The 286,842-nt window shown below is 41.1% G+C and overlaps 12 protein-coding genes and 6 non-coding genes across 22 annotated transcripts in view; 10 read left to right on the top strand and 8 right to left on the bottom strand.

The window, feature by feature from the left end:
- Positions 1-8,048: 8,048 nt before the first annotated feature.
- On the top strand, positions 8,049-40,378 carry fgd5a (FYVE, RhoGEF and PH domain containing 5a). 2 transcript variants are annotated; one of them, XM_020633127.3, is made up of 21 exons: positions 8,049-8,318; positions 10,226-13,004; positions 19,395-19,512; positions 20,482-20,540; positions 20,921-20,951; positions 23,943-24,094; positions 25,549-25,705; positions 30,441-30,531; positions 31,005-31,055; positions 31,289-31,347; positions 32,020-32,091; positions 32,207-32,275; positions 35,248-35,331; positions 35,437-35,516; positions 35,636-35,732; positions 35,889-36,026; positions 36,308-36,410; positions 36,508-36,644; positions 37,688-37,816; positions 38,186-38,340; positions 38,757-40,378. In XM_020633127.3, the coding sequence occupies exons 1-21, from the start codon at positions 8,309-8,311 to the stop codon at positions 38,791-38,793; spliced, it is 4,608 nt and encodes a 1,535-aa protein (XP_020488783.2). In that variant the 5' UTR covers positions 8,049-8,308; the 3' UTR covers positions 38,794-40,378. The 2 variants fall into 2 exon arrangements, with proteins under 2 accessions (XP_020488783.2, XP_020488784.2); XM_020633128.3 differs by having other exon boundaries at positions 37,688-37,789.
- On the bottom strand, positions 37,411-37,482 carry trnae-cuc (transfer RNA glutamic acid (anticodon CUC)). Its single transcript has one exon. It is a non-coding gene; the product is annotated as a tRNA-Glu (tRNA).
- trnae-cuc (transfer RNA glutamic acid (anticodon CUC)) lies at positions 38,419-38,490 on the bottom strand. The gene has a single exon. It is a non-coding gene; the product is annotated as a tRNA-Glu (tRNA).
- A 5,769-nt stretch (positions 40,379-46,147) lies between the features above and the next one.
- On the top strand, positions 46,148-64,730 carry LOC109983419 (protein kinase C delta type). Its single transcript, XM_020633130.3, has 17 exons — positions 46,148-46,310; positions 55,669-55,820; positions 55,990-56,262; positions 58,251-58,419; positions 59,183-59,214; positions 59,327-59,412; positions 59,828-59,957; positions 60,070-60,170; positions 60,311-60,398; positions 60,565-60,692; positions 61,374-61,547; positions 61,844-61,935; positions 62,113-62,175; positions 62,357-62,495; positions 62,804-62,992; positions 63,178-63,306; positions 63,453-64,730. Exons 2-17 carry the CDS (start codon positions 55,712-55,714, stop codon positions 63,609-63,611), a joined length of 2,061 nt encoding a protein of 686 aa, XP_020488786.1. The 5' UTR covers positions 46,148-46,310; positions 55,669-55,711; the 3' UTR covers positions 63,612-64,730.
- On the bottom strand, positions 56,779-56,850 carry trnae-cuc (transfer RNA glutamic acid (anticodon CUC)). Its single transcript has one exon. It is a non-coding gene; the product is annotated as a tRNA-Glu (tRNA).
- A 1,965-nt stretch (positions 64,731-66,695) lies between the features above and the next one.
- Positions 66,696-87,195, top strand: sfmbt1 (Scm like with four mbt domains 1). 2 transcript variants are annotated; one of them, XM_020633085.3, is made up of 21 exons: positions 66,696-66,822; positions 70,767-70,823; positions 70,916-71,010; positions 71,515-71,758; positions 73,997-74,085; positions 74,790-75,042; positions 75,837-75,934; positions 76,070-76,171; positions 76,469-76,628; positions 76,786-76,868; positions 77,267-77,393; positions 79,714-79,827; positions 80,016-80,058; positions 80,704-80,771; positions 80,879-81,018; positions 82,718-82,827; positions 83,135-83,310; positions 84,216-84,346; positions 84,432-84,656; positions 85,011-85,139; positions 85,306-87,195. In XM_020633085.3, the coding sequence occupies exons 2-21, from the start codon at positions 70,799-70,801 to the stop codon at positions 85,444-85,446; spliced, it is 2,553 nt and encodes an 850-aa protein (XP_020488741.2). In that variant the 5' UTR covers positions 66,696-66,822; positions 70,767-70,798; the 3' UTR covers positions 85,447-87,195. The 2 variants fall into 2 exon arrangements, with proteins under 2 accessions (XP_020488741.2, XP_020488740.2); XM_020633084.3 differs by having other exon boundaries at positions 66,697-66,822; positions 84,168-84,346.
- Positions 87,196-87,305: 110 nt separating this feature from the next.
- Positions 87,306-103,811, top strand: LOC109983414 (store-operated calcium entry regulator STIMATE). Of its 2 annotated transcripts, XM_020633124.3 has the most exons (10): positions 87,306-88,274; positions 91,059-91,107; positions 91,201-91,296; positions 92,848-92,969; positions 93,258-93,370; positions 93,981-94,058; positions 94,259-94,402; positions 97,460-97,567; positions 101,016-101,139; positions 103,364-103,811. In XM_020633124.3, the coding sequence occupies exons 1-10, from the start codon at positions 88,049-88,051 to the stop codon at positions 103,477-103,479; spliced, it is 1,176 nt and encodes a 391-aa protein (XP_020488780.1). In that variant the 5' UTR covers positions 87,306-88,048; the 3' UTR covers positions 103,480-103,811. The 2 variants fall into 2 exon arrangements, with proteins under 2 accessions (XP_020488780.1, XP_020488778.1); XM_020633122.3 differs by lacking the exons at positions 87,306-88,274; positions 91,059-91,107; positions 91,201-91,296; ... (3 more) ...; positions 94,259-94,402; positions 97,460-97,567 and adding an exon at positions 100,701-100,861.
- On the bottom strand, positions 95,291-95,362 carry trnae-cuc (transfer RNA glutamic acid (anticodon CUC)). The gene has a single exon. It is a non-coding gene; the product is annotated as a tRNA-Glu (tRNA).
- trnar-acg (transfer RNA arginine (anticodon ACG)) lies at positions 96,924-96,996 on the top strand. The gene has a single exon. It is a non-coding gene; the product is annotated as a tRNA-Arg (tRNA).
- trnae-cuc (transfer RNA glutamic acid (anticodon CUC)) lies at positions 102,041-102,112 on the bottom strand. The gene has a single exon. It is a non-coding gene; the product is annotated as a tRNA-Glu (tRNA).
- Positions 103,812-106,271: 2,460 nt separating the features above from the next.
- Positions 106,272-119,518, top strand: LOC109983399 (inter-alpha-trypsin inhibitor heavy chain H3). The gene is made up of 21 exons (XM_020633101.3): positions 106,272-106,425; positions 106,708-106,737; positions 107,002-107,025; positions 111,830-111,984; positions 112,154-112,258; positions 112,456-112,618; positions 112,743-112,853; positions 112,982-113,110; positions 113,472-113,588; positions 114,043-114,211; positions 114,318-114,443; positions 114,562-114,734; positions 114,991-115,176; positions 115,282-115,421; positions 115,600-115,760; positions 115,924-116,022; positions 116,367-116,480; positions 116,585-116,786; positions 116,912-117,084; positions 118,940-119,051; positions 119,181-119,518. Exons 1-21 carry the CDS (start codon positions 106,312-106,314, stop codon positions 119,317-119,319), a joined length of 2,742 nt encoding a protein of 913 aa, XP_020488757.2. The 5' UTR covers positions 106,272-106,311; the 3' UTR covers positions 119,320-119,518.
- Positions 119,519-121,788: 2,270 nt separating this feature from the next.
- On the top strand, positions 121,789-138,109 carry LOC109983398 (inter-alpha-trypsin inhibitor heavy chain H3). The gene is made up of 24 exons (XM_020633100.3): positions 121,789-122,008; positions 124,142-124,183; positions 124,328-124,351; positions 125,709-125,866; positions 125,948-126,052; positions 126,135-126,297; positions 127,024-127,134; positions 127,232-127,360; positions 127,627-127,743; positions 127,828-127,996; positions 129,003-129,128; positions 129,510-129,691; positions 129,810-129,995; positions 130,618-130,757; positions 130,945-131,105; positions 131,284-131,313; positions 131,421-131,462; positions 134,732-134,761; positions 134,916-134,957; positions 135,618-135,731; positions 135,810-136,011; positions 136,302-136,477; positions 136,591-136,702; positions 136,808-138,109. The coding sequence occupies exons 1-24, from the start codon at positions 121,868-121,870 to the stop codon at positions 136,947-136,949; spliced, it is 2,844 nt and encodes a 947-aa protein (XP_020488756.3). The 5' UTR covers positions 121,789-121,867; the 3' UTR covers positions 136,950-138,109.
- Positions 138,110-197,567: 59,458 nt separating this feature from the next.
- Positions 197,568-206,697, bottom strand: gata2a (GATA binding protein 2a). The gene is made up of 6 exons (XM_020633089.3): positions 206,551-206,697; positions 205,894-206,314; positions 204,573-205,133; positions 201,915-202,060; positions 199,415-199,540; positions 197,568-198,768 (listed from the first exon to the last, which is right to left on the bottom strand). Exons 2-6 carry the CDS (start codon positions 206,120-206,122, stop codon positions 198,469-198,471), a joined length of 1,362 nt encoding a protein of 453 aa, XP_020488745.1. The 5' UTR covers positions 206,123-206,314; positions 206,551-206,697; the 3' UTR covers positions 197,568-198,468.
- A 12,554-nt stretch (positions 206,698-219,251) lies between these two features.
- rpn1 (ribophorin I) lies at positions 219,252-225,033 on the bottom strand. Its single transcript, XM_020633137.3, has 10 exons — positions 224,670-225,033; positions 223,954-224,018; positions 223,154-223,460; positions 222,849-223,058; positions 222,563-222,755; positions 222,325-222,424; positions 222,099-222,237; positions 220,724-220,843; positions 220,348-220,593; positions 219,252-220,260 (listed from the first exon to the last, which is right to left on the bottom strand). The coding sequence occupies exons 1-10, from the start codon at positions 224,919-224,921 to the stop codon at positions 220,078-220,080; spliced, it is 1,815 nt and encodes a 604-aa protein (XP_020488793.1). The 5' UTR covers positions 224,922-225,033; the 3' UTR covers positions 219,252-220,077.
- An 8,256-nt stretch (positions 225,034-233,289) lies between these two features.
- On the bottom strand, positions 233,290-259,356 carry rnf207a (ring finger protein 207a). Of its 2 annotated transcripts, XM_065955058.1 has the most exons (18): positions 259,032-259,189; positions 258,641-258,831; positions 249,159-249,291; positions 248,352-248,496; positions 248,189-248,270; positions 248,018-248,093; positions 247,344-247,469; positions 246,148-246,194; positions 244,040-244,112; positions 243,117-243,185; positions 242,747-242,815; positions 241,723-241,829; positions 237,672-237,849; positions 236,799-236,984; positions 236,483-236,534; positions 236,273-236,390; positions 234,981-235,073; positions 233,290-234,329 (listed from the first exon to the last, which is right to left on the bottom strand). In XM_065955058.1, exons 2-18 carry the CDS (start codon positions 258,829-258,831, stop codon positions 234,179-234,181), a joined length of 1,896 nt encoding a protein of 631 aa, XP_065811130.1. In that variant the 5' UTR covers positions 259,032-259,189; the 3' UTR covers positions 233,290-234,178. The 2 variants fall into 2 exon arrangements, with proteins under 2 accessions (XP_065811130.1, XP_065811131.1); XM_065955059.1 differs by lacking the exon at positions 236,799-236,984 and having other exon boundaries at positions 259,032-259,356.
- Positions 250,802-252,756, top strand: zpr1 (ZPR1 zinc finger). The gene has a single exon (XM_020633108.3). It carries the CDS (start codon positions 250,982-250,984, stop codon positions 252,320-252,322), a length of 1,341 nt encoding a protein of 446 aa, XP_020488764.2. The 5' UTR covers positions 250,802-250,981; the 3' UTR covers positions 252,323-252,756.
- A 3,484-nt stretch (positions 259,357-262,840) lies between the features above and the next one.
- On the top strand, positions 262,841-267,172 carry rpl22 (ribosomal protein L22). Its single transcript, XM_020633110.3, has 4 exons — positions 262,841-262,919; positions 263,337-263,447; positions 264,739-264,863; positions 266,989-267,172. Exons 1-4 carry the CDS (start codon positions 262,908-262,910, stop codon positions 267,131-267,133), a joined length of 393 nt encoding a protein of 130 aa, XP_020488766.1. The 5' UTR covers positions 262,841-262,907; the 3' UTR covers positions 267,134-267,172.
- Positions 267,173-269,001: 1,829 nt separating this feature from the next.
- The window catches only part of chd5 (chromodomain helicase DNA binding protein 5), a 50,999-nt gene continuing 33,158 nt past the window's right edge, over positions 269,002-286,842 (top strand). The window contains exons 1-3 of the mRNA XM_065955061.1: positions 269,002-269,581; positions 279,388-279,539; positions 286,335-286,556. Of these exons, the coding sequence (XP_065811133.1) occupies positions 269,515-269,581; positions 279,388-279,539; positions 286,335-286,556 (441 nt within the window). The 5' untranslated portion in view covers positions 269,002-269,514. The remainder of the gene's footprint in view (positions 269,582-279,387; positions 279,540-286,334; positions 286,557-286,842) is intronic.

The following is a 286,842-nucleotide window of genomic DNA, read 5'->3' on the forward strand; positions in this document are numbered from 1 at the left end:
GAGATGAGATTGTGACAGCCTTGTCCTCTGCAGGGGAGGACACTGGTCAAAGCTGCACAAAACAAAATCGTATACTTACAAAATGCAAATCTCTAATAAATGTCCCTCTGCGTCATCCCCTTTAGTCTTTAGGTGCTATAGCGTATAGGAGCCTATGGTGCAAACACGCCTGCCTTATAATCCTACCTTATTGACGGTGTCTCAAGTGAGTTCTGTTTCTTTGTTAGCAAGCTGCTAGCTATCAAACTGAGACATCTACTGTTTCATCTCAGTCGCACCCTAAAGCGTAATTTCCCTGCCTGTCTCTGTCCACCCACTCACTCTCTGTTGACAGGATGCATAGTTTGATAAATGCCACTCTGCCACATTACATCTCATTTCACTGACAGTAGTGTTGCAGCTACGCTGTAAGACCCTCCTCAGCACCTTGACCTCACCTTATGAGTATAATGAAAACTGCAGCTTGGGATAAATGTAGACCACATCCCCTTTCACTGATTCACCGCTCCCAAAGGCAGGAGTTGGGGGGGGGGGGGGGGAGCTGAAAGGCGCTGTTTCTAAAGGGAGAAGGGCTTTGTTTACCGCAATAAGCATGTGTCCATCGTGAGGAGATCGGAAATCCAATATTCAGGTTATCCCCAAGGATGATAGCTCTTATGTTATTGCCTGTTTATGTTTGTGTTAGCACAAACGTATTAATGGAGCTCATAATATGTTGAATGCTGCTTGAAGGTACAGATTTGGTCACAGTGGGAGACTTCTGCATCTACAATGGAAAAAAGCACTGAAGCTTGTACTTTGTAAATGGTTTTATTTATCTCTTCAATCATCATATACACAATTTTATTTTGATAGGGAGATTAAATGGTTTTTTTTGGATACTTCTAATGAAAAAAAATCCTGCACACTACTCTTACTAAGCATCGCCAATTTCTTAGAAGAATTCATAATGTTTCGGTCCTTCTGAACCTTTTTCAAGAGTGTTACTTCCAATAAAAATCTTCAATCCTTTTCAAATATTTAAGCCTATATGATAAATCTAGTAATGTCAAAAAGTTTTGTCACATCTTTTCACTGTGAGTTGAATTTGGATTCACTTCACCTCTAGGTGCCAATTATTTATATTAGTGAATGAAAAAACACATTTTATCTAACCAAGATATACACTACACACACACACACACACACACACACACACCTACGAACCAAATATGGTAAAATATTACAGCCTTTACCCAATCGACTCTTAAAAAGACACTTCACACCCATACATCTTCATAACCTACTAAGCTTTAAGTGGCTCCATCACCTGACATTTATATCTCTGTTATTGCAGAGGCGCCACAGTTCTGAACACACTGCGCGTGTGTGAGTGTGTGTGTGTGTGTGTGTGTGTGTGTGTGTGTGTGTGTGTGTGTGTGTGTGTGTGTGTGTGTGTGTGTGTGTGTGTGTGTGTGTGTGTGTGTGTGTGTGTGCGTGTGCGTGTGCGTGTGCGTGTGTGTGTTAGAGACGATGGCCATCAGGTCAATGAGGGGTGAGGAGAGTAAGTGAGTCCCAGGAGATAGAGCAAGAGGGATTTTCACAGTGCCAAATAATGACAACTCAGGCAATATCGCTCTGCCAATGTGTTGCAATGACAGTAACGATCAGTTGTGGCTCATTTTATAAAAGCTGACCCATTTGACCTCTAGGTTGCTATGGATACACATTGGGTGATAGCTGCCCATTGACATGAGCTGACACAGTGTGGAGTGACAGCCATTACTCCGGGCAGATATTACTTATAGATAATGTTATTGTGAGTGTCCTCTCCCTCCTTTGTGTCCTGCTAAAAGACAGATGAGCGCACACGCTGAAGGTCTCCACAGGTCAGCGTCTTTTTCATTATCACCAGTTTAACCACAACGCCAGACTGAAGCACTTCTGTGACCAGCGCGTTGCAGTCATGATAAATCGCATGATCAAATATACATACTGAAGCATATACCACGCTTTGGTGCTTTTTGCAGCTTTCATAAATAATATTGACTGTGTAGTTTGTGCTGATGTTGGTAGAAAACACTCCAGTTTGTGGATGAAGCATCCTTCCCTCGCACCCCCTTCAACACACCCTACATCCCCTGAGGCACCCTGTGTGCGAGGGATACACAAGAGCCTGACCAAAGCCACCTCAGCAAAATATCTGACCAGAGACAGGACAAATATCCAGCTCATGTCCCTGGAGTGTTTTCTCTCTCTGTGTGTTTGTGCCTGACAGAGGGATAATAAAGAAACAAAAAGAAAGTGGAGTTTGGGGGGGGGGGGGGGGGGGGATGTTACTTAGAATGAAAGTAAAAGAAGATCTAGATAAACAGCCTCCAATAGGGTCACCTTGTGTTCATGGATTTCCATGTCCAGGGAAACATGACTTGAAGTGATTTTGAATACCAGACTGGGTAGCCTTGAATTATCTGAAATCAGATTAAATAGGAGGGAAATTGATCAAAGCTAAGTCTTATGATATTTTATGTTTTCTTGATGCCAACAAATCCTGTTAAAAGAAGAGAACTGTAAAAGCAGTTTCTGTTTTCTGTGCAGTTCATTCCTTTTTTTTATGGGGAGCACTATTGTTGTCTACTGATGATTTAAAGCACATTACGGCGTAACCTAGCAACATATTACCAACAACACATATGGACTCTGTTGTTTACTTTGAGTCCGTGCCATTTATACTTTAAATATTGCAAAAACTACGGTGACTGACGAGGTCTAACCTGCTTCAACGACAAAAAAGGCATTCATTGGGAAAAACCGACTGCACATTTAGAAACTATGCAGAAAAGAAAGTGCAGCAGAAAACAATATGTGCGTGAAAGGCAAACGAAAAACATTGCTGCAAATGTAAAAATAATGAAAAAATCAAAACACAAACCAGGAAAACAAAATACGGGTAGAACAATGCTGCCCAGCAGGCAGACTTTCTCCAGGCTTGTGGAGGACAGGGAAAAGCGGACATTATGTAACACGGTATTTGCAGTGTGTTTCATCTGAGAGCAAACATCAACAATAAGAAGAAGGGGGTTCACATTGGTGCAAAAGTTTCCCAAGCCATATGATATTATTTGAGCACCGATCTCTTCATTTCCTGTCTTTTAGGGGGCTGTCTTGATTAGACTCTATTATTCGACAAAAACCTTGTGAAGACACAAAAGGAAGGTTATGGAGCCTGCCTGGTAATATTTTTCTATCAGACAGCTCGAAGAGGGGAAGTCCTCCGTCCAAGCTGCCAGGCCGGGTTTTAGTTTTTTGTTTGGGGGGGGGGTCTGGGTATAAGAGACGACCCTGTTATCTTTGTGTAAAAGGTCACACAGGTCTGGCGGAAGAAGCAAAAGCAACAACCAACTGTGTTTTCCCCCTAACCATGCTGCAGCTATCCAGAGTACAGAGAGCTGAGCTGAACGAACACACACACACGCACGCACAGGCATCACATCGCTCACTCATATCTGTGCACGGGTCGTATGATGAAGGATGCATTGTCAGAAGCAGCTGGAAAGCCCCAAGATATGTTTTCCTTCTTGAGATCTGTGCGTATATGTACCATTGTTTTTGAAACACACGTAATTTATGCACATGCTGTTTCTTAGAATGAATCGTGTTGATTTATCAGAGGTTTGACTTATGTTTTCTGCTCGTATTGTGAGAATGTTTTTGTTCATGTGAAAAACCACAAAGGATGATATTTCATTTTTGCAACTCTGACGTATGGCAAACCAACACATTTTGCAGCTTTACAGGTGAATACAATGTAACTTATATGGACAGATTTAAGCCTTGTGTATGGGTTTACAGTAAGTGACCAATTTTCTTTTGTTGGTTGTATACGACAACATTTAATATCCTTTACAAAAATTATATAACTAGCAAGAATGTCTGCATCCTCCCAGACTCATACATCACAGAGTAAGTTCCTCATGATCCCACTGTTTCCAATCATTTACTAGAGAACACAAGCAGAGCTGCCCCTATTTGATAGCACAAACGTTTGATTTATTCATATAAAAGCGTGCACCTGCATAGACACAGATAATACGCGGTTAATACACTCAGAACAGATCCCATGCAGGGACCTTATGTTATAGTGCAACATGGGACCCGGCTGTTCAAAGCCATTAAAAAGATAAATGAAAACATACTGCAGAGACTGGAAAATGCATACAGAAGAAGTAAAAGCCTATGGGAATACAAACCATACAAATTCAACAGCCTCTCACAATGGAAATCCTCAACAGTTCTCCATGATGCCAAAAGCCATTGTAGTATACTGTTTCTACTCTGTTATTGTGTTTATTTAAAGAGGCCATAAAGGCTTCTTTTTTTATATGGCTGCTGAGTTTTTTTTTATTTTGGAAAGATGAATCATTGTTTTTGCAGGGCAGCTTGGAGGACTGTCTCTGCAGACATAGAGAAAAAGAAAAACAAATGAAACGGGACTGACCTACTCTCTCAGCTTCAGACTAATTAAAGAAGTGTGACAAACTTTTTGCTGGAGACAAGGCATTTCACTATACAGCAATAATGTTTTTTTTCTGTAATGGAGCCGGGCTGCAAGGTTATCTTAGAGCAGTGGTTCTCAGAGGAAACAAAACATGTGAAAGAAGAAAGAAACTGGACAAAATAAACACATTTAAAAAAGCGTTCACAGACTTTTTGACAGAATAATGATTGAGACACATATCGTGACCCAATGAAAACGACTCCATGGCCAACTTTTGGGCCACTTGAGAACCACTGTCTTAGAGTATAGTCTAGACTTAAAGACTGAACTCAAACAACACTTCTGTAATGATGCATTAATGCAACCTGATGAGCCATCGACTCCCTGGACAAATATATTTGGGATAAGTTGCAAGTTATTATCAAAAGTGCTTACATAAGGGAAAATCCAGATTGTGATGATTGTGCTCTAACAAAGTGCCTTTTTTATTAAATTGACAACAATGATATGAGCCAGCCTCATTGATTTGTTTGGGAGTTCTGATAGCCCTGTAGGGAATTAAACCTTTTGCTGATTATTTGATGAAGTGCTGACTTCAATAGTCCCTGGCCCTGCAGGGCTTGCTTCATGCATGAGTTTTTATGCGTGCAAAGATGGTCTTTCTGGGTTGTTGGGAGGGGGTTGAAGATAAATGTTGTTGGGGGAGTGGAAAATGCTGAGTACAGGGTTTTCATATTGTACACAATCAACCCAAACTTATTTTTTATGCTTTAAGATACTTGAGTTGAATTGTTCATATTAATAATGCACTGTAAATCTGGTTACGGTTATTTTTGCCGGAAACAGCAAAACACTGTAAAACCTAAAACTGTGCTCTACAAATTTTAATAAGGTCTGCTGTCCTGTTGTATTCATATCCTCTGTTCTGAAGATGACTTAATCAGAGTGTAAAGCTCGGGGCAAACACACACAGGTCTCAGAGGAGCGCTATAGTGCTTACTGGTCGTGCAAAGCCACAGAATCAATAAAACATGTCAATAATGATTCAGTCCTTTACAGAAGTCAAATGCTTTGCCATCCAATTACAAAGGTGTTTGGGTCACTTCAAAGAGTAAATGACCTCAGCTTGATTGTACTCGATTATGACAAAAATCGATACCTGTACTTCACACGCTAATGCTTGTTTGTGGGACTGCATTTCTTATAAATGAATGTCATTGGGACTAAATAAATAGGGAACCATCTCTGCATTAATGTGGCAAAACAAAAACATGTCTGTTTCAGAACTCTGCTTCATTAACTTGTGATGTCACATTTCGGTTTAGGGTGGAATAAAAACATTCAGTCCAGTGTTTATTGGCTGGCAGAGCAGGTGTTATGGATTGTCTCAGTGCTGGGAATGAGTCGCTGACCCCTTTCCCTGATCCCTTTCCTGTTTGGCGTTGTGTGTGAGCGGCCGAGGTGAGGGAAGATAGAGTCAGTTTGTTCCCTGCTACTACGACATGTTTTTCTCAATTCCCCCTTCTCTCTTCCAGTCAAGTTGTGTTCCAGGTGGGGTGACACAGCGCAGCACGCTGCCACAGGCGGTTCAGGAAATTTGTGTCCTCCATCCAAAAAACATGTTTTGACCGTCTGTTCCACATCTGGAGGGTTATTTACTCCTAAAGCCATTCTTTATCAGCAGCCCCATGAAACAATATTCTTGACAGGTTCTATTTGCACAACCTTTACAATCAAAACATATTTTGTTCAAATGAAACAAAATAAAACAAATGTAGCAATTGTGTGCAGAACACTCCTGAGGGAGGCGATTTGGCATTGCCAGAAGAGCAGAGTGGAGCTATCTTTAGTCGTCCAGTTCCAAAACAAAAGGCTACTTTATGGCAGCTATAAATGTGCTACTACTGACACATTAAAACAGACTTGGCTTCAACCCCCTCATAATGGCTCTTACAGTAACACACTGTAACAAGGAGAAACAAAACAAATGAGTCACAGCCATTGAATTGTTTTGCTGGTGTTGTAGCATATTGCAAACTACATTACTCAGCATCCTATTTACACAAATAAACAGTTTAATTACTGCAGCAAAAACAATGGCCTCATCTTCAACAGAAATTAACTCATATTTAATACACACTTCAGTGACCTGCTTAATAATTTAGAAGCCGTATCATTACACACAGTAACATAAGTGTTGTTTAAATGGGTTTTCAGATGAAGCTAACATGATGTGATTATGTCTTAAAACACTCTCGACACCTCTGTGAGTCTGATCAAGCTTTGCACCTGCAGCACAGCTTCATCCTTTCTGCACCGTACCATCTGGAATGGGAATTTTTGCTGTGTATTATGTATGGGTTTGTATGCATCTGCAGCAGTCAGGGCTGGAACCCCACAGTGATACAGCTCTGCCTTTTCTTTTATTGTTCTTCTCTACTCCATCACTGTCCTTTGCTGTAAAAAAATCCCTCAGGTCTGCTACATTGTTTGACCTTCAATATGTGCATGTTAAAGGAGCTGTCAAATCAAAGACCCCAAGCGTGCGACGATCCCAGCCTCCCCCTGTGTTGCGCAAGGTGCTTCTGTCCTTGAAAGCACCACCACGAGTCCCTCACTGAAGCTGAAAGTTTGTCTGCTCCTCGAACCATCAGGCTCTGCACAGCACCAGCCAATCTGCTCTGTTAGAGGTTACCGAAAGGGTTAACATCTCCAACCTTTCCCATCTGTTGCTAAGGAAGTGTTGTGCAGGAAACAGGGAGAGCAGTTTCCTGTTATGAAGGGAGTTTTTTTAAGGGGTGCATTCATTCAATCATGCAACATATGCCTAGCCAGGAAGCCCAGCCAATAGCAAAAGCTTTGGTGTCTGAGAGAAATTGTATTTGGACACTGTTTTTAGGAACCTTTCTATGCACTGCTCTAGTTCAGGAAATAACCCACAAGTCAAAAATATGCTGGAGAAAACACAGACAATAATATGCTCAATTCTGAGTACTTGACATTTTGTATTACCCTCTATAAATAGCCCATAAATTCAACTCATAAGTACAAGTATCTTGTTCCAATTGTGCAATGCTGTATGAGTTGTAACTTTAACTCGTATCAGTTAAAGGACGTGTTCAATGTGCAGATGTGATTCAATAACAATAACATGCTGCTGTTTGTGCATAAACAGTGGCTGTAGATGTAAAGCTCTCCACCATTACAATAAAGCTCTGGAGTAGGTTTAAATTCAGTTATGGTCCAAATCTCTTGCGCTGAGTGGATTTAGTCTTAAACTCCTCTCTACCTCCAGAGAAAAGCATCGTTGCGGTTGCACACAACTGTGGATCAGCTGTCCGAAGCAAAACATGCTCAGATATGAGTGGAATATCCCTGGATGCTATGTGTGGTAGTGGTAAACACCTGCAGTTACTTAGATAGTAAAGCTAATGGTGTGCAGTCAGTGGATAGCCTACATAAAGAGAGTGGGTTTGATTCGCGCTCCTCGTCCGCGTCCGCGTGGGTCTGTAGTCCAGCCTCAGGAAGCGCCAACCAGCACCTCCCGTTTCCACACAGGAGGCAGGAGCGCACTAGTTCACAGTAGCATCAGCACTGGAGATGCACGCCGGCTTAGAGCTCAGCAGACACTATACGAACACAGGCGTCTTTTATAGTACGCTGTCAATTGAGATAACCACTGCAACACGATCTGCATGTCCTCGTGTACAACTTGATTTTCACGCACTGTGTTTGTTTTCGGATTAAGTTTCCGCCTAGTTTCGAGGGACACAGTCGGTGTGGAGGAAAATGAGGATAACTATCGGTGGCAGCAGATGATGATGTCCCACCATGAATGCAGGTTGGTTCTTTCATTGTCCTCTTTAAAAGTCCTGAAACATTAAATATTTTAAAACAAAGAAAAGTGGTGCACAATTTAAGCAACGTTGTGTGTTCATGTGAGGGCGATGTAAGTCAAATAAACTTTATTTATTTGGTTGACAAATTATTCTGCCTGAGTTGTTTCATATTTAAAATAAAATGTAGGATTTGTCATAAAGTTATGTACATTTTATTCAGATGTCCCTGCATGTTTCCAATTAAAATCAATTCGTTGAATGCATTAAAAACAATTGAGTAAGTTTAAATCCACGGATCAAGTTTTCTACTGGGATTTGTTCAATTCCAGGATAAGTAATAGGGTTAGATTGGATTAGGCCTATAATCCATGGCTATGTATAGATTACATTTTTATAGGCTACAGATTGTCACCTGTGTTGCAAGTGCCTTGTCATGTATTACAGTAAGTGAAAGAAGCCAACTAAACCTCTCTGATAGCCAATATATTTTCTCAACAATCAGAAGTTTCGAATTAAACAAAATAATGTTCCCCTTTGTTCCGCATTCTTGTCACTTAAGAGTTTGGACAGGTTGTCAAGTCTTGACGGCTGACATTTCATTATGAGGACAAAGTCTGAAATCATATCCTGTAAATTTGGCACTGCCATGGTCCCAGTGTCTATCTCTTCCTTTGTTTTTCAAACATTTGTTGTAATTGAATTCTTGTTGCATAATTCATATCCTGTTGTTTGCAGTTGGGTGCTTTGTCAGGCTGGGACCCTTGTTTTCTCTCCCGGTTTTATTGTTCTTTGATGCACTCAAAGGACCTTTTCAGCAAAAAAAAAAAAAAAAAAAAAAAAAGGTTGTGCCAGTGTGGGTGGTTGTGTGTGTTTTGGAATCTGTGTGAGGTAGTGCGAAAAGGTTTTGTGCGAATGAAGGAAAAATTGCATGAAGGACGTCCATTTGTGTTGTGAAAATGTGTATTCCTAGAGGTTCATGGAGGAGTGATGGGGGACCATGCTGTTAATGTCCTCCCCCCCCCCCCCATGGACATCCTGTGTGAGGTCCTGTAAGGAGGCTCTAATGGAGAAGCTCATAAACTTGGGATTATAGAAATGATTGCAGTGACATTGAGCACCACTCTTTTTCAAAACCTGAAAAGTTTTGTCTGAGAGTGTTTTTTTACGTCGATGAAAAGCAGTCTGTTTAAAAGTCATGTAAGATGAATAAGATTAATCCAAAAAAACTGAGAAAGAGAGAGAGAGAGCGAGAACACTCAGAGATAGTCAGAGTGCACACAGGGTTTAAAAGGATGTGCGTCAGGGCAGGTACTAAATAACAGGAAGAGACAAGGGGTGTACACACTTTGTTAAGTATGGGTGTGTTTCATGACAATTCTAAATGTTGTAAGCTGTTCTCTTTTATGATTTATCACTTAACATTTTAAAACTCTACCACATTTAGACTCTCATTTTAAAACAAGTCATTAACGCACAGCATCAAAATGTGATAACTGTCATAGCTACATAATCCTCCATATTGTTGTTTTTCTATATACTGATTTTTCATTTTTGAAGGGATATCAGTTTTTCTTTAAAAGTTTTTGATTCTTTTTTTTCTCCGTAAATTTTGCTGTATTCATCTAACCTTCATGTGTCATTTCCCAGACAGGGAGATGTTATTGTTCCTCCTCTAAGTACCCTGTGGCTCTGTTGTTTTTCCTGCTGATAATGTCCCCCGCAGCATTCTGCATGTCCCTGAGTATTGTACAGGACTTAACTTCCTATTAGCATTCTTTAACATAACAGGGCCCTGACATTTATCCCTATGTGAGGCTTGATAAAGCAGTAAAATGTATCCTAGAATTGAAAGCATTAAGATGCTTTTACACTTTTCTTACATGATTTTTTTGACTCTGTTTGCACGCAGATTTTCAAAATCAACTGCAAGTCCCTCGACCAAAGATCCGCAGTCATCTGAACATCAAAGTGCAGTCCAAACTGATGTCCAGGGCGTGTCCCCCTTTGCATGGCTCAAAGCCCCCTGTCGCCCCAAAGCCCGGACCCTTTTATAAGTCTCATGCACAGAAGGAGCCCTGCCCCCAACAGAGATTGAGCAACGGAGACCTGGCTCACTCCGATGGGGAGACGGAGGATATCAATGAAATAGCTGAGGAGAGCCCGGACATTGAGGAAAAATGTGGGGCAGAGAATTCAGGTGATGACAATGACACAGAGCACAGTGAGGATGAAGTAGAAGGTGAAATTAAGGAAGGAAAAGAAAAAGCAGTGGACATATTAGAAAAAGATGACAACAGCGTTGGCTCTGAGGACACAGTAAAAGCTGATGATGGTTCTACTCTTGAAACTACTGATGATGAAAACACTGACAATGACTTGAACCAGACTGGAGGTTGCAATGACACTGATGATGAGACTAAATCAACTGCCTCACTTCTGCCTGCTGAAATGAAGGATGAAACAGGAGAGGATGTACAAGAGGAAGAACTGAGTAGTAGTAGTAGTAGTGCAAAGACGGAAAAAGGGTTTTACCCCAAAGGCGACTCAGATGGACATGAAGAAGAAGAAAGCCTTGGTGAAACACTATCACTCAGTGACTGTGACAGAGATTTAGGTCTTCTAGAACTGAACAGTGGACAAAGTGAAGACTGTTCGCACCTTCCACATGAGACCAAGCTAGAAGCTGGTGGATTTGCATTTGGATTCAATGTGCTTCCAACTGTGACTGAGGAGTATCCCTACGATGTGATTGGCCCAACAGATGATGCTAGTGATACATGTGAGTCATGTGACCCAGCTGAAACGGGCAACACAGAGGTATGGCAACCAGAAAGGGCCACCAAGGACCTCTCTGGCTGTTTCCGATTCACATCCAGCACTGAGGATGTATTCGGGCCTTATTCGGTCATTGAAGCCGTCCCAGTAGATATGGCCCAGACTGCAGACCCTGAGTGGTGTCAGGATAAATCAGATGAGACACCTTCAAATGAACTGGAAACGGCAGATGGGTCTATTCAGGAACCTTACTATGTGTCATCAGATGATGTGGACAAGCTTCAGGACAAGCAAGCCCTCTGTGATCAGGGTGTGACGGAGGAAAGCCCTGAGCTGTCGTATCAGCACAATGACAAAGCAAAGGAATGTGAGTCAGCAGATGAGTATGCAGACATCGATGAGAGTCTCTGTTCTAAAGCAGATGACTTTGAGCATTTGGAGTGTGTTTCCTCTGAGGATTACGTCGAGATTGGAGATGACGATGAGGAGGAAGAAACGGAAAAGATACACGTCAAAGGGAAAAGTGTAAAAGAGAGAACAGCTAAAAGAGAGCAGGCTTTCCTCAGCCAACGTTCAAGCTGCCAGCCTCGCCTCAGATTGTGCAACATCACAGTGCCACCCGATCTAGACCTGGGCCGCACCCCAGAACTCACCAACAGGGTGGTGTTTGCCCACACCACTGAGGCCTTCGAAGAGGACATTGAAGAACTGGACTGCCATATTGTGCCTTACTATGAAGAAACAGACTCAGACAGTGAAGAGCATATATATGAAGAGGCAGGGTTTGACTCTGAAGGGGAAAACTTTGTGATGCTTGATCGGAAGACAGTTGTCTCACGATCACGCTCTTATTCTGGGAAAGTTCCAGGTTATGTCCCTGAAACTGTACCAGAGGAGACAGGGACAGAGTACCAAACACATGATTACTGTACAGTAGCCTTGGAGAAGAACAATGAACCATTTAGAAATTCAAGGCAGCCTGCTGTCAACTGTTTGATCCCCTCAATGAAGTCTCGTCGCTTCTTGTTATATTCCCGGTCCGCAGAGGGTCCTGAGTTGACCTTGAAGAGTCCCACAGAGAGTGGCCAATCATTAAAGGATGACATTAGGATGAGGAGGAAAGATGATACCCTTTCGCTCCCATGTGTTATCACCTCTTCTGGAAGCTTCTCACAGCATAGCCATCAGTCATCTAGTGGCGTTTCCACTCCAACCTCTCTAGTAGACATTCCACCTCCATTCGAGCTGGCATACATCACTAAAAGACCAGTCACTAAGAGTTCCCCATCCCTTCTGATTCAGCATGAACCCAATGATCTTCCTAAGAAGAAGTCCTCGTTCAAGCGCTTCCTTGCTCTTAAGTTCAAGAAAAAGACCGATTCAAAAGGTTTTAGTGATGGAAGTGTCCGCTCTTCACGGTCTTCCTCAGAGTCTAGCCACCATGGCCCATCAAGAGTCATAGACCTTGATCGCAGAAGCACCAGCAGCTCTCCTCAGCTTCAGTCCCACATGGTGAATCCCCAGCAGCGTACCTCAGACCTGCCATCCACCTTTGTCCTGTACAACCAGAGGAGGAAAGGTGACCCCAAAGCCTACGGCAGGGGTGTCTCAAGAGTGGAGTCCTTCGAGGAGCGTTCTAGGCGCTCCCTCATGCCGTTGCCTTTGACCAAACCCCGCTCAATATCCTTCCCCAGTGCAGACACCTCTGACTATGAAAACATCCCAGCCATGAGCTCAGACTATGAGAACATCCAGATACCAGGCAGACCCATCAGATCACACACTGTGACCGAGTTTTTTGAAGACCCAAACCACACCACGATTACCTGCAATGAGAACGATGGCTATGTGGATATGAACAGTTTCCCTGGGATTAACAGCAAGCCCCTGGTATCGACAGATGACACTGAAAGGTAAAGTAAAAGCTGGATAAAGTTAAAATGGTTTTCTATCATCTAAACTGAGCCTGAAAGGGCTGATTAAGCCAAGTTACACAATCAAATGTGATCTATACATCAGCATACCTTTTTAACATAAAGCATCTGGCCACTGAAAGAATTTTGACGAGTTTTTGGCCTGTTTTTGAGCAACCGACTTTTTATTTTTTGCAGCCAACTCAACCATCCAGACCAAGAAAACCCTCATAGTCCAGAAACTAGTGTTATTAAGGTCAATTGCATTTTGTTTGTGCTTTTCATGACTTTGGAATTTGCATGTACAATTTAGAATCCACAGGCCTCAGTCATCAGGTTTTTCAGTGCTATGATAATGCCCAATGAAATATGTGTTTATTTTCCTCAGTCATATTGGTGTTGAAGCAAACATTTCAGAGGTAGAGGCAGGGCTTATTATCTAAAACGCGGGTGAAATCTTCACCATCAATCACAGTGTCTAGAACTCACATTTGCCACATTTGTAACAATTCTGGCTCCTTAATGTGAATGTTTGCTGGTTTCTTCTGTTGTCCATATTAGTAAATTGAAGACATTTGGTATGGAAGCACAAATCAAGCCGTTTGAAGGCTTCCAAATTGACAGATGAAGAATGGGATGGCTTTTTAGGAAAATTGTCAGTTGTTGCAGTTTTAAATAAGATGTCTCCACACACAAAAAATCCAATACTATGTTGTTATTTATGATCATTAAAAGCGTTTCTCCTCCCAGCCATTCATTCTTGAAACCAAGTATGTTCCCTTTGTAGTCTGAAGAAGAAGTGAGAGTGTTCATCAAGGGAACCACTCTCAAAGTAGTCAGCTGGGTTATTAGGCATGGACCCATCTGCTCAATGGGGCAATCTTGACCCCTGAACAGCTGACAGATAGTCTTACACTGTATCTCAGATGAGCAAAGGGCACCTGGCTGAGAGTTGAATCAGAGCTCCCTCATGTAAGAAAGTGTTCGTTGAGAGATGAGCAGCCTGCTGTGTCAGGCATCGCTGGCTTTGGAAAGATGGACAATGCTTTTGGGAGAGCTTACTCCTGTTTTTTCATTTGGTAGATTTAGCGGTCACATCTGTGCTGCTGCTATACCTCTGCACGTCTTAGGTGAAAGAACAGGTATTGCAATGGGCTAACTCACTTATTTTATTCAAATTAAAGAAAGTCATTATGGGCTGCAATTAAAAGTGTAAAAACGAAGGGAGTGCCTTTCACACAAGGAAGCTGAGAAGAAAGTGAGAGAGAAGGGGGAGGGGATGTGTTAATACAAGGTGCAGGAGAGTAAGAAAACAAGACTAAAGGAATAAAGTAGTATGAAGGAGAGGGAGGGGAAGTGAGAACAAGAGAAAGGGAGCAAGCGCAGTTCCTGTGTAATTGCTCTCCTGTACCTGACACTTATGGTTAAGTTTAGGAGTGCTTTTATTAAAGTAGCTCTCTCTCAAGTGCTTCCCTTTCATTGGACCCTCAAGGGGTATAGCAGGATTTACTGCACTGTGTGATAGATTGAGGAATCACCACGGTCAGACTGTACCAAATTACCCCGGCCCCTGTGCCCCAGCTTCAGCCACTACAGGCCCACTGTCTTTCCCCAGTCTTAATAAAAAAAAGTTGTGTGTGATAACCTGTGTGTACAGACCAAGAGACAGGCCAAGAGCTTCAAGGCTCGAGACAATCTTTGGGAAGTACTTGTGCTTCAATGCTTGTCTTTATTTCCTGTAATATCCTATTGAGCTATATTGTTGCGAAACAATCTGAAAATGCTTAAATAGATTGCAGATGCGTATACAGATCTGCAAATATGAAGAGAATTTGTAGATGTCCACATAATTATAAATGGCCAAAGAGTGTGTTTACTCTAAAGCTGAAAATACATACAAGTCATCATCAGTTAAAACAGAGGCCCCCTTCTGACATAACTGTCTGCTTACACATGACTTTTGTAACACCTCTGCCGTGCAAGAGCCAATTACATGTGATGTGACCCACACATTTGTTGATCTATGTAGGAATTTGCAAATTTTTTCGCAACTCTAAAACCTAATTTTTTCACAATTTGAGCTGTTACTAATTCCAACATTTATTTGTAGATAGCCTTTTATTAGGGTTTCGGCTTTCATTTATATTATTTTCTTCTATTTTTATTCTCAGCCAGACATTCGGTGCAACAGTAGACACAATACTATCGCCAGACTGTTAACATGCAGTGTGCTTTTTAAACTCTCCACATATCCTCCACATTTGAAACCCTCCTACTTCACAGACAATGGCCCCTCAGTGAGAGCTCTTTTCTCTTCAGTGATCTTATCGATGTGGCTCATTGTGTGTCGGAGGTCTCACACCTCTCACAATGATGCAAATAACCTATCTGTCCTGTCACCTCGCCTTCACTGCATTCCCTCCGGAGATGCTGCTGTTGCCAGGGCGGCTCTTTAGTGTGTCTATACGGGCATGGTTTATGTTTGTTTGAGTGTGAATGTATGTGTGTGTAAGTGTGCTGCACAATATTGGACAAGTGTAGTCACTGTAGATGTTTGTCCCTGCTTTTGTGTGTCAGCTTACTCTAAACTCTGTTTCAAAGCTGGACATTACCATTGTCCCAGGCTGCCCGTCTGATGGTGGCAGTGATTTATTGAGATCCATTCATCAGTCAGCGTGGTTTCAGACCCTCATATAGTGGATTTTTGTAGCGAGGGAAATGGCCAAAAGGCCTCAGAGTTCTGCACAAAGTATCAGGCATGCATGTTAAGGAGAACTCACAAAACTGCTGTGCTACAGGCTTGGCTTGTTTCCATTTGTGTGATTAATGTAGAGCACCATTCAGAGCCTACTTCACATGCATTCACGCTAAGCAAAGAGACATGTTCATTAGCAAGCATTGAACAATGGAAAAAGTATGCATGCTAATGATTTGTCCCAAACCTAAACCATGGTGTTTGTTTGTAGAGGTGTGTATGTGTGTGTGTGTGTGCATGTGTGTGTGTGTGTGCGTGCGTGCGTGCGTGTGTCTACAAGTGCATGCAAGCTAAGTTACAACCCAGTGCAGTTTTATCAAAGATGAGGCTCCAGCTGAGAGTGCAGTCTCAGCAGGACTATCCTTGCCAAGAAGCCATGAAGCAACAAATGAGTTTTGAAAAGGGCCAAAAGAAGCCTGGGATTTGTGATTGTGCTGAACTTATGGAACCTATTAAGTGTTGTTTGTGTCCACTTTAAGTAGTTCCTTGTAGACTTATAACACTAGTGCAGATGTGTTGTCGTCCCTGTGCACACTGTAAAAAGAGCTATAGTGGCGCATTGTGCTAATGTATACACAATTGTTCATCTCTAGTTTACCCTTTGGCGTTGTTTTCACATGAAACCATACATGAGACTTCTCAGAGTGATGACAAAGCTCTGCCATGGCCTCTAAAACAGCTCCTCCTCCCACTGCGATGTTAGTAGTGATGAGGGAGCCATCTTAAGTACATTGTTGAACTGGGTGGTGGCTTTGTGCTGTGTGGCGAGCTGGTGGACAGGGCGTGTTGTTGGCTCGCCAGGCCTGGTGCCTGGAGCTCAGAGGTCACTGCCAGGTCATCCCCGGGGAGGAAACGTCCAGTCGTGGAGCTTCCCACCAGTCTGTTTACAGGAAATGCAGGACAAGGGTGGGGCTCTGGCGGGGACAAGAGAGGACAGAAAAGGATGATGGCAAGAGAAGGGGGTCACCATTGTGGTTTGGTGGTTCCCAGACTCTCCCTTGAACAACAAAATGAGGTGTGGTGCGGCAGGTTTCCTTTTATTGGTGCAGAGGTTTGTCAGGAATGCCCTCAGTCTCCCATTTCATGCACCCAAAACTGCAAAGTTAGCATAGTGGAGAAATCAGCTGAAAACGTATGAGCTTTGAGCAAATAACACTGCTGCATATGAATAACAGCCAGCAGCAGTCAAAACACCAGACTCTTCACAAATCTCTTCATCTTACACTGTCAGAATACCACAAGCTAACTGTCAATCATTATCACCAAAATCAGCAAACAATTTAAAACTGCTCCAATTCTCTAAATCCCCTCATCAGTATCCCGATCTGCTATAGTTAGCGGTCTAATAAGCCCTTTCAGCTACTCATATTTCCTTTAATAGCGCCATTACAAGTGGAAAAAGCCTGCCAGATTGCTTTTAATATATATTTAAGTACCCAATGTTGGCTCGATTGAATTACATATTACAGGAATCATCATTCCACAGAAGAAGACAGGTCTTTTTAAGGAGAGTCATTGTGTTCTCGTCTGAATTTGACACAGTAGATTTAACTTTGCCATGTTATAAAAGACATTGGGCTTTGTCTGGAGTAATAGCGTTGCCTTAATGGTATTGTTAAAGGGCCTCATGCACTACCATGCTACCATATTATAGCCCACCATTTGAATATAGCTAAAACCTTGTGAATCTGACAAGTGCAACTAAAAAAGTAATTTTTGAGATTTTAAATTATGGAAAAATGGGCTAGGTTGATAAAGAACAATATGAACATCAAGCTAAAGCATCTGTGTTAAGAGAGGTTTTCTGACCAAGAAAGCAAAGAGCGCTTAGTTTATAGCACAGATAATGTTTTTCTGTGATTGTGATATTGATGGTACATAGTAGACTAGAGTCAAAAGGTGAGAATACTTTGAGGGGGTTTTCTTGGACATATGAAGGAATTCCCCTCACCCCCCCGAATATATCAAAACCTATGAGTTAATTCAAAGAAGACCCACCCCTTCTCCTCTGTATCCCAGGAGCCCTCACCAGGTTCATCTGTCTACTCTGAGGTCAACCATGAGTAATGGCCAGTATGTGTCTTCTGCAGCCCACCCAAATGGGAGGTGTGTGTGGTGGGTGGGTGTGTGGTGGGTGGGTGGGTGGGTGTGTATGTGTGAATGGAGAAGATCCAGTGGATAACTCTGAAAACCTTTGGTCTTTAATAGCCTTCTCCTCTCTGCACACACAGGAGGGTGTTTAAGACCTCAGGACAATCATCATTATCCTTCTACCAGATATGTTTTAGGAAAATGTTCAATTTCTCACATGTTCAGTCAGCCTGATTTGATGTCTTTGAATTAGATGTTACTGTTGTTGGATGTTACTGTAACTTTAACGTGAGCATGTAGCTTCCTCAGGTTTGCCCAGCAAGGCGCTGCCATTCCTGAGAAAGCTACAGGTGAAACGCTTTTTTTGCTCAGTAACAATAAAATCATTTTCAGTATGCCACGGATTATTTATTTATGATTTAATTATATGTTCCTGCAACTGACCGGCGCCTAAGAATGTAGGTTGGCTGTGCATGTAGTACCCTGTGGGTCATAGATATAGTTATGTGAAGGGAAAGCACAGAAGACGTTTGTCAAAGAATTGGTTTCACTGAAAGATTCAAATGACCAGAATGCAAAGCAGCTCCAGAGTTGTTTCATTGCCAGAAAGAATTGCAGATGTCGTGAGAATTACTGATGTTATAAATCCTAGAATTCATTCATTAACTCAACATACATCACTATTCTGTATCATTGCACGTAGCGTCTTCCAAGTTGGCCTTTGTGTTATTTGCGTCTAACAGTACGGTTAATCGTTTTCATATATGCATCATGACATATTCCAGATTTGTCACAAGATTTAGCTTTTATATCTTACTGGTGGTTAACTTTATTATGTTGCCGAGCATGTATGCTATGAAACGTTTTCATAGTTTACAAGTTAGCAGCTACATGGCAGATATATGACAGCTATAAAGGTCAAGCTGTCCAACAGATGTTATTTAGCTTATTAGACAATATACCCAGTTAACATCCTATTGTTATCCTCCACGTGAATGTGGTCAAATACACTGAGTGGATCTTAATGGGTCAGAGGACATTTTATAATTACCACAGGTTGCATTTAAGGGGATTAAGTGTGAAATGACCTAAACCGTGCCCCCCCCCCCTCAGGTACAGCAGCACACAAAAGGATTATCAGCATAAGAACACAACTGTGCCATCTGTGGGAAGAACCAATCACAAGAGGGATTACAGAGTGCCACTGGAGGACTCCACATGAGGAGTGGAAATGTTCAGAGACTCACACAGGAAAAGACAAACCATCTATTTCCATATCCCTATATTTCTCAGGGTGTTTAGGCTATATGCTGCGTCAAAGAATACAGCTGCTTATACTGTAAATGTGCTGTTTGGAATTTGTGTCCCTCATGTATATTTGCATCTCCAACTGGAAATAGTCATGCTCTTTCTTTATGGGGGGAAGTATTGCCATTTAAGCAATACTACAATGAAGATGCTGCCATAGTATTAAATATTCATATGTATTTATCAGTGCTGTAAAACTGCATTTATACTTTGGATTCTCCTTCTTCCCCTGGCAGTGCCTACACAGAGCCTTTCCCAATGAACCCCGTCTCCGCTGGGCTGTCAGCGGATGAGGATCATGGGCGGACTTCAGAGGAGGAAGAGGGGGCTGGGGAGCAGTGTTACGACCGACAGGTGAGATATGGGATACAGAGACAAATGGATTCAGGTAGGAAAGAGGTTAATTCAATCCTTAAAGCAAGAAATGAATCCAGAAAATCAACACTTTGAAAATAGTATGCTACAGGAGTCCTATTGAATGATAAATCAGAAGGCATCAGGTTGGATTTTTAATTAAAGTTATAAGAATAAGTCTATGCCGTAGATATGAATGAAGATGTCATTGTCCCATAAAATCATTTCCCTAATTGAAATGATTCAACTCCCCAGACATCCATACAGTAAAAGGCAGACATTTTACAGTAGCTCAGATATGGACCCCTCCCTTCCTGCTGCTAACACAATAATACCAGAGTCCTTCTCTCGTCATGGCGCATACATTTCCTTGTTTTCCTTTCTTCAGAAGAAAAATACAATAAACTAAAGGCAAAAAACAAAAACAAAGGGGAAGATGACCAGAGATAGTTCACTTGGCTCCAGGAACATTTTAATTCAATGAAAGTGTGCTTTGTTTGTATGTGGCGAAAACAAGGATCCGATTTTCTTTGATTCAGTGTTTGTGAACTGCCCCTCATAGGAAAAAATAACACTGATACAGGAGCTTTGCTGGTAAACCCCTAAATGGCTTAAATGTTATGTTTTTGGTCCGGATGTTTTGGGTCCTTGTGATTGGCCTCTAAATGAATGGGCAGCATTGTTGTCACCACACACACACACACACAGCCTCTCATACATAATGCATCTGAATTTAAACGTTCCCATGTTTGAGAAAGCCCTCGTCTTTGCTGCCCTGTAATAAAATAATCAGTCTTATTCTTGACAGCAGAATCTAACAAATGAAAATATAAAAGTGAATTTGCTTTTTCGACACTCTCCTTGGCCGCTGTGTAGCTATAATGTTGAGAGTGATAAGTGCCCACAGAGAGCCTTTACACATTAGCTGTGTTCATTCATCTCCCACTGTTCTCCCTCCCTGTCACACAGATTGATGGCCGTTCCCGAGCTTTCTATGTCGCCAAAGAGCTCGTCGACTCGGAGAGGCTGTGAGTATTTCCCTATTTGCACACTCCTACTGCATGTCATCATCACACAGAACAAGGCTGTATACAAATCCAATTCAAATGTTTGGTGTCTTCTTAAATTGCTGAATCTTACAAATGTACCTTTCCTGCTCCTTAGCTAATCTATTGAGCTGCATGCAGAGAAACTGACAGACGATTACACAGGTGTCTGGTGTAATTTATTAAATACAACATCCTTGTCCTTGTCCTGATACACACTTAACCGTTCTTTGATGTAGTTTACTCATCCTGCATAATTTAGGTGATTTAATGAGTCTTGTCGAAAGATTAACACACTTATGCAGAAGGTTGTAAATTCCCTTTTTCACAGTTGAATTCATTTCTCTCCTCCTGTTTTCCAGACATGTTAGCGCCCTCAAGCACCTTCAAGAGGTAAGAAAACCCTCTGCTGTCACACCATTATTGTGCCACATTAGCTTTAAATGTGTCCTGCCTAAATGCCCATTAAACTTTCTTGAAAACCTCCATGCAGATAACATCACATCCTGTGTGTCTGCTCCCCAGTCTCTGTCTCCATCTTCTCCTCCTCCCGCCTGTTGTAAGGCTCTGCTCAGGTTTATCAATGTTGTTGCAGCGAGATCTACTTCCTGGTCTTGACAAAGTTGACGTGTCCTACTGGTGTGGCCGGTTGTAAGACGACAGCGTGCGTCCACCAGGCGCTCTCGCTGATGCAGCCTGTGTATCTAAACTGATATGTGTACTCTGATACGATAGCCACTCTTTTGGCAGTCTGCCACCTAAAGGTCACAAAAAGGCTGTCGGGGCCTTTTATTTTGGTAGTGGATTCAGAAAAAGCAGTGCCCTCTGAATACTTAGATGGCTGTCTACCAATGAGTCTAGTTCTGGACGAGCTTTTTGCATTTGCTAAATGCTTTTCTTTGCTGCTGTCTCCAAGTGCTTACTATAAGTTGGGTCTCTGTAAATAATGTTGCTTAGAGTATGGTTTAGTCCCCTTCTCTATATGTAAAGTGTCATTAGATAAAATAAAAACTGACTGGTTGATTGACATTTATCTTAAAATACCACCAAAGTGATACTGAAACACTTAGAATATCTATTTATGATTGATCCAAGAGGAAAGTCATACAGAAGCGTTCATATATGAATAGTTTGAATGAGTCAGTGTAAAGTCGATGATTTCTCGAACAAATCTGACAGGAAGAGGCATTGACGCTGTAGAAACCCATCAGTCACACGTGTACCTTCTAACCTTGAACAAGGTCATAACCTGAATTTCTTGTGTCCCTCCCTCAGCGTGATTTATGAACGCCTGCTGCCTGTATAAAAAGCAGCTGATTTGTGTAATATGTCATTTGAAGCCATTAAACAGTCAACTAATGCAAATATTATACAACGGAGCCCTCTAATAATCCTGAATCTGCAACCTCATCATGATGCTCAATTATACTAATTAGCTGATGCATACCAAAGCTCAGACGAAGACGTATGTTGAAAACTATATAGTGGGCATTTGACAGTAATGTTCACGAGTAGCCTGAATGATTTAAATTCCTAAGAGGAACTTTTGGTTTGTGGAGATTTTAGTGCCCCCTGTGGACAAAGAGGTGCCCCTTATCTCGTTACTGACTTTGTCCTGTATATGTTAAAGTTGCGATAGAAGAAGATACCACCTGGGTCTGTTTTAAGAGTCAAATCTTTACAAAAAACATGAATATTTGCTGTGTGGTAAATGTTTTTATCAAGTCTGTTTCTGCAGCGTGCTGTTAATAACTTCGTCTGACACCTATTCTGCGGCATTGTTTACAGGAATTAATACTAATTATACAGACATAGTCTTTATGCTGCTGATCGTGGGTGTTTTTGTAGGTGATAATGAGACATCAGATTTCCACAAAAAATCTCCACAGGAGCTTTGAGATATTTTTCAATGTAAGTTATCTATTTAAACAAACGACACAATAAAAGCTTCTTAGTAACCTCTTCTCTGTTTCACCGTTATGCTTAATTTTATTTTTTTCATCATGCTATTGCAACATATATAGACAGTGTTAGGGTGTTGCTATTCCTCTAATGTCAAACAGTGATGTAGTGAGATAAATGTTACTGTTGATGCTGACTGATGTCAGAAAAGGCATGAAGCTGAAGTACATAGTTTGGAAACACGCCAGCATCCCCCCATGCACAAACTCACAGTTTTTTGGGGTTTTTTTGGGGGGGGGGGAGAAACAACAGAAGCATGAGTGTTAAGTGAGAGGCACACATGAGCTATTGTTCCATTGTTTGATAAGGAATAACAAGAATACAAAGAATTTCCAGGCCCGGTGTCCACATAGGAAGGGAGGCCGTGCTCCTCTTCTAAAGGCCTTTCCCTTTAACAGCTACAACGTGTGAGCCTCAGACTTTTTTTTTCCTCATTTGTAACCCTCGATATAGTATGAACAGATTCTCTGGGCTGAGTTATGAACGAGCATCACTGGCTGCTCAACCAACTGCTTAATGCTGGGTCTTGACCTGCCTTACAGGAGGGAAATAGGGATAAAGTGGAGAGTGCAGAGCAAAATTAAAAGTAGAGCTCTCTCTATTCACTGATCTGAGCATGAAGTGCGTGTGTGGCTGGTCAATGTGCATGATGGACGGTGGGTTCTGAGAGTGTCGGCACATTATCTCACAGCCGACTGGGACCACTCTTTATGTTTTATGTCTATGCTTAACTCACATGGGCTCCAGACATTCTCCCTTTCAGAAACACACTGAAGCTTTATGTATGACATTAGTTTACTGGCTGTACATGCAGAGAAAACATTTGGACACCTCATATGACTCACTTACTTTCATTTTTTATTTTTTTTATCTTACTTTGCTGAGTAGAGAAGTAGCACCCTCTCTGTTTTTTTACTCCCATAATTCCTCATATTGGTCCACTTAGTCTCTGACACTACAGCTATTAATGCCTTTCTTGTTGTTTTATGTGAGCTGATTGAATGGACTTCCATTGGCCAGAATTCACTCCAATCAGTGGATTTTCAGGTTTTTGTCTAAAAAATGGGGTTTACGTACAAAACAGCATTGTATCATAGAGAACCAAGGTCATTATGCAACAACACCTGGTGTGTAACAAGCAGTTGCCGCCTTTCCTAAATGCTTGGATAGAGCCCAAAGTGGCGGGAGGCACTGAGGTGATTTGAAAGGAGGAGGGGGACAGGAAGGATGTTTAGGAGGATCTGACCTTCCTTCCTTCCATTTTTCTCCCCCTCTTCATTCCTCCATGCCTCTTATTTTTCCTGCTCTCCCTCCCTTCTTCCTTTTCATCCTACCCTTTCTTTCTTTCTTATTGTTTACAATCTGTTCCTATGCCATACACTTGTCTCTCCTTACTAATCCTGTTTTTCCTCCCCTGCACAGGAATTCAGGTCAGCGGTAACAGAGGTGGAGAGTGAAGATGGAGAGCCAGTGCTGGAGGAGCAGAGGCTAGGAGAGATACTAGGCGTGCTCCCTCAGGTCTACAGCCTCCATAGCAGCATCCTCTCCGAGCTGGAGGAGCGCATCAGTCAGTGGTAAGAAACATGTGACTTTTACAAATGTAACAATACACAGGATCTCAGAATGACTTATGCGGTATAGATGGGGGGTAAAGACACTTTTTATATGGCTCTAATTTATTCTCTACAAGGTCACAATTATAACTCTACATTATACAAATGCTGCTTTAAAATGCATGAGAATTCAAAGGTTGTTTCTCAACCAAGAAGCCTGGCATATCAGCTATTTCACCATCACACTGCAGTGCTTTTTAGAATTAATAAACCTCATAAACTCGTGATTTTATTCTCATTTTGGTGCTCATTCTTCAAGGGATAATTTGACATTTTGAGAAATGCACTTAGCTTTTATGCTTGGACTCCGATTGAAAAATCAATACCCATATCGTGTCTGTGCACTGTATAAAAGGCAGCCAGCTAGCTTGGCTTAGCAGAAGGTCTGGAACAAGGGAGGAAAAGCCTTCCTCAAACCAAAGGTAAATAAGACTTCTTATCAACACTCTTCTTACTGACCAAAGCATGTCAATTCCACTGCCAGGGGGCTCTCAATCAAATCAATAACAAAAGATCACGTCAAGGCAGGCAGGGAATCATGAGAGTGGGTCTGATTCTCCAGCCCCACCCCTGATGAAAACAAACTCCATGTAGATCGTCATCAAGACAAACATTTACAGACGAGACAATGTATCAAAGTATAATTAACATTGTGTCACAGCAGCACATACAACAACAGCACAGCAGCTTTCAGGAACAGTTCCCGCTTCCTTATGTAGCACTCTTTGATGTAACATCCGGTGTTTCCACAGCAACGACAATGGCGTGGTGTCTTCTGCGACAAGACACGTCCCCTTACAACTAAGAAATGAAGGATTTCTCTGGCTTTGATAACTGACAGAAATGTTAGAGGTTATGTACTCAACAACAAATATGAATGACATAGGTTCAGTCCATATTTAATTAATTTAGATATTTGATTGTAAAAATTCTACATATTGTATCTTTAAGTTAAGATAGGATCACATTGAGTGTGGCAAAGACCTTCTCATCAAACTCTCTGCTTGAAATCAAAAAGGCTTATTGTCCAAACATCTTAGATACCAAACGTTCATTTTAGGTTACAAGTGCAACCCCCAAAATTCCTGTTGGCCTTTCATTAGTCTACTAGTAAAAGTGACAAATGATAATCTGCGAGAAATTTTAAGCACTATTTTAAAAGCTATATTATTACTTCTTATCTAAAAAATATAGTGTTTACAACTTTTTAGCAATGGCTGTCAAGCATTATAACAAAACATTCAGAAACTCAGTTACTTTGGGAGAAGATGGCCATTTCGTTTTTCCTTAAAGAGTCCCTGATTGATGGAATGCATTGTTTTTTTTGGATTTTCTTTTATGTTTATGTCAAAGCATTCACATTCACTTTTTCATCTGAAATGTCTAAAAAGAATGGACTTTTATCTTCTGTGCAGGGAGGAGAGTCAGAGGGTGGTAGATGTCATCCTGTCCCGTCAGGAAGAATTTCGGGTGTTTGACACCTACATCTCCGAGTATGATCGCAGTATGTCCCTACTGGAGGAGAGCTGCAGGAACAACCTTGTGTTTGCCAGCATCGTCAAGAAATTTGAGGCAAGGCACTGAACAGAATTACTTACTATAGACCTGAGTGGACAAAAAGTAGCTCTGTTAGTTTTTAGGTCTATTTCAATATTTTTCAGTATTTTGTGTTTGTAAAGATCCTCTTTAAAGGGGGACTTGTAAAAGTAGCAGTCACATATTAATATCTCAGGTTTGGTTTCTGTATTTCTGAAGGAAAAGTAAGGCCTTATGGGGGTTTCTGGGGTGCAGAGATTGAACTGTTTTTCTCCTCTGACTCTCATGCAGCCTCTCTACATTAGAGGAGATACAGTCTTTTTTTAAAGCCTCTCTATCCCACCTCTCTACACGAAACCGACCTTTCCACTGTCATGCTCACATTTTTAATTCCCACTCCACACCAAATACCCATTCTTTGTCCAGCATGGATCTCTTCATCCTTGATCCCTGTGGAGAGCAGGGAAGTGGGATTTGGGTGGCGGGATCATAACTCAGTAACAGCTCATTCTAATACCATAGCACAGATTGTGTGCCTGGTCTACTTAATCAAAATGTTATCCTTGTATTCAATACCAGTGGCTATATTCCCAGCTAGTAACAATGCAGAAACTATTTTTAAATAAAAGGCAGGATATTAAGAGAGCCCATAGATAAGAGCACAGCGATAAAGCCAGATTTCTCATTTCCATGCTGGCTGTGCCCTGATCTATAGAAATGATTCATAGTTCACAGCAGATGTGAAGCAGCACACGGGTCAGCCAGAATAAAGAATTGTGTATACTCATTTAGATTTTGTTTTATCAACTACGTATATATCCAATTATTGTGCTACAATGTGTGTATTGCACAGCCATCAAAAGCCTCTCCTGAGCTCCTTTTTAAATTCTGGTTTAACAAAGTTAACTGTTCATCCAAGCACCTCTCTCCCCAAATGTTTCAACCAATCAATCAATCTTTCTTTGTATATCACCAATGCATAACAGATGTTATCTCAAGAAACTTTAAAAAAGCAGGCCTGGACTTGTTTTATTACACATAACTGATAACACAACATAATTGGTTCCATGTTGTACTCTGATTAGCTGCCAGTGGCTGCCACAATGGTTCCAGGCATTTCTAGTTTGATAAGAAAAGTGAACAGACAAGGCTCCGACTGTCTGCCCTTATGAATATTCAGCCACAGCTGCCCTATGCCAGAACAAATTTGGCTTTGCCAGACTTTAGTGGAGTTAATGTAAATAGAAAAGAGTGGACGTGAGAGAAATAGACTTTGAAACAATGTGTTCAGTAAACATCGACCTTTAGTATCTTTTAGCATGTTTTCACGTTGTAACCTACTTGAGCTAAATATTTGGCCCTTGATAACCTTGGTTGTAGTCAAAAATGTGCATCTTAGTTAAAGCCTTCATGATATAAGTCCCTTTGAATACATCATCACTACCTCACTGCTTTCTGGTGCATCCATACATTTATTTTATTTGGCAAGAGGGGAAAATGAATCATCTTATCTAACAAAGCTTAGAAAATTAGTATGATAAAAAATGTTCTATGTTTTTTTTCTTTCTTCTCACCTGTGTCCACATAAAGACTGTGACTCATCTTACACCTTAAAATGAACACCCAAAGGCCTCTTCAATTACCTTTTTTCTCACTTCCATGGCAGATTCACCACACCTGCCACTGCACCCACACACTACATATAACATTTACTTTTCCCACATTGCATGTAAGCCTGTTATCTGGGGGCTTTCCTACCCCACCTCCCACACCAGGGCACGGTGTGTGTGCTGTATGTGTGATGGATGCTGTGTTGAATCAGAGCACCGTCTTGGGATTTGCAAGGTGTGTGTGACCTCGCTGTAATGAGGGAGAAGTGGAGCTGAGGGAGAGCAAAGAGTATCATACAGGTCAGAGGATGCCCTATACGTACAAACTGAGAGAGAGAGATCGGTCATTTATCTGCTGGCTTTGTGACAGAACACAAATCATTTTACATAAAAGAACTGGAAAAACTGATTTGAATGTTTTCATTACGTGCTTTATTCTGTAAAATGTTCATTCTGTATCAATTATAGCCATTTTTCAATTTCTCTTTTTCAAGACTAAAACTCTTGCCTTTCTCAAACCCCCCCCCCCCCCCCCCCCCCCGCTGCTGCGGTTTATTGCTACAAGCCAAGTCCAGCAGTTTAAGTGGTAGTAATTTCATTGTGGATGTGGTGATGACAGTGATGAAGTAGCCACAGACCCTGATCCGATCAGAGCCAGACCCTTACAGGATTAAAGCCTTCTCTCCACAGCCAGTTTCATGTGTATCACACCATCCATAAACATTGGCCAACACAGTGCAGTGTGTGTGTGTGTGTGTGTGTGTGTACATGTTTGTGTCTGTGTTTTGTTTTAGAGTGCTTCTGTGCCTCAGTCTGTGTCTGTGTTTGTTTTGGAGGGGCATATCCATACGCACATTTTGCAGATCTTAATGAAACTTGTTTGATGAAATCTCTCCAGCTTGGATTTATATTCATGTCATGGCTCTTGTTTGTGGTTTTCCTCTTTTGCAAGAAGCCCAGGAGGAAAGGAGGAGGAGGCTGTGCAGCAGGTGGACGGAGAGCGATAGTGGAAGAGAGTGATGGAGTGAATTCCTCGTAAAGGCAGCTGGGCAATGAGGCAGACAGAAGCTAATTAGAGAAGCAGCCTCCTTCACAACTCCCCAATTAGATCAGTTGTGTGTGTGTGTGTGTGTGTGTGTGTGTGTGTGCGTGTGTGTGTGTGTGTGTGTGTGCGTGTGTGTGTGTGTGTGTGTGTGTGTGTTGGTGGAGTTATGGGGCATCACACGCTCCCTCTTCCCTCCTCCTCCATTTTGGTCGAGCACCCAAACAAACCACGCTCTAATTACCATCTCTGGAAAAAGTCACTTCTACTGAACACGTGTCAATTGGATGATAATTTACAAGCGACACTTGAGGAGGGCAGATGTTTCGGAGGCATAGCTGGTTAAATAATAGAAAGATGCTTATTATTGCGCTGAATGCATAATAATGATAACTTTATTTAAATAGAACTTTTCAGTGCAGTGCTTTAAAGAATAAATCAAGGTGAGATAGTACAAACAAATACACAGACAAATAAATAAAATCAGAGGATCCAAACACAAGTTCAACATATCAATAAAAACCTGGAAGTACAACAAAGGCAACAGTTAAGATGAAGCTAAGCGGAAAAGAAAGAGTTTTAAGAAGAGATATACCAGGCAATCTGCAGGCAGTGTGTTCCCCTGAGTTGGCAGGATTGGAATTACCTGATTTTGGTGGATTTTATCAGTTGAGCAAAGTAAGATGCATAACTTTGGTCACCTGGATGTCATAGGACAAAATCTGGGTCAAAAATTACAACTAGGTTGTGGAGGGTAGCATGTAAACAGCGAATAAGAGTGAAACTAAAACAGACTCCTGGGGGACCCCACAAGAAAGAGGAGAGGAAGAAGCATCCCCAAGCATGACAGAAAAAAAGACAGTTTGACAGATAGGAAGTGAACCAGTCCAGTGCAACACCACTGATGCCAACAGTGTACTTGAGACAGCATATTTAGACACCTGTTCTGGCATTATCAACCTCATGCAGTGACCAGGAGAGAGAGGGAAAGTGTTCAGATAAAAGTGAGAGAAACGCAGAAGGAGAGTGTTCATGAGGACTACATTTAAGGAGAAAGGGATGACAAGATGAGAAAACAAAAGAGAAAGGAAACAAAGGGGGGAAAGTTTGTATTTCTGAAGGCCTCTTCATTAACAATGGCACAAGCACTATACCCTCTTAGTTCTGAACTCCAGACTGTGATAATTAAGACAAAGACCGACATGTTCAACCAGCATCCCTCCCTTTACAAGTCTAATCACCGTTATCTCATCACCAGCCTCTGGTCTGTGTGTTTGGAGCTGCTTGTGTGTAGGAGTCTATCAATAATGTATTGTTCTAGTTTGTGAATGTGTGCGTATAGTTCAATGTGTTTGTGCGGGGCCCTGTGTGTGTCCATGATTGTGTAGTATAAATAAAATGAAGATGCTGTTTCCCGCAGGGTGTTATCTCTGCCCTCTGCCTCTCTAATGTAGGACTTGATTGGATTAGAAAAGACTGCATCTGTGTGTGTGTGTGTGTGTGTGTGTGTGTGTGTGTGTGTGTGTGTGTGTGTGTGTGTGTGCGTGTGTGTGTGTGTGTGGGTGTCTGGTGCAGTCCCCCGTTGCTTCACCACCGCTCAGGGCATAAATACCTGTCAGAGACAATTAGATCCAGATTGATTTTCCAAAGCTCTCTTTGATTGCTCCTATTTCTGTCCCCTTTCACCTGCAAATGTCTGCTCTGGGAAGAAGAATGGGAGTTGTTTAGGGTTTTTGTGTGCTGGAAAGACGTTTGAAGGTCGGCCAGTGGGCCAGTCTTCCCTTGGTCTCCTTTGACCTTGACTTACAGCAGCATATAACAAAGGTTACCTGCATTTAGAAGAGGTATTGTTTGGTGGGTGATTCTCAGATCATCTTTCCACAATATGGATTGATTTAGGTGTATTTAAAAAAAGACTGATATCTTGTGTATATTAAATGTAACAGAACTAAAGACTTACATGAATGAGAACAACTTGAGAGCTCATACTAGTTTTTTCCTTTAGCTAATATATCTCACTCGGGTCTCACTGCGTGAGCTCACAAATACTGATGTCACAAGGTCACAAATACAGATATATTTTTATGTGTTTTGTATTTGGTTGTATGTATGTGTGCAGACAAGAAGCCCAGACGAAGCTGAAGTCCCACTGAAGCACCAGCTGCTGCAGGTTATAGTGAGAGTACTTCAATATCGAATGCTACTCACAGGTAACACAAATACACACATCTGTTCAAAACACACAAAATATGCAAGATCATTTAAGTGTTTGCTGCATAGAAAAACATCAAAAACCTTTTTACAGTGGCAAATTTGACTGAAGAGCGAAACATTTCTGAGGTTACAGAAGCTTATAGTAGCCTACGCTACTTTCTGTTTACACAGCAAACCAAGAAAGCTGTTGCGGTACAACCCTGTATTGTACAGAAGTCAGCAAGAGTTTGTTTTATTACTTGTAAATTTTTCAAAGTTTTCATATGTAAGATGAAGAACTTGCTATTTCTTCTTCTAAATGCTCTCCCTGTTAAGTTCACAAATGCTAGAGAAGATTGGAGTATGAGCATAAGGTGCAAGATTAAGATTAGCCTTGCTCACTGAACAGCCTAAAATTGGATTTAAAAATTCACTTATCGTATCACATCTTTTGGTCTTTAACATCTTTGTTTGTTTGATTCTTCCCTAGATTACCTGAACAACCTTTCTCCTGACTCGAAAGAATACGAGGACACACAAGGTAAACTCGCTTAATGGACCTCTGTGATGTTCAAAACCAAAGCCTTTCCTTCATGTCTTTCCTTCACTCCTTCAAAGTCATGTCTTTGTGGTTGTCAAACACACACTGCCACTTGCACACTGCAGCTGCTGGACATGTATCAGGCCGGAGTTGTTGAGGCACAGCAACTGAGTGTTTTTATTGAATTTGGTTGTGTGTAAATCTCTTTCTTTCTCTCTCTGTTTGTGTTGCAGCTGCCTTGGTGATCGTGTCCGAGGTTGCAGACGAGGCCAACGACAATCTGAAACAGGGGGTGAGTTTACTCTGTATACGCTCCATGTGTTTAGATCATTCACACTGTTTAGCTCCTGTTGTGTTTGATATATTCACTGCCCAGCGTGCCGTTATTGAGACGCGTCTTTATATTCTACTTGGCAATGAAAGAGCAATTTTCTGAAGGAGATCAGGCGTGAAGAAGATAGACAGCTGAGGTTTTGCCTTGTATGAATCCCTCTTTTAAATGATGTGAAGGAGAGGTCTATCCCTCTGTGGCTTTAGCCTCCACAGCTTGTTGAGTAATACAAGGGGCGAGGAAAGATGATGTCATCAAGAGTCCCAGGTGTATGATTACAAAGGGAGCAGTGTAAGGGTATAGACAAGACTAACATCCCACCCCCCAAACATGAGCAGTTCATGGAGATAATTCCTGGACCTCTCCCCAACGTCTTTCTCGCCTCTCTCTGTCAACATCGCCTGCGCCTCACATTGGCTTTCCTCCTTTTGAGCACACTCATCTTTTTCTGTGCACATGCACTGATACACACACACACACACACACAGGCTGACAGAGTGGAAACACAGGATCCTTTTCATTCACAAACAAACAAGGACAGTTTCATTCTCCTGTCTCCTCTTCCGTCCATTACTGGATAATCTCTCTGTCTTTATCTCACTCCCTTTATCTCACTGCTGTCTCTCCCCTCAGGAGAATCTGCTGCGTCTGGTCCACATAGAATACAGCGTGAAGGGCAAAAGAGACCTCCTGAAGCCTGGAAGGGTGAGCACACAACATGCAAGCAGCGTTGCAATCAAAACACAGCATTTAAAGGCCTTGACTGGATCTTAACAGTGCTTTGTGTCTTGTGTTTTTCTTTGTGTGTTTCTTTTGGCAGATGTTTGTCAAAGAGGGCACACTCATGAAGGTCTCAAAGAAAAGCAGGCAGCCCAGACACCTGTTTCTGGTAATGTGCCTATCTTGTTAACATACCACTTCTCACTTTCAGACACATTATTAGACCATATATGTGTGCGAGCATTTTAAATACCATTTTCCCCTTCTGTTGTTTCAAAGTGATATTTTAACATTTTGAAAGACATGTTTTTGATTCTCTTGCTGAAAGTTTAATAAGAACATCTGCTCTACTATTATAAATTGCAATTCAAAATATACATGGCAAACAATTAATCAGTTTAGCATACAGACAGCAAGCATTAAAGCAAGGTTAATCGTGTTGGAATTTATTTTATTTTATTTATTTGTTTATTTTGACAGGGACAGTGTACAGCCAATAAGCCGTACCAGAGTTAGCTATAAGCTAATTTACATCTGTATTCCCTGGGCAGGAGAGAGAGACAACGTCTCTGTGAAGAAACAAAACATACACTAACATCTTCACAACAGTACACAACCACTGCACAATAACCTTACATTAGTCCACAGGGAAATTCACACATGATATGAAAATAATAATAGGCTAACAGCACTATTGTGTGATTGTTTTTTTGTTTGTTTGTTTTTTCAATAAAAAAAAAACCTGCTGACTTTCAGCACTTAACTGCCTACAGTTGTCATGCCTGGTTCCATCCAAACAATCTGTATGAATCTGAACCAGCACCTCTAGATTTAACTCACAAGCTTCTTTTAATTCATTTGTGTTAAAATGACAATTTGTGGTTTAATCAATGGTAGAGTGCCAGCTTATCTCTTGTCAAATTGGAGCACTGGCATACTGGATTCTGTTATTTTCTGCCAACCTAGATACAAAGTAAGACATAGCTGTCTTTCCCTCTTCCAAGTCTTTATAACATGCAAACCACCGGCTGGCACCAGCCCTGAAATCGATGGACACACATGAAAGCAATTTAAATGTTGTCATCCCACTCCAGACAACAAAGCAAAGAGCTGTGCCCCAAATACATGTAAAAATGTAAAACTGCTTTTTATAGGTTAATATCAATGCACTGTATGTGACAATATGCTGTGTACTCCCTTGATCCAACTCTATATTGAGCCTGTAGGATGTTTACCCTATGTTATTTACCCCTAATAAATGCAATGTATGTGACATGTTTGTCATGATAAACTAGTTCAGTTATCGCTACATACATGCTGCAGCACAGAAAGAAAACACCTGTCATATCGTAGAAAATATGGCAAAAACAAAATTAGCATTGTCTGCGTAAATATTGGGGAATGTTGGGCGTAGGTCAGTCTGCGAGGTAGGTGAGGTTTGTTGGGGGGGGCACAAGGCCAAGGCTGTGAGACCTCCACTCTACACCACACCCATCGGGTGAGGGCCTTTCTTGCCGTTCTTCTCCTCTCCTCTCCTCCCCTCTCCTCCCCTGTCAGGGCTTGTTTTCCAGGGGCCCCACTTCCTTACAGGATGTTTGGTGTGGGTCACTGGATGCTGGCTTCCTGTGTATTGGGAGGGGACTGACAGCAAAGTGAAGGCCAGACACCCTGTAGAATGCAGGGAGGAGGTGGTGGTGCTACACAAACACATAATGTGAAATGGAGAAGCCCACTCTATTGTTCCATGGTGCAGCCTGTGCTGTCTCATGCTATGAATTATGCCACAGCTACATATCCGCAGGAGCTCTTTTTATGATTCTGGCTGATACTGTTTAATACAAATAGAATATAACGTCCAGATTTCATTTTATTTATCTTTATTTGCTCTATTCCATTGTTCCGCCCGTCCTTCCAAACAGGATTACATATGAGCAATTGCTGGAAAAACAAGGCATGCTGTTTGATATTTGTGGGCTATTAGAGTTCTATGGCCATTTGCTCCCTCGAAGTCGAAGGCTTCAGTGGGTCAGGTGTTATTTATGGGCTTTTAAGGAAGGAGAATCTAGACAACAGTGAAGATGAAAGCCATCATTCACCTCAGTGACAGAGAGAAGCTGCAACTGTGTCACAAGCCTGGGCTCGGAGAAGACAGAGAAGTGGGATGAGTGGGGCTAAGAAGGAAGATGGAGATACAGAGAGCTGCTAGACAGAAGTTAATGTGAGAAAGAGAGAGGGGTTATTGAAGGAGAAGAATGCCCCTGTTTAAAGAGTGGGAGAATTTAAGTCGAAAAATGGTGTAACTCATCTGGAAAAGTCGTTTGTGAAATCTCTTGCCTTGGAACTTTGCTCCATTTCTCTGGCAGGAATCTCTCAGTTAATGAGCAGCGCAGGGTGGAGCAGACGGACTGTAGTGGCTTTAACCCAGAGGTCGCCAGGCTTGGCTATCATGCACTGTTTTGTCTGCAGCAAGCCAGCCAGCCTGTTAGCTTGTTACTGTGACTTTTTGTTTTGTTGTTATTGTTGTGGTGAAGGTAGCGGTTCCACCCAGTCGTGGTTTCTCAGTGCAGTCTGTGAAGTTCTGGGAGTGTGAGGGGAGGCCTGGAGTCCAGAGCAGGGTGGAGAATTCCTGGATGCTGCCTTTACGGCCCCAGCGGATGTTTAGAGCACACATTAGGTGTGACTGATGATGTCATCTCTTTTGTCTGGGAAAATATGAAATACCTCTTGCAACACAATGGACTCTTAGTTTGTTCACAGGACCACAACGCTTTTTGGTTAGACAAGCAAATAAACACTTTTAATGCCTTCTTTTTGTTGTGTGTGCATACATGGGGTTTTTTTTATTTGTTGAGGGTCTGAAAAGACGTGTGAAAGCTGTAAAGGGAAATAGAATATAAGTAGTTTGCTTCAGGAAGTTGCTTTCAAGAAAGACAGAACAAGCTAAGAGGTATTTTCTGTACATTTACTTTTCCGTCTTAAGAAAACACCACCACCTTGTGGTCATTGGGGGAATATTTATTCTGAAGAGCAAGGAATCGAGTTTTAATTGTATTGACTTGGTATTCTTATTTATCTACTGTTTTATACTTTTAAGAATGTAAACTTATATATGTTATCCATCCCTTTTCTTTTTCACAACAGATGAACGATATAATGCTTTACACATACCCTCAGCAGGATGGCAAATACAGACTAAAGAACACACTGTCTCTCTCTGGGATGAAGGTACACTACCGTTTCACTTTTCTTACAGTCTCGGAGTAACAATCTCAATGTAACTCTATATTCTTTTTTTTGCTGATCTGTTCTGTTATGTTACCCCTCACACAGGTGAGCAAACCTCTCCTGGACAATGTGCTGAACTGTCTTAGGATTGAAGTGCTTGACATCACTATAACACTCTCTGCCAGGTGAGTGTGTGGATTTAACAAGAAACCACTTCCCTTGTCAGTCTCCTCTTGACTCCAGACCATCATTCTTAACTCATCCAGGTGTAACACGTGTGATTCTTCACTGTTTCTTTCTTCAGCTCTGTTGGCGAGAGGGAGGACTGGTTCCACACATTGAGTCGAGCCATAGCGGACCACGCTGCAGGACTCTGTACGTTTGGTGGACCCTGCAGTGAGGTAAGAATAGTGAAGGTGACACCTTTTGCTTTATGTCTCCTGTGTAGGTTCTGCCGCGTCTACCTTCCCACATGCTAATATATTGTGACATACAGTAAGCATACATATTCTTAACCATCATTCCTGTCTCGTCTATTATCCTCTTTGTGTCCATAGGCCCGTGAGAAGTTGTGGATGGCCCTGGGTGAGGCTGCTCCTGTGCTGGTGCCAGTTTCCCATGTAATGATGTGCATGAACTGTACCTCTGACTTCAGCCTCACACTGAGACGACACCACTGCAACGCCTGTGGCAAGGTCACAAATACAGAACTGCAAAAATACTTTTTGGCTTGTTTGTGATCAGTCTTTTTAACTCTAACTTAATGCTGGAGGCATTTTTTAAGGAAGATTAATAGTGGGGGTTTTTTTTATCCTTCAGTGATAAAATAAAGTTTTAGTTGTTTTTGGCAAATGGTCATCTCTACTCTTAGGTCAGATGTGAAGTAGCATGCGTTCAAAGATAACACACAGCATGATGAGGCTGTCTGTTTGGGGTTTTTCATTCTTCTCTGTATTCTTATTCTCTCTCTGAGCAGGTGGTGTGCCGTGCTTGTTCCAGGAACAGATACCCACTAAAGTACCTCAAGGACAGAGTTGCCAAAGTGTGTGACCACTGCTATGCTGAGCTCAGGAAAAGAGGTGAACCTGAGCTTTCTGGTGGAGGGTTGTAGTGGAAATAGAAATATCCTTGTGTGTTTTTTCCTCTTTATTTGTTACTTCCTATATGTATGCGTAGGAGGAAGCGTGTCGGGGGCCTGCGGTAACTCCAGTCCTCGAACTCAACGGGCCAGCCGTCCACTCTCTGCCGTCTTCCAGAGCCTGCAGCCTCCAAGTTTGTGGAAAAGCAGGAAGAGCATCTCCCCTCTTAACCAGGTGGATTACATTTTGAATCGATTCTACCACGTTTTAATCCCAAACATGTGAGAAACCTGCGGTCCAGGCCCAATACTGAGTTACACATGTGATACACCTACTCTATTTTCACTTTTCATTGAATTTATGGTCAGCACAATGAGGGTGTTGACCCAAGTTTATCGTCTTGTCTGAACAAAAACCTGCTGACCATCAGCAAATAGTTGCCAACAATAGTACTATAAGCAGGTGTTGGATCAGGATGTGGCTGTCAGAGGTCAGCCCAGCACATAGGCCTATGACGGGCCAAGACTGTATGGGTCTCAAGCCTAAGATAATACTGCACTCATCACTGTTTGAAAAGAAAGCAGAAGACTTACATCAACTGATTGGAACAATATTGATTATACAGCAGCCCAAATCCTCCTTCTACAGTATCAGAATGAGTCCTGAGAACAAGCTTTTCTACGTATGTGTTCTGACCCAAAGTGTTTATCCTTGAGAAGGTAATGAGTCCCTTTTTTTCCTCATTTAACACCTACAAAAACAATATTTGAACTCTTTTGAGGGATCCTCCTTGAAAGAGATCACTGTGGATACAGAATACACATAGATAATGAGGTGACTAAACCATCTTTTTGGTAAACCAGGGTTTAGCACAAAACTATCCAGAAATGTAACAATCCTCATAAAAAAACCTGCCTAATGGTTCATAGGCATAATGTATCGGGCGTCACAGTGTGCATCATCGTTGGCTTTCCAATGAAGGGAAGGTAACATAAAGCTGTTCCCTGACCGGGAATCGAACCCGGGCCGCGGCGGTGAGAGCGCCGAATCCTAACCACTAGACCACCAGGGACCTGTACATGCTTCACTCACACTTGTTGAGTGGAATGTGTGGCATGTGTGACATGATCTGATCAGCTGTTCAGTCTGTCAGTGTGTAGTGAAAACAGCTACCAGTAGAGGTCACTGTCTATCTGTCATTGGGAGTTTCAACAGGAAAGTAATGCAGTCCAGTTCTAACTGTTGCTGTGTTTCTGCTGTGTCCTGCTTTTCAACAGTTATCGCTGGCCGTGGAGGGCTCCACCATGAGTGGCAGCCTGCAGCGCCGGAAAAAGAGCAAGAGGAAGTGGAAGCGGCTGTGGTTCCTCCTCAAAGACAAGGTGCTCTACACCTTCACAGCCCGTGAGGTGAGGGGGCACAGAGTCTCCCACACCAGCCCCAAAACACTCAAACACTCTCATGATCAATCAGTCACAGAGGCATTCCCTCTGACCCTTTGTCTGACCCCCTTCATCTGAATTATTGTCGTACAGAACTGTTTAACACTCACATTTTTACTGTTCAGCCTTTTCTCCTGTTCATAACACCTCATGTGACTATCAAAGGGATTCTCTGTGCTCTCTCTCTGTTTGCTTATTAGACATTTGCACTTGAGTGTTGCACCACTTTCTTTGTCTTGAAACATCCATTTTCTTGTTATTTGCATACTGCTGCAGACAGCACTGGTGTTTGAGGTTTGTATGTCGTGTTTGATGGCTCCCCTCTGGTTTCTTCAGGATAAAGTGGCTTCAGAGAGTCTACCACTACAGGGCTTTACAGTCAAGCTGACTGAGAGGCCAGAGGGAGAGGAAAGCAGCAACATTTTCCATCTGTACCACAAGAAGACCCTGTACTACACATTCAGAGCAGACGATCAACACACTGCACGCAGGTGAGCCCTGGCACTGTTAAGCTATGCTGATGAATAGCTTCTACTTAGAGTTGGGACATGAGTGTCCTACTAAAAGTGTTCCCTGACCGGGAATCGAACCCGGGCCGCGGCGGTGAGAGCGCCGAATCCTAACCACTAGACCACCAGGGAGTGTATATTTGCTGTCTGCAAGTACAGTAGGAAGGGGGGCTCAGCTGCCCTGCATGTATAACATTATTGTGTTTAAAGGCTCTTTGTTAAATGGAAGCTGCTGCCCTAAGTGATAGAAAGACTGAGGGTGTTTACATGTGTTGTCTACATAGTCAAAACATTGAATGTTTCATTTTCCATTACTAAATCTGTTTCTAATCTTTTTATGAAACCCTTGCTGCAAAGCCCAACTCCTCACTGAAATGTTCCCGCTTCTCTTGTTTTAGATGGGTCAATGCCATGGAGGAGGCTACTGTCTTATAGCAGCTGTAACTAAACACGTCGCTGTCTGTGACTGTTAGAACACAACAAAGCTACCTGCTGCATCAGAACTCAAATCAATATGGATTCATCACGTCTTACCAGCTGGGGAATATTGTGACAATGTGTTTTATGTGACTATTTCATCACCAGGAGGGAATTAGACAAGGCTGCCACCCAGTGGTACGGAGTCAGAGGGACGCTACCGCGTCAAAAGGCAAACTAAAATCCTCTTATTGAATTCTGATCTATCAGACAAAAACTCTTCTAGTCCCATTGTGCTGATCCAAAATGAGTTAGCAAGAGCCTTATATGTTAAAGGCAGCTTGGATCATTCAAATGGTTCATTTATACAAGTTTTTGCTCCTTCTGTTCCGCATTTTTGCCAAGACCATCCCACAGAATGTGTCTGTCCAACTCAACTTCTTCTATTTCTTTGTATTTTGCTGACTTTTACCACTGGATTATTTAATCACTATTTCTTCCCCCTCTACAAACATCCTTTATATTTGTATGTGAGAAAGTGACCCAGCTGGTGTTCTTCGGTGGGTTTAATGTTATTATGAAAAAATATCAAAAAGAAACTATGCTATGGTAGTATTCACAGCTAAGGGAACATATTGGTCATTGTATTTTTTTTCTTAGAGATATTTGCCATTTGAAATATATATTGTGAATTATAAACTGCAGATATTACTGACTTGTATGACTCGTTTGTATAGAAAGTGTGTTACGCGATGTTCTGAGTAAGAGGTTATTTAGTTCACCGTGGTGTGTGTACATTTTATTACTTCTGGAGTTTCACACAGAGTTACTCTGGTCATGAACCTGTTGAATGACCCTCAGCATGACAACGATGCCGCAGTATTTCTTAATGGATGAAAAATTTTCAGAGACTTTTTAATTAAATCTGTAAGTTTTGAGAAATGTTTCATACAGTTCTGAAGTGCCAATTGATTTCTTCCAGTTGAATGCAGTGCAATTTTGCAATAGATGATGAATGTACCTGAGATGATGTTGAATATGTTTTTATGTTATCAAAGTACTGTACTACTGTCATGTCCTCTGAAGAGACCTTGACTACATTTTCTTTCCATTTAGTCTTTGATCCTTTGAATACTTCAGTTACAGTATAGCAGCATACGATCATTCAATAGTGCCCTTTTTATTATTGCCTTTTTTCATACTGTATATATACCCTGCTGGATAAAATACATGTTAAAACACTTACACTTAATAGAAACTGCTGAAAAAAGCAGTTTGAGCCTTATGAGCCGCTCATGTTTGCAGCAGTCAGAAAGACACTGGACCTTCTATATTATCTGACATCAAAAGTTTCTCTTCAATAACCTGAAGGTGTTATCTGCTCCATTCAGAATGCAGCTGTACATCATGTGATCTCTCAACCCGGCAAACTACATTATTTCTAAAGCATAGATGTGTTCAACATGTACTGTTCAGCTTTTCTACTCGTTTCTTACGTGCCGTACCTATATCGTTATCATGGATTGTACCCCTTGCATACAGTGCTTTGTAAATGTGTATGTATATAGAAACATATAAAAAATAAACTCCTTTAAAATCTTTACTAATGTGTTCTCACTCTGCTCTTACATGTTATAAAACATAAACTGGGAGGAAACATTAAAATGATTCCCATAATGGCTCCCCCGACATGATAAAAAAACTAACACAAATCCTGTATGATTACAACCATTGAAAATCATCACGTTCCTTTCTTTCTTTTAAGCATGTCAGAAATGATCAGATGTATGATACATTTGGGGATATCGTTTTTTTAGACAACATTGTCTTTTTTTATCAAGTGCTCACATTATTTTGTCTCAGTAGTCATTACTTACAGCTTAACATGGGGTGATCTGCACACCTTGGATTGTTCTATAATTGAGTACAGACAACTTTAATTTGTCTACACACCTGACAAGTCGCAGAGTGTATTGAAGGGTTGATGCCATACACTTTACTTGCTTGAAAAGATCTTGGAGTTGTGATTAATCTCTGAAAGTGGCGAATACTGGCATGATGCTTCATTCAGCACACACTGGATTGTTTTGCAATTATTTTGGTGGGGCAAACACAGTTTAGTTAATTACCTGTTTTATTTTCCAGCAGAGGGCAGTATTACACCATGCCAACCACATATTTAAACTTTATCACCATGCTGATGACTGAAAACATCAGAGTTCCTAATCCATAGTTCTGATTGTCAGTCACTTTTAAACATGACGTTGAGTATATTATGTTTGCAGAGTTCAAAGGTTATTTATATGATGCAATAGGATACGTTCAATTTCATTTAAAAAAAATAAATTTACATATGCAGGCCTTTCACTAAAAGAGCAGGTAGTTCTGTTTTATAACAAATTAAATAGATTGATAGAAACCTGAACTATTGATCTTTAACATACAAGGTACTTCTTCTACAGACACACACACACACATACACACACACACACACACACACACACACACACACACACACACACACACACACACACACACACACACACACACACACCTGAATATCAGCCAAGCAACACTGTAACAGCCTGAGCTTTTAGAAGCCTATCCTGCTTGGAATTTAATATCATTTCAAGGGATGATGATTTTATCCCTGAAATAAAGGGAAACCTTATTTTGCAGCTGTTTAATGTATTCGGCCACAATGGATCAGAACAGTACTGCTTCCATATTTTTACACAAGGGACACACTCTAATTTAAGGTTAATGTAAGGTGACGTAATTGTGTTATCATGAGAGATGACACATTATGACTGTTAATGTTGCTTTCATGCAGGTGTAATTTGAAAAGTAGATTTGAAATATACATTCAGGTCGACTACCGTCAGAGACCCTAATCAGGCCTTCCACCTCCCAGCTCCAGACAGACTGCAGGGTAATACAAGCCGTTGCAGATAAGTTAATTAGCCAGGCTACAGAATTCCACAGAGCCAAAACAAGTCGGCCACAGCCAGGAAAGTAGTTGCTAGCATGAATTTTTAAAGGCAAAAAAAGAGCGCAAAACATTAAGGCCCATTTCGTTTTCGACATTTGCAATATTAATGACGGCAAGTTAACAAGAGCAGTTCCGAAGTGGGTTCCCTATAAGGGAAAGAAAAAGGGGTGTCGCTTAATTTATCAGCCGATACAAGTCTGCTGTTAATTGGAAAAGTGGCATTTGAGTATCACATTAATAGTTTTCAAGGTTGTCAATACAGATAAAAAGGGAGGAAAGTACAATAGAGTGATCAGGACACTGTTACTTGATACAGAGGTTACATCCACCAGATCACCTCCCTTACAGGTGAGTAAATGTGAAATGACTGCATGTCAGTCAGTCAGAAAGTAGGCAGTACAGAAAATAGGAGGATTGGGGTTGCTCTAGATTCTTGATCCCATGAGTGTCAATGACCCAATACTAACTTGAAATAACAAAAGACAGAGAAGTGAGAAAGGGATTGAAGAAGGGAAAGTTGTTCATTCATTGCCCTCAAGAAGCTGAAAGTTACCTTGTTCCACTTCTTGTTGTTTCAAACTGGAAAACACATTCATAAGACCTTCCTGTTAGAAGCCAGGGAACAAGAGATGCTGAATGTGATAAGGTAACTGACTTGTAATATTCGATTGGGACTTCTAAAAATGGTCAAAGGACAGTTTCTTCTTCCACACACTTTGCAGTCCAATTCCAAGAGGCAAATAATGTGTCAGAAATTCAATACTGTCTTTTATAGAAATGCAAAGACACCAATCTTATGGAGTTGGGGGAAAAGTTAGCAATTATTCAAACAAGTAGCAAAATAAACGTGAGATTATATTCGAAAAACCGACCAACCAAACTGAGTTTTTTTTTATTTTGTTTGATGTTCAGACAGTGATACCTCCTGTAAACTGACATTTTAAAGGAGCCATCCATCACCGGCTGAGAAGTCAATGTTATACCAGAGTAAGCCATTGAGCAACTTTCCATCCACTCTCTAACACACAACCAAAGTTTGAAGGTTAAGATTTTCTGTGAGTAATAATATTCCACCTGGCAGGATTTATTAGTGAATTAATTACACAACAGATGATCAGTATGACAGACTATCATAAGCCACTGAGTACACAAACGGACACAGCATAATGAAAGCTATCATTAGGTGGGATATGTTCATAAACTGCAATGTGCAACGTGTCATTTTTAGGTTGTGATTGGAATTTGCAATTGTGTTTTGATGTTGACTGTGTCTATCTATTTTGCTAAAAAGCTAAAAATGTGCAGTAACAAAGTACATTTCTATAGAAGTAATAGAACTGTATTGTATGCTATACTGCAATGTAACATGTTGCATCATAATGTACTATAGAGTATCATATATCGTATTATCTCATATTTTATCTTCTCATTTAATTTTGCTTAAAGGTATTGTAAGGTATCCCTTTGCAGCATTTGGCATTTTATCAGAATGCACTGAATTGTTCTTGTCTTATCATATCTTATTGTATGGCATCATATTATTGGCCTATTGTATCACACAGCATCTTGTGTTTCCTACCTAAGTCCGGCTGACACTGCAGCAGCATTTTAAACCTAAGATAAAACAAACACTTGTAGATGTGCTTTTGGCATTCTTATCAGAGAAAAGTCTCTTTGGCAATGTATAAAAGAGGAAAGTAAGGCTAATCTGATTTTGGAGATAAGAATTTTGGCAACATGTTTCACCATCGCATTGGGCTAATGTATCTGTAAAAGTGTGACAAAGAAACTGGTATATCTCAAGGCCATTTGAATGAGGAACCTGCTGAACTACTCTTTGTCTACAAGCAAGCAGTTCTCAGCCTGCATGAAACAGGAACAAGGCATGTAAGAATGAAAAGATTATTGAGATAGGAGAAGAAAAAAAAGCTGAAGTGCATGACGAAAGGAAATGAGGACATCTAGAGAGAGACGGATTTAGTCTAATGTCTCTTGATGAAAGGACCATTTCTCTCCTTTTTTAGGAATTGTTTTTTCATAACCTCCCTCCTTTCCTCCCACCCTCCATCTGTTCCTCTCATTACTCACTCTGATGTTTGACCTGGCACTTGCTGGTATGGCAGAAATGGCCATGACAACAAGAACTGTCTGGGTCCCGGGCCTGCTTGGGTACAAGTCTAACTCACACAGAAAACAAGAAGTCAGTAGTTGCACAATCTCTTTGCTGTGTCATGCCATTCAACATGTATTCTTTAGACACAGGTTTATCGATTACAAGGTGACCTTACTCGAGCTGGAATTTTTTCCACTTTAGACAAAGATGCCACTTGCTTCAACTTTGAAGCTGCAGAGGTTTTTACTCCTCTGCAACATGGGCGTCGCAATTGGTGGAGAAAATGGGACTGACTGCCCAGGGCCCCAATGGAGAAAGGGGCCTTTAATGGGCTTGGAATAAATATCATAGTTTCTGTTTGGATTGCTTTCCCTCGAAGCTTTAACTGTTGGACTGAATAAATGAACATGATTCTAACTCGTACCTAAATAAAATTAAACACTTGTAAAAACATTGTGATATGCTTTAAAACAATTCCGATGCCAAATAGAAGCATATGTAATACACTGTTTGATTTGTTGTTGTTTTTTTATTTAAACTACAATAAAGTTTCTGAGGATGTAACACACAAGTCATGGTGATTTGAAGTATGTTACGATTCCAGAATCTTGAACTTTGTTACAATACTAGTAAAAATTAAACTATATTGATAGCCTGCCTGTTTTGATTCATTCCAACATATTTGTGCAATTGAGACAGTGTGTGCAGCTGTTTGCTTGCAATTTTTGATGGACTTGTTTTTCTCTTCTGCACCTCTTTTGACATTTTTTCCTGTTTTTTTTTTTAGAGCTTCAGTAATTTTGGATGATCATTTCTATAAAACTATGAAGTTGCTTATGAAATCGTAAAATCCCCTTGACATTTGTCTGATATGTCTTCCCTCCAAGAACTGTGATGGTAGAAAAATGTTTCTCGCTTGCTCAAGTTGACGAGAAAGTCTTGCTTCCTCAATCTGATATACAGTAGTTCCTGTTGAATGAGAGTGCTTGGCAGGGACAGAAGACAGGAAGGGCTCCCTCAAGGGTAAATCAACTGTATATCGGTTTGCAGGATATCAGTTGGCTAAGCCAGAAGCAGGTTCATTGGGGATGGGAGGGGCAGACAGAGTGACTGATCAAAAGTCGTGGAGAGTTTTATCAGCTTGGGTTTTATATACTGGTTAAGCATGAGGTCATCACAAATAATGGAAAAAGTCAAGTTATCACCCCCAGTAAAGTTTTTTTAGTGGTGTTTGTGTGAGTTATGGACACTGGCCTATAGGTTAAATCTCCATAATTAGGGTGTGAGTCACTCATTATACCAACAGTGATAACGTTCCTAAGAAAACAACTTAATTGTGATAAATGCCTGACTGCAAACTTGTGTTCGGCTTAATCAGTTTGCATAATGTTTATTTGTTTTGTTTTCTTTTGGAGGGGGGTTAATAAAATGCTTTGTCCTTGAGTTGTTGTTCCATGCTCCACACATTTTTGTGGTAAGGGTAGTTTGATGAGTAACTCCATAGTCTCACTCAGTATAATCTCAGTCAGTTTCAACCTTTGTCACCTTTGCTCTATGTCATTGGTATACCCTTTTCAGAGCTATTTTTACCTCTCCGTTCTCTCTTATAGTCATACAGTTTACATGGGTGGGGGCTGATGACTAAGCACCACGTGGATCCCTGAGCTTTGTGTAGAAGAGGAGGAGTGGGAATGTGGAGGTGTTGTGGGCAGGGCCAATATGGAAATGCATGGCTGTTTGGATCTGCCCACAAAATGTATCCTCTCTAAACTGTGTAGTGGAGACAGACCATGGCCAGCTGTGCATTTGGGCATACACATTGCATTGATTTTGCTTATTTGATTGTTCCCCTGCCCAATTCTTATTTATCTGAGAACACTTGTTTGAGGACATTTTCATTTAGAATTACATTGGAGCCCAACAATCAGATCTGGCTATTTGCTTATTTCTTAAACTGATATGTTTCTTTAACAATGAAAGGTTTTAAAGAAAAATGATTCCCACATAGACCTACACATGATAAAGTATACGCCTATTTTCAGCCAGGTAGCCTATTGCTGTCAGTCCAGTTCTGCCAGTGTAGGAAAGAACACATTATATTTAGAGAGAAAAAAAAAATCCCCTCTCTATTTCAAAGACATTATGAATTTTGTGCATTCAGCCATGCAGCCTCACTGATTTTTGTGTGCCTGTTTTGTGTGTTCCTGGGAATTCACCTGGTTGACGTCACACATCCACTCCTCTGCCCCGCGCGCGCTGCCATATAGCCTCAGAACAGTGTCGCGCACACAAGAACAGAGGGAGCCGACTTCAACACTTCCTTATGCAAACTTGAAGATTTTTTGAAGTCGAAACTCCGGGAAACCCCGGCTCAAACACCATACCCGGTGCAAACTCTCGACCACACGAGAGACTTTCTCAGCGGAAGAGGTAAGACACAGTTTGTATGAGGTTGTTAAACTTGTTCGAGGTTAGAAAAACACTTGGACTCGGTGTTGTTTGACAGTTGTGACAACAGAAGTTGCTTGCTGTATCGCATGCAGGTCAACCTACTAGGTCAATTGTATCCAGTTTTGGGCTTTTGCCTGGCTTTAGCTAGTGTTTTTTTAATCTTGCAGAAAAGTAGAGCTCGACTGCTAACCTCTGTTTACATTAGTGGCTGTATCCTAATATGCCTGTCTAGTGTTGGGAGGGAAAGGATAGTCTTTGTTGCTGTCGCGGAATTTCTCCCTCTCTCCCAGTGTTACAGTTGTTGTTACGTAAGTAAAGTAAAGCCATGTTTTATGGCTTGCAGTGTAGGGTACAGGAACTTAACCTCAGTCCAATGTGACTGCAGGAACAGCATTAAAACGACACCGGCAGGGAAGGCTAGTTTGTGTGCTTCATAAATTCCTCTTGCCCTGTGTCGTCTCCTATGGCAAGTGGCATCAGAGGAGTGTGTTTCAGTGATGGAGCTTGCTAACTCAGTGGAAAAAGAAATTGGGTTAAAGGGTGGCGTTTGTGTCAATGCCGACTAAAACCATTGTAAACAGAAGCTGATAAATGTGAATTTAGTGTTAAAAGCTCTTTATCCCATTTAAAGACAGCACTCTTGTGGACTTAAAGGGGACAGGCTTTCTTTTGAAAGACTGTAAGGTCATGTCTCAAATGATCTTTCCTGGTTTGGTTTCAATTAAGTTAATAAACCTTGGACCCATGAGTGGGTTTCATGTGAGCGGCCTGTCAGGTAGCATGTGTAGGCCTACAAGTTTGCTCAAATTTTGCCTTTAAAATACGGTAAATACGGTGTTTTAGTTCTTCTTCAGTATAAAAAATACTTTCATTATAGCCTACCATTTGGCCTGCCAGAAATGTGACTCATGCCTTCAGTTGTATCACGAATACACCACTCAATGTGCCATTTTGATACCATCTTTAGCCCTCTTAAATCATAAAGTTGTGTCTTCAACAGCCAACACTGCATTCAGACTATGTTATGGCTGTGGGACAAGGAGCAAAGCTTTAGCTGAAAGTCAGAAACTAGTGTTTTTAATTTTCCACAATGGTTGTATTCTATATTTTAAACAGAATGAAGCAGTTCCATTTAAGAACAAAATCAGGGGTTTTCTGCAGCTTGTTGGCAGAAGGAGAGGCTCCAACCCAACCTTTAGATACTGAGCTTGTGTGCAGGTTTGGCAGTCCAGCCAACAGCTGTCAAATAAAATCTAATAGCTGTTTTTGATGGCACTAGTATCAATGTTAAACTCAGTATCAGATGATACTAAAGTCTAAGTGTTGGATTAGGTATCAGGAACATATTGTGTCATATCATTGCTTATATTAAAAGCTCCATTTAATGATTGTACAGATTCAACTTTATTATCGATTCACACAGATTGTAGGTGAGTGACAGTTGGGCGTTGTTCATATCCTTTTGATTCACTGAGGATGATTCAAGGTAACTTTCCTTGCATTTAACTAAAGCCCAGGTTTCATTCTTTTGTTTCTGGTATGGTCCCTTTGAGAGCTGCCAGTATCACAGTCATGACAAACACTGTAGGCCTAAGCATGGTGTTTGTTTGTTTGTTTATTCATTAAGATCCCCATTAGGTTCTTTGTTCAACAGTAGATAATCTTCCTGGGGTCTCCATATCTTCACAAGATTTCATTAGTAGTTTCTGGTGATCTATAGAGCTTGGCACATTGTGGTATAACCTGTATTGGATTGGGTTTAAATTGTTACACTGAGACTTAAGTCTACAAACCTTGAATGTGTAAGGTCTTTGTCTCTTTGTATTCAGGTTTAGCAGCTGGAATTACCATCAAATAACCGCCCTTCATCACCTTTTGTGATTGTGCTCTAGTGAAGAAGTAGGTCAGATGGAAATGAAAACATTCAATACAATAAGTAAGACGTGTCAGTAGGATGACTAAACAAGTATGTGGAGATGAGCCTGCATTCTTGTGGCTATTAACAACCCTGCATCTTAAATCCACGGTAGCTGACAAAAATTGTGTCAGCTCCCATGTTACACCTCACACATGATTTTGAAATGTTCCCTCAATCGCTTGCAAAAGTCTTGTGTCACACACTATAACACAATTCTGCGTTTGAAGCATGACTTTGTGTCCTATTGTCTTGTGTCAGAGCAGCTTGGTGAGTGCAGGTAACTCTATCTGCCTGCAGTTACTGGTGTGTCAATATTGGTTTGTGGCTTGATGAGCAGCTTGGAGGACACGGTTGGGACACCTGCTCAACTCAGTGAGGAGTAGTTGCCAATGCAGTACTGATCCCTCGACAACACACACATAAACACACGGCTGACTCATAGACTTTAGTCATGGTCGGATTGGACTGACGTTAGACTTTAGGCGTGTGTTTGAATAATTGATGATTGATTTTGAGATGGGAGTTGGATTAGCTTCAGTGGTCAAATGCAAATTAAAAAATCCTGTATCAATCCAACTGGCTCCATTTATTGCACAGTGTATTCAAACTTTCATGTAATAAATGTAGATGTGAGTAATTTTTTCAAGTTTACTGATTTTACATGGATATGTGTTTGCAGTAATCTAACAACATACACCTTGTTTGTTAGCTTTAACCTTCATTATGGAAAAGGTGATTATGTTGAGACATGCTCAACACGAGGATTTTTTTCATTACTTTATAAGTTGTTTTCTGAGCCTGTATATACTCGACTGAGAAATGAGAAACTGAGGGAGAGAAAAACCATGCAGTCAAAGTGATCACATAAAGGTTACAGTTAAATTAGTGCCCATGTATGGTGGTAGTATAACCACCCAGTTATTAACAGTGAGTATGAATTGATTATGTCTTGTGTTTATTCAAAGCTCAAAGTGTTTCAGTGTCTAGGGGATGAAAGTATCACAACAGCCATTCTTCATCTGACCCTGACCTTGAACCAGCATCCTCAGCTTGGGTCCCATTCCTCTTCCAATCGTACTCACTTTTCTTTCCTGTCCTGTGTTGTGTATCCCCTGACAACTTATGTAATAAACTGTGTTAACATATCTGTGTGTGTATGTGTGTTAGAGAGAGAGAGAGAGAGAGAGAGAGAGAGAGAGAGAGAGAGAGAGAGAGAGAGAAGTTGGGGAGGGGGTGTTAGAAATTAACCTTGGTGTATGAAAGAAAGGCTTTGATTCTTTCAAGCCAATCTCACTGAAATTCATTAAAGGCTGCTTTGTTCAAGGTTATTACTGTGTGCCTGCACAAGTACACTCTGTTAATGCTGTAATACATACCACCTTGCCTCAGTGAAACAGGACAGTTTTTTGAGATTTAACTCGTAAGTCTTTTCCTGAAAAGTTTTACAATCAGTAAAACAGTGTTTGTAAACTGAAAAGGAAATGTTGTGGTTGATGGGGGGGGGGGGGGGGGGGTTTGTGTATGTGTGGTTTTTATATTTGTCTTAACAAGAAATATTTTGGGTTGACTTTAATAAAGTTCTATTCTTATTAGTTTTTGATATTTAAATTGTAACTTGTTGCCAAATTCTTGCAGTCATGGACAATTTAACGTAAATTGCAATGACATTAAAGATACAGTGAAGTCGTATCGCAGTATTTACATGTTAATCAACTACAATCATGCAAATTTTAGTGACTGGAGCTTTAAAGCAACGTCATGTTTGCCAAAACTGTACGCCATCTAATCAAAGCCCTAATGACCAGATTGTGAAATAATCTCCATCGATAGATTTTCACCATTTATTCTGAATGTGTGTCGGGATGCAAAAGAATAAAGAGGACTGGGAAAATGTTTAAACGGTAAAATTAGATGTACATTTTGCACTCTCTCTATAAACAAACACAAGCACTTATCTGCCACAAACCATGCTTTTACAGATTTTGACGACCCTTTTAGACGATTCACTGTTTTATTTATACTATCGAGGGATTGTTTGTCATTGAGCTTTCATAAAGAGCAGTGTCATGATTCAGTGGATGCTCGCACACAACACTGCAGAGGTTATTAGTTTAGTGTCACCTGCCTGAGTCTGACCATGTTTGTTCAGGTTCATTATGAAAGAGGTCTTCATTGGTCAGGTCCATGACTGGCTGAGCTCTTTCACAGCAGACCGTTCTGGGTCTGATGTGGTCCTTTTTACATTTACACCAAGACTTCAAATCTCCCTCTCTTTGTGTTATTTTGGGTTTATTACCGATTTCTCCTAAAGTAACTGGAAAAGAAACACTGAGTGGTAGGACATGGTAACTAAAGGTTATTTAACTTGCATCTTTTTTCAAGCCAGGGGTTCATTTTCTACATTTTGCTCCTTTTATGTAACTTAATTAAATTAATGAATGAATATTACAGTGAGTGTACACTGAAGTAATATGCCCATCACTGCCTGGCTTTACATAACAGCAGCATCTAAGCATCAAGTGAGCCAGAAAACAACATGAACTCTCACACTCAATTGGCAGCTCTATTTTCATTATGTTATGTAATTTCGAAATTCCTGAAGAAGCAAAACTGGTTAACAAAGCTCAGGTTTTCCCAGCAGGTAATCTGTCACCTGCATCTAGTTTGTAATCCTCCGTCTTTTATTTAAACATCTTGTCGATCCAGTTTTTCTTTAGACGTCCTCTTCTGACACTCAGGCAGAAATAACTTTGAACTCGTCTCACAGCCCCATTTAACCCTTATAGAGTACACCCTCAAAGAATACTGAATATGCTCTGAGTTTTCTTATCTAGTTGGATTAAACTGTTATTTTCAATTGGCCTAGATTATGCCTTGAACACGTGTCAATATCTATGGTCTATTCTTATATCTCTGTGACAGTGAAATGTACCAGAACCTGAAACTGAAGCAGCCAAATAAAATCCAGCTGTCATTATTATAATCGTTTTTATTTCCTGCTACCACATGCTGGGCTCTTTTTGCTGTAGACATTTGACTTGTGACAGTAGGATGTCACATACACACATACAAAGTAGGAATGATACCGCTTTTTATACACTGGCTCTCACAGATTGGTATATGGACATGTGATAATAAACTTAGCTGTAGTCGTCATGTGAGATATTTTTTTGTCCTGTAGCACCATTAACTGTCTGAAGTGTTCAAATAATTGCGTTGCTGGATTGTCTTTAAATTGAGGGACTTTCAAATGATCTGAGTTCGGTATTGCTCACCAAATATGGGTTCAAACAAATGTGAGTTAAGCTCCTGTTGATGTCAACAAACCTTCTTTATTGTTATGAAACAAAACAGTGGCCTTGTCTAAGTAAGCATTAAACATTCCTCTATGATATCATTTAAAAAATTCCCATTGTAGAATTTAAAATTCAGTTGGAATTTTTTGATATGTCTCAGCCATTAATAGGATCAAAAAGTACAGAAATATGAGAAGTTTCAGAGTGTCAAAGAAATGGAGCACTGTCAAAATGTGACGACTTAAGTATGACTATATTTAGACAGCGTACTTTTGTTGTTTATGATGTAAAGAAAACTCTGTTGAGGCTGTAATTGCACCTGTCTTTGTTCAGACCTGCAGATAAAGGTTGACAAACAGAAGGTCCCCAAACCTGCTCGACCTGCTTGATGGCTTCTTCCACTAAATGACATCTTCATTTACCGTACTCAGAGCATACCAAACCTTTGACTGGTCTGTGGTGCATCGCTGGGCATGACTTTGATGGTCGCCTATCTGTGGCAGACAGTCACGTATCTCTGTCTTTATTTATTGTGCAATCATGCGTGTAATGGAATATTGTTGTCATGAAAACCTACAGGTTATTTTTCTTTGTTGTATAACAGTCTGAGGACTTTTATGTCAATACAGGTGGCATTAAAAGACACCCTGTTTACTTACATCTTTGTTGTTGTCATGCTGACCACATAGTGTGCCTATAGGCTTGGGCGATATGACAAAAAAATGTTTCATGATGAAAAAGTTGATATCGGTCGATATCAATAATTATAACAATAAATATTAAATCATTATTCCTTTCAAGTTTAAAGTCAGATTTTTGCTCCCGAGTGAAAGTTAAAGAAACCAGATGGTTAATTGTGGTTTAATTATTCTTAATTGTCAGATCATGACAAACTATACTTGAACAGAGGAACATTTCAGTGTCTGATATGATAGTTGGCTGGTGGGCAGTAACACTTTACTGTCCCGCTGCTTGCTGAGGGTTCAGCAGGGACGTTTGGTCATTTCTTGCTTTTTGTGTGTTCTAACGCGTGATATTGTTTCAAAGCGTAGTGGTGTGGCCTGTTTTAGCCTCACATGTCTTCTGGTGTGTGTGTATGTATATGTGTATATGTATATGTATATATATATATATATATGTGTGTTTAAATCTGAATCATTCATTGTGTGCTGCAAAGTTAACACGTAACAAGTCACAGTCAGATAATCCAGCTTCAAATGTACTTCTTGGCAATGCCTACCATCTAAAATAAAAGCACATCTTAAATAGTAATGTAAGAGTAACTAAAAGCTCCTTAAGCCACAGGCTCATGCACAAGTCAAACACATTATACCAGCCATCTAATGATTGGCCAATCTGTTTCCATCATTAAGTCTGATTTCTCCTCCGGCCTACCCTCTAGTGTGTGTAGACTTTTTCTTTCCCTCCCATTTGCTCTTTTCCTCTACCCACCCCTTCCCCTATTGCATGTGCTCATTTTTTCCACTCCCTCTGGGGGAAACAAGGTCCTTTTCTCTATGTACCACTTCTTGTATGTGTACGTAAAAAAAAGTGTGTGTACAGTAGAAAACTGTAAAGGGACTCTTTAAAGGGATGTCTTTGTGAGCTTTTCTCATCTGGTAAACTCTATAGCTTTAATTTACAGTGTTTGTTTGTGTTTGTGTGTGCATGTGTGGCCGTCCCATGAAAGCTCTTACTTCATTTTTTTTACCCTCCTGACCTCACCCAGACACGTTCACTTGTTTAGCCTTTAGACCCCTGATGGGCCTACAGGTTCAGTGAAAACAGACAGTGTGTCATTTTTGGTCTGAAGAGTCACTGCAAAGAGGGAAAGCTGAAAATGCAGATTTTCCAAAATATAACAAGTTACAAGATGTGAAGATGTAGCTATGCATCACATCATGTATAGATACCGAAAGGCTTTTTATTCATCCTTATTAATCCACATTTTTGCAACTAGCATTAATTAAGTTACAGTCAGACACCCAGTGTAGGTCAAAGCATTTTTAAAGGCCACTATTAAGTAATCTAAGATTTCTGGAGCAGTCCTGGGTCAAAAAAATGCATGCTAGTGAAGGCCGGAGTAATGTAAGTGTTAGTCATTCACTTCCCCTCCAGACTGTTCTTGCCTGTCTGAAATATCCATCCAGTGAAGTCCCCATCACAAGCCTGTCTCTTAATCGCCAGGCTGTCTCTTGCACATTTACCGAGCCTGAGTGATTCAGTTTAACAACGCTTATCTTCAGATTCTGACAATTTCAAACATTCACACTGAAGAACTGTTCAGTGGAAGTAAAGCAATCCTTGTACTAATGAGCAATTCCATAAAGTAATTCGGAAAAAAAAAACCAGCATGTGTTAGAGGAAAGGTTTTAGCTTCAACTAAAACAAAACATTTCTCCTCATGAATGATGAATTATTAAAACATGTGATGCTAAAGTACATTCCTGTCCTACATCATCTTATTCACTTAAGAGAACGATGTATCCGTACATTTTGCTTAAAGTATTTATTCTCATTAAATGTCACCTCATGTCGCAGCTGAACATCCATGAGTCGTTCAAATGATGCTGTTTGCCTCAAATCAAAGGCATGCCATGTCTCTGAATGAATAAGCCAAGACTATGCTAATGAGCAATAGACTATGAGTGCACAAGATCAAGTTAAGGAACTTAAAAGCTAAAAGAAAATGCTGTGCTGAAAAATTCTGTGGGATTTTGTCACTGCTTTGGAAATTAGGATGAGGGTTTATATTCCCCCCCTGGGTGCTGCTAAACTTGGACATGGCATATGTTAACTCTGATGTGAAGTAGTCTTGATAACATGTACGGTTCACTAAGTATGTGTTATTACAGTTCCTCTTTACAACACAAGGCTTGACTCGATGCCCTCTAAGCTTAAAATTATTTCACCCTTCTGTTTAGTTTGGACGCGGCCCCTTGGGGGGATTCAGCAGCTGCAGTTTAGCATTAAAGAACTCAGATTTAGGGAACACTGTTTGTTGCTATAGCTGAAAGCACAAAGCAGATGTTTTTTCTCCTTATACTTTAGGCCTCTGTGGTGTCATACTGATGCTTACTGCTTCTTCAAATCATAGACTTTCTTTCCCTTTATTGTATTTGATAATAACACTAACTCATTAACAGTTAATGCACATTTTATATCTAGACTCCACCACTGTACTTTATCATTTTTTAGTTAAGATGTATAGATGAATTCAGCTGGGCGAATGACTCTTTCCCCTAGAAAGACACACCGAAAGAGGAAGTGTACAACAAGCATAATACGTTACTTTACAAATCTGTCAGTGGTGCAACGCGCTTTCAATGAAGCAAGAGGTGGAGACTTTAGCAGACTGAGTATCCTGTTTCAGTTTTCTACTTTTGTTCATTAGTCTTTCATGGACAATGTTTTTATAATAGCGAAAGCAAAATAGGTTGAATAGTTTTGAAAATGACTTCAAATACGTATACGTCGTTAATTATACATCTTTTTAGAATAGATCTAATGGTGCCGTTTTAATAATCTGCCTTTGGGCCGTTAAGTGCTTCTCCAGAATCTAACATCTATAGCCTGGAAGTGGGAAACAACAGAACAGCCTAATAGAAGGGTGAGGCGTCTTTGAAAAGCATTGAGTACGCCTCTGACCCCAGAGAATACAAACAGAAAGGGGAACCAATAAAACATGGCGAAACAAATCTGCAAAACGAGACTCTTACTACTCACCAGTTAGTCACCAAGACTGATTAATCTTCAATATTCAGAATGTAAACGTTAAACATTGCAACATGACACAACTGCTTTTCTTTTAGCATCTGTTTGTCTTTTCCTTTAACACTTGGACTTTCTGTCGGTCTTAGAGATGCAATCTTTTTCATTTTGTGTTTATTTTATGTGCACAGTTTGGAATTACCACTTTACTTCTTCTTTCATTATTTCTAGCAGCCAGTGTCCAAAGTTGTGTCTTCAGTTAGAAATGGTTACCTCCTCTCTCGTTCTTTTCTGAGAACACTGTTAGCCACTGATTCTCTTCCTTCTTGTTTTGAGGGAGGCATTTAGGCAATAAAAGATGAGCCTGTGTGGTTAATTTTCTGTGTGTTTTGTCTGTGTGATGTTCTAACAGGGAGTCAACGTCTTTCTCCAAGAGGCTTATATGAGCGGTCACCATGGCACCCTTCCTGCGTATTGCCTTAAATGCTTATGATGTTGGCGCTCTGCCTTCTCTATCTGAGCCACCCATCTGTGCCGTCAAGATGAAGGAGTCTGTCAACACAGGTACAGATACACACATGTTCACACTCATAATGCTCTTTTGACAGGAGAGTGGTAAAGAACATCGGATGACGTCTGAATGACCAAATTTTATTGGTGGTTTCCTAAGAATGGAAAAGTAAAAGACAATAATTTTGTTCCCACTTACAATTTTTTACTTTTTTTTTGACAGAGCGAGGAAAAACCTTGGTCCAGAGGAAGCCCACCATGTATCCAGCTTGGAAGGCCTCGTTTGATGCTCACATCCACGAGGGGCGTGTCCTAGAAGTGGTCCTCATGCAGAGCACAGAGGAGCCATTGGCCAAAGCCACTGTGGGCGTGTCTGTTTTGGCAGAACGCTGTAAGAAGTCAAAGACCAACAGCTCTGCTGAGTTCTGGGTGGACCTGCTTCCCACAGGGAAAGTCCAAATGGCTGTGCAGTTCTTCCTGGAGGACACTGATGCAGGTACATTTGCTTGGAACTGATGCTTCTTAAATAATCGATTTACTAATTTGTATTTTTGTACAGTATTAGATATTTAAAACCATATAATTCATCTTATTTTATATTGTTTTCAACAATTAAAAAATCACATCTGCTTCATTCGTTCCATACATTGGTTTGATTAGACTTTGTCAACAGTTGCCTAGCAACTTTAGAAAGAAGCCCAACATCTGCTATCAAATTGAGCTTCAAATATTGCTGAATCCTAATTACAAAGACACTATGTGAAATCGCATCAGCTTGTCCTAACTGAGCCAAGCCAATTTGACAACAGCAGAAACAGATACGGTATCTGTCTTGTGAATTACAGAAACTTTTCCACCTTTGGGGAACAAACTTTGTTCTTTTGAAGCCCTGTTCCTTATAAGTGATTTAGATATATTTAGCCACTTTGTTAGTACTTTGAGATTTGTTTAAAAGAAAAGTGTGCTACAAATAAATGTTTCATTAGTATTATTAGCCAGCCTTAAAACAGTGTTCCCTGACCGGGAATCGAACCCGGGCCGCGGCGGTGAGAGCGCCGAATCCTAACCACTAGACCACCAGGGAGTGGTGAATGTACTGAAAGACTGTCTGCACCACATGGCTGCTGGGAAACACTCCCACCCCCTCTTTTTCTCCCCACTACCCCCATGTGGCCCATCAGAAAATCACTCCCATTCACTGTTGATATGTAGCGCCCTCTACTGGCAGAGCGGATTCATAATTTTGAGTTTCCTGTCCTGTATTTTCTACCCACAACCACAGTTGATAAGTTACTCATTTGTCTCACCTCACCTGTAACCATCACACAGTGTTGAGTAGTAGTAGTCTTACTGTACTTACTTCACTAGGCCAAAGCTTAAACAAAGGCATCATTAAAGGCTTATGTTGCATTGCAGCATGAAAAGTTTGTATATCCCCTATTTATGTTTTTTTTGGTGATTAAATGCAGTGTTTTACATCTTTATTTATCACAAAAAGAGTGGAAACATTAAAGCATTAGATTAGAGTTTTGCTAAGAAAAAGCAGCACAGATGATCCACCATTGACAGTTTGAGTTTAAAACCATATTGCTGTCATTATCTGCTTTCAAAAGCACATCTTAGTTTTACTTCTGCTGCCAGATGAAGAAGTGACAAAGCCCTGGCTAGAAGTGATGTATTTAGATGCTAGCCCAGACAGGAAACTCGGTCTATGTTAAGCACTGCTGGGATTTTGTGAGATTTAAAAACTTGCTTTATGCAGCGGGAGTCTCTGCTTTTTAGGGAACGCAGTGGTGATGCACTGATCAGGGTTGAATCGGGTCATGAGAGAGGGGTGCGTCTCTTGTTATGAAAGCGCTCCAAACTCAATCAGCTCCCACCTACACACTACACAGGTTTCCTGAAAAGAAGCCTAGAGTATTTTTAGTTCTGTGTGAACAGTCCTTAATGCTGTCTGACTCCCCCGTCTTCATCTTCCTCCTCTCACCCTCTGCCTCACTCCATTTCTCTTGGCTCAGCTCACTGAAGCATTCTCAAAACATAAACATCTGTCAGTAGAATGGCTGGGGAAAAAATAAGTTTATCTTCCTCACACAAATTCACTCTTTCCACTTTTCCTTGTCAATCAGTTGTCTCTTTAAGGCGGCTTCTTTCTTCTTTTTTCACCTGCCCCTCCTACCCTGTCCCCTCCCCCTTTCTGCCTCCCGTCATCCCAACAATCCACCTTATCTCCTGCGTTCATTGTAAACCTCTCTCACACCTCTTTTGCTGTGACTTTTGACCCCAGCCTTTTCACTTGTGACAGTCAGAGCTGTTTATCTAAGATATCATTTTTTGTGTACCCTCCATTTAACAGCTGTTAAATGGATCAAACTCAAACCTCAGTGCAGCCCTGCTGTCATTTTATCTGTCAAGGAATCTAAAAAAGTTTGTTTGATTAGCGTAAAGCAATAGTTTGATTTGTAAACTGATCTCTTTCCTCAGCTGCATGTAAGCCGTCAGTAAAGGTTCCTCCCGAAGATGGAGTCATGACCCTCAACAGGAGGAGAGGAGCTTTCAAGCAGCCCAAGGTTCACGTCATCAAGAACCATGAATTCACCGCCACCTTCTTTGGCCAACCCACCTTCTGCTCTGTCTGCAGAGAGTTCCTCTGGTGAGATGCTAAGTCCTAGCTTTTGCTACATTACAACCACATGTAACATGAAAACACAACTTTATATACAACAACGTGTTAGCATATCAAATATTCCATTCAGTTTGACCTTCATCTTTTTTGTATCTGTTCAATTCCAAACAAAGAACTTGATGGTAATTTCCAATGCATCTGTGTCTGAGCATGACTTGTGCAGATTATTTGCCTCTCTGCTTGTTTGACTACATTGTTATTACATCAGTGTTCTGCTTTTACTGAGATGGCTGGACCTGCTCTGATAATTGCAGACCATTTAAGCTGTCACCTACTGTGTGTTCTCTGGATCTCCGATCAGACAAAAATAACAGTCGTCTTATAAGAAAAGTCCAGCCCCCCAAAGAGTGTTTCCCAAAAGACTAATTAGAAGCGGTTCCAGTTTAAGTGGAGTGTTTAGGGTTGGGGGTTAGTAATGGTAGGAACAATAGCAGGACTGCTATTGTGACACTGAGTCACTGTCTGGTGAAATCCCACAGGGCTGTCATGTTGTGTTCCAACTGTGTTTGCAGCACTATTTGTGAGCCAAGGTTTTCCCTGTCTCCCAAAACCCCCCATCAGATTTCCCCTTCAGAGATAGGCTGATGGAGATCTAATGTTTTGTTTACTGCATGTGAGTGGGACTCTGTGACCACTCATCATTTAAGCATTTAAAAACAGCTTCATGATCTAATGTGGGAAAAATATCTTCCTGTTATGCTGATAACAAACTTTCTGATCTCCCATACAGGGGGCTCAACAAGCAAGGTTACAAGTGCAGGCGTGAGTGTTTCTTTAACCTCTATCTGCATTTTATTTGTCACATATTTATATAGCTATTTTGCTGATTTAATTCTTACAATTTTCATAAAATTTGCACATTTGTTTCTCCCAGAATGCAATGCAGCAATCCACAAGAAATGCATTGAAATCATCATTGGCAGGTGCACTGGGACTGCAGCCAATAGTCGTGACACTGTGGTGAGCAAACATAATGTTCTCCAACATCAATCTTAAACCTCAACTCAGCTCAGTTGCTGAACATTGAACTACATTTTTCTGTTATCACATCAGCTATGTTTCAAGGAATAATGTATAATGTGTTTCCTCTTGCTATGTATCATGAATAAGGTCATATTTTTAATTCTTACGAGAAACAATACATACTTTATTTTGATTAAGGGCCTCATTTCTGGAGTGCAGCATAAAACAGAGTCAACCAAGGTCTACAAACATCAAACATCAAATTATTTTATTTGTGATCTTGTTTGCTTAGGTATTGGCAGTAGATTGTTTAGGTTTGACTCTACTTGCCGCTCATAGTCCCACATGTATCTACTTTAATGATCAGTTTGCAGCTTTATGTCGGCATGTAATGTATTTCTGTGTGCTTTAGTTCCAGAAAGAGCGCTTCAAGATCGATATGCCACATCGCTTTAAGTACTATAACTACAAAGGCCCCACGTTCTGTGACCACTGTGGTAGTTTGCTTTGGGGTCTCTACAAACAGGGTCTTAAATGTGAAGGTGAGTGGCATGATGTGTTTACTTGTTTTGTCTAAAATGTTATATCTGACTGCCTAGTGACATTATTCTCTTTCTGTCTCTCCTCCAATGCATTTGTCACACCTCTTACCAGACTGTGGCATGAACGTACACAGTTACTGTCAGAAGAAAGTGGCCAATATGTGTGGAATCAACCAAAAACTACTGGCAGAGGCCCTGTCTCAAGTCAGCCAGGTTTGAACACTTACTTGTTTTTTATTTATTGATGTAAGTTTGTGTGGACTGTGTACATATTCAACGAACGTGAATGTTTTTTTAAAAGAGCAAATTGTTTACTGTGGATGAATGTTTCAGCAAGCTTTTTCCATCTCTAGAAATCCAGCAGGAGGAAATCTGAAACCCCTGGTTCAGCAGATATTGGGATCTACCAAGACATAAAAAATGCAACAGTGGACCCTAGTGGTGAGCAAATATTAGTACAAAGTTGTTTGATTCAAATCAAGGTTTGTTTTTGTCAGAATAGGCCGGGTATAGTTGCTGATAATCTGTGTTTCTTTGAGTTTGCATGTGTATTTGCATTGCGGTTTGCATTTGTGTTTATTCTCTTGGTTTAAATGTGTTTATAAAGCAGGTGGAGATAACAAGGAACATGACTGCTTGAGACCAACCCCAGCCTCATCTACATCTCCCCGTGTACGCTTTACACTCAACCAACTGGTACTCCACAAGGTGCTGGGAAAAGGCAGCTTTGGCAAGGTAGGCCCTGTGGTCTCCATCCTTTCATGGATTTAACATGATATTCTTCTGGAGACATCATTGACTTTGAGCTGAGTGTTTGTTTGCCAATAATATTACACATGTGGAAAAAATAATCACTTCCTCAGTGCACATGTGAGAGTTAGCTTTGTATATGAACATTAAGTATCTGTTGTAGAAGTGAAATTGGCAGTTAAAAGGTAGAAACAACACATCGCTTCCCTTTATGGCACTTTGGAATAACTTGTGACAATAGTAAGAAAAATAAATACAACTTACGACACAAGGGAGCTCTAAATGTCCTCTTTAAGGAACTCTCTGCTGAATAATTTCTTAGTGAACGCTTTCATCAAAGTTTAACATTGTTTTCTTAACTATATATCATAATTATTAAATACATGCCAGGTAACATTTGACTTAAACTTCAATGTTCTAAGGCCGACCTATGTGAGTGGAAATTGAAGATGAGTTTATGTCAAGGGCTCTTGTAGCCTGGTGGCAGTGCTTCAAACATCCAGTGTCCTCATTGAGGTTCACTGAACTCAAGCATCTTGTAAGTCTTAAAGAGGAAAAGATATAAAGAGCCGCTGTATCTGATTAGATTCTGCTCTGATTGTACTCCATTGAGCTGCTGGGCTCACACTGATGAAGTACTCACTCCAAGTGGTTTTGACACCTCAGGTGCTGCTGGCGGAGCTGAAGGGGCAGGGGCAGTTCTTTGCAGTGAAGGTTCTGAAGAAGGATGTGGTTCTCATGGATGATGATGTGGAGTGCACCATGGTGGAGAAGAGAGTCCTGGCCCTTGCTTGGGAGAACCCCTTCCTCACCCACCTCTACTCCACGTTCCAGTCTAAAGTAAGCAAGCAGATGCTGAACATTTTACAAGATATGTGTGCCTTTGTTAAGAGGAGTGGATCGAGTAGGAAACCAGGAAGAGGGAGTGAGGATTCAAATGTGGTGGAGTGCTGAGAGTCGTAGTCCAACCCTGGCTGTCTGCTTCGATGACTATACCCTCTGTACATATCCAGTTCTAGATAAAGACCTAACACCCAAGCCTCCTCTTTTTTTTTTTTTTTTTTTAAATCTCTCACACACTCTTCGTGTCTAATTTTCTGTCATTGGGAGCTGACAATTATGTGTTGTTTGCACAGGAGCACCTCTTCTTTGTAATGGAGTACCTGAATGGAGGGGACTTGATGTTCCACATCCAAGACAAAGGCCGCTTCGATCTCAACAGAGCCACGTAAGCACACTGAGATAATGTGTAAAGAACAAGGAGTAATACAGCCAATGTCTTTTACGACAATGTGGTATCCTTATCCCCTAGCTTTTAACTGCAGTGAATGATTTAAAAAAATAAAAATAAACATGTAAAATAAACAATAATAAATTAAAGTTGTTTTCATGTTTCTACCTTCAGGTTCTATGGGGCTGAGATAGTAGTAGGACTGCAGTTCCTCCACTCCAAAGGAATAATCTACAGGTAGGACCTTTTTTTTCCCTTTATGTTTCTCGTGCTTAAGCACAGTACGGGACAACTTTGTTAATGTGAGTGCACCCTTAATGAATCTTTGTTTTGGATTTTAGACTGTAATACTTCAAACACATTATACAGTAACAGTACTGGTCCTATATTGTACACATCTCTTTTTGGTTTTGTTCAGAGATCTGAAGCTAGACAATGTGATGCTGGACAAGGATGGACACATAAAGATAGCGGACTTTGGCATGTGTAAAGAGAAAGTGTTTGGAGATGTCAGAGCCACCACATTCTGTGGGACACCTGACTATATCGCACCAGAGGTAAGCTTCAGTGGCTCAAGTCATATTACATATTACTACTTTTCCTTTAAACCCCTCTTTCTAAGATTTTTTGTTGTGAAAATTAGGTTCTTTATTTACCTGTTCATGCATCTCTTTATTCATTCTCTGTGTGTGTGCGCGCGTCCTCTAGTGGTAATAAGGTGGCATTGCAGTGTCTGCACAAGTCATAGGAGTAGAGTTATTCACTTGGTTTGTTTTATACTGGTGAAAGGTGTCCAGCTTGACAATGTGTCCTTGTTCTTCTCTGTCACTCTTGATTCATTTTGTGAAACTGTCCCTCATCTCAGATCCTGCTAGGACAGAAGTACACCTTCTCAGTAGACTGGTGGTCTTTTGGTGTGCTGGTGTACGAGATGCTGATTGGTCAGTCACCCTTCCAAGGCGATGATGAGGATGAGCTTTTTGAGTCCATCAGGTCAGACACCCCTCACTACCCTCGATGGATCACCAAGGAAGTCAAGAACATGCTTGAGCTGGTAACTATGAGGATACATATGTTATTAGTAATCCTTTCTAAACCATTGTTTGTGACAGCGTCCTCACATGGCAGGAATGTAACGCATACATGCCTCCTTATAACTATTTCTTATTACCAGAGTGTGTGGTGTTTCCGTAAAAAAAAAAAATTTGACTGCATCCTTTCCCTCATTCAATATTCCAGTTGTTTGAGCGAGATCCCACTCGCAGGTTGGGTGTGGTGGGAGACATCCGGACACACCCGTTCTTCAAATCCATCAACTGGCAAGCACTGGAGAAGAGAGAAGTGGATCCTCCCTTCAAGCCCAAAGTGGTATGAGCCTGTGATATTGTTCCTAAGCAAACTAATGAACCAGAGATGCATGTATGTGAACATGATAGCAAGCACCAAGGAAACTAATGACTTTACTATGCTTTATTACATTAACGTAACTGAAATCCTTAACCTGCCACCCACAGAAATCCCCTGGAGACTGCAGCAATTTTGACAGAGAGTTCCTGAGTGAGAAGCCGCGGCTCTCCCACGCCGACAAGAACCTCATTGACTCCATGGACCAGACGGCATTCGCTGGCTTTTCCTTTATCAACCCCAAACTGGAGCACATGATAAGCAAATGAAAAAGCCTAATCACTTTGTCCTCCTATGGTCAACTGGATGGAGAAAAAGAGCAAAGAAGATTTGGGCCTGGCTATATCAGAGGATGATATAATATGAACCCAGGGTGTTTGCTGACGTCTAAAGCAATAACCCTGTCTCAGCTGTCAAACTGTAACCAGAAGTAGTATAAAGATGATAAAAGTCCAGGAAATTAAGGGAGATTCTTCCACATCAGTGCTACTTTAATCAAGGCTGGGGGGGTTCAGTGATTTTCTCTTTCTTGTCATTGTTTGTTGTGATCAAATTTTGATCCCATACAAATAATATAATGTACTGTATCTACCAATAGAATTCACCGGTACATGCATGCCATTCTTTTTAAGTTATATAAATATGCACACTAGACATTATACATACAAATCAACAGAGTTCACCAGTACATAATGTACTCTTCCCCTTTTTGCTTTGCCAATAGTATGCCTCTTATCACACTCAACCTCGGTGTATTTATGTTATCAAAATCATACACATGTGCAGGTACCCTCTTTTAGATGTACATATATGGTGCTACGCTAGTCTTTTTTTATTATTATTATTATTTACCTCTGATAAACTCCTTGACAGACAGATAAAGGCATCAAATGAAAACAATTGTACCTTAAGAATTGGGGAAATAAAAGAAGTTATCCACAAAAGACGTTAAATGATTTTCTTATATTCAGCACAAAGTGAACATCACACTTTTTTTCTCATCCTTTAGAGTGCCATTCGTGTCAAACCTCTTGCTTTACACCTAACTGAAACCTAATGCAAGCAATCATTCCATGCCTACTATGAACTGTCTTGGCTGTTATCAGATTTACTGTAGAGCTGCAGCAGTGGTGTGATACTGAAGCTGAACATCTTCTATTGGAGGATGTGTTATTTTTGTGGGAGGGATGGGCATTTCACTGTAAGTTTAAGGTCATTTATGTATTATATTACTTGAATGTAGGAGTTTTAACGTGAAAATAATAAGAGCTGTATATGGCAAAATTATATGTACTGCACCTTTAGCCGTCTGTGAATTATGGGGTATACTTTTTTACTCTGCTCATCTTTTACATCTGATTATAAATAAATATCTTGTAAACTCCGAATCCCTGTCAGCCTGTGTCACTTGACTTCAGTTTGAATTTTATTTAAATGTGGAGCTACACATGTACCTCTCAATGCTTCTTTTCTAAAAGGCTCTTAAAAACAATCCTTTTGTAAAGCCTCACCTAGCCTACTCACTGCACTCCTGCTGTTGTGGTATAGTCCTCTTGTCAGGCTCGTTTCACTGAATGTTGCTCTTGTTGTACGGCATAGCTTATGCAGTACGTCATTAGCCTGTCTTTGTAAAGGAACCAAAACATCAAGTACATCAGGATATTTGATTGCCTGAGAGACAGAAGAGTCCGGGTTTACTGCCATCCTGTGGTCAGGTACTATAATACCGAGACATTCCTGCAGTGCGCACCGTTTATGACCTGTCCTCGTCCTCTGTCCTGAGCAGTAATCCGCTGCCTGCTGCAGGACGTGGACGGGGAACAAATGACAATAAAAACGGCGAACTGCATTGAGTAGGCCTAATTTACCTGTTCAAGCGGTTGAGAATCAGCCTTATAGCTTACACCAATGCAGCATGAAAGTTGGAGACCCTTTAAGAAAATACAAAAAATACTTTACCTAGGCTAAAAATGACCAGATTAGAAATTGTGATCACAAAGGAAAAATAACCAAATTACACAAAGCCTGCATTAGGTTATATTTTGCCTGTAGTTATTTATTAATATAAAGGAATCTCCTAAATTTGGTATCGCCTTTCGTTTGAAAGCTTCCAGCGAGAGCACCCTTACACTTTGATCAAAATGCCTGAGTTAATTTCGGAGCAGGCTGAATGTCCCCCCCCCCCCCCCTCCTTTGCTTAATTCATGGCTCTCTGATTGTTTCGACTGTTAAAGCGAGATCCGATCGCTTTCCTCAATAGGACCTTTTTTTTTTTGTAATGTCTCCGCCTCAACCCATGCAAAACGATGGTTTCTTTTTTTTTCTTCTTTTGTTAAAATAGGCATCCGAATGGTTTGGGGAGGATTAAGTAGGCATGACGCCTCTATGGTACAAGAGAGCGGCAAAACCTGTTTCAGGCTACAGTTATGGCTTGACTGTTTAAACGCCTTAATAACGAGAAAGGCGTATGAAATATGGGAAGCAAAATGTGTAAGATCACATCTGGACTTTGATCATTACATTCACGGCGCTAAAGCACAGCCCGTTTCCAGCAGGTTCTGCCGCCCTCTCCTCCACAAAAACCCGACTTGAGATCTTTGTGCAACAGAAGTACCGAGACAGCAGAATTTGTTCAGTCATTATTGAAGGGCGTTATTGTAATATGTTTTTGAAAAAAAAAAACATTTGCTAATTCAGCCTTTTATTGTAGGCTACATTGATGGTGATTTTATTTCCTTGAAAAACATCAGGATATATTTAAGGGAAATTAAGCAGTCTGAGGTCTTTTCAGTGACACAATGTAAAGGCTACTTGATTAGGCTATAGAACTATTTTTTTTTTTTTGCGAAGCAGAAAAGGAATCCACTTATCGAAAGTGGGTTGATTTTACGTACAATTAATTCCAGCTCAACCCTTAACTAAGTGTTGATTCCTCTGGGGATAAGCCTTAAACGACTGTTCAGTTTAATCCCCTTGTCCCTTTAACATTTATTACAAACAGAAACCATTATTTTCTTTTCGTTTGTACACGTTACAGATTTTCTGGCTTGATTCTGGCAGTGTGATATTATTTTGTGTGTGTATGTATGTATGTGTGTGTGTGTGTGTGTGTGTGTGTGTGTGTGTGTGTGTGTGTGAAGATGGAAGTCAGTGTGATGCTCAGAGGCATATAGGCGGCTGAGCATGCGCAGTGGCCGTTTGTGCCATATTGGAATGAGGTCGTGAACGAGAACGGCGTCAAGCTAGAGATCCGCTGCGCGAGCAAAACCGGAAGTCTCTGGATTTAATCCTCAACTCAAAAATGTCCGCTGTTGCTTGGACGACGGTTTTGACTACACTTTTTTTTTTTTTTATAGGTATTTTATTTTGAAACTTCAGACCGGGGCTTTGGGGTTTTAATCCCGGTAGCTTAATATTGCTGCGAGCGAGCAGGCGGAGAGGAACGGCATCTAAAAACCGACTTGGAAAAACTACTTAGCGGTAAGGGGCGAATTTTACGACTAAATATTCACATACTCTGGGTTGTTTGTCACTATGTCCTAATGCTGTTTTGTATGGTGGTGGCGCATTCGTCTTTTTTCCCGTCTCTCAAAAAGATGAGTCGGCTTCGGTCGAGTGTAAGCGCCCTTATTGCTCGTCAGCCTGCTCTTATTGCTCAAGCCGTGACGTTTAGTAACTTGACTCGGACACAGGCGATTTTACCATGTGTTCACCGGGTCCCACACGGTCGTTATACATTACCGACTGCATGTTTATTTATTAGACAGCATTTTCATTGTTTTCTCAGTCGGTATTTGCCATGTTCTCCTCAGAGTGAAAGTTAGACCGTAGGCGCTGTAGTGTCTCTCTCTCTCTCTCTCTCTCTCTCTCTCTCTCTGCAACGCCGCTGCGTTAATGGCCCATCTCTGTCTCTGAATGCTGCTGATAGTCCGCACAAGCAGTGCAACCATGAGCTACTTTCACTTCACGGTTTGTGTGGAAATTTCCAGAAAAATGTGCCCTTGACCAACTCCCTATATTTCTAAAGTCACAGTCTTTTCTTACATAATGAAGGTTGCACGACCTCAGCCCAATTGTGTTTCGGAGTCGCTTTCTCACCAAACAGCTGAACAAACTCACTGGTTAAAATCTATTCGCTTATTTTCTTCTTTTGCTATGAAGCCTCTGACGTTTGTGATGTTGTTGTCATATTCCACGTTGGTTTATTGAAGCCTATTTTTCTCTGGCTCTTAACTTCCTATTGTGCAACTCGGGTGATCCACTGGCAGCTCTGCTCCGGCTGACGTGCCGCTATGTGATCTCTACGAGCAGCGTTAATGATGCTGCCCTGTCATATGCCTGCTGTGTGGGCTGCAAATGTGGATATATTTGTTTTCATTTTCTACATCTGTGACTGGAGTTATTAGCAGGTCAGCTGGCCACCAAGATGTCCGATTGATAGAGCTCATGGACCCACTAAGCTGGCCAACTCATAGCTGCATGGTCTTAAACATGATGAGCATAACTCCAACAGAATAAAAAAAAGTTATTTAAGACACCTTGGCAAAATAAAAGTTGAGGCTATGTCATTAAAAAATAAGATGTGAATATGTAAGGGCTGCACAGTCATAACTACTGTAACAGACTTTTCAGTGGGAAGTGCCAGCAGATAGCTTGATAGCATGGTGTGTAAACCTGTCTCCTCTTCACTTCAAGCCTTTTAAGGGCTGCTTTCAACTTAAGTCCCTTCAAAAATATGTTTTTTTTTTCTTTAGTGCTTTGGACCCATCAGCTAGAGATGGTGTTGGTGTCTTTTGTGCAAAGCCTTAGGCGCCAGTGAAAGAGATTTATGTTTCAAAATAAAGACATTTGTGGTGCTTACAGTGCTGACAAATGACATTGGAAATGTTTAACAGCAGCATTTGTTTTCTACAACTGATATCTATGTCAAACAGCATATTGCACACACTTTACTTTCAGCAGTTTTTATTGAAAATACTTCCTTCCGAAGCAAAAGCTGTTTTGATAACGTTTGAAGCGAGAACAGCTGATTGTTTACAGTTTGGTGAATCACATTGCTGAAGAGATGTTTCTATTGCAATTTTTGACAAATGAAATTCTAAAAGCTCCTTTTGTATTTGGCTGAAGGCAATACATTTCAGAGACTTTTATGTCAATACCTGGTACTGTGAAACAAAAAACTAATAGCATGGCTCAATGGCACAATAAGGACATGAGACGTTAAAGGGTTTGGTTAGAATTAAACTTAAAGGCATAAAGATAATCAAATGACACCGAACCCAAACAATGTTAAGAAAAGTAAATCCTTGCGCTTTAAAGTTTGGTTTTGTTAATGTTGAACGATGGACATAAACCAGAGAACTGGGTGACTTTCCACTTTTCTGGGATGTGATGAGTAGATGATGCCATCAAAATATTGATTAGGGAATTATAAAGCAACAATTTCCATTTACTGAAAGTTGACTTTGATTTATTTCATTTTGCAGCTGAATATGTACGTGTGTTCTTACAGATTGCAGTGACCTTCTCTTGTTGAGAAAGATCTTCTTCCAAGTGCTGATGAGAATATGATTCAGTTACTGCTTGTAAAGAGGATGTATATGGATCTCAGTTTTGTGCAATTGGGTATTTGTGTTTGTTTATGTGGGGGTGTTCACAGTCCTTTCTCTTTCAGGTTCAGTCAGTAGCGCATGGTGCAGAAAGATTCAGTCAGACTGCTGCTAGCTGTGGCCCATACAGACCAATTACTGTGAAACAGGGGAAGTTTCAGTTTCTTCCTGTCTGCTCAAACAAACCAAGGCCGTGCGGTTCCTGGTTCCTCACATTGCTGCAGAAAGCCTGAGCGGAGGCAGAAAAAATAAGAAGGCTATTCAAATGTGTCTTTAGCCATTTGTAATGATACTTCTCAGGAGTGTTGTATGTGGGTTTTTATGATGACTGAATTCGTTTTAGCTTTTTTTTTTTTAAATTGCATCAAACATATTAACAAACATTGACACTTGGTTTTTGGGAAGGTATTTTTCAGTAGTCCAAAAAAAATCAACCAAAATCTAACAATGAATTTAACTGAATACACTCAGCATCAGGTGTTTAAATATGGCCTCTAAACTTAAGGTCTGTTTTGCTCGTCCCGTCTCCACTGCTCTTTTTTTTATTTTTTTTTTATCCGCTCTTAAGTCAGGAGTTTGACCCTCGAGGACAATACGGCCCTCTGGTGTGTGTTTTTCCAGGGAGGGGGAGAAAGACAGCAGCAGTCTGGGGCAGGGTCGTGGGTGAAAGGTGGCGCTGATCCCCGAGGAGCACGGGGGGTGGGGGGTTGTGGTGGTAGTTTGGTTGTTTCGGGTGGTGGCCCCGGTTTTAATAGAGATGTCAGACGTGACAAAGACAAGCCTGACAGGCCGGCTGAATGGAGCTCATGTGACGGAGCAGCTCTCCTCAGCATCCCATACACCGCCCTCTCCACCGTCGTCACGCCCTGCGCTCCCTTCTTTACCATTCATGCCATCTCTCTTGTTGTACGAACTTTCATTTCATCTGCTTTTGCACAATGCTGCAGGTCAGTTTGATGTGTCAAAGTTTGATGTGTGTCCAAATACATGTCAAGGCTCTGTTTGAAACCTGCACCACCGAGGAGGAAAATCTGAACGATCACATGAGTTTTCGAGGGAGAGCCGATTGAGTTTGATTTGACGTGCTTCTCTCTCCGATCTCGGACCATCTGGTCTGTTATTTATGATGAAAATGGCAAACGTGTAGCATTTTCATTTTTGGATTTTTCTCTTCACTTTTTTGTGTTGCCTGAGTCGTGCACCAGTTCAAAGCCCCTGAATTTTGACAGAGTAGGAACAAGAACTCTGTGTCTGAAAAAATCTATTCAAGAGCTTGAGGAGTCCTTGACATTAGAGCAGCTGAAAGAATCCACACAAATAAACACTGATTTGATTTAGCTCTTAATGCAGGGTTTGTAGGCTTTTAAATGTTTGTCTTTATGAGTCTGCTTCTTTGTTGCTGTGATATTCACATGCCTTAAGCTGACTGATAATACTTGTATTATCTTCAGCCGTTAGCTGACACATTGTTCACTGATAAAGGCCATGTGTCATGGTGCTGCATTGTACTAAAAGTAGCCAGATAGAGTTAGTCTTGAATGCAGTTTCCAGCTCTTTGGGTTACTTTTGCTGATACAGTTGGGCTTGTGAACTGCTGAGTGGGCGGTTACAAACCAGCCGTATCACCTGTCTCATTAATCTTACAGTTGCTTCAAACAGGAGTGAGCGCAGAGATCATTGAGATCCAGAGATAGAGATTTGATGAAGCTTAGCATGGTTTATCGAGGTTTTCTTCCCTCTGTCGTTACAGTACTGGACCAGAGCTTATTCATTTTCTCTTGTGGATAATAATCTTCCTCCTCTGTTCCTCCTCAGTGCTCCTGTCTTGGCCTTGAGGAGGCACCAGCATGAGTCAGGAGTTACCGGAGTCTGGTAAGAACTACTTTCTGAACAGCTGCGTGAAATAAGTGGGGTTATATGTTGGAAAGCTGCTTAGAATAAAAATGTGTTGTGTGCCTTCCCAGACAGAGACTCTGCGCAGGATGTCTCCGACTTCAACTGGGATGACTACCTGGAGGAGACGGGATCCGTTTCTGTGCCCCATCACGCTTTCAAACATGTGGGTGTTGACAGCCTGCACAGCTAACACACAGCCCTGGATGAGTTTGTGACAGAAGCTATTTACAATCATGGATGTAGATTTCCTACTGTTAGTCAGTTCTAGCAGTATTTAGATAGAAATGATGGCTCAAAGTTGTGGAATTTGTCAAATATTTGAGCCCAGAGTCATGTGTAAATTGGGTCCTAAGAAAAGCTATGAAGGCATCCATTCATAAAGTAATCAGTAGAATAAACACAGAAGTCTCTGTACCAGTTGTAACAAAGCTTCTATAGTCTACAGTTAAAACACACAATGCTTACTTATTTACTTTGATTAGAATAAAGAAAACACCAGCATGGGAACAATCTTTTCTTTCATCAAGTTTTTTAATTTCTAAATGTTTTTTTATTCTGTATAGCAAGCTTCAAATTACAAATTAAACTATGAACTATTTAACTATGAATGTTCCTCTAAAGTTCATTTATTCAGTATTCATTACTTGTTCTTTTGTCCTTGTCTCAGGTGGACCAGGGCCTGCAGACTGGACTGACTCCAGGCATGAAGCTGGAGGTGTGTGTGCGCTCAGAAGCCGACAGTCCTTACTGGGTGGCCAGCATCATCACCACATGTGGCCAGCTGCTGCTCCTGCGCTACGAGGGTTACCAGGATGACAGGCGTGCAGACTTCTGGTGTGACATCATGGCCGCAGACCTCCACCCACTGGGCTGGAGCCGCCAGCATGGGAAGACCATGAGGGCCCCTGAAGGTGAGGCATCGCTGGTGCAAATTAAATTTAGCTTCAAAAATGTTCAATAAAGCTGTTACCAACATCTGAATATTCATAAATAATAATAGGTGTCTATCTTTCTCGTTGAACTGGGTAGTTTTTCAAATGAGGGCCTCTCAGAATTTCATTTTGTAGATGAAAGTCTCTCCCAGTTTTCATGGTAATTTGCAGATCATTAAGTCTTTTGTTTACCTTCAGACAAATGAATACTTCTACCGTAAGACTGGTTTACGCTGTACAACTGTAGAAAAGTTGTGTAGGAATGTCGGCTCACACTGTACGACTCAATCGTTTTGTGACGCACGACTAAAGCTCAAGATTTATGTGCTCACACTGTAAAACCTGATTGTAGGGCACGACCTGCAAACTCACGCTGTACCAGTTAAATCGGGGGTGAGCATTCACAATTGAAAACACTCACAGGCCGAGATTGAAGCCAGATCAAAGTGTTTTTCAGTTGTCTCATGCACGGCTAGAATACACACACCAGCAAAAGCACTCTCATACTCTCTCTCTCTCTCACACACACACAACCACAACCACACACACACACACACACGATCTGCATTATCAATAAACGCAAGAAAATACATTTCCTGCCCACGTTTCTTTCATGATAGGAGGAAGGGACAGATTAAAGAGACATGCTAGCTGTTGCCATAGGGATTCCTGACGCCATCTATAAGTTTGTGCAGGCACAATCAGTGTACATTGTAGAGGTGGGGGAAAATATCAATACAGCACAGTATCATGATATTTTGTGTGGCAATATTAAACCGTGTCATGGCGGCCAAGTTTGAATATTTTTACGATGATATTTTAGATATGCTTTTTTATTTTTTAAATGCTAAAGGGGTTGCACAATTCACTAGTTGCATTGTTAAGAATTCATGTTAAAGTTAGACTGAAACACCAACAGTTCAGGTTGTTAGAAACATGAAGCCTTTTACAGGGTTTGACTTTGATCACAGTGTTCAGTCTGTGGGCTCGACTCCCATTGAGTAGAAATAAAAAGGCTGAAGTGAGATGAACAGATTGAGATTTTGTTCTTATTTGACAAAACAGTTCTTGATTTAGTTTAGTGTAGTAGACATAATATGCAGTTAAAAAGCTTAATCGCAATATATTGTATCGCAATTCTCAGCATATCGCAAAATGTTTAAAATCACAATAGAATCATATCGTGTCTCGAGTGTCGTGATCTATGACCTATGATCGTACAGTGTACGCCCGGCTTTAGGTTTGTTTTTTTGTGACATCTGAACTAGCTCTGCAGTAGAAACAGCACCCAGTTCTATGTACAGATCAATCACACAAATGTGTTTGATTTAAAATCAACTCTGATTAATTAACATTTTGTTAAGCAAGGAGTTATGAATGTTTCTGTTCTGCCAAGCTGCTGCTGCCACAAGTGTCTTAGTGAAAAGTCAATAGTTTTGTCTGGAAAAGAGCGTCAGAGTTACAAAGCAACCTCACAGTTCATCTTAGTTTAATTATGGATTGATAAGATATAACTAACACTGCAATCCTGACTATTTGAACTGAGTTGAAACAAGATAAATAACTTTCAGGTAGGATAGATTTTATTGTCATCGTATAAAAGAACACTTTTGTTTGCAGCAATCCCGTAAAGCAGTGCTATAAAATCAGGTCAAATGTAAAAATATATCCATAGCTATGTATATTTAGAAATACCTGTGATACATAGAATGAGAAGAGAAATAGCTTATGGTGAGAAGACAGTGAAAAAGAAACAATTGTTGTGCAGTGAATAGATAAGTAAACGGTTACAGTGCAGTGATTGAAGGAGTGTTGTGTATTTGCTGAATTTATAAATAGTTATTCTACATTGACTTAACAAACAAATCATATAATTATAACAAATATATTGAACCATAGAATTACTTGATTTGCCTGTTTGGACAGAGGAAGGGTTCTCATAATGTGAAAGTCTTTATCAGTGAATATTCTATTCCTACATTCCTTGCTGTCAACACTCAATATGTCTGTGTGATGCACAGCCCGCCTGTTTATTGGTTATTAAACTAATATTGTGTGTGTGTGTGTGTGTGTGTGTGTGTGTGTGTGTGTGTGTGTGTGTGTGTGTGTGTGTGTGTGTGTGTGTGTGTGTGTGTGTGTGTGTGTGTGTGTGTGTGTGTGTGTGTGTGTGTGTGTGTGTGTGTGTGTGTGTGTGTGTGTGTGTGTGTTCCACCTCAGGTGTGCGTGAGAAGTATCAGGACTGGGAGTCTGTTCTGGAGAAGGCCCTGGCTGAGGACTGCAGCGCGCCTGCCAAACTGCTGGAATTGGTAAGGCAGAGGAACAGAGCAGCTGTCCTGTCAAAAAGTATTCACACTCAGGGTGGGGCAAGTCTCTGTCTGTGTCAAGAACAATTTACTTTACAAGAAGTGATTTATTAACACGTCTTAAACACTTAATCTGATTAAGTAAACATTTCAGGTTTAAAGATATTAAGTAGGACTTCTGTCATTGTTGTCAAAGCAAGTTTGAAAGACTCTAAATCAACAATTAATGCCCTCGGGGTGATCAGAAATGTCAACCGTTGGTCTTATTTGGAACTGTCATGTTTAATGTAAGCAAGGGCTAAGCTAGTGCGCTGTGCCCATTTTTAAATGCCAAAAAACAGGATGTAAATATCACACTTAAAATGTCTATTGGAATAAATGTCAAGGGAACCAAACAATATTTAACTTCTATTCTTGTTTGTGCACCAGACGTGAAGTCCCAATTCTACCAAAAACAAGATTCTGACCTTTTGTGAACAGCACAGAGGCTCTGCTGCAAAAAGCAAATTGGCCTGTGAAATTCTTTGGAGTCATTAGTTAGCTCTCTGTGACTGTGCTTCAGTTCTGCCACTTAGTCATGCAGTGCCTTCTCTCCCTCTATAAATTCCTCACCTTGCCTAGGCGTGTGTCCTACTTGTATTTGTTGTAAGTGTGTGTCCTATCAGCTTCTAATTTACCGTCTCTCAAACCCCTCCCGCCCCTTGAAGCCGCAGCGTGGCAGAGACCCGGTGGAGCTCCTGTCTGCAGGCTGCTACGTGGAGCTGCAGGACAATGTGGACCCGGGGCTGGCCTGGGCAGCTGAGGTGGAGGAGAATGTCGGAGGGCGGCTAAAGCTTCGCCTTATAGGCACAGAGGGCCTACCCGACACACCCGCGACCCTCTGGCTTTTTTACCTCCACCCACGCCTCCACCCACCAGGCTGGGCCGTAGAGCATGGCTGCACCCTCAGGCCTCCCTCAGGTCAGTGACACTGACACGGGTCAAATTGTACTTTTTGAAAGAAAGAAAAAAGGTTGATTTCTAGATATGGAGATGAACTCACAGGAGGAGTAATAGCACCAGCTTAAAGGACCCCTGAAGAATTCACAGGTCTAACAGCGACCGGATGTTCATCCATACATGTGATACGTTGTCGAATCACTAACCATCTACTGTTATAAAAAAACAATAACATAAGCTTATGATATGACAAGCCCCATGAGATCTGTTTGGAGTAATGCTAACATGTTTCATGTGTGTGTGCTTGCGTCTGTGGTTGGAGGCTTTAATAAAAGGTTGTGTCATATTACTTGTAAAACACATGTTTTTATATTTATATTTAAAGATCTCAGTGAATTATTCTGCACTTCATCTTTATATGATGGCCCTTTGGAGCCTTTTTGTGCTGTGATATGAGGTTAATGTTTTTCTTTTACTAGAACAAAGACCAAGCTGACACACTGACTGTGTCTTTTTTTTTTTTTTTTTTTTTTTAAGATTAACGAGACATATACTTAAACAAAAGACACCTTGTGAAAAAATCCAGAAACACAAGTTCTATATGAATACTGTGTTGAAAACATTCTCCAGAATAAAAAACAAATCCAGAAGTGCCACCCGGACCCCCTGGTTTCTGTAACGCAGACTTATATTAGAGATGTTGACCTCTGCTGATGCTGTCTCCTCGATGATTAAACCATAACCTTTTCATCAGGCAGTCACCTGTAGCTCTTACACTTCTGATTTCTGTTGATTTGTTGTTGTTGTTTTTTCAGACCTGTTGGCCTTGAGGACAGAGGAAGAGTGGGAGGAGGTGCGACAGAGGATCAGTGACCTGCCACAGGATGAAGCTCTGACTGCAGAGTTCAGTAAGGTACTGCCAACCAGCCATGCTCTTATTTGTCCTCTCCGACTCAGACGTCTCTCCTTGTTCTGCTAGTTTAGCTTTGGTGATTTTTTTCCATTATTGTGTTAAAAAGTGTACGTGTTTGTGTGTGTGTTGACTAAGGATCAGCCTGCCATCGCTGCTCATTGTTTCAAGGAAGGTATGAAACTGGAAGCTGTTGACCCTGCTGCTCCTATTTCCATCAGGCCTGCCACTGTCACCAAGGTAACAGACTTTCATATCAAATCTGTCTCTGCTGTGCTGCAATGTTTTTCACTTGGCGCTCTATATTGGACCTACTTCCTATGCTTTCCATCCTCATTACCACCCTGTCTGCACTTTGTAAATCCTGGCTGAAGCTGTATGCTTTAATGGACTCATTCAGTATTATCACAGTCTAGTTCATGTCCTTTACTTAACACTGTCTTTAAGTGTGGCCAAAACCAGATGGTGAAAGTTTTATAGCTGTCATTTAAGAACATCTGTAAGTGCTGGAAAAAATGAACCTCCTCTCCACTTCAGGTGTTCAATGAGCAGTACTTCCTGGTGACCATGGACGACCTCTGTGGTATTGAGGAGTCTGAAGGTGCTGGAAGGTCTTTTCTGTGCCACAGAGACAGTCCAGGGATCTTCCCTGCCCAGTGGAGCCTCAAAAACGGACTGCCTCTCAGCCCCCCAGCAGGTCTGCTCAGAATACTGTTGTCCCTTTATAAAGACTTATTTGATCAGATATCAGTGATTACAAGCTTTCTTTCCTATCCCTCTTATGGCTTCATTTCTTTCCTTTGTCTTTGCTCGCGTCTCTCTTTCTCTTCATGCTTTCTTTCTGTTTCTTACAGGTTACCAGGGTCCAGACTTTGACTGGGCAGATTACCTGAAACAGTGTGAGGCAGAGGCAGCTCCTCAGCATTGCTTCCCAGCTGTAAGTCAGCCTTCTTTTTAAAAAAAAATTTTTAACCTCTTTTACACACGTTTCACACTCGTCTGGAATCAAATTCGTCTCGTGTCCACTGACTCATTGACCAAAACACACCAAGAACTAAGACAAGCTAATAAATGACCCTTGTTACATTTTATTCTCCATATTGCTGATAAATGTTGAATTTGTTGTAGACTAGAATTTCAAGAGCACTCTCTTCCATTTGAGCTAACAATACAACCTCCTCCCATTGACAGGTTTTGTACAGAAAGATTCCATTTACAGCATTATTATGTCAATATTTCAAATTCCACTTGATTACCAGGTGCCCTCAAAAATCACACAAACATCCTTTGCTGTGAAATGGCTCTTGCATGATTTTCTGTCTGTTTCTCTGCTAGGAGCAGTGTGAGCACTGCTTCAAAGAGGCCATGAAACTGGAGGCTGTCAACCCCCTGTCACCTGAGAACATTCACGTGGCCACTGTCACTCGGGTCAAAGGGCAATATATTTGGCTCAGCCTGGAAGGTAAGCTCAAGCGCTGAAATATTTTTTTTTGTTTTTATGGGTTAGAAGTTAAAAAAAAAAAATGAACGTGGGTAATTTCAATGCAGTCCCACAGCGTATGGTTAAGGAGCATCGACCTGTGAGAGACCCACGTTGTATTATTTTACACCAGTTCAAATGTTAAATTCTGCTTTGATGTCAGTTAGATGCAGAAATACAATGCAAACCTAGTATGTTTCAAGAACTTAAAACGAGCTCCCAGCAAGTTCACAAACGTTAACCCATGAGGTGGTAAGATTGACTCTTTTAAAAACCTGCTTGCATTTAGTTGAAAGTGATGTTTCCTTGGCAATGCTTACAAGTAGATGACAAGGAGGTGTATTATTATTTTTTTGACATCTAATTTAAATATCCATGTCATAAAAGCTCAAGTCTCACAATACTTTTTAAAACAAGAAAGCATCAAAATGGTAGGAATGGTGTTATTAATGTCAGTTCCAGTTGCTTTCATACCTGCCTGAAAAGCTGACCTCCTATTTTTTTCTTATTTCTCATGGCAAAAACTGTTGTTTTCCACAGCACTACAAACTTCTTATGAATAATCCATATACACACATCCATGGGTTCTGTATGTTTATCTGAAAATATTGAAAGATCCCAGATCGTTGTTTATCACAAACAAACGGACAGGATTTTCAAAAGCCCACATGTGGTGTGAAAGTTTGTTGAGGGAAAACTCAGGAAAGTGAAGTCTGTTCGGATTACAAGAGGAGCAATGGTTGTCATTGAATACATGTCAAAGGGACAGAGAGACAAGGCCTTGACTATAAGAACATTTAAAGGTGAGTACAGTTGTGTGAGTTGTTACCCACTTGGAGCTGAGGTGAGGAAGCAAGGTTTGTCTCTCTGATGTACGTCGCTTTGGATAAAAGTGTCTGCTAAGTGAATTGTAACATTGTAACAAGGTGGGATTAGTCGAGTGCCACTTTCAGAGGCTGATTAATTTTTGGAAATACAAGGGGTGTGTGATTTAAGACGACATCATTTTCAAGGAGGTGTGTCTGTCTTTTGAGGGAGGGAGGATTGCCCAATAGGGTCTATCTGGATTATTTTGTTTGTTACAGAGTTAGACCATTCGTTCCCCTAAGGTGTTTTTGTTAAGAATATGTTGCTGCAGTGTGCCGAGGGGACAGAAGATGTGGAAAATGTGGGAAAAACAAATGTTATAATGATTGTAACATAGAGATTGAACAAGCAACGTGTCTACACTGCACCGGAAATCACCATACAGGGTCTGCAAAGTGACTCAAAACGATGAGGGAGGTGAAACTGTAAACTTACTGAAAGTCAGAGCTGAGAAGTGGATGTCATACTCAAAGCTGTCATGAGTATGGAAAAAAACCGAAGAAGTGGATTTGTGAAAAAAAGGGAGAGAAGCAGAGTGAAACTGATAAAGATATCTGTATGGATGAAAAAACATTTTCTTGCTTTTATTTTCATGGTGACTAAATGTGCAGCTGATTTACAGAAAGGGTCAGAAAGAATTGAAATGGGGTTGGAATCTGAATAATGTTTATGTTGTAGTTTGTAGACATAACTGGGAAAGAATTGGACATTACACTTAAGGAAGGGCATTGAGTCTGGGTGATAGCTGGACATAACAGGAAAGTGCTCACTGTGCATGGATGCTGTAAATGTCTGCACTATTGAACTAATACAGTCCAGCAGGTGGCGGTAATGCATAATTACACATGCCAAGCGACATTCAATTCCAAAGAAGAAGAAGCAGAAGATCGGGATTCAATTTATGTTGTTTTATGTCTTAAATCACTCGCTCTCTACCCGCCACCGTGGCCAGTAGATTGAGCAAATTCCCCCGACACTGCACAAAAACACCCACATTTGGTGGGTGCTAATTTCCAACCCTGCATGATACACACATACACAGTCCACTACTACATACAATTTCAAACCCCTCTGTCCCTGTGACCTAGCAACCACAAGAGATTAAACTGACCATTTTCAGTTTATAACTGTGAGTTACTTGGAAAGTGGCCATGCATTCTGCAAAGTGTCCAGTTTATTTTAGTATATGGCATAGGGGCAAAAAAAAGTGACTTGGCATAGCAGTTCCTAATGGCACACCCCATCCCCACCCCCACCCTCCTGTATCTTAAAATCAAAATGTTGGCAGGTCGTGTTGCTTTAGCTCAATTGAAAACGTTATTCTGGGTTTTTGCCCTCACCAGTGCAAGAATGTAGACTCTGATATCTTTAATAACCTCTGCTCACTGTTTATCATGACCGTTTTTAAAAGCCTTGTCTGTCAATGTTTAAACAGGACTCAAACAGCCAATGCCAGAGCTGATAGTTCATATGGACTCACTGGACATCTTCCCGATCAGCTGGTGTGAGACAAATGGCTATCCGCTCATCCACCCCATCAAACCCACAGGTACTCAACATGACTCGTCATAATGGTCTCAGGTGGTCTTTTCACATCTGCCTGAATGAGATTGTCACTGATGCTGTTTCATAATAGGTGAAGGTCATTGCTCTGACCTTCAAAGTAGTTTACTATATAAAAATTGGCTCACATTGGTCAATTAACGAGGGCTCATTGAAGTCTTTCTTGTTTTCCAGTGGAAAAAGAGAAGAAGATCGCCGTGGTGCAGCCTGAAAAACAGTGAGTATAAAAGCATACAAACAAAATCAAGGGTGTTGGTATGTTCACTGGTTTATTGGTTTTAATTAGGCCTGTCAGCATTAACTAGTTAATCATATTTAATTAAGGTCTGAAATTAAAACGTTAATTATATTAATAGCGATAAATCGCATGCATCTTTGAATGTCTCATTTCACATTAAAAAACTTGAAGACCGCTCAGTTGACGGGTCAAAATTAATATCCATCTATGACATCAAACATTTCACTATTTTACCGTTCTTTTGGGCTGTTTTCATTCAGTCTTTGATCCGTAATAAGTTTATTTTCCGTGGTTAAGTTAATGTCGTTACCTTCGATCTACCAGAAGGTCCTTACCTTATTTCAAAATAAAAGCAGGGTAGAATTCAAACAGCAAGAAACAGCTTCAGACAGCACAGACATTCAAAATAAAAGCCTAACAATTTTTATTTATTATTATTATACAATTTTTTTGAATGGAAAATAACGGAATTACAAACATGCGATTTAAACTGTGTTGAATCATGACTAAATATTAAAATGTTGCAATTAATCACTGTTAAAACATTTAATTGTTTGACAGCCCTAGAATAAATGGATCAATATTTGATTTTAAATATCTGATTCATTTTTTATCACGTTACAGCCGAACTTCACCCAAGTCCTCATCACCTGATGCTGTCCGACAGCAGATGGGCTTCCAGTCAGAGACAGGTGAGTGGTCATGTCTAAACGAAGGAGTCCATTGTGTGCTATGTCTAAGTACCTGTGAATTGTGAGGTCCACTCATCATGTGTTTCTCATTTTGTGTCTATGTGCAGGACAGGGTAATGGAAAATACTCCTCTCCCAAGATCTACTTCAACCACCGCTGCTTCTCTGGACCTTACCTTAACAAGGGCCGCATTGCAGAGCTGCCTCAGTTCATCGGCCCAGGGAACTGTGCCCTGGTTCTCAAAGAGGTGAGAGTGGCAAGCTCAATGTTTATAGTATTACACCAGATAACAGGTGACATCACTTAATCCTTCAACACAAAAATGAATGTCGATGGTGAAGTGTTTAGCATTTTTGCTTAGCAATTATGGTTTTGTGACTCTTTGTAGGACAATGTTTGTTTGAAAATATTGGATGGATAGTCATGAAATTTGGTACCTAGTGCCAGAGTTCCTAGAGAATGGACTGCAAACTTTTTAAGAATCATTAGCCTACTGTATAGCGTCATGTCAAATTTTGATTATGCAGTTCTTTGATTCTATTCTATAGATAGATAGAATCTTTATTATCATTGTATACAAGGACATAACAAAACTTTGTTAGTAGCAATCCTAAACAGCAGAGTTTACAAAAACAACAAAAAATAAATATATATATATATATATATATATCTCTATCTGTGGTGATATGAAAGAGAAATATGCAAAAAGTGGCCAGGAAAATTGCTGTTCAAATAAATAAATAGACAGTTGTGGTGACTGAAATAATATATACAGTTATTGTTTTGCAGTGACTGATTAGGTAAAAAAAATATATATAGAGAGATATAATGCAAATAAGTTAAGTTATAGTGCAGTGAAAGAGTATATACAGTTATTATTGTGCAGGGACTGGATGAGTAAATAAACAGTTTGAGTGCAATGAATGAATAAATAAATAAATATATAGACAGTTAAAGTTAAAGTGCAGTAAATAAATAGACAATTATAAAGCAGTGAATTACAAAGTTATTGCACACAGCTCTGGGATAGAAGCTGTTTTTTAGTCTGTTTGTTCGTGTGTGAATGGTCCTGAGTCTGTCTGAGGGAAGGGTGGTGAACATACAGTATCCGGGGTGAGATGTGTCGTTCCGGATGTTTGAGGCTCGCTTGTGGAGACGGCGCGAGTGGGTCAACAATCCACTGAGCTGGTTTTGACGATCCGCTGAAGATTCTTCTTTTCTGCTGCAGTGCAGCTTGAGTACCAGACAGTACAGCCGTACGTCAGGATGCTCTCGATTATGCGGCAGTAAAAGTTCTTCAGCAGATCGCGAGGAAGTTTGTTGCGCCTCAGGGTCCTCAGGAAAAAGAGGCGCTGCTTCATGACCAAATGCCCACAATACTAATGGAATCCCATTAGCCTCAGCTGCATTTTAATTCAGGGTTATTTATTCAATATTTGCATTCCTGGTTAAATGAGATGGTGACCGTGTTATTATATTATACCTGCTAAAACATCATAAACATAGGTTAGGAAGTAACTTTTGTCAGAGAGAGTGTGTTAGCATGCTAAAGTTAGCCTTTAGTTTAAAGCACTGATATGTATAAGAGTCAGAGCTGCTGGCAGGCTGTATTACTATTTGTCAACTATAACTGGTATTTTTTAAGACAGTGTTATCTTCTGTCTTATATCATGAAGTTAAGAGCAGTCTTTTTTTGCTCTACAGTGTCCTTTCTACCATGAAACAATGGCTCCAGTTAATGACCCATGGCACACAATGCAGAGGTCATTAGATGCTGCTGATTTACTGCTATCAGCAGACACACTGATTTTGATTGGTTTACTTACTTCATACTTATAACCTTAAAAATGTTTAAATGACGTGACTGTATTTTACAATGAAATACATCACCCTCAAACCTTGGTTAACCTGCATGTGTTGCAATTCTCTCCTTATCTTTTCTCCAGGTACTGACCCTGTTGATAAACTCAGCATACAAACCCAGTCGTGTGCTGAGGGAGTTGCAGCTGGACCAGGAGAGCCGCTGGCAAGGCCATGGAGAGACACTCAAAGCCAAGTGAGGGGAAACGCTATTAAATCCCTAGCACAAAATTCTCTGCTCTATAGAAAGCCTACAGGAATGGGAGAGTTATCAGATGGCCTATTGTGGTACAAATGCTGGAATTAACAAGTACTTGAAAGCACGAATGGATTTAAATATCACTAAGCATAACCAAAAACTCCCAAAGTAGGCTAATTAGTCAGGGCAGTTGGATATGATTTTCCTCTTTTTATGAAAATCTGCCTGGAACTTTTTTAAACGTAATATTGTGTAGAAATATAGACATTATACTATTTATTTACCCTTTAATCGTCTTTGTCAGGTACAAGGGAAAGAGTTACCGGGCCACGGTGGAAATAGTTCGCACTGCAGACCGCGTAGCAGACTTCTGCAGGAAAACTTGCATCAAATTGGAGTGCTGTCCCAACCTGTTTGGACCTCGTATGGTTCTAGACCACTGCTCAGAGAACTGCTCTGTCCTCACCAAGACCAAATACAGTAAGTCCTTTACAGAACTGGTGAACACTGATTGATGAGGCTTCAGAAAATGCATTCAAAGCTCTGAGGAGGATGCTTTGTTATCGAGAGGCAGTGAACACAACCTCTGTGCCATGATTCATCTTGTAATAACCTAGAAATGTACACTTGATGTCAGAAGGCATCTTAAATCTAAGCACTATTCAATCTATTTTTATTTGTATAGTGCCAATTTACAAAAAAATGTTATCCCAATACACTTTTAAAAAGGGCAGACCTAGACCTAACTGTTTATCATACAGTATTATTTACAGAGACATTAATTCACAATGAGCAAAGCACTTAGCAACATTTAGCAAAGTAACAGGCGAGGAGATAACTGCCGTCCGCCTCAAACTTGCTGTCGTTGAACATGTGGCTTGTCCATTCTACTTTTTCAGCAACTCAGCAACGTGAATAGAAAAGATCAATGAGTACACAATTGTTCCCCTAATGAATACAGAATTTCTGTGAAGCAGAGGGATAGACTTTGATAGAGCTTTTGCTGGAATCGAACAAGCTGAACTATTTCCACAGCAGAAAGTCACAGATTAGCTTCTGCACTACAGTTTTAAGTTTCAGAAAGTGATGCAATTTGATAGCAACAGTTGACTGTTTACACTTTCTCTTTCATCTGTTTCATGTTCCAATCACCCTAGACAACACATATCCTCCTTGTTGTTCCAGCCTATTTGTCAACACTGTGACTTTTTAGAAAATTATAAAAATCCATCAGATTTGTTCAATTCAATTTTTAGATCAGTATGTCTCTCTGATATACGATGTTTTTTCATACCTGTCAAATGAAACATTCCACAATTGGCCTGCATTTTCCCCAGCATATTACTATGGAAAGAAGAAGAGTAAACGTGTGGGCCGTCCACCAGGTGGCCACTCCAACCTCGAGGGCGGAGTGAAAAGAAGAGGCAGGAGGAGGAAGAGGAGGAAGCAGCTCTTTGTGCATAAGAAGAGGCGATCCTCGGCGTCAGTAGACAACACCCCCGCGGGATCTCCTCAGGTAACACACTTGCTCTTTTCATCAATGATTCTATCGTTCTTTGCACGAAATGTTGCTGATAAGCGGTTGTCATCCTGGCACACAGGGCAGTGGAGAGGAAGAAGATCTGGATGAAGACGACTCGCTGAGTGAAGACTCTGGCTCAGAGCTGCAGGACGATCTTCAAGATGATTCTGAACAATCGTTTGGGAAGTCTCAGCCCACCACTCCGTCCCCTTCTCCTCCAGCAACACCCAGGCCCAGCCGCCGGCGTCGGAAACCCCGCTCACCCTCATTCTCTGATGATGAGAACAGACCTCCTTCACCAAAGGTAAGGAGTGTCATTTTATAGATACAGAATGTGTACATCAATTAAATAATCTATTGTTTATTATTAGGAAATGTGTTCATAATCCCAGCCTATTGGCCCTACCTTAAACCAAAAACAACTTCCTCTCTGTGCCTAATCCATTTCAGTAAGATTTTGAATCATAGTTGTACTCTGCCCTGAACTTCCTTTAAGCAGTTTGAGGGAATAAACCAGAATTAAATGATCACTGTTCCTTTTGTGAAATGTCCTACTCAGCATAAATTCTGCAGCTTTGAATGAGGTATGAGCTTTTCCCACTCAGTTCTGAGGTCTCACATAGTCTCCGTCTGACCCGCTCTGTCTGTGTGTTTATAGACCTCAAAGACTGAGCCCCCTCAGAAATTGTGTTTGGACACAAGCCCCCTGGAGTGGAGCGTTACTGATGTGGTTCGCTTCATCAGGACCACCGACTGTGCACCTCTTGCACGGATTTTCTTGGATCAAGTAAGAAATGCTCACATGCTTGATAACCATTTAGGATGAGAGCTCGCATTAATGTAACAAGGGCAACATATTCTTGTATTGTATCCATGGTCACAGATTTAAAAAAAAGAGCATTTCATATACAATGAAAGAAACGCTTGACTTACTGTATGTTTTGTTTTTATAGGAGATTGACGGGCAGGCGCTGCTGCTGCTGAACCTCCCAACAGTGCAGGAGTGTATGGACCTGAAGCTGGGACCAGCAATCAAGCTGTGCCACCACATTGAAAGAGTCAAGCTGGCATTTTATCAACAGTTCGCCACGTAGCTGACGGGGAAGGAACAGGGACTTGATCACATCCTGACCTGTTTAATAATCCTGTGACATAACACTGTATTTTCATCAATCTGGCTTTTATAACATTGGACCTCCTTAACGATCCTCACACCACGTCACGTCCGAGAAGACAAGTTTCTGTCACTTGGAAAATTAACAAAGAAAACAGAGGACCTTCATAGGATCAAAAAAAGTTCAGGTGCTCTTCAGCAAAGGCACAAGGGGGGGACTGGAAAAACAAAAGAATTCAAGAAAATGTTATGCCATAAAGTGTAATGCATTGATTAAATCCATTCAATAGCAATGCAAAAACAAAGCCCTTATAAAGGCCTTGCATTCACACACATGAAACACTTTTGTTTCCAGCTTGGTTTTAAAAAAAAAGGTGTTTTAAATTATGTGACTGCTGAGATAATTCTCGTGTTTTTAATACGATAATTCCCTTCCTGTTTCTTTAGGGGGAATAGTGACTAAGCACCCGTTCTAAAACTACATCCTAATGCTCTGTGTTTTTATGATGTTCAGTCTGCACTTCTGTCTGTCAAAGCTAATACCTCTACATACTAAGATCTATCATATTTGTGTCTTGTCAACATTTGCCATTATCTTCCGCTGTCAAAATTGAAGTAATCTTGCTCAAATCTGGTGAAGTATAGTTTTGCTTTAAAAAATGGGCAATGTTAGTGGTGCAGGAACACAGTGTATATCAACTTACCTACACTGAAGAACTTCATCACATTGTTTTCACAATATTCCTGTGTAGGAACAACAGATTTGGAGCCATTGTCTTATAGGTTTCTTGGTTTAAGACAGTCAATCATTTCTCAAACAGCACCCAAAGATGAAGCAAAGACTGAAGTAGTTGAAACACAAAAGAAAATGTTTAATTAATGCATTTTGCCTATTTCTGAAAGCCTGAGGTAGTATTCAACTATATATACTACTAATATATTCCAACAAACAGTCATAGTGAATTGTTGCATGAAAGCAGTCTGAGTTTAGTTTGAACATTAAATATTTAAACTGCACTCATCACACCATTTGCACACATCGTGCTGTAGTAAGATATAATTTCCTTTACAGTTGCAAAGAGGTCCATTTTCTAAAGCAATCAAATAGCGTTCTTGTTCAAGCTTCTACAATGTGTAAGAGCTGTTACAGTTTACATTGATTCTGTATGAAAGCACAAGAAAACCATGTACTGTATGGTTTTATGCAAATAACTGCATGTTTGTATATAGTGTATATAATCGAATGTCTTCTAGTGCAACAGGGTGATCAGAAAGAAAAAAAAATATTGAGCAAATAACTTTCAGCATAAGCAATGTGTAAATCTTAAACATACAGTATATTTGCACACAATAGACTTAAACTTTCTCATATGGAGATATAGTTTGAACAAATTCAGCTACAGTGGATTTCTTGAGCCGTTTCATATCATTGAATTGTCATTATTTTAACAGTAACCTTAAATTAAAGTTTAAAGCTAGAGGATATTCTTAAATTGACTTTTTGTAAAGCAATTTTTGTTCCATTTGTTCTCCAGGTCCCGTAATAAGTGTGGTTTTCTGTCATGTGCATCATTTTGTGCGAGTAAAACCTCTGTAGGCTGTTTGTCAGCTCATTAGCTTGTGGTTCCCGCTGTACTCAAAGCAATGAGACACTTTTTTTATTTCCTGTTGAATTATTATAAGAGCTATCGAAACAAAGATGTCGAATAAAAAAAAAAAATCTGAACAATTACTTGTATGCGCTTGTGATTGCAATACATTTCCCAGCATGCAGTTTGTTGTTACGTAGGTCACATGACGCTACGTCTGTCAACATGAGTGGGCACGGTTGGGCAGCGAAGCAGCTGGATGGACGCGAGCGGTGACCTGCAGATCTTGTACATCTTTTATACACGGACGAGCCGCCTTTGCATGTTTAACAGTTAAGAGAAACTATTGCACACAGTTTACAACGTTTAAACGGAAACCTGCGCATTTATAAGCCTAATGTTATCTTAATAAACTGACTAGTTAGCTTGGATGCTAGCTAGGTAAATAGCATCTCATCCGCTGGATCGCCTTTTAACTCTGCACCTTCGTCTGTCCGAGTAATTTTAAGTTCTCAGTGATTTGCCTGCAATGTACAATATACTGAAAATAACTTTAAAACACTGGTTTTGTCTTTTTGAGTAGCTGTATAACACATTTAGCTGGTGTGGTCTTCACTAGTGTTAGCTTCCAGCTCGAGCAATACATGTTTCTTTCTGCTACACAGACCTTCTTAACCAGGTTCATTTTTAACGTGACAGCTCGACTTTAAAGTACGCAAACGAGTCCGATACAGCCGTGCAATACTTGAGCTGAACTTCTACTAATCTCATTGAGTTAACACTTCTTTTGTGCTAAACCAGCTATGGCTGTGTGGGTGCCTGAAGCAGGAGAATGAGTCCGCGCTTTGAGGGGAGACTATGCCACCATCCTTCACCGGAGACTGTTCGGTTTAACATATCGATTAGCTGACCAGCAACTGCTTGGTAGGAATAGTGAAGTCTGTGTGAGAAGCTACTGCTATCGGCTGTATTAGCTACCAGCTCTTCTGGCCAATGGAAGCTGTAAGCGGTGTCAACATGCCGTCCCAGCTCGCTGACATGGCACTAGCAGGTCCAGGAGGAGCAGGGCTGCAAGCTGTGCCCCTCACCAACACGTCGGCCCCCTCCAGCACGACACCAGGTACTGATACCAGAGGGTGCGAGAATGGTGCCTTGATGGACTCGTTTGGGATTTTCCTGCAAGGTCTCCTCGCTGTGGTGGCTTTCAGCACGCTGATGTGTAAGTATGGCTCAAAGTCTGCTTTTTGTCTGATATCTGACCCCCAGCTAGTGATGGACCCAGACTCTCATCCAATAGCATCACTTGGTTAATCAGATGTCAAATTGATCCCAGCTGGGATGCTCACGTCTGGGACGATAACAGGCAAAGACAAATAAGAAGAAAAAACAAAAGGCTGTCTATATCTCTTGTAAAACTTAATTCATTGTTACCGTACAGCTGCTGACTTATTCTCTTGTTGAAGTAGCTCATGGTGGCATTAATAAAAGCTGCTTACTCTCTTCATTTCCCGGCAAACACAATGTCATAAAGAAAGGGGAGTTTTTGCACTGTAGAAGTCTGTTTACATTAATTATGTGTTATGGGCATTTAGGCAAACTGCATCAAATGCCATCAGGTTCAACAGTTACTAAATATAACATGCAGCTGCTTTACATTACAAAACAAAATCTCTCTAAATGGACTAAATAACACCTTATCTGCAACGTGTGCACCATACTTTACAAATGCTATACTGTGATGATAATCCACCGCTGCAAGACTAAATATAAAACAATGCACACCATTTTGCTACAAGCACATGGATTTTTTTGGAGGAAGGAATTAATCTACACTAGACATCACAACTATATAAACAGAGACAAGAAAATATGACTAGTCATATCCCGCACTCGGCTTCACCTGTATACAACAGTGTGAACTGTGAAGAAAGCCACACTCTTTCCTTTTGCCACATCCTACCTGTGTGAGAGATGTTTTCCTGCAGTTGACTCTCAATTGAACACAAAATACAAAGCTGGACATTGAAAATGAAATTAGAGTTACTAGTCTCACAGCTGCACTCCAGAGAAGATTCTGTAGCACAAAACAAGCCCAAACTCGTCATTGAAATTATTGCCTGGAAATTAAGACTGGAAGCATGATTCCTAAAAACAAGTTTTTCATCTGTTTTTATATTGTTAGGAAGAGGTTCATCTTCGGAGAGTGAGTTTTATAGCAGTGACTGTTGTTGCGTCTTGAAAATGTTGAAGTTTCATGTTGCAGTATCACTTTCCATTGTTTCCTGTCTAAAAGCTGTATGTTAGTTTTCAGTTTGTTGTCACTCTGAAGTTGCTATTTTGTTCTTTTTGGAGACAATGTTTGAGATAAAATCTTCAGATATAGGACATTGTTAAAAAGGAGTGGACTGGCAAAGTTAAGTTGTATTTTGGGGGGCATTTTTGCCTTTACTGGACTGGACAGCTGTAGAGAGACAGGAAATGCTGAGAGGTTGGGGGACGACATTCAGCAAAAGGGCTGAGGTCAGATTTGTACCAACAGTCGCTGCGACAAGGACTACAGCCTCTGTACATGAGGCGCGCCACGTAACCACAAGGCTAGCCGACACCCTTGATGAGTGTACATTGGTATATTTTTATGTGTATAATAGTGAGGGGATGGTGGTGGTGGGGGGTTGAAGATATTGTAATCTGCCAAAGGGGGGGCCTGGAAGAAAAAGGTTGGTAAATGTTAAGCAATGGTTCCATTTAGTTAATGTCTGGCTCAGCGCTGACAACTGTGTGACCTAATGAGAGTAGCCTCTGTTTTGTTTGTCCCAGCAGCCTCAAAGCAGTGAGGAATGTTCAGCATTTTAGTGTTTGAGTTTGAGCAGAAGGAGTAGGCCAAGGCCTCCGCCTGCATCCACATCACACCCAGCTGCAAGCAGGGTGCGTTTAGTCTGAAGTCACACTTGTGCTCAGAGCAAAAACTGAGGTCACAAATCGCAAAATGACTTGCCTACATGAATGCATGGAAGGCCTGGAAAATGTTTGAACACTATAATGTTTGTCAGTCTTTAATGTGATTTCTGTACAGTCTTTATACAGCTTTGAGAAATGTATTTAGTCTGTGTCTAATGGAAGAAAAGTAAGTCACTGAAATCATGATAAAACTGCTCTCTTCTGTCACTCTGTGTCAAAGGAAGATGGTAGTGGTTTCATAGAAAACAAGTCGCCTATTGTAGTGAACAGCAAGAGCTTTATTTGTATTAGACATGTCACTGCATTCAATGTTTAGCCTTCCTGCACAGCACATTAAAGTACTTTTACACACACTATTAAAAACATGACTTAGACACCTCAGAGTAGCTGTCACATTGGCATGCCAATGTATTAGTTAACATGTTGCTACTGCAGATCTGGACTCTTTCAAATGAATTTAGAACCTTGTCCTCTTCTGCTTTTTGGCCATTTTGAAAGGAAAGTTTTGCTTCTCTCTCTGAACTTACCAATGAGTTGAAAATCAGCTATCATATTAATCATTATAAAGCACATGCTGCATGTGTTAGCAGGTTTTAGTTAATGGTTATGACAACTTCTTCCATTTCCTCTGTGACACCATGTTGTCTTTGCTCTTTTCTTCTTTAAAAAAAAAAAAGTCATTCAAACAGATCCAGCACTCACTTTAAGGCAAATATCCTCTTTATAGCTCAATGAAAAAAACATTTGTCTCCTTTGTGAGTCAACTCATGTCATGTTCAACTGCACAAAAGGAAGATTTCTTGAGCTCAAATTTACAAGTGTGTCTGTACAAGGCAGTCAATTTTTTCAGTTGGACCAAACAAAACAAACAAACAAATAACCCATATTTAAATTGCTCATTGGTCTTTTGACAGCTAACTGAAGGGTTGTGACTTTGCTAAATTAAAGCAAAGGTGATTCTGTTAGGTTGTTTCTGTTTTCCTCCCTTTGTGAGTGATGTGCATTGAAATCTCAATATCTCTGTTGCACACCCATTCCTCCACAGTGAAACGCTTCAGGGAGCCGAAACACGAGCGGAGACCCTGGAAGATCTGGTAAAACAACTGAGCAGGCTTGAATTCATAACTTAAAGGCCTCAAATGTGAATCGCTCAGGAGCGCTTCATCAGCTGTCCTTTTTCTCTGCAGGTTCCTGGACACTTCAAAACAGGCCATCGGGATGCTGTTTATCCACTTTGCTAATGTCTACCTGTCGGACCTCACAGAGGAGGATCCCTGCTCATTGTAAGTCAATCTTTTCTTTATCTGTTGTTATCGACACACAGATATACCTTCCTTTGAGACCTGAGGACCCTAGGAGCCTAGCTGCTGTCAGAAACTGCCTAAACGATATCAACTGCTGGATGGCGCAAAACTTTCTCCAACTGAACAATTCTAAATCTGAAATCATAGTATTCAACCCGCCAAACACCACTCATATCTCAAAGAGCAGCCTCGGTCCCTTATTCACCAATGTCCAACCCACCGCCAGAAATCTAGGAGTAACATTCGATTGCAATCTCACCTTTGAATCCCATATCAAAACAGTTGTCCGATCAAGCTTCTTCCATCTACGCACCATCTCCAAAATTAAAACAATCCTAACCCAACGAGACCTTGAAAAGATCATCCACGCCCTCATCTTCTCCCGACTTGACTACTGTAACTCCCTCTTTTCCGGAATCACAAATAAGTCACTGTCTCGCCTCCAGCCGGTCCAAAATGCAGCAGCTAGGCTTCTTACTGGTTGTAACAGACGACATCACATCACTCCAATTTTAGCTTCATTACACTGGCTTCCTGTACGTTCTAGAATCGATTTTAAGATTTTACTCATTACTTTTAAAGCACGGACGGGGCTGGCTCCAAGCTATATAACAGAGCTACTGACACCATATGAGCCAGCCCGCAGTCTTAGATCCTCGGGTGGGAGCCTCCTGGTCGTTCCAAAGTCGAGACTTAAAACTAAAGGTGACCGGGCCTTTTCAGTCAGGGCCCCTCGACTTTGGAACGACCTCCCTGAGGAGATAAGACTCGCAGACTCCCTCAATTCCTTTAAATCCCTTCTTAAAACATACTTTTACAGACTTGCTTTTATGTGATGTCGTCTTCTTAATGTCTTCTCTTACTGGTTTTACTATTTTTATCTTCTTCTTTTATTTATGGTCTTATCTCGTATTTATGCTCATATCTTAATCTCCTCTTGTGTTTTAACTTGGTAATTTCTTATCTTACTTACTTTGTCTATTTATGTTTCGTATTTATAGTTAATTTTTATTTTTATTTATATTATAGTTTTGGGTTTTTTGATCCTTTAACCACTTGTTTTTATTTCTTTTACTGCGCTTACCTTCTCATTGCTTTTTATTTGCTTTTATCTCTTAGTTTCTTACATCTTTTTAAATCTTTGGTCCTCTTGGTCTCAGCTCATGTTGTTGGGTTCTTGTGTTCCTGGGTTCTTATGATGGTTCTTATGATGGTTGGGTTATATATGTCTGGTTGTGTATCGTGCACTTTGGGTTCTTTTCTGTTGAATTGTTTTTAATTATTTTTGGTATTTTGCATCTGTTATATTCTTACTGTTGTTAATGTTTTTCTGTGTTTGGTTTAGTTTGCTTTGTTCTTGCTGTTCGTCAAAGCACTTTGTAAACCTGTGTTTTTAAAAGGTGCTATATAAATAAAGTTATTATTATTATTATCATGTTGCTAAAAGATTGCCAAAAAATACAGTATGTGACAATGAAAGGAAGCTCTAAGTGCAGTTTCAAATAACATCCCCTTGTCTTTCTCTCTCAGATACCTCATTAACTTCCTGTTGGATGCTTCTCTGGGTATGCTGATCATCTATGCTGGGGTGAGAGCCGTCAGTGTAATTGTAGAGTGGAGGCAGTGGGAGTCTCTACGATTTGGAGAATATGGTGAGGACTATGTGTGTGAGTTGGTAAAGTGAGAGTTCAGGATAGTCATGAAATACCTGTAATGCCCAATAGAGGGCAGTAACTGCCCTCAGAACAGCTACAATGTAATTTCTAACGCTGCCTGTTCACTCTTTTGTCCCCAAACCTGTTTGTGTTACTCTGAGGCAGTGAAATCAAATAATGTTCTGTACTTACATAACTGAATACTTCAGCTTTTTTTAAACCAAATTATTCCTCTCATTGTGCGTGTGCGTGTGTGTGTGTGTGTGTGTGTGTGTGTGTGTCCAGGAGAGCCAGTGCATTGCACAGCGTGGTTGGGCCAGTGTATCCTCTACATCCTCATCATGATGTTTGAGAAGGTCCTCATCATGCTCGTCCTCCTCATACCCCAGTGGAAGCAGGTCAGAAGAAAAGATTGACCATTCACAACATATCCAATTCAATTATTGTCATTGTTATGTTGTTGTTGTTTTTTTTCCTTGAGTTGAATTCTTAAAATGTAAAGTATTTCAAAACCCTTTTGCAGCAATGATTAACCTAGTATTTGAAAATATTAAAAAAACATAGCAGCCTGCATCTCACTCCCCATACGTCTCCAGTCCCCTCCAGTATTTGTTTTGTTTTGTTGCCATTTGAAAATATTGGCAGGTTCTGTGTTGGCTTGTTGTGGATGCAGAGGATCATTTAAAAAACCAAACCATGTTTGTGTTACCACAAAGCTTTCATTTACAACAACTTATCTAGCAAACAACAGAATCAGAATTTCTTCATGACACAGCTTTCGAAAATCTGAAATCATCACATCTGTAGAAGAGTACCAATGATTACTCTTTCTGATGTTGTTTGTTAGTTTCTGTCAGAGCCCACTTCCTGTTTAATAGGGTCTTACTGCCCTCGCAGATTTTTGAAGCTGCTAGTCTAAAGACTTGGTGTGCCGTCTGTGTTGCTTCTTTGTATGCTGATGTCTGCTCTTGTGTGTATATGTGGTATGTGTTTGTGCTTGTGTTGCAGCTGGCACTCCTAAACCCCATACAGAATCCTGCCCTGGAACTGGCCATCGTAATGCTCATCGTCCCATTCTTCGTTAACGTAAGTCTGCTGTCACTGTTTTTTCTTTGCTCTCTAATTTCATGTATCCAGTGAGATTTTTGTCATTCCTAAATCATCCCCTCTGTCCATACTATAGTTATGTTGTGTTGTATAGTTGTGTTATGTGTCTAAAAGAAATGAAAGATCTCCTCGGATTTGGTGACTTATTTAAAATATTACTTGTATCTCCTGATTTGCAGGCTCTCATGTTCTGGGTAGTAGATAATTTTCTGATGAAGAAGCACAGGACAAAAGCAAAACTAGAGGAAAGAGAGGAGGACTCGCGGGGGAACAGCAAGGTGCGCTACAGACGAGCTCTGTCCCATGATGATTCCGAATCGGAGGTAAGACTCACTGCTGTTACCCACCTGTAAGACACACAAGGGATAAGAAAGGAAGATCAGCTTATCAATGTCTGATTGTTTCCTTAAAACCATTCAAAAGTTTGTGATCAAATGTAATATTGATGTTTTTCTCCTTTCCATATTCATTTTATTTTCAATCATTTCACTAAATTTACATTTTTAGTTCTTTTTTAACTTAGAGAAATATTTTGGGAACTCGTTGTTCTGTGTGCAAACCCATACAATGTCTCCTGTTTGTAAAGACGACTTGACACACACTTACAGCATGAAAGACCTACGAAAATACAGAGTAGTCCTCTCAGACTGTCTGGACTGATTCAAGCTTATGTGGCAGAAAATCCCAAACACTTCAAAGTTGTAGGGAATCCGATTTATTTACTGACGCAGACACAGTGCATGTTCATCTACACAGAAGTTCCACACAGTGTCTCTTGTCTCTGCCTTTGGTCCACTTTGAAATGAATCCCAGTATGACATAATCGGTTGGCCGTTAGCTCTTTCTGGTCTCCAGCTCTGATTGGCATCTTTTTATGGACAAACTGACTTGGTACTTATCCAGCACACCCTCAGTCTGAGTAGCCTTTGCTAGTGTTGTCTATAATATGGTTTCCCAGTTACCTAACAAGCTTGTAAACAGATGAGCCCAACGCAGAGCTCTGCTCCACACACACCACATACCAGTTATTCATCCACATGTCATTACAGCAGTCTGTTAAAAGCACATTTTCAACGCATTTACCGGCAAACCTATTTAAAGAGACAGGCCCATGATTTCTTACAGCAATTTGGTTTGTTGTTTACATGTAAGAAGCTCCTGAATTCTGTAACACTACAAGATGTCTGATAAAGACAATTTCATAAACGGTGTTCCCTGACCGGGAATCAAACCCGGGCCGCGGCGGTGAGAGCGCCGAATCCTAACCACTAGACCACCAGGGACAGCTGTCTTTGTAACAGTATGCGGTGTCGAAACTCTTACACAAACTGCCTCGAGTAGGGCTGGTGGAGCCCAGCTGTTGGTTGTCATTTAGAACCGACAGACATCGTACGTTATTAGCAACTCAAAAGCAAATGCAGTAATAGTTTGAACTTCCATCAACGACAGGCGAATGTTAAGACACCATCACACTGTATAAATAAGACTTTTACCATACCAACTGTTTTGGATCGCAGATCTTTCTTGTTTCGTTATTAATGTCATACTTCATGCGTCATTTACTCTAAAAAAGGACACAGTAAGAGCTGTTCAGACATTTTCCTTTTTTTTTAATAGGATGCACCCACTGAATCATTTTGCATATTCTGAACCAAATCTTCTCTCGCAATCCCTTCAACAAATGTCTTCTTTTGTAAACACTCATTCTGATGACTTTTGCACTAGGTCCTTCAGGTTACTTGATTGTTCAACAAATGGCAGTGAGTGAATCCTAACTATTAGAATACCAGGATCATTTGTCCGATAGATTTTGAGTCTGCATAAATCAGTTCAGCTACAGAAGTTTAAAACACTATGACGTACACTTATTATACCCATTGAGTGTGTTCCATAACCAGGATCTGAACCCTGGTCGAGAAAGTGCTGAATCCTGAGCACTAGACCGTCATGGAGCTGGGACATCTAGTGGCCGATATGAGAAGTTACATTTTCGGAGGCAGAAACTCAACAATGCCCATTTCATTACAACCTGAAAGCATAGTCAACTAAATCAATCAATTAATTATCCAAAATCTGTTGTGCACAGGCAAATACATTCCTAGATTCATCACCAAGGCAACAAGCTTCAGCCAGGCTTGTCTTCTGTCAGTTTTAACTTATTCATGTTTGTGGGAAGAGCTCATAACTCAAATGAAATCCGATTGCAGGCTCTTAACCTTTAGACGATCTCCTTTAAATCAAAGATCAAACCCAGGACAAAACCCCCAAAAATATAAATTGTAACTATTTTACTCTCTTATTTTATGTCCTTTCAATGATCAAGAAAATGATCAAAATGTAGTCAATATAAATGGTGAAAAGAATATAATATATAATCAATATATACTTGATTAATTCAGGAGCAACTGGTCATGAATTGTCTCCCCGTTTGTTAAACTGATGTTGATGTCAAACTCAAACGTACTTCACTTCCCTTTTTTGAAGTGCTGTAGAACAGGCTGAGGTGACAGAAGAACATGACATATGGGTCTTCCTGTGGAGGGATAGTGAACCAGAGATCAGGAGATAAGGCCAGACAGAAGTCATAAAGATGTAATCAGGTATGCAGGTGTAGGGTTTTTAGCAGCTTATCTGTAAAGTAAAGCTGTCTTATGAGGCATTTCAGCTTTTGAATGGTCAAAGAGTTGCAGACAAAAGCCTGAGTCATGCTTGGTTTCACTTTCTGGCCGCATGCTGCTGCAGCTCGCCTCAGAGCACATGCTTTCAGCAGAACGCTGAACTGTGGGGGAAGGGCTAAGCTCTGCTCAACCGTTTATTCATTGAGCTGCAGAGAGTACATGCAGCGGGCCAGTGGCGCAATGGATAACGCGTCTGACTACGGATCAGAAGATTCTAGGTTCGACTCCTGGCTGGCTCGTCTCACTTTTTCATGCTTTGCCATTTACTTTGGTTAAACTGAAGCAGGACTGTATGTAGAATATCATAAATGACCCCCCCTGTCAGTATTTTTTTTGAGGAAACATCTGGCCATCATGTAAGTTTCACATACCAACTTAGTAAAAGGTTCTAAATCCCTCACATTCAAAAACACAAGACAACTATAGACATCAATTAACACATTTAATTTAACATTCACTGTGTATTGTGTATTCTTTTACTTTGTACTTGTTTGAGGAGTAGTAAATCCCTCAGTGCAGTAGCACAGTTTCTGTGTAAAGCTGCTGCTTCTATCCAGTCTGGGTCAGGAAGTACCTGACAGTTATTCATGTCACAAATATTTTGACTAACTCCCCAGAATATTTCACAGTTTAACTGTGAACTTTCCCTTCTACTCATCCAAATCAGCCTAATATTTTTCTGTCCCTCTATCCTGTTTTCAGATCCTTTTTTCAGCCGATGATGAAATGGATGAGTCAGATGAGGATGACGTGCGACGGCTCACTGGCCTGAAGACAGTCAAGAAGAAGAAGCTTCGAATGGGGATCCCTGTTTGACCCGTGTGCCTAGCTACACTGCTACAATAAACTTCCTCTGGTAGCTTGTCACAGGCCAGCAAAAAGTTTCCCTGTACCTCCATAGATACTGTCTCTGTCGTTCAACATTAGGATGCCTTTCGATGAAAGCAGAGAATACTGTTACTGAATTCCCTTTACTTCTGACTCCTGGAGGACCCCTGCTCGAACTGACAAGACTAGGGATTTACTTTAACACACCGGGACAACTTTTTTTTTTTTGCAGTTCACCAGGTACCTCAGAACACTGTTGGATTTCAACTTGGCACTCATGAGGCGAGTGTTATGTTTAAAGACAGTAGGAAATCTTGTCCCATTATCAAACATTATCTCGTGAAAAACTTATGCAGGTGTAACATGAAAACCTTAACACTGGTAACATACCGTTTGGCCTGAACACAGTGTGTAGGTGCAAAAAAAAAAAAAACGGTTCAAGGTGTTGAACCTCCTAACATTTCTTTTTAAAGTGATTGTATTTCCACTTGAGATTCCACGTGAATTTGTCCTGTGTTTTTCTCTTATAGAAGACAGTGTGTGTATTTGGGTTGTTGTAAGGGTGTGTACTGTTTAGAGCAGCATTACATCAGTGTTGATGCAACTCTCAACCCTTCCCAGCACAGTGACACATGTTCCTACTTCATATCTTGTATGTAATGTTACTCATGTCTATGGGAGCACATTAATGCTTGCTACAACCTTCCATTGTTATCTTCTGGCAGAGTGCTCTCAATGTTAAAAAACCTATAGGACTGCAAGCACCGCACTGCTTCAACCTCTGATATCAGCTCAACAAGGGTTGTTTGTCAGCACAAGACAGCAGTCTGGGTTTCTCTGTAATGGTTTACTGATACTTTCCAATTGTTGGTTCTTTGTCTTTTAATGTCTTCTGTCCCAATGAGGTAGTTAGTTTGTTTTATATATAAGTTTTGAGTGTTATGTTTGGGCCAAAAAGGAGACTATGCTTTTTCCAAAAGTGTTCTTGATTCCTTCACTCCAAGAGGGAGAGTGGATATGAGAAACATTTCTTGCACAATTTCTCATTTATCACTACTTTTGTCTTTCCTTTTGTTCTTGTGTGTTATTATTGTTGTAACAATAATGTGCCTGAGTTAAATGACCAGCAAGTGTTTTTTGTGTTTGTGGTTCATGTAGGTTTTGTTTGTTTGTTTTCTTTTTATCCAGAGCTCCAGATTTTCAGGCATGATGCAGCATTCAGCAGGCTCTGATGTTAAGAATGTGACCTGCATAGACCTCTAAACTGTTAAGTGACTGTGGACCAGACAGTTGGGAGAAAGTGTGTGTGTGTACGTGCACAAGTGTGTGTGTGTGTGTGTGTGTGTGTGTGTGTGTGTGTGTGTGTGTGTATATATACACACCTGAATGCAGCGTGGTCTGATTGATGCATGTGTTCACGTGTGATTAATATGTGCGACTGTTGGTCTTCTTTTGAGTAAATGCGGAGTGACATAAACTGAGTTGATTATGGACCTGGTGATGATTTCATTATAATGTTTTGGCATGTTGGTAAGGAATAAATGACTGCATTTGAAAGGAGGAAAGCAGGGAATTTGGCTGCAAAAATGTATGTTACATCTCAGCTTAAGCAGGACAAAGAGGGCTTTTAGTATGCAAAGTTAAACTAGATAAATACAAATTATGGAGGTAAATTATAATTATTTGGCTTTTCCAATAAAGGATGTGATACACTACAATCTCTCAGATCTATTATTCCTATCCAAAGCTTCACTATTGTATTTATACATTAGGACTTACCCTAAGTGTCTGCGGTAAGTGATCCCTGACCAGGAATCAAACCTGGGCTGCTGAGTGAAGAGCACGGATTCTGACCACTAATGACAGGGATGTATACATTTTGTGTAAAATCAAATGGATTTTGGTTTTCAGTAAAAGGAAATGCTAAATACGTTGCTTTCACCATTTACAGCAGCGCTAACCGCATATTTAAGGAGAGTTCATTTGATATTTGAGGCCTCAGAGCTATGTAACCCAATACAGATACAACAGATTCCTACCTGTTATTTATACTTAAAAAATTACATTTTAGGGTTAGGAGTCATCTCGGCGCATCATGTCTGGGTTAATACACACATGGCAATTTTCTATGCGTGACTCATTGTTGTGGCTCTTTAGTGTCCAGGTTTTAAAAGCCACTGATGGAGCTCCAAGAACAGGTTGTTAATACCATAAAAGGGATATTTAACCAGTTAGAGAAGGTAAACACATCCATAGATGTTATCTAACTACACCCTGAACTTTGAAAGGCCTAGTAAGCACATGCACAAACATATTGTGAGACAGAATGTCATACAGTACAAACAGTGTAACTCATATTACACTGAAAGTTAAGCTACAGAGCTACTCAAATGAGCAAGTATACTTTGAGATTCTCTCAGTGTGGCTGACTTTGTCTTTTTAAAGTAATGAGTCAGTTTGTCCAGCGTCACCGTTAACACCTTCATTTCAGAGTCTGATGTCAGGTCTGTTGTTGACTCTGCTTTGCACCATGTCGTCTGGAGAAATTAAAAACGATTTTTTAAAGACATTGATACATTTCAGCTCTCGACTTTCTAAAACTAACCTGTAAACCAGCTGTTATTTATCTGTATATGCTTTATAGGTGATTTTTGCTATTAGTAAATGTATGTTTATATCACTCTGCCCATTGATAAAGGATCTTTTGGGGTAATGTTGTTTTGATTTGACCACAAGACTTTCTTTTGCTTTTACTCATAAGAGTATCTCATACAGGATAGTGGGATAGTTTTTAGCTCTTTCTTTGGTTCTGGCATCATCATGTTGTGTCGTTTGTAAACGGTCAGGAAATGATTTTTACAAGACCCCAAAAAGACATTCCCTTAGACTTAAATCAAGTTTTACCATGGAGGTGTTTCGAGGTGGTGTATACTCTTGACTTCCCATGAAGGGCGAGGTCCTTAATCATCATTTTAAAAGGAGGATCCTTGTGTTGTGTCTGGAATTAGCAGCTGTTGGCCTGTAAGCTTACGGTAAAAGATGGAAGTCCCATACCAGCCGTACCACCCCTCACGTCACACCTAATAATACACACTGACAACAGGCAGAGTGGAACAGAGGGTAGGGGTCTGAGTGACTCACTGGGTCTGGATCAGGATATATAACGCCACTCTTGCTAAGAGTGAAAGCAACAACACAAGAAAAAACAAACCAGGAAAAACAACCAGTGGAAGTGTTTGTGGAATCAGGACATAAACTTCACTTATCATGTCCCAGGTAAGTTACACTCGCCTAAATGTGCTGTGTTGGTTATTTACAGAGATTTAACATAGTGCATAGGTGTAACAGCAGTTTTATACAACCTTTATTTTCCTTATTTTCACCCCTAACACATACAATAATCATCCTTGTTCACTGCACTTCACCCCAGCCAGGCGAGGTAAAGAAAAAGAAGCGTCCCCCAATGAAGGAGGAGGACCTGAAAGGAGCGCGCAGTAAACTCGGACTAAAGGGCGAGGTCAAGAGTAAGACCTATGAGGTCATGGTGGAGTGTGGTAAGTAAAGGCTTTTATTAACTGACCCTGAAACAGAAGTGTGTAAAATGTCTGGGACTTTCGTTTTTATTGCCTTTCCTTATGTACAATTGTTACTTTTCTGGATTTAAGAAATGGTGTATTTTATTCCTGCTTGGCCTGTAGACCTGAAAGACCTTATAAAAAGCTTTAAAATAAAAAAAAATGTTATGTCCCTTTGGCCCCCCTGTGAGCAAAGAGTAAATCCTTTCTCTATACTGATCTAGTCCTAAATGTGTAAGCGGTGTCTTCTCGCTGCTTTCTTTTAAATGTCTAATCTGCAACTCACAATACATCCCTAGCATGGACAGTTTTTTGAAAGATGATCCTGCAGCGTGCTGTTAAGTGTCCCTCACCTGACATCTACCCCGTGGCAGTGAGATAGGCATACACAATAATTATACCCAAATAAACATTATTTTCTTTGATGTTTTATTTGCTTATTTGCTTTGCTTTGCTTTGTCATTGAATAATTTGATATTAATGGTGGTTAAAGCATAGATAGCCTACTAAGTTATTTTGCCTCCTTCACAAAGAGAAAAAAAGTTGGTATATAGACCTATATGAATAATAATAAATTAACAATAAATACATTAAATATGTATGTATGAAAAAATAAATTGCACAAACGGAATCAGGATACTGGAAATTATTATACAAACAGAAATGTATTAAAGGCAGCCTATCCAATTGTTTCCCATTCATAAATAATTACTTTATGTATAATAGGTAATTTTATACTCTTAATCCACTGAGGTGATGCTGAATCGTTTACCTCTAGTCCAAACATGTCCGGCATTGGTGTTGCAGAATCACACGGATCCCTTTGAGAGAGGTTAGTGAAGAAAACCCAGTATTAAGACATTATCCACACTAAAAGAAGTTCCCTGACCGGGAATCGAACCCGGGCCGCGGCGGTGAGAGCGCCGAATCCTAACCACTAGACCACCAGGGAAAGTTGCGTAAATTTGTAGAGTGAAATATTTTTGAAATATTAATTTGTACAAAGTTACACTGTACTGGTTAATGGAGCTTACGGTCCAATGACAAGTAAACTTGTTTAAGAGCGAGCCTATAGAAATAAAGTTGTTGTATTTTTATTACATCAAAGCAGGAACCCGCAGCGAAACGTGTTTATAATTCTACGGTAAAAACACGAACATTTTATGAACATGAAATAGTGTTATTGAGTCATTGCAGAATTAATGCATTTCAGTTAAGTAGCTTTAGGCCTTATATGGCAGTCCAGCTGTGTGCGACATTTAGCCAGGTGTTCTAAGTGTGACTAACAGCTGTAGGCCTGGCCATATTGAAATATTTTATGCCCACTTAAGCAAGCTACAACAACTTAATTCTGTCATAACAATACTACCATGGATAGATATTTTTGTTTTTGTTTTTATTTAGCCTACTTTTATCATTTGGTTATTACATAGTCCTATCCTACATAATCTAAATATAAGACACGGTGGCCTATTTAAACAGCCAATACCATTGTTGGGTAAGGGTTTATGTTGCTGTTTTAATGCTTGTGGGTTTGTTAGAACAAATGCAGCTGGATACACCTTTTTTTTTTTATATCCCCCTAATAATCTAAATACAATTCAGCAGCAAACTACAAGTTACCCATATGTTTTTTACAATCTCTTTTTAAAAACTTAATGCATAAAAAAAAATCAGCTGCTGCATTTTTTATGTCCCTCTTGCTTCAGAAGCTTATACAAGTGCTTCACTTTTATGACCCACATACTGTTTGGCAGCAGAAAAATCCAGACCTTGGGTTTGGTTTTTGACCCTTTAACTTTAGCTGTCCACACACACAAATGTTTGCCTAAAAATCTATCTTGTTTGTGTTTGATAGGACTCCAAATTAAATGCCATAAATGACTGCCTAATATTTGGCAACAGTGTTCTTCAGATTATTTTGCCATTTGATTTCTTGTGTATTCCTCAAAACATGAAAACATTAATCAGTTGGATGATTAGATGAGCTGAAAGCTGTGTTTACTGTTTCTAATTCTTCAACTGGGAACCAGGCGAGAGCCAGTTTTACACATTAAACTAAAGACATTTTTGTTCTCATTCTCATTTTCATTCTTCCCTTAAAGACACCTGAGGGGAATTCCTTACCTTTTCAGGATGAGCAGTCACCTGGTTTAAGCATCTGTTTCTCTAATGATACATGTGTGTTTTTCTCTTTGTTTAGAGCGTATGGGTAAAACGGCTCCGTCTGTTTTCAGCGGTGTGAGGTCAGGGACGGAGACAGCCCTGAGCAAGCCTGCTGCTCCCAAAGCTCCTGGTGGCAGTGTGTTCAGCAAATAGACACACACTGCAGGAAGAAATAACACACCCTGAAGTGTGAATGTTTCTCAGTCAAAGCTGAATCTGCACATTGATTACAAAAAAAAGTGTTTTAAGAAGTAATGTTTAAGTGAGTGCCAGCACTGTCGGTGGACATCATCTGCTATGTAAGCAGTCTTTGTCATTTGTATATTGCACAGTACACTAAACTTGGATATAGATGCAGGTTTGGATTATGCAGCTGTAAATGAAGAGTGACATTTCTGTGTCAGTGTTAAAAATATTGTTTAATCATTTGACTGTTTGCTTTTTTGTACATTTCTTTGAATAAAAAATAATTTACATATCTTAAATGTAGTTGTGTGTTAATAAACTGCAAACGGGACCAATTTGTAGGAATATATACTTAGGGTTTGAAAAGAACACTTGTCTGCTTGTCACATACTGGTAAATAGTAGTTGTTGGTTGTAACCTCATCAAGAAAATCAAATTGGACCATCAATCAACTGCACAGCGATAGTGATCGACATAAAGTGCTAAGTTATGTTCACAATAACAATACTGTCCCATGTACACATAATGCAACTGGGTTTAAGATTATACTGTAAATAAGTTTAGGGTGAGTTGTGCATTCAGTCAGTGTCACAGACACACACAAACCATCCTTAAGACATGAGCTGTGTCTCTTTTCAGGGCTTTCATCCTTCGAATGACCCAGCCTTCATAGGCTCAGTTCCGGCCAAACTGAAATGAGACAGTCTGCTGGTTTCCCTGTTTGCATGAACAGCTGTTCCCACCCTTAACTTTTTATATCTAAGCCTCGCCTCTGTCGCCTATAGCAACAACATTAGTATTGGTAGATATTGGACTGAGTGGAATCCATGAACTTACATTCAAAAGTGTTTTATGGGTGCTGAATAGCCTACCAGTTATGTTGTGTGCCCCATGTGCCTACAGAGGTAGTCCTCATTGCAGAGGCTGTGGGTTCGAATCTGACCTCAGCTGTTTGCTGCATGCCATCCCCCCTTACCTGTCCAATGAAGGCAAAAAGGCCCAATAATATAAAAAGTGTATTACTTTATTTAGGGTCCACCAGCTTGTTTGTATTATTGGACAAGGAATCTCTGTGTATGTTGGGCCACGAAGGATGCACCAAATAGATCCTTTGTTGGCCGGGAAAAGAAGGACGCATTTGTTTCAAGCATTTAAAGAAGCCTTCGAAATGGGACAGGCTTTGATGTGCTGATGTGATTTAATTTGTCGTCAAACGTTCCCTCTGAAGGATGCAGCCCCTAAATGAGGAGATAGCCGTGCTTGTGAATCATTGCTTACAGTAGGCTACTAAGCCAAACATTATGTTGACTTTTTGGGTTGAATAACCATCATCAGCACTGTGGCTGAAGCTAAGCAATAGGGAAAAGGTAAAATGATTATCTGTGGTTTTGTCTGAACACAACTTAAGATTCATCAAGATGCAAGACACATGACTCCCTTGAGGCACTATCAAGGCCTCTTATTGCTGATATATCAACTTAAGGGTGATCAAATGTCAGGACTCTGTTAAAGCTTGTTTCTGCTTCCCCTAAGTGACAACGCAATAGTAAAATGAAATGTTTGAGCTTTGAGGAAAACTGCTGTTATTTTCATTTCCATCAAGGCCTTCATTGTATCAGTGTGAATATTGTGCTTACATTGTACTTGATAAAATTGACAACTACCTTAGCAAATCATTTCATATCCACAGATCTCATCTTATAATTGTATCTTTGAACCCCTGATGAGAATCCAGCTCTGTCATTAGACAAGCACTTAACATGGTAAAGTATCTGACTAAATCTTTCTTTAACTAGCCTAACATATTGCAGACCTAAAGGTACACAAGCATAAAGGATTCAGATTCAAAATCAGTGGGTCATTTTTATTTTTTTCCTCTTTCCCTTAAAACTGCATCTGCCAAGCACAGTCCCACACGATGAAGATGACTCACCTAAAAGTAAACAGAGTTGCACAAGTTGCACAAACAGTTGTGTGTGTTCACAAGGTCCACAGTTGCAAAACTCCTAATATCCACGCACAAGTCATCTGGTTGATTTCACCTTATGTATGTTGAGATAGAAATGTTTATCTTGTGATGATGCACTATCAAAAACACTTTTTGGTCCAGCCAGCTCACTCTAGTTTAACATCACAATATCCCGATTCATCTACATGCACTTGGCCAAATCTAGCAGTAATCAGTGTGTGTGTGTCTGGATAATTTGACTTAAAAGTACATACAGTAGTCTCTCTGATTTCCTTACACTGCTGTACTGTTTGCTTCCTGGCAAGGGGGAAATGACACAAACATACAGTACACGTTAAGTGAAGCAGTACAGGCTCCTGTGTGAAAGAGTGCGCTAAGGAGGGAGTGAAGCAATGTTTGTCCACCCACATGTGGTAACTGGCAGAACTACTTTTACACAAATACACTATCTTTTATTATCAAAGTTTAGGGGATAACGACAATTTAGCTACAATGTGAACTGAATGGTCTGGCATAGTGCACTTTGTTGGCAGTAGGACTAACCCCCAAAATGAAATAATTTTAAAATGAATCAATGCTTTAAAAAAAAAAAAAAAGAAAAAAAAAAAAATATATATATATATATATATATATATATATATATATATATATATATATATATATATATATATATATATATATATTCATTCTGACTTCATGTTTCTGGTATCAATGTTTGTAGCTCAAGGACTTCAACACATTGAGGTCAGTCCTGTTGGTCAGTTCCTCCCCTTGGGCAGAAAGCTTTTTCTCAGCACTGAAGTCAGACACTATTCAGTGGAAGTTTGGTCATGTCTGGACAGCAGGGTGTTCGACTGCTGCTCCCGTGGGCCAGCGCCTGCCTTGCGCTGCTCAGCCTGGCCCAGGGAGCTGTGGTCATCTCCGGGGGCCATGAAGCTCTGCAGGTAATTTTACACAACAACCTTTATATGCAAACATCTTAATTTAGAAATGCATCTTACATTAATAGTTGTTTAATTTCTCCAGTGTTGACTATACCTGGTGGTACCTGATTCTAGATTCAGTCTGTTTTTTTTAATCAGCGGTGCATCACAAAGTGTGCTCTTTAGTTTTCAACTTTATTTCTTCCCTGGTTTAACTCTTCTGAACATCTCCTCTTCATGCGTGTGTTTGTTTTCTAGTATTTTGGTTCCTTTTCGGTTTAATATGCTGTATTTGTATTTCAGGAGACAGGAGGAGCTACTAGATTTCTAAAGGTATCTGTAAAAAAAAACATACACCCAGTCAGTCCTGTCACAAGGTTAAAGATATTGTTTGCATTTTTCAGTTTGTATGGAATTAAACAAACCTGGCAGTCATTGATGGATTTGAGATCTGAATCCACACTGAAGTGACATTTTAACCACTCATTATAAGTTCAATGTTTTAAGTACAATAATTTGATGTGATTTCAGTTTTGTGCAGTCTTAAGTTTGGATTTATCCCGTTGTATTGTCTGTTTATTCATTTATTTTTTACAGAAAAGAAGTACAAATGATGCCATGGTAAGAAAACATTCCTGTTGTATCTTCTTTTATTTGATAAATATCAGGTTCAGTTTAATAAGCCTTCATTAAATGGGCAAGGACAATGTAATGAAGCAGCTCGAACAGATACACGCTCAATAAAGAGGGCAAAAAAGTAAACGCCATAAATCACCAAACTAAGACACAAAAGGCCTTAAACTAAAAACTTTGTGTTGGACAAACTAGTCAAGTTTCAGTTTACAGCTACCCAACAAGAAGACTATGTTGCTGTTGTAGTGCAACCCCTCCTCAGCAGAGCAGATGTTTCTCAATCAATCAAGATAATAACTGTTTGTCTACAGACATAAACCAGTTAGAAGCTATTTCTAAATGCAGGTTTACCAGATTTGAACTCTTCCCGAACAACAGCACCTGTCTCTTGAGCTGTGAGAGTAAGTGGTAAACAAATCAGTTTTAATGGTTCCATTTTTCTTTCAAAATCTTATTTTTATACCAGCCAAGACTAAAAGTCGAGTGACATTTTTCATGCTTAAAGAAATATCGTTCTTTTTGTGCTTTATATAAATAAAGTTCTCAGATTTGTCAACCAATTTGCTTAATTTTGCACCTTAACTTTGGGCTGAAAGAAAATTTGTTGATCTTGAAGACTGACAGCCTCTTGGTCTTTATCTTATCACTTCCCCTTACTCACAAAGGATAATCGTATCCCATTGTATAGTCCCAAAATAACCATGACTAACCGGCAATTCACACATACTCCGTGCGCGCCGCGGTCCGACAGTGCCACGGTGTCGCTCCGTCGGACGTCTCGCCCATTCACACTGGATCCGTTTCTGGGACGTCAGCGCAGCGAAGCGGACCCATGACACATCACAGGAGAACTACAAGATCCCGTGGGATTTTTAAAAAAAAACATGCAAAAAACATGTTGCTTTGTCTTTCTGAGGATGCATTGTTGTTAATTCGGTTCCTGTTTTGACGTAATGTTGATAAAGTGATGAAAAATACGATCACGAGTCCGTATATTGTGTTTTATTTTGAAATTGACCGGATGCTCTGTGCGTTTCCTTGTCTGACTTCCTGTCCGGGCTGTCATATTCTGCCCAGCTTGACGTGAACTTGCAGCGTACTCCAGCAAAAATAGACTCGCTGTGTATTTGAAATGGAGCAGAGCGCAGTGCCGTCGGTGGCTCGCGCCGGAGACGGACCGCAGCGCGTGCTGTGTGAGCACAATGATTGACTAGAGTGAAGGCTAAGTACAACGTAGTGCGCGATGCTTTAAGAACTGAATGATACCATATCGCGCATGCGTTGTCATGTGACCCCTGATGACCCTGACAGGTCTATATCTTCCGGTGTCATCAGAGGATCTGTTCCTTCAGAATCTTCTCGCGACACACGATGATTCCGAGTGACCAGAAGCTCTGGCGGTCATCCAGGATTCACAGAACCGTAGTTACATACGTAACTTTCATTCTATTTCATCCTTCCTAACCGCCAGAGGCAGTGCTTTTCACAGCACCCTTGACCAGGAGGGTAGAGAGCTCTTGGTCGAGAGCGAGGGCTTTTGCCGGGTCGCCTTTGATGGTCATCCTGACCCAGCCAATGGCTGGGGGCCGGCGTCAGAACTGCAGTCTGTATCCCTGGGCTAGAGTAGAAACCACCCAAGCGTCTGGTGTTGAAGCAGCCCAGTAGCTGAGCTGCTGGAAAAACAGCCGGCAGCCGGTCCCAAGGCCTTAGGGCCTGGCCCCCCGGTCTCTAGAGGTTCTGGGGTGGGCGGCGGTTTGAGTCCCAGGTCCGAGGCTGCCTGGAGGGCAGGCGATCGGGGACCCGAAAGTCCTGGGCTGCATGACGGCCAGGATGCTGTGCTGGGCGCTGAGGCTGCTGGTGACCACTGGCACCAGCTGGGGACTGAAACCGGCACTGAGGAGGGACCACAGTACTCCTAGTCCTAACATGGGGAGGCAAGCTCCTGCTGAGAGCAGAGAGCTGCTGCTTTGTCTGTCTAGCCTGAATAGACCGTTCAAGAGCCTCTAGAGCTGCTGATCTGAACAGCTCCCCAGGCTCCACTGGAACACTGCGCAGGATCCTCCTGCTTGCCTCAGTGAGGGGCGACTGCACCAACCAAACCTGCCGGCGAGCCTGGGTGAGTGTGGACATCACCCATCCCAACTCCCTAGACATCAGCGCAAACGCCTGGAGGGACGCATCACTAAGACTATGCACCAATGAATCAGGTGCCATCTCCGGCAGGGAGGCTGACAGGGCAAGCAGAAGGTGGGACATCGAGTTCCCTATCCTCCCCATACAGGCTCCTGCCTCATAAGCCCTAGACAGGAGGTCGTCTGTCAACCTGCACTGAGGACACCGCGCATCCCACCTAAGGGCCTCATCAGGAGAAACAATAAGAGCCACAGTGGCTGGCTCTACTGCCGGCATGTGGCCCAACCCGAACTTGGCCGCATCCTGCATAGCTGCAAGAGCCCAGCCATCTGAGGTAGCGTGGTTGAGGGCCTTTGAATCTCTCCAGCATGCGTGCAACTCTCTCAGGTACTCCTCCAAGAGGAACCGTGAAGGTAGCTGGGGCTGTACTGCGCCTAAAAAAGGCACTCCCCGGGGGAAGCTCTGGCTAAGGAGGGTCCAGCTGCAGACGAGCCAGGGTCCTACGAATGAGGGCCCCCACGGAGTCATCCACCGAGCCCCGTCTGGAGCTGAGGGCAGAGGAATGGGAGCCAGCCACTGAGGCCTGAGAAGCCCCCTCTTGAGAGGGTGCATCCCCCCCATACTCTCCAAACTCTGTGGCAGATGCCGCCATTGAGAGGATTTCCTCCTCAATTACTGAAGTGGCATCAGGAGGAGCAGGCTGGACCACACTGACCCTACTCACCTCAGTCTGCCTTGTGAAAAAGGCAGCCTTCATCTGATCAAGCTCTGCCGGTCCACCCTGGAAGTAAGCTTGGACTGCTTCTGGTTAGAGGCGCCCACAGTCTCAGCAGCTCTACACTTCAACTGGCCAAGAGGGATCGTAACTGGCCCCTGAGCTGGAGTCAGCTGAGGAGGAGACAAATAAACTGGCGACCCCCCCACCGCCTCTCCAACAAGGTGCTCTGATGCGCTAATTACAAGCCGGCTTTGGGCGAAAACACCAGCCAACCAAACAGGATGCACCTATGTCGGGAGAGGGAGCGAACACACTGCCTTCACTGACAAAGGGTATAAGACAGAATAAACAGGTAGAAAACACAGTGGCCACTACTAGTTGTCTATAAGCGGAAGCGCTTCAACTAAACGACAACAAGGCAAACTTAATGGGGGGTAGGAGCGCAAACGCCGCCTCCACACCGAAAAAAGGGCAGGCACCAACAATAAATGAACGATAAGTGCTGTAAACAAAACAACACGGGTGCGGTTAGCTCCGTCGGACACAATGTCGGTAACCGTAACAAACAGAAACTAAAGTATGCTGGATGTGGCGAAAACACACAAACTTCAGCAACAACAAAAAACTGTGATACTCAATTATGTAGGCGACAAACCTTAGGGCTCACTATCCAAGGAAAAAATGCTGAAAGGCCAAGCTCGTCACAGCCCTTGGAGGGCGACTGAAGCATCGCAACTCCGACAACCATCCAACCACCTACGAGCGAGAAGATGTAAAGGAACAGATCCTCTAATGACAACGGAAGATATAGACCTGTCGGGGTCATCAGGGGTCACATGTGACTTTGTTGGTATAGCTACCCGACCTGCGCATGCGAGATATGGTATCATTCAGTGCTTAAAGCACCACCTCTGGCGTTCAGGAAGGATGAAATAGAAACCACCTTACACCAAACGACTAAGATCAAGGGAGTGCGCCCCAACTACAGCAAACCTCCAATGATATTACTCTGACTTAAGAAAGTTGTCTGTGAATTTGAAAACACTTAAGAAGTTGTTAGGTGTTAGGCCAGCATAGGTTTATTCTTTTTTCTGCAAGTAAGATATGCAAACAGGGAAATAATTTTAAACATAAAAATGACATTTTTGGGTCTTGTTATACCGTTACAAAAAGGCATACTTGTCACAATGACTTTGAATCCCTTTCAAACCCTTCAGGTCCAACAAACCTACTTCTCTCTCAATGCCCAGAATTAATGAAAAAGATTTAAAATTTGACCAAACAGACAAAAGGAATGTCCACTGTGTCCATTCAAGGTATCTAAAGCAAAGAGGTTTTAGGGTTAAACATTGTGATACTCTGAGAGTCAAATATCTGTCTGTGCCAGATATAAGATGCCACCTTGGAAAAATATTCCTCATTTCCTTTGGTTTTTACCCAGAAGCTCTCAAAGAAACAGAATGCATGCAGAGGGAATCAAGGCAGGAAGGAATAGCGTCACCCTGACTGAAGCAAACAGGAATCACGTAAAATGCCCTCAGCTCAGGCACACATGATTATTGTGTTGGTCACAGATAGGTTGCTTTTGTGTTGCTCAAAAAAAAGGTTGATAATGTTTGTTGAGAGTGATTGGTAAAGTGAATAGACTGACAAACACACAGTATACTTTAAATATACACACCATATGTGTTTCGACATGCTGCACCCAGGCTGATTCACATAAACACTCCCTGAGTGGAACCAGTTACTAAATTATCTTTATAACTCGTGTTTTTTAAGCTCTTATTGTTGTCTTATTTGGTACTATTCAAGGTGAATCCACCTACAATTGTCAAGTCAGTTTTGAAATGACACAAAAACAGCCGACTCTGAAGTTATTTAAAAAAGTGTGTGTATATGATGCTTGGGATCTCTTGCCTACACAGCCTCTCTTTCTGCCAGGTGGAGGTGTACAGTGTGACGGTGGACTGCACTGTGAGGTCTCGTTTTGCTCACACCGTCATGACCTCCAAGGCCCTGAACAAAGCGAAAACCTCCCAGGAAATCTTCTTTGAAGTGCAGCTGCCCAAGACTGCCTTCATCAGTAACTTCAGCATGTCCGTTTGCCACGTTAAAAGTTTCACCCTATACCCAGTGTTTGCTTGCATCTTGTTGCTTTTTCGAGACAGATATTATCACCGCTTCTCTTGTGCTTGAAAGCTCATTTCTCTTAATAATACAGTTGGCAGAGTTCAAGAGCAACATTATGTTCTCTATCTTTCACAGGGAAATTGAAGGTCAGGTGTATGTTGGGGAAGTGAAGGGGAAAGAGAAAGCCAAGAAGCAGTATGAAAAGGCTGTTTCCTCTGGACAAACTGCTGGACTGGTCAAGTGAGTCTGTGAGGATGAAATATTCATGAAGCAAACACAGCAAGAAACACACAGAAAAACAAAGTGGATCTCCATTTAGATTTTCACACTCCTTTGATCTTAGTCGTTTGGTGTAAGCTGGTTCCTAGTCTACATTTATTAGTCATGGTTTTTTGAAGTGGATCTTTGATGATTGTTCTCTCTCTGTTTCATTATAGAGCTTCTGGGAGAAAGATGGAGAAGTTTTCTGTGTCCGTCAATATCGCAGCAGGAAAAAATGTGACTTTTGCTCTGACTTACGAGGAGCTCCTTCAGAGGACTCTGGGCCAGTATGAGATTCTGATTCAAATTAAACCCAAACAGAGGGTCCAGAAGTTTCAGGTGAATCTGATTCTGTTCTGCTGTGGCCTTGTGATTTGGTTCTTTCAGATCTTTTAAATGAGCTATTTACAAATGATCTGTCTGTCTGTCTGTCTGTCTGTCTTTTTGCCTGTGTGTATGACAGATTGTGACAAACATCTACGAGCCACAGGGCATTTCTTTCCTTGATGCCCATGCTACCTTCCTTACCAATGATTTGCTCCCTCTGGTGGAGAAAACTGTAACAGACAAAAAGGTACATGGTCCCTGGAGGAAGTTGTTTCATTCTTGCAGTTCGTGGATCAGACTTTCACCCTTTTTACATGAAATACATTATTGACCCAAAGATTTGAGTTCAGCTGACTGTGTGTATCATGTTGTCAGGCACACATCTCTTTCTCACCAACCATGGAGCAGCAGAGGAGTTGTCCTGATTGTGATGGAACCTTCATTGATGGAGATTTTGTCATCAAATATGACGTAAACAGACCGACCAGCATTGGGGACATTCAGGTATGCTGTCACTCAAACAACTAAAAACAGATACGTTAGCGTGGGTTCAAGGGGTCCTTCTTGGGAAAAAATGGGAAGAATGATTCCAATGTCTGTATTTTGGCACATTTATAGTCAAAGGCAGAATTGGTAATGTTTCTCGATCAGTCTGAAGAAACCTCAGTTAAATCATGCAGAATTCCTTACATCATAATTGCTTATTTTTCGTGTAGCATTTTATAATTAAATGTCTTCCATACTTGAAATATTATTTATCATTACTATACATATACTGTAAAAAATTGTAAAATTGCACAAGAACATGTAGGTCTATAAATTACAGTATGTTTATTACTGCCCTTTATTATTCTTTCCCCTTCAGATGGCAAACGGGTACTTTGTACACTTTTTCGCTCCACCTCACCTGCCCAGAGTCCCGAAGAATGTGGTGTTTGTGATTGACAGGAGCGGTTCAATGTCTGGAAGAAAGATTCAACAGGTGGGGGACCTATTGTTTTAGGATCTTACTAAAAAAAACAAGGTGGAGTGGTACAAGTGAGCTATTTGTGTATGCAGGAGTTAACACCTTACAAGCTTTATTGAGGAACCTGATGTACAGATTTATCGGTCGCTTGAATGATTCTAAGAATGTAATTATAATGCTGCTGTCAAACCCAAGTTATGGTGCAGTATGCTACCAGTCATACCTTTGGAGACATTGGAATAAGTGCCTTTTATAAGAGGTGGGAATGTTTTTATTGTATATGTGTGTTGTCTATTTTTTACTATTTTTTTTACTTATTTTTTGTATTGTATGTCTTTTAAAATGGACCTTGAGTCTAATAATAAAAGTTGATGATGATGATGATGATGATGATGATGTTCAAACTGCAAATGGGGTTATAAAATGTTAGTGTCCACATGCACACGTTTTTCTTATGACCTCTGTGTAGACACGAGAGGCAATGCTGGCCATCCTCAAAGACATCCATGAGGAGGACCATTTTGCCATCGTCCTGTTTGATAGCCAGGTCGATCCCTGGAGATCAACCCTTTCCAAAGCAACAGAAGAAAACGTGAATGAAGCCATGGCATTTATCAGGCAGCTAAATACCAGAGGATGTAATGATTTTACTAACCTTTTTATACATAATGTCCTCACTTCAAAATACAATTTAAAAACCACTTCTGTGATCTGATTAGATTTTCTTATGTGTTTACCATCTAGCAACCAATTTTAATGATGCACTGTTGGACAGTGTGAAAATGCTTTTCAGCGACAGAAAGGAGCAAAGGATCCCAGAGAGGAGCATTGATATGATTATTGCACTGACTGATGGAATGCCAGATTCGGGTGAGTGTGCACATACTGTAAGGTATATTTTGTGTGAGTGCATGTTTGATTGTTGTAATTAATGTTTAACATCAAATGAACTATATCATTTATATAAGAATTATTTTGCATTTTGAAGGCCCCGATAGGATCCTGGAGAATATGCACCCTGGTAGGGGTGGAAACATTTCTCTGTTCTGTCTTGGATTTGGAAATGATGTGGCTTACACCTTCCTGGAAACGTTGAGCAAACAAAACAAGGGATCGGCCCGCAAAATTTATGAGGGATCAGATGCAACGCTTCAACTTCAGGTGGAAAGTTTAGGCTGTGAACACATTTACAAGACTATAATTATTCCAAAGTTTTCCACATTTATACCATGACTACATTTTGATTAAGCTAAAATACTCAACTCAACCCAGTTGAGTTGAGTATTTTAGCTGGTTTACCAACCTTTCATACATAAAAACGTGCAGCCCAGAGCGCATCACAAAAGAACAGACTCATACTGTAACACATTTTGTACAAACACTGGTAATACATTGTGTGTGTCGGGATTTGTCGCAGGGTTTTTATGAGGAGGTGTCCAGCCCTCTTCTTTTGGAGGTTGACCTGCGTTATCCTGATGAGGCAGTGGACTTTCTCACCACTAACCACTTCAACCAGCTATTTAACGGCTCCGAGATCGTGGTGGCTGGAAAACTGGAGGACAACGACCTCGACAACTTCATGGTGGAAGTGTTTGGCCAGGGGGTGAGGACAAAGAAACTGTATCAAGACAATTGTGAGGTGATAGATGAGGTTTGTTTATTCATTTGTTTTTAGAGACTATTAGTCCTCTTTGTCCCTCCTGCTTAGTTTGAAGATGACTTCAAGGTGCAGGGACAGGCCCGTGCTGTAGACTGGGACGTGATGTACCCTGATGAGGAATACATTTTTGGAGATTTTACAGAGCGTCTTTGGGCCTACCTAACCATTCAACAGCTACTGGAGAAAAGGTGAGTTTGAGTAATTTCACTCAAGCTGATACCTGAAACTTTTTCTCTTCTGTATGTAATTGTTATAATTTAAAACCTTCATCAAAGATGCATCCTCAAATCGTCTGAGAGCTAAGAATGGATCACACAAAACTAATTCACCAATTCCAACCAAGCCACATATTTTTTCTACTTTCAGTAAGAGTGGTACCACTGGTGAGAAAGAGAATGCCACGGCAAAGGCCCTGGAAATGTCCCTGCGGTATAGCTTCGTAACCCCTCTCACTTCCATGGTGGTCACTAAGCCTGAAACTGAGGATGGAACAGAAAGCCCGCTCATAGCTGATAAACTGACTGAGGGTAAGAGAGTCAGCCATTTGACCTACAGTATGTGTGAAACAAAACCTAACATTTGCAAACCGCATTCATTTTCAACTATTATGGTTACCTGAAGGTGGTGCTCAAGTAAAAACTTTAGCTTAAATTAACACATTTGTTTTTTGTCATCTGTTTATTTTGACAGAGCAAAGACAAGTGTCAGAAAGACAGAATCAATATCAAACTCAAAGTTATAACCCTCCAGCATACAGAACGACCTATCAGTCAACACCCTCCTATTTCGGTAAGTCATTTTTTGCAGAGCTGGCTTGATGGTTCTAGGAATAACTGTGTTACTCTTCTAGTCAGTTGTTTTTTTTCAGTCTATCTAAACCACTTGTTTAAATTGTCCTTAGATGATGTATCTCACTCACTTTAGTATTACCCTGACTCCTCTCCTAACATTTATGAGCACGTTGAATTGAGCCCAAAAGCCCCACTGTGCACAAGCTCACAGAGCTGCTTGCGTTGCTGTACACTTAGTTTTGTTGTCATGTAGGAGCCAAAATGTTGAGCAAAGACAACATATAAAACAAAACCATTACTCATTTTGTTTATCACTTCCATTTACTTTGTTGTCACCCGCAGTGGACGGGGATCCTCATTTCATGATTGAGCTCCCAGACAGAGAAGACGCACTGTGCTTCAACATCAACGACAAACCAGGAACCATTTTCAACCTGGTCAGAGACCTTAAACAAGGTCAGCCACGAGTCTATTTTTGAGTATGAGCCATGAGTTCAAGATTTTGTGCATTTCTCCTCACATGCCTGAAAATTACACGGAATCCCCTTTTGTTTCTTCAGGTATTTTGGTCAATGGCGAGATCATAGGCGACAAGATGATTCCCCCTGATGGGAAAATTAACACCTACTTTTGGCGTTTTGGCATCATCCACAAGACTCTGGGGGTGAGGCTGATTGTGAGCACTCAGGACGTCTCTTTGTTTCAGGATGGCCAACTGGTCAAGCTGCAGTGGTCTGATTCAGCTTCACTCAAAGGATCCAAGTGAGTGGCTGCATGTCCCATGGTTACCTCATTCAATAAGAGAAAACTATTCCTCTACATGAGTCAAAAATCCAGTTGAGAATAAATGCTTACCATCTTGCTCCCCTCACCCTCATATCCTCCAGTGTGGATATTCTCCTGACCAAGGATCGCAGCCTCACAGTAACTCTGAAAGATTCAGTCAAGTTTGTCATCCTGCTACACAAAGTGTGGGAGAAGCACCCGTACCACCGGAACTACCTGGGTTTCTACACCCTGGACACCCACCTCCTGTCATCTTCGGTTCACGGCCTGCTAGGTACAACTTGTTAAGTTATTAGAGAAAATTACATCATAATGACTGATAATAGGGGAATGTTATCTGTAGCATTTCTTCTTGGGTATACAACAATACCCTCACTTTCTGTATAGTGTATTTTTGATTCCAGCAGCAACAGCAACACTGTGTGCAACCTCCACAACATCACAACACTGTTAATGCTCCAAGACAATGACCTGCTTGGTTCACACATCAGGTCAAAGTCTATTCCATTTAATTTGGACTGCAGGACAAAGTCAGTTCAATGTAAACTGGTTCAGACATTTATATTGGCACATGTCCCTCAGGAAGCGTCTGGTCATGTAAAGTAGTGCATGTCATGTCTAGAAAGGGCTTTAGGTTCAACTCCTACCTTTGCACCTTTGGCCATTACTATGTTCAGTCTTTTGGAACTATATTGGAAACAATCATAGTGTTTAGGTGGAATCAGAAATACCCTAACACTCTGAAATGGGTTGTCAGGCCACAACAGACAAATTGGTGCCACAAGAGGAGAACTCTGCCATGGGAAATTGACTTTCTCTTTTACTGTAGTATTTTAAGATTGTGTTAAAACTTACTGCCACCACTCCAAACATAAATAAATCAGATGGATTAATATCTCCTTGTAAATACTTATGATTTGGTTTTAGTTTTTCAAATCTGTATCAAGGCAGTAAACACGGGAGCAAAGAGGGGACTGCCTCTTGTTTCCTTCTTACATACAGCAGTACACTGGTAGTTAACTGTTAGCTTTGATTTTAGAGTTATTATTGGATATGTGCTATATTTGGTTCTTTAAATGCAAAACTATATGTATACAATAACACCAAATTGCAAGCATAATAAACAGTCTCAGATTTCCTTTCATATGTGAGCAAAATATCTTATGCTCTTATATGCAATTAAGGAATCAAATTGAGGAATCATTCTTCAGGGACTTCACGTGTACTTGAGGTCAAGAAGGAGCATATCTCAGTATTTTATATTGGTGTATTGGTCCTAATGATATAAGACACAACAAACCTTTTAGAGGAAATATAGGTGTTATAAGTGTGTCTTAAACACATAATTTTACAGTAGGCTATATCAATTAGGTGTTATAAGAATCCTACACCAAAGGGCTTGAAATGTACCCACAATAACAGGGGGTAAGATTAAAGAACAGAAACATATCGGATAGATGTGTGGCTAACCTAACTTGGCCTTCATCAAAACCTAAAAGAAACACGATATCAACTTGAAGAAGAAAACAACATTCACAAGCACATGGGCCAGCATAGACGAGCAGTTCCTCAGCTCAGGACTCAGCTGTCCTTTTATATCTAACGGACAAAGAATATTTCTTTGATGAGAGATAATACCACTGAGAAGACAGAGAAGACAACTGAGGTCTTAAAGAGGTCAACTATGTTAAACTGGAACAACGATCCCTTAGCAGAGGCTACCACCAAAATCTTATGCAGTTTTTTATTTCCTGTCCAACAGTTGAAGCATTATTCACACCCTGGATCAACTGTGACCCAAACAACTCACAATGTGTATTAACCAAGCAGAAACCCCTGGTGCTGAAAAATGAAGCCAATGCTGATGTGCAGCACCTTGAGTTTACACTTGAGACTGGCTGCAAAAGCCAAGGAGCCCGTTCAACACCTATATTATAAGGCCCATTATACAGCAGAAATAAACATGTTTACTTTCTGGTTTAAAGATCATATTTTGTCTGAATAGCAATTTTCTTATACACACTGTATTTGGGGTCTTTACATATTTTATTTAACATTAGGGAACATTTAGGGATAGACTAAATGTACTTCAAAATGATATTTACCTCTGACAATTTGTCATCCTTCAGGTCAGTTTTACCATGGGATCAATTATGAGGTGTCAGACCTGCGTCCAGGTGAAGTCACAGAGAAACCAGATGCCACCATGTTTGTGAAAGGACGGGAGCTCAATGTGACAAGGTACATGCCAAAATGAATAGTCAGCATGTAACATGTGTGCTGATTTCATATATGGCTGTTGGTTTGGAACGTGTACTTGAAATATCTGTCAGTGTACATACTGTAAAATGTCTGTGTGTGTGTCCACAGAGGCTGGCAGAGAGACTTCAGGAGGGATGTGAAGAAAGGAGACAATGTCCCCTGCTGGTTCGTTCACAATAATGGAACAGGCCTCATCGATGGAGAAGCATCAGACTACATTGTGTCAGGCCTTTTTAAAACTGTTTAAGAACAGGCTATAAATCACTGTCGACCAGAAATCATTCAAATTAAACTATTAAACTAAAATATTCATTCACTATAATGCTCTGGTATCATGAGCCCATAAAGCAAATACTCTTCATTCAACGCAATCCCTAAATACGGAGATGTATCGGAGCAATCTCAGCGATCACTTGTATTCAAATAAATGGGACACAGTTCCTCAATATGGAATCCAGCTGTATTTTGTTATAAGTGCTAAGTGTGACCGAAAAAGCTGCTTTGTTCATGTTTGTCCAGTCTTTGATTCAGGTCTTCTTCTTGTTCAACCTCAAAAACACAATTCTACAATTCTACAATTCACTTAGCAGATGCTTTTATCCAAAGTGACGTACATCAGAGAGTAAGTACAACACAAGCAAAGATCTAGAAAAAAGAGAACAATGTCAGTAAGAGCAAACGATCAGCTTTGAGTCCAATTGGACAAACAGGTGCTGACAGGAAGTGACCAGAGGCAAAGCACAACATTGATGGCAGTTCTTGAGAGCTCTAATCAGTATAGAAACCATCTTATAAGTCATCGTTATCAAACAAAAACCATCATCATCATCATCATCATCATCAATAATATGGAGACCATCATCATTAAGTTAGTAGGTATTCATGAAAGAGCTGGGTCTTTGGCTTTTTCTTAAAGGTGCAGAGGGACTCTGCAGATCGAATGGAGTTTGGAAGTTCATTCCACCACCGGGGGGCGACAGAGGAGAAGAGTCTGATCAGAGACTTAGGACCCTGTTGTGAAGGTTGGATCAGACGCCTTTCATTGGCAGAGCGTAGTGGGCGGGAGGGAGTGTAGACCTGGATGAGAGAGTTAAAGTAAGGAGGAGCCGTTTTTGTCGCTGTTTTGTAAGCGAGCAGCAGAGTTTTAAATTTGATGCGAGCAGTAACTGTGAGCCAGTGTAAGGAGATGAACAGCGGAGTGTTCGGAATGTGCTCTTTTAGAAAGGTTGAAGACCAGTCGTGCTGCTGCATTTTGTGTCATTGCAGAGGTTTGATAGTTCATGTAGGAAGACCTGCCAGTAGAGAGTTGCAATAATCAATGTGTGATATCACAAGAGCCTGTACCAGGAGCTGTGTAGCGTGTTCTGACAGGTAAGGTCTGATCTTCCTGATGTTGTACAGGGCAAATCGACATGACCGGGCAATCGAGGCTATTTGAACCTTAAAAGTTAGCTGGTCATCAATCATGACACCCAGGTTCCGGGCAGACTTTGTGGGCATGAGTTTGGTTGTTCCAAGCTGGATAACTTTTGCTGCTTTGCTAAAAGTGCTCATGATGGATAGGCTGGATCTTTGTAACATAGCAATAAGTAAGGTCTTTTACCTGCTTTTGTAACATAACAATAAGTAAGGTCTTTTACCTGCTTTTGTAACATAACAATGAGTAAGGTCTTTTTACCTACTCTTTTGTAATGTTAACAGACAAAGAGTAAGGTATTTTACCTGCTTTTTGTAAAGTGTCTCGAGATAACACTTGTTATGAGTTGACGCTATACAAATAAAAATTGATTGAAATTGATTGATATTGATCTGTGGTTGCATCGAGGGACTGGCTGGGATGACAAGGAGCGGGCCGAGAGTCTAGCACAAGCTTAGAGACTTCGACCTCAGTCAGAGAGGAGAATGAGTCGAGTGAGGCACTTTTGGTTGGTGCCTTTGGGCTGTGTTAGTCAGACTCAGAAAACTGGTTACTGATGGGTGCAACCTTTTCAGTAAAATTTGAGGCAAACATGTCTGGTGTGAACAGATTGGAGGGTGGAGGAGGAGGTGGTTGAAGCAGCGAGTTAAAAGCAGAAAAATGTTTTCTTGTATCTGTGGCATTGCATATATAACAGTTTGTTGAATTTAACATTTGATTATGTGAGGAGGTCACAGAATATAAAGTGTTTTCAAGCAGTACATCCCTGATGAGTAGACGTTAATCATGCTAATTAATGTAAAGTCCACTGTAGTGCTGCTGATACAAATGATACCAAATACAAGATAAGAGTGGTGACAAACTAATAAAATATGTTTTGCTGGTCACAGTACAACTGAAATGTTCAAACTGACTATTGTTTAAGAAGTATAGAAAATATACACACTTAATACATTCATGTTGATTTAATTGATGGTTTACATTTTAGGATGATCTAATCGACCTCATTCATCTCAGCTTCAGGAGAACTAATGGATACTTTCATGAAAGGGAAAATCCAGTGGTTTATGTCACCTTAACTCATGCACTCTTGCATGTAGTAAACACGCCACGCACACCTGAAAAAAGCACTCCACAGGCAAGTCAGGACAGCACAAGCCCTATTTGAGATGATGAAATCTCCCACCATTCTTAAGCCCACAAACACCCCAGACACATTCAAATGAATGGAATCAACCATACAAGGACTGCAACATAAACAAAACACTGGAGGAGCACAGGGTCCCACCCCCTGCAATGTGGGTGGAGAAAAAGAAAGTCTTGTGGGAAGACTTTATCTCCCGTATGCCCGGAATTTCCTCCCCACTTGTTTTCAGTCATGCTGGGCAAGAGGATCTTCTGTTTCTCATTCTTGCCTGTTGTGTGGAGACTCATGCTGCTGTTGGTTTGTCTCTGCACTTGGCTAGCAGCCCAGACCCATGGAGCGCTGGTTGTTTTTCCCAGAGATGCTCTTAAAGAGGTATGTTCAAGATGCTGGGTGTAAACAAATGTCTGTTTTGTTATTTTATACAGTTAGCTGTCTGTTTAGTCATCAGCCTATAAACTGTTTATAAAAGTTAGATTACATTAAAATGTATCTGCAGTTGTAGAGCTTCTTTCCATAACACTTTTCCATGAAGTGACATTCTTTGCATGTCTGGTAGCATTAACAAGGCTTTCCCTGATAAAGCATAAAAGAAGTATTCATAGGGAATCTATTCATTCATATGAATACCAAGGCTGTGCAAAAAAGAGAACAGCCAATGAAATAGATTCCCAACAAGCTGCATCATCTTAAACTTAGCCTTTATGGCTGAAGTATGATCAGTATGAGTTACTTGATACTTAGGATTCATCAACAAGTTTCAGGGATTTGCATCTGATGTGTACAAAGCCTGTCAGTGTCAGCCAGGCTGTTTCTTTTTTTACCTAGGAGATTGCTGTAGTCCCCTTCGAATCCAAAGTTGATGTACTATTATAGCAAAAATGTCCTAAACCATACCAAAAAAAGTCACAGTTTGGTTAGTTCAAGGAACCAAAATGACTTGCGTTGATGAACAATTAATTGTAAGTGTTTTTAATGATCTCAGTTGTTTTTGTAATTGATTATTAGTGTTTGTTGATGTTGTTGCTTTGGTTGTTTTAATATGTTTTAATATTCGAGAATAAATAATGGTTTGAATTGAATTGGGCAAAAGGATGACTATTTAGGCTTCTTTGATAACCCATAGTCAATCAATAAATTGATACTAATAAAGCCAATTATTGTCTCTTTACACTTTACATAAAGCAGGTCTAAAATTAACTCTTAATTACATGATTAACAGAGACCCAAAGTCAGGATATTCTTATAAGCATAAATGCTAGTAAATTTAAGCATTATTTAGTTGTACATATTTACCAGTATAACATTGTGAAAGTGAAGCTGAGAGTTTATGAGCTGTTATGTAGAGTCCTTTGTCTGCTGAGAAAAGCAATAAGTATTCCTTATAAAAAAGTGCGGAGGTAACCCAAGTTGACGAGAGCGTGCATCAGGCACACAACACTCAGTCTATCGGGACCCCAAATGCTTTGTTAAACTGTGAGAGCTGGAATAGTTTCCAGCTCTCACAGAAACCTGTAGGCTGCTTAGTTCCCACAGGTGCCTTTATTTGCTTGTTACCTGCAGTTGTCATGTGCAGCTCTAGGTTGCTGAATTTTGAGAAAGGTGCAGTTGATATCTGCACATGTAAAAAAAAAAACTAGTTTGCTTTTGAGCATTTCATATTGCACTTGTGTCAAATGACTTAAATCTGACATTGTAATTTTCTGCCTCTGCCACCTCCATACCTGCTTCCCCTTATGAAGCTGAGTTCACACTCCAGTTTGTCTACGAGCCTGCTGCTGCCTGTTTATTCCTGCCAGCTTGTTTGTGTAGTGACCTTTACCTTAATTCTTCTTGTCCTCTGCCTGCTTTTAGTTGATGGTCTGGTTTTGGGTCCACACCCTGCTTTACAGACATGTCACTGCTGTGCTGGCTTCATAGTCCTCAGTAACTTACTCTAAAGCTGAGTTCACACATGCACTCCTGAAATGCTTCCCAAAAAAAATGCTTTTGAAATCTTCCTGAGTTGCTAATTCACAAGTCCCTTACCACGTGAACGTTTCCATGTTGGAAGGAGGTGGCGGTGGGTGGAGTACAGGAGGCAAGATATAACATAATAAAAAAGCTGTTGCAAAAATCCTGAAGATGTTGGACGAAGCATCAGAGTATGTCTCTTTAATGACAGTCAAGGCAAGAGTATAGCAGCTTCATTATGTGTGCAAAGATTGCACTCGTTCTGTGACATAAACATTATCCAACTGTCCGCTCACTGGTGGTGAAATTTCCTGATTATTGCATGAATTCACTCACAAGGGGGCTGACAGAGAAAATCTGGTTCAAATCTGGGTAAAAAAAATCTAACATTTGTGTATGTTTTGTGCAAGTGTACAAACACCATAAAAGACATTTTCTGAAACTTAAAGGATGCACTTAGATAATTCTAATTAAGTGGGCATTGTTGCCATGAAACTGGGGAACATTATTTCCTAAATACTACTTTTCCTCTGTAATACTTCTGTTTTGTTCCAGGATGCCCAAGAAACTATGGGCCCCAGCATCAGGTCAATAAAGGTATTGAGCTTATACAACATCAAGCTTCTTCTTTTTTGCATATTCTTACTATTATACCTATATCACACTCGTTTTTTTGTTTGACCCTGCATACTCCAAAATTATTGTTTTGATTGTGACAAATCTTTTTCTTTTTTTACACAGAAAAGAAGCACAAACCCTGCAAATGTAAGGACATATCTAAATTGTTATATCAGAATAGATGTTTGACTCTTCTCCCAGCAGAAAATACATTTATAAGTTCATGTTAATGTGTCATTTGGAGATGATGAAACCTGAAATTGATAATTGAGTACACATGGCCCACAGTCAAAAGGACTGGTTTCTCACAGTAGTGGCATTGATACTGCAAAATGAAGTCCCCATTTTCCATAAACCTCATTGCTTCCAGATGCTTCCATTTGCTTTGCTCTTCTTTCCCTGGTGTCCTCAGGCATGACATTTTTTTCCCCTTTTCTTTACCAGAGAGAATAAACAGGAAATGGGAAATGGAAGTGATTTGTCCATCTGTATTTCATTCCTTTCTGCATTTGCCAACAGGACAGCCAAAGTTTCATCAATTGTGACCTCTCTTTATTAAACTTATTTTAAAACATTGACCATATTCACAGGGCGGCCATTTACGTTTGACATCATGTTAAGTATGGGAGTCTAAAATCGTGTTATGTCATACTGCTAAAGTCCAATTTGTCATTCACAGTAAGGGTATCTGACAAACTATTTCAATTTCAACACTTCTTGATTCATCAGTAACATTAAAACAATGAACAGTTGATATGAAGGAAATTTGTCCACATAATAGAGTTTAAAAAACCTTTTGATAACCATTCAGCCAACAGCTAACGATATAGCATTCATCCCCTTAGTATTACGATTTGTTAGAAAATGGCTGAAACTGCTTTTATGTTAGGTAGTGTTTTACAATACAATAGGAACTAACATTATGTTACCTCAGAATGAATTAGCTTACATAATGTAAGCTAAGAAGTGGTTAACTACAAGCATTGCTTATTTTCTAACAAGAGATAATGGGTGATCAAATATGTTGTTTTACTTTGAAACATTGCTTGATTTCCCACCACATTCTCACAGGACATTGTCTTCCCAGTAACTGATCCATTTAGAAGCAGTAGCCTAAATTGCGCATTCAAGGCTCAATATTCACGCCATTGTGACGTCTCGCCTTCACTGGGAATGTCACGGAGGCATATTGGGGGAGATAAAGGGATCCCACCTCTGTACCATCTTCAGAGGTGGTAGGGAGTACCACAAAATAACAGCATTTGAACTTTCCACCCAGATTGTGAGAGGAAAATAGTCGCCTTGTGAATTTGATAAGTTCCTTTTGATGTCTGGATCAGAGCTCACAAAAGACACCACAACTGCTGGTGCTTTCACCCCTTTTTTCTCAGTCTTGTTGATGTGCTCTAAACAGCATTATATGTTAGTACACATTATGTTAAAGTCCTTTAAAAAAACATTAAGCTCAACAATGCCAAATTTCACACTGTGTCCGTTGTTTCAGGTGGTGGAGGTGTACAGTGTGAAGGTGGACTGCACTGTGACGTCTCGTTTTGCTCACACCGTCATGACCTCTAAGGCCCTGAACAAAGGGAACACCTCCAAGGCAATTGTCTTTGAAATGGACCTTCCCAAGACGGCCTTAATCAGCAACTTTAGCATGTCAGTCTAAATGTAATACTTCTGATGGTTAGCTTGCACCATTTCATTAATTACAACTGACACTGTCTGTTGTGCTTGCAGGGAAATTGAAGGTCAGGTGTATGTTGGGGAAGTGAAGGGGAAAGAGAAAGCAAAGAAAGAGTATGAGAAAGCTGTTTCCTCTGGACAAACTGCTGGATTGGTCAAGTATGTTGGACTGAAAATGGTTTGGAAATCAAAGGTGGTGGTTTAAACATTAAAACAAAGTGATCAGTGTTCATTATTACAGGGTTTCTGGGAGAAAGATGGAGAAGTTTTCGGTGTCTGTCAACATTGCCGGAAAAAGCAGCGTCACCTTCATTCTGACCTACGAGGAGCTCCTCAAGAGGAATTTGGGACAATATGAGATTTTAACCCGTGTTAAACCCAACCAACCAGTGCAGGAGTTTCAGGTTGAACACACTCTACTCTTTCAGTTTTTAGAATAGTACACATAGCAGTCAAGCAGAAGCTAAAAAATGTGAGAAGGAAGGAAGAATTTGTGACATTTTACACAAAAATATAGTAGAAATCAATTACATCCTATGTAACGGCCTGTCTGAGTCATGACTGTTGACAATGAGTGAGAAGTGCAAGTCCCGCTGGCTGTGTAGTTGTCGGTGCCGTGTTTACATCAGGTTTACATGAACGGGACGGTCGACTCCACTCCTTGCGTATAAAAGCTGTTTTAGTCAAGGACCAAAGTAAAAAAGAATAACATAGCCTACTCACCGCTTATTTGGATGTTTTTATATCACGGCTATTCCGTGTCAATTTATATACAATGTGAAGCTACGAGCTAACTAAAGTGTGCTAGCATTAGCTCGCTAATACAACAATGTAGGCCACAGGCACTTGCGGCTTGAGCAAAGGATAATTTTGCTCGCCGCTTGCGCTAAACTTCTCCGTGTGAACGCAAATGGAGGGGTGGTTTGAGGTGCGTCGATGAAGGAGAGTGGACGCTTAAGTATGGCCGAGGTGCATCCAAACAAGCAAATTGTTTTGGTTTCAAGGGCGACATCTACTGCATCAAAAAGTCGCACATTCTTCATTTAATGCAAGACAGTGACACATTGATTCCACTTTTTTATCTGTCTCTGTTAATATGTGCTCATGCCTTAGTGTCTTTGTGTTGACAGATTGTGACAAACATCTATGAGCCCCAGGGCATCGCTTTTGTTGAGGCCACTGCAACTTTCCTCACAAATGATCTGCTCTCACTTGTAGAGAAAACAGTCACAGACACAAAGGTAAATGGTAGATTCACAGATTCTCCCCTACTGTTTAAGACTTCAGCATAAATGATGTCCACTGATGTCAATTGACATGAATGTGTTTGTCCCTCAGGCACACGTCTCTTTCTCACCAACACTGGAGCAGCAGAGGAAATGTCCAGGATGTGAAGGCACCATCATTGATGGAGATTTTATCATAAAGTACGACGTGAAACGAGAGAAGAGCCTGGGCCATGTTCAGGTCAGCTGCAGGGGAGAACCAGTAACACTACATTAAGCAAAAACATTACCTGCAGGATCATTGCCTCTTCTTTCTTTTGTTTTTCTTTTTTAAACTGCTTCTTTAGTTGACCAAATCTAAAAAAGAAAAAGGCCTACAGCACTATTCAAAAACCAAAAAGCTGAAAAATGTTGCTATTTTCCTCCCTCTTGCTGTCTGAGCGTGTGTCAATGTTCCTAGGTACTGTGTGAGCATATTTGTCTTTTAATTAAATTACTTCTCTTCAGATTGTGAACGGACACTTCGTACACTTTTTCGCTCCACCTGACCTGCCCAGAGTCCCAAAGAACGTGGTGTTTGTGATTGACAGGAGCGGATCAATGTCTGGAAGAAAGATTCAACAGGTGAGATATGTTGTGTTGGTTAGCTCCACACTGAGCTCATCATTGTTGACACATCTTCATTTGAGAATTTGGGAACCTTTGCAGACCCGGGATGCTATGGCCGCCATCCTGAAAGACCTCAGTGAGGAGGACCACTTTGCTCTCATCATGTTTGATAATAAAATTATCACCTGGAAGGACTCTCTTACCAAAGCATCAAAGCAAAATGTGTCCAAAGCCATCGCCTACATCAGCAAGCTAAAGGACAATGGATGTAAGAGATTACAAAAAGGGCGGCTGTGGCTCAGTTGGTAGAGTCGGTCGTCTCTCAATCGGAAGGTCGAGGGTTTGATCCCCAGCTTCTGCAGCCACATGTCCGATGTGTCCTTGGGCAAGACACTTAACCCCAAATTGCTCCAGCGTCATCAGCGGTGTTTGAATGTGTATGAATGGGATTAGTTACTTCTCATGGTCACTTTACCTAACAGGTGTGTGAATGGGTAGGAGTGACCTGTGGTTTATCTATATATAAGCTCAAGTCCATTTACCGTTTACAAATGGAATCAACTTTTTCAGTGACTAAAATTCAAATTTATTAAAATCTTCTTTATAATCATAATAATACCATATATGGTTATGTGTTTTAAGCTCGTAGCACAAATAGCTTTGCATCACGACTTGCAAAAAAAGCACTAACTGTTTATTCACTTAATCCGTTTAAATACACTACGGGTGGGACTCTATGATGTGATTGATAACCAACACCTGAACCTGCATGGGAGACAGCACCTGATGATGAGCCGGGTCAGGCTCGAAACGTTGTGTTTTTAAATGCATTAAGTGAAAAAACAATAGTGATATTTTTTGGGAGTGTTGCGAGTCTTTTTGCTTTAGATCCAAAGACTTTTTATTACTCAGCACCAACTGATGTGTTTGTTGACTTTTTTCCAGACTTACATCACCCCATTAAACCAACAATTGACATTTTTACTCCTTAGTTTTTGTATAGATTAAAAAGATACTAACTATTGTTTTTTTTTTTTAATTAGGAGTTTGGGAACATATCCAAACTCAGACATTTGTTACTTTGAACTGTCAGTATTGATGCTAGCTAAGCTAAACCAGCTTTATACTGAGATACCAAAATGAGAGTGACAACAAAAAAAACCAAATATATTTCGTAGAAAGTGTTGAGGAATGGCCTCTTGATTTTTCTGTCTGTTAATGTTATCTGAACAAATGTTCATGTTAAATCTGCTCCCCGTGTATCTTTCTTTCAGCCACAAATATCAATGATGCTGTATTAACAGCAGTAAAAATGTTGATGAGAGAAAGAGAAAAGAAGAACCTGCCAGAAAGGAGCACGGATATGATCATTTTACTGACTGATGGGATGCCAAACAGCGGTTAGCTTTCTTGAGTTTAAAGATTCTAACATTTCATTCTCAACCGTCAATGAAAAATGTCATTATTTGTAGACCAAGGTGAAGCTAAGACTTTGGGATTTGTTGCTAAAGTGGGATTGATTCTGTTCATGATTTAAAAAATGGGAAAAATTGCAGTAATATGGTTATAATTTTGTCAGATATAGTCAAAACTGATTTATCCTTTAATTACTCGTCCTAGTTTCATCAATTACTAATTGTGTATGTACCATATCATTTTAAAGTTTCTGAAGGGTTGAGAGGCTCTTGAAAAATGTTAAAGGTTGCCTTTGTATCATTGGAAGTCCATGGCATTGCACATACATATTTCACATGTATTTCTATATGTTCTTGTGTTTGAAGGAGAGTCTAACCTCCAGAAAATTCAGGAGAATGTGCACTCTGCTATTGGGGGGAAAATGTCCATGTTCTGTCTTGGATTTGGCAATGACGTGAGTTACTCCTTCCTTGATCTGATGAGCAGACAAAATAAAGGACTGGCCCGGAGAATTTTTGAGGGGTCAGATGCAGCACTCCAACTTCAGGTTAGATTAAAAAAAAACGTTTTACTGCAAACTGAATACCCATGCATGATTCATATTTTTTTGTTTTTTGTTCCCATGTGCAAGGACTTTTGGGAATTATTTTTTTTATTTATTCCAGGGTTTCTATGAGGAGGTGTCCAGCCCTCTGCTCTTGGACGTGGATCTGCATTATCCTGACAACTCTGTGGAAGCCTTGACCAAAAACCACTACAGCCAGTTATTCAACGGCTCAGAGATTGTAGTTACAGGTCGAGTGACGGACAACAACCTAGATAACTTCTTGGTGGAAGTATTTGCCAGGGGGGTGAGAAATTAACATGAATATATCAGTAAAAATGAAAAAAAGACTACCTAATCGAAATAATGATGCACTTATTATCAAATGAGGTAGGACCTGCAAATGGATACTGAGACTGATATTAGGAATGAACTGAACTTTGTTTCTGTTGGAGATGCACTTTTCACACTGTTTTATGGTTTCAGAGTTCAGATCATTTTATTAGCAAGAAGACATAGTTGTTCCACATTTGTCCTGCCAAAAAACATCAACTGTTAGAAAACAGATAACTATCCATTTTTGTTTAACCAAAACTGACCTTGGTGATCCCTCGACTTTTTAACATCCTGTCAGAATTTCAATTTGCTTTATATTTTGTAACTTTGTACCAAAGTAGCCTCCTACAAAACTTACAAAATTATCAACCTCAACTTTACATTGCGCTAATAACAATTTTTTGTTGCATACTAACAAGCTAATAAACAACAGACCTCTACCATTGTTAGCATGTTGATGTTAGAATTTATCTCAGAGCACCACCTTGCTTAAGTCCCTCAGAGCTGCTAGCATGGCTTTAAGACGGTAATTTCATCATCAGCGGAAACCATTTGAGTGTTCTGTTGGTATAATGTCTCTACTTTTTTTCCAGCCTGAGGAGGATTTCTCTGTGCAGGGTAAGGCCAGTGTGGTCAACTTTGATGTGCTCTACCCAGAGCAGGACTATATTTTTGGGGATTTCTCAGAGCGTTTGTGGGCCTACCTCACCATCCAGCAGCTACTGGAGAACAGGTTAATTGATGAATTCTGTCTTTTTTTTTACGAAGATGTAAAGCAGGTCTCTCCATGACCTGGGGCAGATTTTTCACAGAAAATCAGATCGTTTTATTATAGAGCAGACTTCTCAATGTCCACTATTTGAATTGTTTTATATCATTTTTTAAACAACCATTGCATTCTTTATTCTTTTGTCTTCCAGTGATATTGGCACTCAGCAGGAAAAAGACAATGCCACAGCGAAGGCCCTGGAAATGGCCCTTCGATACAGCTTTGTCACCCCTCTCACCTCCATGGTGGTCACCAAGCCAGAAACTGAAGATGGACGTGACGACCTGCTCATCGCTGATAAACTTACTGAGGGTAATACTGGGTTATAATTTATTAGTGAGCAGCTGATGTGTTATTATTACTTGTAAGACTAGAAAAAGTCAAAGTGATATGCCATATGGCCATATATCTAACAAATCTACATAAAAAAAACTGCTGATTCAGCAGAACATACAGAAGAGATTAAACTAGTGATGTGTTTGCTCCACAGATCAGCGACAGAAAGCAGAGAGGAACGTAGGTAGGGCAAAGTTGATTCTATAAATTATTTAACAGACTTTTTTAAGTTGATGTGGGCTGAACAATTCTTACTTAAGTGTGCTTTTATTGTTTGATATGTGATAACAGGTTCCTCAGCTCATGCAGCAAGTTCAAGTGGCCAATCTCATGGTAGGCATTCTGTACATTCTGTTTTTTTATTGTGTGACGGCCTCAAGCTTGGCCTCTTTGGTTTGTTTCCCTTTGCTGGCTGTGTTCTCCTTGCAGGCAGATGTGGGTAGAGTCAGGAAGGACTGTAATGCAGCACACCTGAGCTGGCTGGATGGGGAGACTACAAAACAGACCCTGCTCAATCTCCTCTGCCTCTCTTCTCTCCTGCATACTGTGGTTAACCTTTGTTTGTTTGTGCTTGGGTTGGAGTTTGATACTCCTCAAAGATCTAACACTGTTTAATTGACTAATTTGATTAAACTCCTTTGAATAATGTAGCCGACTATGTGTGGTCTCCCTCTTTTGTCACTGCTATGTTGAGCCAGGTTGTGACAAAATGGGGGCTCGTCCAACTTACTAGTCTTTTGGTCTGGTAAGTTTCTCTTGTTAAGTAAGGAGCTTGTTTGTTGTATGCTGTTAGTTTGGAACTAGGATTTTTGTCACCTCTATTTTTGCATTTAGTTGCACTTGTAAAGGTCTTCTTACCTTTAGAAGTTAGAGGGTGAATTAGTATAAGTATTTTGACTTTGAGCATTGAATTTGCTAAATACTAGTTTGGGAGGCCTCATTGTCTGGCTTTGACTTTTTTCTTTGTGAATGCAATTAGTTCGACTGTTTTCACAGATTTGATTCGTTTGTATTGAGTTTTTGCCTAGGTTGTCAATTTGTTAGGTTTGCATATAGGGATAGAGCATTTGTGCTGTCTGTTAAAGGGCTGGAGACAGTTTGAGTTCATTTGAGCCATTTTGACAGTGTTAATTGTTTGTTGTGCAAACGCTCAAAGTAAAGCTTTCCCTTGTAGGATGTGGGAACGTTTCTCCTTTGGGATTTGTTTATTGATTGGGGTAGTGTTGCAGTGAAAGCGGTTGGAGCAGTTGTCTCGGGGGCACCTCCCTGGAATTGAAGGGGTCGCTGCATAGCAGTTGCCTTTTTCCTCCAGTGGTTTCAAGTGCGTAAGTACCCACTGCCACTAGCTGCATGAAGACTAGGGGGTAGTTAGTCAGATTTTTGGGTAGGTAGATAGCGGGAAAGCTCTAGTTTCTATTTGCACCACATAGATTGATACTGTCTGGTTATGGCTACTGTTTCTTATTTTGTTGATTATCCCTCTGAGGAGCTTTTTGATTGTTTGAATAGAGAGCAGCTTTTGGAGCTCGCTGAGCATTATCATGTTGATCTTGAAAACAGACGGTTGAAAAAAGACATTAAAGAGCTTTTGAGGGCTACTTTAATTGAAAAGGATGTTTTGTCAGTCATGAGTGAGAGTGTAGGGGTGTCTGTTGTTTCTCCTTCGGTTGTTTTGTCATTTGAGCAGCAAAAGGAGCTATTGCAGTTGCAAATGGAGAGAGATAAATTGGGCATTGAAAGAGAACGGCTTAAACATTCTCTAGAAAAGGAGAAGTTAGAATTGCAGCAGTACCGGTTAGACCTCATCAAGGCTGGTAGATGGTCAGGGTTTTCGGAGGAGCCTGTGGCATCTGTTGCAGTAAGTCCAAGGATGTTTGATGTGGTTGGTAACTTGCGTCGTATTCCAAAGTTTGATGAGAGAGACCTGGACACTTTCTTCTGTCTTTTTGAGCGTGTTGCCAATGGAAGAGGGTGGCCTGAAGCTGACCAGGTAGTTATGTTGCAGTCTGTTTTCACAGGAAAGGCCCAGGAAGCATATTCAGCACTCAGTGCAGTTGAAAGTCAGAAGTATTCTACTGTTAAAGATGCGGTGTTGAAAGTTTATGAGTTGGTACCAGAGGCTTATTGGCAATGTTTTAGGTCCTGGAGAAAATCTGATAAACAATCACATGTTGAGTTTTCAAGGGACCTAAATAAACATTTCCACAGATGGTGCTCTGCTTTGGAGGTACACACTTTTGAAAACCCGTGTAATCTCATGGTGTTAGAATAGCTTAAAAATTGCATTCCACCCAAAGTTGCTACTCATATTGCTGAGCGAGGTGTAAAAACTGCTTCTGAAGCTGCCACTCTCGCAGATGAGTATGTGCTGGCCCGTTCAGGTAAATTTGGGAAACAGTGTTTTTTGGATAATGCTAAAGCTAATGGTCACATGTCAAAGACGTCTTGGTCCGAGTCTGCAAAGATGAACCGTGGCCCAGGATCAGTTGGTCTTGGTCTTGTTTGTAATTACTGCCATGAAAGGGGGCATTGGAAGGCTGATTGTCCTCTCCTGAAAAGCAGAAGTTGCACTGGTGGTAAATATGTCAATCCTGCTGCTCTCAGTGCTCCTGTTAGAAATGTTCCAGTTGTCTCAGAAAAAGTTGATGCAGTTAAACCTGAAACTGAGAAGTATTCTGGTTTTGAAGCTTTTGTGTCTGATGGGTTTGTAGCACTCCAGGGCAGTGACAGTAAGGTGCCTGTTAAAATCCTGCGGGATACAGGAGCAAAAGATTCATTTATTCTTGCTTCTGTGCTGCCTTTTTCTCAGGACACAGATACTGGGGACTGTGTACTGGTACGGGGAATGGGTTTGACCACTCTCTGTGTTCCTTTACACAAAGCTATTCTGTCTTGTGGCCTGGTGGATGGTGATGTCCACATTGGTGTTCGGCCTGCCTTGCCTATAGATGGGATAGAAGCTATTCTTGGTAATGATTTGGCTGGCAACCATGTTTGGGCTGATGGTTGCTCACCTACTGAGTTTAGCTCTGTGAAAAATGAAATCGATGAGTGTGAAAAAGTGTTTCCTGATGTATTTGTGGCTTGTGCTGTGACAAGGGCGATGTCTAAAGCTAAGTCCATTTCTTCAGATGAGAAGGAAGATTGTGAAGTGGGATTTGATTTGCATGTCCCTGAATCTCTTCCTATTTCCCAGCAAGAGCTTATCACTGAGCAGAAAGCTGATGAATCTTTGAGTGATATGTTTGACCAATTACGACCCAAGTACACAAGTGGGTGTCCCAGGGTCCCGACAGTGTTGGTGATCCAGTTGTCCAAATAGTGGTTCCTACTAAGTTACGAAATGAAGTGTTGAAGTGTTCTCATGACCAGACCGGGCATTTGGGACTTGGTAAAACGTACCGTCACATTTTGCGTTACTTTTTCTGGCCCCGCCTCAAGCGTGATGTGGCAGCTTACATTAAGATGTGTCATATTGACAATTGACATATCAAGTTTACTTAAAACCCCTTTTAGAATTCATTGAGTTCTTAAAAAGACTACACTGATTAACAACTTGACAAATTAATTGTGTTGTTTGTTGTTATTGTTGTTGTTAACAGGATCCTCATCCAGGAGTTCCAGTCCCAATCGTAAGCTTTTTATTGTAGAATTTTGAAACATTTATTGTTTCAATGCTTATATTGTAACTGAAACTTTTTCTTAAATCTTCTATAAGATTTTTTTTGATTCATAATTGATTCAACTTGTGAAGCTTTTTGTACACTCTGTTTATTTTGACAACAGGTTACAAATTCCGTGGCTCTGGTTCTCGTGGCCGATCAGACGGTAAGATTTACATACAGCAGTAGTTGAACTGTAATTCTCCATTATTTCTGTCACTTTTACTGAAAGGTTCTGTAAGAGTCTTTGTTGGTAAATGGAGTATCAGTTCTTCTATCTGTGCTGCCCTTCCAGTGGAGCAAACTTACAGTGCTCATCAAGCTGCCCTCAAATAGAGAAAATGCTGTGAAGGGGCCTCCTTAGAGCCCTCCCATTAAAGCAAAGTGAGTACATGCCCTCCAGGATGTACCCTCAAGCGGAGTAAACGTGTCAAACATCCCTCTTACTGTATAACTACCCTTGTAGTAAAAGCAAACAAACTCCTGGCTGTGTGATATCCAGTAAAAACGGAGAGGACGTCCGCTATTAAGAACTTAACTCATCAATTACAGAAATTCTAAATATGTTTTTAATTTCTAAATCGCTACAGAAGTCAGATTTTTTTTTTTTTTGAAATCTGCAATATTTTTGATCACTTTTATTCACTTCTTTTTATTTCCTACCAGGACATTTGTTATTTGATTGAGAACATTTGATTTAAGTACAAGTCAGAGTAACAAAGAGTGTTACAAACATCATATTAACACATCTGTTTTACTGAGTTGGACTGTTACTATATGAATGCTTTCTTTCTGGCACGGTTTTGTCATGTTGATTTTTTTTCAGTGGACGGGGATCCTCATTTCATGATCGAGCTCCCAGACAGAAACGATGCTCTGTGCTTCAACATCAACGACAAGCCAGGAACCATTTTCAACCTGGTCAGAGACCCAGAATCAGGTCAGCCATGACTTTTTTCACCCAGGTTTTTTTTATTAAACAGAGCACAACAAGCTGAAGCATGTCTTATCTTTCCAGGTTTTGTGGTCAATGGACAAATTATTGGCAAGAAGAAAGTTTCTCTCGATGGAAAAATCAACACCTACTTTGGCCGTTTTGGTATCATTCACCAGAAGCTGGGGGTGAGGCTGGAGGTGAGCACTCAGAACATCTCAGTGTTTCACCATGGCAACAAGATCCAGCTGCTGTGGTCTGATTCAGCCTCAATCAAAGAAACTGAGTGAGTGACAATGCTTCACAAACGTTATTTTTAGTTGAAAACTGAAACAAAAAATTATAATCACATTTTTTTTCATTTCAGTGATAAAAATGCTTCCAATAATATTTTTTTAAATTTATGTTTATATATAGTTCCTGTTGTAACAACCCAAAACAAAGTTCTGTCCTTAGAATCCCGACACCTGTCCAGAATAGTGCCCCGAAAAACTCATTGAATCAAACCCATGACCATGTAAATAAAATAGTCACTTGCTGTTTACTATTGGTTACAACTTTTTGTTTCTCTTCCAGTTTTCACCTCAGGTTGTCCAAAAACTCCAGTTTGTCAGTGATGTTGAGGCACTCCGTTAAATTTATGATCATTAGACACACAAAGGTTTGGAAGAGACGCCACGACCAGCAAGACTTCCTGGGTTTCTACACCATAGACAGCCACCACTTGTCTTCCTCAGTGCATGGTCTGCTAGGTAGAAAACTGAAATGTTTCATATCATAATGTGATGATTGTGTCATTATTTTATGTTTGCCTGGTCCTTATTTTTAGATGAATCAAAAGACCATACATGTTTTTTCCCTACAGGTCAGTTCTACCATGGAGTTGGGTTTGAGATAACAGACATGCATTCAGATGAGCTTCAGGAACATATGTATGCCACCATGTTTGTGAAGGGCCAAACACTCAACGTGACCAGGTACAAAGACACACATACATACATTATACAAACACACAAGATTTACACATAATGCATGAGTGGTAAAAGAGCATGACCTTATTGTTTTTTTTATCTCTTGCTCAGACACTGGCAGATGGACTTCAGCAGGGATCTAAAGAATGGGGAAAATATTCCTTGCTGGTTTGTTGACAATGATGGAACAGGCCTCATCGATGGAAAAGCCTCAGACTACATCGTGTCAGGGCTTTCTAAGACTACTTTTTGAATTTTTGAAAATTCAATATCCAAGTGGCCTTGTAGAAGGGCCACTTAATCACAGAGGGAGTTTTGTGTATTGAGACATTTATCCAAGATTTCTACGAGTCACGCAGTATATCTTCACAAATTATACTTCTTCAGGCAACAACATTTATACCAGGATAAGATTTAATGGCACAATTTCCAGACCTGAATTGTTGTCTTTATAGCTCATAAGCTAACACGTCGTTAAACATGGATATTTTTCTGGCAACGTGTTCTGCTTTATGAAAACAACGACACAATGTTAATTGTTTTATTAAAGGAAGAATGTGCGACTTTTTGATTAGTAGATGTTGCCCTTTAGCACCAGAATTAAACCAAAACAAACTGCTGTTTGGAGACACCTCCGCTATTCTGAAGCCTACCACTCTCCACTCACCTTTGCACAAAGGAGTAATCAATTAGGACGCACCATAATTAAGCACAAGCGGCGGACAAAATTGTCCTTTGCTCGAGCTGCAATTGCCCGGTGGCCTTTACTATAGTCCTTGACTAAAACAGGTTTGATACTCCATGTACAGTCCATGTAAACATGATGTAAACACGGCCCGACAACAGAACAACTGGTGGGACTCAGGCTTGTCACTCATAGACAGTCAAGAGATACATTAACAGAGGATATACTTGATTTCTGCGTAAAATATAGCATATGCTTCCTTTAAGAGGTTTATACAAATTTGCAATCAACTTAAATTGTATGATGAGTAAAACTTTCAGGTCGGTGTCAAAATCAGTCTGATGAGTTTCCTGTAAACGATTTATAAAACAGCAAACCGATTTCTGTTATTAATATTTTTATGGCAATATGGTTCATGATATATTATCTTTACATATCATATATAATTAGTGTCAAATTTTAAAATGTAGTGTTTTTGTTCTTGTCTCTGGTTATTGTGATGTAAAGTTTGAACTCTAAATCTGCTTTAGACAATAATACAAAATTCTGACTGATTTGTCACTAACGCACGAAAAATATCATCTGCAGATTTATTCACCAGCTACTGTTGTCTCAAAAACTGCTTTTTTTATCTGATTTGACCAAAATAACTTTTTTATAGTCATTATTTTCACTACCTGAAGTATCCTCCTGTCATATTAAATCAGACATCATCACACATATTTTTACATGGTTGTATGTGGTCGTATTCTGAGTGCAGTTGGTTCAACTTTGAGATATCTTTTAACTTGTCATGGCAGGTAAGATATGAATCATTTATCAGAAGAAAATAAGTATTACTGGTTTGCATACGTACACTTTGTCACTGAGGTGTTCTTTTCCAGAATTGAGCAGTCTCTACATTGACGTGTGCAGAAAAATATTCACACACAGTACTATAAAATAAGTTTCAAGGCAAAACAAAAGCAGCCATTTAAACCCACATGATTTAAATATTTGAGAGAAGAAATCTGTTCCTGAAATATAAGAAATATACAGTAGTCCAAGTTATTGACTTGACTGACATATGAAGCAAAACCACTTAATCAGAACTAAAAAAAAACGTTTAACTTCAAGTCAGAGTAAATCTTTACTTAGCTGTAGATTTCCTCATCTTAACCACAAATAATGGGGGATAACAAAGGGTTCAAAAGCTTCTGTAGAATATTCTACAATTCTACAATTAATTTGGCAGACACCTCCAAAGTGACGTAGATTAGAGAGTAAGTAGGCCTACGACACAAGGATCTAGAAACGAGGAAACAAGGTCAGTAAGTGCAGCTTTGAAGTCTGATCGGACACAGATGCATTCATCAAGTTGCTTTTAATGTTTTACCATTCAGAAATATACTATATTATAGACAAGTCAATATGAAAGTGATTGACACAAGAACAGCTTGGACTTAATTTACTATAGTCCTACGCCACATAAAATTCAGAAGAACATACTGAAAGCCGAGGATAAAAGATGGAGCTATACCGTTCATTAAAGGGCCTATATGTAACTTTTAAAAATACTGCGTTTGTAGTGATACTGCATGGCTGTTAGGTGAACTGCACCAGTAACCTGTTGCTCGCTTGCATGCTCGTCATACGTACAGTCTATGGCTCGTACGTACACAAACAAGCATCATCATCGGCCGCGAAACACTGGCTATTTACCGGCATAATGTTTACAGAGGAGGTAAGTGGTCATACACATGTGAAAGTCTGTGAAGGAAGTCTGTGTGTCTGTATTTATTCTCCATCCTACAAACGACAGTCTCTGCAGGCACTGGCTGAGAGCAGGAGTGTATGATGAGTTTGTCCGCCTTTGAGAGCTCCTAGGGCGGATAGAAGTGTGTGGAAAGTGGCCTCTGGCTGTGGAGGTGAAGACCGGGAGTGTGTGATGAGTTTCTACTGTTGATCTCTGTAAGCGGAGCGGAGTGAGGAGGACGTTGAGAACGTGCAGAAAATTGTCACTTCCTGGAGCTTTGGCGGAAAATACGACCAGGGCGAAGAATTGTATACAGGCAACACAGATAGACAGTGAACATCTACTTTTTCACATCAGCTAACCGTTCTCTTATTAATGGGCAATAAAAAACTATTTATACAATTAAAAAGTTACATATAGCCTCTTTAACATTATTTTATAACATCTATAATTCAATATTTTTATATTGATATATTTTTGCTGCTTCACATTTTACATGTATGTGTTGGGCCCGGTTGGGCCTGTTTCCATTTGGCTTAGTTCATAAACGCCAGTTTCAGGGGGACGTATTCACAGTTCTATGGCCACAGAGGGCAGCAGTGAGCTCTTTATGGCTTGTTGCGCCTAAAACCCATTAAAAGAAGATACCGCTCTAGAAAGCAGTAGTTGCTAAGCAACACAAAGGTGAGATTTGTGGCTCATGGGACGTATTAACAATCCATGTTCTTCAGTTTTACAAATGTTAAGACCACAAGGATACTTACCAGGGAACTAGGGAAATGTCCATCGTGTAAACTTCATCATATTCAATGAAACACTAGTGCTAGCCAAAATTGCAAGGAAAAAAAACAACGTGCCTAGCCTAAACCAACCTAGCTAAGCTAACGTAAACCCGCAAATGCTTTTAACTTGTCCAGAATAAAGTAAGCTTACTTTGCCGCATTGTAATTGAGTCTTTACCAACAATGCTGCATTTAGTACCGTGTAAGCGTGTAGAACGTTTAAAAGCTATACTATGTTTTGACACGTTGTTTTTGACAGGATACCTCCCAATGAATCACACGAGGTGACACGAGACTGACTCAGCATAGCTTTATAACGAACTCCTCTCAAATAAAGGTTTGGACGGAGGTTTGTAAAATGTCTTTGTCTCCGAGATCAGTTCACAGCTCACTCTCCATTAACGTTATACAAAACTATATTCAATAGTACAAAGTGTTTAATGTGTTAGAACTACTATACAGTAGCACATTAAAGGGCGCAATAATTTCAGCACAAAATAACTCCATTGGTAGGCCTATCTGTGTCAATACTCATAAAACCTTGCAGTAGTAGTGCAGTAGAATTGTATTCATTCTTGTAACATAAAAATAAACAAGAAGAAACGAACATAAAGAAACAAAAAAAACATTGTATTGGTTTTCCAGAAAACATAACAATAAAAAGTTTTAGTAATTATATGTTTACAACAAACAATAATCAAGATGCAGATGTGTGTCTTGATATAACACCTCCATTAAAGACTTAGAACACCTACACAGGTGTGGTAGACCTACACAGGGGATTTCTCTAGTTTTACTGATTAGATGTCATCTGGACTGTGCTGGGCTATACACAGACTGTAGCTGATGGATTTTTTTTCACACTAGATTTTTTAACATACAAAATTTAAGAAGTATTGGTAATAACAACTGATGGTTGCATTCCGTTCAATTTTCAATTAGCCTTGACATGGAGCGGGCATGAAAATACCCTGCTACAATATTAAATAATAGAGTTTAGCGTTAATAAATTTCCTTATCAACCCCTATTCTCTTCCGAACTGTGGTGTGACAAAATGTACCTACTTAGATGTAATGTGGGACATTTAAAATAGTTTAGATCTGATGAAATAATGATATGTCTATTTTGGTTTTTACCTTTTTTATTCAAATCACTGAATTCTATTTGAATTGTTTACTTTTGTTTATCTCAAAGTGCAAAGCTTTTACGTTAGGTAGAGGATGTTTGGTCTTCACCATAGACACTGATTGTGTTGTAGTGATCGATTTTGATTTTGTTAACATTTACAGCGAATAACACATTTTGCTCTGACTTTGCCACTCTTTTATACAACTCATTTGAATATCTGTGTTTTTGTATACATAGTTAGTTATGTGCTTAAATTGCTCCAATTCAGTGAGTCCCAACTGTGTGTGTGTGTGTGTGTGTGTGTGTGTGTGTGTGTGTGTGTGAGTGTGAGAAAGAGAGAGAGAGAGAAAGAGAGAGAGCAGGTTGTACTTTTACAACTCACCAGCTCTTATTACATGGCTGTGCGGTGTGTGCACTAATAGAACCAGGGCAAGTGTGTTGACCCCAGTCATGTCGGAAGTTCAGGAGTTGAGAGGGATTTTCTAAAGGGTTTCTTTGCAGAAGTGTTTGTCCATGAGTGTCTATTTCTTTGTACGTGTGTGTATGTGTGTGTTTGTGTAAGCTTTGCTGATTAGCACCAGATGTGCAGGGCTCAGGGTGTCAGCAATAGCTCGAGAGGGCCCCACTACTCCATTCGGCCCTAGTTGTAAAAATTGCTAAAGCGACTTCTTCACACATGGCTGACATTAATATCTTCTCTGTTCATCCCCCAAATCCCCAAAAGGTTAGAAACATCAGGTCAGACTGAGCCAGAGACAGGTTTAATAAGGTAGACGTGCGGCAAAGTCTATTAGTTAAGTGTAGATTACTGGATGCGCCACCAGAGGGTGTGAGAGAGCTGTGAAAAATCTGCAGCGTCTCTAAACTGCGGCCCTGTCAGGTTTCACTATGATTGGTGAAGAGTTTTTGCAAGGATTATTCCAGTTTTCCAGTTCATCTAAAGCAAATAAACATTTTGTTTTTTGTTTTATTACTGTTGTAAAAATAGTTTTCTGATCATAAATAATTTCTCTTCACAGATTTAATCAACATAATTTGAGTTGTGATAGGTGTTGCAGTTTACTAAACTTAATATCTATTATATCTATTAATCTCTGTATTTTGTTAAACGAGCCATGCAACATTATCTTTTAAAATGCTAAAAAACGGGAATAAGTGTCCTCAAAAAGTTTCCCGAGCCCAAACAGATATTTTTAAAACGTATTACTTTGCCGAACATTCAGTAACAGAAGACATTACATTTTCCATCATGACAAAGAAATACAGCAAGCAGTCCTTACATCTGAGAATTTAGATTATTTTTTACATAATTAAATAATTACTATATCATTAAGATGAATGATTGACAGTTGACTGTAGGTTGACTAAATGGACTAGTAGTTCCAGTGCTAGTTATAATTACTTCCAAAAGTGTGCAGAAAATGAACATTGTTTTTAAGTGATTCAAGAATGGAGGCTGTGTAACAGATTATTTGAAAGATTATTTTGTAAAAATTAATATTTCAAAACTAATGTTGCATTTAGTAACAGCACTTTATTCATTTCAAGTAAAAACAACTCTGGCAAATGTACAGTTAGACATTTGTCTGAATACTTAAGTTTGTCACAAGTTTTTATTTCATGTCAGCCTGTCCATTTTAATGCCACTTTCTTTAACCCCCTCTCACCCTCACCTCCCAGGTCTTACCCCTCCCTCGCCTGTCTCTCTACCTTTTGTCCCTGTGTGAATATTTCACATTGCTGTTGCCGCTGGTGCGTGATGCTTGGGACTGAGTATTCATTGTGTGTTTGCCGTGTGGGTGCTGCGGTATGTGGTTCTCCGGCGTGTGGTGTGTCGTGACAGGCGTGTGGCCACTGACGCCAGCCGGCCGCCTGCCTGCCTGTCTGTCTATCTGTTCTGTTACACCTGACCGAATCTGACATTGCCATAACCACACATGCAAAATGTGTACACACACCAACATACTGTATTTACGAATATATATATTATATATAACCAGTTAAAACGATCCCTAAAAGTGAGAAGTAGAGTCATTGTATCCCTGCCACTGTGCTTGGCACACTTTGAGGTTTACATTGGGGTTTTGCTTTGCCTCCAATGTTCTGCTTTTTTTTTGTAAATAATTAGTTATCAAAATGTAATTTATTAGTATTCTGAATTAACCAATGTAGGCTTCATGTTTGGAATATAATGGTTTTTCTAAGGATTTTGCAAAGCTTCTGCAGTTATTATTGCTATTTCTGAGTCAGAAATATAATATTTCCTTGTTGTTGCCTTGATAACAAATGCACCCTATTCTCTATATATTATGTACACCAAGTGTGAGTCGCCTTCTTGGAACTGACGTTTTGTGACACTTGTTTTCATTGAAAATGTATTGTGTCGGTCTGTGCTGAGATGCAGTGAAGGCCAGGCCATATTGCAGCGCACTGCAGTGTAATCCTTGGTATTTAGTGTGTTCTCTCTGGCTGCCGAGGTGAAAAGTTGAACCTGGTGTTGACCTTCTCTTGAGAGAGGGCTTAGCTCTGAAGTCAGGCGCAGGCCAAACGCACAGGGAGGATATTCTCAAGTTCCTCTCTTGCTCCCTCACGTGCACCACTCTTCTGCACGACCACCCTCCCCTCCCACACGGAAACAATTAGCATCTGTGATAAGATGTTGTACACATTTTCAGCATTTTATCTCATCGTTTTGTTTTGTTTGTTTTTCCGTCATGTCTTAAGACTTGTGTCCCCATGTCATGGCACTGTTAATCACGATTACATCTCATCTAGGTGCCAGGAGTTAGAGAGAAGGAAGGAGTCAGAGATTGAGATGGGCCTTCTGTTTATCACGGCAGAGAGTTGAATTCCAGATGGAGAGATAATGAAGAAAAAATAAGCAATTAAATTTGCAAAAATAGACATGATTGATGGTTGGGGCAAACTACTTTTTATGTAGACTCTCAAGAGTCCGGTTTAAGAATGTACTGAGTAAAGGTTTGACTGATACTTAAACACGACATCTCTCTAGTAATCATAAACCCTTACAGCCACAACAAACACTTATATTTGCATTTGTTTGCATGGTACATTTTCTAGATTAAAGCCCCTAATATTGATTTATGTGATCTCAATCACTTCTTGTTAAAAAGAAAGTAAGCTTCTTTTCAGTTTGTTAAAGTTCTCTTCAGTGCAATTGTGTGTCTGTGTGATGATGAACTGAAAAAACATGGAAGAATAAAGGAAAGAAAGAAACAGACAGTTGAACCACTGTAGGATTTACACGTCTTATCATGTGTCCAATCATACACCTCAGACGTGCTGATCCGCACTCCATTTTGTTTAAAAACATGACAGATGAATTCAAAACTAAGTCGGACATTCTTCCTGTCCAGTGGAGCAGGAGAATACATGGCCTAAAGATATGAGTTCGACAGTAGATGTTGCATTTTGCTGCACTCTGTTCTCCATCTGTTTTAGTTTTGGAGTGGTTGTGATAACCTTAGCCTGACCTCTGATTGGGCTAATCTCGCCCTCATCTTCACTCACTGGTCAGCTGATGGAATGCTGCACTGCAATTGGTGGGTACACCACCGAGGAAGAGGAGTTTGTTTAGCATTGTGTTGGGGTAACAACCAGTGAGAAGTTTAGTCTACTGTCTAAACCATAGCAAAGTTTCAAAACACAGAAACAGAAGAAATGTTTAGGGTGAGAATTCAAAGGGCCAAACATGTTTGCTTTCCCATGCAGTGGCCTAATAAATACTGTTCCCGGCAGTTTGTGCACAAGTGCAACTGAATGTCAGTGAATGTATCTTGAACGTCATTACAGTGATTATAGTTCTAGTTTTTTTATTTTTATCTGTTGTTAAGTTTAATCTATGTGTTCTTCTTAATCAACACAAGTTCAAAGCTAGGAAATCTGCCATTACCCAGCAGTTTATGAAATATTTTAATGTAAATGTTTTCTTTCATTATAACTCGCACCTCAGAGTGAAAAGATCTTGTGTTCGGTGTGTGAAGTTGTAGTTTCACTACTTTTAAACCTCTTTAAGGGACAGGACAAGTTGCAGTCCAGTAGCTGCTTCAGGCACTCTGTTTGGAGGGCTTTGGTCCAGCCAGATTAGATCAGAGAGGACCACTCTGTTTGTTTGTTTTGATTTGGGAGGGGCAAAACTCCTGAGGGACAACCCCCCCCCCCACCCTCCCCAATCTACCTCTTTGCTATCCCTCCCCAGGAATCACCTTCAGGGCACAGTCGACTGGAGCCCCCCTGACCTCTCCGTCACCCCTTCCTAAGCCACGTTAGCCAAGGCATCCTGGGAACAAAAAAGAAAAAGTCTCTGCTAGCGTCCACTGAACCAAATCACAACCAGACCTGTACGCTCAGAGGTGTAGGCAGTGCCACCCAGGCAGATAGCCCCTCTAGCCCTGGTCAGCCCTAGAAAGAGTTCGTCTCAGCGGGCTGACCTCTCTTTCATCTGCTTGTTGGTCTGAGGGGCTCTCTGACACCCAGTAGTGATGCAGGGCCAGCATGTGCACTAGTAAAGGAGGTAGACTTAAGGCTGCAATCAAGCTGAAGAAGAAGTGGATTAAAATTTGATAAGGTACTAGGATAGATTAAAAAAAAAAGAGATAAAGATTTGTTTGCTTATAGTCAATTTGTCATTGGATGGAAAAAAGAAGAACAGACGTACCATTTCACATGATTTTCTGCCTCCGTGTAATTTTCTGGATCCCCTGGCTGCATCACACTCTTTTCACCCGTTCATATGTCTTTCCATTGACACATTTATCCCATTTCTCTGCCTTTCTTTGTATCTGTATGTCCAAGTCTATTGGCAAGGCGAGGGCATACCCCTACACACACACACACACACACACACACACACACACACACACACACACATACCACAAAACCTCTGCTGACCTCTTCTTCATCTTCCACAAGGCCTTGCGGTAAAGCAACGTGGCACCAGACAGTTATTCAAAGCCTCGGGCAGCTCCACAACAGGTCAGAGACAGACACACAGAGAGAGCGTAAGAGTACCATAAATGAGTCAAAAAAAAGTGTGACTGTGTATTCTTCGATGATTCTTTGGTTGATTAACTGATTAACAGTCGTCTTAACTTCAGATGAGGGATGTGGACTTCTTTTGAAAAGAAAGAGCTGAGACTTTGTAAAGTCTTTTTTCAGTACTATGCAACGATTGTCAGACATTGTTTGCTGCAATTACATCTAAATTACTTTAGAAATGTAATAAAATGTTCAGTCTCAGAAACTAATTAGTTTCTTTGACTTTAATTATTGCCTTTGTAGATTCTCTCTTGGGCTTTAAACCCGTCCCTTTAAAAAAATGAAAAAATGTTATTCAGCCATAAATTAATTTTTGTTTTTGTTTTATGTTTTATGTCATTTTAATCCCATGAAACAGGAAATAAAAGCAGGGGGATGCTGTGATTGGATTAAAAGTCGTCTGTGTAAACATTGTGACCCTGTCTTTGACACACCTCCCTCCCCTTTTGAAGAAAGTCTCTTCGTAGCAGGGACGCTGAGATGAAGGTCTCTTTAGAGAGGACACGGGATGGGGAGGCAGACTTTGGAGTCTTTCTAAGGCACATGGGCCTGTGTTTTGTGTCCGTTTTGTTCTTCAAAAATCCTCCATGGTTTGTGTTTGTCTTGGAGCTCTGCTTTGAGTGATTAGGGATGAGGATTTGAACAGCTCGGTTAAATGAAGACATTACTTCAGCCCTTTATTGTAGCTTTGAATAGCCTTTCTTTGTATCAATAAATGACACTGGTTTGAATATTAGCTTCACCGAAGGTTTGTTCTTAAGAGAAATAGTCTAACGTGTTTGCAGAATGGTACTGTTGCAGGAACTTGGGGCTGGTTTGCTTTTTATGGGATGAGAGTGTATTGGACAAGTGATGTCAGTAAACCATGCCACCAGAGATGAGCCATATCACAAGAGGCATCACTAGAAATCTGAGTTGTGCCATTAGACAGAGAGAAAGGCAGTATCTTGAGAGAGAGAGAGAGAAAAAGGGGGAGAGACACAGAATGGATTGTTCCTCAACAGACTGACGGACCTTTTAGCCTTATCTTCCTGAGCTACTCTTACAGAAAACCAAGGAGAGAAGGGAAAAGAATGCCCTGCTCTTTCTCTCCCTCCCATTTCCCATTCTCTCATTTCTCCTGTCTGACTCTCTCGTCCTTCTTCATTTCTTCTTCTTCTTTTGTTCATCAGTCTTTACCCAGCGTTTCTTAAAAATCCTCTTAACCCTTGCACTCCTTCCATTTTCTCCCTTCCTCGATGTCTTACCTTGATTTTTTAATATCTTGTTCCTTGCCTCATCCATTGCTGTCTTATCCGTCTTGAGCTCTTTGTAGCACTCTTAGAGCGCGTTGCGCCTACGGATTGTTAAAAGGTACATTGTAAGCCGCCAGTGAGTCTCAGCAGCAGTTGGCTGTTAGTGTTACAATTTTTTAAATAGATCCCCCTCTCCGTCTCAGGCTCACACTAAAAGCATGACAGCGTTTTAGGCGGAGGGATGCCATACAAACGTGGGCCCAGTGTGCCCTCTGCATGAACATCTTATTTGCATTTGTTTACATGTGCCAATCTCTGCACATTTGGGTTCACTTCTCGTCGTAATGTTTTGGTGCAGCCCCTTGCCCAGATACTGATACGGGCAGACACACGCGCAACAGTATTTGATTGTGATGACACTATGAGTCTTCCCTCTCCTCCCTCTCTGACAGAATGAAACGGATGGATAATTAGATATCAAAGAGAGGCAGGCAGGGTGTGGCGAGGCGCTCGGGCCCCTGCGATGGTAAAGCACTTATTAATGAGATAGGCCTTATCTACTCTCCTCCCAGGAATTCTGCCTTTGATCGGCCCTGACTCCGGACTTAATACATTTTTGATTGATAGGCCGAGATGACAGAGAAAGGCAGCGTGGATGGGGTATGTGGGTGGAGGGGAGTGTGTATGTGCTTGTGGAAGGAGGGGGCTCAGATGCAACTGTAACGGTGCCCTTCACATGATTAAATAACTTGTGACAATAGTGTTTCGCCTCACGGAATTTGATACATTAAGATGAGCGGTTACACAAATTGTTTGCTGAGTAAATAAATCTCTGTTACACAAACATACACACACTATTTTAAATGCACACACGCACCTTCACATTCCTCTACCCGCACAGACATAAATTCAGTACGACAACCCGAACAGACAGGCCTATTCAGTCACCTTAACCCCAACTATAACTCACACACCGGGGCACCCGAAAATCTTTTCCCTAAGAAAGAGCAGCGAGGGGCAGGCCTGTGGAGGGGGGCTGAGATAAGGCCCAATCCTCGCCTGGAGATGAGTTATGGCCCACCCAGGAGGATGTGGCTAGCAACGACCCACCCGGACAATCTGCTCAGCGTTTGGATTGGTAGGGACGGTGTACTCCTGTTAGTGAGGCAGCAGGCGACCCCATGGACAGATAACAGCCTCGCTCTCAATAACACCTTGACCAGGGGGAGGAGAGGCAACGTCGAATCAGTGAGCGTCTACACACACTTAATCTCAGGGCAACACAGACAAAATCCACACACATCATACACCTCCGCCCCTGCTCCCCGTTCTCTGCCCGACAAAGAGGTGACTGAGCGTCACCATTACAGCGTCGTGTCACCTTGTTATGAGTCTCTGTCAGGGGGAGACGTCAGCTAAATTAAAGAAGCCATAACTGCTGCTCCGTCAACCGCCCGTAATCCCCCATTTATTACCATGCCAACAGTCGGAGGGATAAACCCCCCAGTCAAGTGGACAGATCGATCAATGTGACAGGCACATTTCAGGTCTCCAAATCAATCACACTAACAAAGGCAGGTGAAAAAGGAAGTGGGTGTTGATTTTTTTTTTTTTTTACTACAGCTGTGATTCTGGATGAGTCAGGAGAAAAGGCCTAAACACAGCCTCAGTTGTTCTGTGCCAAAGATCCAAACTTTATGTTATATGTAATACTGTTGGTCAGTGAATGAATGTCTCTCAGGCTATTTATTGTTTCTCGAATGCACAATTGGTTTCAAGTATAAAATTCTGTGTTTTGTGAAGCTTGATGCTTCATTGAGGAAGCATGTGTCTGTGCTTGAGGAATAACTGTGGGCAGATATGAAACTCAATCATTGAAGTTTGTATTTTAAAAAACAGACTGGACACAGCGTGAGCGTGCAGCTCCTTGAGAAACATGATGAAAGAAGGCAGTGCTGAACAGAGAAGGGGTGGGAAGCAAGGCAGCATGAGGAGGGGGTTATATGATAAGAGTGGGAAGAACTGATAGAGAGGAAGAAATCGTGTAGAGAAAGAAAATGATTAAAAACAGCAATCACCCGTCGGAGACTGATAAACCAACCAGTCGTTAATTGGAAGCGTGCAACTCGTGGGGATATGGTTGGATTAGGTTCACTTCTTCCCTTTGCTCCTTGTCTTTTCTCATTTCTTCCCTGCTGTCTTTCTTCTCGTTCCTCCTCAAATGTCTGGAAGACACATTTAATTATCAACAGTTCAAATTATTATATTTCATCATGTACTATTTACATTTTCGCATTTGCCAGCCCATGGAGTGAAGATTTAATGGACTCTTTACCAGAGTTCTTGCAGTACGGCTGTAAATCTGAATCAAACTTGCAAAGACGAAACACCATTTGTTATGAGAGAAAATGAATAAGGAAGAGAGTCAGAGATGGAGAGACAAAGGGCGGTGAAGTAGTAAATGCTTTTGAGTGATCTTGGATTCACGGGCATATAGGAGACGGGTGGTGGTCCATAAACAAAGGGCTGACAGCCAACCCATCACCCCGGCAGGTCTGGCTTGTGTTGCCTAGATAAAGCAGAGCTGCTGCCTCCTGTATCAACACCATCCATCATCCATCTTTGCCTTTTTGCCTGCTCATCCACCCTATCGGCCCTCTCACTCCCTACACCTGCCCTCCTGCCAGCTGTGTTTGAGCCTTTATCGATCAGAGCTTTGCAAACTTATAGCAATCAACAATGTCTGCATTTCTGTTTTTTATTTTCTCTCTTTATATGTTGACCTGGTTTGTAAAGTTTTCTACAAGAACATCTGTACTTTGGATGCAGTTGTCCATCCAAGCTGTAGTTGATTGGGTTGTTACCACTTTAAAATGTCCTTTGGTTGAAGAAAGTTATGCATCTTAAACTCAACTTTGAAATAGTGAGCATAAATCAATATGTCCACTGTCCTTTGTGCCTTTATCTGTTGCTGCTTATTTTTGGCTTGTGATAAGTCAAAGGACACTGACAAGTAAAATGAAAGGCATTGTTTTCTTTTTCTTTCGTACTTTTGATTAGTTGGAAACTATTCAGGTTTGCTGTAGTTTGCTATTTAAATCAGACAAAGCAGCCCTCTTACTGAGGTTTGGCAAAACAGCATTTCCAAAACTAGCCTGACAAAATATAAAACCACGATTTAGGACATTTCGGCCCCCTCAGAATGACCCTTCAGGCCGACATTGTCTCCTCGTCATTTTGGTTTTTGTATGAGCATCTTCTTTCTTTGTTGCACTTAGAAAGGAAATTATGCAAATGGAGATGGGCACTCTGAAGGAAAATGTTGACATCTCCCGTCCTTTCTGCCCCTTAAATACACACACGGGGTGTACACACCATTCATCGAGCTCTCTTTTGGCCCAGTTTGGTGGCTCTGTCTCTTTTGGCTGTCTCTCAAGTATACTTTAACAATTGCAGTCATATTGTGCCTCATCCTTTCTTCTATCCATTCTGGCGCATTTGAGTCAGACTGGACAGGTGCAGAGACGGGAAGACAGAATGCTGTCAGCCTATTATAACACACAATATTGTGTGTTATCTTACGTTGAAAGACAATAGAGGGAGTAGAAGTTGTCTTGTGCTAGAAGAAAAACATGCTTTGACTAGCTGCCACTATCAATGCCGCCTCTCCACTTGTTCACTTTTCAAACACAGTGAAATCAGATTGAGTGCTGCCGTGCAGAAAGAAAGCGGATTTTTGCTTCAAAGACAGTGAAATTTAATGAAGGTTTGGTGCAGAGGAAACTTTGTAGATTCAGTTTTTTTATGCCTTCAGTGATTCATTCAGTTCCACTAGTCAGAGGGGAATTAAGAGATAGAGCAGAGACCTGGAGACTGAGCAGAGCAGGATGGCCGGGGAAATGGCTCAACTAGAGGATGATTTAAAAGAATAAAAGCCAAGAAATGGGAAAATGGGCTATCGTTTGTGCAGCATAATGAACAAAGTGCAGATATCACTGTCTTTTAATGCCGGGGGGCTACAAGCTCTATGTTCTCACACTAGTAGAACAAATGAGAGTGCACAGAGCCAGAAAGCATAATGATTGTCCATTAGACTGTTAGTCACTTAACTCTGCTTCCTGTTGTAGCTTTAGGGAGCAGAGCTGTGGTAACCCATCTTGGACCTTGGTACACCATTGAATCCCCTCAGCCCGACCTTATGCACACAGCCACAACTCCCTGAGTTTCCCCTGAGATTTGAGCTCTGAATATGGGTTCACTTAGAGGTTTACGTAAACGGTCACCTCACCCATATGTTGCACAAAATAGTCATTTTAATGTAGGCCTATATGTAGAGTTGTATAATTCAATGTAATGTGTGGAATTGTGGTGCTATTAAATAAAAGAATGCAATTAATGTAAGAAGAAACAAAGTTTTCAAACAAACACTGCTTTGTCAAAGTATAAAGTAGCTGAAAATGTTATCATCGGTGACACGAGTAGGCATGATACATGATGACATGCATCTGTTGTCAGGGTTTCTCACATACAGTATATCAATTTGACTATTGTACACATGAGAAGGGTAGAGCAACCTTGGTCAAGTACTTCAGATTATTAGTCAGCTGATGTCAGGGATCATTTCTAGAGAAAAATCTGTTTTTAAATATCTTTTCAATAATATTCTTTTGGATGTGTCTCTTAAATGTAATTTAAACATTTACATCTGTTCTATATTTCTGAGTACCTTTAGTTAGATTTTCTAAATTCTGTTTGTTTTTTATTATCTATATGGAACTAACATTATTTTCATTATGCGTTTATCTGCTGTTTATTTCCACAATAAATCACACAACCATTTGTTTCACAGATTAGTCAAACTTGTCCTTTAAGACTTTTTAAGAGCCCAACATGACTTATTGATATGTCAGTCTAAAACCGAAGGATTAGGTATCAGATATAAGACAAAGTAAATCATTGAAGCTATAGCCAGTAAATGTAATTTTGGCTGAATAAGTGAAACAAGTTATCAGCTATCAAAACATTTCATGATTAATCTTTTCTTAAACTACTGATCAGTAAATCATTTCTATAAACAATCACATCGGACATAGATTTGTCTTTTTTCTTCTTTCAGATCTAAAGATATATGAGGCCTTTGGATTCATTGTGTTTTATTAAAATCCATTTCCATTTGTTTGGTTATTTTTAAATAAATATCCCCATTTTATTTAATCTATAAACACATGAGTTGAGTTCCTGAAAGGCAGTACTTTATTTATTATAAACTACAGTTTTTTTTCCTATAGAATTACTTACATCATAATAAGAAATGTAATTTGTATTGCCTAACAATGTTAATAATAAACTCTATGTAGTTCTAAGAAGTAAACTGTCAAAAGAAGCCTCCTAGTTATGTACACAGTCTGATTCACAGTCTCTGTGACACTTGGACGTGCATGAGTTATGTCCCCACGTAAAGATGAAAAATGAGCACCATGATCTCTTGGTGATGAGCTCATCACTGCCTGCCCTCAGCTCTAATGATGATGATCCTTAGTCACGCGTGGCCAAAGAAAGAGCGTGCTGCGTTTGAGACCCCTGCACTCGCCATCATCTCCATTAACCCCCATGACTCAGCTGATGACACTAACCCCGGCACAGGATCAAACAGCAAATGATCGACGCTTTCTGCCAGTGTGGTTGGACTGGCATGATCGCATTTGACATAGGGAGGCTGTGAGTGGACTACAAGGGTGTGTGGGAGAGAGAGTAAGAGTAAGAAAAGGGCTGCGTGATATTACTGCTAAGGAATGTGATGTGGAGGTCATGTGAAACACAGCTGGCACTCTGAATAACCTTCAGGAAGGCTATCACGACATGACCCGGAAGTAGTCAGGTCATGTGTCAGGGCAAAAGGCTCATCTTTGTTGGCAGCACCCTTTCCAATCTATACACAACTCTCACTCCTCAACCTCCTGGGAACCGTACTCCCCGGCTGCTTAGCTTAAAGGGCCCTGTCCGCACAGGAAGAGACATGTTGACGTGACTGACCAGAGCATAGAGGACCATTGTTGGTAGATTGGATATCAACAGGCCATTTTTAGGGCCGTGAGCCGAGAGGAAAACTTCCCCCAGGAAGTGCTGCGGTGGACTAATCGAAACCAAATCTTGATGTATCTTGCAGGTTAAACCCCTGGTGGTTAACAATTTTAATCCCAGAGAGGGAAAGGTGTCCCAGCCCTGAAACACGTGGACCATTGATTGATGTGTGAGGGTCTAAGAATAGAGAGGGATGGAAAAGGGAATGCAGTGGGTGGAGAAAGAGTTGAAGTAAAAGTCACAGAGTTCAGGTTGCATGTTAAACAAACAGAAAGGCCTTTTGAGTGGCTGAAGCCTAAGGTTTACATAGGTTAAGTCAATTAGTGTAAATTTGCAGAAGTAACCTAATTGTAAGAGAAAACAAATGGCTGAATTTTAATTGAGTACAATAGCGGTCAACGAGCGAGACAGAATGGGGAAACTGAAGCGAGACTGATGGAAAGACTAATGATTTTTGTAGGCTGCTGCCACAGCAATTATCACTATCCTTTACTTTGTTAAAGGGGGCAGAGTAAACTCAATCAAATGGTCTTGTGTAGATCACAAGGAAAAGCACAGTACCTTAGTGATGTTTAATAACCAATGCCTTGTTTACTTATGATTAATGTAAAGAACTAGTTGTTTAATATGAGACTATGACTTATTCAGATATTTATAAAATTCTCTATAATGTCTCTAAAATAACAACTATCAAAATGTAACAAATTATCAGTGCATATGTTGCATGACCAGCTATCTACCTTTCAGTATCAGATGAGCCTTTAACTCTACTCCCTGTTCTCGACAGTTTGAAATAATGGAGTGGCTTCTTTTTTTCTTCTACAATATTAATAATAAGTCAACAGATTAAAACATTTTGATATAAAATAACTGCTGCTATCAGTATGAACTAGTTAATGAATAAATTAAGGTCTGAAATGAATGCATTACTTTTTTTTTAATCACGGTTAATCGCATGCTATTTGTCTTTGTAGGCCAAGGTGGGTAAGATGATTTTGATTTTGATCCAGTGAAACTTAAACTTTGAAGGCATCACTGTGGAATCATGAGAAAAGTGATGGGGTTTGACATATTATTTGACTCTTGCTTTCTCTTGAAAACAACTTCTGACCCTTAAAGTGACACAAACACAGTAAATATGTGGCTTGTTTTATTTTTACACCTTGACTTTACCTTACATCATTACAAATGAGCCTGGTTTAAAAAGTGATTAAGACGGGATCTTATTCATATTTATGTCAGAGGCAAAATAAATGAAGGAAGGAAACAAACAGATGTGGACTTTTTGTTGGTATTTCAAATTACAATTATTTCAAATTGTGGTGGACATGTCTGAAGGTGACTTAAGACATGCGTTTTTCTTATTGGGGCTTTTAACCTTTAGGATAAGAAAATTTGAATGTTGTGATTTGGAGTGATGGGAGGTCGCGTCAAATGAATGGTAGGGGAAACACTGTTGTTAATATGTGTGTGTTTGAGAGTGTTTCATATGCTTTTTTTCCATACTTTGATAATATATAGGAGAAGTCTTATATAAACAAATCTGCTGCATGTCGGCTGCACAGCCTTTTAGCAAGGTCAGAACAGCTCAACTTGTCAGTGTGTGCACATCAGTGTGCTGCATGAATGTGTATGTGTGTGTGCACTCTAATGTGTCTTTTAATGTTTTAACATATGCAAGCCCTTATAAACTGTGTTTTATGCAAACAGTGGCAGGGCTCCCATCAGATAAGGCTCCAGAGCAGGAGAAGGAGACTGCATGTGTGTGAGAGAGGGCTGAACTAGAGACTGAATGAGTGAGGGGTGAAAGCAGAGGCAACGAGAGAAATGAGAAGAGCACAAAAGTTTTTCTCAACATTTGAGCCTGCTACAAAACAAATGGAAACACATTTGTCTGAGGCAGTAAAGTAGCTTTTATTTGAAGTTTAAGAATTTAAAAATGTTAGCATAAAATTTCTGTTTGGTTCTTTCAGTTTGTAGCTACAGTAGATAACTGTATCAGCCGAAGGTAGAGCATGAAGCTGAGGCCCTAACATCGGTGTTCTGTTTGTTAAATTCCGACATTTTTCCAAGCTTGTGGACTTGTGATATCAGCTGTCCACTGCAGTCCAGAGTGTATCTGGGTTTTAGGTGTTTTTTGGCGTAATCTGCTGGGTTTGTGAGTATCTGATGGCAAGACTCGGCACAGCATTGGTCACTTTATCACTGCAAATGTAATCTTGTGCTCCCCTCTACTTCCTCTACTAACAAAACATAAAAGGCTGCTGCCTGATAGAGAAAAGTATAACACAACTACTTGGCCCGCTCGCTCAAGCCATCTATCTCCCTATCTTCCATCTCCAGTTCTTCCTGTTGGCTTTCTCTCTCTGTCTTTCTGCGTGACAGAGAAACATGTCTCTCTAGTCTCCTCTGAGTTTTGATGTGCGCCTTGCCTCTTCTATTTTAACTTTCTCAGCATTTCTTCTCTTCTTATTATGATTTTCTTCTGTTTTTGAAGATTGAGGAAGCACTGTGGTGTTGACGGATCTACCGCTCTGCCCTAGATCAGCTAAATCTCTCATTTTGAACACCCCCCGCAAATTTCTGTCACTCCGGGAGACAAATGTGCATCTCGAGTTCATTCCCCCCTCTCCCTGTGCCCACTGGCTCCTTGAAACTCAGTTCCGTTTGCCTTTGAAGTTCTGCGTGCAGAATGGAGATTCTTTGCATGGTAAATTTGCCCAGTTGCCCGCAGCGTATCCATTACACAAGTTTAAAGAATGCTTCGGAGTCGTTTTGGAAGAGCCCTTTTTTCTTACTTCACAACCAATTTCTCTGTGTTTTGAACTTCGGTAGTCATGAGCCATGTAATCTGTAAATTGGGCTCTTTCTTCCAAGCTCGCGCCCTACCATCGAACAGCGTTTGATGTGCAATTATTTTGCTCATTACAAGTTAATTTTATTGTTATAGTTTGCAAATGTTTCTCCGGGTCATGATGTTAAAAGTTTCCGAAGAAGTGAGAAAGAGGGAGAATTAGGGAGTGGAGCGTGCATCACGGCGGCGTGTAGAGCTCATTTGAGATGGCAGAGCTGGATATCTCTAGGCTCACTTTCAAGCCTTTTAGAAACAACCTGCTGGGTGGTTTGAATAGCTAAGGAGAAGCTGATCTGGGATTTAGTGTGGAAAAGGGATCCAAGGCCTTTATCTGCTGTAAAAGGTTGGGAAAATGGAGATTTGTCTTGTTTGTTAGAACGGAACCACAATCTCTTCCACAGAGAAATCTTAGCAGTATGGGAATCATATACGTCCCATTTATTTTGCCTTTTGTCCCCATTCTCTCCCCACACACATCTTGGCAACCTGGTGGGATTATGCGTGTTTGCCGACACACTGTTGATATGAGAAGGGAGGAAAGATGAAGAAGAAAATCTGTCCTTCTATTCAGAAATATTGGATTTGAGTGGCTTGTTAATTTCACACAGAAGAGGATAACCACATTAATGATGTCTGGCTTTTGAACAAAGGGATTTTTTTGAAGCTGCTAAATGTCATTGTTGAAGCTTGGCAGCACAAATCTGAACATCATATAACCATGCCGCTACATTCATGTTGCTAAATTTTGAATTCATGCCTATTTAATTCAATTGTGGCCTAATCCATTGATTAAACTAGATTGGATTTTCAGTGACATTTTCTGTTTCTGTAATATTTTATTTTCAAATACCCCAAACCATGCTGCAAAATGCATTCACTTTCCTTCCTTTTTGTGGATTAAATAATGACAGCCGGTGTAGTTTTATTGCTTTTTTTGTGTTTTTCATTCAGCCTTACTTGAATACATTTATAATTAGCCTTTAGCAATGGGACAGAACAACCAACACACACACACTCGCCCAAATTGTTTGTAGCCTCTCCTTTTCATCTGAGGAGGAGATAGCGCTCACTCACTGCTCTTTCTTTTACGTCTCTTTCATTTCTCTCCCGTCTCATGGCACAGGCACATTTTGTTAGACTGTGTTCTTAATACCATCACGCTAAATAAACTTTGTTGACAACAATAGCTTCTGGCAAGGCGCCTCCACAAACAAAGGAGAGCCAACAGGTTCAAAGGCAATGCATCACTCTGCTTCTGACTCGTCATTATTCATCCCTCTGTCTTTACCTCTCATCCTCCCCTTCTTTTTTTATGTGTGTGTGCGTGTGTGTGTGTTTTCTTTGTGGCTCTTTGTCTGTTAAACTGCTACATGGTCTGGATACTGAGGCTTATTAGCTGTTAAGTTTAATTAAAAAAGGCCATTCATATGAAAATGCGAGTCTGATAGCGTTTGCTGTCCCCAGCAGCTTCCTCCTGTTTCTTTTAATTAGACACCCACTTGATTGACATCAAGCCTACATGCTGGCAGGATCCTTGTGTGTGTGTGTGTGTGTGTGTGTGTGTGTGTGTGTGTGTGTGTGTGTGTGTGTGTGTGTGTGTGTGTGTGTGTGTGTGTGTGTGTGTGTGTGTGTGTGTGTGTGTGTGTGTGTGTGTGTGTGTGTGCGCGCGTGCGTGTGTGAGAGAGGGAGAGTGAGTGAGTGTGTGAGCTCATTTAGTGTGTGTATGCACAGGCATTTTCCACACAAACATGTACACAGACGTGCACAAATACCAGCTCTAAGGTCATTAAAGCATTACAGCGGAGTGACTGTACATCAAAGTTAACTTTGTCGTCATGAGGTAATTATCCGCTATACCCACCTTGTCACTCGTCCAGCGGGTCACGTCCAACAATGAACAGTAACCTTGTGATTAGGAACAGGGTCTGCAGTGTTACAGTCACACCAGCACCACCCGCCATGCTGATGGAAAAGGTGATGAGCGGCTTTTCTCTTTCTATTTGTCCTCTCTTTCCTCATGCGCTCTCTCCCTCTCTCTGTCTCCGGAGAGAAGTGTCTCTCTTCATCTGTTTTCAGTGCACGCTCCGGCTCCCGCTACCTTATTATTATACTGTCAGTGGCACGTGCCTGGCTGATAGATGTTCCTCTCAACTGTTTACTACAAGCAGATGATTTAACTAAGGCTCTCTGTTCATCTTGACCTCTGTTCTTTTCTTCTTCTAAAACAAGATGACTTCATCTGTTGTTTACTACAACTCCATTTTATGGAAGCAGGCAGAGGAAACACAAGCTATACAGTACATGGTGGTGTTTTAAAATGAAGGTGTGTTCGTTTCAAGTTGAGGGGACGGTCCAAGTTTGTGTGCATCCCCCCCAAACACACACACACACACACACACACACACACACACACACACACACACACACACACACACACACACACACTTCTGTTACCACAAAGCGCAGTGTCCTTTTGGGTAGCTTTTATTTACAAATATAACAACTAGTTTTGTTTGTTTGAGTAACTTCCCATCTGTGTGTTTGATGGCTCACGTTCAATTGTAGCCCAGAGAAACAGCCTGTTTCATGTTAAGAGCTAAATTAGACCGACCTCTTTGCAGACTTGAGTCTCCAGCAGAAATGGCCCATCAGAAGTCACTACTCTGTAAAGTTGTGTTCTTTTCTTCGTGTTTTGTTTTGATTTGCCGGATGTTTGGGAATGATTTGGGAGAAGGGCCTGATGGCGGCGGGGATACCAGAGCAGGACGTGCACAGTGGACCTGAAATGTTGTTCCAATTACTGCCTTCATTATGGGTTTGTCATCCGCTGTACAGACACGCGGCGGCCCGCATTTCATGCAGTGCACTTTTTTTCCTTTTTCATGGAGTCTGGTTTTAGCCGGAGGCGAATAAAGTGAAACAGAAAAAGTAAATGTGAATAAAGAAAATGAAAGGGTTTTAGTTGTCATGTGCAGGAAGAGTATTTTATCATTTTATATCCATCCACAGTTTTTGCAATCTAATGTCTTTGCCACAATCATGTTTAAATCTAATTCTAATATACATTTAGCCTTATTTTTCATCTGTCTGTGAAGTCATTTTTTAAAAGTTGTTTCCTTTTGTCCTGCAAAATCTCAATTTAAAGGACCACAGGACTCTTCATGTTGTTACTCTGTTACACAGCGTTCTCTCCCTCCTCTCCCAGACATATTAAATCATTTGTGTTACTCGGAAATGCTCCGAGCAATAAGGCAGGATAGCACACGTACAAAAGAGCCTAACATGGTTTCAAAGAGCAAGAAAGAGAGCGAGACACATGGGTCTGTTGATGCAACGCATCATTGTGGCGACTCTTGAGTTAACACTATTAGCGCACCAATGTGAGAGTCCAGCTGTCCCTCTCAGCCGCCAAGTCGTGTTACCTGGGCTGACTTACCTGTCCTCCCAATGCCCCCCCAGGATACAGCATTTCAGCCAGGCCCTCGTGTCCTCCCTCTCCACAGCACTTAGCAGTGATTAACCCTGGATTCGTCCGGCCCACCTGCCATCTGACTACCATTATAGCCCTGCTTATCTGCTTCTCCATCTCCCTACAATAGGGCCGGGGCCTGGGCAAGGCTGGGGATCGAGCTGGGGAAGGCTGCTTGCTCTGTTTAATAATAAATCATTAGCTAAATACTTTTGTCCATTTGTGTCATGTTACATGTACTTCAATTTTCTGCTCTGTCTCTGTCCATCACCCCCCTCCTGCTTTTTTCCACCCCTTTCTCGTCACCAGCGCCGTCTGCTGCCACAATCCACAGTGCCTGCCAGTATCTGTCCACCAGACTTCTTTTTTTTTTTTTTTGCATTTCTTTTCCTGTCTCTAAGAGTCATGACTGACTATACATCTGACTGATTTATATCATAGCAAAAACGTTATCAAGCAGCCACATATTTCTATGTATCCTTTGCTCAGACCTGAGTTAAAAAAAAAGAAGAAAGATTTTCCCACCTTGGATTGATCATACTGTTATGTTGAGTATCAATCCAAGTGAAGGCCTTTCCTGTGTTGATTTTTCAGAATGGCTACATTCTGAATGGCACCATCTGAATTTGCCTGTTTTGGCTGCTACTGTGTCAAAACCGTCCATTAAGGACTTATAGACATATCACTTGTGTGCTTCACTCTACACTTTCTTGGTCTCATTCACCGTAAAAGGACACCTCAGAGGTACAACTATAGGGGATTTGTTTCAGAGGTTTCACAACACACTTACCCAAACACACACACACACACACACACACACCACACACACATGCTTCACACCAGCTTCTGCAATCTGGACAGCGAGGAGGAGATAAGTCTGTTGGTTCATCTAACTTGTTTAAAGTGATTATGGACATAGTGAGCCCTCCATATTTAGACTTCTTGACGCCCCCTCCACAGGTCCTCCCCTCTGGTCTGACTGTTGTAATCTAATTTTCCGCTGACAGAGACCGTGGAGATCCTTGGGTCACGGTGCAAACTCCAGCCCCCCTACCCACCGACACCCCCTACCCTGCGCCCTCACGCTCTAACTATGAAGTCGCCATGCAGCAGACAGCACACATTAGATCTGTCTACTGCCTCGCCAGTTAACCTAACCAATCATAGGCCTGCACTGCCTCTGTAATCAAAAAGAGAGATTAGGAAAAAAGGCGGCAGAAAGGAATTGCATTTATCCTTGTATCCGCTTTTTGTCCTATCATTGCGCAGCACCTTACAATACCTGTCGGAGTCCCTGTCTAGGTGAGAGATTGAACCATACAATGCATACAAATTTAAAACTACCAAACATAATTTAAGATAAAATGGGGATAAAAAACATGTGGAAGGGCGGCTGCTGCATTGGAGCTGGGAGAGAAGGCCACACCTGGAGAGGTCACGCTCCTTGTTGACCTTTAGCATGTCCCCGACCTGAGTCACACTCAGTTTCATTACACATCACTCTGCCTGTCGACACTTGTATATGGCCTCCACTGCTACTGTTATCTGCAATAGAGAACAGTTGGACTGCCTGACTTGAATCCCCTGCTGAGAGATTTAGCTAAATCATTTGACTGTAACATTAAAACTGCCATTTCAATATGTGGCATACAAAATTCAGAAGAAATATTTATTTCCTGTGAGTTGTTTAGCACCTTCAGATATTAATATAGTCCATCATGGACTTTATTTGCTTTCTTAAATGAGCAATAAAATTATTCAGATTTTTATGTTGATGCTGATTGCTTTCATTCAGCATTTTGTCTTGTGGTCCCCTCCTCTTCTCCTCCCCCCTCTCGCCACCCCTCCCTTCCCTCCCTCTCTCCTGCAAGCTGTAGCACAGCCAGTAGCTGATAGGCATCTCCTCTGGAGTCTGCTGTAGTCTGCCCCAGCTTCAGACAAAGTGCCTCCACCAGACCAGCGAGGCACCCTGGGAACCTAGCAGCAGACCCCCTGGCCCCACCACCCGTTTGGTAGTGCATGTGTGTGTATGTGTGTGTGCATGAATGACGGAGGCTTCAGACTGGAACCTTTGTGTTCTTGACTTGATGTTGTAAATGGGTTTTGTAAACTGGGAGATATGGAGATGTGCGGCATCAATGATATGCGGGCAACAGAATGAATGCCTGGTTTATTCGTAGCATTCATCTGGAAGCAGTGCACTATACTATTACTGACTATTCATTATATATGTTTGTATTCATGCAGTTGTGTTGTAGCCCATGTGATGGAGCAGTATCAAGATTAACTGTTTCTCAAACCCATGAGACACTGAAGTACACTAGAACATTTTAGTAGAAACACACACACACACACACACAAACATAAAACACACACACACACTTCATAAGTCATGCTTCCACTTCAAATCTGCACTTGACATCAGGGAACACTTGGCTTTTTTACTTTCATCATAACTAGAAAGAGGGGGACCAAGTGGACAAAAAGAAGAAAAAAAAAAGGAGGAAATTCAGAAGAAGTGCTTTTATCAGGGGCCCAGTGTTCAGGGCCTGACACACACATTTAACTCAGACACACACAAACGAGCACACTCTTCCTGGACCTGACCCCCATGTGACCCCATAACTTTCCAACATTTAAAAATGCAGTCAAGACGGCTTTTCTCCCAGTGGAGTTTATTTGTGTGTGTGAGAGTGAGTGTGTGTGTGCATAAGTGTGTGTGTGGGTGCATGCTTGCATTCCTCTTAGGCTATCGCCACCATCACTTGACAAGAATTATATAATTGCAGCCTGTGATCTCATTTTCCTCAAAGAGTATTTTGAAGTTTCTTTTCCTCTTTTTCTCGTTTTGTTTCCTGTGTGTCCCATTTGTTTTAATGTTAAAATGACTCACATTAAATCATCCCTCTCTCCCTCACTACGTTGTACCATTCTGCGATGCACTACCTCTCTGCTCGCCGTTTGTGGAAACTTTTATCATTTACTTTTATAGGGCAGGAGTGTATTCTTTTATATGGAGTATTTACATTGTGGTGAGGTGGGTCAGTATACAGTACGAAGGAGAGATTTGGTCGATTCCATTTTTGAATTATTAAGCTGCAGTAGTAAAAATCAATACTGAGTTCTATAAATGTTCACACGGTTATTTCTGCAAGAAACTAAAAAAGAGCAATTCTCGATTATCGCGATTGACGAATCTTTATTATTGTGATGAGTCCACCAAATTCTTTATTTGTTTGTTATCATTTTAGGAACTGTATCTTAAAAAAAACATGAATCTGTAATAAATAGGTTTGGAATACATACATATGATTTTGTTTCGTTTTAATCGCACTTAATGTTATCTGTTGTCTTCAGAACTGCCTCTTAGTTGTTTTTGTTGTTATTGATGCTTTCAGTATTTTATTTATCACTTACACATCAAATTTAAATGACAGCAACCATGCATTGTTACCAGCATCGTTCTTCAATATTTCATTGCAATTTGGTAAATCCTACGTTCAAACAGAGGACTTCCTGCCCCCTAACAACGATGATTTTAAATGTATTTTAAATAAGTAGAATAAATCCTTTTTTCCCTCTTTCCCAATACAAATTAAGCAGCTAATGATGTAGTACTTTGATATGTGAAACCGAGGTAAATCAAAAATGTATCTGTACTTTTTTTCAATACTACATTCATACCACATCTCTGCAGCTGCAGTGTGCAGTCAATAGAGGGCAGAAGTGATCTGCAGAGGCTTAACATTATGAAGGTAGACAGAGACATATAGAGACTGTTTATTAAGTGTGTGTGTGTGTGTGGGTGTGTGTGTAACCGAGTCAGTGTGTATGTGTGCTCATCTGCTAGTGTTTAGATTTTGGTGGTCACTGCACTGGTCTCCCTCCCTGGAAGATTTTGCTTAACAGAGGAAAAATGAACTTGCAACCAAACAAAAAAAAAGATACAAACCTACAAACCTTCTGACAAAGATTTTTAAGAAATCATCAGGAGACCAACATAAACTTATTTAAAATGTCAAGTTTTAAAGGGTTTAATACTGACCTTTTTGTTGTGGTTACAGTCATTATGCTGTAATACTTCTCGTCATTTAAAGAGTTTATTCTTACATTTTCTCATTTCCTAAAAGCTTTTTTTTTTCTTTTGAATTCAGAAGCTAATTTCTCAAATGTAACACTTCAGTCTATATCGACTGTCCAAGTCACTTCTTCCTTTCCTTTAACAGTTTGCTAAAAAGGAATTGGCCTTTGTCTTTTTTCTGCTTCCGTAAATCAAATAACTTTGAATGTATGGAAGAGGTAAGGAACATTGTGGCCTCCCTCCCTGTGGTTTCGTGGCTTTATTGTCACACAGGCCTTATCTCCGATTGACACCTCTGGAAATGTCCCAGGAGAGGGACAGATTTGCTGCAGGATTAAACTAATTTACCAGATGATTGAATGTGAGTCCAAAGCCACCCTTTTGGAAAAAAATGCAAAAGGGGCTCACATCCACCCCTCCAGTAGCCATGATACATGAATGACTTGGCAGTCATGCTTACTGTGTGAGTACGTGTAAGTGTGTGTTCTCATATATCTGCTTTATGTATGCAAGAAAATCTGACATGACGGCGATCTCTTTGAAAAGACAAAATTGATGATGTATTCCAACAAATTATATTTCTGCAGTCAGGCACTTCTTTTTCATGATACTTAAAAATGTTTTAAGTATCATGGTTTTGGAGATTGCCATTTAAAAGCAGACAGCCGGACACCTAAGCCAGCCACCCTCTCTGGATTTGAAGTATTAGCAGCAGACGTGAATCATCATTGCAATACAGAGCAGATGGAGACAGGGAAATAAGGCTCTGGGACTGAAAGTTAGAGAGAAGGGGACTCCTCTGCAATATGCAACAAACCAAAGCAAACGTCTTTTAAACTCTGCAGTTTGTTCACGTTCTTCATGGTCTCCCAAATTTGTAAAAAAAAAAAAAAAAAAAAAAAGAGAGAGATGGGAACATTTTCAGTGTGTCCAAACCAATTTGTGCCTGAGGGATGTTTCTTAATTGGAACACATTCAAGAGAACACTTACACGCTCCCGAGTGGTGTACAAAATATTACATTAATTAACATGCAAAACAGTCCTGCTCGGCTCACGCGCACACACAATCACAATGCAGGCCCGCATAGAGTTTGCAGCGACAGCACAAAACAGACATAGGCCAAAAGGAAATAAGGGCAAAGAATAGGAAGGAAATTTGCTCGAAAATTTAGCTGTAAGCCTGCTGAAGATCTTATTACATAGGCTGAAGATAGAGATCTCAGCTGGAATAATACTTAGCACATGCTGCCCTTTTAATTAAGCAGTAATATCTGCAGAGAGGGGTGGAGAGTAAAATCTCTCTGTTTCTTTCTTCCATATCACAGTTCCCCATCTTTACCCTCTGCTCCTCTCTCTCTCCCAATAATCTCCTATGAAAGGAATGGGCCGAGGTGTGAGTATTGGGGGAGGAAAAGGGGGACACACTCCTTTGTGAAGTGAGTGTCTTCTTTAAGGCCAAAGATATTTTTCTGTGTTTTTGCATCATCAAGGTGGTCTGATGGCCCTTGGGCTTAAACTTTAAGGTGTGTTTGTATGCATGTGTGTGTGTGTGTGTGTGTGTGTGTTTGTAAGAGCTCATGTGCATGTTTCATTTGTTAGTGCACACACATTCTGCTCCTAAGTGTAGGTGAGGACCACCTCTTAAGTCAGTGGGTGGTACATGGGCACCTTTATACCAGCATGTCAAAGCTGAGGCCCCTCAGCCTGAGGGCACATTGGGGCCGTCCTCTTGTGACTGCGATGCCTCATGTGAGTGCAGGATAGGAACCAGTTGTCCAAACAGGGCTAGCCTGTCTGGTGGTGTCTGACAATCAGGATCTCTCCATGGGGAAGCTTGCAGGGACAGACAATCGGCGTCAGGACCCAGGACCTCATTAGGTTTAGTCCCAGAGTGTTTTGATGTCAAGCTCAAGCTTGCTGTTCTTTGTTTAACCTACCAGGGTCACAATAACTTGAGAAGTAATATGGAGTAGTCATGTTTTTCAAACTGTGTAAAGAAAGTATCTGCATCATGAGAGGATTTTCGTTTTTTAAGCGATGACTTGTTTTAATTAGGACTCAGAATCACAGGGTAACTAACAAAATGATATGATATGCCATATTATTGTAATCATGGCACATTAACAATAATCTCAAGACATAGGGTGGCATTTGGCAGCACTTTTAGTTACAAGACAAAGTTCCCCAAGGGGACAATAAAGTGTGTCGTATTGTATCAGCAATTCTCGGATAATTGATTTTGCAAAATAAAATTGCGTGAGGATACGTCACGACAGTTGTGTCACTGGTGTCCGTTTCGCCTCTTATCACGCTTCATATCCTAGCATCTTTTCACCACTGTCCGGCATTATGCCACTGTGTTCTCCTTCTTCTTTTATCCTGCTGCCAATTTTTCCTTCGGCTAATTAACTTATTTTCACATTACGCTCATTCATGTGAAAAGCACCACCTCGAGCACTTATGAAGTAGTGATACAGGGAGTCAAATTGGAAAGGGAATCTGTCAAGAGCGCCACATTTTAAAAACAAATTATATCAGTATCTGGTACCATACCCTATGATAATTGTATCACACAAGTCAGGATGACAATATATTTCTGTATTGATATTTAGTCCCTCTGCTAGTAATAATAGTGATTGTACTTTGTGATTGTATACAGTAGGTTAGCTGAATATCCTGTTGTTCAGTATTACTGTTCTTAGGTAGAAAGCCTTTAATCCTCCGAGTATGCTATCTAATCTAGTGGCAGAGTGACGCTTCTGTGCGCTTCCAATTATACAACATGTAGCACATAAAGCCTTTATTCAGATGTGTTAACCATTGCTCTGTTCTCCATACAAGTGCAAATCGAGTTAACACTCTCTGTTTGCCTGTATCCACACACCCTGTGCCTGTGTCATTACTCTGCACACTGGCAACAGAGCTCACTCTGTTATTCTGCGCACACTCTCTCACACACGTTCACACTGCAATGCACACACACGGGAGCTCCGAAAGGCCACATGTTAATCAGCTGTGAGTTAAACTTGCAGCAGAGAAAAGACAACAGTTCAGCTCAATTAACACAAAAAAGAAAGTGCTCTTTGCACACACGCACACACACTCAAACACACACACATACAGACAGCATTAGCCATTGCACCTGCAGCTGAAGGGGCATTGTTCCAGCGTTCCCCCTCCTCTCTCTGTCTCTCTCTGTCTCTCTCTGGAGGAAAGCTGTTTTGTGGCTGCTCTTTCTCTCCACTCCGGGCCTTGGCCTTTCTATAGAGCACCCCTCCTTTCTCCCATTTCCCTGGGTCGCTTCTCTCTCTTGCGGAGGTGCAGGGGTGCCCCTCGCCTGCCTCACTGCAAACACAGCTGACAGAGGGCTGCTCACGTGCCGCTCCATAGGGCCCCAAAATCCCTTTGAGTGTGTGTACGAGAGTGAGTGTTGAAGAGAAAGTGGGGGTTTGTGTGTTTGAGGAGGATCTTTGCTATTCTTCCTATTTCTCTTGATGCTGCAGATATCTGTCTAGTTTCAATTCTATGGTTGGATTGTTCCCTGAAAAATACCCAAACACACAGTGAAATATAATCATATTTTGTTCTATATGAGACTATTTCGAAAAAGGAAGAGTGAAAGAAGGTTTTTCTATTTTATTATATTCCTCTAATCATTAACTTTATTACACCGTAGACTATTTAATTTATTTGTATTGCGCTGTAATCCATGTGCTACTGAGTATGTATCTGTTTCAGAGTTTATCAATCCCAGAGACGACTTGAAATGAAAAAATGTGACATAGAATAAATGAGTAAATGACTTATATCAAGAGGTTATTATTGACCAGTTTTTTTCTAAGAGACTATGTTTCTCTTCTACTGCTCATGGAAAATCATTATGTCCTTGGCCCTAATGCCTTTTTTGCATTGCTCTCCTCTTTGGCTCCCTGTCCCATTTGTCACCACAGCCTGTATTGCTCATTCTCACTGATCATCCTATCACAGTGCTATTTTTCATATTTCTCATATCCGCTTCCCTTATCTCTCCTTCAGCGCCTGGGCCAGACACGCAAAGCTAATACAGTCTCCCGATACGTGCGCAGAATTCAGGGACCAAAGATCACAGCGGTGTGAAATACATATAGATTTCATACGTTAGTCTGTGTTTGCTTGTAATAGGATCGGTCTTATCCCATTTCCAATAACTCAAGAGATAACATGAGAGTACACATTGTTGATCAATGAGAAAGGGGATTTCTTACAGGCCCTCCGATATTAATGTACTCAACCTCCACAAATTAGGACAGCGGTGGAAATGACATGCCATTATAATTATTGCAATATCTGTTACTGTATTCACTAAACAATTGACAATCAATTTGTGCAGCTGCTTACTAAACCACCAAAAAACACAGACACAAAACTCTGCATGTGTGAGCACATGCGCATATGCAAGTGTGTTGGGGTTGAAGCTGTGATGGATGGGCTTCTGTAACTGTTGGCTTAATGGTGTTTGTGGTATTCTAACCATGCTGCTTGTATGTTTTACTGCCCTGCTGGGCTGCTCTTTCATAAAGACCTGCCTGGCTGCATCTATCTCCCCAGGTTAAAACAAACACAAACGCCCACCACCACTATTCAGACTCCCAACCCAGCCTGCTTGGCCTGCCCTCCTCCTTCCCTGGCTCCAACAGCTCCGTCCAGGGGGCAATAAACTCGTTATCTCCCCCTCTCAGATCCTAATCTGACGGCCCGCCGCCCTGCACACTGCCAGGTGACCTGGGGTGGGGTAGGGTGGAGGGGGGGGGTTGAAGCCCCTCTTCAGCTCTTACTGCTTCAACTCCAGCTTCCCTCTGCTTGCCTTTTAAATCCCTTCAGCTTTCCCTGCCTGTCAGCACCATCTTAACCCCCACCTTCTGAAACCCTCCCCTGCCTTAGGCTCTGCCGACCTCCTCCCTCCTCCTTCTCCACGCTCTCCTCCTCCCTCCGCCTTTTCAGCAATTAATCCAGCTATTGATCACACTGAAACTCTAAAGGCTGGTAGGCTGCATGCAGACTGGTTAAGGTCTATTCAGGCGGGTGGCTGCATGAGGCCTCAATGCTGAAAAATGGCATCTTGCCCTGCTCATTTTCTGATCATTTGTCCACTATTTTATGTATTTTTTTAAACTTAAATAAGTTTAATAAATTGAAATTCAAAGTTTTAACCGATCTTGACACAACTAATCTCTCAAATGCAAAGTACACTTTTCTATGCGTAAATAATAAAATTGTGAGTCTTTGCTCCATGGATTGTAAAGTACATGTAAGACCAGCAGGTTGAGTTTTCTGTCTCTCAGTACAGTTTGTCCCAGTATCAGTGACGGCACAGGGCTTTGACAGAGGGGAAGGTGTTGGCAGAATTCCAGTTATTTATGAACTCTGATGAGGAATGCTTTAAGGTACTGCCCCACACTTTGCTTATTGTTCTATGCATGTTGGGTCAGAATAGACCCTCTAACATTTTCCAGTAAAGGATCCAGACAGATACACAGAGACATGCTGTATATATGCTGTCACACTCCTACAGCCTATACTCCACTTTAAAATACAAGATTATTGTTGCCATAACCTTGCCAAAGTTAATGTAGTTCAGACAGTGTCAAGGGACTTGTTCAGTATCCAGACCAACACCACCTGTGATAGCTGCGGAGGAACAGTGCTAATGCATATCTTGTCTGACTTCCCAAGGTCTTGCAAATGAAAACAAATCCCTAAAATCCCCACACTCCCTTAATGAGTCATTGTCCAGGTCTCCAGCTGTTAAGAACCTGCTTAAAAAAGTTACAATTCTTTCATTCTTTCATTCTTTCTTTCTTTCTTTCATTCTTTCATTCTTTCTTTCTTTCTTTCATTCTTTCTTTCTTTCATTCTTTCTTTCTTTCTTTCTTTCTTTCTTTCTTTCTTTCTTTCTTTCTTTCTAAGGATCCCCATTAGCACCAGGATATGCGTCAGCTAACCCTAACCCAGCAATTCATGTCAGACTCATACTTATCAGGGCAAAAATAAATAATGTGTAAAAATTATAAAAATTATCATGATGATGCAAATTCATCCAGCTATAGATGTGTTCATGGAGTATTTGGTTTTAGGGCTGTAAAAATCACCGGAGTTTCCCATGAGAAATAACAACGGGGGGGAGATGGCCTTGAAATAAGGGCAAAACCAGGGAAAAGAGGGAGTGTTGGATGGGGTGGTCGGCTCTGTAGGTGAAGTAGTCCCACAGGAGTATCTAAACTGTTCTGAATAAAAAGCATCAAAAAGGTGCTGAAATGACAGTGCACTGTGCATCAGTAGTATGTGAGTTAAATTCTTTGAATCTGATAATGCTTCACTGCATGTCAAAAATGATTGTGAAAACTGTCAGGGGGTTTCCACTGCGATTACAACTATATTGGTGAACCACTGTGCCTTTCCCCGGGCCGGTGACACAGTTGCCCTCTGTGCTGCATAGGGCTGAAGCTAAGACTGCAGTCTGGCTCCAGGTCTTTGATGTGAGGATGGAGGCGGGCTGTTTGGGTGTTTGGGCAGGAGCTGGGATGGAAGGGGGCAGAGTGTGATGGAGTGATTACTCTCCTCGCTGCTCTCCTGTCTGCCCTGGCATGAATGCCCCTCTTCATCCACCCTAAAAGGCACATTATTGCCCTGAGGAGAGTGGGATATCCTGGCCACTGACCCCAGAGCAGGGGTCAAGGGGAACAGGGGGGCAGATGAAAGAGAAGCGTAATTATGTGCAAAATACAAAAAGTAACATTGTCTCCAAACAACTATTTTGGTGGGAAGCGGGGAGAAGTTCTGGTAAAGGGGGGTACGATTGAGATCAAAACGTTTTCCCTGGCAAGTTATGTCCTTATCGCGTACCCTTCCCCGTCATGTGAAGCTGAGGCCTAGCTCTGATTGGCAGAGCACTGGGCCTTATCTGATGATGATTGGCTTAGGCCTGCGGGCACAGGAAGTGACAGCGTGGTTCCCACAGTCCCACCCCTGTGAGAAACAGACTGAGATACACGGCGTAGTGCTGACATCTGTGTGCTATGTGTGTAATTGCCATCCAGGTCCCCATACGTATCAAAACTCCATGTTACTGAACTGCAACCCCTCAGTCTGTGGCCTCTGACATGTTGGAAGCCTCAAGGTCTGTGTTTATCTGACCTACTATACTCTAACTGGTTAAATCGGACTCCATGTTTTTCACGCTATACCTCAAGGGATCCATTTTGAACCAAAAGACTCCCACCATGGGTTGATTGTGTGGTTAGCATGGGATGGTTTGTTCGTCAAAACTAATGGTTTAGGTTTTTACTAAATATTATGGTAATTAATTTTGTCTGACTTTTGATGCAAGCATTAAAAAAGGTCTTCTAGGTATGAGCCACTGTGGTACACGTTGGTTGGGAACTTTAACTCTGTTTTTTAATATATATTTTTTTTATACATTTCAGATCTTAATACGGAGCCAGTACTGTTTGGTGATCTAAAGTCCCCCCTCTGTCAACATACAATAAGTACATTATCATGGGAGATCAGATGCCATTGAATGAGATTTTATCTGGTTTGATGTAACTTTTTAGAGTTCTATTTTTGTATGTGCTTTTTATGTCTTACTATTTAAAAAACAGATATGGGGACAGGCTGAACAACCTCAATCATAAATCATGTGTTCAATTGTACTTAAGCACGGTACGGGGACAACTTTGCCTTTGAGTTCCTTGTGACCTTAGGAAGTATAATGAATAGTTCTGCTTCTGGAGTAATTCTGACTTGTACTTTGATTGAGGCACAGTCTGACAGTGTGTTTGTATTGATGACATTATTTCACAATTATTTCACAAGTGCTACTTAATTGCCCAGCACTGCAAATAAAATAGTCTGTTTCAGCCTGCACCTGCACCAAACTGGCCTGATCTGAAATATATGATAAGATATTAAATCAAAATGAAATTACACTTTATGAACACTCTCAGGTCTGCACAATAAGACAACTAAATGAAAGGGGTTACGTCTTATTATCATTTTTTTTGGTTTGCTTTACAGCCAGTAAGAAAAGGTGAGGGAGCGGTTACTCTGCTCAGCTGAATAAATGTCTGTGCTAAGCTCATGATATACAGTAGCTTTCCTCTTTTACCATTTTTTTCTAATGCCAGATAAGTTTCATAGAGACTCATAAATACAGTATAACCTGCTCCAAGCACAGTGAGTTAAAAGTGTTTAATATTTAAATTGGTCCTGCATACAAACAAAGGTAAAATGTTGTAAACCAACTTTGAAAATAAAACTCTGTATCATTTATGGTTTTCATAGACATTCTGTGGTCCATTTTATGAGTCATTTTAAATGTCACTTTTTATTAGTTAAAATGATATCAGCAACGTTTGTGGCTTTATAAACTCTGGTTTGTACAGAACACTGGGTTAGCTCACAGCTATGTCTAGAGTTTGTTGAATTATGCTGAGTCTCGCTGCAACACTGATCTAATTTCTGAAGCCCTTTAGCACCAACCTGACTACAGTTTTCTTTAGTTTTTCTGAATTAGTTCAGTCCCTTGTTCACTTGTTGGTACTCTCCTTAATATTTGACCATCAGCTGAAAGTTACAGCACACAGAGGCAATCCTTGGCATCTGGAGCAAAACGTCAGAACTCTTGGAATAAATTTGTGTCTTGTGCTTGCTTTACGACATAATCCACATGCTCTTCTTGTGACTCTTTTGGTTTTCCTTGAATAAGGAAAAAGTTGTTTTGCTTTTTATAAAGAAGTTGTTGAAAAGGGATTTTTAAGTGGTGAGTAGCCGACCACTTGACAGCATTATCTAACAGTTGACAGATTACATGGTTGTGGGCTGTTAGTGCATGTTTTGACACCTGTGGCCTTAGACAGTTTAGATCCTGCTTCAGGATATGTTTTAACTGCGCGTGTGTTTGTGTGTGTGTGTGTGTGTGTGTGTGTGTGTGTGTTTGTATGTTTGTGTGTGCGTGCGTGCGTGTGTGTGTGTGTGTGTGTGTGTGTGTGTGTGTGCATTGGCAAATGGATTTTGGATCTACTCAGTGAGCAGAGACGAGCACTCCCTCCTGGCTGATGGATGGAGGTCAGGGAGGTGTGGGGCTCTTCTGCCCACCCAGGAATGACTTTATTGGGGATAGGAGGAGTGCTGCCACAGGCCGCTCTACCAGCACAGGGCTCAGATTCCTGGACAAGATTCATGATTGCCCTTTGCAGGAATGTGGTCAGGCAGAGGGAATGATGTTTGTGTGTGAGCAAAAGTTTAAAGATTTGTGATCAGGATTTAGCATGTGTGCGCCCTTCTTGATATAATTATGTGTGTTTATGATGTGTAGTGCTGCTCTTCGGGATGTATTTGTGTTAGAACATCTGAATACTCCTAAACCTGGATTGAGAGCTGACACTTGGAGATGACATAGTGGGAGCAATGAAAGGCAGTCAGGGCTTGTCTTGTAAAACTTGCAAATTTGTGATGAGGAAGAGAAACACAAGCATTAGGAAGGAACATTGGCCTGAACAGCTTTATTACTTCCAGAGATTTACGCTCTACTTTATTTCCAGCTGTCACTTGTAAAAGAAAAAGGAGAGGAGAAGAGAAGTGAGGGAGGAGATGATATACTAGCATGGCCCTATATGATAATCAAACCCAAACAGGAAATGAGTGGAAGGACTTGGCAAAGAGGAGGATGTCTTCATGCAGCTGGATGTGCTGATGGCAATCCATATTTCTGTTATTTCTCATTTCACCTTCAGTAAGTCCGTCCCTGGGCCTTCCCTTTGGCAAAATCTTTTTCCTTTTCAGTCTTTCATGGAAGAAAAAGTGATAAAAAAGTATTATAAGGATGTTATTGACAGCATCACTAACTGCATTTTACCATACACTAATTTCTGTATCATTATCTATTGCTTTAAAACACAAACATCCTCTGTGGTACACATGCATGTGATAGTGTCCTTTTAGGGGAACTGTCCTTGAGTGATCACATTTAGAAATAAAATGCTTTGACAACTTAAGGAGGAATTTGAAGAACTGTCCCGAGGAGTGTTTCTGAGAAAAATAGATAAGAGAAACCGATGGAGGAGTTCAATGAGGCATTCACAGAGATCCCCCCCTCTGATAAAGTAAAGATAGTGAGAGGAAAGGAGGAGAGATAGTGCAGGTATGTGTGAGGTAGTCAGATTTAGGAGATGCAGTTGGCAGGTTTTGTGTACAACATTGTTGTTAGATTATGGTATCTTATGTGAACAAGCTAGATACACTGAAAGAGTCACTTTGGAGCAGTGCTTGAGTTTGAAGTGACTGTGTGCTGTTGTTTTGCCACGCTCGGCTATATGGGCCCCTCTCTCGGACTACATAGTAAAATCACATTGATCTGGCCTGACAAGGCGTTGAGTCTTATCCCCGCAGCGCAAGCTTAGGGGTTGACGCCACCGGCTGAGGAGGATAGCAGCGGCGGATAAGATGAGGGAGAGGCGAAGATCCTCTGCCTCATCAGCCGCATTAAGAGATGGGAGGAATCTAAAGTGTAAAATCGGCCTCTTTTGCGATCAGTTGGGATTTAGCGCTGGTTTGTGGCAGTCGGCGCTGGCGCTGAGTTCTCCCTCCTGACAGGGTAATCGCCCGGGGGCTTAACGCCACAGGAAGAACAATACCTCCCACTTCCTCTCATCTCATCTCACGGATGATCAGGACAAAGTACACGTCCACATCGACCATATCTGCCGGAGTGAAGCAGCCGCGGAGAGACAGAAGGATGACAGAGCAAGGCCTGAGAGAACGCTTAGAAGTCCAACATGCTGTCAGTGAGGGGCAGGCATGAACGAATATTTGTGTTTGTCATAAGTGTGTGTTGTTGTGAGTTTATGTCTATGTTTCTAAATATGCCATGTGTTTTTGAGTGTGTTGTTTTCTGTATGTTGTTTGTGCATTACTTGTGTCTGTGTTCATCTTACTCATGAATGCGTGTGTGTATATACAGCGTTTGGTAAAATGTAGTGTGTACATGCACAGATGATATGCTCATAAATGTATGTGAAGGAAGATCATGTGAGATCCGTGGGGGTCAGTGCTAATCTGCCTCAGGTTTTAGTATCTAGAATCCCTCCTGTTTCCTTTAATAAGCGCCCTAAATAAAGCTGTATCTCTGACACATGCAAATGAACCGACGCAGCAGTAAAAAAGATCAAAAGATGAAAAAGGCTGCTATTACAGTAATCTACCTCGGTGAAGATGAGAGGCTTTTATCTGGCCTAAATTAACTGGCTGATCCGCAGTCCATCATCAGGAATAGGATCAGGAGGCGTCAGGTAGTGCAGCACTGCATAAATGTGTTTCCAACATAAAACACTACAAAACAGCCGGTGGTCTGCTTTTATCAGCTCACTGGGTTAGAAACTTATTTAAGATCTATCCATCTCCATCTATTTAATTTTTTTTGCTACATGGCAGTTGTGAGTGCACAGCTGTGAGTGTGAGTCATTAGACAACACTGTGGAATTGCTGAAGTTGATGATGGTGAACGAACCATAGAAATGGGCTAAATCCTAAACACAGCTTTTCATCAGTGTTTCTATAAGTTGACCTGTTGCCCACTCCCCACATGTCTAGGTTTCTTCTGTATCTGTTTCACTTAGGCCAGGCCGGCTGCACCGTAACCTGAGATACGACTCTCCTCCCCTCTTTCTCTCTGTCCAGGTGCTGAGCTTCACTGAGCGTCTAAATCTGTTAAGTACAGTCTCACTCCTCTCTGTCTCGCCCTGTGATAAGGAGCACAGTTTCCAGTCTCTACCGCACACATGCGTTCTCATATAACCCAGCCATTACTTTGCATCATTGGGGTTTATTTTACCTGATAAGCACACTGAGGGACCATTCTGTCTTCTGTAAGTCCTTAGGAGGAGCCACTGCCCCAAAAGTGTTTTGTTTTTTGGCTATCTGAGGTATGGCAACCATTTTTACGACACTGTCTGTTGCACTTAGCAGCTTGTTGTCAGGTTTTCATGTCAGGCACGTGCATAGTAGAAAGTAGCCCATTGTGTACGTAAAAACAATCTTGGGTAATTATGTGACCATAAAAGGCTGGTCCTCAAAGCAGGGGAGCCATTAGAGAGAAAGAGGGACAGAGAGAGAGAGAGAGTCGTGTTTACATGTGTAAATCACTAGCACACACATATATCTGTAAAGCACAGACACACACACACACACATAACGTAGCCTCTGGGCATGACCTCTGCCCTGAAGGAGCTGCTAATACGTCCAAATGACTGCCCAACAACTTGGAAACATCAAGTGGCTGACTGCTCTACAATAATGACATCTGCCACAGACCATCCAATTAGCACCACGAGTGGCCACAAGAGGTCCTGCCTGTATGTGTCACTGTTTATGTGTGTGCAATCTCAAATCATTTTCAGACCTTTCTTATGTAAGTAAGCTAAAGTTTAAACCTATGCTTGTTTGTGAACTTTACAATCAATTAGTTGTTAATATAATCTGTGTTGTGTCTGTGTGTATTACCTGCCTTTTTTGCTGGAAACTGTCACTGGCTCTTTCTAATCGGATTGGGTGGACACCAGCGGCTAATGCAGCCTGCTGCCATCAAGTCGTCCATTTAAAGCAGCGCTGATCTGATTGCTGGAGTTTATTGGAAAATGGAGGGCCCAGCCCTCCCGCACTCCCTTCACTGTGTCCCTTTCACTGACCAAACACAGGGAAGTGCTTCAGTCTTTACCTAGTTAGTACCCTTATCAGCCTCAGTGAGTTTGGGGTCACTTTACAAGGACCTAGAGGGAGATGTTTAATGTAATTTCATTGACAGGAAATGGGACTTTGAATGCGATTAAGTACTTGCGGGACAGGTAGGGGAGAAGTGCTGTTTGGAGCTTGTATAAAAGCCATTTGATTGCACGGCTTGAATCCATCCTATCATTCATGGAATCAACCTCAATGGAGGGAAAGCACAAAGTCATACAGGTCGCTTAGCACCATTTTCTCTGTAGGATTAAGAGACCTGTCCATATGGAGATAGATTTTTCACGGTATCTGCAGTACAGACTGACATCTTGTGTAAATTCACAATTTGTGAACTCACAAAAATACACATTGTGTGTGCACAGTAGCCTTAGTTATGCAGTCTCATGTTGTCCATTCCTTTTTCATGTTACTTGCATTTTTTCTGAAATGTTGTGTACTTTTCAAGCATTTCAGTGATGGCAAGCAGAAAAAGTCGCTGATCCATGAAAGTTTTAGCTTGTAGCACAGCACTGGGCAGCGTGCAACTCCTGTCTATCAGTGTACTGTAACACATGAAAATGGTAACACGTCATAGCTTCAGTTGTATCTACGGTGAAGCTCATCAGTCTTATATCCATTAACTCAGCTGGTAAGCGTCACATGTTCTTGTAGAGGTCAGGCAGAGCGCACTTAGAAATATATTTGTCTGATTCTCACATCTTTGCAATGCAGTTGACTAAGACAACTGTTTTGTTTTGTTTGCCCTCTTTGTTTGGTTAAATCTGTCTATGTCTAGCAAGCTTGCTATTCCTTTAAACTGCTAAGCCGTTGCTTATCATACCCCATGCCTCCTTACTACCTTGGCTATTCCTAGCAAAATTCACAGACCTACCAGTGCAGGCCTGCGCAATATGGTACTGAGCAGCTGCTGTGTTGGCCGGATGGTTAGTTTGTACACCGCATGTACAGAGGTTGTAGACCGCCAAGCGGGAAGCCCGGCTTCAAATCTGACTCTGGCTATTTTCCTCCAGCTTGCTTCCCCCTCTCTCGCTCCCTGATTTCTGGCTCTACCCACTGTCCTGTCTCTCCAATAAAGAAACAATAAGCCCCAAAATAAATCTTTCAAAAAATGCACTAATGTTACACAAAATATGTTGTTTTCTGTGGCATCTTTCAGAGAATCCAAAAATAAATAAATAAACAGTTGACAAGCATTGAATGAAATATCAAGATAAAGCACAAAACTCTTAGCGCAAAAAAACGCGCAAAACGTGCACACCTTATAGAGTTGTTCAGCCATGTTCAGTTCTGCAACATAAATAGTATTTTAACTCTAATTAATGTCTGAGCCACGTGCAGACCTGCTGCACTCTGTAAAGCAGTATTGAAATTAACTTTAATAGTCTGCATACAGGATATCTAGATGAGAAGGTAAAAGTCTGGACAGATGAGCAGCAGCAGGCTGATTTCAGCAGAGACGTGGGGGCGAGAGAGGAGGCTGGGGACCTCTTGTGTGATTCATGTAGGTGAACACCAGTGACCGCTGGATTTCAATAAATCTTCTATTTGTTTGAGGGGAATATGACTCTGTATAGTTTGCTGGCTTTAATTGATTTGTCTTCACTTTTGACTAAATCATGCTTCGTTCAGTTGAAGGTGAATTTGTTCATTTTATTGTTTTTTTGGCTGAGACTGTTTTGTGTTCCCAGTCTTTTTTTCTGTCTTTAAATCACTCTACTACTTGTTTAGATACCTTTTATCTAGCCATTGTATATTTACTACTGTATTTGTAAGGGCTGTGTAGGACTTACTGTATTACATTATGTTATTTGTCTCAATTTTTCTTCAACTGTGACCAAACTGAACCAAGTAACCTCACAAAGAAATGCCCCTTTAAAGAAATAACCCTAACCCTAACCCAGATACGCTTTTTAAGATTTTGGTTGAAATTGTCTTTAGGTCCTGACAGAAATTAATAACTCATGTGCGCTAAAAAAAAGGAACAAGAAAATCCGTCATCTGTATCAGTTGTATGCATGAAAAAACTTTGGCCAACGTCTGCCACGAGGAACCAATCTGATGAACCAATCACGCCTCCCTGTCCCCATGCTCGTTCTCTACCTCGTGCATGCACGAGCCCACACTCAAAGCATGAACTGAGGTCCACTTCTGGACCAATGGCACTTGGGCATGTAAGTGAGGGGTGTGGCTTTTGAGAGGGTACAGAGGGGAGGAGGTGGGATCAGAAGGAGCACTGAGGGAATGATACTTCCAAAATCATGCTAGTTTTCGAAAATTGCCAACCCTGCCTTTAATCAGGAAAGACTTAATTATGGATGAAAAAAATTGTTTTTAAAAAAAGAGAAATATGCAATGTCTTTGACGATTACACTCTATTGTGATGCCTTCATGTACTGAAATGAGTATCGAGGACCACAGCAGGATAGGATACCCCCTGATTGAGTCTAGACACTAGTGGTGGGGGTGATGGAAGTATGCAGGATGTGATGAGGAGTGGGATTCTGATGAGCTGGATCTGGATACTGTTGAGATGGGATACAGGTGTCTGGGTTGAAGGAGTGTCACAGCGATCTCTCAGGAGTGAGGTAAAGGATAAAAGTTGCTCTGTTGTCACTCAGTAAAACTGTTTTTTTTTTTCACACATTTTCATTCAGTAAAACCGAGAGCATCATTGTAAGAATTGGTACAGTTTTTACATGCTGCCACGCTCTAGATGAACAGAAAGACAAAATGAAAATGGAAGTGTTTGGGAAAGAACAGAATTGCAAAAAAGTGTGTGAACGTGTGTGCAAACCCCTCACCATGGCCCACCTCCTACCTCTTCTATGACTTCCTTAGCTCCCCCGCACCCCCTCCCCCCCCCTCCTCCCTTGGCTTGCGGCCACCACTTTCCCAGTCTCTGTCGCCCCGCGATCTTATCACACCTTTTTCTGATTTCATTTGACCGTCGCAAGCTAATCAGAGGCCAACATCTGGATGGTTCCCATGGCAACCGACAGGACGAAATATTCTCGGCCCTAAAAGGTGGGTCTAGGTCTGGGGGTGGTGGGCAATGAGAAATGCCCTGAGATTGACAGCTTTGATGGACAGAGCAGAACAGAGGCCTGAATAGTGCTACACTGCAGCTGTGTTTTTATGTGTGTGTTTGTGTGGCTGTGTGTGTGTGTGTGTGTGTGTGTGTGTGTGTGTGTGTGTGTGTGTGTGTGTAAGTGTTACCTCATTTCCCCTGAGACCACTGCCCATCCCATGGACCCAGTGGGAAAGGGTGGAGTGGAGGGTTGTTTTTTGTGTGTGTGTGTTTGTGTGTGTGTGATGGAGAAAGAGTGCATAGCTAGAGATGGAGTTTTTTGTTCTAACTGATCCAAATGGCTCCAAACTGCACCAACAGTGGCTACAGCTTATAAATAAATTCATATACGCACAATAGTTTTTTTCCAATAATGGAAGAGAGAAAGTGCACCAAGCAGTGCAAATTCCGCCTCCATTTTGAGTCACACAGAGCTTTACAGCATTACCACTGCTTTTTTCAACTTATTTAATTAGCAGAGCTGCTGATAGACATCAGGGAATCGTTTGCTTTCTTGTTCTTAAGAACAGCAGCTTTGCCATTGATTATCTGAAAGTCAGATTAACATTTGACTGATCAGTGGTTTGACCAAACACTTTACATGTAACTGTCACTGTCCTTCTCAGGTTTGAGCAGACTTCCCTGCATTGGTCCTCCTCTGTTCTTCATGTATTCATTTACCGGGCTCCATTAAAGTTGGTTTCCTTGGGGCAAATAAAAACCTCATTTAGCACAGCCTGTTTAGCCAAGACGGGAAACGCCAGACCCCCTCAGCCCTAACTGGATTAGGAGCCAGCCAACGGATGAGCCGCGGGACAGAATTCCCTGGTCCAACCACTTAAGACCAAACCACACCAAAAGTGGGATGTCAGGGGAACAGTAGGAAGTATTGGGATGGAGTGGTTACTCATTATCATAAAAGTAAGTGAGTTACTTTTGAACCATAAAAAACTTTGTGGCTCACTCATCACCACACTCTTTTTTTATTTTAACTTTTAAATACAGTCAAATACCTAATTTTCATTGGTTCCATCTTTCTATATTTTTAAATGTAATGTGAGTAGAGACATATTGTTATTTTGTTACTTAATACAGAAGGACATTTACAAACTATTATACTAAGTCTAGAAAGTTTAGAAAGACATCACAGAAAAAGAAAATAATAAAGTCTTTAGTTATTGATTGTCAGGAAATAAACATTTGATCAGCTTGATCTGGATTGAAGGAGTGTGTTTTGATGTGTTTTGATTGATTGTGACAGATATTTTTGATGTGAAACTGAAACACTTCCGAAACATGGATAAGCATTACATGTCCATGTAGGACCCTCATTGAAGCTGATTGAGGAAAGCAGGTTTCAGGGATCTTTTATGTGAGAGACAAACCAGGGTATGTGTATTTTATTCATTTTTTGTTTGTAAAGACAAAGAGAGTACATTCATTTGATTAAGCACATTAAAAAAACACATTTTCTTCATATTCCTTTTTTAAATTTTCTTTTTATCAGTGAGGTCATACATAGTCCAGAATTCAAAAAATGTGCATAAATCACTTCACATACAAATATATAACCAAAATATGATGATACAGACATCGTACAGGTAAGTGTATCAAGCCTCTGTCTCAACAAAAGCTTCTCTTCCAGCTGATGCTCTCCAGGTAACATACTGGATGTTTGAATTTAAAGAGTCTTGAAAACTTTTATATGATCTAGATATTAATCTACATCCACTCCTGGATTTGTAAACTGTCACAAAGACTTTAAATATATCACTATTTACTTTTCCCAATGCTTCTGACATAATTTCAATAAAACACTTTTTGATTTCACAAAAAAAACAATAATGGCACAACACTTATTTTCATTTCTCTTATAATCATTCATATATAAACTATTCAAATGTGTTACAAGTCTGTTACATCTATATTGTTATTTTCTTAACCGTGGTCACTTTCTTTGTTACTGATATCGACCAGTTAAATTAGAATATATCAACATGTGCACGAACCAAATAGATTTCTATGTATTGAAAATACTTTGAGAACTTTGAGAACGGGTTAAGTGTTTGAATAAGCACCATCATAAACCGACTGGTAAGCTCTCTTGTCATTGTTGGAGCCCCCCCTTCATACCTTTCTTATCTTGTTCTCTCTTGTGTCAACTTTTAAGACTAGTCACTGATGATTTACGTGGCTTTTCTAAACAGGCAGACAAAGATCACAGATCTCCCCAGCACAGCCCCTAACACCATCATCTCCCTGTTATATGTTAGTCACATGGGACATTAAAGTGTTTTATTATATGGAGAAAAAAAATGGTTTGTTTTTTTTTATCCACCATGATTCATTTGTTAGTCATCTTTGGGTTCATTAGGACAACTCACTTAAACCATCAGACTTAAGTGAACCTGATGTTTTTGGTTAGTCGAGTCTACTGTTATTTAAAGCTCTATGGTTCTCATGATTTGTCTTTTTTGAGCAAATGATGGGATAGAATTTACTACAAGGTCAGGGTAATACAGATCTGTAAAAATATATTTTCTTGAACACAAGGTTTGTGAAGGTAAAGGTTAGGTTAAGAGTTTGAGACAGACACAGGGTGGGATGTTCCTCAGAGAACACAGCATACCAGGAGAGAAGATACAGAGATAGAGCAAGGGAGGAGGACCAAAAGAAACGTATAAGTCCTACACTGACAAAACAGTTATTTGACCTGTCAGACACAGTAATTCAAAACGATAAAATTAAATTCCATCTTCCTTCTTCTCTTTTCTATTAGTTTCATATCTTTATCCATCTCCAGCCTATGAATTATTGGAATATAGTGATACAACTTTTTTGATTGTCTTTTGGATTAAATTCACATTCCAAATTTATGTTACATGCAGACAACATGTTTTTTTATTAATTAAAAATAAATAACAAGACAGTATGTGTGTTATGCATGAGCAATCTGGTTCTCAAAGAATCACACCTAAGGCCCAAGTTGTACTACTAATGCTGTCTGTTAATAAGCAAGCAAAAAAAAACTGCTACGACAGCATGGAGCCTCAGGCGACGGTTATGGGTGTTTCTAAATTGTTGCCATGCATGCACTATTGGTCAATTTAAATCAATTTGAAAGAACACATCATTGCACACCAAAATACATCAGCCATGCCAACACCAGACTGACCTTACAAACACTACCGTTGGAGACAATACCCCAGGGATCCCAGAGAACAGAGAGGCAGAGGGTGGGGGAGTAAATGAGAAAATGGGGGGAAAATAGGGAGAGTATGGGTGACAAAAAGGAGAGCCCAGTAAAAGTCATTGAGTATCAGGGGAGCTGTATGGATCTGTTATGGTGTAGCTGTAATTAAGAGGGACAAACAGAATGGGTAGAGAGAGTACAGCAGAGTGTAAATGCATTAGGGCCCCCCTAACCACAGCCTGCTGGGATCAATAAGTCTCAATTCACATCAGGCAGGACAGGAGCTGTCCAGCTCTGTCCAGAGTGCTGAGCCTCACTTTCTGCATCATTTAGTGTGCCCCAGACTGAGGTGGCTGGTAATTGTTAAAATCATTTTTATGATGCAAAGTTCCAAATTTTTATACATAGAGAACACAGGACATGCAGCTCACAGGAGGAATTGCATGTCTGACACCTGTTGCAGGAAGCAAAGAGTAGATTAGCCTAGGAAAAGTCAAAGGAACCAGCAGGAAAAGACGATAAAGGCGATCAGACAAGAGTTAAGGAAAAAGGGAGCTCACTTTGAGAAGATGATGACAGGCAGAGGGAGGAGCACTGATAACCTTGCTGGCTTAAAAGCTTCCTCCAGAGTCTAATCAGACATCCCAATTACAAAGACGATCTCCCAACGCCCCCCCAGCCCCCACTCAGATAAACGGCATTATTAATTAAAAGGTTTCAATTGAATCTGTGTCTGATGGACAAGCCTTGGGACGATTAGCTCCAAGGCCTGACTGAGCTTATTTTTACATGACTGAGTGTGTTGATGTAAGGACGGAGACAATGTCATACAAACAAAGTAATGAACTGACACACTTGAAGATCATTCACTATAGCATACTGATGCTTCATGCGATACCTTATTTGACAAATCTGAGAGCTGATGTAAAGAAAACTATAGGCACAACAAAAAAAGATAAAAGAGATGCCATATTACAAAGTCAGTGTCCCGCCGGGGACAATTGCACAAAAAGGAGTGTATCATGAATCATTTAGAAAGGTTAATATTTATCAATAAAAATAATCAAATAATACTTTTTTTACAAAAACTTAGAGTTCTTAAGGCTTATTCTCAAGAGTTACTTCTGTCCTATCAGATACAGCACATACAGTTTTAGGGCCAATGATAAAAGAAAGCTTGTAACAGAGCTAATTCCAGTTTACAAGATTAGCCTAGTAGCCAGTCAGAGTAATCGATAGCAGAAAGTGTGATCACATTTGTATGCATCATGTTAACCTCCGTCTTGAATAAATGTGCTACTTTTTATAGCGAATGGCTTCAACACAGTATTAACCTTTTTACCCATATATTTATGATTGGTGTATTTAATATCATACATCGTGTTCATGAGACTGGCTAATGTTAAATTATTTACTATGTTGAGGATGCCTTACACCTGCTCATCCTACTCACCGCAATCAAATTACAGTAGCACGAAAAGGGAACACATTTTACTGAACTTCAACAAAACAAATAAATGTGTATTGCTAATATTATTAATAATTACATTTGTAAACAAGAGTTAATAAAAGATGAGCTTTTTTGTGTATGCACACTGCATAGGATGACAATCTTTCCTTCATCAATCTCATCCACAGTGACTGGTGCTGCTTCTCTTGAGAAAGTTGTGATGAGCATTGTTAAAGCGCTTTGAGTAGTCAGAAGACTTGAAAAGCACTATACAAGCTCAAGTCCATTTACCATTAACCATTGTGCTTTTGCACTATTAGAGCAGCGTGCTTTATGTGGGTGTGTCAAATAAAAAATCAGAAGTCAGTGGGGGAATAAAAGCTGTCTCTGTTTGGTAATGTTTTTGAGAAATATATTTAAAATAGCCAAAAGAATATGGCAAAACAAAAGGAAACTGTTGTAACTTCCTCCCAGCTAAAATTCGCTCGCAAGTCTCTGTAGGACAAGGAAACACAGAGAGGCAGAAACTGTTTTAGTTGGCTTCCCAGGTATACATAGGACTGTATTGTCTGCATACATCACAGGCGGACCAAGAAATGAACCCTGTGGGACTCCTGTTAGAGAAAATTAAGTCCTGACAGTTTATAAATAAGAATATTGTGGTTTAATGCAACAAATAACTTTTAAAGATCATGGAAAACAGCATCCATTTCTTCTCCTTAATTCAGCGATGACTTAAGATGGAAAATAGACAATTTTCGGTCTCAGTAGAGTAATTCAGATAGAAGACTGTCTGGAGAAGGTGTAGATACCCATTGTATTCTACTCCATTATCATTTGTTGAGAAACAGCTTTCTCAAACATTTCTGAAAATAAATGTAAAATAGTAATAGGCTTATAGTAACAAGCCTCATCAGCTTCTTCTGGTTTAAAAATGGGGATTACTCTTGCTTGCTCCCATCTACAGGGGAGTCATAAATTCTTAATTATTGTGATTAGAAACTTGGGTGTGATCCCAAATGTTCTGTCATCTGTAATGTTGTGTTTTCAATCAGTCATTTAAATTTAAGTTTTATTTATATTGCATCAAATAAAATAAAAATATATTTTACTTCACACAAAAGAGCAGGTCTTAGAGAAAGACATTGTTTATCTAATTATTAACGCTTTTTCTTTATTATTAAGGTTTATTTTGGGGCTTTTTATGCCTTCATTTGGAGATAGGACAGTGGATAGAGTCAGAAAACAGGGAGTAGAGGGGAATGACATGCGGGAAAGGAGCCACAGGTTGGATTTGAAACCAGGCCCCTCGCTTGGAGGACTATAGCCTCCGCACATGGGGCACATGCACTAACCACTAGGCGACCGTCTCCCCCCTTTTGTCACCTTTTTAATTGTTTATTGAAATAACATCATGGCTTTGCTATTATATAGATATTTTATCTTATAAATGTATCAATGTTTTCAATATAACAAGCTAAGAAGTCTAATTATTGAAAATTTTATGCTTGTAACAATGGTTGAATGTAAGTAAATAAAGTCAAGGACTAGAATAAAGCACAACTTCGTGGTACTTGACCTGAGCACTCCTCTACAACGATGTACAGAGAAAAACATTATACTATTATCATGCTACACATTATCTGTCTGCTGAAGTCAGTAGTGGGTATTTTATAGTTTAACACATAGAAAACATGTCTGATCATCTTGTAACCACAATTCAACCACAAAGTTATACATCAGTATTAGTAATATCATAATATGACACTAATGCACCAGAGTGTTTTTAATGTCATTTAGGTACATATTACACATCCTTTCTTTTAGATGTTGTAGAATAGTTTATTACTTTTTCTTAAGAGTTTCAACACATTCCCCTTAATGATGTAAATATTCTTCCAAAGAGGTTAATCATGGAAACATAAAGCTAACCGTCTGCCTAATGGTTTATAGATTTGTAATGTCTCTTGAACCAATCTTATGGCCTTATTTCACATGAAGCATATTCAACTTTTTCTCATGACTGCTATATAACATGCACTGAAACATTTTCTCACTGATAGGTTACACCTCTCTGATTGAAAGTTTTGCGGTAGCTGTTTATGGGGAGGTATGTAGACATGGCTTGGCTTGGCTTGGCTTGGCTGGGACTCCCCATCTCTACCCCTCCAGCCCCCAGGGGAGCCCTGGGGGATCAGATAAGACCTGGTTCCCAGATCAGGGTTAGATTGACAGTTGAGTGCCTGAGGAAGAGTGATGGGTTTGGGATTGAGATTAAGAGGAAGGTCCCTTATACCAGAGGGCCCTTAAGGGACCTCGAGAGGCTCCCATAGAAAGTATACTGATCATAATGATACAGATTACTTTTCTGTGGAGAATCATCTGGCGATAATTGATGTAAAAAATATTAATTGTTTACAATTTATTAAATGTGTGGCTAAATCTAGATTAGCTTGTTGAGTTTAACAGGGGTTTAACGTTAGATAATTAGTTTGATTGTATCCAATTGGCTATAGCTTGTAAATGTGAGCAAAAAGATGTTGCTGATGAGATTGGAGCTTGACAAGACAACTGATTGTAATGAAAGCCTCATGGGACCCATACTCTCTGCCTCCTGTTCCACAGCAGAATAAGATAGTCAGATAATTAGAGATTTTTTTCTCACATATGTATCAACCATGGATGCACCATTATGTATTGGAAAGGTCCAAGGGTGGATATCAGGATGGTATCTTGGGAAAACTATTCCCTGTGAGCTGTGAGAATCTACCCCAGGAAAAAATAAACGGCCAAATTATCTTTTAGAATGAAGCACAAATGAAAGATTAGATCAGGAACAAGCGGACGGTTTAAGCACTTTTGCTTAGTGTCTTAAGTAAACTGATAAATTTCCTGATTATAAGTTGTGGGTTTGTGCTCAACAGGATGTGTTGGGTCATTTGCTCTTGGTTCAAGATACTTGTTAACAGTTAAAACCAGAACTTTAAGTTTCATTTTCTTTTTAAAATTAAATGGTTTCTCATCTGAGAGGGGACTGTGTTCTGTGTTATATTAAGATGAACAAAAAACAGATATTTAGGGTTGCTGGAAATAGAGACTGTAAAGGCCAACAAGGACTCCTGCAGGGCTTTTGACTTAACCAGAGAAATGATGTTGCTGCAGACACAGACTGTATTATTGTTCTTAGCCTGCAGACAACCTTTCACATTTTCTCTCTTTTGGTTGATGCAGCTTTGAGACGCCATGTCTCTGCTAGATACACACAGACACACACAGACACACACATTTGATTATATACCCCTTATAGCCGCGACTGACCTATTAACCCAGTACACAGCACCATTTACATTCATTCACACAACACTCACGAATGATTACACACTCATATATTGCACAATGTACACAAACAGAATTATGGGCTGGCACATAATGTTTCTGTCTGCAGCACACACAAGCAGAAAAGCGCACAGTGTCGGTAAGTCAGACTAACTGGCTCTTGGGCTAATTGAGTAGAGTGTGTGGCCCTGTGTGGCCCCGGTCTGACCCCTATGTAGCCGAGGACACAACTGAGCCTCTGCTTTGATACATTTGATACGGTTTAAGTGAGGAATGAAGACCTAAGCCTGTTTACATTTGAACTGGATTAGTATTGGGGTGACATCGCAGAACTAGAGCCAGAGAGAGTGAGAGTCAGGGGGAAAGCAGAAGTATTGGAGGGCATGAAAAGTGGAATCAGTTGGCTTTATTGTAAATCTAACAGGTGGTAGTTTTTGTTTCATTTACTTTAAATTGAACCTCTTTTGTGTGCATAGAGCAGGAATAACATATACATGCTGTTTTAACATAATGAATATATTTACAAGGCCGGTCTACCGATGGGAGAGTGCCTGTGCAGTAACCCTTTGTCAGTAATTATGTTTATAAGAGGCATCATTCCATTATGTATTTTTAAAATGGGTCCCTGCAAATTATTGTAATGGAGTGACTGAGTACTGGATAAATCTGATACAGGTTTCTGTTTCTGTGTCTTGTTCTTTCTCTTGTTCTTCTCTCTCTTTCAACATTGCCCTCCCCCCCAATACACACACACAAGCATCACCCTTGTCCTTTTTCTCATGTAATGATTTGATGATGGTAATGGCTTCCTACATTTTCTAGAAAGGGCAGAACCAGTGCTGTCTAGAGTTTCATGCACTGGAAGTGTGCCAGAAATGGAGAAAAAGTAAAGGGGTAAAGGAGGGGGACGAGGTCAGGGTGGATACTCTAGGTAAGGAGGTCGAGTTATGAGTCTGGGGGTATAACAGGGTGTCCTCCTTATAATAGCTTCCTTTCAAGATATTAATATTTCCTGTTGTTCCAAGGGCCATACGTCACAAAAATGGAGAATTCCCCGAAGTAAATCATAGTGCTTGAAGCTAAAAATTTCTTCTTCTCAGAAATATTAATGGCAGCAGAGTCGCCAAAGGACAAAGCATGAAAACACTTTTGAAAACCTCTGATTCATCATCAGTGCAAATTATCTTATTGCAGCAACAAATAACAAATCTTAGATTTGGCAAGGCTTTAAGTAACTACAGTAACTAAGTGATAACATTTTGCCTTAAGGTGTGTCTGGCCACTGCTGGGACTTACACACACGGACACATCGCCTCGATGCTGCAAGTAGAATGGATCCTTTTGTTGGAGCTGCACTGCTTATTCAACTGATTCCACATGAAAGAAGTCAATAGAAGGGAGAATGACGAATGAATGTGTTGGTGCTTGTAGTTTACATGCTTGTACAACTGCTGGTGTGTGTGTGCGTGCCTGTGCACACACACTGGGCAGTGTGTTTCTGTGTGTTTGCTTGTTTGTCACATGATGTCCTGTGGCAATCCCTAACTAACCGTACAGGCGCCAGTGGAAGGTGGGGGGGGGGGGGGGGGGGCGGCGAAGAGACGGGCATGAGAAGATGCAGAGGAGCTATGGAGCTGTGGAGGGGGGGCACTCTGGCTGACTGCTGTCACATGATGGGCATATAATGAATCCAAACTACATTCAAACTGTTGAACAACTTAGCAAATGACTCATGACCTAACTTAGCACTGTGTAAACATGAGGCTTCAGTTCAGCCTTATGTATCAGAGGATACACTACCGTCAGCACTGAGAACAGTCATTTAATGTGAGCTCAAAATTAAAAATCGAAAACACACGGAGAGCCTGGACACATATTTGAGGTGTGCTAATGTTCTTGATATCCTTTGACACTTTGTGTGTGTGTGAGTGTGTGTGTGTGTCCTCGAAACTCGGATCTGCTGCCAGTTTTTGTCAAAGAGCCTGAAAAGTATAATGGAGGTATTAAAAATATTTAAGCCAGGCAGTGCATTTCATCACGATCAAATTAAAAATGAAACATCAGGCCAAGGTGGTATTTCTGAGCAGAATACATGTGGCTTGACAGAAGTCCAGACTCAGTACACAAAGGATGGACACAAACGTCGCTGAAAGGAAACAGAGCATCTGTGTGTGGCGCTTCATCACAGAGCTTAGTATTGCTGTCATAACTGATGCTCACCCTCCATTCATCACACAGCCTGCACGTGTGACTGGGCCTGCGTGTTGGATGGTACTCGAGGTGGTTGTGTTTACCCAGTGCATAAGCAGTGGTTGGCCGCAGGCCTGGTACGCCTGCCCATGATAGGCCACTGTGAAATGTGGCTGACAGAGGCGGCCTGTTGCCCCCTCTACTCTAATTCAGTGTGTGTGTGTGTGTGTGTGTGTGTGTGTGTGTGTGTGTGTGTGTGTGTGTGTGTGTGTGTGTGTGTGTGTGTGTGTGTGTGTGTGTGTGTGTGTGTGTGTGTGTGTGTGTGTGTGTGTTGTCTGCTTTGTCTATGCATGAGTTGGCTTGCTTAGATGTGTGTAAATGAATTGTAGGTTTTCTTGACTTTACTGTGCTGTTTGGCATCAACAGATCTTTATGTGTCAGCGTGCAGCTCGACACCTATCTTAGTTTTATTACTTTCACTGGGCCAAAAATGTGTTTTTAATGCTGAAAGGAACAGTGGTGGCCAAGGGGCTAATGTTTGTGGTCACTGAAGAGAAAGGGAGAGAAGAACACGGAATGGAAATAGTGTGGGAAAGGGGAAATGAATCAATGGAAGGCCCTGCCATCCTGGCTTATGCAGCAGGCCTCTCTCTCTCCTCGTCTGTCGTCTATTTTTCCCCCCTCTTTTCGCTCTTGAGCTCTTGATCACTTCTCTTTCCCCTCTCCGCTGCATTCCTCACAGTTTTGTCAATCTGCCAAGGAAACGAATCAGAGAGCCTTCTCTCAGCCACCAGACTTTTCCTTTGTCTCACTCTGCCTATTCTCTGCCTCTGTCTACTTGTAGTTCAGTCTGCACCCTACTGTTTCAGCACACTTCACTTTGACACTCCACACCCCTACTTCACAGCCTATGATGTCACATTGGAGCAGGGGCTGTTGGTAAATGACCCGAGGTTTGTGTCCTGTGAGCATTTCTGCGGGCATGAGTGAGTGCAATATACCACTCAAACTTTATTTTAGAAGAGTTCGTCCCTTGCTTCTGTCCAGCCCTTTAAAATAGTTTGATTCTCCGTTTTTACTCCAAGCTAATTTCATGTGTCTGTACATGCAGATTACCATGCTACAGAGCATGTTATTTGCACCAATAATTAAATTAAATCGTTTACATCACTGACTATTAATTAATTTTCCATGTGTTGTTTCTTTCTTCTTCTTTTTTTTCCAACCGGTCTCCAGTGAACCATGGAACTGGTGAAATGTTTCAATCAGACGGGTAAATAGAATAATTCTATCAGTCAATTTGGTGTTGTCTTTATTTTTACATGGGTGATTAACCATGTTACCAGTTGTTTTACTGGCAAGGTGGATAAGCTGGTGATGCATACAAATACAGAGATGTATTTGTGTGTGTGTGTGTGTGTGTGTGTGTGTGTGTGTGTGTGTGTGTGTGTGTGTGTGTGTGTGTGTGTGTGTGTGTGTGTGCGTGTGTGCGTGTGTGCGTGTGTGCGTGTCTGTGTGTGTGTTTGTGTGTTTGTGCGCATGCATCAGTGGGTGTATACTGTGTTTGTGTGTCTGTGAAGCTAATTAATACAGGTTCGGCAGACTACATTTCAATCAGAGGCATACACATGGCACAGAGAGAGAGCCTAGGCTTAACCAAAATATGAGAACATAGATTATACTTACCAACATGATCATTACAACCTGACCTGACAGGAGTAAGAGATGGAACATCCTAGATGTTAGAGGGGACTATTTTAAGCATTTCTTGCTGTTTTGCTGCACGTTTACTTGTGTTTGTACAAGCATCAGTGTCCACATATCTCTGTACTCGAGTCTCTACTCTTTGCAACCTTTAGTGCTGCGAGCTGCTCGCATCCCTCTGCTGTCTCTCTCCTAGCTCTTATCAGACCAGATAGCCCTCAGATAGATACTCACACCCACACAGTCAGAGGCTCAGCTAGCCACAGCAGCTGATGGGGCTGATGCGAAGTGGCTATGACGACAACAGGACAGGGCCTTATCTGTCGTCATGGTAATGGCCATGATGGAATGATGACAATCTGGTCTTTGCTTGGTATTTCCTTACAGGACTGCATCTCATGCCAAAAATGCACCAGTGCAGACATGGAAGCACAGAAAAGTCAGGTGTACTACAATGTTCACATGCATTATAAAACGGCCATTACTGTTCCAGAGTAATTGTGTGCGTCAGATGATCTTCGTTACCCGAGAGTTGACACACACAAGCAAATGATCACGGTCATGCAAAAAACCACAGGGAAGAGAGTTTATGTCATTGGCCCGTTTTTTTTGACTCATCGTGCTCTCACCGCGGTGTCTTTTCTTTCCGACAAATATGACAGATGCATATCATGCTGTGCAGTCTGCTCAGGGGAGATAAGGACCAGTTAGGCGCTGGGTTGCAACATCCCACTAAGCCAATGAGTGAGCACAAGGCCTTTTTCATACCGATCCTCAACAGATAGGCCTTCAGTGCGTGTGTATGTGAGTGTATGCATGTGCGATGCCCCTGATAATTTTTGTCTCCACTGAACTCTGGCATTTGCTGTGTGATGGCATCAGGTCTGCACACGTCTTCTCCCGTACTCAAACTGGTTTTAAGTAAAAACTGAAGTTAAACAAGGACAGACAGTTGAAGATCAGGTTGTCTGTAGAATGTGTGACATGTAAGGTCATTGATTTACACATGCAACAGAAATAAATATTAACCTCTACACACAATGCATTGCTTCAGTAACAGATCTCAAAAGATTTATTTCTTCCTCTCAAATCCACTGTTCTGATCCAAAAGTGCTCTTCAGGTTTGCAATTTTCCCCAAAGAAACAATATCCTCAAATTGTTTAATTTATTCTTGCTTTTTCTTTAATGCACCACGTTGTGTTTTATTGATTGCTGCCTCCTGTTTAAACGACTGTGAATGTGTCAGTGCATGTTAGTGTCAGCCTATCTGAGCTAGTTCTGACAAGTACCTGCTAAACAAACCTTTAGACACAACAAAATCCTGCGCTGAATATAAACACTAAGGAAAGTTGTGTAGGAATGCCGTCTCTTCATGAAATGTTTCTGCATTAGTGATCTGATGAGCAGGACTTTAATGAGGCCTGGCCAGCTGGCTCCTTCTGACTTTTTATCCTTATACCACAATACATTAAGAGGAGCTTTGCTTTGTTTGAAGACAAGTAAGCTTAAAAGGGAATTCAGGGCAGAAACAGAGCAGCTCTGTCACATAATCCACCACACAAGCAGCCATCTTTCGTCGACAAAAGCTTGCTGAACAGCTTGAGATTCTGAGCAGGTCTCTGTGGGATGCTACTGTCCTCCACAGTCCTGCCGCTCTCTGTCTGGTCATCAGTCCCTGTGGGAGTGTCCAGAGGATTCATCCAGGGGAAGGCACCTGGGTCCCATCCTCTAGCTCTGGCGATAAGCCAAGGTGCCCTGGACTCACCCACTCATACCTTTCTCCAGTTACCTTCCAGTGAAAGCGAGTGGAGCGCGGTGGGGGCTGGGAATGGCAACGACATTATACAGGCGCAGAAGAGGATGGCAGGTCCAGACGCCCACTCCCATGAGCCCTCCCAGGCATTAGTACTGTACATGCCCCCCAGTTTGTCAATGGGAGCCTCCAGATGAATGGGCTCATTTGTCCTCAGACAGTGGGGATGAATTTGTTTCTCGGAGCAGGTGAGCAGGAGGGCCTCAGCACAGCAGAACAAGGCATGAATGAGAGCTGAACACTACCTGTCCCAGGTGAACATCCTGAATGCTCCCTGTCCCCGGTGAGAGGAGACTGACCTCCTTTCAGGGCTGAGTCGAGGGAGGGGTGCTCTGCATGTCCACACCCTATTTCAGACAGCTGATTTGGAAGCAGATTACACCCTGGTTTATGACGAAAAGAATGTTCATACTGACCAGGCTGTGAGAGAAAATGGTATGGCTTATGCCAATTGATAATGGTCTTAGTTTCTGTTACTTTTGGAAATTAAATGGCGTCAGGATTTTGTTTGCAAAGAGAAGAATCCAGACTGTAACTTTGCTGTTGGCAGGGAGAGGCAGGTGGATATCAAGTAAGTGAGGGGATAAACATTGCAGCCACAAAGACATGTAACAATACTGCAATCACTCATCAATCCCTTTCATTATCAATACAATCTACATAAAAAAAACCCTTTGTAAAACCACAAACTGATGCATTGAAGTCCGTCCACTGACGGATGATCCCTGTTTCGTCTCCCTCTTTCACTTTAACTTTTATATCAACAAGCTATCCCACCGATCTTCTGAAAGTAGATTCTAAAGGAAACAAAGTATTTCTTAACCTCATAGTAGCTTTAGTGTTTGACATTTTGTGAAAGTTTGACCAATAAACTCAGACTTTTTAACTAAACAAAAAAAGAGAATGTTCCCAAATGACTTTTAATTATAAACCATGACAATGTTTTAAGCTTTAACTTCATTAAGAATTAGACCTAAAAACTGTGCAAGTGAACGACCATAGTAATCAGTCTCTTTTTGCAGTCTCTGTCAGATCTCTATGCTCTTAATTGGCCCTAATAGTACAACATAAGTATTTCCTGTTTGAACTTCTCACTTCCTGTTTTTCATGTTTTTCATGTTTTCCTCCGCTCTGAAAAGCTGAGTCCTCAGTCCAGCTCTGTGTGCAGCTCTAACTACTGTGTTCTAAAAACCTTTTAGTGTTTGGCCTTTAGTGGAATAAAATCATGAAGGACCATCTCGGTCACGAAAGAGACAATAATGTTGCATGATCAGAAAACGTTTGGCTTTTTCTGACTAATTTCTAAAATTTGAAGAGATGATCAGTGAAATTTGACATTCTGGCAGTTCAGGATGCAAGTTATTTCCTGTCAACAGAGATCATTCGTGGTTATCTGTCAGCTTCCCTTCTATGGTCGATGGTTTTTGGTGACAAACCTTTGCTGATCACACCATCACTAAATATTACAGTTGATTTATTTCAGAAGTGTTTAGAGTTGTTCGAGTGTTACAAAGTGTATCCGCGTGGTTTCTGCTAAACCAGGTGTTTTACTAAATGTACCCACCTTTTCCTGTCAGGGGGGTGTTTCTATGAATTTCTCTTCATCCATGAAAAGAAGAAGTTCACCGGCGGGTCTGATCATAGCACACTCACTATGACTCGGTAGACATTAACATTCAAGCGGTGAAGAGCTTGCTCAAGGGTAACGAACAAACAGCTTACCGAGTGACTGAACTTTCTGACAAATAAAGGCAGTAATATATGTTCTGTGTTTTTATTATCTAAATACTGTTCCGTCTTGCAGCTTTAATGTCCTTCTAGGGGTCTGATGAAGGAGGGATGCTTTTGTAGTAAGGCCCAGGCAGAGGTCAACCCCCACTACAACACACACTCTGAGAGACCTGCATCTGAACCGCGCTCCACTTCCTTTCATCTTCTATGTCTCTCTCTCCCTAACTCAACTTTGTGAGGGGATGGTTGGGATACCTTTTGATTCCGCTAATTCAATTTGATGGAAAAACAAATACACTGGGGGAGTAGGAGACAAGAAACGAGTGGGAGTAGTAGGGGGATGCAGAGGGGGGAAAATGAAGAGTTACATGGAGCTCAGAGAGGGAATGAGGGTCGGGGGGGGGTAAACGGAAAAGCAAAGGGGGAGGTAGGGAGTGGAGATGAGTTGAAACATCCAGTTCCAGGTTGAAGTCATAAACCTCTCTGTGCTCTGTTCTAGTTGGCCACCATGTTCACCCCGCCGACGCAGCCGAGATCTCTCCTCTTCATCACTTCTATGGAACTCCACTTTGATTGTGAAGATAAGTAACATCCTATTTTATGGCTTTCATGTCACACAATTCATGATGTTAGTTAGGAGGGGATGTCTTAGTCAATGAAGCTGCAGGTCTAGTGAGGCTTGATAAGTTACAAGTACACAAAGCCCTCTCATATCAGAGTCAGAATGAATTTAATGGGCTAGAAAATGGAGCATTGGTGGCACATGCTGACTACCAACACACTTTGCCAAGCATTCATTTCAAGAGCAAGCAGTATGTCATGTGCCTGCTACCTTAACTCTTTTTAGGAAGCTCTGCTTACCACAAAAACCAACACTGCCTTCATGCAGACATGAGGTTTGTCACACATCATTCTTGTGTACGTGCTGCACATGTGTGTTTATTTCTGTGTGTGTATGTGTTCAGGCGAGGGTAGCTCTGGGAATCGCTGGCTGGGCAGACATGCTGTATTATTTTTGGGACAGTGGCCCCCTCCTGCTGGAGGGCCTCTCTGAAGAGTGCTGGCTCTCTCCGTCTTCCCCTCTCAGGCTCCTGGAGTCGGTCCAGGTCCGGCCGAGGCTCGCTGGCTGCAGCTGCACACAAACCACTGGAGCCGTGGTCTGTACACGGCCCAGCACCCACAGCACTACGCTACACACAGATGTCTGGACTGCTTATTGGCAGTCAAGTGTTACATTTTCACTGGTGTTCAGCAAGTGGATCAGGGGGATCCCACCCCCTTACTGAAAACAGACACTCAGATGCAGCTCTCCCTCCCAGTGTTGTGGCTGCTGTAAGATAGCTTCAGCTGACAACACTGTGCGGCATTCACATTGAATAACAACAAAGCACCTACCTAAATTCCTGGATAAATATTATTTTCAAATCGAAATGATCAAGCCTCTGGGAAACCCCAGCAGATCAGCCTCCACAGCAGTCCAGCAGATGTGAGCAGGGTGGAGGGTTCAGGGAGGGGTAGTGGTCCACTTTTAGCTGGGACTGCTTAGTCTGATGGTTTGTACTGTGGGTGTGCGAGGCATTGCTGAACTCAGTGATGATGACCTTAAATTGGCCTTAATCGAGCAGACTCATTAGCATCTGGCTCTGTTCATAGTTTCTTCAGCCCACTTTTTTTATTTTACTGTAATCATTTAAATTGGTGAGAGAGACACAATTACTTGACAGATTGCGAGAATGACGGAGGTTTAAAACAAACAGAATAAGAGGGAGGACCAAAAAAAGAGAGAGTGAAAAAAGATCAGCAAAGCAAAAAGAAAGAAAAAGAAAACGAGAAGAGGGAGCAACAGAGTCGACGCCTGTTTCCTGGCAGCCTCAGCTGCGTGCACATCTGTGTGTGAAGGGTCTGAGCAGACCCCCACGTGTTTGCTCAGGTCGCCTGATTGCCTTTCCTTCCTCCTCACTCTCCCACTAAAGACCCGCTGTCCTTCCGCTCACTCCAATCACCACAGCCAAGCGAGAGGGCCGATCTGACACACAAACAGTGAGAAAAGCTCATGACTCAGTATTTACCATGTTGAAAAAGTGATTTTATAACGGGAGGATTTTCATTGGTTGTTTGGTGAAATAAGGATGAGAATATCTGTGTTTGCTTTTCTCCCATGTGTAGCGAGCATGTGGGCATGTGCACATGTAGGACTGTGTGTGACTCCTGAATCTTGCGCTGGAGACTGCTGTCTGGGTACAATGGTCCAGCCTGAGGCCTCAGCTCCACAAAGAGGCCTTCTCTTAACAAGGCACCATCACAGATAGAGGAGGAGCCTGACCAAAGCATTAGCATGCTTAAAGGATCACAGAGCTTCCCTTGATGCATCTGATATCACTTATGATTTTAATAATCCAGCACTCTTCATTAAAAGGAAAGTTTTGTCTATTGGTTGATGTGTGTGTGAGAATTGTGAAACTGATAATAAGAGACAGACTTAAGTTACGAGGCGGTGACAGATTTTACTTTAGTATTAAACTTTATTTCCTTTACTTTTGTGAGATGGGAAAATGATAAAAACGTACAGCTCAGGGACTTTTCATCTAAGATAGATCAGTGTTTTTCTTTACGTAATAACCATGAAATTCAAATCATAACAGTTTCCATGTGTCTTTGACAAAAGCTTAAAGAGTGAAAATAAATTATCGTAGCAATAATTATAACATCAAATATAACAATAATAATAGCAATTAAGCATTTATAAACACTCTATTCACTGTCCTTTTTCCATAAAAGTCAATTATTAAAAACAGGTGAGCGTGGTGGTGGCGTACAATCCAGCATGTGAGGAGAGCACTGGTTTGTGGGTACTGTGTTATGCTGTGCCTGACTGGTTCATAACAGCGTTGTAGATCTGTGAGCCAGTCTTGAGACTTCCAGCACTGAAGAGTTGGTCCGTCTGGATGACAGACTGGAGATGGACAGGGTGCACATATCTCAGTATATAATGAGATGGTTGTGAAGTGAAAACAGCGGTTCTTCTTAAGACCTCTCTTGAGTCTCCTGTTAATGGGTCAAGGAGAGGTGGGTACCAAAGTGACTTAGTAAAAATAAGCAAAAAGAATGACGAGCGTCTCCATTCACTCCATTCCCGCATGCTTCAGTCACACAGGGACTAACAAACTCCTCATCACATTAGCTCTTCACAAAGTCTGCTTAAGTCCTGCTCTGCAGCGTCCCATCAGTGAGGTCAGGCATGACGCGACCCTCAGTCATTAGTCCAACTGAAGGTCACTCCCCTCCAACCACTGTACATGACGCAACAAGTCTGCTCAGCTCTTGGCAGGATGTGGAGGCCGTGTAGTGTTCATGGTGATGTTTAGGCTCCTTCACACCGAGGAGTCCGGGGTCTAAAAGGACCTCAGTGAGGCTCAGCCCAGACCGGCGAGCGATTGGAGTGGTGGGGGTGACCGAATGAAGGGTGAATGGGCGTGGGAGTAGGCAGCATGTGTCCTGAATGGCTGAAGGGGGGCAGATGACCCATGTGGGCCATGTGACTTGTGAGGCCGGGCGCACCGCCGAAGGGTGAGGCCTTGTCCTGCATGCACTTGGATAGCTCGTCAAAACCGTCCCCAGCTCGTTTGTTCCTCTTGGACTTGCTCGACATCTTGCGGTTGCGTGTCTGGATGCCTTCTTTCTTCATGGTCAAGGGTCTGTTGACCTGTGGAGAACAGCACATTAGTTCAAGGGAACCCGGACAAAAGTTTCACTGATTGTGAGAATGGTTTTTTTCTGTTCACTTGTTCACCAGCTCATAACTTGAAATGTCATCAGTCATATACTGGTATCAAGTTAGCATATACTTCCTTTTGAGGCCAACATCATGAGTGTTAGCCGTGTGCTATAAATAATGAGCAGCTGGGGGGGGTGAGGGGGGGGGCGTTTTTGAGCTTTTGTCCAATTTAAAACCAAACACAACCAAGTGTCAAAATGAATACATGGGGATGAGGGCTGGCTGGAGCTGAAAGGAGCAGCCTCAGACAAATCCTCATCAGTGTAACCGACGCCGTTACACTGAATGACAGTCCCACCCTGCAGCCTCTCCTGGGAGTAACGCCCCCCATTGAAACAACGATGGATTAATAAAAAAAAGCATAAAAGAACAGGACTACCGGTGGGTTCTGCTCCACAGGGTGAGCAGGCTTTGCTTCCACACTCTCACAGTTTCTCTGCTCCTAAATCGATACGAGCTGTCCGCCCACTTAACCAGTTAACGACCAGCGCACCCCCCCCCCCCCCCAAAACAACAACAAATAACAACAAAACGTAATTAAGTGCAGTTTTTTCCCCCCCTTCAAACTACTTACATTGTGCAGTTTATAGTAAAGGCCGCAGGCGTTACACACCGGGTCTCCATTCCCGTTGCGCCTCCACAGGGTGGTGGTGGTGGTCTGGCAGTTTGCACAGCAGGTGCCTGCACGTCTGGCAGCGGACTGAAGGAAAAACAGAAAATAGATGATGAGTAATGAGCCTCTGACACGTTGTAGAGGTCAGCGCGGACATTTGTCTGCACAACAAAAAAGAAAAAAATCTAGGCTAAATATCACGCTTATTTTTTTCCACATAAAGAGCTTATCAATTCTTCGTTCTGTCATGTAAACCACATCACTGACATTTCATAGACTTGACTGACTCTGTGATGTCTTCCTCAGCATAAAATCGACAAGAGACAGACAGATATCCTTAAATTAAACGGCGGCACGCGGAGTTTCGTGAGGTTTCTCCTTTGACTGCTGGACCACGTGCAGGACAGCATCAAAAGAAAAAAGAAAGTCAGACTGGAAAAATGACTTTACTTCTCTAATTGAATCAATTGTATGCAGACCGCAACAAACCATGATCAGAGTTTCTCATTTGTGCGATAAGATACAGCGACGTTGCTCTAAAGAATGTTCCCCTGTCCGAAGGCTAAATATCACAGTGAATTAGTTCAAGAATAAATGCCAGTATTGAAAGGTTACAATACGGCGCTTTTTTTTTTTTTTTTAACTCTCTCTATGTCCTGATCCGGGTTAACTGGACTTGTAAGTTGTGTAATACCCGGTGTCCTGCCTGGCAACGTGCTCGTGTGTCCATTGCGGATCAATTCTTCACACATAATAAGAAACATTAGCTTTACATGCGAGACCCCTGCGGCTCTGTGCTCTGCAGTCAGCATCCAAGTTTTTCCTCTTAATTAATTTCAGGTGGACTCTTTGCTATCGACCTGGAAAGCAACAATAACTGCGGACAATTTATATGTGGGCAAAGTTAATTAAACTGTTTAAATATTGAAAAAGCTGCGCGTTAAGCTTGGACCACTGGTCAGAATGATGAACGAGACGAGAACATAAATCCATTTATTTTCACATCCCCGCCCCTCGCTCTCTGTCTCTTCACACATAAGCGGCTCCTCCAGTGTTGTGATAATCTCTTTACAGTACATGTCAGGCCGGCCACAGAGAATGTAGCGCGCGGGTTGAAGGCGGAAACAGCCGGGAGCCTGACTTCCTTATCTGGGCCGGGCAGATATCCGGATAGGAAACAACTGGATGCCCCTTTGAACACAAGTCTGAAAAACACTTGAGCTGAAAATGCAAAAGCTACAGGCGCGCGGGACGAGCCAATGGAAAATCTAATAGATTTTTCACGAGGAGGAACGACGTGGAGGTGGTCAAGGAGAAACATGGAAAACATCAGCAGCAATGTTAAAATGAAAACAGCCATTTGAGAGTATTTTTAAACCCTCCGAAATATTTTACTGATCTTCATTTGCAAGTTCGAATATCGTTTAATGATAAGGAAGAACATTACAACACCTGTAATGATTATTAGCACGGTTAAATGAAAAACTTCTTGTTTTTGTATTATTATTATTATTATTATTAGTATAGCCTATATAAGGGGTAACACTAGCAACTTGTAAATTGTGTAATTTGAGTCCAAGCCCATAATTAAACTTAAATAATAGCCGCTGATCTAAATCTTTTCATACTAGCCTGAAGTTATTATAAGACTGTATGACATTCTATGTTTTATCTTATTAACAGGCTTTTTATCAAATCAGTGTCATTTTCTATGCATATCTTCAATGCCAGTAATATAGAAATGTATTTCCATTTATACTTTTTTTTTTTTAAATTTGTCCATTTCTGATTTTTTATTTATTTTTTGACATAAAGTGTCAGCTGGTAATCAAAGCAGGCAACTAGTAAATTAAAAAACAAAAAACACTGCTATTGTCTGTGTTTGACTGCTAAGGATTTATGTTTTAAGGAAAAGGCATGAGTAATGTAAAAAAGCTATGAGAAGATTTGAATAATTTATAGATAGATAGATAGATAGATAGATATATAGATATATATATATATAGATAGATAGATAGATAGATAGATAGATAGATATATGCCTTGTTTTCAAACCCCTAAAATAAGAAACTGCAGACTAATGTTTCCAGCTCCTGCAGGGTTAAAGTCAGAGGTAGCTGTGCAGCTCTGCAGCAGTGATACATCCAGCACAAGAATGTTACATGTCCTCCCTGCTTTTCATTTACTCATGCATGGTGTTAACTTAAGCAGCATGGGCATTGGTATCAGTAACAGTATCAGAAGTACCAGCAATAATGATAGCGGGAACAAAGGCAATAGTAGCAGTATTGTAACAGGCCATGGGGGCGGATCATCGGGGGGTGAGGGGGACAAACAATTCCAGGAAGATCATAGGGAAAATATAACTTTCCTGGAATTGTGCTGCCGGCATCTGCTATGTGCTCATATTTGGGATGCCCTTTTCTCGGGGTGAAGCGATGGATTGAGAAGCGGGACTCACCAGTCTGCGTTTGGGCTTGATGAGGGGTCGGTTCTGGCCGTTCATCTTGTGGTACAGTCCGCAGGCGTTGCACAGGTAGTGGCCTGTACCATCCCGCCGCCACAGAGGGGTGGAGGTGGCACCGCAGTTTACACATTCGCGGCCCTCTGCATAGAGTTCAAGAGGAGACAAGAAAAATTTATATAATTAAAAAATTCACAATCCGGCAGAAGCAACATTAAGCAGCTGTCCAGTCCCATCAGATGACTGTAGTGCTTGGAGACCTTAGATGGCTCTGTAATATGAAGTTGAAATCTGTCCCATGACAGAGACAATGTCTATATCACTCTGCAGGTGTGCACGGCTGTCACGGACACAGACACATACATGTAAACTGATCCAGAGTTTGGAGGCCAGAGACAGCCAGAACATGTCCAGAGGTGTCTAACAAGACGAATGAGACACACCATCAAATTAGGACTACATTATTTATCAATGTGGGCATCCATGAGAGGAAACAAAAGTGTGTGGCAGTGGTATTAAATGTTGCGGTCTTTAATGAAGTAATCCAAGTTGGCTGCAATTAATAATGTTAATATAGTAGTTAATGCATTGTTATTCGGATCAAGTTGTATCATTATTAAGCAGTTAACGTCCTCCTCTATTTAAAAACCTGCTGTTTTAGTTTCTCCTGAACGCTCTGGTCTACATTCAGGTTTGGCTGACTTCAAACAGCCTGTTGCTAAACCGACCGATTCATTTAATTCAAGTCTCCCTCTCTCCCTAGAGCTTCATCTCATTATTCCTGTTATAATGCCAGCGACACCCAAAGTCCCACCCTCGTCCCACAAAGGAATCTGACCTGAGCAAAAAGCTATGTGCCTTTTGAAATGCATCTTGCTGCCTTTTTATTGTACCTCCCTCACCTTCCTCTTCTGTGTGTCGCAAGTACAGCAGGCACATTAAAGTGTTTCATTAGCACCCAAAATATTCACCAGCTATGACTGGTGTGTATTAAGTCTTGAGCAATGTTTAGTGTTGAAATAAGAATGGGAACCTATAATTCAAACAGTAGATACAGAGAGGATGAGGAGTTTTGGTTTGAGGCTGGTTCAACAGAAAGCCACAACATTGTGAGGTATCTGTGCTGACAGCTGAAATGTCATTGTGGCATTTTGTACAACAGTCAATCACCATTACTGGCACTGGACATGGACTTTGATAGATAAGAGGCTTTTTAATGCTGTAGCTGATATGTTTGTGTTGCCGATTCAGACACGGTCTGGCCAGATTCTTTTAAATGTCACAGTATAACATTTCTCTGCTCACAATCACTCAGATTATCTACCAGTCAGCGTTCACCAGATGTATTTAAAAGCATTAGGACAAAGGATGACAATTCTGGCAATTAAACAACTACATTTGTTGCCAATAATAAGTCTGAGTGTCTCTTGTTTTCATTTTTGTCCTTTAATTCAAAGAACAACAGCTGGAACAATGTAGGGAAATTACAAGCACATTACCAGACTTAGTTGTTTTTCAAATGTCGGCACATTAATGTCAGACGTAAAGCCCAAATAAATATCCCACTTAATGTAGGCTAGTGTAATGAACCTGGTGTTTATCCAGACAGACAGAATTGATTGTCTCAAATCTGGCTTTAAGAATTTTAAAGAAATGAAAAAACAAACAAACTTAGAATTACTGAATGGACTGTTTTCCAAACTGTGCCATGATGCACTCAGCCCTGCTTTTATAAAATAGACTCACATACGCATGCTCATTGTGGACCTGGTTGCCTGCACTTCGTGTCAGAGCACTGGGCCAAGGCCATGCTTAAAAACACAAACAGCAGGGCTCTGTCGCCTGGGCTTTGTTAGTACTGGGGAGAACTGTGGGAGGGGTGGAGGTCGTGATTTGTTCACTTGGAGGTATACAGGATATGGCAGGAGCCAGGGCGTCGTGACTCTTTGATTTTTAAGAGCAATAAAGGCCTTAGAAAAAACAACAATCCTCACGAAGAAGAAGCCACAGTTTGAACGTATAGGCTATATCGAGGAACTTGTTCAAAAAGTCGATGTAAAAGTTTTGTTTTAGTAACGAGAAAATGTCAATTCTTATTTGCTGGTTGAACTTTAAACATGTTTATTTTTTCGAAAAATAAAAAAAGATGTTTATGAATGTTTATCTTAATTAGTAGGTCTAGTCCCACTTTCTTTCTCTTTGAGATAGCAACAGGAACCTTTGATATTGAGCACTATGGCTTTAGCTGGACATTTAGATAATACTTGACCCCGATTAGTCTGATGAGTTTCATCTCGGGGTTGAATAGTCATTTGAAATGGAAGCGGTTCACAAGAGGCAAGGAGAGCGATGGGGCGAAGATTAAAAAACAAAAAAAACATGTCAGGACAGGTTTGAGAGGAGAAGTGAGCGATATTAAAATGGAAGGCTCCTTCTCGTCACTGAGCCATCAGAGCAAAGTCGTGCTAAACAAACATTCACTAACCTACACAAATTTAAAATGGGGCTAAAAATTTGAAATTAAATCCTAAAAACAAAATGTGCGACAAAGTCTTTCCAACGAAAAATGAAAGCTGCTAATTATAATTGATTAATAAACAGTGACAATTGTATCAAAGTTTTTCAGTTTGATCTGGAAACCCATGTGAGACTCACCTGAGCTCGACCGGGCTTTGCTTTTGCACTTCGGCGTGAAGCTGGAGGATGACCCTCCGAGCAGGCTGCCGGGGTGGAAGAGGCTGCCGCTGTACTCGTGATGAGGCAGCGAGTAGGTCGGGTAGGTCGGGATGGGGTGATGCGTGGCCTGGCTGTTCATCGAGGCAAGGCCGCTGCGGAGCGGACTACAGCTCTCCATTTTCATGCTGTCCGTAAGCGGCACCTGGTACTTGATCGACTCCTTCTCGTCCATCCTGGTGGAGGTCGGAGAGGTAGGGCCGGGGTCCGGGGACACGTCCTTCGGAGGTGTAGGAGGGAAACTGTAGAGGTGCGGGCTGGAATGGGACGCCGGAGTGAGCGAGGCCACCGGAGCCGTACCGGTGCTGCTGCTGCAGGGGTAGCCGGAGCCGCTCGTGTGCAGGCCGGGTTTGCTGAAGTGGCTCACCGCCCATGCGTTATGGTGGTGGGCAGCAGACAGGGCTGCTTTCCCGGGGTCCAGCCAGGAAATACTGGGGCTGTGGATGAGGTGTGGTCGGCAAACCTGGTTCCCAGTGAGGCGAGCTGAAATCCAAAAGAATACATATATATAGCCTACTTCATAGGATATTTCGGAGCTTCTTGACACACGCACTTTTCACACATTATTGCTTCCAGTTTGCAGAACAAAAACATTTCCTTACCTTTTAAATGACTTGAGTCCGACATTTAAGTTCGTATTGGGAAAAAATACTGTAAATTATCTTATAGGCTATAAGTCCCAATTTTTTTTCTCACTTTTGGTAAATTATCCAAAAGTAAATTTCCTTAAAGAATTCTCGAACAACTTAAACTCTTTTAGACAGAGAATATTGGTCAAAGTGGACTGAAGAAAACACACTGAAAAGTGTCCGCTCTTCAGGACAGTATCTTTTTATCGAGTGCAGCTCTCGGACTAAAGATTGTTATTAGGGAATTTGCGGTTTTTATTTTATATCCGGGAAGTGCCTCTCTCTCTCCCTCCAGAAACCCCTGCCCCAACACAGAGGGGTTAAATGACATACTTCCCTTTCCCCTCGCTGTCATTTGCTAGAAATTCCTTTTATGTTGCTGAAGTGGCCCAGAAAAGTCAAGGCGCACTTTTCATCAAACACACTGCGTGGATTGTTTTAGTAGGTTATCTTTAATATGCCTATAATCACGACACAAAATAATTAAGGTATGCTCTATTTTTTTCAACACATGATTTATATAGAAACGTTAGTATTATAATTTTAATTCTAAACGTATATTCCTCATCACATTCCCAGATTAAAGTGTTATTGTGAATGTGAGCGCATCTCACCGTGTGCTTGGCTGTATGTGACCCTGGCCCGGGAGTTGGTGTAGTAAGGGTTCCCTTGAGAGTCCAAGTGGTTCAGAAACATGTCAACTTCGTCCTGGGGCAGTAAAGGCGCCATGGGCTCCATGTAGTTGTGGCTCAGACTGTGATGGTGTGAGTCCGGGTGCTGGCCGTTCAGCACTGCGTGATGGTGCGCCATCCACCGAGACTGATCGGCTGCTGCGACCTCCATGTCTGAACTCTTCTCCTCTTAAGTTGTCTGTGTATGCAGGGCAACTTTTAGGCTGTGTTTACCTCCAAATGGAAGTTTAAGTCCTCTTGTAGGCCTAGTCCTTTGGCTGTGGAAGTCTCGACTGTGTTTATTTACTTCAGAAATAGAATCCGTAAACAGCCCGGTCTGCTTCTTTCTCCTTAGTTATTAAACCTGCAATGAAACGAGAACAAATTGTTACTTCACAAACTCACTTTCAACGCATCATCCTTTGTATATTTATCCAATCATAGTGTTGGACACATGTCAAAACTTTGCACACACTACGAGTCCCGATGAATAAAAATAGAAAACAAAGTAACCTCATGCGTTCGGTTTCACAATGAAAGCAAAGCATTCCGTCTCCGCACAAATAGAAATAATAGCCTACAAATGTTCCCCCTGGTTACCTGGTGCAACTGCGATCAGCTGACGGCAAACACAGCTCTGATGTGTATACCTCCTGATCCATGCGGTGCTCAGGCTCATTAATGAGATGTGGCGCAGACTGATGCGGCTGGCGCCAGTAAATTCCCATATCAAGCAACGTGGGGCGGAGCGTCGCTCTCGGCCAATCACAACCAACCCGGCTACAATTGGCTCGCTGCATCCTTGCTCGCCGTCTTTCAATTTCCATTTCTCTGCACCGAAAAACTAAAAGACTTATCAATCAGCAGAGTAATTTCTGAGGGGTCTTTCTCTCGTGTGAGGCTCACACTGAACGAGCAATCGGCCCGTGATAATCTGCTTTTTAGAGGCAGTTTAAAGCCTCAAGACAGGCATATAACATGAGGGGAAATTCAGACTGCACAATACGTGGCTTAATAGTACAATTATACGGCTTTTTTTTTTTATATTGTAATCTATTTTAAGTCGCCCTAACCTGTTAAAAAATACCTGCAGAAAATGTTCCAATAAAAAAAGTTATTTCAGTTATTTCAAATGTCACAACTACATGCTAATTGTTTTATCTTTTATCTGTTAAAGCTGCTGATTTAGAGTCGCATCATAGTTGTCAGTGTTGTTTTTTTGCAGACGGCTGTTATGTAAATAAACAGCGTCTTCAGCACCTCTAAAACCAACAGAGGAGGAGTCGATTTATGACCCCGAAATTGGCCCCATTGTTGGGAGCGCCTAATTGTCTTTAATTAGTATAGCAGGACATTCCTCTCGTGAAAACAGAGGTTTTTGTCTCGCGGACAGAGCCATCAAACACAGTTTGCATACTAATGGCGCCTCTCTCTCACTTGGTGGCACCAGGGATGGACCCAAGGCCTCACCTATGAAAACCAGTCAATCATCAAAGTGTCTGTAAACGCCCTCATTCAAAACTAACAATACAAATCAAGGCACAAATGAAAAACCTGAATAGAAGCTTAATTTATGTCCATCATAATGGTTATATAATTAATTGAGCTAATTGATAAACGCCCGATTCTGCCATTGTGGATAAACTGTTGGGACTGTTGTGATAACACCGTTTAGCCCCCTCTAAAAAAATTCGAATGTTTTACCTCGTTTATTTATTTCTTTACCACTTTTTAATTATTATTATTCTTTTATTTTAATCTGGTATTTCCCATGCTATTTTATTTTTATATAATCTATTCTCTAGCTGCAGTGCGTGCGTAAGATTAGTAGTCCTTGCGTTATTCGCTCCATGCCTGACGTGCTCCTAAAGATGCAGGCCTACGTGCATCGTTACAGTGTGAGTAAATCTGTCGTGTGTATTTGTGTGTGTATTTGTGTGTAGCGTGTGACTGACAGGGAATAATTGGAGGGTCTCGGAGCCTAGACTGGCCGCCTTGCTGACGCCTGGACCTGACGTCACAGATCTACGGTGGGGGCTGAAAGTTGGTGGGGTGTGTCACGTGAAGCTACTAATACCTGGACAACTCCTCATAACTGTGATGACATGGTTTGCAAGAAGCAGGTCATTAGGATGTTATAATGTTGTATCAACCTGCTGTGTGTGTGTGTGTGCGTGTGTGTGTGTGTGTGTGTGTGTGTGTGTGTGTGTGTGCGCTCCTGTGTGTGCGTGCGTGTGTGTCAGTCATCAGTCATTAAATCACTGGCAGGTTGCCAGGGGCAGTGAGTTGATGAGCTCAGCCCTTTGAGCTTGTCAGCTCCTAAAATCAACAAATTAGTGCATGTGGGGCAGCGGAGGGCTGGCTACCTGAATAACTGACATTCCAGTGAAAAAAAGCAGCACGGTTAGCAGGTAGAGTGAGAATATTAATATGACCACTCCCTTTCATAAATATTGCATTATAGCACACAATAGATCAATTACCAGTCTTGTGCTACTTATATGTCGAGGCTATTTCATGCTGCAGAATAATTGCCATCACATACACTTGAACCTGGGGTAACAAGGACTCCCTCTGTTCCAGCATGAATGGATGGACAGTGATGCTCCCGTTACTGATGCTAGTTCTGAAAGGAGTGTTTCTTTTTCTCCACAGTTACATGTCACTACAGCCTGCGGTGGTCAGCCTTTGCGTTTGTACTGCATGTGCGCTGGCTGTGCTCAGCATCAGGGCCTGTGAGAGCGGGTCAGGCTCAGGCTGTAGCTGCTGCACCAAGCCCATTGTTGTTTGCATGTTTGCCAAATGGATTACTCAGCAGGATTTAGCTCCTCTGTAATTTATACCTTCATTAATCCCATTTGTATCTGTGTTGGAACAAAAGATGGGAGAGGGTGATGGAGGGTTAGTGGAGAGTGTGGGAGGTGTGTGTGTGTGTGTGGGGGGGGGGGGGTTCTTTTGCTTTCCCTCTGTCTTTCTCAAGGACACAGCAGTATTGTTTCAGCCAGGGGTGCTATCCTTGACTGGGAAACAGCATCCCTCTCACAACACCTCCTGTGCTGGGCGAGAACTGTGTACAACAACTGTACGACTGCAGGTACAGCTGCTAATGAACAACAAGATTATCATTCCGATCCATGCTGTTATTAAATGGGATTGGCTTTATCTACCTGTTTGTTCCCATTGGGCACGGCCATCCATCATTATCCTGAGTGGAGGTGTGTGACTGTGTGAATGTGTGTGTGCTGGGGAGGGAAGGGGGGGGGGGGGGGGTGAGGAGCCACAGTGGGGCTTGTGAAGATAAGCAGAGCCAGAGAGAAGAGAATGACACAAACCAGCTGAAGCATTATTGTCCCCTTTACTCACGGCTAATTAGATCGAGCCAGGGCACCGGGGGGCTTTATAGTCACAAGCACCCAGACACAAGACCCTCTAACTGCTGGGATAGGAGCCTGGATGCTGCCATGAGAGCCGCACTCCCTCCCATTTATGCAGTTTGAGTACAGAATAACAACATTTCAGAATAATGCAGGACATAGTTAACATGAGGAGAAATGGAGCAGATGATTCATAGATTTATAGCCTCAGCCTCTTTTGAATTATTCTGAAAAAGTTCTCTATGGCAAAAAGGCATAGTATAAAAACAGCCTGATAAGAGTGGCAGACACCCTTCAAACATTGTTTTTTTTAATCTGCACATTCATTCATCTTTCCCTTCATCCGTTAATTTAAAATCTTTTTTTTTTTTTTTTTTTTACTTTCACTGCGTTTGCCTTCAAATCAAAATGATGCTAACACACACTCTATTCTCATTCACACATCACTCCTGTACTCCTCATTGTCTGAAGCACAGAACACAAAGCATCCTGCACAGGTAATAGAGAGAGGTTGCTGTATAGACTCCGGCTGCTGCATGCCTGTGCACACTCTGCTCTTCCATTGTACTGATGTGATTGCTCTTCCTGCTGAAGAAAGATTTCTGCTCATGTCCTTTATGCATTTGAAAGCGTGACAATTGAATGGGCTACTTTTGGACATTAATATCATGCTGATGATATAATCCATTTCATGATCGAGGGATTTTTTTTTCAGGGAAAATAACTCCTTGCCAATGGCAACAGAGAGTGACATGAAATAAAATTGATAAGCTTACTGATGGTAATTACGTGAACACACGAATTCTCCGAATTTTTAGAACAAATTCCCCATTTAATTTGGCTGTGCATGCATTTTTGATTTAGACATATTACTTCTGTTATTGTGCAAGCTCATTCGAAAAAAGAAATTGATTACAAACTGGTATAATAACAAGCCGACAGTGCCACTTAATACATTATCTTTTGAATAAATAGAACATCTTTACAATGCATGCTGCACTGCTTTAATCGTGCTGCAGATGTTAGGGTTTACAAACCTCAATAGAATAACCTAAAAAATGTAAAAGGTACATGTAAATAGGCTATAAACTACAATTATTATTTTTTTTTTAATGAATTAGCACAAAAATCATTCAATCAATAAAAGCTCGACAACATAAAAAGGAGTGTTTGTCACAATATTTGTGATGAATGATAACCCTCGATTAGACCTTTTTAACAGTTGCAATTAGCCTACATATAGCTATAAGAGTATAGTCTATTATTATTTTAAATTACAAACAACAAAGGCATTTTCATGGAACATTTAAAACCTGCTCTGATGATATCTCACTGACCTGCACCAGTCTCGATATGTGAGCGGAGCGGCTGCGCTGTCCGAGTCAAACCAGTGAAAGCATCGGTTTCATCGCCTCACTTCTCTTCTCTCCAAAAGACATCGAGGGAAAAAGAGCGAAGGGGAAAGCTTGTTAAAGATGCTGTCCTGCCAAAAAAAAAGGTTGCTGTCTGTATCACCAGCCTGCAGAGAGCGTAACGTATGTCTGCGCTTAGTGTCTCCCTCTACCTCTCTCTCTCTCTCTCTCTCTCTCTCTGTCCAAACCTTTGAGAATATGAGCAAAAAGTTGAGCGGCTGTAGGAGAGGCTGCAGCAATACAGCGACGTAACTGCGCGTCAGCCTGCAGCCTGTTTCCGGGTCCCGTTAAATGGACAGAAGCTGGCAGAAGCAGTAGTAGGCTACCTGATAGGAAAAAAAAGGTGATTAATAATTCGCCCCTTACACGGAGTGTCAGCATATTATCTTTCATAAGGATTCCAGTCACCCACACTCAACTGCAAAACCAGAGACTGATTTTTGAAACTGCCTATGCTATTCATTAATGTAGAATTTTGTTTTGAGTACCTGCTTAGACACATGGGTATTTTTATTTTATTTCTCAGTTCTCAGGGCTTAGCCTATTATTGAGAAATAACTTCAATTAGTACATGACCCTCTGGTCTGTCGGGGGTCAACGAAAGTCCCTGCATGGTCCCCACATGTCCCATGAAGATGATACAGGCAAACTTAGCCTAAGATAGAAATGACCAACATTCACAGCTTGTGGCCACAGAAAGCATAATGATGGTGAATACATGTTCTGTGATGTTCAGCCTGTCGTGTGTACATACAATAAGTGGTATGCTTGTTATTGACACTTGTTATTTTTTTTTTAGTTTAAATGTTGTGTAACTTTGAGAGCTCCGCTTCAAATTGACCTCCAGAGATTTTACTTCATGACTCGAACCCCTGCTCCTCCCCCGCCTCCTGTGTTAACTGTGTTAAACAGAAGAAAAAAAAGCCCCCCTCCCTATGTTTTTTAGGCCTTTATATCCCCCACACTAACAACAACTTTGTAAAACATGCAAAGCCCCTGAAATCTCCTGCACGCGACCTGGGCCCGTGCGCGGCGCTCGAGCCAGGCAGGTGCAAGGGGCGCGAGGACCTCTGCAACTCGGAGTTCGTGCTCCCCAGAGTGAACACTCACACAAAAAGAAGAGAAAGGAAAGAAAAGATAAAAAATAAATGTGAAGTCGGACTAAATTAATAGCATTTCTTTTAATGTTTAAAACCACTGAAGCAAAGATGTAAAAGCTCTAAATCTCGATATTTGGCATCTTTTGACGTCCAAGGAACAATAACTTCAGAATAAAGAACAGGCTTAACTTCTATAAGTGCGTTTCGGTTTTTCGATACACCATAGCTCATACTAACCTTCGAGGCTTTTTAAGATGATTATTATTTTTTTTTAAGTAAAGGGTGTTAAATTGTCCACTCCGGAAAGAAAAGTATTCTAGAAAAGCAGTGCAAGCTTGATTGTTGTTTATAGTCTCTAAATAGGAGGTTAATTTTACAACGTGTAGACTATGGGGTACTTATTAATTCTGAAATATTTATTTGTAAACACAGTAGCCTACATTTAAATCTATTTAAAATCAATAATCTAAGAGGAATTAATAAGTTGGGAATCAACGACTAAAATATCTTTCAGATATCAATTCAATCAGGGCAGACGTTCATGGTCCAATATTAAGATAAAAGTTAATACTTATATAACATCAAATAATTTATTTTAAGTCATGTCAGGATATTATCTCGGTAGACCCTGTAATAACAACCTCCAAATGAGTCTATTATAGCAAATGTTGTTTTGTTGTATGTTAAGAAATGACCGATTTTATCAATCAGCACACCTAAATCAGAATATACAATATATTGTGTATGTTAGGTTTGTGTTTGTGAACTTGCTTTGTTAATCAATTTTATACATGTTCTGCACGAGACTCCGTATGTGTGTGTGTGTGTGTGTGTGTGATTGTGTGTGGACGTGTGTGGACGCTTTTCTCTGCACACCGCAGTAGATGCCGGGGCCCTTCTCCCTCTGATTATTACCGGGGGTAATATTTCATCGGCACCACGCAATCTTTGTTCTCTGTGAAGATAATAAATGGCCTAATCGTTATCAGCAAACTGCTGGGGGTGTCAGCACCGACCGGGGCTGCGAGCGGGGTCCAAAGTGCTGCTGAATAAATTGGTGTTCCTTATCTCTCACTCCCAGATTATCGCCGCCTTTTCAAACTTGCACAACAAATACATTCAATGCATCTAATGCATCATTTGTGGAGGGGGGGGGGGGGGGGGGGGGGTATCCCGCAAGTTGATAGAGACAGATAGGCACAGGGAATGAGAAATATTTACACGTTTTATACGCTGCTGCGCTACTGCCAATATATAAGCCCTATTTACCATTAGGGAGTTTATTGGCCAGACTTTAGGTACACACACTTTGCATATCAATACAAGCTTATAAGACATACATCACTGTCATATGATGCTTATCTGTCTGATTAGTCCCATTACTACTGCAAGGTTTAGATCCTTTTATATTTCGGCTGGACCACCTTTAGGAAATCCACGAGTTTTATAGTTTTGTGCCGTTTTTCAATTCCATTATTTTTATTTTTATTTGTGCATGTAAAGTACTAAAAACTAAAAAGTAATAAAAACTAAAGAACATGAAAGAAAAAGTAATGACAAAGTTAAGTTAAAATGAGTTAAATAAGTTAAAATGAGGGAAATATCTTATCACTCATTTGCAAACTTTGATCACTTAATAAAGTAAGATTTAAATATTTTGGGGGTAAATTTAGATATCACAATGAAACGCAGTTCACGTGATAAGCTTTGTTTCCATTATTGTACTTGTGCAAATGAAACGCATCGAAACGGTTGGTATTATCTCCAGTTTCACAAATAGGCTCAGCATGCACCGTTAGTTTTTCTCTGATTCAGTTTTGTCCTGTCAGTAAAGGCTAAACGCGGGCCTCACTAAGGCCTGTCTTATCTTTTAAATCAACTGCTGGTGCATTTGGTTTACATTATATCATTACCAATGTGAGACATAGAAAACCTACTATATTATTAATTGATGTCCTGCGCGTGAAGTTTAATTCAACGAGCACGCCCCAGACATTCACTGATGTCTCGTGTCTTTCAATGGTAACTGATTTTCAACAATCAAAAAATAATACTTAAGGCAAAACGTGGTAAAGTGATGTTATGTTCATAGTGCAGTATTTATGAGTGACACTTTAAAAAAAATACATTTCCCCTATACACACACACGCGCGCGCGCGCGCACAAACACACACTCCCTCTTTTAATACCGTGGCATCTCCACCGGCCCCGGTGCTCTGATGGTCTCCTAGACAACCGAGATAACGATGCAGCAGTTTTCCATATCGGTCCCGGAGTCTATTATAGCTCAGGATTAGCTCTCTTTCTGAAAAGGTCAAACACAAAGTCACCAAACCTACGTCTTTTCCACCCCATATGGTCGTTGCGCGTATGCACACTTATGAACATGCATGTGCCATTTCATCTGCTGCCATTAAACTAATGGTACTACGCATTTTCTGCGCTTAAAAAAACAGTAATATACATGAGAGTCTACCGAGGAGGTAGAAGAGCCCTGTATCCACAGCACTGAGGCGGAGAGTTTCACACTGCAGGGGAGAAGCAGTGAGCTCACAGAGGAAATAATGTGCTGTTATGTAGCGACCCCTGGCGACCAGAGGTATAAGCAGTAGCCCTAAACTGACAGTGCTTTATGTCACTTTATGTTTGGGAATGCTATGTCTGCATGAAAGATTTAAATGATAGAGCAAGTAGAAAAAGTAATAATCATTAGCACAGAGAGGGAGGGGGACTGCTCCACAGCTGGAATGTTCCAGCTGGGATTCCCGGTGGCAGGACAGGAAGTTAGAGGACCTCTGACAGGAAGTGTGTTACCAGGGAGGGCCAGCATCGGGTGGAGAGAGAGAGTGTGATGTTTCCTGTTGGCTCTCTCCACATGTTTGAACCCTTACTTACTCTGTACACTCTTGTCTTTCTCAGTTCACTTCACACCCAACACAAATGCAAATCAGCATGTGATAGCTTCTAGCAGCATCTGCCTGTACTGACAGTGTTAATATTTAGGAATGCTATCAGAGGACAGTGGTAAGCCAAGACAGTAGATCATGTATACAGGACAGGATTGTGTCACAGGATGCAGATGTCACCACATGAAGTGAAACTTCCTGCCCATCAAAGCAGCCAATGCCAGTTTAATGGACTCACTTTTAGCAGCCCACAACAGAAAGCAAGTACATTTTCATGGAAATAAGGCGAGAAAATGCAAGAAGGAGAGATGCTGGAGAAGATGAGTAGAGCAAGTGAAGAGTGAGATTGTAGGTGGAGATGTGATGGAGCGATATGTGGATTGCAAGAGGAAAAGTCTCTTTGTCTCTCCTGAGCTCAGTGGACAATCAAAGTTTCCTATCAGCTCTGGAGTAGGGGAAATTGGCTGCCCTGGGAAGGAGAGGGCCACTCTCAAAGCCAATGGGAAGTGCCCCTGTCACTCTCATCAGGTCCAATAGAGAAAGTAGGAAATGTGTGTGTGTGTGTGTGTGTCAGAGCGCACATACTCAGCTGAGTGCTTTTTAAGGAGAGAGCAGCTTTGTTTCATTTCCCTTCATGTGATCAAAGATGATACAAAGTCTAAAGTAGCGTCAGACCTTCATCTGCTGCTTAGCCTCTGCACTGACGCACACGGGTGCTTTTTTTTTTTGTGTGCAAAACTTGCCCTGAGAAGCATGACCATCAGTGCTTTGATGGAGCGCCATGTGGCAGAGATCAGCAGGTCTTAGTGGGAGCTGTGGACAGTTGCACACAAGGGCAGCAAGGAAAGAGGATTAATGTCTCAATGATACAAATCCATACGGCAAGGGAGGTTGACATCAGTATGCACAAAGATATATGCCCAGCACAGAGGCTTTGAGTAAAAAAGTACATGATGTAAACATCTGCATGATAGAAGTCAACCGTGGACTTTGAGGCTAACATTTTTTTGTGCCATCCATCTGTCTTGCTCTCTCTTCTGTATGCCAGACAAGAATGCATCTCTCTACACCCAGGATCCAATCCTCTGTTTGAAGTCCCATCTCCATCTCTGCACACTCTACACTGTCCTCCCTTTCCTCTGTCTTTCCTTCTGTCTGACCATCTTATCTGTCAACCTCGTCCTCCCTGCCTCCCGCAGCTGCAACGAGGGCCACAGACACCCTCATTGTGCTCCGCTTCCTCGCCCTCACGCGTCTGCACCCGGCCCGATCACACCTGCCACCTGCACAGGACGCACGGCCCCCGGACCTTAGACGGGGTGCTTTCATCCACCTCCTCACCTCCTCACCTCCCCCTTTCGGAGGCTCTCATCCTGGCACCCTGTCACTGAGGAATTGCCAGTGCAGAGGACACAGTGGGACACAGAGCGACTGTTGTGAGTTTTAAACAGAGCCAGGAGGAATCAACGCAGGTGAGCTGAGTTTGAGTTTAGATTTGAGTCGTATTTCTTCTTGCTGATGACATACTTTTATTTCTGGGATGGACGATTGACAGAATTGAATGAATATATGTCAGAGACATTGACCTGAGTGTGTGTGTGTGTTAGTGTACGTGTGTGCATAATAACAAGCTGACAGTGAGGGTGGTGGCTCTGTCTCAGTGATTTATGAGAGTGTGCTGTGAAGGGTCTTCTGAGCAGGATATTGTTCCCTGACTGGTGACTTCTGTCTCTCTTTGTGTATGTGTGGGTGGGTGAGTATGTGTGTGTGTGTTTGGGGGGTGGGGGGGGGGGGGTTAGAGTGAGAAAGATTAAGAGAGGGAGTACTGCAGGTGAGCCCTCAATGTAATCAATCACAACAACGTCTCAGGACCCTGGGCTTGTGGATTACCCTTTAAACTGATACCTAGTTTGACTTCTGTTTAGTTTAGTTTTTTTTTTGCATATTCTTTACTTTCTTGGAAGATAAAGAAGGAGCACTCTCTGCCTCATTTCTGCACCTCAGGAAAGGAAGATAATAATCAACTTTGTGCCTGAGGGTGCACCATGACAGCTCAACCACATGGCCAAACCAGTCCGACATGCTTCACAAAACCTCTCATCCACCTCAAACACACACTCACACACACAGGGTTGGCCACATCAGGATACAGTGCTGCACATGAATTCCGGTTTAAACAGTATTCTGCTCGTGTTACGCCAGCAGATAAACCGCAGCTCTTCTGCAACGGGTAAGAACATCCTGGACCAGGGCACAGTGCTGGAACTGAGAAGACTGAATGGCCAATAAACCAATACCACACAAGAAAAGGTCCCATCAATGGTTTAACAGTCAAACTTGAGAGTTAATCCATCAACAGAACATTTCAGGTTGACAAAAAGCTGTATGAGTGTGTGCTGAAAAATGTAATTTCTTCTTAAAGCTTAGAGCCAGTATTCGTCTAACCTTTAGACCAAAGAATACTCCATAGATGACCAACCGGTTAAAGGTTCTTCTCCGAAAAAGAAGAATAGACAGTTATCAAGTGACTGACTCCCTCTTACAGATGATGATCACATGTTTATTCAGTGTATACTCTGATCTGTGAGAATGAAGAGCCAATGGTCTGCTGTTCTGCTCTATAAGGCAAGAAGGCTGTAGGGAAAAGAGGGTCAAATAAGGCCAGAAACAGACTTTGAGATGTAGGTTTACTTCATCAAAAGTACTCTCGATAGATGTTTGTAACAAAAAATAAAAGATTTGGACATTGTAAGAGTAAGAAAACAATTTAAGACAAACTGCAGTGACTGTACTCAAACTTGAGAGGACTGGCTGGTGGGATAGCTTTTAGCTAAAGCTAATTTATGGGTAACTGTAATTGAAAAATTGGTTTCTGATTTTGCGCTTTAGACTGTCCAAACATACTGTGCACAATTTTTAATTGCTTTTCCAGGCTTTATGTAAATACTCAAATTGTAAAAAAGGTATAAAATTAAGATTTCACAACCCACACACGTTACACAGTTTGTTAAAGAAAAGTTAGAACCTTTTTTATTTCACTTCACTTCTTCTGTTCTGGATAAACCATGATAAAAGACTTGATTTAATTGTGATTGACTAGTTAATGCTGACAGCCCATAAATATATATATATATATATATATATATATATATATATATATATTATTATTATTTTTTTATATATATATATATATATATAAAAAAAATTAAAAAAAACAGTCTGTTGTTTAATATCCACAGAAATGGTTCAAATAAGATATAAACCATCTTTGTATGGATAATAAGTCAAAATAAAAATGCTAATGAAATGAAGTGGATGAATTTCTGAAATATATCTCGATTATAATATTGCTTCAAATCACTTATTAGTATCATGACTTTTTACAGCGACTGGGAAACATGTTCAGAATTCTCAACTCTGTTTCTCTGTCCCAATACATTTGATAGAGAAATTTGATTTACAAAATGTAAACTGTAGAAAAATCCAGTGTTAGTTTTACACTGACACTAGTTAGCATCCTGACATAAAGCCAGCCTTTCTCCAATATTTGTTTTCCTTTTAATATTTCTGCATTATTTGTGAAGCACTTTGTAACTTTGCAAAAAATAAAAATTTTACTTATTAGAGACAGCAAAACTGAAAGGCTGCAAATCAATTAAGGTTCTCTTCAATCAACAACTTTATTATTTTACTTATATAAAAATGTAGTTTACTCCCTGAAGGAATCCATCGATCACGTCAGTCTCAGATTGTGTCCTAGCATCATCACTGGGTGGAAACAGACGTGAGCGTGGAGGTGGATGTGTGTGAGCAGCAGTCAGTCAGTTCTACTGTGAGAATGAGACTCAGAGGCTCTCTAAATCTCCACTAAAGTACAAACACACTAACAAAACTACCATTGTGTGGCCTTTTCCACCAGCACCGAGCATCAGTGCTAGCAGACATTGTCTCTGCTTTCCCACTGCTGTGGGTTTTTTCAGAATGATTATTGTATGGCACATACAATATGTTAACATGATCATTGTGAGGGGAACAGGGCCTGTTGTTATGGAGCAGGAAATGACCTGCCAGGACCCCTGGTGACCTCAGACTGACCCTGATGTTTGTCCTGGGCTCTGACTGTGATGGAGGCACGGCGGCTGCTCTGCTTACTTGGGAGGAGAGGGTGAAGGGTGTGGTTCCTTTTGAATAAGGAATGAAACAATGTGTTGGAAATTCCCTCCAAAGTAGCAGTTTTAAAAGTGGCACCAGTCAAAGTGTGAATGTGTGCGAGGATGACACACTTCTTATCTTTAAGTTCAGTGGAATTTTTATTGGCACTGAATGAGTCTAAATGCAGTACAGAGCATGATTAGTGGGTTTCTGACAAAATGGCGCCCTCTTCTGATAAACCAAGGGTACTGCTCCCCAAATAAACGAGTACACCTGTCCAAATAAGTAAAAAAATTACATCAATACCACATCATCTGTCTTTATACACCTGCTGTGTTTATCTTACATGCAAAGCAATCGATTTCTCAAACCTTTATTTCAAATGTGACAGCTTTCCATATCATTGCCCATTTCACAAAATTCTGTGTCCCATCTCCCGTGTCTTTTCTCACATACAACCTAATCTCATCACGTACTTACTAATCTCATGGACAAAAAAATGCCACTTACAAAACAAAACAAAACAAAAATCATACAAAATGTAGAAAATATGAATTTGTGAGCATCAACACAGAGCTTTTGGGATGACACAGAATCAGAGCTTCACATTTTCCAAATAATATCCTGTCGGGCCGAGTAGAAAAAAAAGTTGTAAGTGCAAAAGAGACAAGATTGGAACAGACTTTTATACTTTCAATCCGGAGATGATTCAATCTTACATTACAGCATATGTGAGTAAAGACATGAGACTTAGACCCCTCAGCTATTATTTAAAAAAAAAAAAAAAAATCATAACCGTACAAACGTAGGAGAAAAAAAAAAATTACAATGTCCAGATTTAAACATAAAAATGCAGGGTAGTCTGAGCAAGGTGTGACAAAGATTTAAGTGTAGCTCAACAAACCCAAAAACTAAAAGCCAGAAGCTTTGATGAAGCTGCTGTAGAGCCGAGCACACAGTGACCTCGAGGTTATCACAAGGCACAAAGGCACAAGTGTTTGGATAAACCCATTACTGACATTAAGATGAGGTGTTAAAAGTCCATGTCTGAGTTCAAGGATGGTAAAAAAAAAGGTGTAAGAATGAGTCACATTTAATTTATTCTCACACGTACAAGTAGCTGGCTGTATGTTGTAGCAGTGTGTGTGTGTCTGTTTATGTGTGCTAGTCAAGCAGGGGTATTTTAGAGGGCGTCCAGCAGACTGTCGATGCGGCTCACAAGCTCCTGTCTCTTGCTGGTCAGATTTTTCTCGCTCTCTATGTAAGCCTCCTTCTTCACCTTCCCTGCCACCAGGCGCTCCGCCTCCTGGCAGGAGCGACACACCAGCTCCTTCACCTGGCCGTCCAGCTTCTGCACCTCCCCGACCTGAGACCAAAGGTGTTAACATCACTGTACTTTCCACATACTGAACTCATGCCGATCCTGCTATGCTCTCAAACCTGTGTAACTCACCTTATCAGCCAGGTCTGAGCCCTCCGCTTTGAGGCGGGCCTGCAGCGAGCTGATCTCGTTGGTGAGGGTTCGGTGGTCCGCTTCCAGAGTCTTCCTCCCGCTGTTTAGAGCCCCAGTGTCACGGGACTGCTTATAGCGGTTGACCACTTCGTCCATGTGTCGGTACAGACCAAGACGCTTGTTGACCAGAGTCAGCACCTGCTCTGTGATGGATGCCACCTTCATACGCACCTCAGCTGCGGGGTCCTGAACCAAAAGTTATTTAAACTTGGTTTGAATATAAGTACAAGAACTGAATAAAGATGTAAACTGCACCAATGTCTGCCAATAGGGGAGGCATCAGACTTTTTTTTTTAAAAGGATTAAGTTGTCATACCTTGGTGATGGCAAAGTCCAAGCGGACATAGATAATGACAGTGAAGAAAAGAATGTAGAAGGCTCCTACAACCAAGAGAGGCTCCTGCAGCATCAGGATTTTGTTGAAGTTATAATGAACCTGGGAACCACACAGAGAATTACTGGTTTAGATCTGCAGCTTCATAACTCGTTTCAAATTCATACAAGTCTTCACTAAGTAAGTGTCTTCCCCATCACAGTACACATTCACTACTCATCGAATGGCTCTTGCAATTAACCAATCAGAATATGTATTACACACATTCTACAGTGCAATAGCAGTATTTCTCTGTAATTGAGAAACTTTTTAGGGACGCTGCTGGTTACAGAAACTGGAGGACAAACTCTTATCAAATCAATCCTCAGACAGAAGTCCGGTGAATTTGATGCTAATCCTTTGATTGTTCCTTTGACCTTGTCTCAACTCACTATCAGATTTGAATGTTCAGATAAATCTGAGTTAAACAGCTTACAAGTCTAATTTAGGGAGTTTCCAGATTATGCTTTTGCCAACAGTTTCAACTGTAGAGGGCAATCTTTTTTTTTTTTTTTAGAAAATATTGTTGAATCCTTTTTTAATCACTGAAATCATTTTCATCCATTAAAAAGAAAGCCAACATTTATTGCACAAGCTCAACGAGCAGCACCTCAAGACTTACTAGATCCTAGTAAGTCTCAGATCCTCAAAACAAAATCAAATTACTGATTTGGCGGTTTATATTTTCTGTCCTGACCTTTACTCAACAGAGCTGGTTTACCAATTCATCACCTCCAGTCAGAACCTCCTTAGCTCTAGACGAAGGACTCATGTTAACAGAACCTATTCAGTTGATTTGCTTTGACCGTGGCTCAACCAAAGCTCATTCTTCTAATATGGAAAGGAACTCTGCTCATTTTCAGAAACATTGTATTTTGTTTTTCTGTGTGCATGTCTGTGTTACACGGAATATTAAGGACTACACTTTTGTCAATAGCTGATCTATTTTATATTTTTTCAAATTGTACTGCGTTCACTTTTTGTTTGTAATCTTTGCTCTTGTAAGAGCAAAGATTCTCGCTGCTGTAACAATGTAAATTTCCCCATTGTGGGATAAATAAAGGATTATCTTATCTTATCTTAGTACAACACAATTTTAAAATCTACTTGGAAAACATTCAGTGCAGTAGATTTTTACATTTGTTGAAGTTAAAAAAAAAGAATATAAGGCTCAATCACAACTGTGTAAATGTGTTTAAAAACACTGTAGCAGCATCATGCTGGTATAAGCCTCCTGTACTAAGCGGCTCATAAATAATGAACACCAGTATATTATGGAGAATTCCAAACTGTCCACCCTTTACACTGTTTATCTTACCACAACATCCTGAATGTGATGCTCCACCAGGTTGGTCTTGGTCGCCACCAGCACTGGTCGTCCAAAGGTATCCAGATATGTGTAGTGCAGCTGGTTTGGCATGCGATCAATTTTGTAAGGTGTATCAACGTGGATGTTTCTGTTCAAACATGATGGGAACATGATCAATGAGCATTCAAAAGTATCAATTCAGGTTGAATGTATGTTGATTTTTGCAAACACTGACCTGGCGCCCTCTGGCAGGATAATTCTCACAGTGAGTGAGTCGATGACCTGGTCATCATACACATGGTCTACTAGTCTCATCTTCAGTGCATACTGGTCACCTGGAGGGTAAAATCATGTGACACTTTGAAAACACATCGAGAGAGGTACTGGTTGTGTTAAAGTGATTCCGCAGACCATAATAACAATCTGTTTTCTACTATATTGCTGGTACTTAAGGAAACTACAGATCAACTCACCCAGGGTGTAAAGGTACTCGTAGCTGGGCAGATTATAGCCGATGATGTAGTGGGTCTTCCAGCCTCCAAACAAGGGAAAGCGAGGCCTGACCTCGACCTCCACAGAGTCGTCCAGAACCTGCAGATGGGAGGTGGAGATGTTGCCAATCTCATCTCTGTAGTAAACATCCTGGGCTGAGGCAGGAAGGATAGTCTGTCATGGGAGAAGAATACAAAGTCAGCATCATCGTCATCATCATAAAAGGGAGAACAAACAGACAACAGCCATCTGTATTAAAAACAACACCTTGAAGGATTTGACGGAAGAGATGCCGCTGTCTGACTGACGTTGATAATCATAGCGTGAAAAAGCCCCCTTCAGGATTGCTCCTGTGTGCCTCAGGTCAATTGTCTCCTCCACTGCAATGTTTCCCCAGTGAGAGACCTCAATGGTCCGAGTGATGCTACTGATGGTGAGGAAGGGTGTGTTGTTTTCATAGTGGATCCTCATTGCTTCCTGGAGAGGAAAAAAAACAAGCACAAGACAGAATGTAATGCAAATTTCTTGGAAGCTTCACTTAAAGCATTAAAGTCATGCGTTCAGAGTTATACCTCGCTGAACGGAGGCACATCCCGGAAGGGTCCGTACTCGATGACCTCATCGTTCTTGCTGGGGTTACCCAGCTTGGTGTAGCTCTCCACGGTCTTGGAGGCCAGGCGAACTCGTGTGGTCTGGCTGCGGGTGGGGTATGGGGAATACAAGTAGTGGTTCCCCTGAAAGACCACCAGCTGGCGCTCAGCCTGCGTGACATGTGTGGGGAAGGGCTTCAGGACATGGCTGTATGTCAGCTCCACCTTCGCTTTCAGCTGAGCACCTGCAGCCAGGCTGGAGGGCAGCTGGACTTTGTAAAACTGCCCACTAAATCAGGAGAAATGAGAATTGCCACAGACAAACATGGGTAAGATACATTTGCACGGATGAATGTTGCTGCAAATCATCGGGTACTACAAAATGCAATCTTGAATTCTTAAAAAAAAAGGACATCATTCCTTTAAATTGTACATGGAGATTGCAGCTAAAATGACCTTAACATTTAGTAACGAGTATATTTGTCATCCAAGAGGTCATAATGATTGCTTTAAGATTAAAACACCATATTATCGATCAAACCCACCAACAGAAATCACCCTAACAAGAAAGCCTTTGTTTTGTGGGCAGGAACTGTAGCACAATAAAGTGGCTTAAAGCTGAGAGCAATAGTGATTTCATGAATGCCACTGAGTCAACACATTCAGTCAGTCACAGACATAATAAAACGGTTGTTTCAAGCACCCAAGTCGGCTTCTGGCGTGTTTACGTCAAGACTTGACCGTGTTTCTAGATGACAAAATGTAAGAGTCTGATGTCTTACCCCTGGCTCTGAATTGTTGTCTGCTGCAGCTCAAGTGTGCCATCCTCCTCTTCATCACCCTTCACCTTTGGCAAAACAAAAAAAAAAACATACAGAATAAGTGAAGTATCTACTGAATAATAGCTTCTCAACAAAAAAAAAAATCTATGTACAAACTCAGTGCATTGTTACGGTTTCATGCATAGAAGGGGCAGGCCTGCGCAGTCACACACGGAAGTGAGCTGTCCAGCGCATACGTGTCATTCAGCCACTGACAGAGCGTGCAGCGCTGCGGAAGTTAACACTAGTAACCCACATACTTAGCCATTCAAAATTAATTAATCAAATGTATGTTCAGCTTGTTGGTGCAATTCCACTCAAAGCACGAGACCTCAAGTCTGTACCTCGTACTTTTCACCATATCTCTTAAAACAGTAGCTAACTGTGGCTGTTTGACTTCCTAGCTTGCAGAGCTGACTGCCCGCAGCACCACAATGAATCACATCAGCCAAGCTAGTGTCTGGGATTTTATATGTTCCATAAACATGGTGCAGTAACCCCAAGAGACATAACACCATTAGCTCTCGCACTAATGTAACACGGAAAAAGGCAACATGTGAGAGAAACACGTATTTGGTGCAGCAAATACATCTATGACATGCTAACAAGCTAAAGCTAGCTAATCGGGAACAGGCATTGGGAGTCCGTTTTGTTGCAGCTACTTGAGGTTTGCTTACCGAAGCTCCGATGTATGCCAGGTGCGGGGCCAGGTCAGGCTCCAGAGCTAATATGAAGCTGTTGACGGCAGACTGTCCCTGGTTAGACAGCACGATCTCCGCGGTGATCTTGGCCAGATGAGTGCTTAAGTCCACGGTCCTCTTCACCTCTTCATTCACCAAACCATCCGCCGAAACTCTTAAACTCACAGCGGCCACAAGTAACATGCATGCGGAGACAAGTTGTGAGTTCCGAGCCATGTTTACATGCATTTCGTGCTACTACAGCCGGACACGAAAGGGAGGAATCTGTGTGAAATGTAGAGCAGCGAAGAAAGGCCGACGTGCCGCTCTACAGCAGCAAGGATGACGCTGCCTTCAGTCCGACGTAATGACGTCACTGCGCGCTCTTTACAACCACGCACTGTGTTAGAAGAAGAGACTTTGAAATCTGATACAAAGACAATAAATTGTTTTTGGTGATCTGAAAATACAAATTAATGAACAGTGTTATTACAACACATGCACCTGGACTTCCTAATTATGTATCATAAAATAATAACGTTTTTTATTTAATTTTTAAAATACTTTCACAAAACCAAATTTCTTAATTACAAGTAAAATGCAGTTATTCAAATAGTTATTCAAACCTTTTTTACAAATGTACATGTTATACAAGCCTTGATATCCTCAAGCCTGTTGAGGATATCATGGCCACATCATGGTCATTTGTAGCTGGGGACCGCTGCAAGCTGCGGGGGTTCCTGGAAGCATGGCGGAAGCAGGCCAGGGTTGGCCATGAAGGCCACACACTCAGAGGTGTACCTGTAAGAGGTACAGTTGCATGACTTTTTAATAAAACTTTTCATTTAAATGCACAACTGTATTTTCACTGATTAATATAACTGTGGCATGACATGTGCGGTGGTAACATAATGAATACACATTTTAATTAGTTTCCATTATTCTTCTGGCCTAAATGGGTATTCAATTGCTCATGCCTGGGGAGAATGTTTTACAGTAAAAGCAATGCAAAGGACTCCTGTGTCATCGAAACACTTTGAAAGGAGCAAGACATTGTCTCTGTTTTTTTCTCCCATTTCAGGGGGCAGTAGCTTACATAATACCCGCTGAAGCCACTCCTCACTGTGGTTCTCCTTCAGTTGACTGACGATGCGGGCAGGACCATTGCCCAAGGGTTCTATCACGCAACAGACGGATGACCTGCAAGTCACAGGCATACCTTAGAAAGAGTATTCAAATAAATTATTTAAGGAAATATTTAACATATTGGCAAACAAAATGACTAATTCAGTGTATAACTCACTTGAGTGTGATGATGACCCTGAACTCAGAGCAGTGGGCCAGGTCCAGCTGTTGGAGGATGTTCTGACCGATGGACACGTAGCTGGCTCTACACTTGCTGCAGATTAGAGTCTCCGTCACCAGGTTATAGAAACGATCGATGTCAGGGACCTTCCATACCCTCCCACCCCCAGCAAGTGGATGCCTTGTACATGTAGTTTTGGTACAAACCAGCCACACTATCCACAGCCTGTATGGCAGCCACAGCAAGAGAGGATGGGAAAAAAACTGCGGTGGGGGCCTGTTGGTACAACAGTAGGAGGATAGTACCAGAGCTGCAGCTCTAGCTTTCCACTTGCCCAACAAGAGAGCTGCAGACACCTACTTGTGGTCCTCTTGTGGTAGGGTCTCTGGCCACAAGAGTGGAAGCTCTACAGGATCCTCTGGCTGAAAGGGGATCTGCTAATAAAAAATATGAGCATAAGTATGAATAGAAGCGGTATAGAAGCAGTGTTTCTCTATTAATTTAACCGTGTTGCGCCACCACATAAAGGAATTAAGGAAAAAATATTGAAATGGATATAAACACTTTCTTATTATCTAAAAGAAAATAGTCCAGTGTTTTATGAGTAATTATTATGTTATTAGCACTAGAACTTCAACTTGAATCCTAGTTTAGGGGCAACCAGTAGAGGGCAATATGTGATTGCTAAGGAAAATAAGAAGAAATGAGAATTGTCACTCAAAAGCACCACAGCTGCATGACAACATTATAGAGGGAACAAAGACAAGCATTACATAGTGTAAGTATGTTCAGGATTGAAAAAGCAGTTTACCGGGTTCATCACAGCAGCAGGCACTGGCTCAGGTGGAGGTAGTGCTGGTCTTTGCACAGACAGTTGCGGTGGAGCAAGGAAGAAGGAAAATGGGGATTGACTAACAGGGGTTTGAGGGCGTGGAGATGGAGAATGGCGTGGAGATGGAGATGGTGATGGAGGTGTGGCAGCAGCAAAACCGGGGTCATTTTGTGTCTGTGTAGACAGCTATAATTAGCAATGCAAAGCAACAAAATGGGGTTTTGTGAACTTTAAGTCATTGTCTTTTTATACTAACCTGAGAAGCTTTTCTCTGGACATTCAGGTTTGGTTTGGGGTTTTGCGAACCAGTAAACCGTGATTTTTCAAACTGACAAAAAGCAACAAAGTATTATAATTAATAACCATGATATAACTCTATCACTATGTGAAATATACATATTTCAAAGGCTTATGTGAAAATCTGAGAATAACAATAGTGAGATTCTTATTTTTATAGTGAAGGTTACATTTACCATTGCCAATGTCAATTTGGTCCTCTTTGCAGGACTTGCACCTGTGGATGGACTGGCTGTAGGTTGTTCCCTTGCCTGAAAAAGACAACATCAATATTTATCTTAGTATTAGATACTCACACAAGCAGTCAACATTCATAGGAATCACATTCATCTATTTTAGTTTAATTTAAATGAGGTGACCTTGTGAAATCTGCAGGAGCAGCTCTGAGGTCCTCTCACAAGGGTCGCCTGCCCTCTCAGCTGAAGAGGACAGTTCTCTATCTGTAACCATAACATATAGCTATATCACTCTTATATTTCAGAATATAATTGCAAACTAACTGTAACAGAGTTAAAATGCACTTTATTTTTGAGTACAGTTTACAATTTATACTTGAGATTTCATTTATAATTCATTTCTGTTAAGTATTTGTGAATTTTATCTTAACGAGTTATGTATATTTACTGTTATTTTATCAAATTTATGTTTCCTTTGAGAATTACCTTTTTGGCACTTTGTGGCTTCTGTACCTCCTGGGTTGCCGTAGCTCCTTCCGTCTGTCCCTCACAGTGTCGTTTTGCATGGCTGAGGCTAAGTTGTATGTAAAAGCGTTGCTGCATCATTACCTTATTTACTGTGGACAATAAATGATTTAAGTTGTAATGTTCAGTTTATTTTATCAGTCATTTTGTTTATGTTTTGAGAGTTTTATATCACTTTGGAGACTGTTTTAATGTCGCGGTTTTGGCGCGAATTGTGTAATATCCTACAGCGCCTGTGACGTGATTGACGTAGTGCCGCAGATATTCTCAGTTGAAATAATATTTATTTTGCATGTGTAGGAGCAGAGGTGCAGAAAACAAATGTCCAGAAGGCACATTGAATGTTCTTTTGTCTTCTGCAGGTATGTTTTTCCTTGTATTGACATACTTTCTGTTTTGTTTTACAGCCGCATGTTGTCGTTTATTTTGTCCACTAGGTGTCACTGTTTTACCATTTGGTATAATGTTTCTCATGATTTTTTAAATGAGATTTATTGTTAATATATACTGTAAAACCCAAGTTTTTCAGCCATTTGTCGCAGCTCTTGGTTATAAATATTTACATATAGTTAAAATATTGAAATGATGATTGTAATATATTTCTATGTAATATAAATGTGTTTTGAGCTCTGACAGTGCCGTTTTGCATTGCTGAGGGAGCAGAGGTGCAGAAAACAAATGTCCAGAAGGCACATTGAATGTTCTTTTGTCTGCAGAAAATAAAAGCTGGAAAACAGTCAAAGTCTGGTTTTCTTCACTCCCCTGACCACATCCGTTACATAACAACAATGCTAAAACAACATTATTGTACATCTTTATTTAACGTTACCACCATATACTGTGCTTGTTTACGTATTTAACTTCTTTTTTTTTTTTTAAGAATGTTGGCTATTTGTCATTATGATTTTACCATCTGATAATAGCTGTGCCACTTCTTCTGCCGAGGAGCAGGCCTGTTGCCCTCATTGGAAGGCCAAACCCCTGTGTTCGCAAACTTCTGCAGACGCTTGAGCCAGTTTTTTAAAGGGGTCGTATGAGGTGATTTTCAACACATAGTTTAAGAGGATGAATAGTACAAGCTGTATGTGGACCGAGTCTGCTTCAAAACATACTTTTGCTTCCACTCTTCAAAAGATTTCAGATTAGTTAAAGTACGCTACATTTTCTCACACTAACTTTGTATCAGTTTGGTATTTCTAAGCATGGTGTGCACGATGTTGCATCATAGAGACACATTTTTAATGGGTCAGAAAGTGTGATAACAAGCTAAGTAAAAAAAAAATAGTCTTAGTTTTTTGTCTCTTCATTAAAGTGAACATGAGCAGCTGATTCGATACTGTGAGCTGCCTGTGTAGGGAAACAGAGTTGTCATGTGGTTAAAAACAAAGTCCCAGATGAGAGAGATAAAGCCGTAGAAATATTAAGTGCAAAAAATAAGTACACGTTTATAGAAATATATAATATTTTGCCGGTTTATGGAGAGGAAAGCTGAAGAGTGACAGTAGACACTGGGAGGAGAGAGCAGGTGAAGACGTGCAGCAAAAGGCAGAGGTCGGATTTGAACCCACAGCCGCTGCGACGAGGGGCTATCCAGCGCCCAGAAAAGAAGTGTCCACTTAGTTATATTCATTTTTCTGAATGGGTTGGCTGATTTTACCAAAACATGTCAAGCTAAATATCCACAGCAGAACATGGACTAACGTCTGTGACACCTCAGCTACGTCCTCACCTTTAAAAAAAAAAATCTGAACTATCCCTTTAAGATTAATGTCTGGTACTCTTTATGATCTGTTTACAATGAAATTCACCTTGTTATGTTGCTCCAGTTAGCTTTAAGACACAGCAGCACTTAAAACACTGGATGCTTTCTCTCCTACGAGAGCCTGAAATCACAAATAATGACGATAAACGCCGTGCCTTAGAGCTCTACTTCCTGCTTTTGTACTTTTACAACACGATGTGAAGTCAAGACCTTCAAGAAATGAATACCAAACTGAGGTTAGAAGCATTTTTCCCCTCATAACTGAGCAAGAAAAAACCCGCTAGCTTCTGTTTATTTTTCTAAAAGTTTGTTTATGCACATATTAAGAGTACAATGACGTCTGTTACTATGAAATAAACCTTTAAAGTGTTCAAATATAAAACCTTAATATGATTATTATTACACTGATGTGCTTAAAAACACCTTTCTTTCTCTATTCAAAACAATTTATTGTAATATTTATCAACATTTTTCTGTAAGTAGGCGACCTCTAGACTTACTGAATTTGTTTTTGTGAAGTTAAACTTCCAGAAATTACATTTCAGTCCACATGCTTCCTCACACTTCTACATGTAGGTCAAACAGGATGGGAGTAAAAAAATTGACCCTCAGTGCTGCCTAGGTCAAATCAAACCCTCAGCGATTACTCGAGGGTTAATTATGCAGCACGGGGTCAGTGAGCGATAAAGATTATTGACACGCTTTAATTTACACATCTATAATCGAGTTTAAGGTGCATAGAAGAAATAATCTCTAGTCTGGATGAAATCTCAGTAAATGAAGGGATAGAGAGATATTCTCCATATCCTCAACATCTCATTAAACCCTCCCCTACCTGACGGAGGTGATCAGTGACCAACAGTTAGAAAACTACGAGAAACGGTCATGCTAAGAAGACCCTCAGAGATTTATCTTGTGTTCATATGTGAAAATTGATTCAGGAATTACATTTTTATGCCTCAAGCATCTCGAGTCCCCCTGGGAGAGCTCCCTGAACCCTCAACCTTTTCACAAGGCAGCCTCGTGCATCTGTCACCGACGATAACGGCATCAGAATTGATTCCACTCCAGTCCACAGCAGTCAGCAGAGACGGGGCAACAAATCCCTCGACATTATAGGCAAAGGGGCCCTTGGTTCTTGTGGTTTTTTTTGGAAATTAAATGAAACCAAGTGAACACTGAAGAAAACACTTCCTGTTGGCTGTTAATGACATGAAGCAAGCTAGGAAAAGCCTGACTTTTTCTAATCTGAACAGCTTCAGGTGTTACACAGAAACTTTAGTTTAGTTTAGTTTATTTGCAAATTTTTTTGAAAGAAGAATCGAACAGAAAATAAAAAACAAAACACATGTGCAGGTGAGGTAGAAACCCATGAGGGCTTATCTCAAAACCTCACCTTAAGAGATTAAACAAAGTTAAAATAAAATACAGTAAAAAAAATACACAGAAACTTCTCACAGCACAAAAGACCCTAAAAATAAATCAATGGAGCAATTTTCCTGTGCAGGATTTGAAATCCAAGATGATGTGGCAAGAACACATCAAAACAGTAACTAAACTCAGGCGCCATCATGTATTTGTATATTGATTCTGCGATGGCCTTTATTTGTACAGGCTGTATTTGTACAGGCCATCGTGTCCCAGCCATAGGTCGCAGCCTATGAATTCACATTTCATTTTGGGAGAGGACACAGCGCAAGCTCCACATACACACACAGTCAGACATGCACGCAAACACAGCGCTGCGCTACCCATGCTAGCTCAGCTGAAACCGTCTCGCCTCTGTAATGTCTCTGTTACTACATTATGAAGACGATACAGAGGGAGGGATCACTTTATCCCCCCATTACGTTACCCCACATTCAGATTAGGGGCGTAAATATCGCAGCTTGAAACAGCAGCCTCAATAGGGCTACTGATAAAAATCACAGCCAAGCTAACCAGCTGCTAGCATTCCCTTTTTTGTTGTTGTTGCTGTACAGACACAAGAGTTGTTTTTTTACATGTTCTGATTCAACTTAATACAAAGAGCAATTTTTTTTATTTTTTTTAAGATTTATTTTTGGGCTTTTTGTGCCTTTAATGGATAGATAGGACAGTGGATAGAGTCGGAAATCAGGGAGAGACTGAGGGGAATGACATGCGGGAAAGAGGCCACAGGTGGGATGTGAACCCAGGCCGCTCGCTTGAGACGACAGCAATTTAAGTGAAATGTCAAACTAATCCTTTTTAAACTTTTCTGGGATCAGGGGTTATGGTCAAGTTAGTTTGGTGTGATATCCCACTCAGCCGGGCATGTTTTTTCAGACTGTAAATATTAAACGGACAAAGCCTTAGTGATGTCACCCATCTGTTACTGCATGGAGCTCTGGTGTCTCACGCTAACTTTCAGTCAAAATAACAACAGAGCTGGAGCTGAGGCAGGTTTTAAGCCTCTTGACAAACCGTTACACCGGCCCTGCCTGTCAACAAGGTCAGCTACACGCCTTGTTGTGAATAACTCTTATCCGTCATTAAATCAAAATGGATGAGTTATCAGAAAATTCAGCCCCTGTACAGTGTGTGCCGATCGAGACATGACCTAATCAGACCTATTTCGTTTTATGTACCAGGCTGTAAACATGTTAATTTGTACAGTAAAAGCTGCCTATTTTGAATGGGTGTGTATGGGACTTCCAGTGCTCCTGGAGCCAGAAGCAAGCCAAGAGGAAAATATTCTGAGCACAAATATTAACACAACACTTAAAATTTTTGTTCAACCTAACTAAAAATACGAGACTTTTTTTTAACACATATCAAAGGCTTATTTCTCTCAATCTCTGTCCACAAATTGGTTTAAATGATCACTTCTTTTTTTCACAGGACAATACCTCCAGCTTACAAGCGTGGATTATTAACGTGCTGATGAAACAGCTTGATGAAAACAAAGTTTAGTCCCAGGCTGGTCACAATGAAGGGCTACTCTGTAACTCTCCCTAAATTATGTAAACCAAGAGTTCAGTCTAAACCTGCTCTTTGGGTAACGTGTCCTAAAAATAAGAGTACATGTGTAACCAAACCAGCCAATGACCTCAACATCCAGCGTCTTCACATTCAAGATGGTCTGAGACCAGACACCAGACAACTTGTGCCACTGCTGGCTTCAAATATTTATAATGCCAGACTAGTATGTCAGAAATGTGACTTTGACACATAAATAAAGCAGAAATCCAGTCTATCCTGTGTAAATGTGTCTCTGAGTCATGACTGTCTACAATGAGTGAGAAGCTCGAGTCCTGCTGGCTGTGTTGTTGTCAGGGAAGTGTTTACATCAGGTTTACATGGACGGGACGGCCGGCTCCTCCCCTTGTGTATAAAAGCTGTTTGAGTCAAGAACTAGAGAAAATAAGAAGAACATACTCACTGCTTATTTGGATGTCATGTAAGCGTTTATTAGATTATGTGCAATGTGAAGCTACAAGCTAACCAAAGTGTGCTAACATTAGCCTGCTAACACAACAATGCAGGCTACAGGCAATTGCAACTCGAGCCAAGGACAATTTTGTCCGCCGCCTGAAACTCCTCCATGTGAACGCGGGGGGAGAGGGGTTGGAGGTGTGTCGCTGGTGGAGAGCGGAGGATTCAGAATAGCGGAGGTGTCGCTAAAACAGCAGTTTGTTTTGGTTTCATGCTGGTGCTCAGGGCAACATCTGCTGGATCAAAAAGTTGCACAGTCTTCCTTTAATTAATTAGGAATTAGATGATTTATTTCAGCTCATGAAAATAGCAGCAGGAACTAAAAGTGTTGCATACATTTTTTCTCTACACATTGTCTTGCTCTGCTTGTATATCGAGGATGAGTGGACTCAAAGAAACAAGAAGGATATTGAGGTCATGCCAAGGCCAGTTACATTCACACTCTCCTGTAATTCTTTTTTTTTTTTTCCCCACTTATTGCATGTGGATGTGAAACTGCAAGGGAGAAAGAAAAAAAAAATCCAACTGCAGACACATCCTGGAAAAAAAACAAAACACATCCTAATTTTTTTTTTTAGAGGGGACTGGTGCACGAGATGCTACATCAACATGTGACCTACACTGACACCTAAACTGACACACACATCATTACATTTGCTGTGCTCCATCTGTGCTGTCACAACGCTTCAACAATCTTCTTGGGGGATCGGAGCTGGGCAGTCATCCATCACCAACCTCCAGCCTCCGAAATATGAAAGAATTGAGACTGGAGAAAAGCTATTCCACACAAACTGCAAACTCTTATCACTCTCATCATTTTAAAAGGCACTAAATGGATCGAACACCAAAATATAAATACAGGATAATATGATACTATTGCTCTTTTTTCTTATCAAGCCGTCCAGATCTCCAAAATACAAACAGAGCATATTCTTTATGGTGGTTATTTGGCACAAGGAGGCTATCCCTCTGACAGCAAGGGGCTTTGAGCTCCATGTTTACACGTCCAGTTAGTGTCTATCCATGAAGACAGCTCCACACTGCAGAGAAAATGTTTCATACTCTGGTTTCTTCCTCCCGGGCTCATTATGGTCGAATCAAGTCACACAGCTGCTCCGGAGCAGGGAGACAGAAATGTAGTGATTCGGTGTTTTATGAAGGCATCTCGTTGTGGCCGGTCGTCTCCGTGGAGACCCTCAGCCTGCACGGGCGACTTGTCTTGACAGAGCCGTCCCCCGACTCGAGCATCAGCGGGCGGTTGTTCTTGTCTCTGTCCTGCTCTGTCACACTCGTCTGGTTGTCTCTGTCAATGTGAACATGGATTAAATAAATTCAACCATCATGATGGATAATGCTTCATATACGACACGTTATGTTGCCTCTTTGGGTCTTTTGATCCTTTTGCTTTTGACCATGTTTTGTGTTTTTGTTGTAAAATGATCCAGCCTTCAATGACTTAGAAGAGACCAAATGTATGTGCAACGCGTGTTACTTGAGGATTCCTCTAGAGGGAGCACGATGTGTACGCGTAGTTAATCCTAAGGCTTAAGAGGACATGCATCCATACCTTTAATAGTAAAATAAAATGTATGGATGTTTGTCTGCTCAGGGCTTCCATAAAAGACCTGTCACTGAACATTTCAGATTCAAGACATTTTACTAAAACGTTCATGTCTTCAATCCTCACATGTATATCAAAGTAAAAGAGACTTTTTTTCATGGTAGGAAGATTCTACAGATAGACAATTTGAATTGAGAAGCATTTTTTTTTTTTTTTTAAGAAATGCTCTACATATTTAGACGGCAGTCAATAATTCAAATGCACGAGCAAAAAAAAGATATCTAACGTTTGTAATAAGGCTGTCCAATGATTTTTTGCACACCTGCTTTTAGTTAATATACAACATACAGTAAGATGTATTTAAGTATATATGTATATTAAAATGATCAGAACCTGTCTTTGCTGTCTTCAGCGTTGGTGATGTCTTCATAGACTTTCAGCATCGTCTGTGTGCGGTCGTCACGGTGACCCTTAACCTCCTCAACCCTGGAAAATACACATTAACATGTTAGTAAGTTTGACTGAAGGGTGTAAGGCGTACACATGCCTCATTATCTCACTTCTTTCTGAGTTCTCAAGGTAGCAAAATCTGGTGTCTCAAAATTTGGATAAGGGCTTTTCCAGGTTTCTGAAATCAGGATATGGATACCTAAACAAACCTAAAAAAACAAAATCAAAACCAGGATGGAGTACATGCAAACACACTCAAGTGTCTCTGGATTGATTATTTATGAAAACAACTTTGGTAAAGTAAGTACACAACTCGTCAAAAAGTCATTTCTAAGACATTTCTAATCCTAAATGTAACAATTTATGCCTTTAAAATGGTGTGAATGAACACATTTATTACATAGAGGCGCAGTCCTCTCCTAAAATCAGCTGTGAATGCAGATTCAAACAATCATTATGCAAACAGCAGGACATATTTGCATTTGTTTGGGTCTTGCTTTCAGCGGCAGATTAATAAAAACTTGCTGCTCCGGTGAGTGTGTACTGCAGCAGAACTGTGTACGAGGGATTCACTTAAGATGAAGTGTATTGTCCATGTTCACAGGTAATGAAGGAACATGTCAGCCGGAGCAACAAAGGGGCGCCATGACGGTTTGTTTTCTGGCAACAATGAAGCTCTGAGGCAGCGAGGAAAAAGCTAAACGGAGAATAAAAAACTCACTGTTGTTTTTTTTTTGGTCTTTTATGGGATTTGTTGACAATAAATAAATAGTTCATACGTGTTATCCTTTAGACTTATAACGCCTGCAGGCTGCAGGTTATTTTTTGAAGAAACTAGTTTAGCGTTAATAACGGTGTTGAACAGTGTTTGTGGTCATCTGTAGTCCACTTCCTTGTTTGAGCACGGTTGCGTTTACATCTCTCTTTAATTTAATGAATCGAGCCTGAGACAACCTCCTTAAGCGGACTCGGGAGCTCCCTTCTTATTTACGGTTCCAGATCTGGCTGTCTCCTAAAGATTACCCGTAATAGCCAATCGGAGCGAGGAGATTGTGAAGCGCCACACGACTGTGCCCCCGAGCTGAGTGGAACGCTGAAGCTAGAATTATGGCAACAACACGAGTTCCTTATAATGTCTCATGCAAGACAAAAGTGACCTCTGACGTCGCTTTTGATCACTCTAGTTTCTGTGAGATCTTGTCTCTGTGGAATCGTTCCTACAATCGGTACAGCACCTGGGCTCGAGTCTCTCTTTGACCTTGGCGATGGACAGGATGTAAGGGCTGATCTGTTTGGTGATGGTGGTCAGGTAAGAGTTCTCCTGTTTCAGCTGCATCAGGTCATGAAGCTGCGCTGAAAAAAAAAACCCCCACAGAGAAATAAATTAAAACCAAAGCAGCCAAAAAAAAAAGAATATAATTATGCTGTCTAATTAGAAGACACACCTTCATAGATCTCCTGCTCATTAGAGACCCTCTGGAAAGTCTCATCCCAGACCTGCGAGGAAATGTTGTCAGTTGATTCTCTCCAAATAAAATATGACAAAAACTCTGCAGTTATTCAGCTCATGGGACACCTTGACACTTCTTATTTTCTTTCCCCTTTGTTTACTTTTCAAGCAGATAACGGTGTCTGAAAACGATCTTGTTAGTATGCAGCAGGAGGTCCTGACTGCGAGCAAATGTGGAAATGTTGTTTGTGGTGAGCGGGGCCAGCGGAGTCAGGTACACACTGAAGGTCGAAAGCCATCACTTGACGCACCTCTTCAAACATGACTCTCATAGTTTCCACGGTGGAGTGCTGCGCAGATATCTGGCTGTCAATGTGCAGAGACCTGTCCAAGATCTCTCCCATCTTATCTGTGTTGATGATGGAGTGGTGCTTGGTGAGGTCTCGGTGCAGCTCCTGGACCTGGTCCTTCAGGTTCTGAATCTCTGTCTGGAAAGTCTATAAGCACGCACACACACACACACACACACACACACACACACACACACACACACACACACACACACACACACTGAACATAAGACATGATACTCAGGAGGTGTGGAGAGTACAGCTGCCAGGTGAAGTGCATCCTGCCCACTCGACAGGAGGTCCCGCTGCTGCCTTCGATGTGTTTATCACAGAGGATCAGAGACTCCTCATGGCAGGATGAAACTTGACTCCAGCGTTTTCTTCAAATGCATCTTGCTAACCTAGCATTCGTTGATAACATACTGGTCTTGGTCCCCAAGCAGTTACCTGCCTTGCCTGTTGACAAGCAGCACCTCTGCACCCTCTGCTGCAAATGTGGTTACTTCTGACTTCAAAAATCAAAGATGGCGTCGGCCAAAATGCCCAATGTGAGGCTTCAAGCAGTGGTGCACAAACCAAGCATTGGTGTCAAAGTGGCTATGTCCCTTTCTTAAATACAGCCCATGTATCAAAAAGTGTTAAACAAAAACAAATGTGTCAACATGCTTCTGTTAGCATTTAGCTCAAAATACTGTTGTTCTTAAGTAGATCCTTCCAGAGCTGCATGCATGACCATAGATTCTCTTAACTCCTGTTTACATCTTGTTCTAGTTAAGAAAATCAGAAGAGTTCATGTCAATCTTCAACACGACAGCTGTCACACACAGCACTCACCCGGTAGGTGTTCTCATAGCTGCGGCAGTGCTGGGTGAAAGGTGTCTCCCTACCCTCAGCCAGCAGGACTTTGGTGCAGATGTTTCGGTGGCAGGTGGGCCTTCGCCCAAGAACTGAGCCCAGGGGCATCTCACTGAGAGACGGGGAGCGGCACAGAATGGAGAGAGGGGACTGGTACCTGAGGGGAGGAGGAAAAACAATAACTAATCCCTCGATAAAGTGTTAACAGCCTCAGACTATTAGGGCCTCATTTTGAATGAGTTTAACTTAACCTGGACTAGAAATATGTTACATGTATGCTTGCACTTTTAAAACAACTAGTGCAACACACTTGCATGTATTATTTATTTTAACCAGGAACCACAACTCTGGAAGCACTCTGGAAACCACGTCTAGATTTTCTACTACTTCAGCTCACTCCATTTACTAACCATAACTTATTATCTGCTCTACTGTCACAATTTGAAGTCAACACAAGACACTTGAGCTCTAATTGTTGCTGGGGATCAAACCCTCGACCTTCCAGTTGAGAGACGACCTACAATGAGCCACAGCCGTAAAGCTGTAACTTCTGGGTTTCTGCTGAATGCTGACTCATCAATTATTTAAAAGATGTAAATCTAAACCTTCTTCTCATGCAACTTTGTCTTCCTGTTTGTTTTTTCGTTAACAAGTTTTACTAAAAGTACTCACACCAGATATTCTTTAACTGCTTGCACGTACATTTAATTTCCCAGTTTGTTGTATTCTCTGTTTTCTCTTTTTTTCTGGCCAATCATGTACTCTAGAGAGACATCCAAAACTCATCTGTTCAAACTGATTAAATAAAGGTTACGTACATCTAAATATATCTTGTGTTGACTGTAAATCTCTGCACTCGCCGTCGCTCAAATCACTCACATCTCTCCTGCATCACATTCACCAGCAGTGCTGAGGTATGTGTCCACATTACAACAAGATAAACACACATTTATCTCGGCTCCAGGAGGACCGAAGCCCTGGCTCCGTGCCTGGAGCAGCATTACTGCCCCGAGGCCATTCAACAATAAGCCATATATGTGAGTACATCCCCTCCACTTTGACATATGAATGTTGTGTCCACTGAGCATTCAGGTGGGATCCCACAACAACCAATTATAGGCTCTGCAAGCAGAGCAGAGCAAAGCAGCAGCAGCAGCAGCAGCAGCAGGAGAGAAGACAGCTGCAAACTTCACTTCAGCTCTGAGAGAGTTTGTTTTGAAAAGAAAAGGATGGTCAGCTGGACGTTAACCAATCCCCTGCACAGGATCAATCCAGCACAGGAGGCTTACAAGTGGGGAAGGAGCTTTTAGAGGGTAAGGAGGACAAATGAGATGAATTAACACAAGAAACAGACTGAACAATGAGGGCGGTATTCTTAATCACAAAACAGTCAGCCATTTACAAACAGACCACACAAAAATGCTAATTTCCTCCTCTGTGTGTAAAGATTGGACTCGTACATTTGTGTCAAGCACCTTGTAGAGCAGCTATCATCTTCAAGTGTCAAGATGGCAACAACAGAAGTTCGTGTAAGTGCGTAGAAAGTCTGAGTACAGCTCTATCTCTGATCCCAACTTCACTGTAAAAACTCAAATCTTGTGAGGTGTATTTGTCTTTTTTTCTCTTTCTTGAAACGACATGTAATGCCTTAACTCAAAAAAACTTAACAAGCAGGTTTAGCTTGCTGCACTGGACGATATTTTTTCCTCATTACAAGAAATTCAGGCCTCATTATTTCTTGTAATATCCTAAAAAAATGTTTTTTTTTGGCTTGTAAGGTAAATCTAGCTTATAGGAATATTTCTGACAAGAATGTAGACAAACACGCATTGTAAGATTTGAATTTTTGCAGTGTTTACTTCAACTACAATCACTATACAAAACAAAAATTTAAAAAACCCACAAAAGCTACATAGCCTACTGCAATATGAGATCAGTCCAGTTCAAACAACAGAATCAGCTGCAGTGACTATAAAATAGTAAAATTTACCTGCGTTTTGGTTAGCGCTTACTCCTTGCCTTCTCGCCCTGCGTTGATGCAACATCAGACCTGCTTAAAACACGTCTCCCTCTCTCTGCACATGTCATCCTCTGCACACCCAGCCTCCGTCCTCCCATCACTGACGCCAACTAAAGACTTCACCCGTAACTAAAGCTGTGACATCAGCGAGCCCGCCTGGAACAAAGCGGCCCGTCCGCCTCCTGCATGCCAACTTCCAGATGAATCCTGCAGTGTTCTGTGAAATTATGATAAAAATAGTGCCAGCCTGCCAGACGGGCGGCCACCAATCCCTCTGCCCACTCTGCGTCTTGCACTGGCAGGGCGCTAAGCAAGTTGGAAGAGAGAGTTGTCAGTATGTTTGGCATTAGCGGTTGGGCTTAAAGACCTGTGAACAGTTGGGATAAGTGGAACGTGGGGAAGGAAAGGACAAAGCTCTTTGTTCTGATGTTGGGCTGTCAAATAAAAGTTGTTTATTTGATGTCGTTCATGAAAGAATCCATGAAGTAAAAATTCTATTCAGCATTGACAAATTGATTGCTTTTCCAGCATCACCAAATCTTAATGTAATGCGACTAAGGTTGTCAAATTTTCTGCTGCTTTTCCATACCACATGTTTTAAGTTATGATACGATATGGTACGCTACGTTACGATGCAATACGTTACGATGCGATACGTTACGATAAGATACGATAGGGTACGATACGATAGGATACGCTACAATACGGTATGATAGGGTACGATACGATACAATACGTACAATCATTATGATACGTTACGATAGGGGACGGTATGATACATTACAGTACGGTACGATACGTTACGATAGGGTACGATAAGAAACGACAAGGGACGGTATGATACGTGACGGTACAATACGTTACGGTACGATACCTTACGATAGGGTACGATATGATACGTTATGTTACGATAGGGTTACGATATGATACGGTACGGTACGGTATGATACGATACGATCCGGTACGATACGTTACGATAGGGTACGATAAGATACGATAGGGGACGGTATGATACGATACGTTACAATAAGATACGATAGAGGAAGATATGATACGTTATGATAGGATACGATACATTACGTTACGATAGGGTACGATACAATACAATACAATACATACGATACGGTACAATACAATACGATACGACAGGGTACAATATGGTCTGATACAGTGCGATACAATGCCGTACAATAGGGTACGATACAGTATGGTACTCTACATTTTAGATGTCCCCCCACAGTAGACGCTGTGATTTTTTAACATAAAGCTGTGGGGAAAGAGAAAGAGCAGTGTCTAGATTGCACAGATGTTGGCAATTTGCATAATCGTACCGAAAGGTTGTCCACGTACTGTATCTGTGCAATTTAGACAATGTGCCTGAGTTTGCATAATGTGTTGGGTTAATAAAAACAATATATTACCAAATATTGTGGGACTAGGACTTATTTTTGTTGCAGTTGTATCAGAACAGGTTGATATCATTTGATGTTATCCTAAAGAGGTTTAGAGATCAGTTATTGTGACAACCCTAAATGCATCATCTTTAATCTAAGTGATCCAAAATATAAAAAGCTCCAAACCTCTCACACTCACTCATACATGTTATCAGGTTATCTGTTGTTTCCTGCCCTGACCACAACAAAACCAGAGCTTTCTAAATCTGGGTCAATGCCTCGCTCCGTGCCTGCGTGCAGCAAGGTGAGTTATATAAACATATCAGACTACATAGCTCGCAGACAGACAGAATAACTTCCATAGTGGGACTCAGCATGGCGCCTCTCGCCGCAGTCATCGCTGTCTACCATCTGTACTCGCAAACCATTTGGGGATTTCGACTTTGGATGCTTCACAAGTGTGACATTTTCTTCCCAGACTTTCTGCTTTCTTGGAAGGATCCAGAACATGTCGTGGTAATGTTGGGGCTCATTGTGAAATAAAAACCTCAGAGGAAAAGGGATCGCTCTTGTGATGACATGTGAAGGATATTTGGCAGCAGGTTAATGATCTCACCTCGTCGCAGCACCTGCGGATCCGGAAACAGACGGAGGGCAGCGCTGACAGAGCAGCAGTAACGGCTCCAGACAGCGGGCAAACTCACTCCTGTAGTCGGTGTTGATCTGAAGACGGACAGAAATAAAGTCAAAGAGTGGGGCATTGCTTTAAGGGAAGGACAGAAATTCAAATTAAAGCCAGGAGTTCAGGTCTATTCTTGTACAATGACCCTACATATGTCGATAAAAATAGAAGCTAAAACAAAAGAAATAAGATCAATATGATGACATCCATCATCCTAAACTTAAAGGGGAATAAATAGAAAAAAACACTTCCCTGCTAACTTTTCTGAAATCATGAAATCATTTCTTTAGTCCCCTTGGACCTGTGGACATGCATTAAAGGAGAGTTGTCAGAATGGGGATGCTACACAGAGAGAGCGCAAGAGCTGTTGGGGGTTCAGTGCCTTTCTCAATGGCACCTCAGCAGTACTTGGAAGGTGACCTGGCACCTCTCCAGCGACCGGAAAAACGTCCATATTCTGGCCCACAACGGCACTTGAAGTGGCAACCCTCTGATTCCCTTCCCAAGTCCCTACAGGCTGAGCGACTGCCTCCCCCTCAAACATGTCTTTTGATGTAGTTCTGTTTGCACTGGCGATTCTAGAGTTTTTTTGGGCCCTCTGCAAAAACCAATTGGGGGCCTCCAACCAGTGTTCATCCCCATCATGTCTGCCAGTGTCCCGACAATTACTTCTCTTTTTCCAGTTTCTTTTTTTTCCTCCTAAAGACAGATAATTCATCCTGTTTTTTAATTTATTGACTCTCATTGACAAACTTTGGTTTTCACAGCAATAATGCAACGCTTAGCAGGGCAACGAGAGTGAGTGCTGTCAGATGGTGGCCCCTTAGGGAGGTTTCCTACTGTCGTTGCAAAAAAAACTGGTGAAAGTGCACCGGGAACAAATGAAACAATCACTGCAGCAGATTTCATTCTGAGTGTAACCTTTTGCAGCTCTGCATGAGGGCTGCTTTGGACTCACTTTGCTGCTCTGCACCGGTCTCAGTCGATGAGGGAGCTTCACAATCCTCTTCAGACGCTCCATGAGTTGCTGCGTAAGCAAAAAAAAGATCCGTCTGTGAATCAGTGACCTGTTTCACCTCGCTCACACCACACGGACAGCCTCAGACTTAGCCTCCATTTAAACACCAGCTATGTTACTTAAGATGTACATACAGCAGATACAGTGGTGTAAGCACCACTGAAAATAGATTTTTAATACATTTACACAGTCAGTACTCACCTTCCCGCCTCTTCTTTCTTACACTGCAGCACTGTGAATCTACATTCATCCTTGTGATGAATTCCCACATAAATTAAACATAGTCCATAGTTTAAGCGGCTGCACTCACGTAACCCATGTCCAGAAACTCAAACTTGTTGGCCGAGCTCAGAAACGCCGAACAGGTGACGAGGTGGACCTAAAAACACCAGAGATTAAAAGGATCCAATTCAAACAAGCTGCAGGGAGGACGAGACACCGTCAGACTGAGATTGCATTCATCCTGCGACTGCTCACTCAGTACATCATCGTTTTCATAAAGGCATAGGCAATTAACAAATAAGAAATGCACCCTGGAGTAACAACGCTGTGAAGTCAAACTACCCCTAGGCAGAAGTATAAATGTAGGCAACAGGTGGTCGAAATAAATGCACATTTAAGTTAGCATTTTGTGCTGTTTCATACCTCTACTGCACCAAATTAAACAGAGAAAAAGTGTTATTTTCCTCCACTTGGTTTACATCTGCATGTATTTATCAGATTAAGAAAGTAAATGCAGCCTAGGGTCTGCCGTTTAAAACTAGCTCTAAGCTAACTTTGGTACAATGCATCACATGGCATCATTTAGATTAATACTGTGTGGTCCCTTTAAAGATAAAATGCATAAAAAGGAACAATAATAACCCTCTGATACACAATACACTGGTTTGAAGTACTGTCAGTGACATTTTGACGTCTGTGAAATGTGAGCAGTGAAACCCGAGAGCAACTTTCAGGCAGGCGTTCCCAACATTGGGGTCCCGACCCCATGTACAGTCGCATGGAATTAAAATGGGGTCGTCTGAAATTGGAATTTATTGATTGGAAGTTTTAAATTATTTTTTTTAAAGCAGTCTCGTTACATGACTGAACAAACTTCTTTAATGCTCACTTATATGGATTTGAAATGCAGTACTCTCACTTCAGTGAAGGATCTGAGTTCTTATTGGTTCAAAGATGCCGCTGGAAACATTTCAAGTTATTATTCGTTATCATGTCACTGTTGTTCTCTACCTGCAGGGTCGGCAGGAGGGCAGTGAGGTGAGAGAGCTGCTCCTTCAGTGCTTTCTCCTTCTCCTCATGCTGACTGCAAACACAAACACACACACACACACACACACACACACACACACACACACACACACACACACACATATAAAAACACACAGAGACGCATAAGCATGTAACGCTACACCTTCACATCCTCGCCTGCTGAAATACTCAGAGGAGGAGGTGCAACCACAAACAACATACTCCATATTTCCAGAAGCTAATCTATCTGTGTTCTCCCTGTGCAACAAACACACATGCGGGGCGGATGCACAAAGACCGACATAAATAGACTTTAACACCCTTCCGGGAACATAGCCTGGACAACTTCCAGGCAATGAGAGAGAGAGAGAGAGAGAGAGAGAGAGATGGGGGACAGTGGGCATGAAAAATCTCATTAAAGATCCCCACAGAGTGCAAAACGATACACTCACTCACTCACTCACCAACGCACAAATGTTTCCCATTCAATCACACACACACACACACGCACACACAGACAATGCTGGAAATGATTCCCTCTCAGATTTGTACATTTGGAAGTCCTCCTGTTTTGAAAAGAAGTGTGAACATGATCAGACAGAACAGAGATGAAGAACCATTTTTTCGTCTTTTTATGTTCAAAAGCCATGAATTATTCATTAATCTTGTGCGATATTAAATTGATGTGCCATAATTTGATCATCGAACCTAATTAGTTTAAAACCTTAGACGACAATAAATCAAACTTTAATGATTGCTGAGGGGATTCAGGAAGAATTTGTAATTATTTTGGGTGGCTTGATTCTCGGTGGGGGTAATTCTAAATTAATTGATATCATTATCATCCTGTTTCTGTGATTTCTGGAACAGCTTCACATCCTACGTTTTGAAAAAGCAGGTTGCAACAGAGTAAGAGACTGCAACAAGTCTGCTCTTAAAAACCAAAACATTTCAGTCGATGAAATAGAAGGTGCTAAAAGTGCTCTGGTTTTATGTAACATGTCAGGAATCAACAGTCTGTTTCCATATTTTCAGCAACAGCTGGAAATTATAAAATCTATATTTGACAAATTTTATATTTTTACTCTTGAGTTGGATTCAGGGACAAACTGCAAACACTGGCTCAAACTCTGTAATTCTACTGAAGTGGTTATAAATTAGCACCAAGCTTCTCCATGTTTCTCTAACTCTAATATCTGTCTCTAGTCTGTCTACAAACCCCCCCGATGATGATAAAAGTCCATCCTCTCCGTCTTTTGCCTGCTCCACTTTTCAGAAAATGTGTGCTCAAACAGGCCGTTTGGAGATTTTACCTTCATGACATCACAAAGGGCAGTAACCCCTCCCCCACAGCTAGGTGACACTCCCACAGCTAGGTGTTTGTTCTGCCCTCTGAGTCTGCCTTCTCACCTTAAACAATAGGACATGGAGCGAGAAAACCAGAGACACCCAAGAACCTTCCAGAGAGGGGGGGTGGTCAGACACAGCTCATTTACATTTAAAGGTACAGATACAGAAACAGACTGTTCTGAGCAGGGCTAAAATAGAGGGGTTTATAGACATGATCAAATACAGGATCAGAGTGGATTTAGAACAAAAAACTTGTGCTCTGATACTTATTTAAACTGGTTGAAAAGGAGGAAAATTTGTGACCTTTAAAGTAAAAATCATCCAGTTACCACAAAATATCTTCATCATAGTCAGCCTGCGACCTCATCCTCCACATGGCACTTTATATTATATTTAACAGACCCTGAAATATTCACCAATTAGTCCTCCTTTAATGCACCTCTGTTATGTCCACTTTGTGTTTTGAGTGGTGCACATGCAGGTAAAAGACAAATTCCTGCATTTCGCATGCAAAAAGTAAACAATAAAGTGTTTTGTATTTTGTTCTTTTCTAAAATGTGTTCGGTGAGAAGGGGAGATTATTCCACAGCAATTATGGTTCTGCTTTTCACCACAGCATGATGGGAAAACTATGAAAAGACCCGCAGTCGCAGCAGGATAATAACATTAGGCTATATAGTAAATATTGTGACTCAAGCTTAGGGAAAGAAGTGTAAATCTTGATATAAGTCTTATTTTACCTCTGAGCTGCTTTGAGCAGGATCTTCTTCCTCTCTGCGAGTTTCTCCTGTCAGGAGAGAACAGAGAGAAAAACGGCCTCTTTAATTCCCCACACCGCTGTGAAAATGGCCTTGAGCTCTCTAATACCTTTTTCAACATTGTGAAGAGAAAAGAGGCGTACAATCCACAATGTGACGTCTGCTCTACTGACGCTTCATTAGGCTATACCAGGGAAATCTACGAGCTCAAAATTAAGAAAACAGAGACATCTGGTGGCTCAACAGTGCACGTGCAGCACACAGAGGTCAGAGATTGGTCATTTAAAAACGTACTCTATTAATCCCGCGAGGGGAAACTCAATTTCACGCTCTGTTGTTGAACATGCTACACACACGCACACGCACACGCACACGCACACACACACACACGCACACACACACACACACACACACACACACACACACAGGATTCTGTGGACACGCACTAATAGAGAGATGTCAGAGTGAGGGGGGGGGGGGGGGGGGGGCTTGCTTAAAGGCACATCAGCAGCACTCTGAAAATCAACAGGCACCTCTCCAGCTAACAGACCGATTTCCTGACTTGGTCTTAACCAGGACTTGAACTTGCAACCTTCCAGTTCCCAACCCAAATCCCAACAGACTGAGATACCCATGCCTCATTTACTAATCGCAAAAATTTCAGTTTATATATATTTTTCAAATATAAATAATTAGAGTGATTTAAATGTATGGATGCATGTCTGTACTATGTTTTATTAAGTTTTCATTGATGTTTGTATGACATCTAACTCAGACTATTATTCACTTACTTTGTAACTTGTTTTTTTGAAAATTGCCACTTAAATAAAGTGATTATTATTATAACACTAACAACAGAGTTATTTATAATGACAACACATTTAAATGATCCATAATTCTCTTTTGTACTAAAACAACCAGGAAGTATTAGAGCGGGGGGGGGGGGGGGGGGGGGACTGGCACATAGGCGTAAATGTGGTTTCAACTGAGGCATGCAATAAATAAATGCATGTAACACGAGGGGATGTGACATTTAGATTGACATAGTTGGGACTCTTCATTGTGCTTTGTCTTACTAAAATGTCTAATTTGTAGGTTGGGGTTATCATGCAGGAGTCTCTCTTCTCACGGTGTGTTTATGGGAGAAAAAAAAACCCACATTGGGATCGTTATACAACCTGCAGGCTGTTGAACAGAGAGCAGATTGCACTCTCCTCTTCCTCCACGTTCAGACACACTTCTCCAATCATCGCTCTCAGCAGAATGATCGCCTCTCGAGCTGATGTCTGCAGCTCCTTCACCACCTACAGATGGAGGAGGAGGAAGAGGAGGAAGAGGAGGATGGAGGAGGAAGAGGAGGGGGAGGAGGAGGAGGAGGAGGAAGAGGAGGAGGAGGAGGATGAGGTTGTCAGTCAATAAAATGTCATACATGCTGCTGATCTGTCACAATGCCTGGATAGGGTTTATGCAGTCTCAAAGCTGAGACAAAGTGACGTTTTCTGTCTATAAAAACATGTAAAACATGGGTAAGGCTCATTTAAAAGAATATCTACGTCCAATCAAATCTGTTTTAAACTCTTTTTTGTGGTTTAGATGTCTATCTGAAGCTGTACTGTTTATATCTGGTCCACACACAGATTGAAAATCCAACGTGAGCAGCGATGATATTTGTATTTTAATCAGAAAAGCTCAAACTCTCACAGAACAAATAGACCTCATTCATATGTTTATGTATTCAAATTGCAATGTGATGAGCTACACGGACCACTCTGCACCCTATCATCACCCAAATGAGTGCCTGAATTATTCATGATGCTAAATGTGTAGAGATGAACAGACTGGACTCTCTCACCAGCACGGCCTGGTCCAGCATCTCACAGCCCTGCACGTAAGCCGTCTCTATGTCAATGCAGTGAGTCCGACTCTCCCTGCATTCAAAACAATCGCAAGCAAGTTTAGCATGCAGAGGTGAAGAGTGAAGAACGTCTGATAGTCACATTATAAGTGTAGAGGGTTCACTCACACTTGTGTGTCTCTGAAGCACTTGATGCAGAGCATGGACTTCTTCTCTTTGGAGAACAGGATGTAGGGCTCATCGTGAAGAGCTGTGGAGACACAACACTTTCCTCTAAACAGGTGTCATAAAGTGCAGTAAGGTATCAGGAATGATTACAGGTAACACTCACAGCAGTTCCTGTGTTTGGCTTTGGTGCGTTTGGCCAAAGAAACGATCTCATGGTGAGAAAACATTCTGGCTTTGTGGGTGAGCTCCCTGCAGGTGCTGCACAGAGGCTGGATGCAGGTGTTACAGAAGTACATCACTCCTGCGTCCTGTATGAGCAAAGACAACGCAGAATGCATTAAGGGTAGGGCACACTTTTGATGTTTTAATTAGTTTAAAGCTACAAAAAAAAAACTTTCCCACTAAAAAAAAATATGCATGTCTTGAGACCATCTGTATGGTATACTGTATGCTATTTTCCAATATTGTGTTTCAATGTGGCTCCCCCTGTTGGTACTATCACAGTTTGCAATGGAAGATTGAGATCCAAGACTGAATAGCACCGATTTCCCCCCAAAAAATAATTGATTTAAGAAAAAAATCTTCAATTAAAATGACAAACACATCTAGTATCATAAGTCATTGTGTTCCTTTGTCTGTCAACAAGACTCCTCTACCTTAAATAAAGAAAATTTAAGAGTCAAATGGCAACTTTTCCCTTTAGTAATCAGTCTGTTTGCAACAAGCTGTTTTCCCCACTCTCTTAAATTAGCATTTTCAAAGTTGAAGTAACAAAAATAGGGCAGTAACCCTTACATCAAAGTATCCAACAATACAGGTAAAAAACAGAAAGAAGAAGTAACCAAACAAGATATACGAGACATGTTCATCTATTCCTTTTATCTTTTTCATGAATAAAATATAAATTAATTCAGTAAGATCTTTTTTGGAACTGTTGTCTTGACTTTGCCCGAGTAACAACCCGTCATACCTTCTTGTTACTTTCCCGGTCACAGTTTGCACACTGCACAGTCTCCTCAGCGTCCGTGTTGTTGTCGACCAGGAACCTGAGCAGTCGGTCTTCAGGTGGGAGAGCGCCGTTTCCTTTGACTATGGACATGTACCTGTGGCAGAGAAAGACTCATGAGGCCTGAGTGATTCATTCAGAGAAAACCACGATAACAATCACTTGATTTGGAAATATCAACTTGTGTTTTTCTTTGAGTTGGGGTATATCAGGAATAACTCAAATATTCTAAATTCAGAAAAAAGAACCTGGAAAAACAGAAGATTATAAAATCTGAATTTTTTTTTTTACTTTCCTTAAACTTGTAGAAGAATGATTTTATATATGGATATATCATGTGTGTACCTCTGTATGTGAGGAGAGTCAAAGTCCAAACAGACTGCAGCAACATTACAAAAAAATATCATCTAAAGTTCAACATTACAGAAATAAAAAGTGGCAATATGAAAAAAACAAAGTGAAGAAACAAAAAAAGCATACACACATTTTATAAGAAAAAGCCTCATTTACAGTTTCCAAGCAAAGTTTAAGAAAATAAAATTGTAGAAATAAGAGTAGAATTTTATATTTTTGATGTTTTGTTGTTTTCTTCAGGTACTTTGCAACAATATTTTACAAGCTATATCAATTAAAACAAATATCCTTCTAATGATTTAACATGTCTGCATAACTGGACAAATATACAGTGCAAGGCCACTAATACAAATATTAAAGATACCAAAATACAAGGACACTGTTCTTCACGGCCTCAGGACCTCTTTATGCTCTCTGTCCCAAACGCTCTGACAGAAATTGGAAAACCCTCAGCCTGGAATCTGTTTCAGAATGACTTCAAACTCAAAGAGCGGGTGTCCTTAAGTATTTTTAAATCAAAAATGAAATACCTGAAACAGATTCCACAGGATGTCGATTAGCCTGACTGCTTGATCTACTGACTCCCAGATTTGACTCATAGATGGTTCTCCTTTAATGCAAACTTAATGCAAGCATTTTGTAAATTGTCGGCCTACTTTGTCTCCATTTGTGTCTCTGTCTGTAACTCTGTGTTTTTGCTGCTGACTGTTTTGGTCAGGTCTCCCTTGGAAAAGAGGTTCTCAATCTCAAGGGGGACAACCTGGTTCAATAAAGGTTTAATAAAAATAAAAAAAATCCAGGGGAGAGAGACAATTTAATGTTTGTTTGCCCCTCTTTTTAAAAATGTTGTCTTTATCTCCATTTTGATATCCATAAGGGATAAAGAATGCACATGATCCCTCTCTCCTGTATCTTTGTTGGCTGTCGATGAAACCACATGTTTTTATTTCTTCTTTTTTGTAAATGACAAACAATTTAAAAAATGATCGCAAAATAATTTATTTTTTAATTATTTTTAAACAGTGATGAAGAAAACAACTAATGTAAACGCAGTAAATGAAACAGAAGACAACATTTTAGATCAGAAAAATCAATCAAAAGTTGTATTGAATCTACGTGGCTGTTTATTTTATGATTAAAAGTCAAATTGAAAACAGTTTCCGCCTGCGTGATCGCCCCTGTGATACTGGAGACAATCGGAAGGAGGCAGCAAATGACGCCAATTGGGACTCCTCCACAGTAGAAGAAGAAGAAGATGCGGAAGTTGGTGTTAAAGCGCTTCCATAACTTACCGGGCGTGTGCTGGTGAGTTAGGGCTGTGTGTGTTTTCTAGAGACTTCCAGCACATTACACCCGAGAGTGAGCGACGACGACGACGACGGCGGCGTTTAGAAACAGTTCAGTCTGTCTGAGGGAGACATTTATCCGACAAAATGTCTGTTATCTCCGAGGAACACATCCGAGGAAGGAGCGTGTTCAAGGATATCGGCGCTGACGACGCAGACTGGGAGCCCACAGAGATCGAGAGCATGTGTATGAACTGCCACCTGAACGGTACGACGCGATTACTGCTCACTAAAATCCCGTTTTTTAAAGAAGTCATCGTCAGCTCGTTCAGCTGCGCGAACTGCGGCTGGTCAGATACCGAGATCCAGTCTGCGGGACGGATCCAGGACCAGGGCGTCTCTTACACACTCACAGTCAAATCCAAACAGGACCTGGACCGGGAGGTGGTGAAGTCAGACAGCGCCACCACCAGGATCCCCGAGCTGGATTTTGAAATCCCTCCCTTCACCCAGAAAGGTGCCCTCTCCACCATTGAGGGGCTTTTGGACCGAGCGGTTTCGGGATTGGAGCAAGAGCAGCCAATCAGGAGAGCGACCGACCCTGACGTGGCCGACAAGATAGACGAGTTCATCCAGAGGCTGAAGAAGTTAAAAGACGTGGAGGAGGAGTTCACGCTGGTGGTCGAGGACCCGTCCGGGAACAGCTTCGTGGAGAACCCTGTGGCCCCGCAGAAGGACGAGGCCCTCGCTGTGACCCGCTTCAAGAGGTCGGCGCAGCAGGACGTGCTGCTGGGAATACGAGCCGCCGACGACGACTTCGATGAAGAGCCGGCTGGAAACGACATCGACGCCATGAGAAACGAGGTTTTGGTGTTCAACACAAACTGCCCGGAGTGCAACGCGCCGGCCTCGACCAACATGAAGATGGTCCAGATCCCTCACTTCAAGGAGGTCATCATCATGGCGACGAACTGTGACAGCTGCGGCCACCGGACCAACGAGGTGAAGTCGGGAGGTGCCACGGAGGAGCTGGGCACCAGGATCACCCTGAACATCACCGACCAGTCAGACATGACTCGAGACGTCCTCAAATCGGAGACGTGCGCCATCCGCATCCCAGAGCTGGAGTTAGAGGTGGGCATGGCGACTGTGGGCGGAAAGTTCACCACCTTAGAGGGGCTCATGAAGGACATCAAAGATCTGACCGTCTCCAAAAACCCCTTCATCAGCGGGGACAGCTGCTCCACAGACCGCATGCAGAAGCTGAGAGAGTTTGGGGAGAAGCTCGATAAAGTCATGTCCGGAGAGATGAAAGTCCACTTTGTTCTGGACGACCCGGCAGGGAACAGCTACCTGCAGAACGTGTACGCGCCTGACCCGGATCCTGAGCTGACCATAGAGAAGTACACCCGCACGTTTGAGCAGAACGAAGACCTCGGTCTGAACGACATGAAGACTGATGGATACCAGGAAGAGGAGGAAAAATAAACTACAAACACTGGCTGAATGGACTAAAAAGAGGAAATAATGTCTTGGAAAAGTCCCAGTGTTTATACATGTCAACGTATTTTCATGCATTCTAAGTTTAACATTTGGTAAAAAAAGGTTTTCCATTCTTTATTTTATTGGTGAGAGGAGATTTAAGTTGTGTAAATGTACACTGAAAAGAAGCAGAAAGAAGCACTTGAGCAACTTATGTACAAAACAGGCTGTTATTAAAAAAATATATATTTCCTTTAACTTTTTTTTTTAGCTCTCTTACGCTTTTACTGCATTCTCATGACTTCCCAGAAGATGGCGCTTTGTTGCCTTGAAACATGATAATTTTTCTCACATAGGACGACGACCTGTGTGACAGACAAATCCTTTTTTTTTTAACACCTGTAAGCGTGACATCGAATAAAGAAAAGTGTCTCAATTAATAGTGCAGCTGTGTTCTTTCAGGAGATGAGATTCTTTTGTGACACAATTCAACAACACAAAGAGATGATGATGATGGCACTCTTACTTTACCAATAATTTACAAAACAATACAATACTTTATTATCCACCAGGGGAGATTTGCAGGGGTCGGGTATACACCTAAATAAACAGTAATCAAAGCAGCAACAGTCAGTGTGAGCGCCTTAAATAAACATGTTTACATTAAACATTGGAAAAAAACTGATCAGTAATACTACGTTACGCTAATGAGCTTTAGCATCAGCACATTATGTGTTACACACACACACAGACTGAAATACACAAACAGGATCCTGTGGACAAGCACTAATGGAGAGATGACGGAGTGAGGAGGCTGCCCACAGTGATCCCTCCTGAGCTGGTGGGGGTTATTCAGGGAAGCCTCTCCAGCTACCACACCAATTTCCAGACTTGGTCAGCACTGGGATTTGAACCGGCGACCCTCCGGATCCCAAGTCCCTAAAGACTGAACTACTGCCGCCCTACTGCTGATATAATGAACACTAAAGCACATCATATACTATATAGGCTACTTAATTTCTACCTCAAACTGCATCATTAGTCAGAAAAGACATATTTTAGACTTTTCAGTTAAGAATCTCATGTGGAAGCTTTTTGCAGGAATATTTTAGTGTAATTCAATATGACTCAAACTAACAATTATTTGTCATTCGTCATTTAGTGGCATTATTCCCCAGAGCCCCAAGTTACACCATCAACTTCCTTCTTAAATGCAAACATTTATTTAAGCCTAAAGATAATGGAGGGAATGATGAGCAGAAATTATGAGGTTAGAACTCAGTTCAATTTCTTGTTTCTCGACTGAAGACACTAATTTAAAGTTTAAGCAAGTTAAACTGGTCCTGGATTTTCAGAGCCGATGTCAGCTTGCTAAAAAGAAGAAATTGTGCACGATGTCCATTTAATCTCAGCTATTGAGGGTCTACTTTGGTAGAGGAACTTTATGAATCCCTCTGTAGGGCCGATTGGTTTGGAGCAGCTCGTACATAAAGATATAAGATGATCTATGCAGTGGTCACTTTCTTCCACGTTGAAATCTCACCACTGAACATAAGGCGGTGTGCCCTACATTCACTCTGTTGCAGTGTCACAAATGCTCCCTGCTCATGTCTGCTGTACATGTTTTTTATCTGGTTTTTCATAGCGACCAGCCTCCATTGTGTTCTACTAATAGCAGAGTAGTGAATTCCTAGATTACACGGTACTTCAGAGAGCAGCTGTTAGCGGTCTGATGGAAATAGTAGCTTCCAGGCAGCGAGCCTCTGTAACCAGAGCGCAGCAGCTCTGTGTACACTGTGCTGTTTTCTTAGAAAACATATCATTACCTGGGTCTTTCCCCTCTTGTTTCTCAGTATGTTGTGCTATCAATAACATGCATTATGCTGACTTGTACTGCTGACCCGTATACAGTAGGTTCACATCAAAAAGATTAAGACATTTGACTTGATTTCCCACAAAAAGGGGGAGGAAACCAGGCACTCTAAGCATGGAAGATGTCAAAATGAAGAAGGTAATACTTCAAATGTCTTTATTAAAATGACTAAATCATTTAAAAGCCAACTTGTTTCCAACATAGAGGTTTTCATCAGGGCTTATAAAAGGAATTTTACATATTTTGCTTGGAGTGCCTGGTTTCCTCCCCTTTAGTATGTATAAGGTTTTTACTGTTTTCAAAGAGCACCCATGACATGTATGTCAACAGGAAACCTCATGCAGGGATGACCTTCAAACATAAAGTCAATCTAGATCAGCTTGATACATCTGGTAAATGGACTTGTATCGTTCTCTTCTAATCTTCTGAATACTCAAAGTGCTTTTACGCTGCAGGTCACACCTACACATTCACACACTGATGGTAGAGGCTGCTATGTAAAGTGACCATCAGTATTAACTAATACCATTCATACACATGCATACGTCACTGATGAAGCAGCGGGATCAATTTGGGGTTAAAGGGATACTTCACCCGTTGAAACATGAATCTGTACTGACATTGGGTCATATATGTAGTAGAAATGTGAAATGAATTTTGAAGTTGGTGCCTTCTTGGCCGAGAAAAGGCAGAAAGTGTCTTTTTGGCTCATGTGGATGAAAAACACCAAATCCCAGAATGCACAGCACCACAGGCCACTCCCACTAAGGTCCTCTAGTTCAGAATCAGAAATACTTTATTAATCCCAGAGGGAAATTCTATCATTACAGTTTCTCCAAAATATAAAATAGAGCAGTAGAAATATAGTAATAAAAACATTTACAGACATATTTACTTCAACACATAAGGCCATTTCCTCAACTGATTCAGAGATTTCTTCCAGAATTGATCTTGGAAATTCCTGGCAGAAAACAGACTCTATGTCTGTGTCCATAGGCAAACAGTGAGAGCACCGACACTACCAGTCCGCCCCAGCTCGAGCCGGCCCCGGCTCCTCGTCCTCACCGAGCAGCCGCGAGATGGTTGCAGCCAACATGCCGGTCTAGTGTCGCAGCGGCCAGCGGCCAGTGCTCGGCCACTGGAAGCTCATTATCAGATTTAGAAATACAAAGATTTCCCATCTCAGAGGAAAATGAGGGCGGGATGCACGACCATTCAAAAATACTACCAGGTTTCTAATGATGCAAAACTTAATGCAAATGGTTAAAGTATTCCTTTAAGTGTCTTGCCCAAGGACACATCTGACATGTGGCTGCAGGAGCTGGAGATCGAACACCTTACTTTTTGGTGGAGAGACAATCCACTATACCAACTGTACCACTGATCCACAGCCGCCCATCTGCGCCGTATGCAGTTTCTTTGTCTGAAGTGGTAAATAAGCGTTTGGAAGAAAAAGTAGCTGAATCCTGATTCTGCTAAAGCTTGTTCCTTGTTTGCTTCTGTTGACTCCAATAAACCTTTTTGTATTTGATCATACCCAGTGGATTTTCAAGTGTTTTCTGACTTCACTGAAATTGCTCCAGTGACTGTTTATCAAATGTTGGAGATGGATTTGAATTTTTTTACAAGGCCAGATCCAAACATTTTTCCCACCGTAGCGACTGGTTGTGTTCTCTTCAGTTTGTACTGTTTGCTTTTGGTGCCATGTCTGATTGCACTCATTCTGTCACTTCATCTTTTTTAAAGTGTAAACTTTACATCTCGCATTTAAGCTCACAGTGCAATCAAATCTAAATGCATGAACAAAAAGGAAAACAAATCTTGGTGAGGTTATTGACACAGTAGAAAATACTTCTTGTTTTCTCTGCATCTCTGAGCTTTGATGTTTGTAAAGTTAACACTGCAGACCTGAAGGTGACCATTAAAACACGTGTTATACCTTAGTAGGGGATGAAATGGATTGGTATCATGTGACTGCTTTTGATTGCCCTAAGCTGCTGGCAGCGCAGCTAAATACCAGTATGCTTTGTTTTGCAGTGTGACTGGTCTCAGAAGAACTCAGGCACGGGGATGACCCTGCAGCTGCTGCAGCCACTCAGTCCTGCCCTGCTCAGACCAGGCCAGAGATGGGTCAAAAAAAAAACAGAAAGACTTGATGCTCTCTCAAAACCAAAGGGATTTAACTAAAAGTCTCATGGTGCATGGAGCGACTAATCGACTTAAGTGGAACGAATCCCTTTGAATAATGCTGCCCAAAACTGGGGTCTGAGGGGAAAAAATACTCTACACACAAAAAACTTGACCCACCATGGGGATACAAGCAGCAAAATAATATTCTACTGTAGGAAATTAAACAGCTGAGTCATGCTGGAGCAGCTTCAGAGCACCTGCTAAACACACCTAATCATCAAAACAGTCAAGCGTCGACCTTTGGCGTCAATGTTTTTTTGTTGTTGTTGGTATTTCTAACTTAGTACCATACATGTAGGTGTGAAACCCTGGCTGGGATATCCTACACAGGCACTAAAAACACTGTTTTCAGCATCCATTTCTGGATCACAAACCTGCATTGTTTAAAGCTTAGATATGATTCCTTTGGAAGTTAAAAAATACTGCAGAAGTCATCTCTCAAAAACAAGAAAAAAAATGAAGTAATCGAATGGGGAAATATTACTTTAAGTTAACAGAACAAGAAAATGTCATTATTTAAAACCACACACTAAATATTAATGGTCGAAGCCTGAGTGACGTCACCGGTCTGTTACTGCAGGGTGCTCTGGAGGGTCAACCATGCTGGAAATGCTGTCTCATGCTAACTTTCAGTCAACTTTACTGTACAACAGGCTGAGAGCTGGAGCTGAAGCGGGTTTTAAGCCTCTTGACAAACAGCTACAGCGTGTCCCCCATCAATCAAGTCAGCTACCTTGTTGTAAATAATATGTATTGTTAAAAAAATCTAAATGGGATGAGTTGTAAAAAAAAATCACACCCCCTTACAATGTGTGCCGATCGAGACATGAGCTAATCACACCTTCAACGTTTTTGTACCAGGCTGTAAACATGTTAATTTCTGCTGTTAAAATGGGCTTTTTTTTAATGGGGTGTGTATGTGACTTCCTGTGCTTCTGCAGCCAACCTCTAGTGGACACTCCATGGACTGCAGGATTTTGCACTTCCGCATTGGCTTTATCTTTCTACACCGGAGGTTGCCAGTTGTTTAAAACAGAAATAATACACACCAAGAGTCAAGAAATCTTTCTCAAAATAAGAAATCCTGACTTAATATACTACTATCAGAAATATTAGTCTTGTTTGAAGATAGAATGAATGTAACACAAACACTAGGGCCCGAGCAATATGGGATTTTTGGGTCCGATACCGATATTGACATATTTGAAAAAATCAGATACTGATATATTGGCCGATATCTTTCTTAGACATATCTCCGATCTATTGAGATAAACATAGATATACACATTGATCCCTGAAATGCAGTTAATAAACACTTGTGGAAATTATATATGATGAAGTAAAGGTGGTCACTCAACTGGAAAATAACGCCGCAGCATGAAAGTACATGATTGCGTGACACTCTGGAAAGTTCAAATGCTTGTTGTTATCCCTTTAGCACACTCTGCTGGTAACAGCCAGAAAGAAAACTGTTGGTTTAAAACAATGAAAATCAAATGAAATGCTTTTTGACAGGTGAATAAATCTATTAATATCGAGTCCATATCTGACAGTCACTGGAAATGCTATTATCGGCCGATATTATTGGCTGGAAGATTAATTGGTCGGGCTCTAACAAACATCTCTCATTTACAAACTTATGTTCAAATCTAATGCCAAAGCATCATGTAAAACAGCTCAATGACGTACAGTTTGGTCAGAAAGTATGGAAACTGTACTGTGTTACAAATTGAAATTAAAGTAATACCCTCAATTTGGTGATATCGTCTCTGGATATTTAAAAGATTGTGAAGAACAAAGCAGATATGTACTTCTCAGAGTTGACCCTAAAAACTTTAAAATTCTGCTTATTGTGACTCAAGACCAGTGATAAAATGTCAGTCAAAGGTGACAATCTTAAATTAAGATAATTAAGGATAAAAAAAAAAACTCTACAACCTAAAAATGAACAGCTCAGACTTTAAAAGTTCCAGGTAAGAAGACATGTCAGAAGAAAAGAATTGTATTTTGGCTTGACTTAACATTTTTCATCTTGTGAAGATTTCAGTTCTGTCATTGTGAATGAGGTACCATAATGAATAATATAAGAATATATGTGTATGTATGTTTATGAGTTTTAATGATATTAATCAATCTGTACGCTTTTCCCCTTCGGGGTCACGGGGGGCTCGGGCTGATCCCAGCTGTCACTGGGCGAGAGGAATATTAATCTACACTCAGCCTTAATTAGTCCTGATTAACATCACAGTGTGCTTTCTTACCCACAGAGGGGGCAGCTGAGACGGCTGTCATTGATCCGGCCACGCAAACAGCGGGCGCAGAAGATGTGGTAACAGTCCAACAAACACGGAGACTGGTACTGCTCGTTGCACAGGTGACACACCAGGGGGTGGATGTCACTGCAATCCACGTTGCACAGGTTATCCAAGTTTGGGAAGATACTTCCTGCCATCTGCAAAGACAGAAGATGTAAATAATGCCAACCCTGAGTACCACTGAGTTGGGAAAAAAAGCCACTAAACAAAAAAGATTTTGAGTGTTTTATGGTCAAAATATTCATGTTATAATAACAAAGTTTAAGTCGATGGTAATATTAAAGCACTTATTTCAAGAGGGACACTTTCTGATTTGTTGGAGAAGTTTTACTCTTACCTTGTTGGATGTGTAACGACTCCCTGGGGCTTCACAGACAACACACTGCAAAGAGAGCAAATGTTCACTTTTAAGATGTATTCAGTTCCAACACAATACACGTCTAACAAATCCTCTGTAGCTAAATGCAGCAGGCTATTCTGCAGAAAGCACACAGAGCCTCTGCCTTACCTTCCACTGGTGCTATCAGCTACCCCCAGCAGGAATGACAGCAATGCAGAAAGTCTTCAATAGTAGGCCGATGGGGTCCCTCCGCCAAGCAGCTGACTGCACACTCCTCGTGCCAGTCCCCATGAGAGCTGCCAAAGTGCAGCAGGGGACATTTAATATCGCTCTCCCACACGGATTATATGTATAAATACAGTCGTCCTGTGTGTAATGCCACACTCTTTGTTACGCCTTAGACTCCAAGGAGGGGTGAACGCAGGGGAAAGGCTTGAAATTATAGCATTGAAAAACAGGGAACCCTCTGCAAGACTTGATGATAAACACTTTCATATGGTCACATTAAGCTTTATTTTGAATCTCCACATGTGTATTTTATGAAAATTGTGCTCATGAAAAGCTGAATGATCACAAATTCTAGAAGAAAGAGGCTTCATCTGCTATAAGACCAAATAAATCAAAATATACAGTGTGTCAAATGAATTGAAACTGGAGTGAGTGAAACTGTTTGATACATTTGATGAAATAAGAAGAACATTTCTTTCAGTCCATTGAGCAGTCTGTAAAAGACAAATCTAATTTCTGTTTGATTACAACAGTATGACATCTTTTTGTTTCTAACTTTCATGGAAATGTAATAAACAAACTTAAAGGGGACATATTATGAAAACTTTGACAGTGTGTTTGAACATATCTGTGGGTAACCTGAGTGTCTACTGACCAACAAAATGTGAAATAAATCCATCCAGTCCTTTGTTTGTGGTCTGCATAAGTCTTACAACACAGAGACAAATGCTCCGTTTCAAACTTGCTCTCCTTGTGATGTCACAGTGGGACTCTGGTGAAAAACAACTCCTCCCCTGGTATCTCCACCCATGGACTACACCCAAAAACCAGAGCAAGACTTTTGCGCAGTTCTGCCATTTTTATTCTCGCGAGCAAAGGAGTGATGTCTACCGGGAAAACTCAGGGCAAGCAGAAACAAGCAGAGCTTTAATATGACTCATACGACTAAAGCTCTGCACTTTAACAACAACAAAAATCAGGAAAAAATAGAGTAATGATTTTTAGTGAGTTTTAGTTTATCTTTTATTTGTTATAATGAAATTGTGTTAAATGTGGAAAGGGATAAAAGAACAGAAAGAGAGAAACGTGACTTTTAAAATTTATTTTGATTTTATTTTCTTATACGAATTCATTGTTTTTGATCAAATTAACTTTGGAATGGACCATAAGTAAGGAAAGCCTTCAATGTAAGTTTTCAAATGTATTTATTTTAATTTTGTAATTATGTCTTTTTTTTTTTTTTTTTAAATCAAATTGTATTAAATGTGGGACAAACCGAAGCACTTTGCCGACATGCTTCCGAAAATGAACAAATCCTGCATTAAGATACTGAGTGAGGAATTGGATGGTTTTGTGGACGACATGATCCCACAAGATGAAGAGGAGACGGTGAGAAAAGGCACCGATGTGATGTGCCTATATCGAAGAATGGCAAGAGACATGACAAATGGAAAGTATGAACTCATCGAGAAGCGTTTAATTGAGTTCATTTTCAGCCATTTATCCTCTGACAAGAAACAGAGGATGTATTTTATGGGTTAGATACGCTCAGAAGTGGACTCCTTCATGAAGCTGATGTGGAACTGGCTTAACCATCAGGCACATCAGCATGAGAGGAGGAGGGACCTCGCCTCTGCAGCCTCTAAAAGAGATTGAGGGTGCCATGGAGGGAGGTAAAGATTCAACCTTCAGGGAGAGTCAAATTGAGACCTTCTTGAATGCTGATCGGCAAGATGATCAGCAAGATTCATGGGATGTCACAGAAAGAAATGTGATGGATAAGCTCACCTGTGAGGTTTTTGTGACGGGGCTGGTGGGGGAAATACTTAAAAAAACCTCTGAAAGATCATTCTAGTGAAGCCTGCAGATCAGCCGTCGAGAATATGACTGAGCTGCTCTGGAAAGAGATGAGAGGATCCATTGTCACAATTGATCTAACTCCTGCAAACATGAAAATCCTTTTCAAAAAAGTTCACAAAGACTTCTGCAAGGACATTGGTGCAGGGTTGCTCTGGACAGACATGCTGAAGCAGCGTCCATCTGTCCTCAAGTACACTGTCGACACCCTGAAAAGGTACCTGATGGCCAAGCAGAGGGTCGGCATTAAGAAGTTCTTTGGGAATATGTGCGACTCCATGCCCAAGCCGTTCAAGGCCATCTTCAAACGTGGCTAAAAGAGTCATGGGAGGTAATTGGGTGGGTGGGTGGGTGGGACACACCTTTTTCCCAGTAGACTGTGTCCCGCCTCATGTCCATCTTGTTCTCTGTGCTACAAAGCCTCACACTGGTGAGTAGCACAGAGAGTTGAAGCTGGATATGATGCAGGACTGAAGGTCCCTGAAGGGGCCCACAGGGCAAAATACATTTTAAAAGTCAAGTTTCTCTCTTTCTGGTCTTTTATCCCTTTCCACATTCAAGAAAATGTGATTATAACAAATAAAAAATAAACTAAAACTCACAAAAAATCATTGCTCTATTTTTTCCTGATTTGTTGTCGTTGTTAAAGTGCAGAGCGTATAAGTCATATTAAACATAACTTTCATTTAGAGCTGATTTACCCCACAGGAAAACTCTACACGCACGCACGCACACACACACACACTGTTAGGGAGCAGGTCTGACTTAACAATTTGTTTATACAATTTACATTTTCAGAACCGTCAGATGCTGTTCAGTCTGTAATTGAAAGCCAACATAAAATGCTTTTTTTTTTTTATTGATGAAAATGTTCTCAGGTGTTTAAGTGTTAAAATGTTATGTAACACTGTGGAAGGTCCAGAATTGCCTTTACTGGTCCTTTAGTGGTGCTGACACTGTCCAGGGATTTATGCTCTCAGTCATTCAATAAAATATATCTGAGAATTTATTATGAAATTTTCTTTGGATCATAATACATTATAACAACATTCATAATTAATAATTATTATGTCAATGTAGTGTAGCGGATAGATTAGATAAACATGTGCTTCATGTAACCTGTTTTCTTTAAATGATCACATACACATGACTGACAAAAAAAGACGTTTTTACAGCATAAATAAACATGTTTATAGCCTGGTACAAAAAATAAATAGGTCTGATTAGATATTGGCATAACTGGTACACACTAGTACACACATTTGTTATCCATAGTTAGGTGTGTAGCTTTTCATTTCCAGAGAAAACAGAATACCTGTTGCTTGTTTGAGAGCTGGACTGAACAATGAATGCCGGTCTGTTGACCTACCTGTGCCTTGCCCTTCCTGTCCCCTATGCCACTATATACACACCCCTGTGCATTCAGTGTCCCTAGTGTTGAAAATAATATATCAAGATACATTATTTGACAACAATGTGCATTCAGTGTCCCTAGTGTTGAAAACAATATATCAAGATAAATTATATGACAACAATGAATATAAAATGACTCCCACAATTGCTTAGTTGCTTTGTCTGTCAAAACACTGAAAACAGCTCTTTATAAAGTTGCCATATTATAGTTGTACATTTGCAAGTAATAGGAATATGTGTAGCACAATGTTTACATTATTAGAGAGCCGAACTTTGTTAATCAATCCCAGATACATCGATGCGATCGATTTTGCATCCGGGTATTAATCATCCTGCGTAGCCTCCGCTCCTTCCTTTTTGCTGAATGTGACAGCCATGGCCCCCATCGTAAGTAGCTGAACAGGCAATTTAACTGCATTTATACGACACATTCAAGTTTGTCTTTCGAACACGTAGAAGTTGATGAAGTTAATCCACAGATTTAAAGCAGCTGCGGATGTTTTCGCGTCTTTTTGTAGCTTTTATTTGATAGTTTTTTTACGGCGTCAGCTAACACCACGTTGGGGTAACTGTTGTAATGCTAACAGCTAGCAGCAGGTAACGTGAACCTTTCAGGTCAAGTTGCACAATGTTGAGTTTTCTCTTAACCTAAATATATGTCATATCAAGCTTTATAAACATTATGGCCGATCACATGTCACTTTGTATCGTAACTAGCTGTTGTTTTATTACCGCTTTTAGCTCACGTAATGATGTCATGATTGTGTGCGTGTCTGATAAATCCTCTCGTGTTTCTTTTGCTAGAAAAAGCAGGTGTTCAGGAAGCCAGGTGGGAAGAGGAAGAAGCAGGTCCTGAAATTCACCCTGGACTGCACTCACCCTGTCGAGGATGGCATCATGGATGCGGCCAACTTTGTGAGTAGAGCAGACCAGACATCCTTTGTGGGGGGGTGGGGGGGCTTTCTGTGCCTTTCTGTGCCTTTCTGTGAGCTACAGGAGAGAAGATGAGGCTCAAATCAGGGGGAGACTGAGAGGAGAATTACATGCAAAACTATGGAAAGAAAGGTGAAGCCATTACAAGTGTGAAACATAGAGAAAACAAGTCTGGATCAAGCATCTCTCCTGATGAAAGACAAATCACATCATCAGCTGTGACACAGCTAATAAATAACTTCATATATAATACTTGAAACGGGATGAATTTAATATGATCAGTAACGGAACACCAAAGTTTGATTACATCTAAAAAATAAAGTTTTGAATGTGTTTATCAGCAGAGCGTGACTCATCAGTAACTTACCAGACAGCGACCGCACAGCACACATAACTTCGTAAAAACTGAATCACAAATGACATGTTGACTTCAAGTCCTTTTTTACTTCAAACTGATGAAAACACTGATACACTCTGAATAAAGGACTGAATAAAGTGTATTGGAGTACTTTCACAGTGGGTTAAGAGTACTTTAACTTTTACCATAGGCATATATTTAAACACAGGAAAGCTACGGACATAACCTAGCAGCTTTTTTTTTTAATACGTCTTTATAAAGGGAAGCATTAGCACTTTGAGGTTACTAAAATGATGCTACACACCCCTCTTGCTCTCTGCTCGCCTGGAAGCACACACACACACCTCTCCTCCCTACTGCTTGTGTGTCAACAGACAGATTAGACTCACTGTGGGGTAAAATATAATTTATTTGGATTATATCCGACAGCCCAAATTAAACTTATGTACTAAGTAAAATACAGTACTTAATACGAATATATACAAACATCATGAAATAACAATATCAGACAAAACACAGAAAGTAGGACAACACATTTAAAGATTAGACGTCCAAAAAAAGTGGATAAAGATTTGTCTTCAGTCTTTGCTCACTTGACAAACATTATTTTACCTCTCCTCTGACACTATTAGCTTGCTGACATTGACGACGACTTTAGTTTAAAGAAGCTCTCATGCGTGTTAAGGTGGATCACAAGTACACACCAGCAGCAGAAGATCTACCAGAGACCAACTGACTCAAAGTGAAGTGCTCAACTTTAGTGATTCAAATCAAACTGTTATCTCTGCCTCTGCTGAGTTTCATATTTCTCTTCCAAAAACCTACTTTTGATTTGGATCTTAATGGATTGTATTGATTCGATGCCCTTTACCCTTCCCTGCTGTATCTGACTTTTTCTTTCGTCTGCACCAACAGGAGCAGTTCCTGCAGGAACGCATCAAGGTGAACGGCAAGTCTGGAAACCTCGGAGGAGGTGTGGTGTCCATTGAAAGGAGCAAGAGTAAAATCGCAGTGAACTCTGAAGTTCCCTTCTCAAAGAGGTACAATTTTTAAAAAAAAATTTTGAAGATTTATTTTTGGGGCCTTTTGACTTTTACTTGGGCAGGACAGTGGATAGAGTAGGAACGTTGGGGAATGATCTGCAGGTCAGACCTGAACCCAAGCCACCTGCTTGATGGACTGTTGCCACTGTACATGGGGCATGACCTAACCTCTAGGCCATCTGCGCCCTGTCTCCTGTTTATTAAGGAATATCAGGTGGTCACTTAAAGTTCAGGTTTTAGCATTTTACCATCCTGTTATAATTTACAAGAGATTGCTAAAAAACTGTCTACTTGAGATTCTTTGTGGGGAATCAAAGGTCTGAGTTATTCAAACTTTTTACTTTCCATGTCAGCTGATAATTATAAATCCCAACATGTGCCGTTCTCTTTGTGTGAAACTGCAGATTGTTATTTTCTTCTTTGATATTATGGGGACATTCTTTGTCTAAGTGTGTTTGCAGGCTCCTTTTAGAGAGCATAAGAGGGTCTGATAAAACCTCAGTTCTATAATTTATCTAATTATTTCTTAGTTTTTGTGTTGGCCTTTGTTTTTCTGGTACGCTCGATTATTTCAGTGTGACTGAAATGCAAGGCGAGCAGGGTTTCTTTCCCTTTCTTCATCTTGTGACAAAGCAGCTCAGAAGTGCATTTAGAGAATTGGGCATTAACAATTAAACACAGCCCTCAAGTATTAAAACATCTCTCCCCCCCCCTTTCTGTTTTCACCCATAATGATTTGAGAAGAAGGGGGTCATGAGCAAAGTAACGTTTGTCTTTTATTGGACAGGACAGCTGAAGAGAGACGGGGCATGTTGGGAGGAGGGGGGGGGGGAGAGAGACATGTAGCAAAGGTTAATAAATGGAAAAAGTTCAAACTCTGTCAATCAGAGCTACAGTAAGCACTTCACCACCAGAGGGGGGCGCTAACACCTTTCATTGTTAACAGGAGCCCTTCATGTTAGGACTGGAAATGTACTGGTACATGTTGATGTCAGTGTATCTGCTGAACCTCTGCTTCTATGAAGTCCAGAAAATTCAAATTCATTCAAACATGCACATTGTGTTTTGGTTTTTTTAAGCCCAATAATCTCAACAATAGGGACTTGTTCTATTTACTCATAAGTCATTAGATGCCTGAACTTTGTTTATGATTGAAGTGCTGTCGATGTAGGCATCTTGTGCCAGTTAATAGACCTCGCTTTACCCTGCTCTGTACTGAAAGTAGAGTCTTGTTGAATGATAGTCTAAGTAACGATAAGACTCATCTTAAAAATAGGGCTGGAACTTTATATTAAATGTATTTATTTGTATATCAGACCTTTTATTTTCTCGATTGAGAAGTCATTTAAAATTTATCATGTCAAAAAATTGTGATGACTGTTTTTCACAATTTCCAAAGAGCCAAAAGGGGACGTCTTCATATTGCTTTTATTCTCCAATCAACTCTTCATTTACTGTCAAAAGATAAAACGCTGGGGCGCCGGTGGTGCTGTGGTTAGTGCACAAGCCCCCTGTATCGAGGATGTAGTCCTCCAAGCGGGTGGCCTAGGTTAGAATCCGACCTGTGGGTCCGTTCCTGCATGTCATTCCCCACTCTTTTTCTCTCTGCCTGATTTCCGACTCTATCCACTGTCCTGTCTCTCCTAAATAAATCCTAAAACGCAATATCCTTTCACAGGAGTAGCTAGAACCAGAACACTTTTGACCTTTTTGACCTTGTCTGCCTCTTTTTTGTAAGTACTGAGTGGGATAATCGATTGTGAGTCATCTTTTTTTTTAAAGTTTTATTTTTGGGCTTTTTATTAAGAGATAGGACAGTTGATAGAGTCAGGAAGAGAGGGAGGAATGGCATACAGGAAAGGAGCCACAGGTCGGATTCGAACTGGGGTTGCCCGCTCTCGAGGACTTTATCCTCAGTACATAGGGCGCTTGCACTAACCACTAGGCTACCCCTCCCCCTGTCAGCTGTCAGAAGTGGAGTTTGATGCATAGTCCACACCCAGGTAGACTTTCGGATTTCTGCATGCAAAGGTACCAGTGCAGACCCAAAGTGAACAACAACGAACGGTATAAAATAATTCATATCACCACGACTGATTTCCTTTGCTCCCACGTCTCTCAGGTACCTGAAGTATCTCACCAAGAAGTACCTGAAGAAGAACAACCTCAGGGACTGGCTGCGTGTTGTGGCCAACACCAAAGAGAGCTACGAGCTGCGCTACTTCCAGATCAACCAGGACGAAGAGGAGGAAGAGGAGGAAGATTAAATCTGACACCCCTTTTAATAAAAACTGAGAAGAAAGTAATGCGTTTTCTTTTTTGAATAATACTTGAATCGTGTTCCCTGGGAGTCATGTGTGGCAGATCAGGCTGTATCGAGAGCTGCGGAGTCAAAAGGCGGAACTGCCTCACAACTGCTCTGATAATCACTAAACGGTTCTCATCCAAAAGTGGCCTCAAAATATGAAGATGATCTGCTTTCTCTCCTGTTTATATTACATACATTAAAATATCTTTGGGCTTTAGACTTAACGTTAAATATTCTCTTCTTTTTTTTTAACCAGTTTAAATAAGTCTCAGCTCTCCAAAACGTGTGAAGTTTCTTCTAAATCCACTCTGGTCCTGTATTTGATCATGTCTATAAACTCGTCTATTTCAGCCCTGCTCAGAACAGGCTGTTTCTGTGTCTGTACCTTTTAAATATAAATGAGCTGTGTCTGAACACGCCCCCTCTCTGGAAGGGCTTGGGTGGCTTGGTCTTTCTCGCTCCATGCCCTGTTGTTCACGGTGAGAAGGCAGACTCAGAGGTCAGAACAAACACCTAGCTGTGGGAGTGTCACCCACCTGGGGGAGGGGCTACTGCCCTTTGTGATGTCATGAAGAGCACAGGAATTTATAATCCTCGATCCAAAGACCTTTTCTTGCTGTCTGTTCGATTAGTCAGAACTGAACTATGGAAAAGGCGTTCTAAGATTACTGCTCCCTTTACTAGGAATGAATAACAAAAATAGCCTAAACTTAACAAGCTGCTCTCATTGGATGATTTTAAGAGAATTAAAAAGGGAGGGAACAGGGAGCTTTCTAGGGCCTGTTACGATTGGGTGAAACATGGTCCATCCAAAAATGTAATCAATCATAACCAATTTATTAAACCTAAATACTCCGTTGCTTATTGACACAACAAAGAGACACACTATATTCATTGTTGTCTGTTTAAAAATGTAAATATTCTCTTTATAAAATGGTATGAACCCTTTTTTGTAGCATTAAAGTTGTGAGAGAGCCCATTGAACTTAGCGTAACTGTGCCAGGGCCTGCAGAGAGCTGAAGATGCCAGAAAGAAAGGCGGTTAAGGCATGTGACCCTGACAATTAAGCTCCAAAAGCTAAACGGAGCCAGGTAGAGGACAACACACAGAGGACATCTATGGAAGACCTTTCTTTGGGTCGGCCTGCTTGGAGGCAGACGCATCATGTTCCCTTTGATGTATTTTCTATACAGTTGTGGGTGATCTTGACAAATATCTGTCGTTCAAATGTCCTGGGTTAAATTAAAAATAAATTCATAAATAGAAAACATTTTTACAATACTAGCTTCTCTCTTTTTCTTCCTGTTACCTAAATTAAGATGACTCTTTTAAACAGTAGATAAGGGCATACATAGAGTTAAAAAATGCAATAAAATACAACAAATGTCATACTAAAACACTTAGGATAATAACATTTCCAAAAACTGAAGTGCAGTCCATGTGGTTTGGTCTCTTGCAGCTCTTGTTTTGAGTATTTGAGGAGCCCTCAGTGCAGTTGAAACTCTCTGTGAGCTCTCAGTGGGGCATCCTGTGGTACAGCTGTGGTAACCTCGACAACAGTTAAGACCACAGGCAGGCAGGACTCCTCACACAGCAGGCACAAGTGTGGATCTTCCCCCCCCCTCTCCTCTTTTCATAAATGTATTTATCAGCCTACATGTCTTGGGAAAATGTGGCAGCTTGCAAAAAAAAAGAGGCTGCCTGCTTTTGAATGCATTAGATTGGAAAGAAAAAAAAAAAAAAAAAAAAAACCTTTCCCCTTTAAAACCCACATTTGTTTCATATGCAATGAAAAGGCAGCGAGTGAGAGCAGCAGCTGAGCAGCAGAAGTTTGTCTCTCTTTTCTCCGGACTTCCAAAGGCGACAGGCGCAGGACTGTCTCCGTCTCTTTAGCGGTGCACATGGCGCTTCCGCACGCTGTTTGTTTTTATTTTTTTCGCACGCGACTAGTTAAAGTGGTAACTAGGAGAGCACGACTAACTAGTTGTGGGTGAAATTATGGGATGCATCGTCATGGCAACAGACCAGACGTCACAATCTGGGCATGTGTGTTCCATTTTTGTCTTTCTTATTTTTCAGACTGGGAGACCTGGATAGAGATCAGTGGAATAAAAAAAAAAAAAGAAAAAGATTTTTAACAATGACATGTTTTTTTGTCTTTTTTTAGTCCTTCAGAGAAAGCAGCAGATGCCGTGCAAAAAAAATAAAAATTAAAAAAAAATTAACAGAGCGAGGATTAGATTTCTTTTTGGGTGAAGAAAGAGCCTGGGCTGCGGCGTCTGGAGGGTTAACTTTCAGTATTCTCAGCCTAAAAGGGGTTTGGGGGGCTATGAGATAAAGATGCCGGGGTCGCTGAGTAATGAAGACGAGGGACAGGACGACATGGATTTTGAAGACGATATGCCAGGTGAGGGGAAGAGGGAAGGGGGGGTGGGGGGGACGGGGGGGGGGGGGAGGCGGGGTGTCCTTCACATTATTTTTGCGCCGCTACGCCTTGAATGCGGGGAAAAGGGCTTGTCCTGCGTTCCTGAGACCAGAGGAGGAAGAGGAGGAGGAGGAGGAGGGGTGGGGTGCAATAAGCAGAGTCATGCTATTATTTTGTGCACGACCTAGTGTCTTAAAGGTGGGATTGTTTGTGTGTGTGTGTGTGTGTGTGTGTGTGTGTGTGTGTGTGTGTGTGTGTGTGGGGGGGGGGGGATCTGCCTCTGGGCTGTCCTCACATCCATCCGGATTTTGGGGGCATGATGCAAACCGCTGCTGCATGCTTTCTGCAGGCTGCTTTGTGCATGCGTGTGCGAGTGTATTTCTTCATCTTCTAAAGCTTCAGAGAGCTGTTTAAAACCCCTGACACTCAGCCTGTACGGTGTGAGCGTGTGCTGTGATATGTGTGCGTATGTTTTTAAGTAAAAATAGGCTGCAGTGACAACATCCGTCCTTTTCTTTTTTTTGTCACCTACTGCTCCAACTTTGAATGTTTTCCCAGCCTCTACATGGCCGCAGAGGTGTGAAAGCCACGTGCAGGCTACAGTAAACACTGCTTATCTTAGTGTGTCTCTGCCTGGACCCTCCTGTGGGCACTGTGGCTGACCACAGCGAGGTTAGGTCACCAGCATCCCTGCAGCTCTGGGTCGTGCACTCACTGAAATTAACTCTAACCCACATACTGCAAAGCAATTCTACCCATTCATTTCTCATGGCTTGTCATGTCTTCATGCAATGCCAAATGTGTGCTATATTTCTTGTGGGTGTTACATTAATCTCTGGCAGAGATCCAATTGAAGTAGGCTATGAATGGCATTAAATAATATTTAAAAACGAATCCATAGTCAGTGGCTGTTCGGATTCCTTAATTAAGGACCTGTACACACAAAGCCACCTGCCAAATGATGCTCGCTTTGTTTGTCTTGACTGTTAGGTTTCTCATTTCAAATAACTCTATATGTCCTGAAGAAATGTTCCTTTTAACCAGAGAAAGCCTTAGATTTCTTGAGTAAATCTCAGTCACAGTGTCTAGCTGGATAGCCTGATGTATTTTTATGATATAAGATTCATGAATTCTGCTCCTCTGGTTATTAGATGAACCAGTGATGGGATTAGCTTCAGGGCATGGCTGCCATGTGCTAACTGGGTTGTGTGTCATATGCAGCCAGGAGACAGCTTCATCAACATCTGTACAGCTGTCTCAGTCAAGCAGGTCCAGGATCTCTTAGGATCTTTTTCTTTTTTTTTTTGGGGTGATAAGGTTCCTCACTTTTGCTGGCATGTGCACAGATACAGAAAGGCTACTGTTTTTCAGTTATAATTCAGTATATTGAGAGAAATGTTTTCCAGTATCAACAAAAGCTTGACACACTTAAAATATGAGACGACTCCACGTCTTTTGCACTTTTTGTTTGCTGTTGAACAAGATATTTGTGTTGGTCTTTGCAATATAGCATTCTGCAGGGCATGCTAAGTTTGACCAGTGCAGTCAATAGATTGGTATTTATTTCTTTACTTGCAGCTCATTGTGAATGAACAATGCTTTAATGTTAAGGACAAGACCTAAGATAGACGGATAACTTTATTAAGAGGGGCGGGGGATAGATGAAAGGGTGCAGACAAAAGACAATACAGAAGATAAAAGCCGATTTTCCCTCCTCGTTTTATTTGGAAAAGTTTTGTAATTTTCAAAACCATAGATTGACTATGAATGAAAAGTTGTAGGTTGAATGCAATGATTTCTCTAGCCAGGAAGCCAGCCTCTTATTTGTTGTTTTTGGTGATGATGTGCTTCTCACATGCATAACAATGAAGCTCAATGGTGGCACCAGTAGCCTATAGTGGTTAGTGCGGGCGGCCTATGTATGAGGTGCCAGTCCTCCAAGTGGGCAGCCCGGGTTTGAATCTGACTTGTGGCTCCTTTCTCTCACTCATGCCCCACTCTCTCTCGTGCCAATTTCTGAGTCTGCCCTGTCTCTTTAAAATGAATGCACAAAAGCCCCCAAAATAAACCTTAAAAAAATTAAGCTCAAGTCTGTCATACTGGTAAACTAGAAATGTTCAAGCTTGAAGCTGAAAACCTACAAGAAACATTTGGCAACAAAAAGATGTATGGTAATGAACGATTTTCACACAACATGGTTGCCATGGTGCACTTTTTGTTCACCATTCATGACGAAGGTCTTCAACCTCGAGAGCTTTTTTGTTCGACAATCACAACAGTAATTAAAGTATTGTTTGTATACCCAGCATTGTGGAGTATCTTCTAAAACAGAAATGTTCCTCTATCCAAGGCCAGGTTTTTTTTTTAAATTGCCCTTTCTCATTCAAACTTTTCCCTCCTTGTTTTAAACACAATATTTTTGTTGAAGCTGATTATTAGCGTGCTTGCTTTTTAGAAGGTGTGCAGCAGGGAGACAAAAAGACAGACGGCGTGAGAGAAGGGGGAGAGGAGTGTTTAGCGGCGGAGGCATCGTCTATGAAGTGACTGCCAGCTTTAGCCTGAGGGAGAACATGAGCACTGATGCGTGTCCCCAATAACCCCCGTGTGGGTTAAACACGTATGAGGAAGGAGAGGTGCAATTGATTACAGAGTGAGTGAAGACTTGTGAGCTGTAATCGGGTTCGAAATATCAGATCATTTCATGTGTCAGTCGGAATTACTTAAGGTCATCTTTGAGGGAATTTAGCATTTTCATCATGTTGGAAATAAACATATCAAAGGATTTTTCTAATGTGGTGAAGCTTAAGGGGGTTAAAAGTCAGTTAACCTAAAACATCATCTTGTGTTTTGTGTCTTAATAAAAGCCTCGTTGATGAAGAACTTCCCTCTATCAACGTTTTAAATGATCGTTTTTTGAATAAAGGATTTCTGTTGGCTGAATCTTCCAATATCATGACCCTGCACGATTCTCAAATCCATTGTTTCTCTGCAGAAACATTTGAGGATCTCCATCAAAAGGCTTCAAAGTGACAGACAAGGTCAGGCATCCCGGTCAGATTCTTCCCCTAATCAAGAAGCTCCCATGCAATTAAAACCCAACAATGTAGAACCCGCAGGTCCCTCGGGGGGGCTTCAGACCCCTCAACGCTATCCTATCACAGCCTTTATTTGTTGTGGCACATAAAGTGTCCTAATTCCCTTTGTTTCACTGCGGGTGCTTACACTGTCACAGATTGTTCCATTGTGTTTTCTCCTTTAATTGTTTTGCGCTTCCCTAAAATTGAAAAGATTATCATGGGCTTTTGTGTGCCTACAAATGTTATCCCCAATTGGAAAGATGGTCTATTTTTGGATCCTTCACTGTGAAAGTTGACACCATTTTTTTCCCTGCTGCGCGTGCACGATGAGAGATGCTTTTTTCTTTTCTTTTTTTAAATGTATTTGCACACGAGCAGTGCAGCATTAGAGCCTTTATTATATTGCACGCATTATGAACATGTGCATACATTGTCTGTAATAGATATCGTTTTAATGGTGCTCCTTGGGCTTTATCCTTCCATCACTTTGATGATTAGATTTTCTATTAATAGTCCAAGGATGTCTTTGTCTGAAGGCATCGCAGGCCTCGGCTATAAGCACTTAATCAATGAGGAAGGGGGAAAAAACACGGGTTTGTTCTGCCTCTCTCATGCTGGGCAACATTAAGTGTGTACTTCCACACAGGGGCCAACAGGAAAAGGGCTAATGTGCTCTCCAGTAAACTGTAGCTACCTCACTTGGGAGCCGCTCATGAATCTCCCCTCTAATGGGTCAGTCCGGTGGCCAAGCCCTTGCAGGAAGGTCAGAACTGTGTCCGTGCCATCCGTCCACACTTTACACAGGGCTGCTTTGCCAAGTTGAGATCTGGGCCTCTTTCTAACAGAATTTGGTGCCAGACCTTCCTGTGCCACATGACTGAGCAACCTTCTCCCCCCCCCTAATAACACCTGGCACAGCCTGCTCCACACACCGAGCAGAGAGATTATCATTCCCCTCATGGCTTTCCCTTTGGGGAATTCACAGGCCATTTAGTGCAGGCAGCTTTCAGGTTAGAAGGCTATGCAGGTGTTAAACACTGACATTTATTTAATTTGTATTTTAATGAAATGCATTTGTGTCACACTTTCTAAAAATGGATGCATTAGGCTTCTGACAGAACATTTGTATTTGTGAGTGATTCAACTTTGTGTTTGAATAAGTTTATTGCAGCTGTGAGGCATTTCATCAGACAGCTACGCTTTGATGTCATTGCTAACATTAGCATGCAAACATGCTAGTTACGATTATAATAGTGTTAAGTATTTGTCCAGTTTGTTTTGTTAGCCGTATTAAATATAGTAGTTAATTTCATGACAACACTCAAGACAAAGCGGTGCTTTGAGATGAATGCTTACATCAGCATGCCTTCAAGTGTATGTCTCAATGTTAAACTGTTGACTTTGTAGTTTAATTTGTCAGCATGCCAAAATTTGCTAATTGGCAATAAACACAATGAAGGCTACATGTTATGTGTATAGCGGTGTGTCACTACGGTTTCCAAGCTAAAAGCTTAAATCAGCATGCTAACCACCCTGCCCATGTAAATGGCTTTTGCTTTGGTTAACTGTGTTAGCTTTGTGTGATAGCATGCAGACATTTGCTTAATTATACAAAAAATATAAAGTAAAACCCATTTTATGGCAACCCTTCCCACACACATGTACTTTGAAGTATGCTTACATTAGTATGCTAACATGTTTACAATGCAGTTAAGCATCCTTTAGCATTAGCCTAAACAAGAAGTATGCTACACATTTTAGTCGTGGAAATTGTTTTACAGTTAAGTTGATAAATATGCAAATATGTATAGCAGCTTGTGAATGCGTACATAATTATTTGGCTCAGCAGGCCTTTCAATTGGCTGTGTGTTTACATTTGATTGCATCACTTCTTTTTTGAACTGATCATTAATTTTGATCAAACCAGTCCCCCAAAAGATGTGTTAATACATTAGCATTTCTCTGTTTTCTTTAAATGCCTGATTAAGTCAGAATTAGGGAGGAAAAGCTGTTAAAAAGTGCTGCAGCTAGCAAATCAGCCGCTTACAACACATACTGTAAGAACGGGGGTGAATTAGCAACAAGCTAAGAGGATAGTGAAGCCTTGCTGGTCAATTTAAGTGAAGTACTAAAAGTACAATTGTCCACCTCAAGCCAGAGGGTCACCATTGATTGTGTCACAATGAGGGAGGAAAAGCTGTTAAAAAGTGGGGCTGCTAGCCTCTTGTCCGCTTGTGAGCCGCTTGTGAGCCGCTTGTCATACACAATAATGGAGCTAAATATGCTACAAGCTAAACGGCTAGCAGAGCATTGGCCACCTTGTCCACTTCATGCTGACACAAGAAAAAAAAAGTCAGAGGATCACCTAAGTCGTGAGGATTCATCATCTGGGAACTTTGAATGTTAAAAAATGTTAGCCAATTCATCCAGCTGATGTTGTATTATTTGAGTCTGGACCGAAGTGGTAGACGTACTGACAGACTGGTGTCACCATCCCTTGAGTTATGCTACTGATGTCACCAAACTTTTAAAAAATCCACATCAGACACATCTCACAGCTATACTGTCATGTTTGAGTGATTTTTGTAGCCTAGAGAAGATGCACAACCAAAGACAGTCCGGTAGCCTTTGATGTTCCTAATCAGTGACTTGTGATCAACCTGCCAGCCATAGCTCACTGTTAGAGAGAAAGAGGAACTGGCAGAGAAAAGACGTGTCTGTTTTATTGTAACCTGAGGACATTTCCATCTGCATCTACGCTGTGTCATCATCTGTGGGTCTAACAGAGATGTTAGACTTACTGCGAGGCCTTCATGAGTTGCCTGGCAGGCGACTACGATACATCTGAGACATGAAAGAGCTCCCTGTTTGAGAGACTGGATACTTAAAGTGAAGGCTTTATTTAGACAGGGAGAAAGAAAGCAGAGAGAAACTGGTGGGTCTGTTAGCGAGGCAGACGGAAAGAATAAGGAGACAAAAAATGATAGTCGTAATATGATCACAGATGGATGATCTATGTATGTAACTAATCAATATAGAAAATAGACTCATAGAATATCACCCAGAGTTCATGGATCAATAAATAGTCTAGTAATAAGTAGTGGAGCTATACCATTGGCTGCTGGACTGTCATTTTTAAGCTTTAAATTTGGCAATTTGGCCATATTGGGACAAGAGGTGATATGCATTACCGGACCATATGTGGCAGCGACCAATCAAAAGGTGTTCCAGCCATTATTCTTTAAAGTATATTTTCTACAAATGGGACCATGATTTACAAAATGAACATACATTTTTATTTAAGAAGACTTGACGTGAACAATTGAGACCGTAAACTCAATTTGGAAATGTTTACTGAGGTCATTAAAAAAAGTGAGAAGTAGGGTTATTTTCCCATCTGGTGCCATATGATCTTACTTACTTTGGTTTAAGTGCAGACGCCCCCTGCTGGCCTTTAGAGAGAATGCATCTTTAAGGAACTTATGTATTAGTTTAACTTTTGAAATCAAGAGACTCTGTGCCCTTTTTTAAACATGTGTCCCACTAGGGGTAGCATCCTTTGAAAGACCGGGCCTACAAAGGACCCAGTCTTCATAGAGCTGGCTTTGCTTGGCTCAGGCCGAACTGAAATGAGACGGTTTGGCCTACAGAGAATTTCCCATTTGTGTCACCAGCTGTCCCCGCCTTTTCCCTTTTTAACGAAGCTCCGCTCATGTCACTTAGCAAACTCAACGTTTCATAACTGAATTTATTATCTAAAAAGATCAAAGATAAAAAATACTAGATACTATAAAGATAATTTGAAGTTTCAAAGCCCCTGTCATTTGGTTAGCTTTGCGATTGTGTTGAATTACCTATAGTGTTTAACTCGCCGGCTTGAGAGCCCGCCATCTCATTTGAAATGGTACGCAACAAATCTCGGATTATGTTGGGCCCTGAAGGATGCACCATATGGATCCTTGTTGGAGCCTACGAAATGGGACAGCCCTCTAGTGTTGCTTTGATGCAATAGGTCTTGAAAAGCGCCCTATGCAGTACTCAGCACATGATTTGGGACATAGCTATTCTCTAACCTTCTTATCATGTTAATTAGGAAGACTTTCGTTTTAATTTTTGCCAGTGTAAAGTGTTGATTTTGATGCATTCAACCACAAGTTTGTGACTCAAAGCATGCATTGTGAGATCAAAAGTTTGCACATAGAAAGAGATTATGGATTGTATCTGGTGGTCAGAGGAAACACCAATGAGCATGCTACTGATTAAGGCTTTGAAATCACTGATGTATACACACTGTGTGTGTGCGCATGGGGTACCTCCTGCTAGCTTTGCTAAAAAGAGGATAAATGGTTGGCGAGTTTGGTGCTTCTACTACACAGAAATCCCTCCTCCCCAATCTCTCACTCCAGTTCCCCAGGGGAGTGGTAGACTGCAGGGCGAGTGTTGCCTGATTGACTCTGATACATGCGCTGCATATTTCATGCCCTCCAGTCTGTCTGCGTGAGACGCAGAGAGCGAGGGAGACACGCAGATAGATAGACTGAAGGAGACGCCAAGACAGGCAGAGACAGAGAGGGAGATAGAAAACGAGATCAGATCGACCTTTACGAGGAGGTTGCATCCTGTGTGTATTTCTCTTGTTGTCTCTTTATAGTGATGTATTGTTTGGGACTGTCTTGCTCCCTGTCTTACTCCTCTGTGACCCACTATGGTATCAGAGAAGTGTGCTGCGCTCAGCAGTCAGAGCGTTTGTAAACAGCAGCTCTGAGACAGTACAGCTGACAACCAGCAGCAGGTCGCTTTAGTCCCAGCGAGCGTTGAAGGCAGAAAGATATGCTCAGTATACCTCAGTGGTCCTCCTGGGAGTTCCCATTTAGCGGCAGGGCAGGCACTCCGTCTATTTGTGTGTGCTCTGACGGGTGACGTTGATCCACGCTCAATGATGTGTGATTATGATTATTATTTTGCCAAGTGTACGCCTGTTGGTCTGGCATTGATTCATCATTTTTATTTCAATAAACAGTTTGACAGCCTTTGCAATTTGTTTTATTTGTTCTGTAGGCCAAGACTGCAACCTTTGCCTATTTTCATTAAAGACACATTTTTTTATTCTGTCTTTTTAAATCATTATTTTGCATATTAACACATAAAGAAGAGTTGAAACATTCCTGTCACAGATTCCTATTTAATGCTTTACATCTGCAAGTACACAACTGGACAAAACTAAAGACAATTTAAAAAAACAAGAAAGATGCAAATCTGTGTGCTAAGACCAAGAATTTTGCTGGACTTTTTTGTTTGCCTTCGTTCCAGTTTTACTCCTCTTTGTTTTGAATTTAAGGTTTTGTGATTGAAGTACATTAAGGCCAGTTGAAAACGTGCAAGCTAAAGGACATCTCAAAGCAACACATCAGTTCAGTTACTTCAGCACTTCAGTTACTTCAGTGGTCCTGAAAGTCGTTGACAGATTTGCTTCAGCTCATTCTACAAAAATACAACTGTCTACTTTTCTCTGAGAAAAACATTTGCATACACTGAGGAAATGCAGATTCGATCAATCAATCATTATTTGTATAGCGCTAATTCACAACAAGTGTTAGTTATCTTGAGTCTCTTTACAAAATAGCATAGGATAATATGCAGGAAGGATTTCTCCTTTGTATTCCTGATGTTCCTGTTGTCCATACTTCCTTGCCCCTGAGGTGGAGGTCAGAGCAGGCCGTGCATGAATGAGGACGGTGGTGGTTGTGGTCCGATGGTGGGGGCTGGGTGTCAGGCAGTGGCAGATTAATTGGCTTGACTTTGGTATGCGTATTTACTTGTCTAAAATCAAATATCTAATAGACACTGTAGATGTAAAGTTGCCCTAACGATAACATTCATTCTAGTAGTTCACTGGTGGTGATAACCATGACTATGGAAAGTTGAAAACAGTTACTCAACAAGACTTGCATTGTGTCTTTCTGTACCTCACCCCAATTGCATTGTGTCTATGCCATGGTGGGGGCTTTCTATTGGAAGTTAGAAGTTACTGATACTGTCATTGTAATGCATTTCATTTCATCTTAACATTTATTTTTTAATCAAATGAAGGACGGCCTTGGATAGGAAGTTGCCTATTTATGTGCCTATTGCAAGCTGAAAACCTGCAGAAATGGATGGTCAAACACGGTGTAAACATTTTTCTTTTTAGTCCCTTTTCTTGTCTCACTAGCTTTAATAAATACTGCATAAAACATCTGGGCCTCCTGAAAATGTTTCAGTCTCAGCTCCAGATTTCCATCACAGCTCCCGGTCGGCTTGTTGGTTGTGCAGAAGAAAGAGTTGGATGCAGATGTTTGACACATTTAAAACACTGGACAGCTGGAAAAATAGTCTCTTGGTTATGTTAAAATCTATGCAAATCATAAAAGTTCATAAAAGAGGAGAGATGCTATTGATAGAATACAATTAGATACTGATGGTTTGTCAAATTGGTGGATATTTCTTTTTCTGCTAAATGGATTGATAAAATAATGATTTTGCACTGCAGCGTACGAGCCAAACTTTATTTGCCAATTTAAAGATTCAGGCTCATTACAAGTCCAATTGGCCGTAGACTCGACAAACTCGACAGCAACGGCCAAATTTCCAGATCGATCATCTTAAGCACTCTTCGCTGTGTACTGCATTATGTTGCTTAGCTGATAATGAATGTGCAATCTGTGTTTCCAGACGAAGATGACGAAGGAGAGCGCAACACCGTTCCCCTCACGCCCCTCGACAGCTTCTTCTCGGACAACGACTCCCTCAAACAACAGAAGAAGAAGAAGCCCAAAAAGATGAAGGAGGGGAAAATGCCCAAAGTAAAGAAGAGGAAAAAGGAGGTAAGATGTAATTCACACTAAACACCATCTGTCATGACCTCGGACACAACAGCTTGGCGAGTGTTTTGGCTCATCCCTCTCTTCCTCCGACCATGGCTCCTTTGATGTCTCTGAAATTGGATGAGAGGTGTGTGCTGGCTGCAGGACGGCCTCTGTAATCTAAATGAGAGGCAGTGAACTGTCTCAGGCTTTAGGGGAGGTTGGCAGCAGTGTCTTCGTCAATGCCAGTGTAAGCTGTGGACACCGGGGGCCAGTTTAGAGTGTAGATTTGTGCCTGCGGTGCTGCTGCTGATGGCAGGGACTGTAGGTCAGGAGTAACGTGTTTGTGCCAAGCTAGCAGTGATAGTCTGAGCAGTGACAGAGGAAATATGGCGGTCAAGTTTCTGTAACCTTTAGTCTCAAACAATTGGATTGGTAAGAGATTTGAGCTGCTCCCAACAGTTCCTGTGATTTTATTTAACCACATTTTTTGTGGTGGAATCCCTTATCCCAAGGAATTTCTAATCACAAAGCCCTTTAAGCTAACTGTGGAGTTTTTGCAGAATGATAGCCTGAGGGTACCAGTGATTAAATGCTAATAGGCCATGATAGTGTAAGTTATAGGTAATTAGACTTCCAATGTCCTTTATACACTGCAAAACATTTTCTATTGAAAATGTACAAAAAATATTTGTCAGTTTTTGGTTAGCATTTTGTGAGATATAGCAGGCTAGCCCCGGGAGGAATGTAGCAAGCTAAGCTAAGCTACAGCAACTGAAGCTTACTACCTTCTAAAATATGTTTTAATTGTTTGAGGTAAATCATTTGTGTGTGTATTTGTCTAAGTTTATCATTTGCCCCCACAAAAACTCTTGCTAACAGACAGGTGAGGGAAGGTGAAGCTAAGTGGTTAGCCGCTTACATTTGCTGGCTGGTGTTTATCTGTCTGCTATTCTTTCAATCATGTTAACAAAACATTGTGTCCTTGTACACCCTAGTAGCATGTGTTAGCTGGTTAGCTTGAATTGCCTACTTTTACCGACAGAAGACATGGACAAGGACTTTTAAAATTAAATAACAAATAAAGCCAAAAAAAAAAGGACTGATGCAAATTTAAACACAACACTAAACAGTTCACAATTAGATTAAAAAAACAAACATATAATAAAGTCACAGATATACATTAAAAGGCACCATTAGAAGTCATTTTAGCTGTGTTTCTGGCCACCTAACAAATCAAGGACTATACATACGCTGTGCATTCTTTTAACTCTTCTTTGGTCTCCACCAACTTATAAAAGTTCAACGTAAATGTGGGAAATTTCTGTTTTTAACTGCTATATTCTCCAACTTGTGATAGCAACAGTTTTCTAACATTGTCTGGGTAGCTTATTTTGTGTTTATTAGAGCTTATTGGCCCCTTCATACTGCTGGAAATGAGGTTGATGGAGGAAGAATTTGTAGGTCACAGAATTAGAAGAGTTACAGAATTTGGTGTAATACCAGAAAACAGAGTCGATGAGCAACCGCAAGTGCAGCTTCATGGGTTTATGGGTCAGTGGATTCGCCACTATAACTAACACCACATTTGACTTGCATGAAACATGATTATTTGTTTCACCTTAAGGTGCATCTTTAAGGGGAGTAACAGCAGCATCTCAAGTTTCAGGAAAAGTGATAATCCAAATTCAGAGGCTCTGGTAGTTTTTATTCAGTGATTACAGGAATTCACTGTATCCCCGTGTGTTTTCCTCGCCTGTGTTGGCGACGGCTTCGGCAGTGTCAGCTACATCGCCAGGATGTTCCCCTCTGCTGGCTGGAGATGCCAGCAGTGCTGTGAGGAGCTTGGCTGGCCAGGCTGCCACCCAGCCCTTTGGCTGCTCGTGGTAAACACTGAGCTCCGGGGTCTCAGTGAGCTAATGAGGGGGGGACTCCCTCTGACACTCTCCCCTCTTTCTCTCTCTCTCACACACACACACACACACACACAGACTCTGCTCTGTATCCTTCTCTGTGTCCCTCCCGTCTCTCACAGGCATCACCTCAGATTTCCTCGCTGCTTTTGTTGCTGTCCATGCGTCATCTCTTTCTTTTTCTCCACACCCTCCTTTTAATGTCTGTCTCTCTCCCACTGAGGAATCGCTGCTGCTGTAATTCACTTCCAATCACTCCCTAAAGGTTGGTGTCAGACTCAGGTCAGAAGTCAATTGGGGTCAGACACTGTCGGTGGAACATCCCAGTCTAAGGTCAGACATACTGCTGGGAGAAATGGAAGCCATGGAGAAATGTTTTCAAGCCTCTTCAGCTAATTTAAAGTGAAACAAAGCAGCTATGTAGGCACAAAGGGGGTTTTCTGTCCTTTTAACCCCAACATATCTCCACAAGCAAGGGGCTCTGAGTTTATATAAGGCAGTTAATTTCATAGTAAAAAAAAAAACAGAGGCTACAATAAAGCTGCTTGTAACTTTAATGTCTCTCTGAAATGGTCGGATCAAGATGAGCCTCAGTCTTGTTTTTATAAGTTCAAAATCCTCACAGGGATTGTGAGTCAACAGAGAGCTGTTGCTGATTTCTGGGAAGAAGAAAAGGACCGTTGTTTTGGTACCATAAAGTGTTTTTACAGCCGTGTTATTTTCTTGTTGAACTAGGTTTTTTATTGCATATCCACGTCTTGCGTTCGTTTGATATTTTTCTGCGGCATCCTCTGCAATCTCCCCGAGGCGGAGCCATTATGAGGAAGCATCTAATTTGATTACGTTATCAGCACTTATCTGATTTTCCTCCCTCTGAAAGTAGAGACTCCCTCATTGTTGCTGCCAGAGTCCTCTTTGGTCCTGTGATGTGTGTGTGTGTGTGTGTGTGTGTGTGTGTGTGTGTGTGTGTGTGTGTGCGTGCGTGTGTGTGTGTGTGCGTGTGCGTGCGTGTGTGTGTGTGTGCGTGTGTGTGAGTGTGTGTGTAACATTGAACTCTGGTCCACACTGAGGTTTGTTGCACACTTCACCCTCGTCTTTTTGCAGTTTTCTCTCAACAGTGGTTCTGCTTCTTTGCTTTTCCCTCCTCCATCTCTCCACCCCCACTCCCATCCCCCATCCACAATCCTTAATTTACTCTCTCTCTCTCTCTCTCTCTCTCTCTTTCTCTATCTCTCTTTCTCCTTCTTATGCATAAATGAGATTTGTCTAGACGGGTGCCGGAGCACCAGCTCTGCAACCACAGGCCTCTGCATAACAAGCTCGTTATGCAAACGCATCTGATTGGATGGCACCGTTCCATTGGCTGCCACTGTGATAGAGAGTGCATGTGTGTGTGGCAGGACAGAAAGAGAGAGTGAGAGAAAAAGAGAGAGAGAGAAAGAAAGAAAGAAAGAAAGGAAGGAAGGGGGAAATGTTTAGAGAGTGAGAGAGTGAGAGAAAACAACGAATGAGGGGGGGCACGAGATGTGAAAGAGAAAGAAAGTCAGAGAAAAAGAGAGGCATGCGGGGGGTGAGTTATGAGAAAGAGAAAGGGAGAGAGAAAACTAAGAGGAGAGAGAGAGAGGAAGAGCTAGAGCCAGACACTGCTCAAATGTGGTCGCCATGGCAACACAGCCGGGGCTGCTGGTATAGGGTTGGCGGGCGCTGCGGCAACGTGAGCCTTTCCACTGCGCTACAGAGCAAAACGCCTGTAAGTCTCTCCATGGATGCTCACAGGCCTGCTGAGCAACAGGCAGCGGGCGGAGCACAAAGCTGCTGCGCTCTAATTCTCTGCATAGCATGCACGCACACTCATGTTCACACACACACACACACATATAGTGTACATGTATGAATTCAGAAGAAGATGCAAACATGCCTTAAAGCTAAAGGTACACACAAAAAATATAAACAGATGAAAACACATGGATTCAAACCTGAAAGAAGAAACAACAATTTTCCAGATTAACAAAAGTACCCTGGACTTTTAGTTCAAGGAACTTTTTCTTTTTATCAACAAACTGCATTCAACATAATCATACTGCAGCCATTTTCCTCTGCCGTCACACTCATCAAACACTGTTATGATGCACTGATTGGATAAAAAGATGGATGACATGGCAGCTCCCTAAAAGTGAAGCTGAAAGATTTGGAGCTTCCCCCACTGACCGGTTGTAGTATCATTCACAAGCCCCGCCTCCATGTTAACAGTAAAACATGACCTTTAAAATAAAAAGATGACAAATAATTGTTTTACTCAAACATGATTTCTGTTATCGATAGTTCTTATAGAATGCTGATTTATTGTGTTCATTTTTCATAAGTTAATTGATGCTATAGGAGTATAACACCATGATCAACAACTCTGTTAAAGAAATCGTCGCCTGCAGTTCTGTGTGCAGCCCATTTGTAAAACAGAGGCGGAACAGGGAAAGAGTTAAACCCAAGTAGAAACCTCAGATCTTGAAAGAAAAGGCCAAACAAAACAACTGCAGTTCCTCAATTGTCCACTTGGGGCTGGCTGAAAAAGCCCCAAATACAGTCATTCAAAAAAGCCCCTTATTTTACTGAAGAAATAAACTTGTTTACAGCATGGTTTAAAATATGTTTTTTTTGATTGGCACATAATGTTCTGTACTTTGTTTTAATTTCTTAATGTTTTGATTTTAAGAAGGATAAGAGTTATTCATAATAAGGGGCGTGGCTGCTCTGCCTGACGGGCGAGCACGATGTGTGTCCTGAGTCTCTTTGAATGTTACTACAAAATTATTTTACTTTAAGCATTTGAAATATGGCGACTGCCAGCAGTGGGCTTCAAAAGTCGACTTCAGAAACCAATGGGTGACATCACTGAGACTAGGTCCATGTCTATATTTTTTGAAACCCCCTTTTTGAAATAGAAAAAAGTAATTCAAAATTAACTTGAAAGGAAATTAAATGTTTAGAAATTATTCAGCATAATAAATACTGACTTTAATAACAGAAACCATGTATGGGAATTAATAATTTTAGGTGTATTTTGATTTTATAGTTTTACCCATGTTCCATCTGTTTACATGAAGGAGGCGGAGCTTATGGCCTATACTGCAGCTAGCCACCAGGGGGCATTGAAAGCATTTATTCTTCACTTTTTTGGGGGAACCATTACCTCATCCATCTTTTCATACAGTCTGATATCCAGACAGTTAAACAGTTTGCCTCTCTGTGTGTCTTCTGGTTTCTGCGAGTTCTTGGCCAATCACAAAGGCTCCTCGCCACAAACCCCACCCCTAAAGTTCCTGTACTTTCAGACACTACTACTCCTGGAGCAGAGAGCTTCTGGGAGACAAAATAAAGTTTCTGGGACTTTATCTTGACCCTGGTTCCTGCAGCGGAAACAAATTGAGTACTTAAGAGTCTTTTTTCCCCCGGGCAAAGGTAATTTGTTGGAGAGACGGCTTAAATGTGAACGAAAATACACAAAAACATGCACACTAACTGCAGCGTCTACGCACACACAAGAACGGAATAATTAGATGCACACAGCAAGAAAGAGCAGATACTTTCCCTCTCCTTCTTTCTTAGTCATTCACACACGTCCACGAGCATGCACCAGTGAATTAGCTCACATGTCACTCTCTCGATCACACAAACAACACCTGTTAACTGTTAAGCCCATGCAGCCGTCCAGATGTCTCCTTTTAAACAGGCAGGATTCAGATCGGAGCGCTGACTCCGCCTCACACAACATGTCTCTTAGTTTTGTTTTTTTTTTACGTTAAAGATGAACCGACTCCTCATCAACTCGCAGCTTACTGCTGCCTTGTAATGAAATCATTTATAATTTACATCACAGGCAGACGAATTATGCAGTTAGCAAAGCAGAGACACTTTGGAGTGATGTAATTTAATTTATGCAAATACCTTCAAGAAGAAGCTTTTTATCCACAGTGCTTCACAGTTCACTGACAGCGTTTCATGTAAAGTGTAGGTGGCCTCTGAGGGAGCTTTAATCCCCAACTCAGGTAAAGTAAATGTGCCTCGTTAAGCTCTACAATTTATATGTATTTTTTAATCAGCCCACCTTTAATTGCTAAATTCTAGATTTAGATCCAGATGAAACCTTTTACCTGCAGATACATTTTCTTAATTGCGTTGATGGTAAACATCCTTTAGATCTGTGCTGATCCAGGAACCCTTTTTTAGCCTAATCAGTCACAGTAAAGTCATGGAGGGGGAGGGGCGGGGCTTAGAAAATTCTAAGTCAATTCAGGCTAAATTAAAATGCAAGTACAAACACTGCATGATAAAACCATGCACTCTCTAAGAATATATAAAGCACAAAAAACATGTCAAATATTACAATAAAGGAAAAAAAACACAATAAAACATGTGAAAGAGATTAAAGCAAATGAAGGCTGAAAGTCTGTTCAGGGAATTATTCAATTAGCATGTCTTCAGTTGTTGTTTGACAAAGGTCACAGCTTTTATACCTCAAAGCTTTTGGAAGTTTCACTGTTTTGATCAAAGACTGTAAATAAACATGGATGAAGCCCCAGGGCGCCGTTTTTCCTAGGGGTTATGTCTTGCGCCCTTTGTACAGAGGCTCTAGTCCTTGTCTCAGCGTCTGTGTGTTTGATTCCAACATCGTTCCTTTGCTGCATTTCATTTCATTCCTCACTCTCTCCTCCCAATATCTCCTGTCTGTCTTCAGCTGTCCTATCCAAAAAAGGACAAAAAGGCCCCAAAATATAACTTGGAAAAAAATAATGGGCAAAAAAATGAGAAACCACAGTGAAACTGCAATATGCTATTTCCTGCTTTTATTGTGTGTTTATTTCCCTAATAAATGGGATGGCTCTTGTGTCCTTGTCTAATGTCTTAGGGAGGAATCCAGGCAAGAGTGGACAGCGACCTGGAGGAGACCTCAGAGGTCGAGGAGGAACGGGAACGTCCTGAAATAAACTCAGAGAGCGAGAGCAGCACGGCGTATGGCCCGACCAAGAAGAAGAAGAAGAAACCCAAGGAGAAGAAAGAGAAGAAGCCCAGGAAGAAGAAGAGGGATGAGGACGAGGATGAGGACGAGGATGATGATGGGAACATGAAAGTAAGGCCTCTTTATATGATTACAATCTAATGCTTTGGATTTAAAGGGGACATATTCAAAATCCACTTTGACAGTGTTTTTGAACATATATCTGAGTGTCTATCAACCCACAAAATGTGAAATAAACCCATCCAGTCCGTTTAAAAAAATGCTCCGTTTCAAATTTGCTCTCCTTGTGATGTCACAGTGGGATTCTGGTAAAATAAATCCCCTCCCTTCCCCTGATATCTCCACCAATGGACTCCACCTCCAGCCTAGAACAAAACTTTTGCGCAGGTCCGCCATT

This window comes from Labrus bergylta, chromosome 5, assembly GCF_963930695.1.
Source record: "Labrus bergylta chromosome 5, fLabBer1.1, whole genome shotgun sequence".
Classification (NCBI taxonomy): domain Eukaryota; kingdom Metazoa; phylum Chordata; class Actinopteri; order Labriformes; family Labridae; genus Labrus; species Labrus bergylta.

What these genes read in the sequence shown, in the direction of transcription:
- fgd5a (XM_020633127.3), top strand. An exon ending in AGCCCAGACACCTGTTTCTG is followed by an intron (nt 32,276 to 35,247) that starts GTAATGTGCCTA and finishes TTTTCACAACAG; the next exon opens with ATGAACGATATAATGCTTTA. An exon ending in ACTATAACACTCTCTGCCAG is followed by an intron (nt 35,517 to 35,635) that starts GTGAGTGTGTGG and finishes TTCTTTCTTCAG; the next exon opens with CTCTGTTGGCGAGAGGGAGG.
- sfmbt1 (XM_020633084.3), top strand. Translation starts at nt 70,799, where the DNA reads ATGAGTCAGGAGTTACCGGAGTCTG. An exon ending in CTCAGCATTGCTTCCCAGCT is followed by an intron (nt 76,869 to 77,266) that starts GTAAGTCAGCCT and finishes TTTCTCTGCTAG; the next exon opens with GAGCAGTGTGAGCACTGCTT. An exon ending in TATTTGGCTCAGCCTGGAAG is followed by an intron (nt 77,394 to 79,713) that starts GTAAGCTCAAGC and finishes ATGTTTAAACAG; the next exon opens with GACTCAAACAGCCAATGCCA.
- LOC109983414 (XM_020633124.3), top strand. Translation starts at nt 88,049, where the DNA reads ATGGAAGCTGTAAGCGGTGTCAACATGCCGTCCCAGCTCGCTGACATG. An exon ending in CGGAGACCCTGGAAGATCTG is followed by an intron (nt 91,108 to 91,200) that starts GTAAAACAACTG and finishes TTTTCTCTGCAG; the next exon opens with GTTCCTGGACACTTCAAAAC. An exon ending in ATGATGATTCCGAATCGGAG is followed by an intron (nt 94,403 to 97,459) that starts GTAAGACTCACT and finishes TCCTGTTTTCAG; the next exon opens with ATCCTTTTTTCAGCCGATGA.
- gata2a (XM_020633089.3), bottom strand. Translation starts at nt 206,122, where the DNA reads ATGGAGGTCGCAGCAGCCGATCAGTCTCGGTGGATGGCGCACCATCAC. An exon ending in CACATACAGCCAAGCACACG is followed by an intron (nt 205,134 to 205,893) that starts GTGAGATGCGCT and finishes TTTGGATTTCAG; the next exon opens with CTCGCCTCACTGGGAACCAG. An exon ending in CAAAGCCCGGTCGAGCTCAG is followed by an intron (nt 202,061 to 204,572) that starts GTGAGTCTCACA and finishes AACTCTATGCAG; the next exon opens with AGGGCCGCGAATGTGTAAAC.
- rpn1 (XM_020633137.3), bottom strand. Translation starts at nt 224,921, where the DNA reads ATGCATGTAAACATGGCTCGGAACTCACAACTTGTCTCCGCATGCATG. An exon ending in TGGCATACATCGGAGCTTCG is followed by an intron (nt 224,019 to 224,669) that starts GTAAGCAAACCT and finishes GTTTTGCCAAAG; the next exon opens with GTGAAGGGTGATGAAGAGGA. An exon ending in ATCACATTCAGGATGTTGTG is followed by an intron (nt 220,844 to 222,098) that starts GTAAGATAAACA and finishes TGTGGTTCCCAG; the next exon opens with GTTCATTATAACTTCAACAA.
- LOC109983419 (XM_020633130.3), top strand. Translation starts at nt 55,712, where the DNA reads ATGGCACCCTTCCTGCGTATTGCCTTAAATGCTTATGATGTTGGCGCT. An exon ending in CCCTGTCTCAAGTCAGCCAG is followed by an intron (nt 60,171 to 60,310) that starts GTTTGAACACTT and finishes TTCCATCTCTAG; the next exon opens with AAATCCAGCAGGAGGAAATC. An exon ending in GAAAAGGCAGCTTTGGCAAG is followed by an intron (nt 60,693 to 61,373) that starts GTAGGCCCTGTG and finishes TTGACACCTCAG; the next exon opens with GTGCTGCTGGCGGAGCTGAA.
- rnf207a (XM_065955058.1), bottom strand. Translation starts at nt 258,831, where the DNA reads ATGGCAGGAAGTATCTTCCCAAACTTGGATAACCTGTGCAACGTGGAT. An exon ending in CTCTGTTCAACAGCCTGCAG is followed by an intron (nt 246,195 to 247,343) that starts GTTGTATAACGA and finishes CTCTCCTGACAG; the next exon opens with GAGAAACTCGCAGAGAGGAA. An exon ending in TCCGCAGGTGCTGCGACGAG is followed by an intron (nt 237,850 to 241,722) that starts GTGAGATCATTA and finishes TCCTCCCCTCAG; the next exon opens with GTACCAGTCCCCTCTCTCCA.
- zpr1 (XM_020633108.3), top strand. Translation starts at nt 250,982, where the DNA reads ATGTCTGTTATCTCCGAGGAACACATCCGAGGAAGGAGCGTGTTCAAG.
- rpl22 (XM_020633110.3), top strand. An exon ending in TCATGGATGCGGCCAACTTT is followed by an intron (nt 263,448 to 264,738) that starts GTGAGTAGAGCA and finishes CTGCACCAACAG; the next exon opens with GAGCAGTTCCTGCAGGAACG. An exon ending in GAAGTTCCCTTCTCAAAGAG is followed by an intron (nt 264,864 to 266,988) that starts GTACAATTTTTA and finishes CACGTCTCTCAG; the next exon opens with GTACCTGAAGTATCTCACCA.
- LOC109983398 (XM_020633100.3), top strand. Translation starts at nt 121,868, where the DNA reads ATGCTGGGCAAGAGGATCTTCTGTTTCTCATTCTTGCCTGTTGTGTGG. An exon ending in CTGGAAGAAAGATTCAACAG is followed by an intron (nt 127,744 to 127,827) that starts GTGAGATATGTT and finishes GAACCTTTGCAG; the next exon opens with ACCCGGGATGCTATGGCCGC. An exon ending in CTCAGTGCATGGTCTGCTAG is followed by an intron (nt 136,478 to 136,590) that starts GTAGAAAACTGA and finishes TTTTCCCTACAG; the next exon opens with GTCAGTTCTACCATGGAGTT.
- LOC109983399 (XM_020633101.3), top strand. Translation starts at nt 106,312, where the DNA reads ATGTCTGGACAGCAGGGTGTTCGACTGCTGCTCCCGTGGGCCAGCGCC. An exon ending in TGATGGAATGCCAGATTCGG is followed by an intron (nt 114,444 to 114,561) that starts GTGAGTGTGCAC and finishes TGCATTTTGAAG; the next exon opens with GCCCCGATAGGATCCTGGAG. An exon ending in CAACAGCTACTGGAGAAAAG is followed by an intron (nt 115,422 to 115,599) that starts GTGAGTTTGAGT and finishes TTCTACTTTCAG; the next exon opens with TAAGAGTGGTACCACTGGTG.